Source organism: Harpia harpyja, chromosome 14 (assembly GCF_026419915.1).
Source record: "Harpia harpyja isolate bHarHar1 chromosome 14, bHarHar1 primary haplotype, whole genome shotgun sequence".
NCBI lineage: Eukaryota > Metazoa > Chordata > Aves > Accipitriformes > Accipitridae > Harpia > Harpia harpyja.
The window spans coordinates 11,169,127-11,457,484 of record NC_068953.1 but is presented as its reverse complement, the minus strand read 5'-3'; the positions used below and the strand labels follow the sequence as shown (position 1 = coordinate 11,457,484).

At 44.1% G+C, this 288,358-nt stretch overlaps 2 protein-coding genes across 2 annotated transcripts; both read right to left on the bottom strand.

The window, feature by feature from the left end:
- Positions 1-78,528: 78,528 nt before the first annotated feature.
- LOC128151081 (heparan sulfate glucosamine 3-O-sulfotransferase 3B1-like) lies at positions 78,529-110,177 on the bottom strand. Its single transcript, XM_052808097.1, has 2 exons — positions 109,595-110,177; positions 78,529-82,933 (listed from the first exon to the last, which is right to left on the bottom strand). Exons 1-2 carry the CDS (start codon positions 110,044-110,046, stop codon positions 82,315-82,317), a joined length of 1,071 nt encoding a protein of 356 aa, XP_052664057.1. The 5' UTR covers positions 110,047-110,177; the 3' UTR covers positions 78,529-82,314.
- A 13,702-nt stretch (positions 110,178-123,879) lies between these two features.
- LOC128151080 (protoheme IX farnesyltransferase, mitochondrial) lies at positions 123,880-230,165 on the bottom strand. Its single transcript, XM_052808096.1, has 7 exons — positions 230,015-230,165; positions 229,295-229,419; positions 227,337-227,661; positions 218,081-218,205; positions 158,110-158,180; positions 138,908-139,140; positions 123,880-126,200 (listed from the first exon to the last, which is right to left on the bottom strand). Exons 1-7 carry the CDS (start codon positions 230,055-230,057, stop codon positions 125,758-125,760), a joined length of 1,365 nt encoding a protein of 454 aa, XP_052664056.1. The 5' UTR covers positions 230,058-230,165; the 3' UTR covers positions 123,880-125,757.
- Positions 230,166-288,358: the final 58,193 nt, after the last annotated feature.

Here is a 288,358-nt window from a genome sequence, read left to right as displayed (position 1 = left end):
TTCTTTTCGACTTTTGTATTAAAACACTAATTGTATTATATATAAATGTTGACATTCTATTAATATATTAATACATTAATATTGTGGTATAATGTAACAGTCAATACAAAATGAATGGAAATGACAGTGCACATACTAGATGTGTGAGCCCTATCAAAAATGAAAATTCTCATGGCCCCATACATTTTCAGAATTTCCTTCCACCTCCTATTTCATCTGTTCCTCCCATATTGGATCAGCCCAAACTGTCTCAGAGAGAGCTGCAAGGAAGAAAAAGCTTGTAGGTTGGCTTATAGCAATTGCACAGCCTGTACGGGTTCCCACACGTCCTCCCATATCCCAGGGCAGAAGACCTTTGGACAGAAGACCTGTCCCCTCAGTCTCATTTTAAATGTGTGGCCCTTTTTCACATCCTCCTTCTCTCGTTTTCAGCTCCAGGTTCATGGGGTCCCTTCCTCCATGCTTCCTCCAGCCCATGCTGCCCCACACGGCACTCTTCGTGTAAATGTCCACGTTCGTTCCTCTGTTGATGACACCGAGAGAAACAGGAGACAGTGCAACAGTTCAGGTACTGGTATGAGAAACAGAAAAGTTTTAACCTGAAACAAAATTCAGTGAATCTGCAAAAAGGGTTGATTTTTCACTGAACTCCTTCTGGCAACAGCTACTGCCTTTACACATGATTTATGACAGAACTTTGCTGTAGTTAGTTAAGTACCCACTAACACTCATTTTTTGCAAGCATCTAGAGCTGATCTGAAAGAGGGTCCCTTCCATCACATGGAAAATATGGTAATATTTTTCCTTAATTTTTAAAAAGAACCAAAAAGGAAAAAAAGGACGTTTGGGCCTCTTGGTTTTTGGAAAACAAAAAACTTTTTTTTTTTTCAGTTGAATTCTTAAAATCTGTTGCCAAAACCCCAAAGCTTTTGGATTTTTGTCCAAAAAATAATACAATTGGGTTTTGAGGTATTCTTTTGGCAAGAAAGCAACATTTTGAGGTGAGCAGATGCTTTCTGTAGGAAATTGTCATCTTGTCAAAAGCACAATCTTCCTCTTTAAAGGATGTTTATGCCAGAAAGTATTTGATCAACTCTGTTAGCATCCCTTATCCTCTTCCAGGGATAGCGACATGGTGACTGCCTTTTAACAAGATGAGCCTTCCAAGAATAGTTACTGAGGAATCATGAATTTCTGATCATATCAGGGCTTGGTACATAGGATTACAAAAGGAGCCAGTCTTATATTCCAAATCATAGGATCCACCTATAGCATGGCGTGCAATTGCTGTTAATAAAGTGACTCCATACTTAAATGCAATTCCTCTGTTGTATAAATACATATTTCCTCAGCGGGACATTGTGGTTACTTTAAGAAGCTGGAAGACATCAGAGCATCACGTTCCAAGCTTGGCATTGAACAAGAAGCCACCAGAATTAAATCAAAGTGCTTCTTTCTGGCAGGCAAAGCAAGTGTAATGAAAATTCCAGCCTTGATCCTCTGCCAGTGGTAGGCAGCAAATTGAGTGCATGCCTACCACTCCCAAACTGAAGTCCCTCAGTCTTGCCCGGGATGCCAACTACCAGAAGTACAAAAGATGAAAACAGTCTGCCAGACACAGCAAACCAAAGCGCTCTCTTCATTAAGAGGAGCTTATTACTTTCTTCCAGCTCCACCCATGAGCAAATCCGTCCTGCTCGATCTTGTTGGGACTAATGAAGGGAGGTTGACTGCTCATGGTGAACTTGGTATTCCAGGAAAGCTTTTGAGATGTCTCCTCCAGCCAGCAGTACCTGCCCTGATTTCCGCCCCAAAAGATGCACATTCTTTCCAACTGCAAGGTACAAGATCTCTACAGTTATAAAGGCAATATCTGGTGAGGCTGGCTGGAGAACCAAGGAGAAACGTCACCGGGAGGAGAGGAGACCAAGTCTGGAGAGGAGGCAGGTTCACAAGGCTGGTTTGCTTTCTCTCAGTCTCAAATATCTGAGTAATATCAATTATTAAGGGGAAGTGAAGCTGCCTTTCTTCAACGCAAAAATAATGGTGGTATGTGGCATATACACTGCAGCTGGTGCTCTGGGACTGCGTCAGACTGTCTGCCACACCGACCCGGGCAGCTCCTCCTCAGCCGGTGATGGAGGGAGCCATGGTCCAATCACTCCAGACAGTGAGGAGCCTCAAATGTGCACCCAACCCCCTAAACCAGAAGCATCACAGCAGTGACAAAAATTAAATAGGGAATTTGTGTCTGAGAGCAGTATTCAGATCACCTGCCTTTTGATGCTGGCACACTGAGATTTCCCATCTCACTGATAAGTCCCCTCCACCCCAGGCCTCCTCTTCTCCATCTACATGAAAAACATATCCACACATACCTGCATTGAACAGTGCTTGTCCTACCACCCACTCCCACGTTGGTGACCTGAGCCCTGAGCCTGGCCAAGCCATCTGATGGGAGAGGGGCAAAGACAAAATCTTTAGTTAATCATACTTTGCCTTCACACGCCTTGTGCCTCCAGAGCAACTCTGGCGAGGCTACAGAATTGCTCCAATTTAATAGAACTGAGGCTAAAAAGCAAGCTTTTCTTGCTGGCCTGATGTAGCTGCAGTTAAAAGCTTGGGAATATTGCTACAGTACTGGATTCAGGGGGGAAGGGGAGGGGTTTTGAAATGGCTCAGCCCTATTTTCTTAGGGACTGCAGTGAGAACAAGGTTAGATCAACAGTGAGTGCTTTTGAAAGTGCCATCCTGCACTGAACAAGAAAGCGAGGCTTTGAAAATACTGAACAAAAAAAGGAGCCTTTGAGAGTTTTATTTGAAAGTTGTAAGAACAGCATATCCCGATTAGGGAACACCCCCTTTAGAAAACACCAGCAGCTGTCTTTATCTATACATTTATTTCAAGAAACGTGGCTATTTAATAATTAATGTCTATAAGTGCCTAGCTATGAAAATGCAAAATGAAATATTAAATAGACTCGGTACCAAATGGGAGGACTTCCAAAAGGGAACGAATGAGAGCCATGTCTTTCACTATTCCCAGGGAACAGCCCCAAGGATCTAGAGCAGAATGAATCCAGGTGGATGACTATGAAGTGCTTAGTAGTGAAGAGAAGGTGGGTCACCAATATTATTGTCAGAAGCCCTGGCCCCTTGCAAAGTGGGACATGCAGGAGACAAATCACTCCCAGCAGTGGCCGCCTTGCTCCCTGCTCCAAATTTAGCCCAAATTTTGACCAGGCACATGCAGAGCACCTTCTGGGCCACAAATTGGTAAAGTCTGTGGCTGAATATGAATAATGAAGAGTGCAGCTCATGGAGATAACAGCACAGAGTGAGATTCATGTTTAATCTCCCTCCCCCTCCTTTCGTGAGATCCTGATCCACTTCTGATAGAGAGGACGCTTTGGAGTGACCTGAGAGTAATCAGCCTTAAGTCAGAGCAAGCCATTTCTATTATCACTGCTGGCAAGAGCTAAGGTTATTAATTGTCTCAAGACTAAGAAAACCTGGGTAGGATGTTGATACAGATATCAGGAGTATTTAGTGTAATAAACAACTTGGAAGTAAAGTTAAACCTCACATCCAGAGCTCAAACAAATCGCTATTAGAAACCAAGCTGAAATTACTGTGGGTTACAGATAACCACGTTTCTGCTTTCGCTAGGAATTTTGCATCTTTGTCTGGCAGAAGCAGCAATTTGGGGAAGCCTAATTTTTTCAGGTTTTCCTGGACATTTCTCCTTAGAGATTTGAGGGGGGAGGGGATTTACCTGTGTTTCTGGTTTTCCAGGATTCCTGACTGGAGCAGATGTGTAGCCTTTCCAGCCAGGCTGATGACTAGCAAGGCATGTGCAAACCCAACAAACAGTATGTTTGTGGTAGATCCAACATTTCTGGTAAGTGCTGGCCTTACCACAAGCATATCACAGTGGTGCTGGCTGCACGTCAGCCTCCAGAAAGGCTGGACAGGAGCCCCACAACTCACATCTGTCTAGGAAACCCTCAACAAATGTGCAGCAGCGCTGAGTACTGGCAGTCAGACATAAGATGCTGGGTTTGACAGCTCTGTTCCCATGCCTAAACTCTTCTCTGCACCCTCGCAAAGCACTGCTTGATGGTACACGAGTACAGCAGTGGGCCTGCCCCACCATATGGACTTTGGTTTCCACCTATACATAGCTACCTCCATAGTGAGACTGTCCTGCCATCCTCTGCCTCTAAGAATAGGCACTGCCAGCAAATAACCCCAGCAGATAGGTGCTACAGTGCTGTGTGCGCAGGGATAGAAGAAAACACAGACATACAGAGCATGAGGAGAAGCCTGCAAAACAGAAGGATGTGGCTTTTACATGGGACGTACTGCAGCCATTTCCAGCAGGCAGCAGGAGCTGATCAAAACATGGGATTTTCAGGGAAAAGTAAAGACATTGCATTGACCACGAGCAGAAGAAGGAATCAGCACCAGGCCCAGGGCAGCTCTCCCTCGCTTGGGTTTTATATTCTAATTCCACACATCAAAAAGTGCTTCCTTGAAAGTAAGAAGAGGCTCTGGAATCCCATTTCGTAACATGGGGCAAAATCTTCAGCTGGCTGAAATCTCTGTAAGCCCAACCCAGCAAATTTACAGCTAGCTCAGATATGTCTTGTTCAGCCTGAAAATGAGAACCTCCTTCATATGTTTGCCCTCCAACTCCTCACAAAGAAGGAAAGCATGAATACTCTGAATCATCACCAGCCAACTGTATATTTGTTATTTTCTGTATTTATTTCCAACTCCAGGATTAAGAAAATTACTCCAATACTATAACATCCATACAATTAAATGTATCGTTTTCCCATCAACTGCCTGGCTGTGCCAAGCCGGGCAGCTCGGATCCCATCGCCATATGGAATGCATCTCTGCCTGCACAAGACAAACGTGACAATTAGAAATGGGCTGGGTTTTCCCCCTGCCCCCATAAGCAAAAAAGCACTCTGGAAGCATTTAGTGGGGCTGAGAGGACTTCATTGTATTAGCAGAGCAAAAGGTATTTATCAGCCCTTTCAACTGGGACTAAGCCGTGACCTTTAACTGATAGCCTTCATGGGAGGTGATGTGGAGGGACCCATGTGGAGGCTGTTGCCCAAGTCTTCCTGTCCTAAGCAGGACCAATGGCCCTGTGAGCTCCAAAGTAGCTCCTAGGACCCTGCTTAGGGATCTCCCCCACTCTCAGTATCTCCCATCCAGCCACATCCTGGCAGAAAATGTAACACAGATCCAAAATTTGAGAAATTATGGAGTAGTCAGTCCCCACGGCCCTTTGGCTGCGGCTTTCCTAGCCACCTATCAGAGATGAGGTGAATCCTGATTCTTTTAAACCCACGTGAGAGCTCCAGTTCAAAGCTATCTATAGACAATTCCCCAGAAGCCATTTGAAGGTACCAGCCTTTGCTCCCTATCCCCTTTGCTACAACAGAAGGCATTCTCCAGTAAAACAGCACAATGAAGGTTTAGCTGTAAAGCAAGTGCTTGGCACCGTGCAAAGAGCACAAAGAGACTACTCTTTTCCCATAGTTACTGCAGATCCTGCTCGTCTCATGCCCATCTTTCAGCAGATGATCTCTGGAGAAAAGGGGACTCCGCTCTGCAGGGTGGACCGCGCTGCCAAGGCTGAGCAACAGCAGTTGCTTTTACAGACATGGACATGACAGAGGAATTAACCTGAGCTGCTCTGCACTTGCTGAACCAGATTTGACCTTCTCATTTGCAGCCTCCTGAGATGACCTTGATCTTATTCATGTTCCCACTGCTCCTGAGGTTGGGTTACACCCTTGGTTCTGGACTCTGGTTTAAGTCTCCCATGAATAACAGTGTCAGATCTTCACACAGCTATCTCAGGAATGTGGCCAGGATCATCTCCATGCTTAGTCAAGGTGACATTGATTCATTCTCCCTCTCACTGGCCAGATTACATTATGAGAATGTGCTTCATAACATCCTTGCTCATCCACCACCACCACCCAGCTCCCATCCCTGACCTCCACCTTTGTCAGCCCTCCACTCTGGGATTTAGGGTTTTCTCATCAACAGAACATGCAACCAGAGACACTCAGGGTTTGGGAACACGCTGAGAGATTACATTTAGAGAAGCATCAGACGTCAGGTTTTTAACTGAGGCCCTATCCCTACACTCCAATCATTTCATGTTCACACACCAATGCAGAAACCAGGCATACCTGCAGGGAAGGCAAAAGAGCTGCAGATGGGAGAACCATTCCCAGATTCAGAGCCCAAGATCCATCCAAAGGGAGGAATTGTGTCTTAAATGATTTGCAAGAAATTGCTTTCCTATCCAAACACCTCATATAAGACTGCAGCCTACTGCCCGTTCATGGCCTGGACCCACACCACCTCATGAGTATCTGTGCTCAAGGCAATGCTGAAAAAGAGACATCTCTTCTTAACCACAAAGGTGATCTCTTTATAATATGTGGCTGAAAGGTGTTTAGGCAAAGGGCTAGGGTTTGTGAAACACAGCCAGGTCTTTGTTTTTTCCAGGCTTCTGGGGAGAGCTTAAATAAAGGATTCAGCTTTGGAAAAAGAAAAAAAGCAAGGAAAAAAGAGACAGATAGCCATCTGGAGTGCTGAACAAGGCCCTCTCCTGGGGCTGACCTAGTTATAGTGTTTCGGGAGAGCATTGCAATCCTGTTCAACAGGAGGAACAAGCAGCTGAAGGCTGAATTCAGCCTCAGAGTAAATAAACACAGCTCTCACCAGGTGAACTCTGCCCATTTCCACCAGGTCTCTACCTGATCATGATCATCAAGAGCTGCAAATGTCCCGTCCAGCACTAAAGTGGCAGCCCGGAGCAAGCGCTCCTGCCCACGTGATGCCAGGAGAGCCCGGACACAGCATCCCCACGGCTGATTTATGTGCCCATGGCTGGCGGGGGGCAGCTCTCCCCACCCCAGCCCTGTGGCTCCTTGTGGGGTTCCTGTGCACAAACAATAGGGAGGACAAACAAACAGGCAGTGCCTCTGCCAAAGGAAACAGCAGCCGCAGCAGCCCTACCTCCTCCCTGCTCCATGTGTGGCCCCGGAGACTCGAGTCTTGTGGCAGCGACGTGCCACGCCGCAGCCCATGTTCAAGTCAAAGATGCCGGGGCAGAGCCATGCCTAGCTCCTTCCTGAGTGCCCAGCTTTTGCTGTGGGTGTTCCTCACCATGGGGCAAAGGAGGTTTTGCATGAAAGTCACGGGTGGAAGGGAGGGCAAGACCAGCCACACAAAGCTCCTGCCATTGCACGATCGCTTGCTGGGTGCAAGGGCTGCCAGGATCTGCAAAAGGCTCTTCAAACCCAGGAGCATGTTGGTTTGACTCTTTGGTGCAGTAAGGTTCATGCTTGGTGATATTCCTTGGGGTTTTTGCCCAGGCACTGAATGGAGGAAGCAGAGCAGGTAAAGCCTGTGTCTGCAGATGTGGGGGCATGAATGTGAGATCCGAGCTCATGCCAAAAGCTACCTTCTTACAGCTGGCGTAGGGGAATCTAAGGTAGAAGGACACAAACACTACTGTCATTATATGGCACTGGTCAGGGAAATCAACCGTCTTCAACTTGGCTCAGAGAAGCAATTCTGGCTCTCAACAAAACTCTTTTAGCATGGAGCAGGGAAAACACCAAAAAACCCTGGAAGTTAACTGAAACTCTAGTTCACTGCCTGTATTCTCCCAAATGCTGACAAAGTGGCCCACCTTCAAGTGAAATAATTGCTGAAATATTGGCACATTTCCTGAAAATCAAACCTATTTTTCAAGTTTAAAAAATAGGAACTAAAAGTGGTGCCCTCAGAACTTTCTTTGCAGGTTGAAGTCCATCCACAGGCTGCCCTGGGAGAGCTGGGGCAAAGTGCAGGTTTGATTAGACATTGCCAAACAAAACTGCTGGGATTTTTTTATACTTGACTTTATCTCTTTCAACTTGCTACTAATAACCTTTTACCAAAACAAAATTCAAGTTAAAATCATGTTATTTACAGTAAAAGATATGAGCCTGAATGTTTCCTGAGATCTGGCTTTTGTTCACTGAAGATCACACCTTGCTTCTAAAAGGCAACATTTTTTAAAGCAAGTTGCTCAAGGTATTTTGGCACAAAGCCTTCCAGTTGTGAACAGGAGGGTAACACAGGCAACACATGAGCGAGATAAACAAAAAGGGTGTTTTGGAAACATGTGGGTTTAAATCAGTGTTTTGGCCATCACGTTGGTTCAGAGATGAGTTGTGCAGTCCTTGCCCAATGCAGAACAAACCAGAGAAAATTATCTCTGATAAAAAGGGGTCAGAGGCATGAATTTCTGAACTGAAAAAATAAAGTCAAAGAGAATAAGTCAGGGTGAAGCTGCTGGACCCTCAGGAAGGGGTCAAAGAGGAGAATGCTAGTTAGTCACAGGCAAAACAAGCCCCAACATCTCTATCAGTGAGGCCTTGGAGAGATGCCGTGTACTGTAAACGCCACCTCCCAGGTCAGTGTCCTTCAATTCATGACCAGGACAATTTGTACTGTTAATTTTGCTGCAAGGGATGTGCACTCTGGACTGACAAGAAACCCAGTATTTGCTGTAACAGCGTCCCCTTCCTGATAAGAGCTGCCCTTGGGACAGTCCCATCAGTCTCCTAAACAACCAGACGTCCTGTTAGTCCTCAGCAGCACCCCAATAACCAATTTTTTTCCTATTAGGTCTCAAGACAGTTCACAATATGCCAGTAGACTGCAGCACATTGTGCCAGAACAGAAACGTATTTCTATTAATATCTTCATCCCCTCCTCCCCAAAAAAACCTGCTCAATTTTTATTCGTTATAAGCACAGAAAAGCCTGGCCTAATAAAAGTAAAGGCTGAGGAGAAAAGGCAAGACTTCTCTTCCGATCTGAACACTGAAATATCTCACACTCCTTCAGGGATCCTGGCACTCTCCAAACCTTATCTAGATCTGGTGCTATTTGGGGCTTGCTCTGCACTGGGTCCTCAGAATACTGCAATTTTAAGCAAAGAAAGAAACAAACAAACAAAAAAGCCCAGTTCCTCATTGCCCCAAAACAAAAACAGGTTCTTTCTGTTTTAACGAAAGCTCATTATTGTAGATGAAAAATGTAAGTTTGGGAAGAAAATATGCGGCCTGCTGATAAGAAGATTTGTTTGGGTTTTTTTATTAAAACAAACCAACAAGGCTGGATTGAAACTTTCCTGCCCTCTCTGCGTTTTCCTTTGCTGCTCAACTTAAGATTGCATCCACACAGTTTGGACCTCTCAGTTTGAAAAGCCACAGACAGCTTGTTAAATGTAGCTTAGAGCTGTGCCCGAGCCCCTCTTCCCTCACTATTCTTGTCCCGGGTTTATGTGGAGAACCAGCGGTACCCTATGGACCTTAAATATACCTGCTGGGCTGATGATGCTGCCTTGAGAGAGGTCTCGTGCTGGGCAAGCTCATGCATTTGTCACCCGCACCATGGTCCAGCAGCACCCAGCCGCAGTCTCCCTTTTCCCTCCTGCAACCCCAGCGCTGGACCCAGACGACCGCTTGCTCTGCCAACCAGCCAATGTCCATGGCTGCGGGCTGGGCAGAGCCCATTTGGCCATTTGCTTCCAAGAGGACCATTGAAGACAACCCCCCCCAACTGCAGCTGGGGGCTGTGATTGACTTTGGTCTGCACCCCCCATGGGGTCTGAGGTCGGGGTGCTCGCATCCATCACAAGCCCAAGCACATGAAGACAAGAACAAGACAAGGGAGAGGCAGGTGTCAAACATGCCCAAGACTTTCTGCTGACATCCAACCCCTTTCTTCTACTGCCTGTAAGCATGGTGTCCACCACCCAAACCCACCTGGTAACCCATGGCAGCCCCAGGGTGCTGAGAGCAAATGCCACCCACGAGGCCGCTGTACCAGCGGTACAGCCATACTTTTCTTTGAGGGTCACTGAGAAAGGAAGGTCCTTTTTTGTTGGTGATGAACAGGCAGTTTGTCCTTGCTTAGCACAGAACATGCCTCCTGCTGCCCTGTGTCACGTGTGCGAGCAGAGGTGGCACAGTCTGCCCGAAGCCTGATAAAGGCACACTGTGCAGTCCAAACAAAGATAACTCCAGGGGCATCAGGTCAGAAAAAGCTGGGTTTGTCCTTCAGGGTGAGCCCCTGTAAAAGAAGAGACAGACTTGTTTCAGGCCAAGTGGGAACTTGTAAAAAGAGCCTTTCTCCATGCCCACTGGAATGCTAAAAGCTTATAGCAGCTTTCCCCAAAACAAAAAGCAGCAATGAGTGAAAGCGCATAGAATTGAGTGTTCCAGGCGGCAGAGCACCCACTGGTAGGAAGTGAATCAGCGCTGATCAAAGGGAAAGGGTAAGCCTTGGACGATGCATAAGCCAGTCCCACTGTTCCTCCCCAGCAGCCAGAACAGGTTGCACCAGGAGTCAGCTGGGAACTTTCTACTGGAGTTGTTTTTTTCTGATAGAAAATAACATTTCTACAAAGCTAAACTATGTTGTGGGAAACGCTCTTTTTTTTCACAAGCAAATTGAATTTTTCATCCAGCAAATCAAAATGAAACATTTCCTTTTGGACTAGTTTAAGCCAAAAAGGAATGTTTCATTTTGTTGGAATTACCTGAAATGTTCTATTTTAAAATGGGCCTCTAAAAAATCCAGCCCTGTTTCCCTGTTAGCATATTACTTAATGGAAAATTCCTTCTCCCACATGCTGCTCTTTTCCACCTAGGACGGATCCCCCTGAAAAACTGTTTCTCCCATCAAATCTCCCTCCCACCAGCACCAGTGTCATGCACTTGGGGAGCCGTTTCACCCCACCAGACCCCCAGCACAGCAGATTTCTGAACAAACATCCCCACAACTCAGCACAGCAAAAAAATGTGACCCCCGCTTACAAGTATCTTCCATCCCCCAAAGCTATCTTTTCAGCTATATCTAATGTTCCTTTAAAAAGTCTTTTGGCTCCATTAATAATCTAAACAGATACCGGGGGTCTAATTAGCTGGCTAATTGGAGAGCACAGTTAGGCATGTACTCAGGCAAGAATAGCAGCGAATATTTTTTCAGTGGGAATAAGCAAAGAAGAAATGCTCGTTTGCACCAAAGGCCTTGTTTTATCACTGATTTATAGGCAAGGTCTCAGCCACACAAATAGAGCCTTGGTGTAAAGCAGTATTTGACCATAACAAGAAATAGCCAGTCTGAGGAATACCTAACCCCTCAGCTTCACCAACACGGATTTTATATATGCATACATTAATTTCACATCCCATACGCTATTTAAAACAACTTTCCAAACAGCTTTCCAATTTGTATGGCATTGGGAGGGGGGTTAATTTTATAAGAGTTTCCAGAAGTTTCAATTATGTCATGTATGTGTCACACAAATGTATAGCGCAGGAAATAGCTGAATTTCAACACCTAAAATTAAAATTTTTCCAGGGTAGCATTCCCCTTACAAGCCTGAAGGAAAACATCCTCTTGTTTCACTCCTAGAGGTTAGCATTAGGTGAGAAATCCTACCAGAGACTGCAAGGTCCTTATAGCATAGATCTCCTATGGCGTTAAGGGTTCTCTTTGCCACTATAAACTCACGCCCACACACACATGCACCCCATCTCTGCAAGTAAATAATTCTAATTAAACAGCAGTTTCTCTGCCAGGAAGTTTGAAATTATTACTATTCTGCAAATGTGTTTGGGGCTTTACTAATACCTCAGTCTGCTCAAAAATCGGAATTTCCATTTCACTGCCTGTTTTGGTCAGTTCAGCCTCAAATTGCACCCATGCCTCCTGCTTTGTGTCCTCTTTGAGCCAGGTGTCCTGCCCAGGCCATGCCCCAGCTGCTTTCACAGCAGCAAAGCCAAGGCAAGTCCTCAGGGACATATTTCAGGTCAGGGGGAGGCTCTCAGGCAGTAAACATGAATTACTCTTGAACTGAAATTTTTCCATTCCATTTGAGGAATGAAATGTTTCACTAAACCCTGAGTGAAAGACGCTGTTATGTTTTTCCTGATGGGAATTTGTTTTTTAATCAAAGTTCTGATTTTGTGGGAAGCATGTTTTTTCTACTGAAACCCCTTTAGCAGGAAAATCCTTGGCAAGCTTCACTGCTGGTTATTATATCAAGGCCACGTTTGACTGATTTTAAAAGATGCCACAGACTTGAGAATGCCACATGGCATTCACAGCACCACGTGTGCTCCAGCACTGTGGAAAGGCTGACAAGCGCGTGTGAGCCTGGTGCGAAAATCCATTGCTTTATTAAATGTAAGTGCTCTGCCAGACCATGTTCACTCCTGCTCAGAGATATGTATGACTGGCAGTGGACATGCTCAGAGGCTTAAAGGATAATAGACGTAAGTAGTGCAACACATCTTCATTGTGCAGTCGAGCATATGCCAGCAAAAAAAAAATATATATCTCTCTCTTACAAACAAAAGGCATATTTTTTGCACAAAAAGAGTCTCTGTGTTGCAGACAGTCCAGGTGGTCGTAGGTTCACAGCTCCCCTGGATCATTTTTGCCTTTGGAGCTGGGCAGTGTCAGTCTTCACTGAGATGCAGTAACACCTACATGTTTTGACAGCCCCTTCTGCTGCTCATCTGAATTTTGTATCGTGGGCTTCAGGCTCTGCCAGCGCACATGTCCAGGTAAGATTTCTGCTGATTCGTCTCATTTACAAATACAGCAAAGATGGCTGTGTGCAGAACATTTTTAACTTGTCTGCCTCTAGTCCCTGGTCTCAGGAAGCTGAGAACTGCCCGGCTGTAAATACTGTTGTGTCTTGTGATGTTTTCCAGCCTTTTCTATATAAATCCCATCTTTTTTTCTTTTTTTTTTTTTTTTTCCCAGAAGTCATTCCTCACTGCCCTAGGAGACATTTTCCTCTCCCACATTAGGAGATGGGGCAAGTTTTCTTTTGCAAAGCAGGAGCCCTTTCCAGCACACCCCAGCTTTGCAAGAAAGCCCTGCATTTTGCCCGAGCTCTCAGCATGGATAGTCCTTTGGTGGCTTCAGTCCCTCTTCTCACATAACCCTTTTGTTCCTTAGTGCCTGGTGGTACTGCAGATTTTCAGTGTCTGTTCTGGATGATATTAACTGGGCAGGACATCATGAAAAGAGACAGATGCTTTGGTTTAAAAGAAAAGAAAAAAGAAAAATCAGTGCCTAAACAAGGGATTTGGCTTTGCCCTGTAACATTCCCAGTCCATGCAGGGGGTCCACTCTGGGGCTTCTGGGACAAAGGATCAAAACAGACCAAGAAGGAATATAACCTAGGAACCTACTACCTGCTAAATTCTCTAGAAATGATAACACGTTGAAGCATTCCTCCCAGCTGCAAAGCTCAACTCCTTTATTTTTGAATGCATCGACTCCTCTGCTAAGTCCTGCAGTCACTTCACAGGCAATTTAGCCATGCTTTTCCTTCCGATGCAGAGCCCCAAGAGCAATTAAATACTAACCGGGGTTGACAGATGATAGTAACATGCAACCCAGCCGTGGAAACAGCAACGTGCGCAGATGCAGAGGTGCAGAGGAGAGAGCTCTGCATCTGAGGACTTCAGAGAGCTGATGAGCCGAAGGAGGGGCCGGAGCAGGGCTCTGCTTTAAGGCTGTATCTGGGCACTGATGGACACTCAGACCTGCTGATCCTCCTCTGAAGAGAGCCAGTCCCTAATTCCCCAGGCAGGGAAACCCACCTGCACAGGGGACCAGCTCAGCCCACCCTTGAGCTCTGGCCCTGCGAGCAGGGTGGGCTGAGCCAAAAAGTCAGTTGGCTCTATCCCGGCCATGCAGGTTTGGTGGCCGTTCCCGCGGGCAGCACAGGCATGGATGGTTAGTTAACTCACCCAGACACGCTGCTGCCCCGGCTCACCATAGGCACCAGGCACTGATCTCTCCACCAAAGCAAAGCTAGCAAAGTCAAGGGCTTTGTCTCATATCAGATCGTAGGTTTTAATTAAAAATGCCCAATCCCTGTAGCTAATGAACAGTCTCTGAATTCTTTCTTGCATCAGTTTGAGTTTGAGATTAATCTGAATGCATGGTTTACACTACAGCTTCTAGCAAGAGCAAGCTTGATTGGTGTAACCATTACTTTTCCTTTCCTACCCCTGAGGCTTTCACATGCCAGGAGTTTGGTTTGGAGCAAATCCCCCGTGTAAAGAAGGCCCCAAGTTTATCTGTAACTCCTGCAATTGACTCTATGTTGGTCCCTATTTTTTCTAATTTCCTGTATATATTAAATATGCAGCAGCCCTTGGGATTATGTAAATAAGGCCCAAGAAGCAGAACTGCAATGGCAATAACATTTGGCACAAACACATTTGTCACCCACTTCTCAGCCCTTCAATGGCCTTGCGATGCTGTTCCCCCCAAGATGTTCATCATTTGGGGCTGGGAGGGGATGAGGTGAACCAGGAGGCAGCAGTTCTGCACCAGCTGGAAGGGCGCAGAGCTGGCAGGGGAGGTTTGCATGGACGCCTGGGCAGCAAAACCCTCCGGGGAGAAAGTCCTTCGAAGGGCTTGGAGAAATGCCCTTGTGCTCACGAGCCAGACCTGGTGTGACTTCTGTCGTGGGTTTACACCAGCTCTAATTTACTCTGAGCTGGAGGTTGCACTGGGCCACCAAGTTGCCACCAAGTGGAGGTTGCCAGACCCCAGCAGAGAGCAGGGATTCAGGGAGGTGCCAAGAGGCTTGCAAAGAGGCTTTTGAAAATGCCAAAGCTGCTGAGGTCTCAGCTGTCTTCCTTGTGCAGGCACTTCTGGAAATCCCCCTCAATGTTTAATTAGCATGTGAGCTACATGCTGGTGCTAAGCAAGCGGGAAACCTTCCTCTGGTGTCTCGTGAGATCCCCAGGTAAAACTTCAGCCAGCACAAAAAGTCACTCCCCTCAGTCAACACAATTGCATGCCATCTGTATTTAGGATTGTAGTATTCAAGGTGTCAACTCTGACCACATAAAGAGAGAGGAAACCAGGAGCATCAGGGCAGCATGGTGCCTCTGGGCTCTGCACACCTCCAGCACCACAGCTCCAACAGATTCACAAAACAGACCCCGGTTTGGCAACGTTCAGCCCCAGACCTCCCTGTTGAACAGGCCCAGTGTCCAGCAGGACACCTGATGTCCCAGCAGGACTGCAATGGGCCCTGAAGGCGCAGGCACGAAACACCATCACATGGGATGAACATTGTAATTCCCAGCACGCAGGTTACATTTACAAACAGCTGATTTGCGATGGAAAAGTGAGAAATGAAGCCACCAAAACTGCTGCCTCCTCTGCCAGCAGCAAATCTCCATTGCTGGTAGATGACAGGGGCCAGCGGTTCCCTCCTGCACGGTGGCTGGGGTGATCCCCATGCAGCCAAGGGTGGGATGCACACGCGCTGTTATTCTCAGTAATAAGATGCCTGTCAACATATAAACCAATTAGGTGCAGCTTTTGTGTTCATAATAAGGCTGGGCAAAATGCTTTCTATGAGCAAGTGCTTTCAAGTGAAAAATAGCTTCTGAAAGAATCTGACAGTTTGCACATGAGGTTTCAGTTTGCTCAGGGTTTGGGTTTTTTTTTTAATTCAAGTAATGAAAATTCTCACATTGTTTCAGACCAAGAAACTGTGTCTCGCTTTTCAACAATCCTTCCCTCACACGCACGTACACACACACACTCAGTTGCTTTTAGCTTTTCTTCCCTTTCCTTCTTTTTTTTTTTTTAATCACAGGAGAAAGGAAAAAAGGGAAGAAAAGAAAAACCATGTTTGAGAGGAACACACTGGAAACAATTATTTCCTTCATTTTAATCATATGAACTTATTTCAAACCATGTTTGTGTTTTTTTCCATGTACTACCAAGCAAGATCCACATTTTGGGGTCAGAAGTATTTTTCATTCTAGTTTCAGTTTTCAAACTACCGGTTAACCACTGGCATCACAGACTAGCCTTTACCTTAAAGATAAACCTTGAATTCTGGCTTAAATCAGGGATGAGGAAGGGTAGGCACCCTTATACTCTGCCTGTGACTACAGATGCCCCCCAAACTGGTTTTGTCCCAGGTGGAAAAGCTGAAGAACAGCAAATTAGTCCCATATATCATATAACTTTTCAGAGGACAACATGAACAACTCCCATTTAGTCTAAATGGAGGCATCAACCCAGTTTTGCATTAGGGGTTCAAGCACAGCATGCTATAGTGAGGCTGTGTGATTTATATTAACAAAAAACCAAAGATGCTCCCTGAAATAAGAACCCAGCAGTCCTGGCTCAGCTCCAGGTCCCAGAGAGCGACTTTAGCCTCATTACAGCTGCGCAGCTGCAAAACCTAGTTGTTTTTTGTTACAAATAACAGGAGAATTACAAATATTAAGAGTCATTATCATCTCCCTCTAGTGGTTATGCAGCTCTCTGGACCCTAGACATGGGATCTGTGCTGCAAAAAGGCAGCGGTGCTTTTGGGGAAGAATTGCGGATGGAAAGGAGGAGCCACAGAGGAAGCAGAGTTTGCAACAAGATGCTTGTACAGAGCCCTGTTTGCACAGCTTGGAGATTAAATACTCACAGCATTTCAATTTGGCTGGCTAAGCACCGAAACTCTCCTCCTCCCCGAGATGCTGCAGGTGGCCCTAAACCATCATGCAGCATCTTGAAATAACTACAGAGCATAATTCGTTGAAAGCAGAGTATATCTGAGCCATCTGCACTGTGTTACAAAGAAGTCAGCAACATTGCTCGTGCTGTAACCACAGCATCAGCACTGCCCTGGGCCTTTCCAGGCTGGCTGGATACCTATGGCTGGCTGTGCAATGCAGGACTAGCAGGAAAGGGAGACAGGGATGGGGTGAAAGATCACCTTGAGAAAAATCTGTGCTTTTTACCAGCTGGCCAGGGACCGCAGGAGAGCTATTTTGTAATCAAAGGCAAAATCACACACCCTGGCACCTGCGATCCCCTTTCAATAGATTCATAAGTTGCAGAGACACATTTACTATGGAAGGCTGTTTTGGTTTAGAGACGGATCAGTTTAAGGAGGGAACCGGCAGCCACGCCTTGCACCAGGATCCGGCCTCACATGTTCCCTGCAGCCTGCAGAGCGACGCCGGGCACCCGTCAGTCTCTGCGTGTTTTTTGTCGCGGCCCACCTGTTACAGCTGAAGGGGTTTTGTTCCACCTTCCAGAAAGAAAAACTGGGGGGAGGGAGATATGAAACCTACCCAAATGTTTAAAGGAAAGGAAAGCCCTCCCGTCACAAGAAATAGCAAGCCTTGCAACATGTGCAAAAGAGATTTCCAGAAACAAGTGGAATCCAGTTCCCTTTTTATACAACGACAGCAAGGAGATACAATAGCAGCACTACAGGAAAGCAAGAGGAGACAGAGGACTCGGGACTCACACTTGATGCTTGGAGCCAGCTAAGTCTTTGGGTGGAAGGTACTCATAGCCCTGCAGCTTGTTCTGCAAAGCAGCCCAGTACCTGCAGCCTTTGCCTCCCATAGCAGGAGGAGCCTGACAAGCATCATTCAGGCTGCAAATTCGGAGTATCACTCTATGCAAGACCAGCAAGGCACAATCGGACACAACAATTCGTGCTCAGGCTCATCTCAGCAAGATTGTTTAGATTTGCATGAAGAAAGAGCAAGCAGAAGAGAAGGGCTGAGGGGCTGAGAGTGATATGTACCTATGTATGTGAACAAATAGATTTCAATTGAAAAAAAAAAAGGATCAGTAAAGGTCTGTACAGCATGAATGATCTGGGGAATTCCCAAGGGCTGCTTTGAAATCCAAAGTGGTGTATTTTGAAATGGACACAGACCTTGGCGGGAAGTGGGGGAGCAGACAGTAATGGTTTAATAGACTGTGGAATGGCTATAAAAAAAAAGGGGGGGGGGGGGGAGAAAAAGCAGATGGCAGCCCCTTCGCAGGAGCCATAAAATTTCATGGTGTATTTTCTATCCATGGCTTCACTGTAATTCAAGCCTTGGGGGCCAACTTTCCCTGGCAGTGGTTACTGAGGGGCCTTGGAGGGCAGCAGTAACAAAGGGTGGACACTTCTTGGGCCCACTGACCAAATGCTCCCTCTTGGGCTGGAACAGGAAATAAAAAGCAAATAATTTCAGAGGAACACCTAGGACACTTCCCAAATACAACCCCAAAGCAGCAGGTCAGAGCCCCACAAATGAAATGAGGAAAACCCCAAAAGGTCCTAGGAAATAGTAATGGCAAAGGAAGCTCTTTGCATCTGCAGACAGAAAACAAATGTCAAAGGAAATCTACTGTCCCTCGACATAGCCCTCATCTTGCATGAAAAAATACTTTAATTTCCAAAGCTGTGTCCTGCCTGGGCCACTGGGCTCTTGGGAAAGACACATGATCAGGCCAGGACTGTATCTGTCTTACAGGCAAACCTCTTAAACCTCCACCTTTTGCTAGTAAGCATGCATAAACACTGCCCTGTGATCCAGGTGCCCGTCTCTAAATTTTTTCTAAACAAGGTCCAACTCAAGACCACATCTAGATTTGACGTTGACTTATTACCATGTAAGATTTGAACCAAGATCCCAGATATGAATGCAAATAAAACAGACTATAAAGGTTAACATGTACATTTTTTGGTTCCATCTCCGGTTATTAGCAGCATCCTGCACTTCAGTAACAGAGTTTGGTCCAATTCTGGTGGTATTTCAAATTTGCAGTTTGTCTGTTACCAAAGTCTACCCTTGGTGCCATTGTGTTTTTTGTTTGACACCATGTAATATAGCACTATGTAAACGGAGCACCCAGCAAATTCAGCACAGTTAACCTGGCCCTGCATCACTCATTAGTCATCTCTTGCAGGTACAGGAGAGCATCACCAAACCCAGAAATGCAAGACACCTTCCGCTATTTCATCACCCAGTGCAGAGTAATTTGGAATGTGTATACCACACAAGATTAAATGTTAATCTGTCCATGATATATAAATAAAGCAGAGCAATTACTATGCTGGAAGAAAAAAGAGGAGAAATTGTTTAATTTGATCTATCTTGCAAATATATTTTGAGACTGTAGTTCAAAGATTAAGCATTCCAGACCCATTAGAGATAAAAAGCAATAATTAGAAATGAATGCAATGAAAACTCCATTTTTCTTCTACCTGTTTCCCACTGGAACAATTGCTGTGTAGAGCATAAGGAGGGAAAGGAAGGAAAAAAATAAGCCTTATGAAGCTGTGTGCTTCAGTTCCATTTATACTTATTATTCCAAGATTTGTCTCTAATAGGTTTGCAAAACTATTTGTTTCCAAATGATATCAAAACAACTTGGAAGATGAGAAACATTTTCTCAAGTATTAATGAATTTTTAAAAAAAAGCCTCATTTGAAAAACTCACCACTACGAATGGTACTCAGTCAGAAGCACTTCCAGGATCTTCATACAGACACTTAGACTCTTTGGTGAAATACGTATATGTGGGGCTTAATTCTTTTTTTTTGTAAATAATGTAAAGCATATAGTTAATGATAATCAGACTGAGGGGCTGCAAATGGCCAGCGTTACACAAACCTGGGGTAACAAAAAGAAGGAGTTAAGATCCCTGGTGGCAGAGTCAGCCAGATGTATGCTCTGCGCTGGACATAAGTGCATCCTAAGCACACACATAAATATCTGCAGAATCCAAGCCTACTCAAGACAGACCTAAAGAGTCAGTGTATTACAGGTATTATACAGGGATGTATATAACCGTGGAGGGAAGATGCGAAGGACACTGAGGGTAAGAGCACAGAAATGCACCGGCATGTGTGCGCGTGTGCTTGAGTTCCACTTTCTCCTGCAAAACAGCTGGCCGGCCCTGTGCTTTATCTCGGAGCGGTAGGCATGCCTCATTGCCCCCCCGGTGTCAGGGCTGCCTGCTACCAATACAATATCCTGCTGCAAGACCTTCCACATGGGAACTGAATCTTGATATTGCTCCTCATGCCTTTTGTTGGGGTGGGAATAAAAATAATGGAAACCTGGTGATTTTGGTGATAACACAGCTGGGAGGGGGGAGAGAGACGGTGAGCCCTCTGCCTGCGTGAGGAATTAAAGCAGCTGGAGATGCAGCGAGTAAAGGAAACTTGTGCTCTCCTTTAGGAGTCCAACTTTTCAAAGCACTCAGAGCCTCAAATTAGGCAGCAGAAAAAAAAAAGGCTTTTCTTATCATTTTGCTGGTGGCACAGGATCAAACAACCCGTTTTCTCGCTGGGGTGCAGAGCAGGAGGAAGGGGGAGAAGCGAAAGGGGTGTTCCCCCTCCCTGTGCATCCCTGAGATCCCTTTATTGCTAAAGAACCAAAACCCAGAGAAGCCATGGCTCAGCAAACTACTTATTTCAGCTATTTCTTTAGAAAGATCTCACAGGTGCACATCATTTGCAGGGCACCAAAGGTCTGTTTTTGCCATTTCCGAGCTATCAGGGTCCGCAAGAAAGGGACAAGTGGGATTGCCACTGCTGGGGGCCAGCACCATCCCACCCGACCATGGTTTTGGAGTAGTTTCTGCCTGTGCGTACAAGCCAGCGGCACCGTTTCCCACTAACAAGCAATTCCTCAGGAAGGTTAAAGAAAAGTCAAGGTTTTCATTAAGGGCTCGGGCCGCTTAATTGGTCTATTCTGACAAATGCAGTAATATTTGTGGAAAGGCCAGGCAGATAAAAGAAAAAGTAAACAAGGTCAGCAGTGTCCGTGTGAAACAAACCCATGAACAGGCGGCTGGAAAACCGCTACTGCCGCTGCCAGAAAGGGGGTGTTTCACCTCATCCCACTTGATGTAGTTTGCACTTGAGGGTAAGTCGCTGCTTGCTGTTATTCAAGGATTTGCCTTAGGGATGAGCAGACTCGTGTTGAATTAATGCAAGCCCTCCGGACACCCGGGGGCACAGCCTGGATGGGTGCTACTGGACCATGCATTGCAAATGGAGCTCCAGCGCTCCTTGACGGGGCAAGATGAGGCTGGTCTGTGTGGCCCTGTTTGGATGGGCAGGAGTGGAAATGAGCTAAGAGAAAGTGTGTTTCCTCTCAACTTGGATTCGATAAAATAAAATCATAACAAGCATTGAGAGTATTTCCAGGAAAAGAAAGAAAGCAAAGCCCCCAACTTTATTTTTTCCAGAGTTTTGTGCCCCGCCCCCCCCCTTTAATTTATTTCCTACTTCACCTTCATTAAGAAAGGAAATTTTCCACCAAAAGGTGTAAAAACTGTGGCTATGATTACACATTTTCAGTAAAATATGAGGAAGTACAAAATCTGGCAACAGACCAGACAGCATCATCTTGTCTCCATCTTCAGCGATCTTTGCCCTGTTGTCACCAGCATTTTAGGGCTATCTCAGCTCTTTCTGGGAGACCCCTCTCTGATAACACCCCGAAAGAGCCCTGCAGTCCACAGGATGCTCCTCTGACACAGGGCACCCAGGAAGATGAAAGGTGAAATGCTCAAAACAGACCAAAGGAAGCATTTCTAATGTGAGTAATTATCCTGTGGCGCTTCCTGCCATGCGATACAAGAGAAGCAAATAATGCAGAATAATTCCTCAAAGACTCAGTTACTGAGTTGAATAACAGCATCAGCTGCAGTTTCGCTGCCTAGGTCTAGTATTATGAAGGCTCCTGGTCCTTGTGCTTTAAACTAATCCCCTGCTGGGATTAGAAAAGCAAACAATATCTCAGTATCAGTGACACTCACAACTTCAGGTAATAAGGAGGGCTCAAGCATTGCTTCTGGAGGCAGGCTGGTGAAGGAGATAAAGCATTAGTTTTGCTTGCATCTTTTCCTGTGGACTGGTTTCGTTTGCCCATACTGTTTTCCCTACAGTGTAGAGGAAGCCTTTCTCTAATGAGGATGCCTCTCCTTTGCTTAAAGCCAACTGCTTAAAAAATACAAAGCACCTTAAAAGTGTAAGGAGCTTACATTTTTCTGAACAAGCCAACACCTCTGGCTGCAGGGAGAGTCTAATTCATGCTTGCCATCTGCCAGAACCTCCCAGGCATGTTCAGGTATCTTCACATCACAGCTTTTTGGGTGCTGAACAACTCTGTCCCAGCCCACTGCACAGAGCACATTTTTCAAGAGCCAGCCATCCCCGTTCACAAGGACGATGCACAATTACACCCTGCCCCGAGCTCGGAGGAGCCGCAGCTTTCACGCTCAGGTTGGCACATACGCTCCTCCCTGGAGCAGGTGCCAGGGCTGCTGGTTTGCAGTATCATTAAGAAGCAGCTATTTCATGTCCTTACATAGTAACCTTGATGCTCCTACATGAGTAAACTACGAAGTTACACATTAGGTCGTAACATTTCAGGACCTATTAGGAACAAAAGTGCCTTTGTGAACATGCGGGTTACTGAATAACCTCCTCCATCCCCATAAAAAGCAGCAAGCAGGATCGAGCTTTTTTCTTCTTTTTAAACAAGATCTGGTTTATATGCAAGTCAGGATCTTGAGGCTCCTTTTTGTGTCTCCACAGCTTGCTTGCCTTGCTCTCAGCCTATCAGCCATCTTCAGAGCACAGTTTCAGTACAACTGAGTCCTGAAACAGCTTTTGGTCCCAAGACAAAGGGGTCTGAGATCTTGCTGTGTAGGGCAGGAGCAATAGTACCCCTGAAACACTCAAGCCCACCCATCTTTGGGTGCTTTACACCTGCTCCATGCTGCCCCAGGGGGCTAATGGGAAAACAAGTCAGGGGTTTTTATGCAAAAACAGCAGAGCCACCCTGTGGGGAGGGAGGAAGGGAGGGAGGAAGAAAATACAACCCATGTGTACGTGTAGTTATGCTGCAGCTCATCTACTGGCACGAGATATCCTAGTTAACAACCTCGAGGTCAAAACTTGACCTTCTTCCAGTCCACGGCAGTTGGACGGATTCAATGATACGGGCGATATCGGGGCACTGTGCAGTTGTTGACTGGGCCGGCAAGGTGGGAGGGTGTACATAACCTCTTAGCCCTTTCCTGCCCTCCACCAGCCACTGAGTACATCACTGTTTAGGGGCTTGACATGACTATTTATCACAGGAACATTTCTCAATCACCTGCGAACCCACTGGAGAGGAGCCAAAACTGCTGTAAGTACCAGACTCTGGACCATGCCCAGCAGGCCTTCGCTGAGCACATCTGAACGCTTGAAGGCTGCTTGTTTTCCTGCTGCTTTCCCATCTGCCATCTCCTCTGGGCTACTCCTATCCAGTTTTCTCCATCTCTGCAATAGCCATATTTTTTTATGGATTAGCCATAACAGAGACATTGGTGCTCACTGAGCGCTGAAGCCCTCTGCCCTGTTATTGACTGTTGCTCCAGTTGTGAATTTTCTATAGCACTTTCTAATGCAGACCCAGCCTGTGCCTTAAAACTGAGCGTGATGGGGAGCCCTGGAACTGGCAGGAGCTACCTGAGTTTGAGTTATGTCCCTCTGGAATAGCTGATCAGGGATACTAAAATGACACACAGCTCCCTGCTCTTGTGCTGAACTGAACTGTTATCACTTTGTACCAACAAGCCCTTCTTTCACACAGAGCCAGCTGGGTGCCCTCTCCCTTCTGCTGAGCTCTCCTGCTTTCCTCCTGGAAACCTTCCCTGCACAGAGCCCTGGGAACTCAAAAGCAACAGCTCCATGCTTTTTCACCTTCGTTTCCTCTTCTGAGCCAAAAAGAGCAATTCTCTCATAACCAGACTTCCCAGACCTTGCACTTGAAGGAACATTAATGTTTCTGTAACTCTAATTATGTTACTCACATTTAAACCGACTGGCATTTCCCACCGTCTGCAACTGGGACTGCGCTAGTTAATGCCGGGCTGCTTGGGCTGCAAGAGCCAGAGGCGCTTCTGCCATCAAAGACTCACCCAAAATCACAGCAGAGGCAGGAGCAAAGTCAGCCCAAGAGCTCACATGTCACGATTCCCAAACTAGCACCCTAACCACTGGATAATGCACATAAAAGCACATCTATAAATAAACTTGGGCCTTATATAAACCCAATTAGAATACACTGGCAAATTATTCAAGGAGGCTGGCAGACACATACTTTACTTCAGGTGTCAGCCACAGGAGAGTATTGTGGGTTTTGCATTACAGGGAATGTATTGTGACTTTGAGTTATATTGCACTTAGCCTGTAAGTGAAACAATAACAGCTTGGTCTATGGAGATAACACCCCAGATCAGCTCCCTACAATAAATTAGTGAAACATTCCACTCCCCAGTGCTGCAGTCTCACACCTCTAAATATCAACACAAACTCCAAGGGTTTGATGGAAAAAATGGTGTTAAGTCTCATGGCGTTTGAGGAATTTCCCAATATGCACTAAATTAACTTTCTGGCTGCACTAAACAGAGTGGTAGAAAACAGCCCCATCTAAGACAGATGCAAAGCGAGAGATCCAAGCAGCTGTTTTGCACATGAAATCAGATTGAGATTAACATTTACCCTTGGAGTTCTGACTCTGGGGGTAAAATATAGCTTCAGGGACCCCTCTGTTTGAAAATAGCTTGAGTTTCTTCAGTGGACTAGCATGAATTTGGAATTGGAGATCTCCAGGCCATGAAAAGTCAAAGAATAAAACTCTCCCTCCAAAAGCAAAACCATTGACTTACATTCATCCCTTTTGTTTCCTCTAGCTTGGCATTGTAAGGATCTGGCCAAAATCATGAAAGTCTAGTTCATCAGATTCAACTGGAGAAAACCACTCATTGCTGCACTTCAGTGTTGCGAGAAGACCAAGGCAGGCACAAAACATGATTAAGGATAGAAGTGAAGTTTTGTACAAGGAAGTGATGTCTCTCAGTGGGGTAAACAGGTGGAAGAAAACAGGAAGGTTTTCCTGGATACAACCTAGTGAAGACTTGTGCACCAGAGAGATCAACCGTGCTTTTTTTCCCATTTGTTGCTATTTACATAAATTCAAAATCCTGAAGGAGAGAAGGAACAGTCCAGGTGTTGACCAGCCTGAATAAAATTGATCAGGATCCCCTGGATGCTGGCCTCTCTTTTACCCCTTCCCCGCTTAAACGCAAGCCTGAGCACTCCAGCAGACAGCCGGTGCATCCCCCACAGCCCAGCAGCACATCCCAGAGGATTCAGCTCATTTAGGCCACTCGGCAGATAACACGAGTTTGTTTTCGGAAAGGCAAAGCAATCTGTCCATAAGGATTTCTCACGCTTCATATGCCAGCCCTGGCCAGGGAAATACAACATTAACTACATCAAAAGAAATTGTTGAATGAATAAATTATAAAAGCATTCAGGGTACCTATCTGGGGTATTATTTTACACACTGGTGCCGAGTAGGTTAAAGGAGCATGTTTTGCTGTTATTGCATTCCCAGCTCTGTTTGCAAGGGCTCGGCATTGCTGTGAAAGTGAGACTATGGACACGAGCTCCCGGCCGGCACAGCAGGACCAGATGCAGATTTTGCTAATGTCACCTCACCTCTAAGCTTTACCTTTCAGAGAAAGGCAGCACAAATGCTGATCTTATGCAGCACAAGAGGAAGAAGACCCCTCCAGACAAAGCTAAACACAACTCCATCGAAACAAGTCCTCAAATTGCAATTGCACAGACCCACACTGCCGGCTAAGCCCTGTCCTCCTGCTCCCTGCAGACACCCAGCACAATATTAACATCTTGGTTAGCCAGCATCCATCGCCCAGAGACACACAGCTTTTTACATAGACAAAGCTGTTCAAGCATTTATGTACCATTTAACAATGAAGGATTTCAAAAAGCTTTGCAAATCTTATACAATTAAGCCTCACAACCCTTGTGTGGATGGGCTGAGTATTATTCATCACAGTTTCTCAGCTATGGAAATAGAAGCAGAGAGTAATTAAGTGATTTATCTAATATCACACAGAAATCGTACAAGAGAATTAGGATTATCACCCAGATCTCTGGATTACCAGCCTTTTTATATGCAATTTATTCCTGATCAAAACCACACAGTCCACTTCAGGGCTTTGCTCATGGGAAGATTTCTAACCATGCAGAGTTTATACAGTTGCTTTTTTTCTAACGGGGAAGAAAGAAGAAAAAAAAAAAGGAAAGAAAAAAGGAGCTAACTACTACTTCAACCGGGAAGCATACGGAAAGTTTGCGCCTTTGTGCTAAGAACAGTCATCAAGGGACTTCCAAATCAAAGTTTCCTAAATAGTACAGGGAGGAGCACCCAAAAGTTTTGGTGCTAATCCCAGAATTACCTCCTTTGCAGACACCCAAGCTCCATTCACCAAGCAGCAGGGTGAAAGCCCGACTCCATAAAAGTTATGGGATTGCTGCCATTGCCATTGGTGGGGCCAGGGTCTCACTTAAGGTGGTTAGTGGGTGAATGCTGTTGCCTTTGGCATGATAGACCTCCCTGGGTCACTGTAAATTATTATAAAATGGTATTAATTTTGGCCTTTTACCCAAAGAAATAAAAGCCTGTTCGGGACTAAAGCCTACCCACACGTAGACAGGCTATAAGCTTCAACCAGGGGAGGAAAAAAAGGCAGCTCAGAGCCAGAGGCAAAAATGGGGATCTGCTGCTGCCTTGCATCAAATTCAGACTTCTCATCACAAAAGATTTTAATTTGGCCCCTGCTGTACAACCACAGTCCCTGCTCGGCTGATCTCCCCAGGCAAGGCAGTAAATTACGTGTCCCCGCATCTGGCCCCTCCGGTCTCCTGTCCATATGTTAACTCTCAGTGCTGGTTAACAGGGCTTGGTGAACCCAAGCTCTTGCCCTGAATGTCCCCCAGCTCCCCCCAGCCAGCTCTGTGGGTGATTTCAAGGTATATCATCACAGCCACCTCCCAGAGGTGTTATTTGCCATCTGGAGCTGGGCAAGCATTTCAAATGAATGCATTATCCACCAAAAAGCACACTTTTCTGCAAACTCAAATTGTTTAAATTTGAAATATATCTTGGTTAAAAACAAAATATTCCATAAAATAAAAATATTGGTATTTTCAAAGCAAAATACTTCAGTTTTCCTTTGAAACAATGTCCTTATTTTTTAAGTGAGAACAAGCTTCATTTATAGAAAGAATTTGAAAGAATTAAAAACTTAAAGCCAACAGAATATTTTCTGACTGACTCAGGACCAGATGGTCAAATGGAAAAACAAAATACCCAAATCAAACCCATTGCCTTCATTTCCCTCTTTCCATGCCCCCAAAATTTAAGATTGATCTGATCCAGCTTTAGCAAGTCCCACTAAAACCAAAACCCAGTGAGATCAGGGGCCACAGACAGTGGTGCAATGTATACAAGGTTGTGCAAATATCCAGTTTCCATCAGGAACCCCCAGGAACAGGCTCCCCAGTCCCCCCTCACTGATGGAGCTGTGGATCAGATGTGGCGTGTACAAGGGGACTCAGTCGAGATCCCCTAAAATCCTGTTTCTTCCTCCATGGTGCCCCATGGCTACTACATGAATAGGAGAGATACAATTGCTCCCATTTCCTTCTCTCCGGCACTACATGGTCCAAACTGCATTTGGCCCTGAATTTCTGGAGAACCCAGGATTTTACTCTGAGCTAATTCACTCTTGCTGCAGTGAACACAGCCACTGTACAAGAGGGTGATATTTATTCTAAAAGCCTTTCTGGACCATTAGCCCTGATGTTGACCACCCTCCCTGCTCTTCCACCTCCAAAAACAAGCTTTGTAAGGACCTGCAGATGTGCTAGCAGCTGGGCTTCCCTGAAAGCCACTGTAGATCCTGCAAAAGCCCAGCGTGTTGAACCAGCACCCTGGGCAAACCTTTCCTAGCACTCAGCAGATCACTGCAGAAAGGGTGCTAAGGGTGGGGAATGTAAGTGTATTACAATTACAGTTTGAGACTTCTTTTTTTTTTTTACGTGGCTACAAAATGAAATCATTTTGACTCCAGGCTGTTTATAGCTGTCACATCTGAAATGGATTTTGCCACTTTGGTGTCAGAAGGCTGGGTCTACAAAAAGAGACATAACATAAAAATCCCTAATGATAAGGAGGCAAATCGTTTGTAAATTGAGCCATAGTGTCTTTGGTTGTGTGACATTAATTTAATTCTTTTACTGGCATGCTTAGGCAGAAACACTCCCTACCTAGCTAGTGATCATAGGAAAAAAGGTAATAAGCATATAACAAGGATCCCCAGAAAGAAATAATGTTGGGCTTTTGAAGGGACTGTGTTTTGGAGTATTTGCATTTCAATGGGATGGAAAGCATAGTTTCTCAACTGTGCCTTGCCAAACTCTCTGGAACACCCTTTTCTTTCTGTTTGATTAATCATTTCATGCTTAGAGTCTTTTAAAATACTGCTACTTCTAGCAAGCAGATAAATGCGCATCTCTTCAGATAAATGATGAACGTTAAAGCTCTGCTCTGCTTTGCTCTTTTCCTCTTCTAGCTACTTCAATTCCTAAATCAGCAAATACGCAACACAGATTTTCTGGCTGTGTAAGAAGAGCTAGTGGATTTGAAAGACTAAAGCAATGCTACAGGTTCCTCTGCCCCAACTAGGGCTGAGAAATTACAAAAGCCAATCTAATAAAAAGGTGAACTTTTCCAAGTGTGCAGCATGATTAAAAATCAGCCAATTAAAGTTCTGATTCAATATAAAACCTGAATGTTTCCAAATGTATAAAACAGTTGACACCAGCATGACATCTGCCCTTTCCCTGCAGCTCTCCATATGGAAAAGAGATCTACCTGCCGTCTGTGCTGCTCTGTAGCAAGGGAGTTTGGATTGAGCTAAACTAGATTTGCCAGCAAAGTCTTTGCCCCTAGCACAGGTCCTAAATGCAGACCTGTTTTCCTTCTCCACAACTCCTAAAGCTGCTTTATAACACATAAAAATGCTCTACCGGCTCAAACTGTCTTGCCCTGGATGGTTACCTGTCTGACAGTGGCAGCAGGAGATACTATTTAGAGAGATCATGTGAACCTGGCCACTTTCTGCAGTTCCTTCCCTTTGTACCCATCAAGTATCTACAGCTGCTGAATGTAGGATACTAGAGTCACATCCCTGCCCAGTCATTTTAGTGTCTATTTATTAAGCTGCTGTGCATGATTTTTTAAAATTCTCCTTTGAACCCGCTGACTCGCCACCTTCATCATTTTGCAAACCTCTCCCATACCGCATCTCAGCTTTCTCATCTCCAAACTGAAGTGTCGTGGCCACAGAAAGCAGCTTTTCCATCCCCATTTTAGTGCAATACCTTCTCCAGCTATACCATGGTCTTCACAGGATTAATTTTACTTCATTACAGGACTAGATATAATAAATGAGGTCAAAGTGCAATTTGGGCAAGTCTGCTGTAAAGAGGACCAAGCACCACAAGAGCTATGCTGGTACACCCTCAGTGCAGAGAACAAGGAGCTCAAGGAGACCAACTCAGGTCCCACATGCAGTAAAGTCTCCTTAAGCCAACACTGCTCTTGTACATGAAGGAGCCCCTTTTCTCAGCACCATGAAGTCCTCCAGACATGGGACAATCCTCCTGCTACCATGTTCTTTCCAATCCCAGAGGCAGTTTGGCTCTGCTCATCAATCCCAGCCCTATGCTGCATTGCCCACCATAAGTGCTGGAGCATCCAGTTCCTCTGCTGACAAAGAGAGGAAAGGTGCAGTGGCACAAACAACAGGCAGCTTTCAAGCTGACTGACATTATTTTGAACCTCAACGGAAGTTGAAACTTGGTTCAAATTTCATTTTAAGTGATCACTACTCATTCCTAGGGCTCACATACATCAATGTCATAGGCAGTGGGTAATACATTATATATGTATTCCATGAGTGACTACACACTCAAGAAGTACGAAATACTTTTTGTGTTCTACTTATGTATATACAAAACTACAAATCAGCAAAAGGGTAGGTTTCACAGAAGAAAAACTCAAAGCTTTACTAAATGTCAAGTGCAAAAGTAGTCTTGAAAACAAAGAGGAGAAAAAAAATCAGCTTAAGAAGATGTTGTGGTTTAACCCCAGCCAGCAACTAAGCACCACACAGCTGCTCACTCACTCCCCCCCAATGGGATGGGGAAGAGAATTGGAAGGGTAAAACAGAAAACTCGTGGGCTGAGATACAGACAGTTTAATAGGTAAAGCAAAAGCCACGCACGCAAGCAAAGCAAAACAAGGAATTCATTCAGTGCTTCCCATGGGCAGGCAGGTGTTCAGCCATCTCCAGGAAAGCAGGGATCCATCACACAGGAAGACAAAACACCATCACTCCGAATGTCCTCCCCTTCCTTCTTCTTCCCCAGCTTTATATGCTGAGCATGACATCATATGGTCTGGAATATCCCCTAATCAGTCGGGGTCAGCTGTCCCAGCTGTGTCCCCTCCCAACTCTTTGTGCCCCCCCAGCCTGCTCGCTGGTGGGGTGAGAAGCAGAAAAGGCCTTGGCCCTGGGTAAGCACTGCTCAGCAGTGACGAAAATATCGCTGTGTTATCAACACTGTTTCCAGCACAAATCCAAAACACAGCCCCATACCAGCTACTGTGAAAAAATTAACTCTATCCCAGCCAAAACCAGCACAGAGGACAAAGGGAATAAATACACCAAACTGCAAACCAAAACTTGTTTTGGCTTAGGAGGGGGGGAGGAACCCAGCCTGTATTTCTGGAGAGCTGAACCCTTCATTCCTGCTATGTGCTGTTTTAATGACCTCCACGCTTTGTGAAAAAGGCTATTTTCACACTTCTGTTAACCAGATTAACTCATGAGTCTGCAAAAATATTCATTTCTAAGCCCACAGGAACTGCTGACGTTTCTCAAGAAACCCTCTGGGATTTCAAATTCTCATCAGTTTGGACAGCAGCATGTGAGCAGTGCCATCCCTGCCCACAAGTTACCAGGGAGCTCTGCAGAGGAAAAATTTCTGTAGGAGGAAGAGGTCTTTTAACAGAAACACCATGAAGCAAACTGCTACTCCCTCCCATTTCCTTCTTTAGCAGGCTCCCTGCAGGTCTTCACCATGCTGGGTGAGTGAGACAAGAGGAGCACATGCATCACTCTTGCATGTAATACCACCCGACATTGTCCAGGATCCTCCTACCCTTACATTAAGGGGATTCTAGGTCTGTCCTGGCCGAGCAGAATTTCCTGGAGCTCTTGTACCACCAAGCATAAGGTGCATTTCTTTGAATTTCCTTAGTACAACTGAAGATAGCAATTGTTTCAAAGTCTCACACTTCAAGAGGAACAAGAGAACACACACACATGGCAGATATTAGTCCTATGGCCTAAACAGTGCCCAGAAGGTGCTCAGACACAGGTATGGTTTGGCACCAAGAACTTTCCCGCGATAGGATCTTGCTGCCTGGAGGATGAGGAGAAAGAGACATGAATGTATTCTCCATCCTGGCCCTCTTCTATAGCTCATCCCATGGGAACATATTTATCTCTGTCCTCCTTGGAGAAAGGAACAGGAGAAACAGGTCCAGCTTGAAGCTTTTTTGTCTTGGACATCCAAAGAGTTGGTACACCAAAGGCAGCACGTCTCCTTTGTTTTTAATGAGACCATTGACTCAGCTCCCAAAAGATATCTAAGAATTTTGGTTTATTTTTAAAATACATAACTCAAGCCAGAACTGTTTCTCCGTTCACTTTTGCTGCTTTGATCTTGGCTGAAACGTATTACAATAACATTGAATGGAGAGCACTGAGTAAAGCCCAACCCAAAGGAAAGCAGCATCTCTTTACAAGTGTGCATTGACCATCCTGTTTCAAAGACATAAGATTACTTGTGCAAGGATCAGTGCTGGAAGCCACGATCCTCACCTGCATGCTAGCTGTCAGCTGCAAGGATGTTAGATAACTGGAGCTGAAACTCTGAATAAAGCAGACCTAGCCTTGCAGAGCATGCAAGACTTTTATGCCTAAAGAACTCCTGTAATATGTTGTAATCACAACTGCATTGCAGCCTGGTATTATTTTCATAATAAGCCTGGTTTATAGTATTTTACATCCAGGTAAGATCTAAAGGGCTATTTCTCACGGAGTAGCTATATCCCACTCTCAGGGAAACCTCTTCTGTTTAACATCCACGCTGCAGGTTAATAAATGCCATAGTGTCATTTCCTCCACTTGCTGGTTTTAGCAAATGTCAAAGGGCAACAACATCATAGTAGAAACCAAGTGTAGAAAAGGGAAACAGCAGGCACCAATAATCTCAGGAAGGTTTTATCGTCTTTATCTTACCAAAATTCTTCTAGGTTTACTTCATATTCATGTTTATTTTGAAGAAAAGCTCTGATTTATTATCACTGTCCAATCCCATGTTGTACTGAATACCAGCAAGTTGCTGGTGGAAACAACTAGATCTAGATGTCCCTCATTTCTGAAACCCTAGACTATCAGATAGCCTCCCCCTTTTCTAGAGTTGTACAATAAATGGAGCAGAAAAGTGAGTTCGGTTCGAAGTTTGTTGGGGAGATTCACAGATCCGTCTGGTGTTTCTTTTTAAAAAGCAAAACAAACTAACAAAAAAACCCCTACCACGACCACCAACAACAAAAAGCCCCTTAAACTACTACTTCAGTAGTATTAAAAAAAGACAGACTGAAACTCTCTATTAATGATAATTCTCAAGTTACCATGAGATTTATATTGGGAACACTTGAACCATCCTTCCTCCCCTGTCCTGCATTTCAGTCAAAATATTATTATTATTATTATTATTATTATTATTATTAAAAAAACCCGAAAACATAACGGGCTTTAAGGAGCCGTTGTGTCCAAGCCAATGCACTGTGTTTACCAGGAATAATAATTGTATCAAACAAATGAGCAGTGTGATCATGTTTATGGAGTGAAAAGGTGAATGAGCAGAGATGTTATCAAAATTGTACTTTTGCCTGATGTATTTTAGGATTTTTAGATTTTAGGATTTTTTAGTATTTGAGTGACAGATCATTGCCTAAAACCAGGCCAGTCCTCCATGCTGCAGTAGGAGTGAACAGGCAGGGTATCAGCCCACACCTCTCACCATAGCTGACCCCACACATCCATGCATCCACCACAAAGGCCTCCATGCTTTTGTAGGAGGATTCTGTGTTTCTGGAAGTGTTGCTACACAAGACAGACTATTTTATTCACAGGTTGGAAGCAAAAAATCCAAACAGGCAATTTGAATCACTCAGCTGCACTCCCTGTTCCCCCAGTGAAGCCCCACACTGGAGGCACCCCGTCGAGGATCAAAGCCCACATACCTACAGGATCAGCTGAAAGTTTTTAACTCGGATTTCAGCCAGGAGGTGGGCAGTGGTTGAATGGTAGCTAACCAGTCAGGAGAGAAGGGAAAGAGATAAGGCTCCACAGTGACAAATTGGCCCTGAAGCAGGAGGAAAAGCAAGGACATCCCATGAGTCCATCCATGCACTTTCTTGATCATCCACCCCAGCTACAGGAAAGCAGCACCAAGACAAATGGGTGCAACATGATCTTCCTCAAGGAATAGTTTTCTGCCAACTTTGTCTTGTATCCGTTGTCGCAGGCTGCGGATGGGCTGCCGTTCAGAGGAGAGGCCAGTGATGGATGCTGCCCTGACCTAACAGCAGCAAGGCCTCCAGGCCTTGACCCATGCAGGTTCCAATTAGCCAAAATTAGTCAGCTGTGGCCAGGGTTTGTCTTCCTTTAAACACCTAACTGTGTGAAAGCAACAGTCCCTTTCTCCAAGTTGCCCACTCAACCTTTTGTGGCCTTAAACCCTTCCCCAGGGAGCCTCCTTCAGTTTTGTTTCTCCCCTTCATGAGCCATGCCAATCATTAAAGAGTCTTAGCAGCCCCATTATCATCCTGGGCAATTCTTAACTCATTAGGCTTTAAAGTTGTTGGACTGCAGAAAAAAACCCAAACCAAGCAAATGCTTAAGCACGATAAAAGGATGTTAATGTTTTACCCCACCAACAATGGCCGAATCTGTAGGACAATTATTGCGGATATTTCCATGGGTTTAGTGTTACTTTTTCCTGACATGAGGTCCTTTGCGTGGCATCTAATTAAAAATGGAGGAGTTTAATCTGCAGCCAACCTCAGAGCTTGATTTGAATTCTCTCACTGTGAACTTTCAAACATGGAAGCATGCCTGTTTGCACCGACGGGATCCAATATCCTGCCTTCGCAATGGAGTTTTTACCTTTTGGCAGGCTGCATGCCTGTGATTGTGCCAGAATGCAGCATTAATAATTCACTACCTGATCTGATCTTTCAGCATGAAACACAAGTAAAGATGACATTAAGTGCTTCTTGGATTCCCCTCCTCTGCCATTCTCCTGTTGTGTCTTCAGATTGTGCTTAATCTAATGGGAATTTAGTACTAAATTAACACAAAAAGTCATGTCTTAGGAGGTCAAAACCACATCTACTGCTGAAGAGTGAAAGCAGGCTTTCCTGCTGAGTTTACCTTTAAAACCAACATTTTTATTTTTGTTTGAATCTCTGTATCAGAAAGACATGAAATGTATTTAGATTAGGATGCAAGAGAGGATAGCAGAAATTTTAGACTCCCGTTGAACAGCATATTAACACTTTTCCCCTGGTTGTGTGAAAAGGCAGATTACCTGCAGAGATGAGAGGACATTCCCCTTCACAAGGGGAAGAAAACCATTTTCTAGCAAGATTTGCAAGTTTTTCCTCTGCATTGGAACAGTAGGAAAACCTTCTCTAGGAGAGAAAACCGTACCAAAACATTTTTATATGGTTGAAAATTGTCTAAGCCATTTCACTAGTGTCCGGTAACACTCAGCCCCAGACACAGTTGCACTAGCTGAAGCAAGGAGTTGTGGCCCAGGTACTCCTGAAAGCTTTCTGCAGTGACAAAGCTGCTGTTACCCGAATCCTCAATGCCCCAAGCAGCATAAAGGCTTTGGCAAACTACAAACATATTACATCCCAGGTCTTCCCCTCTCAGGGACTGGATTTTGTTTTAAGTAAAAAAAAAAAAAACACCCCCCAAAACCTGGAAAGTTGAGGAAGATAACCTCAATTTTGACAAAACAGTTTCTTTCAGAGTGTGTTGTGGAACGTGCAGTTTTTCATGTAGTCCTATGTGCTTTCTATTTGATGCCTTAATTATTGCATCCCAAAAGCCATTACAAGGAAGGGAAAATGCTTTCTGTTCCAAAATAGACTGTGTTGCTATTTTGCACTCATCTACTGTTCTGGTACTGTTATCACATTAACACTTAGAGATCCCAAATAAGGTCAATGCCTTTGTCTGTCAGCCTTTGTACAGTCAAGAGACAGTCCTTGCCCCAAAGACCTTAAAATATAAATAGATAAGACAGACAAAGGGAGAAAGAAAGGGAACATTTCTACCATTGTCACAGATAGGAAAACGGGAAGATAAAATGGTTTGCTGGAGGTCAGTGACACAGAACTTGGAAAAGAACACTCTCAAGTCTCTCTCAAGTGTCTTTAACCATGAAGCTGTCCAAAAGCAGCCTGTATTTCCTCCAGCATTTCATTCAGGTCCCTGCAGAGATGCCCTGAAAAGGGAGCTATAAGGAATCATTGCAGACTTTCAGAGATGCCTAGTATTCAAGAGGAAATTCTGAAAGGGGACATGGCTGAAGCACTAGAAGTTTGACAAAAGCTAAGTCCAAAAGCAGACACCAAAAATCCCAAGTCTGGACTCAACTGCTAAGAACACACAAATCTCCAAGGAAAGCAGGCAGGGCTGGCCCAGCCCCAGAGCTGCTCCTCAGTGTCCATGTCAGCATAGAAAAATGGGATGCCATGGTCAAGAATTCACTCTCCAAGCAATAAAGGCAAGAAAAATCAGGTAGCACCTGGGGGCAGGAGGGGAGGATGTAATGGCCTAAATTGATCTGCTTTTGGTGTGTCAATGACAGCACAAGAATACGGAGAAGATGCCTAGTTTAGTTCCACATGCCCCAGAAAGACTGATACATTAAAAAGACAGCAGGACCTGTCTTGGGCAGAATCAAAAGAACTGAAGGACTAAGTTCACCACTGCCCTTTTCACTTTTATGGAAAGTCGGACCTGGGGGGAAAAGCAGACCTTATGGCGTAAGCCATTCTGCTGAAGAATTTGCACTTCAGCCCCATTGAGTGGCTGGAGTATGGCCTGTCATCTGAGATTTCCCATCCTTTATTCATTTTTCTCCTTGTGTCATGCAGGATGTCAGAGAAAGAGCTCTCCCTTACAAGCTTTATGTCCCAGCGTATCTGGGGGCAGCTGGCTCTGTGATTAACTGTGTGCTGTGTGGTGGCTCTTATCCCTGACCATGACATGCCAAGCAGGTAACGTTAGAAGTCTTATGTTGAAACAGAGTTTAAGAGTCTGTTTAGTTAACCCAGGTTAAGTTCTGCAGTTTCTCTCCGCTTTCTCTGCCTTCCCCCAAGCATAACTGGTCACAGGAATTTGCATTTTTTTTGTTTTTTTTGAAGCCTTTGTCTTCACAGAGTTGCTGGTGTTAGACCACAGCAGGGACATCTACTGTAACATGTAAACTAAACAGCAGCACAGAAAAACTAAGTTGCATCTATATCACCAACAGCTTTCAACTTGGGATTTGTGCTCAGTGTTGTTGCAAGACTATCTGCTCTGACCCAGGTGAAGAGGCTTCATTTTGGATTTAGACTGCAAGTGAGCATCCTGGTCCACACAGCCACAAGAAGAGCTGGCCCCAGCTCAGTTCTGGATTGCTCCCTGGTCCATAACAAGCAATGCTGGGAGTTGTCACAGCCTGGATGAGTGTAAGAGCAAAGTCATGTTTGCATCAGGCTGTGCCTGCTAGACTACTGGGCCCAGCTGGAGGACAGAGGAGGGGTTTTGCAACACCAGCCTGGGACAGGATTAATCCCCAGCTGTCACTAACTCCTTCATAACCCAGAGGGAAGAATAAAATCAGTTATGACCATCCTGTAGAGCAGGCATAAGGTCTTCAGCAGAAAACAATTCCCACCTGCAATATGGGGGACAGGCACTAGCACAGCAATATCCCAACCTATAATGGGGTCTTCAATTGCTACTATAGCCCAAGAAATCAGAAGAGCCCATATTTTACCCAAACCACTGTCCTTTTCCAGTCCTACAACCTGTGATCCATCTTGGCTTTGTCATCTAAGTTTCCCTTTGGAAACCACCACCCCTCTTCCCCTGTTTCCTTGAACACAGACCTTCCTGTTAAAGACCAAGTGCAGACTGTTGCTGTAGCTACTGTGGCCATCCAGAGCCTTTACCAATGTTTAAAGAAAGCTTGAATTACTGATGGATGGGATGCTCTGGCCCACAGTTGTCTGCTGCCGGTTGCTCCGTGGCTGTAACTCCGCCAGTTTATGCAGCCCCAGTGGGTTTGTGCTCGGTTCTTCCAGGGACATTGCAGAGCTGTGGGGATCCTCTGCTTTCTAGAGGGAAGGATCCTTCCCAAGATGCATGGGACCAGACCCAACCAAGACCGAGAAATAAGAGAGTTAAGACAAACAAGCACATAGCCAAGATCAGGAACACAGCCTGCCTAAACAAGATTGATGGTATGTTGCATACCATCAATTTGTCCATTCTTAACCCAACTCTTGGAATACTTTGTTGTCTTTTTTCCCTTCGTCACATCTATTAATCTCTCCTCCACACTTCCCACAGACAGTAATGTCTTCCAATTCCCTCCTCTCATTTTTCTCCCCAAACACACACAGCCTGCTGAGCAGGGTGGAGAGCAGAGGCCCCTACTAATTGGAATGGTCATGGAGATAGTTCGTCTCGCAAGAGCAACACCCGCAGGGCAGCGGGGGTGCCCCGGCACCCCATCCTGCCTGCAGACCCCCACCTGTCCTTTGTCACAGCTGGGCTGGCCAGACCTGGAATCTAATCCCAGGAGGGCTGGGGAGGGAGGTTATTTTATCTTCAGAGAAAGGCAAACAGGATGGGCACTCATCGATCTTGAGAAAGAAACATTAGCCAAGTCAAACACATGCCGGGGTCTGAAGCAACAGGATGTCCATGATGTAATGCCTGGATTCACCTTGGCATCTCCTTTTAAGGACACACTTGGAGAGAAAATGAAGAGATGTGAGCACAGGACAAAGAAAATTTGCAGAGAGCATTGACTAAACCTGTTCTAAATCAGTGCTGGCTCCCCACAACAGAAAGCGAATTCAGACTTACTACTGGCAACCATCACACACAGCACCGTTAGACCCATGAACCTGCCACCACCTATCCTGTATGACCACCCAATCTGGGTCCCCACCTATCACAAGTATTGTCTTCTACTGCCTTGAGCAATTCAGACATCCACCAGAACGCCTTTGCAGGGCCTGCTGCAAAAAGGTTTTCCTCTTATTTATTCTGTAGTAGTGCCCCTGGTGAGATGGAGATCTGACTGGGAGAAGAGCCCACACATCTCCAGCTGCAGCCAGCCATGGCTCAGCATGAGCTGAGAAGAAGGCACCTTGGCAGGACATAGGAACAGTGGGACACTGACTTCCCCCCACATCACACATGATTTTGTGCTAGAACGGATGCAAGGACTCCTGCAGAGAAGCTCCTGCTGGCAAATTTACCTTTATCCAAGGCTATAAGACTGTATTTTTAGTTATTGGCTCAGACCCTCTCACTTCTGGCCAAAGAGTATGTAGGAGGCAAACCAGAAAAGCAGTTGTAACCACCCTCACGCTGTCCCTTTCTGGAGCCAGCTGACAGTCATCCCAGATCACCCAGTTCAGTCAGAGCAGCAGTAGGATGACATTAGGACAGCAAGAAACAAAAAGCTCCAAGCTCAGCCAAAAGGCCATCTATCAGGAGCTGAGAAGTTACTTTGCCGTTAAAAATGTTCTTTAGATAGGTACAGCACAAAATAAGCTTTCAGCTCTGGTCTCGGCCTCCAGAACCTGTACCTCACAACACACGGTGCCTGGCACACTTGAGCTAATGAAACTGCTGTGACTGCAAGCACCAGCATGCAGAGGTCTGGTTTGTGAACACTCATGGACAGCCCAGTGGTCTCCATTAGGATTACACTGGTCTGAATCAATTTCTGTAACCAATGAAGGTTTACACTATCTCTACACCTTCACAAAACCAGTTTCCTGGCAAAACAGAAGCCAAAAGACCCATCACTTGTCTACAAAACTTAGATGCCAAGGGGCAAACAAGGAAAGCTCCAATGGGCGCAGTCGAAGGCAAGGCTCTGAAGTCTAGGTCATGCCAGCCCTCTGCCAGGAGCTCCAGCTTTCTGAAATCTCCAGTGCTTCCCAGGTCTAACTGGCACAGATGATACCAGGAGGAACCATCGTCCTTCCCCTGCAGCCAGTTTCCCTCGCCAGAGAAATGGGAAGAACAAGAAATGTAATTAAAAAGCATTGGGGAGAACTTAATGGATAGTCTACAAAATGGGTGGTGGCTCTGAGCTGAAAGTCAAAGTTCTGTTTGATCTACTCATTTACCAGAGCTAGTTCAGAGAGCTAAGTACTGGCATGGACCTCAAAAGTTTATTTCCTTGCCAGTATTCCCAGGCTTGTATTACCTTCTTTAACAATAACACTATAAAATTAGACCTTCGTTAATGCTGAATTGCACAGTAATTCACAAAAGAGAACAAACAGACCTAATCAGACCATCCAGGCATTGATTAAAATGAACACCCCTGAGAATGCTGTAATAAAGATTCAACACTTCCAGTGCTTGCCATTAGAGACCTGTCTTTTTGTAATGATTTACTTCATTAAGCCAGCCACCGCAGACCTGCCATCCCTAGTCAGATGCTTTCCGACACTCGAAACAGTTGCAAGTGGGAGGCAACACACATCCCACAGAGGTTTCCCTTTACCCAGCCTACCTCCTGTTCCTGGTTAAGAACTTTAATTACTTTTAATGCCAAAACACAATGCTTTTCAGCTGATAGGAGATCTGCACATTTCCAATGGGAAATGAGAGTTTGTTTTAGAGGGCTTTTGCTGGAAGAATGCATTCAGTAAGTGGGGGGTCTTCCCATTCCCCACCCATCCTGAAGAAGCAGTTCATATTTCCTTTGGAAGTTTCATTCTTTCGGTGAAATATAGTTTGGTTTTAAGCTGGAAGTTATAGTTGTTTTGGCTGAGATGGCATGTTGTTACCTCTGGGGCTTTAACAGTTTAATTTTACTCTTTTGAAAAAATATTAGAGAAACTTACCTAAATGGGAGCCTTTATCAGAGAAGGCCATTAAAAGTTTTGGAGAAACTTCTGTCTAATTAAGAATTGCTCTTAAATAACATAGTAGTCCTGCTCAGATTTAACTTTTCCCTGTTTATTTTGTTTACGTTCTGCACCATGGTCCCTAGCAGGAAATTCGAGTCAATCCCAACCTCAGAGATATTAACAGCCCTTTCTTGAACACGCTACCAGAGATTTGTGATTGTCAGCTTTGTCTTAGCAAATATTTGAGTGACAAACCTTTTAAATGGAAGAGTTTTCAAAAATCTCTGTTCAGGTTCAGCGCCTTGTAAATTTGCATATCAGAACTGATTCTGACAATTGTTCAAGTTACTACTGAAAGTGGAAATTGTATCTAAGCACCTATTGAGAAATCTTTTTTTTTTTTCTTTCTAAGTAATAAGGAAAAACAGGTTCATGGGAGTATTTCTGATTTTTTTTTTCTTTTTAATTTAAAATAGGCCCAATTTGGAGGTCTACAGAAAGTAAACAATTGACATAATTTCCCACCACAGAGACACCTCATAGTGATTTTCTATTTCTGACCAGCTCTAGAAGTCATTCAAACCTAGCAGTAAAAAGAAAAGTTGTTTTAAATAAGCACCCTTGCCTGCCTCTGCATCCCAGACCATCTGAAGACCATTGCTTCCCGGGCTGAGAGAGCAATCACAGGAGTCTGGCTTGGCTTAGCACAGTAGGGAGGGAAAAAAGTCTTTCCTTTGGTACTTTTGTTTTCTCATAGCCTAAAAAAAAAAAAAAAAAAAAAAGTGTCCCAAAATCAACCTACTGATCCAACAGCAGCCAACCTGACACTTTATTCACATGCCACAGTGGAGCCAGCCCAAGTGTAGCACCAGAGAGAAAGAGCCAGCAGTAATTCCTTGTGTTTATTTTCTCTTGGTGTGCCAAGTCAGTGCCAGGTAGCACCGCTCACCTCTCAGGCGCAGAGCAGGGTCCTCATGAGCCAGGCTTGGGGCAGAGGGGAAGGCTCCAAGGTTTGATGTTCAGGAGGTATCAAGTTTTCCCTAGCGTGGAAAAGCCCACTTTTGACTCCCAGCTGAAAGAAACCCCATCACTATGCCTAGCAAATCCAGTGCTTCTGACCTCTTTCTGACCTCCATGTCTCTAGAGGGAAGTGTGATATCAAATGCAATGGAGATTTCTTTCACAATGGCCTATTTCCACCCAAAATCAGACTCATCATTAGAAGCCCTGGCATATCATCAGGTCCTGTGGGGACTACAAAGACTGCTATTCAGATACAGCTCTGAACAGCATCTAAATTTTGGAGGTCTGCAAAGCCTTTAGTGAGGCTCAGCATGCCGCCCTCTTCCTCTTCCCCCTTGACAGCTCCACAGAAGGCACCTAAAGGGCCTGAGCAGTGGAGAAGGTCCGTTGACTACCACCCACCTCCCAGCAGTGCAAAATACTTCTTCTGCACTAGTGAACACAGACAGATCAGACCACACACCACCAGCCCGTGAGAACAGCACACATTCACACAAGCACACTGAGATCCTGTGCCCCCTTGTTCCTCCCCCAGGCTATCACCCACTGACTGCTCTGCAGAGAGAGAAGGCAAATAATATGCAATGGCCATTAAAATTTATTTTAAGTCACCAACATTTGCTCAAAACGCTGAATCCCTCAGCCTCAGAAAGAGATGAGCTTTGGTGCAAATCTGGGTCTCCCCCCAGAAAACACCCCCACCCTAACCTCCTCCAGCACCATCCCTCCCAGGGGCCATTGGACCGTCCTTCTGCAGGGCCAGGACTCCTCTTCCCCCAGGCACTTCTGCAAGGTCTGGTTGCTCAGAGCTCCTTACTTCATTCTTACCTCCACAGCTGCCATGAGGTGCTGGTTCTCCCTCTTATAAGGGCCCAGAAGACACTTGCCTAGGGCTAATATGGAAGGCGGGCTGCTGAAAGGGTTTGGAGCCTCCCAAATTCAGCTCCAGGACACAGTGCTGCTTGTTTTTCAGAGAAGGTCCACTGCACATGCACTCCAGAGTAGGGGGTGCAGGGGTGGAAGTTGGTAAGGGCAAAAAACCCTTGAACCGGCTGGGCATCTCAGCAGAGGATCAACAAGCTGGTCTGTGTGAGGGCTGCAAAAATCAAACCCAGCCCCTCTGGCAGGTGGGTTTTAGGGAATGCAATCACTGGTGGAAATGGGAACATCTGCTAAGAAGAGCTAGGTTCTGCTCTTCGGATAGTCCACCAATCCCCAAGCACTGTGAAATTCACTGACTGCAACACTCCAGCCTTTACCAGTGTCACACCCCCAGTCATATTCGCATGGCCCCCTGCCATCCTGCAGTGCAACGGTAGCTCCTTAGGGACCTGCATTTCTTCTTCTCTTGCACAGCAGAGGCACCAGACAGGAGCCCTGCAGAAGGTGACAGTGTGCCCATTTCTTTATTTCACCCATTGTTTTCACTTTTTTACAGTTATTGTAGAGCTGGGAAAGGCTCTGAGATATTTGTTCCTAGCAATCACCCTGATTATAATGTGGATGGTCTATGGCTCCATGCTGAAGCAGGTGAAGAGGGCTGTGGCATGTCACATCCAGCAATTTTCCCAATATCAAGCTGATCCACCTCCACTTGTGTCCTCTAACAGTGAAGTGCTTGTTTTATAACCATGGTGGAAAGACTGTTGTGAGACAGATGTTAAAAACCTCCAGAGCTGAATGAAATGCCACTGCCTGCTGCACCACAGTGTAGGGATACCAGCCCACCTCAGCTGAGCAACCCATCCTGCAACAGCAAGGGTGAAGTTTTACTTGTACACATATATTTACCCAAAAAACATCCATGCTGCTGCCATGACAAGCTTAGTTTTCCCCTTCCCAGCAGCTGCAAATTCCACCTGGCATTAGTTCTTTTTGCTGTATGGGAGCAAGGGAGTAAACGTGGAAAACTAAATGCCTGCAGCAGGAATGTTGGACTTTGGCAGGGTCTGCTGCAGGATCTAGCTCTGCAGAGGGAGGCGGTGGGTACGAGGGTCCCAGGAGGAGCAGAGGTGGACGGGCAGCCACGGAAGGGGCTTGAAGCTGTACCCCTGCCTGAGAGACCTGCAGAGTGGAGGGCACAAGGGTGCAGCTAGCTGAGGTACCTCATCCCTGTCTTCCCTGACCATCTGTTCAGTGGAGTCGAGCAGAGGGAAGAAGTCTCCACATGGCTTCTTTTGATGCAGCCCAGGATACAGTTGGCTTTCTGGGCTGCAAACACACATTACTGGGTCATGTTGAGCTTCTCATCAACCAACACACCCAAGTCCTTCTCCTTGAGGCTGCTCTCAATCCACTCATCGCCCAGCCTGTATTTGTGCTTGGGATTGCCCTGACCCAAGTGCAGGACCTTGCACTTGGCCTTGTTGAACTTCATGAGGTTCACACAGGCCCACCTCTCAAGCCTGTCAAGGTCCCTCTGGATGGCATCCCTTCCCTCCAGCGTGTCGACTGCACCACACAGCTTGGTGTCGCCAGCAAACTTGCTGAGGGTGCGCTCAGTTTGCCTCTGAAAAAGGGAGACTGGAAGAGAAAAGCAGAAAAAAGAACAATTAAAATCAAATTTGAGGAAAAATTGGGGCCAGTTTCCTTTTCCTAGTGTTATTCTTGCTGAAAACATTATAAGTTGTTTTTATTATTATTATTTTTCTCTTTGCAAATTAATTTTCAGCTTGTTATAGATGTAAGGGGAGGAACTAAGGCCAGGGTTGGTCAAAAAAACAAAACCTTTTTTTATTTTTTCAATCTCCATTGAATATCCATTTTCAAAACCAATCATCACTCTCACAAACAAGCAGCGCTTTGCAATCTCTTCGCTCTGCTATGTTTCTAAGATTTTTTTTACTAACTACATTTATTTTTCTGTTCACCTGTTTCAGGATTCTTTATTTGGGCTCCTGGCAGGGGCAGAGTTGATCTCATACACACAAACCCCAGCCCACAGCCATCCTGCTGACCACAGTCAGGCTCCTATGGATAAGCAGAAACCTGGTCTTCAAGAGAGAGCTGCAAATACTTCCCTAAGCAGTTAAACTCCCCTGCTCCAAGCCAGAGGAAACCTGTCAGATTTATCTTGTTGTTCTATTCTGGCCAGAAGAAATCCTGTAAGGAGTTGGGGCAGTGGGAGGATGCAGGGAAGGGTGTTTTCATCCAGCGCAGGCTGCTCGGGAAGAGGTTCGTGATCTTCTGGGGTGCCCAGGGTTGCCTGCGGAGCACCAGCCCTCAAGTGCTGCTGGTGCTCTAACCCAGAGCACTGGGGTATTTGAAATTTCAATTATTTATGTGTTCATGCTGTGGGTTAATGCTGATTGACACTAAAACACTGCCTAGATTTAGCTTCATAAAATTTTTATCCCCACTATGAACTGCAAGTCTTTCTCCAATTTCATTTAAAGGAAACAGAGTATTGAAAAGCCTACTGAGGAATTCATGAGCAACTAGCTACAACCTCACTTTTCCTCCTAGCCAAATCCTGCGACTTCATTACCATGGCAACATATCATAATTTTAATTCCCTTCCTGATTGCCGCTGCACAGAGACCAATACATCTGCTTGCTTTCCTAGGAGCCTGCCATGCACTTTGTGGTGGGTATAAGGTGCATGTCACTTGCTTCTTGAGGCTCGTGAGGGATCTAGAAAAAGATGCTGTGTCCTTTTTTGGGGTGAAACACCCAGAAAAGGTCAAGAAAATTCAGAAAACCCAATCCAGGCAGTGCTTCTGGTGCTCTGAGCTTTGGGCATCTCAAACGTGCAGGCATAGCCCAGTGCAGTGGGAAGAACAAGTTTTGTGTCCTTTGTGGGGTTTTACGTATTATAGCAAGAAGGAAAGGCAGCTTCCACCACTATAATGAGAACTGGAAAAGGGATGAGAAGTGTTTATGAAGACACAGGGTCTCCAGCGATCATGAGTCCGTGCTTTGAGGTTTCTCTTGTTTTAGCAACTATCACACTCAAAGACATTTACGGGATTATAATCTCTATTTACCTTACTGCAGTGGATTGCAGGTATTGGAGATGCCTTGCTCAATTCATTCACTGTACCTGCACAAATACAGCCTAGTTGCTGAGAACAAAGCTTGCTTCACTGGACCTTGGGGCTGGACTCTGCGCTGGAACCTGAAAAGGGACCTCAGCCTGCCAGCCACACCCTCAGACTGGCGATTATCTTAATTATTTATCTAATTCACATAAAATCAGTTGGTTGAGGTGGAAAAGCCTTGTTCAGACTCAGAGCCCATCAAGGAGCCCTCAGGGCAGGGTGGGTCACAGGCATTTGGTGCTGCTCTGCATATAGAGGACATCAGCCAGTGAGCGTTACAAGAGGTTCAGACGAGCTGAGCCAGGGATGAAGACAGTTGCTCCATTGCTTGAGCATGGGACCATTAATCAACAGAGGTGATATGCTGCAGCACACGGTGCCCTTTTTGACCCCCGACTTGTCCTGGGCTGAGCTCTACAGCGTTGCCCTCTCGGTACACTCCAGCGAGGATGGAGGGAGCAGGTGTCTCTGCAATAAGCATTTCTGTGGGAATTAGACCTCCCGTTAGCAGAAAATTCTGGGGGTTTTTTCCCCTGAAAACCTCCACATTTGACAAAGTCTCCTGGAAATTCCCAGCATTGATGAAGCAGCTCTGTGGATCAATCACTCACCCATGACAAAATGGCCAGCAGCAGACACCCACCTACAGGTGAGCCTTTGGTCTCTGTAGTGTCCATCACTCAGAGGTGCTGATAGAAAGGACCTTCTGGAGTTTGGACCTGCCCTCTAAACTCACTTAAACTGCATTATACATATATATATTTATTATGTGTGTATATATATAATATTTATTATAGATATGTATTTATAGTGCCCAATTTTGTTGCAGACATCTGGAGAGTCACAACTCATTTAAGCACCAAAAAGGCATAGGAGATTCACCTTTCTTTAAGGGCAGGAATGAATGCTGCATTGAAAAGAGCAGATTGAAATCTTAGTGGTCTCTGTGTAGCTACAGCCAGCCTTTTCCTCCACCTCTAAAGATCCAGCCCTTCCTCTTGCTGAAGGGTTAAAAATTCTGAACAGAAACCACAGTGTTTTCCTTCTTTTTCTGAGCCTTTTTATTTAGTTACCCTTTCATTATTGTTTTCCTTCATCTAAAATAAAAGTAATCTAAGTAATTATAATCATAAAATGGATGTGAGCAAAATGGGTACTGCGGGGTTTATAAAATACAAATTTCCCTTTTCTGGGAAATATGGTCTCTCCTGCACTTAAACCTTTCAAGCTCTGCCCAGGCTCCTAAGGTGGCACGAACCCCACAAGGCTTGTAAGGCCTCGAAGAGGAAATCACTTAAATATCCAGCCCTCCTCAGCAGATGCAGGATTGCTAACCGAGTGCTTCAACAAGTGTGTGCTTCAGCACTGCCTTGAACGGGGATGCTGTCCTGCATTGGAGTGGGAAAGGATCATTGTCGAGCATAAATTAATAAATGTCTAATAATGAGTTTGGTAACACTGGGAGTGCATAGAAATGTCTTCAGTAGGGGCGAATCGTACAGCTCAGCTGAACTTGCTCAAACCTCACTGTTTGCCACCAGGCTGAGTATCAGACCTGGATTAAGTAACCTACACCCAAGCAGGAATCAGCTCCTCAGCCAGCAAAGGACCCCATTTGGTTTGGGGTTTTTTCTTTCTTTTTTTTTTTTTAAACTGTTTTCTGAAAATGACCCAAGAAAAACCTTCCTTGATGTTCGCTAAGCAGTTATTGGCAAAATATCACTGATGTGAAAACAAGGAATCTTTCTTAAAGGTTGAATATATCCAAATTGCTCCAGCCCTGTCAAGTCCTCTCTTCTTTTTTGCTATTCCTTTATTTATTTTTTAACTGATAACTGCTCTCTGCATTTAAGTCAGGCAGAAAGGGGGAATTGCACTTTGATTTAGGAAAGGAAAACACCAGCTGTTAGCCTGAGATACCATGTAACCTCCATTAGAAATTAACTTTTATTTCCAAATTACTAGAAAATCCTCAGACAATGGCAGGTCTGAACGTTGGGTCCTCTAGCTTAAGGGGAGCTCCAAGCTCCCCTCTGCACTGACAGGTAAGCAGCTCACAGCCTGGCTTTGTGTTGAAAAACTACATTTCTTCTTTCATGGTCTGTTTGCCACCTTAGCACTGCGGTATGAACTGTATGGGAGGTGGCAGTGTTTGCAAATGAGGTATACCAGATCCTCTACAGTGTCTGAAATGGACTGCAGCACATCCCAAATAATTAACTTAATGGTTATTCAGGTGTATGGACCAAAACTTTCTCTACAGATTCTTCCAGAGCTGTTATTTTTCCCAGAACAATCATTCAAGGTTTTTTGAGAAGACTTTGCTTCACAGCTCCTTCTTAGACACTAGTATCCTCAATGGCAAGAAATAAATTCTCATTACTTTAAATAAACCCAGCTCATTTCAAAAAGTCTCACAGCTTTTGAACTGAAGAATTTCTAACCATAAAAACCTACATCTCTGCTGTCTGGCGTAGCCTTACCGTGCAACTGTCAGCATTTCCCCAGGCATGTGCAAAACCACAGAGACATCACATTGTGTGTGATGGACACCCAGTGCGCGCGTGCGCACACACACGCGCAAGCCTACAGAAGGACTTCTGTGCAAATCTCTCTGCAGCAGCTGTGGCTGAATCTGGTGCCTGATTTGGAGGCAACATTGGAATGGGCTGCCCAGGGAAGTGGTTGAGTCACCATCCCTGGAGGTATTCAAAAAGCGAGTGGACAGGGTACTCCAGGGCATGGTTTAGGGGGCATGGTTAATGGTTGGACTTGATGATCTTGAAGGTCTTTTCCAACCGAAATGATTCTATGATTCTATGCAGCTGAAACATCACCAAGGCTTGGGGAAGCTTCTTCTCTCCGTTGTCTTACATTCACAGCAGCTTTGATTTAGCTGCAGAAAGGCAGGCTAATAAGAAGGGCAAGGGCTCAGTATCAGTCACGGGAAGGGTGGTCTAACCCATAGGGCACCTTGTCTTCAGCAAAGTAGGGATGGCTGTGCTGATCCTCCATAGCCTGGCTGTGTGATTTGGGCACATTGCTGAGGATGGGGATCTTCTTGAGCATCCTCACTGATGCTCAGGAGATGAAGATGCATCTGAGCTGTCACTGCAGTATCCCTGCAGTCAGAGCAGAGAAACAGCCACTGCCAGAAGATAGTACAGTTCACACCAAAGTAGATTACCAAGGGAGAAACATTTTCCTCCTCCCTTATATGCAGAAAGCTGTGATTTAGAGTCTACATTGACAGAAGACCTGCACCTGCAGCAGCAGGTGAGATGAGTCCCACCTTAGTCTTACTCTATCTGACCTCATCTGCTGAGCAAACCCTGCAGGCTCTCCACCAGGAGTGCCTCCATCCTGGCTCTCTAGGTGAGGATCAGTGTGGTCTGATGCAGGACAAATGGCTTCATCACAGGTGACAGCAGGACCCTTTCAGGAAAGTATTGAACCCTGTGGTAGTGCTAGGAAGAAGGTAAGACATGGAGATGTGCCTGAGCAGACCACAGGATGCCTGACCTCCACAGCAGGTTGATGGGTCTTTGCTAAAGGGATCAGTGATCTGATTTTCTCCTTAGGTTTTCTTCACAGGTTGACCCAATTCTATAGCCAAGTGCAGGATTGACTCCTGCACACATACTTGTTTAGACCTTGATGAAACTCTGGGAAGGCAGATGTACCAACAGCAGCCCCATGCAATAACATACATTTTTACGCTAAGTACATTTTTACGCTAAGTACATTTTTTTTAATGTGCTGATTTTTTGGCAATATGTCAGCAAAGTTAATCAGACCTTTCGTTTCTCTAACCAGCTTTAAAGGATTTGTAATATTATACTCAGTTATTGGAGAGCAGAAGGAAATTGTTTGTCTGATTATGAATCTGTTATTTATTGTGCGTTAAGAGCACAATCACCTAACGCAGTCAACAGCAGGATATTTTATCCCAGCTTTAGGTAGTGGGGGTGGAAATCCACTGTCCCATCCTACCAAATGACATAAACTTACTCTGATCTCAGAAGCCACCTCCCGAATACTAAGGAGCTGGGACATAATGGCTTTTAAAGAATTTAGTTTCCAATTAGGTCATTGGTTTCAAACACAGGGTGTACTAAATTAGTAACATTTGGTGGTAAATTTCTTTGAAGTTCTCATTAATCTTGGTCTTGGATTTGAACTTTTCTTGGCCATGTTCCTTATAGAATTTGGATCCCAGTTATGTCAAAACAACTGATTAGCCCCACAGTTTGAAGGCAGGGGGGATTAGGTAGAGCGGGTGTTAGATTTCATGAAAGGCCTATTTACCTAGTCGTTTAGCATGACCAAATGGGAGGGCAGCCAACAGGGGCGACGTGTTGGAAAAATTCCAGCGTTCCTGGCTCATTAGAGATCTCCACAGCAAATGGTAGTGTTGCATTTGTGATAACAGCCACTGTTCAGATTCAGCTGCCTACAGGGTCTGGACAAGGGCTGAGGACTTTCTTTGACCTGTGGTGGCTCTTCTGCATAATCAGACTGCCCACCTCTTCAGCTCCTGTGAAGTTAGTGGAAAGGAGGAAGTACTTTCAAGGGACATTTTCAGGTGGTGTCCCTTCTTCTTCATGAATGACCTAAAGCAAACTTCCCCAAAAAATCAATTGAATTCTTTCCATCTATTCCGACACATTCAAAACCAGGCTTCTGAATAGCTCAGAATGACCAAAACCAAGAACTGTTAAGAAACTCAATAGGATGCTCTCTATCTACATCAATAGGATGTAGCCTCTATCTACAGAAGCAATAAGTTTAATTCTTGAATTAATGAACCATAGACCAGAAGAGAAAATACACAGTGAGTCATGGCAGCAGTGAACCTTGGGAAGTTCTCAATAGGACATGCTACAGTGAATCAAACCTGCAGCACACTCGTGTCCACAGTGCACATCTCCTTCCTGAGGTTCCAATTAGTCAAAGAACAAAGAAATACACAGGGAGGCCTTTCCTGAAGATCACAGCACAGCATCAGAGACCTGACAAGCAGAAGACTCAAAAGTTTCATGAAGAAAAGTGCTCTGTCTTACTGAAGCATGAAGCGACTGAGAGCAAATTGAGAGACAGGCTACCGTCAGTCCCCAGGGGACATCTGATCTCCAGCCAAGAGAGAGTGCCAGCCCCAGAGGGTGCAAGGCCAGCGTTATTTACAGGTCAGGTGGATGCACGCAGGCTTGGCACAGTTTCAAGCCCCTTGTCATCTCTTGCAGTTACCACTTACTTCCATGGTACCAGAATGGGCAGGAACAGCATTTCCAGGTGGTAAAGTTGTGCGAGACATGAGCCAGCCTTCACAGGGCTCGAGTGCTCTCAGCAACGCCCTGTGAACAATGCTGCTCCTGCTTGTGCTGCAAAACAGTCCTGGTAGTGGAACTGACTACATTGGTTTGCAGCTGAAATGCGTTAGGAAACTGCAACTGGTGCAGCAGTGGCAGCGTTTTATAAGGAGCTCTGAAGACACCAGCAGAGTGCTCAGCCACAATAACATGGTATAAAAATAAGTTAAACTCATCTTTTCCTTGAAAGGAAAAAAAATAATCTTGGGACTGTGCTTTAATTTGAGGAAATGATTGGTTCAGCTCTTATTTTATATGAAACTCTTGCTTCTATCTCTAGACAATCTATCTAAAACACTGCATCAGTGATCAGAAACTCCTCTCTTACACTAAAATGGAGTGAATGTCTGGGTACAGACCTTGTTCTCACCAGCCCTAATAAACACGTTCAACCTTCAGCATGGATTCAGCTTCATTGGCTTTAGCAGGGACTCTTAACATTAACAACGTTTCTACATATGCAGAGGTGTTTGTAGGATCATGGCCACACAATTAATATAGAACTAACTTTAATAAGCCTAATTAGGGTCATTCCCCAATAGTGTGAAAAGTAGCACTGATACTTATTGGCTGGGGAGGGAGAAATCACAAGTCTGAACGACCACGTGTTCCTTTCCCACAAGTTGGTGACCTCGGGGTAGGACTTCAGAAATCTCTCCTATAAAACTGGAGCTACAGAAAATCAAGTTGGCTGCATTTAGATGGAGCCATGGAAAATACTTTTTTTTTTAGCAGAACATTTTGGCTCAGAACCATTTCTTCCACAGCTAGGAGCTCAGTAATGTCCCTCACGTAATGATGTCAAAGCATGGAAAAAACCAAGAGGAGGAGAAGGAGTGTGTAAATGCCCTTTGAGAAGGACTATATTCTAAAGAAGGGGAGCTTTTTATGGTGTTTAAGAAAAGTTACACAGGCAAAAAGAGAAGTCTATTGTGGTGTTTGTTGTCTTGCCTTCTTCAGGAAGGCAAGAACGTGGACATAAGCTGCAGCTGAAGGACAGGTGGCACAAACCCAGTTCATTTACCTGCTGGCTTTGGGGCCTTGTTTTGCTACCGTTTATGATGTTCTTCTCAACAGAGCAGACTCATTTCCTCCACTTGTCCTCATCTCTTTAGCTTATAGGACCTGTCCCCAAAACAAACCAACGAACCCAAATCCACAAGATGCTGTGGCCTTTCCAGCACTGCCCACCTAAACCCCAGCACCTGGGTCCTTCCCACGTGGCCAAATCTTCAGCAAGTCTGAAGACCTTGAGCTGTCCCTGAGCTTTCAAAGGAGAGGCTAGCAGCGATTTGAGAGCTGGATGGTATCTCTGTGCCTCGGGGGAAGAAGAGATATCCTTTCCTGGGGTGGACCATGACCCAGCCCAACCCACGGACACTGCCAGTGCTTCCAGCAAGAGCACGGTTGGAGAGAGCAGGCAGCAAACGTGTGTGCTCCACAGAGAGGGAAGGTGGGAGTTTTCCAGGGTAAAGCATTTCCTCTGGTTCACGTCCAATTAAAAATCATTCAGTGGCCTACAACAGCTTCTCATCTGGCATATCGTGAAACCACTATTTCAGCACAATTTACAGCCTTTTGGGGAAGGGAGAACTTGGTTATTTAGTAACTTCCCTGCTCGCCCTTAGGAAGGTCAGATCCTTTTGTTCCCTGCCAGAACAGTGAAAGCCGTAAACTACAGGAAGGAGAGCGTGTTGGGAGCTTGTACTTACAGTGCGGTGCACCTGGATAACCCTGCAAACAGCCATACAATGCAGGGAGGTCACGTATGGAGAAGCAGAATATTATGGGATTGATGCATCAGAGCATGGTACGCAGCAGCAGTGCTGGAGGGCAGCTTATGAGCTGAGTTACTACAACACAAAGTACATGGATTAGATGCATTTTACTGAGATTTGGATGAAAACTGCTGCTTAAAACCAAGCATTCTGTGGACACCAGGAGGGGCTGATCCCCATTAATTTCCCCTTACTAGCCTTTTTTCAGTTAGGAGATGGAAAATAGCAAAGCAAGATTCAGATTTTCTTCCCTGCAGCTGCTGGCACCTTTAAAGCACGGCGTGGTACCCAGCTTTGCTCCCAGGCTGTGTTGTCAGCAGCTGCCTCAGCTTGCAGGGTATTGCAATGCTTGCATAGGCTTATAGCATGGTAAAAAAACCCCAAGGCTAAGGCAGAAATGAGACTAAGTTGCCAAGGAGCTCCCCCCCAAGAGAATATTTGTTAATAAATTTTAAAATAATAAGGATTTTTAAGGAAAAAATTGTTAGCAACATTACTTCTATGCTGCCTTGTGTCCAAAGTTTTGTGGATATTTAATTGTTGTTATTTTCAGACACCTTAAGCAGGCTCGCATGACAGAGATACTACAGCCTCCATCTGGGGGGATAAGCTGGCTGAACACGCAGCTAATTGTTGCACTGAATTTTCCCATGAACCTCACTGAATTTCCAACCAGGGGCTTGGGGAATAAAGGTTAAAAAATCCTCTGGGCTCAGAAAATTCACAAGCGAGAGAAGAAAACATCTTCCATTGTTGCTACACATTTGTTAACATTTCATTTCACAAGAAATCAATACAGCCCAAACTGTTTCTGCCAAAAACACAAAACAACAATGGTCCAGGGGCTGCAGCCTACCCGGAGATTATTTTTATCACCCCACCGAGGTATAAAACAAACACTTTTCCTCTGCCTCCCTATTTATTCTGAACAATATTTGTCCAAGAAGAGCTGAAACTTATCTCCAGGAAGTTTGCAGAGGAAAGATAGTGGACGAACAGAGAATCAAGAAAAGCATTTTGAATAGTCCAGGCAAAGATGGCAAAGCAGTGGTTCCCAACATCTTCTTCATCTCAGCTTGCTTGCTCAGCCTGACAATCAACATCTTATTATGCAGTCCTAACATTTCTCTGCAATTTAAACAAGGCATCGGTAATGGTGTGTGATCTTCAAGGTCACTTTCTGGAGAGCTGTCTTTAGCCCAGTGGTCGCTAGTTATTTAGGAATAAAAATGACAATTTCACTGAAGCAAATTACATCCTGGAAGTATAATACACTTCAGCAAGTGCAATGGAAATGATCAGATGGGAGATCCAGCGTGGAATACATTAACTTTCCTGTGTATAAAGTAGGTTTCTGGAATCCAGAAACATTCCAGGGTAGCCCTGAAAGAAACAGTGGCCCCCCCTTCATTTATCTCCAGGTACATGGATTTATAATTACAGTCCATTTAAAAAAGCAATTTCTTGCTATTGTATCTGGATACATCAGCCTATTTAGAGTGTATTTCCTTGGAGGTTCTCTACCTTGCAAAAAAGAATTCATCTCTCCCACAGACAGGGAAATATTACATTCTGCACATAAAAAGCTCCTTTAACCTATCATGCAATTTCCATTATTTCTTTTCCCATGCTTTTATCTGTAGAGAATCTTTTTCTTCCTCCATTCAGCAACTAGCTCCCGTCTGCTTTAGCCAGTAATTGCCTGGGGCATCACAGTAATTCCTGTGATGATTAACCGATGTCATCAAGGCCAGGCTGTGACATCATAGAATGAGCAGGTTCCTTTTGGGAGCAGATGGGTTTATTTATTCAGATTTAACCAATGTTGGCAAATGGCATTGTCGTGTGTATTTGCCAAACCCACAGGAAGGATTTTCTCACCTCATAGTGGAATAAAAGACAAACTGAGGTTGGGGAAAAGGGAGAACATTTGGCAAAGCATATTCAAGTCAACTTGAAGTGAATGCTTGGAGAAGATGATGGTCTTTTACATATGGTGAAAAGAAGGCCTGATGGATGGCTGGTGATGTAGATCCATGGGCTCACTGGAACATGGCACCAAGGTGGTGACAAGACTGTGGATGGAAGAGGAACATCTTTAAATTTACTTGCAGTGGGCCAGTAATTTTCAATGGGCAGCTTTTGATGCCTTTCCCCATTTCATAATGACTCCATACAGAATGACTTATAAAATTATCATATTCTTAATTCCTATCAAAGTTCATATTCTACCAGCTCTGCTTTGCAGATAAGTCTAATGTATCCTAAACCAGGACTGTGTCACTGACTTCAATGGAGGAGGCAGAACCAGCCCTGGACAGGGTGTGCTCCTGGGTGCTGGGCGAGCTGCATCCAGGCTCCCAGGGAGGCTCACGCTGGCTGCAGAGAAACCCGTTCACAAGTGTCTGAGCAGCATTCAGATTCTTGGGGCTTGCATTTATTAACACACCAATTTTTGGTTAAGATGAAGGGCCGGGGGGGGATCTGTCAAATAAGCTTGTAAATAAGATTTTTTTTTCCCTAGTAGAATGATGGCTTTTGTATGTTAAGTGTATTCCTCCTAGCTACAGTGCACATGCAAAGAATTTTTGAGCAGTGTAATACCACATGCATGCAGGTTGCTAACTTGGAAAAGAACGCCCCCCCCCAAAAAAAAAGCCTAACATCAAGGACAGACCCCTAAACCTGAGCTAGTTATTGTTAACAGTCTCCTCAGTCTTGCAGAGCCTTGTACTTCACTCAGGTCATCTTAGAGTTGAACAGAGTGGAACCCCTTGTCCTCTTAACGTCCATCAGAGGTGTGCACCTCCATGGGAACACAGTGGCTAACTTCAAAGAAGCAAAAGGATTTTAGCTGTGTTCTTTTGGAGACAGTGGTCAGGACCACGTCGACTGGACTGGACTGTCCTTCAGGCATTTATTTCTGAAGTGAGGCCTGAAAGGACATAAGAGCCCCATTGTAAGACCTCCCTGGCTTTCAGCAGTAGGAAACCTCTGAGGTTTCCCAGTTATTTCCAAAAAAAAGTATCTGTCATGTTTCCAGAAAAGATACCATCACAGTTGGAAACATCACAGCTGCTCCCTCCAAGAACATGTGTTGGCATTTTAACCAGCCTCACCAAAACTTTACCAGTTACATCTAAAACAACCTCAGGAATGGCAAAAGTGGTAAGGAGGGAAGAAGCTAGGCCTTAAAGATGATGTCCTGGTCTACCCTATCCCAGTGATGGTGATCACTGCCTGGCTGCTGGCAGAGCTGTGCATTGAGAACTCCAGGAGTAGCTGCTCACACACCACAGGATGCCCCAGTGTTATTTTGGGGCTGAGCCACACTCTGTCGTATCACAATATCACGTATCACGAGTGCCGTGTGCAGGGCCACATCTCCCTCTGCTGACACCGTTATACACACGGGCTCGTGAGCCTGCTCATGTCACTGAGCTAGTTTTTTAGACGAAGCAATAGATATCTGCATTGTGAGATGCTGGGAACTTGGCTTCAGCCTCCAAGGAGCAAGGGTTTGAAGGTGAGCCACAGGCTGCCTGTGCTCAGGTTGCAGGTTGCATTGCTCTACCTCATGCAAGATCATCTCGCCAGTAAAGCCCTGTACTTTGCATTTAATTGAGGAGGCATCTCACAGCGCTAGCATACATTACATAACATGATGCGTTTACTGGAAAAATCTTGAAACTTTGATGAAACTCCAAGCACTGAAAAATAATTGCCAAGACGATGTGTTTGCAACTTGATATCTCTGCTGTGCTGCTTCTTAGAGTGGCTACAAAATTCAAAATAAGTCTTCGAGTCTGCCAACATTTTTTGATCAGAGGCACTACATCAGAGCATCCTGTCTGGTAGGAAAAGCCAGAATAATGCCACCTTTAAATTAATTTTGAGATTAAGTCACTTTATTTATCACACACTGACCTCTCATTGATGTGACACTCATAGAGAATAGTGAAGCCACTGCCTCGACACACCAGCATTGCTGGAGACCGAACAGATCGAGAAGAGGCATCCTTGTTCAGGCAGACCTCAGGAGGAGCAGAGGAGAAATGCTCTGCCTCGTAAACAAAGGCAGGAGCCCAGGGCTCTGTCTGCAAAGGTGAGCTTGCTGGTGCTGCTGTGTCCTGGCACTGCCTGCCAAATCCAGCCCTGGTTGCTCCCAGATTCATGCCTGGCCCTTGCACCCATCTGCATGGCACCTTTGCTCTGCATCCACAGCCTTGGCCTCCCGTCTCCTGAAGCAACTTCAGAACTGCAGGGTTATCTGCTCGCACGTCCAGCAAGCAGGAATGCAATGCTTCACATCAAAATATCTCATTTTCCCCTAGGACTTTTCCAGAGCAATTAGCAGAGGTCTGAATAAGCCCAGCTCCCGTTAGCGGTGGGGCCACCCATGTCCTCTTAGCTGGGCAGAGGACCACTGAGGCACCTAAGGGACATCTGGGAGAAGTACAGCAAACACCAAGGGCAATAGCTACTGTGACCGAGAGACAAAGGGGCTCATAGGGTGTGCTATATGTCTGGCCATACTCTGCCAGGCTAAAAGCCACTGAAATCTAATATGTCAAGTGTTTCCTATTGACTGGCCTTAAACCTTGAGAGACAACTGACCAGCAGGAAACACATGGTTCAGGCATGTCACAATGATTTAGACTATCTTAAAATGTCCCTAAATCTTCATGTATTGCCCAATTTTATGGTGTCAACTGTCCCAGCACTTCGAAAGATTCAAACATCCCAAGGCTGGGAGCAGGACCAATTTGCAGAGAGCTCACAGACACAAGATTAAAACCTAAAACATTAAGAGCCTTCTGGGGTTTGGGTTTCCCCCCACTTCCTCTCTCGCTGGAATCAGGAAGCGCAAAGAAGCAACTGTGAAAATAAAACTTAGTTTCTTTTCAGAAAGTTACTTGAACTTTCTGAACCTTATGTTTCATTCCCATTTAGGGCAAAGCTCCAAGACAGTTATTCCTGTACTTAAACCAGGTTCAGTCATCCTTAGTAATTAAGGGCACTAGATCAAAAATTAAATTTATTGTACCAGTAACACAACCACAATGGATCTTCATAAAATTTAACCACACGGAGAAGTGGGTTGCCTGAGATCTGCCATTCAAGCAGGCTTTATTGCATTTATATATAGAATCATGAAAAATAAATTAAGAATGGGGATGACCCTTTGTCTACCTAGAGGCCCAGGAAAGATGTTTGCCTCTGATACAGCTTGAAAATTAGCATTTTATAGGGCCTGGGATGCTGCCTAACACACAAAATACTTTAAAATTCTGTAAATAATGTAAGTAAATTAACAAGAGATAGTGACTGCAATGAATAAAATATAAGTTAAGTACCTTTCCGTTTCCTCTGAAGCCTAGAGGAAAAAAGTGACTAGATTCAGCTCTTTGGGGAAAAAAAATTGCAACTACTTGTAGTGTTGGTAGGAGAACACACAGATAATTTAAAGAAACACTGAAAAGTCAGTCTGAAGCATCGTCAGTTTAACTATGAGAAAAGCCAGGCTTTTGTGGCAAAGACAGACAAGTCCCTTGGGTTGAGATTTAGCCTTGTCTGGGGCAGTCCAACACCCATCAAGTGCTCAAGAAGACCAACAGGGATGAGTCTTCCCCCCTTCCTCCCTACCCCTGCTCCCCCATCACCACCCCACCAGGCTCCTTAGAGGAGGTTGCTCCTGGGGAGCCTAAGCACAGCTCAGGGGGCTTCCTCCTTCCAGCAAGGGCTGCTGAGCCCCGCCACAAAGTCTTCTGCTCTCTCCAAAGCAAGTCAGAGCTCAGAGAGCCAAGGAAGAACAGGGAAGTCCAAGTTCAGTGCTTCTTGCTCTGCTGTAAGGGATGTGACTGTAGCAGACATGCTTCAAGCTAAAGACCATTACCAGCCCCAAACCACTTCCCACATTAGCACAGGGCTCTCACTGCTTCATTAAGTCCACCTGAGAGCCTGGGCATACCTGAGCAGTCCTTGCATGGCTCTGTCAGCCCGATAGCATGTGGTTGTCATGGGACAGAGGTGAGCTTGGACCTCTCTTAGCACTGACTGATGTATAGATGGGGTTGCCCACTTGCTTGCACAGCCCCCTACATCCTTTTAAATAGAGAAACAGCCATGAGGATTTGATATGACTTTGGACAAGAAAATTAGTTGCTCATTTGTGAAACAAAGCACATGTCCCAAAGGAGAGTTATGAGGTCAATTGCATTACAGTTGGTGAGGCATTTGGTTGACACAACCTCTATTTTTACATTTACAGTTTGGATCTGGTCTTGAAGCCCTAACCTGACATCCCTGGCTAAGGCAAAGCGGGAATCTTGCAGCAGCATGCCGGCTCAGAGGCGCGAGCCTTATCAGATGGGCTGGAAATATGACAGCAAGAGCCTCTCCCAGGATGTTTTGGCTTGTGATCCGAGATGAACACCTGGAAGCCAAGAGGAGCCTGGAACAGATTAAATGAATTGGCCAGACTTTCTCATCTTGTTAACATGCTGCAGGCTTCATTTGTGTTTTGGGCAGGGATTCAGAGTGGTTCTTTATTTGATTCAAACCAGATAGCCCATCGCAAATCCAAAACTCCTGCTCATATCAGCATCACCCAGATACTGTCCCTGCAGAACAAAGTCTTTGTGACAAGAGCATCTCTGACAAAATCAAACAGCACACACACAGACTAGGGTTTTGGTGCAGATAAAAACTAGCAGAATATTCCACTTTCTCTCTTCTTTTCCACCTTCCATCCTCTATTCTCACTCCTTTACTTCTAGTTTCCCTGCCCCAGATCACAGGAAGATGCCAAACCATGGCAGCTTCCAAACCCTGCATCAGGAAGGTCAGCCGCAACCTCTGCAAGGACAAACACTAACAACATCTCCTTGGAGAGCCTTAACCACAGCCACAACATGTGCCATGGCCAGCATGCGGCTGGTGCATTGTGTCTCACTACCCCAGACAACAGTTTTTTTTAATTTTCCTCCTGAACAGCAACTTTCTTGTCTCATATTTATGGAAGTGACTCAGAGGTCCTGCAGAGATCATGTTTCTTTAGCCATCTCATGCCTTCAGGAGATGTGCGGCAAGGACAAGCACGTCCAGATGACACCAGCAAGGATGCACACACACTGCCATAGCACTCTCCTCTGACCCACCATCCCTGTTTCACCCAGCACTCATAAAAGCTTTGTCTCAGGGAACACGATGTCTCACAAGATATAAATTAATTTAAATTTAGTTGGGTGGCAATATTCAACCAAGAAAAGCATAATGTGGGCAAGGACACAAGATAGCAACACCACAGGCATGAGACAAGGTCTCTCTCTCTATGCTGCTCCTAGACCAAGTCGTTTCATGACCAGTGAAGTCCCAGCATGACTATTTGCATTTGCAGGTAGCAAATAAGAGCCAAATACTTCAAGAGAAAGGCAGCTTCTTCTCTTGCCCCTACTCCTGCTAAGGACCCAACATCTCATCCATCATTTCCACGTGATTCATGCTGACAGTATGAAAACATGTTCCATGCAGGCATTAAACTGCTAACATCAATTACCAAATCAAGAAAATTGAAGGATATTATCAAGTACCATTACTGCCAGATCTGCCTGTGTGTAAGGCATTCCAGCAAAGACGTAAATTGTTAGTTAAATGGTATGGAGTGGGGCATATGGCCCTGCTGCTAGAAGAGAGCTTGGCTCACAGGTGGGTGGGGGAAATGGTCCTGACCTGTGCTTCCAGGGAAGCACCATTAGTGCCCTCTCAAGTCTCTGCACAGCCAGCCTGAAGCAGGAAAAAATTGGGTTCTACCCCAAACTCTGTCATTTATTCATTTTATGATCTTGGGCAAGGTACAGCCCCATTTTTGCCTCAGTTTCCCTAATTTAAAGTGGAAGTGATCCCAGCCAACTTCTGAAAACTGCTTTAATATTCATGGGAAAAAAACCCAACCAACAAAAAAAACACCACCAAAAAGAAGCAAAGGTCTTACAGACTCATCAGTATGAGGAACCAACAACTATTTTTTCCTTTGCAACAGCAGAAGTCTACAGTAGAGACATTATATGGCTACAGGCACTCATAGCTGGTAATGGGAACAGCACAAGAAGCGTAGTTCCTTGTTCAATAATTTTGGTCAAAGTAGCCCCTGCTTAGGGGCTTTTGTCTCAGAGGATACCAGGATTTAAAGTTCATTGTTTTACAAGCAGGCAGAATGGGTTTGTTGTTAAAACCATTTTCCATCAAGAACTACCAAAATAATTTGCCTTCTCTACCCCCCTTCTTATTCCCCTGCCCTTACATACCAATGCTATTGATTTAGATCTAGCTTTGTTTAAATGCCATTGAAAGCCAGTGAGAAAATTTTGTCTGTCAGAATTCCCCCACCTATCAATTTTTTTTTGAAAGAAAAGTCCAATTTTCTTTCAGATCAGGGCAGCTGGCTCCCAGCCCCCAGCTCGCTGTGCCAGGAAACCTGTGGGTGCTTCTGGGCTCTCAGCTTCATTTTAGCTCCTTTGTTCCGGAGGGGATGCATACCCAGAAAGCCCCCTGCCTTGCTCACAGGGCTTTTCTGGAAGACAGACAGTCCCAGAGAATCTCAGACACTATAGCATGTAGGGGTGGGTTGGTGGGCCAGTGCTTTAAGGGAAATTGCAATTAAATCCTAATCAAACCTGGCTATCCTGGGCTCAGGGCTGGCCTGGATACTGGCTGGACAGCTCAGGGTTTTCTGCTTGCATGCACATTGGTGCTCCAAGGGAAGCAGAGCTGAAGGGGGCTGCTCAGCAAAGTGTTCAGTAATTTGCTATTCTTGCGGCACAATCAGCCTGATTTACACCGGGAGCCGCTCCTGGAGGAGACCTTGACTTCAGACACATCTGTGAAGCGCCCAACGCTGCACAAGGGACTGCAGGAACTGTGCTGTGAGACCCAAAGTACAAGATGGCGCATAGGAGAGAATTAATCAGTCTGCTCTGAAGAAGATATTCTCCTTGCTAGGGAAGGAAACAGCTTTGCCTGCATGATGAAAAATTTAAGAACCCCTGGCCTGGCAGTTTCCTCCTGGGGAGAGTTAAAGCAGCAGCCAGAAGAGAGAGGCAGACCTTTCCCTTTACATATAAACTGCAAATACGCTGCACCATCTCAGTGAGTTTCCTAAACAAATGGCCCTCCTTGCTCTCCTCAAATCCAGGGGGATGTTCATCCCTTCTTCTCTCCAGAAGAGAAACAACTAAAAGAGGAAGAAACCTTGCCTTTTTAGTTAATATTTTGCCGAGACTGAAATCTCAGAGCTGCACCACCCCAGCCTGAGCCAATCCCAGCATCTCCCTTATGCAGTGTGAGCATTGGCTACACTGATTTTGCGGGGAAGAGGCTAAATTTGGGCATTTACTGGCCCTGGCATCCTTCCCGGTAATCCAGCCGACTCCCTGACTAAGGAGACTGTGTAGTTACAGAAAAGAGAAGCAGCTCCTTTTCTTTGGGATTTCACCACTTTGCCAGGTTCGAGGGGCCGGGAGCATCGCCCTTCTCGCAGCTCAGTCCCCTCAGGGGTAAAACAGGGATGATGGAGACATTATCCGGGTATGGGCACTCATGGCTGATGATGGGAACCACACAAGCAGTGTAGACAGTGGCTGTATTCTCCTGTCCTGCCTGTCCCTCCTCGGCAGGAGATCCAGCTGTTTTCTCTGCAACCTCAGGACACGGACAAAGTCAGGGAGGGAACTCTGCTCGAGGGTCTCCAGGGAGCTCTGGCACCAGCTCTGCTCCATTAACCACCACTGCTAAAATCCAGAGCAAACTCAACAGGGGCTTCAGCAAGCAGAAAGCGGGGCGGGCAGCAGCTCCCGTGGAACAAGCGGGGCTTTATACAAACATCTGCACCTCCGCTCCCATCACCCATTAGGGCAAACAAAAACAAAGGCACAAGCTTTCCATTTTCTTCTTTTATTACCCACCTTAAAAAATAAAACACTGGTCGGCCACAGGATTCCTATTTTTATGGAGACCATCCTGCCATGCTATTGCTCCACAAGGACATTATTAATGCCATTTACAGCTCAGCTAATAACTGAGCCTCGGCCACTCTGTAGGCGAGAACTATGGAGGAGTCATTACAAAGGTGATCCCAGCAAAACCTAATTCTGCCCGGCTGCACGCTGGCAAGGCCAAAGCAGCAATCGTTCTGCATCCTGGCTGTAAAATCAAATTAAATTAAAGATCCCATTTCACCAAGGGCCTAATACTAATTTGTGTAACATTTCCATTAAACAATGCTGCCTACAGAAAACATACACTAAAGCACTTTGACGATTTAACAGGGAACATTCCAATAGGAAACATTATTAGATTTTCCTATTAAGTTGCTCAGGGCACACACTCGCTTAATAGTTGTTAATTACATTAGCAAGGCTGCAAATGCAGTCCTGGTGGAATCTAAGTGACTTTTGCAAAATTGACTCAGTCCTGGAATTTCTGTAGGGACAAAAGGTAAAAAAAAAAACCCAACACATAGATAGAAAATTGGAACAAAGCCACCATGTCACCACTTTTTCAGAAGTGGCTTTAAAACACTTTAATGTACTGGTGCATTTTGCTTTCACATTTCCAGAGTGGAATTTTCACTAATTTCCCAGCTTGGCAAAATAATTGGAGACAGCTCATGGTATTTGATTAATGGATTTTTTTTTTTGTCAGTGGAAAGAATGGTTGAAACAGTAAAAAGGCCGAGTATTTCAGTTCAGTGTTTTTGTGAAGCCACTAAAAGTATTTTGTATTTCTTTAGCACGTGCTTGTGTCCTATTTATTATGTTCAATTGGGATTTAAATACACGCTTTGAGTTAACAAGGCATATAGTGATTAGCCTAAATCAAGATCTAATTACAGAAGATTGTTGACAAATGATTTCAGACAACATGTAAATGCAAGCCAAACAGTATTTCGCTTGCACCCAGCAGAATTATTCTTTTTGAGATAATTAGCTTTGGCCTAGATGTATCATACCCAACATTTGGGTCTATGCTTCCACAGACAGCTAACCTCAGCCACATTTTGGAAGCATCCCCAGTTTTCCGTTGACTGCCGAGGGAGCCTAAGCATGGATTTAGGACTCCACGGCTGTATAAAATTGCTTCTGGCTCAGTCCTTGATATTTTGGAGGTACAATTCCTCTTTGGTCGTGCTGTCCACCCTTACACTCTAGCTCTTTTTCACTGGTAAAAGGCAAGAGCCTTTGAAAGCTCTGTGACAGCCTAAAACAGGATTCCCATTTGCAGGGCTGGGAATGGTAAGCCATTTGCTAAGGCCAATGGCAGAACTGGGGTTGAAACGTTCTCCCTGGGACCCCAGCCTTGCCTCAGTGTGTGCACATGGACACCCAAACCCCTCGGGGTTTGCATCTGATCCCAGCTCAGGGGCTTGTCCAGAAACCGCAGCGCACAGCCCAGGCAGATGAGACCCGTGAAGGTTTTCTGACGTGGTGTCTCTTGCTACGTGCAAGCACAGGAAGGGGACTTATATATACAATGCAATCTCCTAAATCTTAATTAGTCATACTGTACCTTAAATTCAATAATGGGCTGATGACTCAGGGCCCTGGAAAAACCCTTCTGTTCATTTAAACATTTCAGTATTAGAAATACTAAATACAGGAAGCACTTTGAATGTACCCAAAACCTTATCCTAATCCCTTCCCTTACTCTGAGCTTATATGATTTTTAACAGATGTGTTGCATTAATAATTAAGATAAATTTAAAGGAAGGTTAGGCCTGAATGCAAGTTTCTGGGGAAGTGGGAGGTTATGGAGTTCAGCACAGTGCCATAGGAAGGTAAAGGACCCACCTGAGCCGTATTTGTTACTTCTGTGCTGGAGGAACACCATCTCTATTTCCCCCCCAGGCTTCACTGCTGTCTCTCTTGGCTGCTGGGTTATAACCTTGGTGGAGTTTTATCAGCCTCAAGAGCTGATCATCATCAACTCTGAGGTTCCTATTCATTTTCACTTCTGCAGTGCTTAGGAGCTGAAGCATGGCTCTTGCAGAGGACTCTCCAGTGCTGGGTCCTGCTGGGTTGCTGTTTCCCATCAAGGTGATGCAGCGTGTGACAGTTTTCCTCCAAAAACAATGGCCATGTTGTGGGTGAGCATCCTGTAAGAGCATTCACGTTCCCTCATAGACTGGTGAATCTCCACAGCTCATTACATCCAATTAAGCCTGACATGGGTACACCTCTTGGCCTGACTCACCCCTACATGCAGTGTAGATGGAACACCTGGAGCTGCCCTGCTCTGCCTCTCATCAGGTTGGCGAAACAAAGACCTGCATTTTCCCTAGATGTCCATCTCCAAGACTCAAAACTTCCAGAGCCACCTGTCTCAGCGGCCAGGAGAGACCAGCTCTCCCAAGAGTCTCCAGTCCCTCTCCACTCATGGGCTCTAACCCAGGTCTTCCAAGGTATGAAGGTGTCTCATTTTGACCTCTTCCAACAAGAGCAGGGATAAACACCTGAGGAGGACTTTGGTGCCTAGGTACTGCTCTCCATGTGCCCTGCCACTTCGCTGCAGAATGACCCCATGTCTGGCGAGGAAGGGCTTCTAGTGCTGAGTACCAAAGGGGCTGCGGAGGGGAGACCATCTGGGCTGCGGAAGCTGGGTGAAGGTGGAAAACCATGGAGGAGAAAGGGAAGGTATTTCAACATGACAGTAGTGGGTAGACCCTGGGTTTGAGGGAACTTTGGATAATTCTCTGCTCAGCCCCTTGGAGCTTGCCCTGACAGCACTGACAGCAGGTGAAGGGTTCTGGCTCCGTTTCCACCCACTCGGGGCAGGTATGTGTCTGCACCTTTTGGAGCATACCAGAGAGGAACAGCCATTTCCCCACAATACACCAAGGAGGCGGAAACAAGCAACTGCTCCTCTCGACATAAGATTTCTGACAGCTTTGAAGCAGACATACATGAACTGAAAGCCACCCATTAGCAACCCGTCTCCCAGCAATCGCTCGTGTTCTGTCATTTTGGCTAAAGTGTCACTTAGACTAATTGGCCTTTTTCAAACTCCAAATACTACTTATGAACCCTCCCTTAAAACTACATGCAGCCAGTGACATCTCTAGTGTGAAGTCTTCTGGGCTCAAAACATCTAATTAAGTAGATGATAACATCAACCCAACTTCTGCTCCACTCCAGGAGCTGTCAACACACAGAACTACTGTTTTCTGCAGTTTTTATCATGAAATCCATTATATTTGGCATTTCTCTTAAGTCCCTAGCACAAGGACACACACTATTACATATGCAACTCTCAACTCTCTAATTTAACTCCATTTCTAGCATTAATGCTTGCAAGAAAAAAAAAAAGGACTCTAGAAATCATGACCCATGTGTAATCGAGGCCTCAGAAGTAGAAGCTAATCCAAAGCAAAACACACACACACCCTGCCATCATGCCTTCATTTCCAACAGCAAAGATAGACTCAGAATCACTTAAGATATTACTCAGCTCAAGTGATGTGTCAGGAACAAGGCTCTGGCTCCAGCTAAACCACTGAAAGCAGCACTAAACCCCCAAAAGCACAGAGGGACCTCATACCATCTCACACATCCTGCTGTGTGGTGGGGCAGCCCAAGAGTCCAAGCTTGGCTGGACAAGACAACCTCATTTCTTCACAAAACCAAAGCATTCCTCCAAAGAGGCTGAATGAGTGTAATTATGCCAGGTGTTTTATCCATGGCCCCCAAAAAACAAGCATTATGCAGGAAACACAGCCTCGGGCAAGCTGCCATGCCAGCAAGTCAAAGGACTGGAAAGGAGAGATAACCAGACAGGAGAAAAGGGGCTGAGCCCAGTGAATGCTGCCTTTCTGGCAACTTTTCCCAAGTAGCCTTCTGTGATGGGAAAGAAATCTCGGTTTTGAGTAGCTGATGGCACTAGGGATGGCAGAGGGCAGATGCAGGAAGGAAAAGCACTTTGAAGTGCAGCTAAGCAGCAAAGTGTTCTGCTCAGCCCACGGGAAGCCCCAAGCCAGCGCAGTCAGTGGGCAGCTGTGGGAGCCAGGGAAGGGAAATTCTAGCCTGAAAGGGGATATTTTGTTTGGGACAGCAGTTTTGTTTCCCCCCACCCACCCCAGCTGCAACCCAGACGCTGTTTTTCACATTGCAAGATGTATTCAGTTCTGTTCACAGTGTGCACAGAATAGAGATGTTGGACTGACAGCTATGGGCCGCCTACAACGGGCAATTCCACAATTTTAAGGGCACTGAAGGTAAAGCTGAGTCTACTTTTAGGAATAAGGGGCTAAAACTGAAAAAACTGCTTTTTCACCTCAAGGAAGACCTTTGCATCTATTCATATCTGTGCTCTAGATAGGAGAATCCAGTTCTCCAAACCAAAAACTCTCCTCCTGTAGATCAGGCAGATTCAGAGCCCACATCTGGTCATCCTATGGGCTGCTCTCCTCTCGTTCCCTGCCAAAGCCGCACTAACATCAGTCAGCTCCATCTGAAACTGCTTTATCACTATGAAAACACACCTTGACTTTCCTTTTTGTTAAAACCCTTCTGAAATCTGCTACACCTTTGGCTCCTTCCTGGGAATAGCCCTGATTGACATTTGTTTGGGTGTTTATGCTGTTCACTTGCCAAGAGGCAACTCTGGCACCTTTCTGCCATTCAGCACCCCATAAAAACATTGAAGTATATCATAACTTTCAGGAACAATCTTTAGACAGAAGCTGTTGCTAATCCACATGCAGCACACGCCTAACCCACTGAATTTTATCAGTGGGTCTAGGATTTCAAGGAGATGATCCTTAGGAGGTTGATGGCCTGCCTATCATTCCCTCTGCTTTCAGGCAGGGCAGGTACTGGTGAACAGCAAGCCCAGATTCTTGCCCTACCAGCACACAACTCCCATTAGCATTGCCATCCACATGCTTATATTCATCCAAGAGCTGAACTCCACTGACCTCGCTTGGCTGATCTCACTTGGCTGATGAGATTACAGCCCAGAAAGGTATGGCTGCAGGCCAGTGAGAAAACAGATGTCTGCTATAGACACCACTCATTGATACTTTATTCCATTTATTATTTATTTAATACACACTCCAGGTCGATTAAGGTTCTGTTATTGTGAACTCTGTGCTAACATTTTTATAAACAAGGTCTGTCTAAGAATAACTGGAGAGACTCCCTTGCCAGGGGACATGATAACTGCCAGTAGTTTGTTGCAAGAGGAAGATTGTCTCAATGATGCTTTTTTTTTTTTCCTCCTGGTTTGTTCTGTGCTTAAAAAGTTTCTTATCCTCTGATAAGAAACACTTTGAAAGTTTGTTGGACCAGCAGCTCAGGGCCTTCTCCAGCCCAATGGCATCCTCCCTGAGGCAGAGCTTACCAGGAGTTCAACACAAGTCCAGTCTTCAGCATGAAGAGAAGTTGACAAATAGATTAAGTACCTGAGTACTAACTTTACTGGCACAGCGCATGGTTACTCCACACACAGACAGCCATGGGACATTTTGGATATTTTGCAGCAGAAACCCACTGTTTCTAACCCAGCCTTGCCACCTTTGCGCTGAAGATTTCACAAACAAGTTTTCTTCAATTACAGTTGAGGGAGATAGGAGGAAACAATCAAGAAAAGATAAGAAAAAATGATTGTACCCTTTATCATCACAAAAGCACCTAACAGGACAGTGCAAAGATTGATCATGTGAATATAAAAGCAATTGGGGGCAGAAAGAGAAGGAAAAAAGTCACCCCACCGGGGCAGGGAAGACTTCTGCCGTTGTTGGGAGCCCCCTCCATGGGGAAAAGCAGGGCTGGAGACTAAATTCTCCTTTAAGAGAGAGAGAGAGAGAGAGAGATGTTACATTGGCTGTGGTCTTCTGATGAAGAGAGAAATTATTACTCATGTACATGCAACCAGAGCAGCTCTCAAGTTACTGCTGGTTTTGCTGCTGATGGGCATTTTATTCTCCCTGTGCTCCAGGGCAGTACAGGAACATATCCAGCCCCAATATAATTTGTAGCAGCTTCCCAACAATCCTCAGTGGAAACCAAAAAAATCAGTACAGGTATGCCCCACATCCCTTTCCTGCATTGCATTGCATTGCATGGGTGAGGGCGAGGGAGCACCCTGTGCAAACGCTTCCAAGGAGGTATTATCAAATGACATTTTCCTTTATCCAGTGATAATTGATGATCAGGCCATTAGAACAGAGATTAATGTCACGAGGTCACAGAAGATAGTCTAGAAGGGACCTCGAGGTCATCTAAATCCATCCAACCACCCTACAAAAGGCTCATTTCTGACAGATATTTGACCCCTTCGAAATAAGAGGGGAGCTTCTGACCAATATTTTAAACAAAAATTTTCTTTGGCTGACTATAAAATACTTAATTCATTTCTCTCATATCTGAAAAGTCTCTAAAGGCAATTTTTTCAGGTATTTTCAAAACAGAATTAAACTCTTTTTACTGTGCTGATCAAAAGAGGCACTTCTGAGCTTTAGGTTGTTTCTAGCAAAATAATTCATCTTGGGACAACAAGAACTCCAGGGGGTTATTCTTTTCTTGTTTTTAAGCTTTATGCTCTGCCAAGAAATTCTAGTTGTTTTCATTTAAAAAATTGTTTAGAATTGCCAGCAAAAAGAAATAATTCCTATTTGCACAGATGTGAGGACCATTCGTCTAGAACCAAGGACACAAGTTGATTAGGGGAGATACTGTGGCACCAGTGGAACAGTAAGGACACTTGAAGGATTTGCTCGGAAGAGTTTTGGTGCAATAAACTCTTTTGCACACTTTCCCCTCACCTTGTTTCTGCCTCAGTTCCTGCCTGTGTCGAACCAGAAGGCAGGTATGCCTGTGGGCAGGGAGGGAAAATGTGGGTGATAGACCTTCATTAAGTACTTCGCTGAACTTGACTGAAAGGTGCCACCTAAGCGTGCAGCTCTGGGATGACTGATGTGAAAGCGTAATGCAGTGTTTCCCTCCCATAATTACAATTTCATCATGTAATAATAATAGGTAGTGATTGATTGTGACCCTTCACCGCTGCAGGATGTTGGTCGTTAGGAGGAACTGATTGATCACTGGAGCTGCCATTTGGCCATGCAGAGCCCTTCCACTGCCTTTTAGAAGGGGAATGAAAGTCTCTTTAAATAAATAAAACTTTAAAAGATCCCAGATCACTATCAGGAGACTCTTAGCCCCTTCCTACCCTCATTGTGTCAGTCAGCAGAGCAGGAGGTTGCTAGAGAGCTGCCTCAAAAGGCATTATTTGGGTGCTGTAAGCCCACAGAGATCCTTCTTGCCATAGTCACTCACCCGGTGGGGAGACACTGAGGTAAAGGGCAGCAGGGACCATCCCCTCAAGCACCAGAGGGACTGTGTCAGTTGGTGGCTCCGGCACGGGGAGAGAGTTTCTGCTCTCTGATCCCTCAGGAGAGCAGAGGTCCAGTCCTCAGATGGGATTTGTATCTGCTTTAATGCTGTAAACAAGAACTGTGGGCTTAGGGCCAGGAATCCACCTTTGATTGCAAGCTCTGCCACAGGCTTCCTGCATGTCCTTGGGTAAGTCACTTCACCTTTTGCACTTGTAGTGCAGGGATGAAGTTTCTTGTGTCTGAATGGCAGAAGCTTCAGGGACAAGGCTTGACCGTTACACGGGGATGCTGCCCTTCCATCCCAGTGTGGCCAAAGACCTCTTGGGACCTCCTATAACGGTCACAAGGATCTTGTGCTCTAGGCTGCATCTCTTTCTATCCTGTTGAGAAACCTAGCAGCTTCCCAGGTGACTTTAGGCACCGCTTGATGACAGTACATTAATAAACAGAGAGATCTGCTGTCTGACAGCGATACAGTGCCTGCACTGTGCTAGCATCTGCCAGAAGTGTTGTCAAGCAACTAACTGCCTGTAATTGAGCTCTCAGAAGTATCTGCCCTGAGGTGAGCCGCAGAGAAATTTTACAAATGAAGATAATAGATGTTTATGTCACACACACCCCCCGAGAAGCAGCAAGCTATGATCACTCACTTGATAAATCCACCTTCAGCAGCGGCTGCAACAGCTTCGTCTGCAGCTGAATTAGGGTCTCTCTCTGGCAGCATTCTGTGCCTCTGCAAGCAGAGTGAGGCTGCTTATTGCCCTGCATTGAGCCATGCCTGGAGCTGGTCATAGTAACCCATATAGCACCACCTTTACCCCCAAAATATTCATACATTTCTGCAGATTTCCAGACAGGATTCATTATCCGCAGGCATTCACCAGAACATCTGGAGAAACAGGGCCAGCCATATTGCTAACATTAATCAATTCAGCTCCCTTGAAGTCAACATGGCTATGCCAACTTGCCCTTGCCAAGAATTAGTCAATCTTTTCTAACCTATAAGCTTTTCCTGAACTTACTGTTTATTCCCAGGACACATCATTATTTACACTTTTAAATAGGAGAGTGAAGGTGGTGAACAGCAAGAGAGATACACATGCATCCAGCTGTAGTATCCAAGTGCTGCACCAGAATTAACACCACCATCAGGGTAAGCTAAGGCAGAACCAGGAGCTCTGCTTTCAGGATGGAAACAAAACAGAGGCATGCAGACAGGGTAAGCAGCTTGCCAAAAACACCCCATCCAAACAATCCAGGAACACAAACCAAGCCTCCCAAAACACAGGATTTTGTTTCTGCTTTTTAGATGACCTCCTAACAGGGTTGTGGACCTGTGAAGAACCAGAGAAACTGCCCAAGCACCTGGGGTTTAAATGTTTGAGGTAACATTTTCAGAAATGATTGGTCCTGAAGCCCAGATCCCTGTTAGGCATCTAACTGCCAGCAGTGCCAGTGCAAGCAAATTGTTTTTATATTTTGAAGCTAGAGGCCATAGGAACCTAGTTCTCACCAGCTTTCTGTAGGAAAATGAATGCCAAGAGCCCAAGTTGCTTTTGAAAATGGGATTGTACAGAATTGGAAAAGCACCTCATTATAAATCTTTTAGAGTGCCTGCAAAATGCCAAGAAACACCCAGAAGATCAAAGTCTCCCACCATTATTCTTCCTTGAGAAGGGCAGAAAGTGAAGTTGAATCCCTGAAATGGCCAGAACTTCTGAATGTGACCTTCTGCAATGACATCCTGGCTTGGTCATCTGTGCAGACCCAAACAGGGACTGCTGGCTTCATCTTTAGAGAGCTACAGGTGAGCACAAGGGTTAATCCCTTTCACTGGTGACTACTTGTGGGCTCTACCACAAATGGCAACACAGACACTCAACAAATGTTTCATATACTCCCTTTCCACAGGTAGTCCAGTCTTCATACCCCCAGTCCCAGCACATTGACCTCCTTAGGCCAAGAGGTCCTGTGCAAGACCCCTCACCCTGCATCCCCCATACTGCTGTACCATTGGAATTGCATCCCTCTGATTCTCTGGAGACTGTTATTCACTGTTGATACATAAATACTGTGTATTTTCCAGCACAATACTTGAACAACTGAGTTGCCAAGCATGTTCTCAAACAAAGGAGTATAAAAGCAAATATACACAGAGGAACTGTAATGAGATCCCTGTATTGTTACCCCTCCAGGGATGAATAATGACAGCCCAACAAATGGCATATGAATTTCCTGAGGACTGACAGCCAGCTGGATTTCTTGTACAACTGTATCACTTCATGCATCTGTGGCCATGTCAAGGTAGATGGAATAAGAGTCAATCTCCACCAGTAGCACAGGGCTACTCAGGATGGAGTGGGAGGGAAGTACCAGACTGCCCAGGCACTTGCTGCTGTCTTTTGAAGACTTGTACTTAGCCTAGAAGCTCTGTAGAAGCAGATCCCAATGGATGCCATAAACCCTGTGGATCCACTGAAGTCCTTTGGACAACCTCAGCTGCAGTGTGCTAGATGAGGTGGTTTTACACTGAATTGAGGATCTGGCCCTCCACGCTGGAATTTAAGGCAAAGACCTGAAAAAAATTAATACACTATTATTCTATGACAATCCTGAATTGTCCAGGTCTCAGGATCACCTCAGCAGCCCACAGCCCATACTGCAGATGGAGATGCAACACACCTACAGCTGCACATGACTGTGCCCCCAGCTTTTGGGTAGGTATCTGCTAAATTTGACACCGCACTTCAGCAGGGCTGTCCTCCCCATGCTTTCTTTCTTGGTGCTGTGCACCCTAGGACATCTGGGCTTTGGAGCTTCCCCCTAGCAGAGCTGTGTTAGTACTTGGCTTGAAGTTTACTTTTTCCATCATTCTTGTGACTAAAGAAAGCCAAGTACAGTCTGACACATCTGCTGTCGATTCTGTTTTAGTCCATCGCTGAACAGCAGTTAGCATGGATTTGGATACCAGTACAGCCCAGTGGCCCCAGCACATCTCCATATCTGCTTGATAGACCTTCATCTGCAAGTCTGCTCAGATATAAGCTGGGACATTGGGCTTTCACCTCCCCTCCTGCTGCAGAGGCACATCCAGCTGTTTAGGTCCTTGCTCTGATCCCCACTGCCCCATCTGGCTGCCTTATGCTGGGTCAGAATTAGCAAAAGTGTTAGTGCCACTCCATTTTCCAAAAAGTTGTTTTCTTAGTTTTTAACTACATGGAAGTTTCTGCAGAGCAGTTTTCCACAGGTGAAGTGGATTTTCCATGGGAAATAATGAAAATCTGAGGAGGAGAATTGAGTCAAAAAACTCCTTTGTGTTTTAGGGGAGTTTTCCTTGTTGGGCTTTTTGGTTTTAAAGTTTTGCTTTGGCTTAGGAGGAGGGAAGAGTAAGACAGAGTAGAGCAGCTCTGCATCTTCTACAGCAGGTTGTAAACAACATGGTCTCTCCTGTGGCCACTGAGATGTGGGATCCTGGATCTAGAGCAGGTTGGCCAGAACCTTTCACAGTCCTCAGCAGTGACATGTCATGCAGCAACCAGAGTCCTCCAGCTTTATGGGCTGCAACCACATGAATGTGATTCACCAGCTCACTTTCCCCCTGTTCTTCCCTGAGCTCAATTTTGGGAATTCAGCACTGGCGCCTGGCTGGTCATCCAAGAGGACACAGATGAGAGAGGAAGACTATGACAAATCCAAGCCAGCTGTATCTCTATTCCCCATGAAAGCTGTTGGTGAAGCACTAGGGAAACACTGAGCTGTAGGTGACTTCTCTTATCCCAAACTAACCAGCAGTGCAATTTCAGTCCTGATGAGAGCTTAAAGAGCTGCGGCTAGTCAGCCTTATCCAACTTAAATTATGCATTTATTGTCTCGGTGGGCATGACCCACTGGGTTTCAGAAATACTTTACATATAAAGTACCTCTAAGCAACCCCAGCCCATGCAAAGGGCACAGAAAGACAATATTTGAGGTATCCCTATACAGGGTTACCTTACCCACTTTCCATATCACCCTTCAGCAATCTGTTTACTGCCTGCAGCTTCCTCCCAGGCTCACCCTTTGAAGGTGGTAAAATTCTGCCAGCTGAGCTCTGCCTGCCTGGCATTTCTGGCTGTGTGCTCCCTCCTGCTTTCCCCAAGGGAAAAGCAGCTCTAGCTGTCTGTCCGGGTCATCTGCCAACCAGGTTACCTTGCAGCAACCCAGGCTGGCTGGAAACAGCGTTCCTCCCACGGGAGATGCAGTAGGATCGCTCTCGGTGACTGTGGGTAGTAGGCTCTGCTTCTGCAGTGGTTGAAAACAAAGGAATTTTTTGGAGGTTCAGGCCAATATATGTAAAGCACCCAATACTTAAATGGCTTTCTAAATTACCTGAGTTACTTTGATCTGCAGCCGGGACTGGAAGTTTCATAAGAACAGGTATTTGCTAATCTCTTTAGGTTATGTTCAAGGTCTGCCTTGACCACAGAAGGGAATCTGATGCACTGCTAGAGAAAACCCAGGCAGAGCATGGACCTCTAAATTACAGATTCACCCATATTCGCCTATGAGCAGCCGAAAAGAAAGGTTCATCTCCAGTTCTTTGCTCTTGGAGCTACCTGGGCTCAGAGGTGGGATACTGGATGCAAACTACATGTCTGATCCAGTCCTGTATGGGAACATCCTCAGAGCTTGCTCCAGGGACTTGGAAACAAGCCGAATTTCGGGTAACAAACCATTAATAAAAAACAAGACGTGAACCAAAGCAGTAAAGCAGGAAGACTGACACTTCCAATAACCAGGACGCACATGCCTGGAACAGAGCCGCAGATGATAGGTAGAGGAACCAAATTTAAAACTTCTGCAACAGCTTCTATCTATGAGAAAAGCCAGGGATGCTGTGAAAAACAGAAAAGCCAGCAATGCTCTGTGAAAAGCACTTGACAAAATTCCGAGAATTGCAGGAAAAAGCCTCTTTTTTTGTTAGAACAAAAGGCCAAACCAGAACCTGTGCATCCAACTTGGTACTAGAAAAAAGAATAAGGGAGGCCTCAGAGAGCAAGGACAAGCTGAGGTCCTGGGGAAGACCTGGGGTAGAGCCTACCAGGGTTCCTGGGGAGGGAGGCTAGAGTCATGCCATGAAACCCAAGCTAGAGTCCCTGCCCCCTTTCAAGGGTGATGCAGAATTATCTAGGGATGCTGTTCTTATTAAAAAAGAAAAAAAAATTCTTTGCTTCAATGCCAAAAAGTTATATAAAAATAATTCATGGCCAGATTAATGCAAGAGAGAAAGTCATTAGAAATCAAAAATGAGATAATTCTGCTGTAGACATGAGTGATGGTAAGAAATAAATTATATTTGGCTGACATTACTTAATTAGTTGGAAACATGGTGCTTTCTTAAATTTTCTTTGGTGAAGCTTTTAAGCTTTTGACACATAAATTCCCAGCTAAATAACCTAGATGTCAAAGCAGCCAGTTGCATCTTCTCTGCCAAGCCATTTTTTGAGCATATTATTTTAAAACTTGATTCCTTTGTTCAGAATTTTGGTTGCTACCAGGGCACAGCATGTAATTTCTGGCAAGAGCCCAATATCCAGACAGGACTTTGTTCCCGAGGACAGCTGGTACCAGTGTCCTCCCTACCAGCTCCTGGTGGGATAGGGAAAAGATCAAGCCAAGACAAATGGTGATGCCTTCATTGCTGTAAGCAGCTTGAATAACCAGTAACACTTAGCACTGCTGTAGTGCTTCTCATCAAGCACCTCAGAGGAGTTAATGAGCATGAATTAAGCCTCCCAATTATAGCTGGCTATATAAATAGCTGCAAACAATATTCCTGGAGGATGCTTTTCAGTTTTTAACCAAATTGCTACAGTGATGGTGGCTGATTCTTCCAATCCTGTTTGTAAGCCCCTTCTCAGGGGGAGGAGGAAATTGTGAAGGCAGAAGTTAAGATCTAAAAATCCTGCAGGACTGAATCATGGTCTGCTGGAAAATAAGGGAAAGCAGCAGTAAACAGAGCAAACAGCTTAGGGAGAAGAGTTTAGAGACAGCGAGATCAACCAACCTACCCTGTCTTTGGTACCAGTTGCTCCCTCCCAGTGAATTAGGGTATAGGACCCTGCAATGATCTGGAATAGGTGTTTTAATGAAATTAATTATAATCTGCATATGGGGGAAATCCTGACTGACAGAAATATCTGAGGACTCATGATGGCCATGAGGTTTTATCCAAGCTGAAGCTACCAACACTAACATTTGACACAGGAATTCCTCTCTCTAATAAAGAAGCCATTAAACAAGGTGCTGAACACTTACCTTGCATAGAAATGTTTGAATGATTTATAACTAATTAGTCAGTATTATTACCTTTTTAAATATATGCATTAAGAAAAGAGTTAACACCATGGTTCTTAACCACAGAGAGAAATTGGAGGATAATAAAGTTTAGCTTTAAATAAAGCTATTAACGGACAGATCTAGTGGCTAAGTAAGATTTTTGAAAGAGAGAAAAAATAACAAAAACTCAGAAAGGGAAGCAAAGCAATTCCTATTGCAATATCCTGGTGGTTAGGGAACTGGGACTGCCAGCAACACAAACTGTCAGCCATCTGTATACCAGTCCCAAGGAAAAAAAAAAGCACTCATTAATAATGACTTCTTCCTGAAACCAGGCCCCAGTAAAAACTCTCAAGCTTCAAGGTTGTTTTAAATGCATCATTTTGGTCCAAAGCCCAATAAACATGGAACTACCTACAAAACCCACCAACTTTTTCAATGGCTTTCTTAGCATGGACTCAACTCCAAGCTTTAACAGCACTTTTTTGCCTTCACAGATCCTGCCCAGATGTTTCCCTAGTGCTTACAAGCTACCCCAGCTCTTTCCTTCCTCATTTTAACCTTCCCTCACCCTCCTCAAAGAGGTCTCCACACCCTCCAGGTGCCATATGGAGGTGCTCACAGCAGCAGCCCTTTCCCTTTCAGGTAAATTCCTCCCTGCTCTGTGCTTTCTCATCCCTGGCATCTGCATCTTTGCAATGTGACACCCATCTGGGAGGTTACCTCAGTGCCAGACCCCAAGCACCTTCACGAGAAACACCACATTCATTTGCACAACCTGGAGACCTGGTTGATTTTTAGATGAAAGCAATAGCTCATCACCTTTCTTCCACCAACCTAGAGAAAAATTAAATCCACCTTAGTTATCACCATCATTAGCCACAACCTTTCATTGGCTGCCTCTGCCTCACCTACCTCTTCATCAAACCATTCTCCTTCAAGAGCTTCCTCCTTTAGCAGAAGTCCCCAAAGCTACTAGAAGACCCTTCAGGCCATCTCCTTCAGAGCAAACACTTCTCTGTATTCAGGATGCGATCCCACAAACAACACAGACACTCTTACCTTTTAGACGGTCTTGCCAAAAGAGCATCTCAGAATGGGGCCCAGTCCAAACTGAGCGGGGAAACACTCCCCAATATCCACAAGCCCAGGTGCAACTGGGAATAGCCTACAGGGAGATGCAGAGGACAGTACAGATGCTGAACGCCATTTCACAGGGACATACCTCCCCTCCCCTCTGCAGCACCAGTCGCCCTGTGAAGGAGAAGCACCCACATCCCAGAACTGAGTAGCTCTTACAAAATACAAGAATGAGGGACAGCACTCTATGAGCTGTTGCAAAACCAGGTTGAGCTCAGACCTAGGCTGCGTACAGGATTGACATCTCCTAGGGAATTAGCAGAGGAGCACCTGGTTTTGAATGCAATCAAGGTGAGGTGAGAATGAGGTAACTAGTTGCTCAACTCCATCAAGCTGAGGTCAGCTCGCAGCACATCCAGCTGTGCCGCTCGAAAGGTACATGGGAATTTTAAAGTAAAATCTACATATATATATTTTCAAAATGAGGTACCTATAGAGGTTAGGCATTGCCAGAGTTTGGGAGCAGCTAATTACAATCCTGACGAGCTGGAGGCTTCCAGGCTGAACTCTTGCTAAATCGCCATATTAAATCTTGTGCTTACTTTTGACTCCTTTTCTAGAAGGTCTCTGAAAAATGGGCAATCTGAAAGACTCCCATCAATTACTCTGCACGGGATGCAAGACTTGCTAAGAAAAATTAAATTGTTTTAATTCAGTTTAGTTAAGTGGCAATTGCTACATTACATAAATCTGTAATGTTCTTTAGGCACTGCTTTGTATAGCACTGGCCTGGGACTCTTCTGAATTTAATGATAGTGAATTTTTATATCTTAAAGTGTTGAGTGTGTAGGGAGCAATAGCAACCACTGGCCCCAGAGGTTTGGATCAGCATCACTACTGTAAGTGCAATGCTTTTGAAAAGAAACTTGGCACTGGAAAGGTTCCCCACCACCAGCTATAAAGGACTGAATTTGTCCTCCAGCATCCCTGATGCAGGAGGATGATTTCACCAACCACCAAGACCATCCAGTTTTTGCAGCAGGGCTGAGGGCAATCCCTCAGGTCTCCTTCCCTGAAATGGTGTTTGATGAAGGTGCTTTCGACAGGACAGATCAGCCCACACACAACCCGACTAAGCAAAACACGCACGCGTTCACCACCCAATGAAGCCTCCGGCTCCCAAACACAGCACTGTGCTGGGTGGGAGCTCACCTATGTGATTAAATCCTGCTGGCCTCAGCACACGCTTCTGGGCTTTGCCGTGGGGCCAGCACAGTTGCTGGACATTAATGGGGTGGACATGCAAGTGTCGGGGGTCAGCACCACCAAACCCATGGGGGGAGGCCACCTCTACCTCCGCAGCGTTGAATGAATACAACCGTGTCCATCGCTTGGTAAAATATAGCTTTTATTTGTTCATACAAATAGTATGAATTACCAGAATTTCATTTCCCTAGAAACATCTTTCTCTGTGTAAAATTAATTTGTGTTGTACATACCACAAAATAATCAATTTACATTTTTTTTCAGATTTTCTTTTTTGTGCGTTTTTTTGTTTTTTCTTTCCATTTTGTTCTTTTTCTTACAAATTGGCTACTCTATAGTACCATGTTACAGACAACACGTCACTAATATCTGTACTGCACTTCTGAATACAGGACTGAATGAAACTCAGCCATAAATTAATGTTACAATGTGGAAAAAAAAACCCAAAACTTCTAATCACACCTCCAAGCTTAACTTCAAAAAAAGTTGTTGTTTTTTTTTTTAAATTATGACAATAGCACTGATTCCGGTATTAGCAACCAGATGTACACCACGGGAAATTCACCTTCATTGTCTTATTTGCTAGGTAAGGCCTTTACGTTAAAAGTCTAGTGCAGACTTCATTACGAAGGATATTGAGCCAGGGCTAACAATTTGCTTAAGGTTAGAAGAGTTATTATTCACTCTCTGTATTTCTACTTTCCAACAAGATTGCTTCATGAGAGCGTTTTTCAGCAGGGCTTGATTATACAAATTAAGCCCACACTCTGCTGTATAGCTGAGGAAGGCATTGGGATATTAAAAAGTTGTTTCCAAGAAAGGAAGAAGGAAGACGTAAGGGATGCGAAATCTTCCAGCATTCAAAAGCAGGCACACACACGTGCTCCGGAGGGAACCGCACGGAAAGGAAGCCACGCCAACGCGGTAGATCCCGGAGGCTCTTGCCACGCAGCAGAAGGGCTCAGCCAGCGAAACCGCTTGGGGAAGCGGTGCGGTCGCGGCTGGGAGCTTACCCAAAGGCCAAGTGGAGAGGATGAGCGTCTTTCCACACATTGCATAAGCCAGCTAGTAGGACAACTGAGGTTTTGAGAACCAAAACCCACTCTTTTCCACCAGGAAGTATTTTCTTCTCCTCCCCAGCCCTCACCCCCCGCAGCCCCTTCCCCTCAGTCGCCCAACAGCAGCAGGGTTTGTGATAAAGCAGACACGCTCGTGCATTCATCGCCTGTCCTGGCAGCAGGGAACAGAGCCAGGGACCTGGCTGGAGCTAAAACCAAAGACCCCACACATGCATAGATCCAACCACCACTCAAGGTTTGCAGCTGTGTTTTGCAGGACAGGCATTGTGTGTGTGGTCTGTCAACCTGCGCAGCTCAGCAGGTCCCACACTCACGCCTGTGACCTCTGGAAGTGGGACTGCATCAGGCCAAAGCATCGCTTTGTTGCTAGAAATGGCTCAGGGCAAAAAGGAGAGGATTTGCCCAACTTTCCTGTTTGTAGGATGATGTGCTTGGAGGCAAACCCCAAGGAGGGATTTGCATCACGCTCACCGCAGGTTTGCTAGGCAGCTCAGTCCTGACATTATGCTTAGCATCTCCCTTTGCTTGAGGACACCCCAGTGCACTGCACCCCATGTATGAACCCACACACGCCTCACCAGCACTGAGGGAGGTGCAAGTCCCCTAAATCCCTTCGGAGATGTGACACTGCTGAGCCAAGCCAAGAGCCCATAGGTTCAAACAAAGCACTGAAGGGCAGCACTTTACCTGCAAATCCCTCCAGCAGACCCAGAGGTGGGTATCCACCTGAGCAGGACTAAATCAAGACCCAGGGAGAGTGCAGTCCAGGCTCCAAAGAGCCTTTTCATCACCAAACAGCTGCAGCAGAGAGCTGTAAGGAGCAGGCAAGAGCAAGGAGGCTGCAAAATAAAAGAAACATCTGGGAAATGCCACTGAAAACACCCCACCATAGCTGGGCATGGCTCAGCAATGTGGTACTCAAAGGTGGTTTGCTATGGGTGACTGGGGAGATGTGCAGGGCAGGCATTTATATAGGAAATGCATATGAAACTAGAGCATTAACACAACTCACGTATGCTTTGCCCATTGGTGCATCTGCTGTTTCGAGTTTTACTTACACCGCCCACTTTATGCAAGTGCATACATGGTAATGTCATGAGATTTATCCAGCAAGCTCCACGCTTGGTGTGGTACATCATTTCAGCGCTGCAGGTGAGGTGCATGGGTTTTTGTTGCCCAAAGACAACATAGCCCTGCTTCTGTTAAAAATTCAAGGAGCAAATCACTTCTGCTGCCACCTTGCTCTGAAAACATTCCAGTTGAGCTAGCAGAACCCCCGACAGTAATGATAAGGCATTGGCACACACAGTGCTTATCAAAACGTCCTGAGCACACAAAACATGCCTAGAGCTCTCAGGAGAGCCCTGCCAACCTGTCCTAATGCCCCAAAGCATTTGGTTCCACCTGAGGGGAAGGATCTCCAGGTTATTGTACCTGGGTTGATGGTTAAGTGCTCAGAGCCTCCTGTCCTGCCTGGCTACCACCCCTGCGCTTGCCCGGGGCAGCAGGGCGGCAGGGGGTGTACCTGGCTACACCTGGGCTGACAGCAACACCCCAACCCAAGTACAGCCCAGACTCCCCCCTGCTTTTCTACAGATTCATCCTTGTTGGCAAAGCAGCACTTCTTCCTGGCTCTAGGCAAACGCTGCTCCTTGGGAGGGACCGTGGATAGGGTGTTGGACCAAAATGTAATGGGAATCGAGGGGGCCAAGGTTGATGTTCCCCAGACTTAGGCACCGGGAGCTGCTCCAGCGGCTGCAGGGCTGGAGATGGTAGTGCTGCCTGCGCCGTGTCCTGGGACACCCTCCATGCTGGGGATGGCACCAAGCAGAGACCTGGGGTTTTCCCGTGACACCGCAACTCTGCTGGCGTCTTTGGTGGGTGGACGCTGCTCCCCGCACTGCCGGCGCAGCCACCTCCCAGCAGTGCCCTGTGTGCACAGGCACTGACGCTTCTTGCAAGTCATTCAGACCAGTGCCGAGCGTGTCACATACAGATACATGTATTTTTTACATTTGTCCTGCAGTAAAGATTTAAAATGCATAGAGGGATCGTGGGAAAGAGCCTCCTTGACAAAAGGCAAGAAAGATAAGTATACTGAGGAGACAGCTCTGCCCATGCAACAGGCTCTGTGGCTTCTCCGCTGGAAAATGAGCACGTTACCCTCCCGGCAGAGTCCTGGGCTGCAGAGCAGGAGCTGTATGGCTTGGGGTTCCCTGCGCTTTACAGCCACCAGTAAAACGCACTGCTGCTCAGCAGAGGTATGTGGGCTGTAGGGAGATGACCAGCCTCCCTCCCCACCCGCCCCAGAGAAACCTCCCCCCAGGGGCTGCGGGACTAACTGTAAAGCTGTGGGACAAGGGAGCACAACACCGGAGCAGAGACTGGGACACTGGAATAGGGAAAGCAAGTGTTTATAAAGGCCAGATACCCGTAACAAAAATAAATTTGTGCTTTCCCTCCCTCCCCGCCCATCCCCTTCCACCCTCGCTTTTTTTGATTTTTTAAATACAAATTTTGTTTAGGAAAAATGGAAGCACCGTCTGTTACAAACCAAACCAAAAAGAGGAGAAAACAGAAGGGGGGGAAAAAAAAAAAAAAAAAAAAAAAAGGAGAGACATATTAGAGTTAAACACCGTGGAATGTTAAACAGGTTACGGGCTACCATTCTAGCCAGTGCGGTTAGGCAGCTTAGTGAATTAATTGCTTAGGAATTAAAAATAAATTATTATAAAATAGATTTCTGTACATTTTACATACATATATATCTCTTTATATACGCAAACCGTGCTGGGCAAGAAATTACAGGAGACTTTCCCACGCCAGCCTCAGTCCCAGCCGAAGTCCTGCCCCGTCATCTGGTAGAACTTCATGTTGAAGGGCCGGTAGAAGTCCCGCAGTCTCTGCACCACCTCCTGGTCTATGTCGGGGTGGGTCCTGCCTTTCGTCTTCCCCAGGCAGTGGGGTTTGCTGCTGCCTTCCGCCTTCTTCAGGCAGGGGAACCCCTTGGTTTTGTTGAAGTAGAAGTGTTTGTCGGTGATGATCCTCTTGAGGCCCAGAAAGTCCTGGACCCTGCCCAGCTCCCCCGCGGGGTCGCTGATCAGCCTCTCCCCGCTGACAAAGAGGATCTGCCCGATGGGGAAGTAGAGGAGCCAGTTCTCCAGGTGCTTGGCATAGATGCCAATCTGGATGGCGCTCCACGAGGTGTCGATCAGGCCCGTAGTCCTGTTTTTGAAGGTCAGGCTCTCAAAGGTGGGGATATCGGGCTTCTTGGAGAGCGTCTGGGTGTAGTCCGAGATGGCTCTGGTCACGGGGTCCCGCACCACCACGATGAGCTTTGTGCCCTTGGACATGGAGGAGATGCGGGCTGGGGCCTCCTTGGTGACGAAGTAGCTGGGGGTCTTCTCCATGGTGATCTGCCCCTCCAGGGTCCTGGGCATGAGGTCCCTGCAGCAAAACACACAGACATGGGTCAGAACAACAGGTAACAGGACCAAAAATATGCATATCCATACACACATATATATATATATATATTCACACATAGATGATACACAAGAATTCTTCTCCCTAAAATGCCTACACAGGCCATTTAGCGCATAGAGATAAATCCATCTTCCATTGATTTAGGGATTAGGGGGGGGATTATTATTAAAGGCCACTGTATTAGAAATCCAGCTGAGTAATCTCCCAGTTATCCATGAGTGGATTAGCTGGGCTACGCTCTGCACCTGGAGTGCAGCTACATGTACCACACGGGCTCCAGACTGGTCAGGATGAGTCCTGAGCTGCACCAGGTGGCTTTCCTGGCTCAGGTCAACACCAGAGAGCCCTCAGCTCCAACCCAGGGCTCGTTTTCCCCACAGAAACAAGAAGAACGGTGTAACAGAAAAGCAGGACCTCACCGGAGCACATCCACCTTGCTTTCCATTCGCATCCCAAACACAACACTTTTCCCAATTCAAGCAAGAGGGTGCAATTTGTCCCTGGCTTGTCAACAACAGGACCTCATCCAACCATAAGGGTTCTCTGGCACCCAGCTTCACCCATTGCTTTACTATTCCCTATCGCTGTGCAGACTTGTTCCCTAATACACACTAGAAGGAACATCAAGAGCTGCTCGTGGCATCTTCAGCACATCCCAGTCCAGCACCCAACGAGGACAATCTCTCCCCTCCACTGCCACACGGGCTACAGCAGGTCCAGGACACAGGATATGATCATGGAGAACACAACCTCAGCTCATGGGTAGGATGTACCCTCACAAAATACCCTCAAAACCTAAAGCCTTCAGCAATTTCACTTTATTCCCTGGCTATTTCTAATTAACCATGTGGGGAAAAACTAGAGACCAGGAAGAGTAATTTTTTCCTATCATTCATTAGGCAAGCCTAAATATCTTAGACCATTTGCCAATTCTTTCCCTTTATAACCCAATGGGACTCATTTGCTCTGGGTTGCAAGACAGTTAAAAAAAAAGGCAAGAGGGGAGTCAGCCACAAAATTAAAGCTATAAAACTTGATTAAGTTTTCAAAGCATCCACGCAGCACAGAGAAATAACCAGCCAGTGTGAGATCTGCAAGCCTCAAACAGCGTTTCCCTCAGACGTACGACACTGCACACAGAGGCTGTTTGTTCCCTGACGGCCATCTCCTCCCTTACCGCTTTTGTGCTTCTACAGCAATGAAGACCATGGGCTCTTGCAATTAAAAAAGTGACTGATAATTTGTGCTAAAGCCAACGGTTGCCCTGATTAAGAAGCCAAGGGAAAAAAATGACCCATCTGTTCTGAGGCCAAATAATAGGAAAACCAGGAATGAGAGGTCTGATTGAATCAAAAATCATAACATGCCTATGAAAGTTGGTCAGTAGCTATTTATGCAACTGCTATTTAGCTTACACTGTAACTGGTATTTTGCTTCATCAGCTTCTGCAATTAACTTTATGCAATGTGTTTACTGGCAAGGGGCACCCAATGACTACACCTCTGCACTGCAGGTGAGGTGTGCTCAGGGGCTCCCCAGAAGGCCCCTTCTCCATAGACCCATGGTGGGAGACAGTCCCCATATCAGATCTGCACGGGTCACTGGGAGAAGTGGTGATGGACAAGCTGGACTGTGGAAGAAGGGGCTATCAGCTTGTGGAAACCCCCAGCCATGCCCAAGGGTGGTGGCAACCCCCAGGGCTGCAATTTCAAGGCCACGCAAGTGGAGTTTCACATGCAGATAAAAATCACCCTGGTCCACCAGACATCTGGGAAGTGAGAACTTCTGAAAGTCAGGAGCCAGCCTGTGCCAAAAAACCAGTAACCAAAATAAAACTCTGACTAATCCTTCACCTTTCTGGCCAACTCCACAAACCCGTAACACCATCACAGAACACAGCCAGTCAGTAACGCTCAGACAGCAACTCTTAAATCTATCGTGGGCTGATGTGGATTTCGACAGTCTACTCATTAAGTAGTGTCTCTTTTTACAGCCACATTAAATCCAAGTTCTACATCCTGCGCTGGCCACCAACCGCTTTCCAGCTTGATTTAAGAGGCTGGTTTCAACCCATGAAGTCCTTAATGGGCTGGGACCTGCCTAGAGAGGAGACTGCTTCCCAAGACATGCTCAGGACAGCCGTGCTGCACTGAAGCCCTTTGGCTTCAGGTCAGGTCTGTCAGATTGCTTGCTGTATGGGGCCCTGCACCTTGAGACCAACTTCTCCTCCAGGACTACTACAGTCAGTATTTATCAGTCTCCTGGGAATGATGCAAGGGTTAGTTTTTCCCCCTTGCACAAGAGAGGCATTGGGTAGGCCCGGGCCATGAAACAGGAGGAAATTGCTGGGGGTGGAGGTGCTGAGTCAGTTGATCTGGTTGGGAAACACAGGCTTTTAATTAGCATTTTAACAAACAAGAGGAGTACTCTGCAGAAGTGGAAGACAGCAAGGAGCACCTCTTTGAGTAAGAGGCATCCACAGGCCCAGTGTCAGTCCTTTTCCAGACCAGTCAGCACCTGAACCCACACTCTTGATTTGTGGCTGAGGACTTCCAATATGTCTTGTTTCCGACAGAGCCGAGAACACTCAGTTCTGTGCAGGTCTAGACCCCCCAAAATTGTTATTTTTGGAGAGAACCTGAATCCTTGGCATTTGCAGAACATCTCGCTGGTGACCCACCACAGCAAGAGAAGCAAGACAAGGCACACCATTGACACTGCTACTGGTGTCTGGCTTGGTCAGCACAGGCTAAGATGAGCCAAGATAGAAACAGAGCCTTCAACCCAAGAACGAGAACTGAATCCACCAAAACCAGCCTTCAGCCCTAGCTCCAGCACTCCCTTCCTTTGTTGTACCCAGACGGGTGCCAGGCATAGCCCAAAACTAAGATCCTTGAAACCGTCTCAGACGCTGCCTTGTTTGAAAAGTGGCTGCATAACAGCTAGACAGCAGCAAGTGAAGCCAAATATTGTGGCCCATGGATGTGGTTTGAACCTCTGACAGCATCACGTCCAGGAAAGCAAAATTTTATTGTATAGGTCTGTCTGTTGTGATGAGCCTTCTCATGCTTTCCATAATCTCCTATAGAGGCATCAATCATCGTGCTGGCAGCCAGAGACAACCGAGCTTCAGGGACAGGAGGAACTGGTAAGTTGGCTGGTCTGAACTCACACAGGTGGAAAAGTCACCAAGAAGCACTTATTCCCATTCAGACCACAACTGGAGAAGGGCAACTTGGCCCACACACAGCAATGGAGCTCCAACACAACATGCTGGACATACATGTTGGTGGAAGTAGGACCAGACTTCAGCTCTGAACACATCTGCTCCTGGGGCTCCAAGACAGCAAGGGCTGCACTAAACAACAGCCATTGTAGAAGGAGGGAAAAGAGGAGCTGTAATGGTCAGAAGAGCTGTAGCCACCATGCCCTGGCAGGATGCAACCCCTTTGGGCAAAAATAATAGCAGAAACCCACATTCAACTCAATGGTGCATGCACAGTTCAGCCCTGTGGCAGTTTGTGACAGCTGTGGAGTCCTCTCTTTCCGTGGAAGGTTCACAGGCACGTTAGAGACCTGGGCAGCTTCTGCCAGCGCTGTTTGGTGCAAGATAAGAATGGCAGAGGTGCAGCTACCACCGTTGCCCATACAGGAGAGGAAAGGGAGATGATAAAGGGAGTCAGGCTGTGGGAAACGGGGAGCTCTAGTGAGCCCTTGGACAAAAGCTGCTGCACCAGTCGGGACAGGGCTGGATGGAGACACCGCCGAGGGCTGTAGCGGATACTGTAGCGGAAAGTAAAGATAGTATGAAAAGCTTGGCAAGCAGTCCCTCCTGCCTTGTTATCCTCCTGCCTTCTGGCAACCTGGAGTTCAAAGACCTCTGGAGCCAGCACCTGCATCCAAATCATCCCATTTCATAGTGTCTATGAACTGTCTAATCCTTTCAAACCCATGAATACTTCTGGCCTTGAGAACATCCCACAGCAGAGAGTCCCAGCACTGAAGCACTGCTTCTACCTGTTATTTGAACCCTCTCCCTACATCCCTGCTCGGGAAGGGACGAGGCACCTGCTTTCTAAAAGCCAGGAAAAGGAAAGCCAGGACGAGGAGCACCAGCAGACTCCCAGCATCCCTTATTCCCCACCAAGCCCAGCCAGCAAAGCGCTGGCAGGGCTCAGCGCTGCTCTGCTGACTTCGGCAATGCTGTCGGCAGCGTCGGGGGTCCCAGCAAGAGGAGGGAGTTGCTGCGTGAGCACAGCTATGAATTTTCCACAGGCAGAGAGCAGAGCCCCTAACCCTGAGCTATTAACATGTCAAGAGGGACAGAGGAAAAGCTTTTCCTTTAATGAATATTTCCTCAGCGAAGCCTGCACCCTTCGTAGGCGAAGTGATAGGCTTAGTCTAAAGATGGATTGGCCTACTTTACCTATTAACCACTTAGACTAATGTAATAAAGGCTCTCTTTATTCAAACAGCCCTAATCCCCAGCCCCACGCAGCTCTGAAGCCTAGAATAAGAAGGGATGCTAAAACGAACCCAGCCAGGCTGCTGCTTGGAGAGGCACTGGTGCAAGATTTTGTATTTTTTTTAAGTGCAAACTTCTCCAATGTGAAAACTGGACCCAGAGCGAGATAAATTTACAAAGTAGGGATGACAGGTGGCCGCACGGTAATCCAATCCTGAAGCCTAATGCCCTTTGTGGCAGCTTTTGTCTGCGCAGAGGGGCTCTGGGCTAATCTGCTGCCACTTCTCAAGGAGGAACGGCGAGGGGCCGCAGGCTGGGGGGGTCAAGGGGACCTCCGCAACCTGTTGCTGCATTATTCGCCCCAGGTAGGACAGACCAGCGCGCAGGGCAGAGCCCAGCAGTCGTTACCGATTTTATCCCTGGGGACGTCTGTCGGTCCCCCCCACGCACCTCCTGCCATTCACAAACACCCGCTGGGATAAACCCCTCCAGGGTCTGCCACAGCCCAGGGCTCTGCGGAGATGACCACCCCTGGCCGTCTGCCCACGTGGAGGTCACCGTCAGGCTGCCCAGCAGAGACCCGGCACACTCAGGTGCTCCTGCTGCCAAACAGGAGTCGTGGAGCTGAGCGGGTGATGAGTTTTCCCTCCTGGGGAGGGTTTCGTGTCAGATACTTTCCTACCCTGCACCCAGAGTCACCCAGCATCGCTTTCGGAGATGTTCCCCCCACCCAGCGTGCTCAAGAGCTGAAGTCCCACTGGTAATTTTTAAAATCAGGGTGCCCCGTGCTGCAGTGAAGGCACCCTCCAGTCTCGAACCCCTCCACCTCCAGACCACCCCCTGCTCAATCCTCTGAGCTGCCTCAGTTTCCCTCTGCAAGGACGACAAAACTCTCCTAGAGGAGATGGACAGCTGTGTATAGGGTATTGTAAAAGCAAGAGAAGCGTTGTTATGGTCAGGATAAAACACTGTAGCATCCGGATGCAGCTATGAGATGCAGACCGGGGAGCGCTCGCAGCAGTCCCCGCAGCAGACCTGCCAGCAGATACAGCAAGAACCTCCTTTGGTGCAGAATTTCTAGACTTAACCCCACAGCAGTTCCCTAGAAGCAAGGAAAATGGGGGAAAGGGGAGAAAAAGCAAGTCAAACTATTTTGGACATGAGTCACATTCACACCGAGTTCAGGCCTGTAATCCAGAACCATTTCCTTTTCAGCCTGGTGGTGCAGACGCAGAGCATCCAACCTATTTCTGGCCAGTTTCTTCCCAAATTCCCAACTGGTGTTTCAAGACAAAAAAAAGCTATTTCTTCCCAGAAAACCAAATCTTGGCAACCTGAGTGTTTCTGGAGAAAGCGCCCCCAAATCCTCCCAAAAGGCTGTCTAAGAAACCACATAGATTAGATTGAAAGCTTATGGTGAGAAGGTGAATAGAAATGCAAAAGGTAGACACAAAACCTCTTCTTCCATTCTGGGAGGAGACACATTTCTAGCCTCCAGAGTCATGACAGGGTGTTTGAAAAGCCGAGGTGACAACAAGCCCAAGCAGCACGACCCAGAACACGGTACAATTTGGTGCACGTGATGCATTTATTGTGACTTTTGCTGTGTTTCTAACTTGCAGGTTGGAAAGCAAACAAGCCTGCTGATACCACCTCGGAGAAGCTTTAAAGGAAACAAGTGCAGAAGATGAGGCAGATTGAAGCCTCATCCCCTCCCACAATGATGCTCTCCAGCCTGCTGCATCCTCTCCTGTCCTATTCCTGTCCCCAGGGGCGGTTTGGTCTCCTGTCCCCATTCCAGCATGGTCCCGCTCAGCTTTGCTCCAGTCAGGATCCCACCAAAGCCAAAGGGCTTGTTTCAAACTACAGTCCATCCATCTGCTGTCTTAAATCAAACACACTTTTGAGGAGGGCTATACTGCTGTTCCCGCCCTGCACAGCCAATTCTCTTTCTAAATCCGCCTGCTTCTCTGCCTCTTCCTCTCGTCCCCTGTCCCAATAAATAAATTTAGCCTCACTTGCTAAATCTAGTATCTCGAAAAAGAGCTGTAGACACCCAGGAAAGGATGGGGGTGGCATCTCCATTGCTGGCAGCTTTGCCTTCCAGCCCACCTGCTCTACCAAGGCGATACCCAGTTGTTCCCAGTCTCCGAGGCAGCAGGTTGTTGTCAGAAAGCAGGAAAAATGTACAGTGGTGAGCAGAGCAGCCAAGGGCTGGATTAAAACCACACACTTGTAGCCTCATACAGGCACCTGACAGTGAGGAAGAGCTCTGCAATGCTCTGGGAAGCAAAAACGAGAGCATCACCAGCTCAGCTCTGAATACCACCACACTGGACCCTTCCTGACCCTACCTGGCCCTCCTCACTGCAGGGCTGATCACAAAATCATCAAATCCCAGAAATACTCCTTAAAAGCAAGAACCTGACAAGCCTGGGGAAAGACTGTTAAAGTAATAAAGCATTTAGTTACATCACAGAGCCTGCCACCAGCATCAAGGTCAACTGGCTTCAAAATTACCCACTTGGCTTTGACTCCCCTTTCTGGTGGCAGCAGCTCCAGATGGGGGAAGGAGGAAGATGGAGGGGGAGGAAGAAACAGAGAGAGAAGCAGCAATAGCAAATTCCTCTTTCAGAGTGGGAACACTTGCTGGTTTATTATTTGATACATCACATTTTTCTTACCAAAATTTTCCCTGGCTCAGGCTGCCGTTGCACCAAGGTCCTGTACAGTAGCACACAGCCTCTCCTCTTTTTATGACCAGCGGTGAGGGCAACATGTGTGCCTTTGTCTCGAGCAGGAGCCTGTTGTTTGGGTTGGCAAATTATACAACAATAAAAGGGAACGGCTGGGAACCAGCCTCGGCCTTTTTGAAACGGGTGTAACCCTATCCAGCTCCATCAAACACTCGCCACGACGTTTACACAAACCAGATGATGGGAATTAATGAACTTTGGGGGTGAGGAAGGGGTAGGTAAAGGAGGAGGGAAAGGGGGAAAAAGTATGTGGGCTTGAAATTAATGTTTTTCTCACTCTCCTTGCTCCCTGCCCCCAAATCTGCCAGGTGCCCTTCACCTGCTGGGGAGTTTGGGGATTAAAGGAGGGAGAGGAGGGTAACAGTGTGTGAAGGCTCCCCATCATGAAGCTGCTCCGGGGCTTCAATGGAGCCAAAGAGCCGGTGGCCACGGGTGGCATCACCACATACCCCACAGGAACAGGATCTGGCCCGGCTGTGGAGTCTGATCTAAGTTCTTTTGATGCAGATAAAAAAATCCCATCAAAGGCTGGGGGAGTAGGGAGACGTGGGGCATCGGCAGATGGTCCTTTCGCCCCCACTCCATGCAGGCAGAGCCGGGTCGCGCCAAACGGCCCTGGCAAATCAAAACAAACCATGCCTTGAGGAGGGGACAACGTGCTGCTGCAATCACGAGGGGCCGGGGCTTTTTTTTTTTGGTTTGGTTTGGGTTTTCTATGAAAGACTTTATCCACCTCCCCCAAAGTCACTGCACTGAAATCAGATCTAGGAGCCACCACAGAGGTTTGACCCTCCCCATGCTGCAGTTGAGGGACACGGGGCACTTTGCCCGGCTGCAGCCAAGAGCAGACGGTTTGCAGCAGCATCTGAGCACCTGACCTGGAGAAAGGAGGGCCTGATCCATGCACAAAACCTGGAGGATTTGTGCCTCTGGGAACAGCAATGGGTGTGATGAGCTGAACCAGCCTCTGCCACAAAGGTCACTTCCCACCCTGTGCCAGCCAAAACCCACTTCCCTCCCAAATGCCTCCTCCACCTCATGGGTTTAAGTGGCTTAATTAGAAGCACAGACTCATAACCAAGATAATGACATGTTATCCCTCACAGGGTTGCTGCCTTGTATAACAAGTGCCATATATGGTGCACTGTATAGCTGCAGCCTATAAGGGAGGAATAACTTACAGCAGCAGAAACACTCCACAGGAGTCTTGTCTGCATGGGGACAGGGTTTGTACTTTCACCAGAGAGCATAATAAAGAGGCCAAAGAGCCACAAACCCCCCTTTGAGACCAATGGGTGACGCAGCCATCACTCCTGGGACATGCCCGTCCTTGGCAATGGATGCAAAGGCATGAAGTTGGTCTTGGAGGCAGCTGGCTGGAGCAATCTCCCTTTTCACCCCAGAGTGGATGGTCCATGCTGGCAGCCTTTGGGAGGAAGGGCTCAAGGGAATGGGACCAGCCTGAAGGCTTGGGAGAAATGTATCCTGCTTGCAGATGCTCACATGGATGTGCCCACAGGGTACAGCCCTCTCCTTCAGGCCAAAGCCCCTGAGGCCCGGGCATCTCCAACCCTGGCCATAGGAGGACTAGGGCAGAGCAAGAACAGGGCAAGCAGTACCACCTGTCCCCCACTACTCTCCCAGCCTCCATCCAAATTCAGCTCAGGGGCTTTTCTGGGCCTGATGCAGTTTGTCCACCTAATAACCTTCAACTGATCTCTCTTCCAACCCCTTGTCCAGGTTCCTTCTGAACCCACGCAGACCCTCCACACACACAGCCTGCTCTAGGTCCTTGCTTTACCTGTTGCGTGCCTGCTCCTGGCCTCATGCCATAGCCCCAGTCCTTGCACCGTCACACCAGTCCATCCCTCCCTCTATCTCCAGTCTAGCTCTGACTTTGTAGAGTACCGTATCTTTCCCCCAAGACATCTCTTTGCCAGGCTGAGGTCTCCCAGCCTACTTGGTCATTCCTCAAGCAGAAATTCCTCCAGCCCTAAAGGAACAAACCCAAAGCGTTGCCACTGTCACCAGGTGGATTCATGCACCAACTGAACACGGGCTGCAAGGATGTGAGGCTTTCTTTGGACTAGAAAGGGCCAAATTTTCAATTATTTCCTCCCCTCTTCCCCCAACAACAGCCCAAGATGTTACAACCGCTCAGCAAGAACCTTCCCTCCTCCTTTGCTGGGAGGCAAGATATTCATCAACTTCACCAGTTCATTATATAGGCCCTCCTCTTTATGTAAACACCGAAGCCTCTTTCTGTCCCCCATCGTACTTAAAAGCTCTGAACTTCCACTAAATAATTATCTTCACTGGGGGGAGAGGGGCAGCACTTTACATATCAAAGGGCTGCTTTGGAGGGATTTACAATAATTTAAGATGAAGTGGTAAATATTCTATTCACTCCAGTTCATCTCCAGTAATAATTATAATCCTATTAGCAAGGTCCCAAGAAAGTGATTGCATTATCATCTAGCGAGCATCTATGTGGATTTCTTGGAGGGGTGGGATGGGGGAGGCCATAGGCAAGTAAAGAAGTAAAAACAACAAAAGAGGCAATTGCCAGCGCCTCCCCTCCCCCAGAAGGATTTGGTCTCCATTGTCCCGATGCTTCAATAGTGCTTTGCTCTGAAAATAAGAGCTTTTGAGTGCAGTAAGGGGGTGGGGCTGAAATGAGCATCTTATTCCTCTCCGTCACCCCCTGGTTCCCTTTCATGGCTGTGGGTCCCCCCGGTGCCGCTCCGGCCGACAAAGAGCACACGTTGCCGTTCCTGGCGGGCACAGGGGGCCAGGAGCAGCGCCGCGATTAAAAGCTAATTGCTGTTTATGGGTGAGTTCTTTAGAATATCGCCCAGCATCACTGGACTTCACTGCCCACTGGTCAAGTCATGTGAGATTACTCTAATCTGTCTCCATTTCCCCCCAAAAAGGAAAAAAAGACTGGTTTTGTTTAAAAGCAGAGCAGGGAGGGGGCAGTTCTGTGAAACTCATGATTTAAGGGGAGAGAAAAAACTCTAAACCCAGCAGGACACATGACTGAGCTAACTGGCAAACTGGGACTAAAGACTTCTTTCCAGCAGATCGCAGGGCCAACTGTCTCCGCCAAACTGTGTATTTTATTCCTGCACCACTTTGCCTCTTACTACACCCCGCTGGAGTGTTTAACTGGAATGTATCCCTGCAGGAGTGCCCCAGTTGCACCAGCGTAATCTCCTTCCCTTTCTTTCAGCACCTGAAGGCCACCAGTATAACTCCTCACCACCTCCACCAGAAGCAGGTAGCTCAGCTCTGCTCGCCCTGGCATGGATGTAAGTCAGCAGCTACTCCAGAGCTGGCACTGATGCAGGTCTGGAACAAGCTAAGATTACTTTCACAGTGTCCAAGAGTTTATTGAAAAGCAGTAGAAACATTTTTCTGTATAAATTAAACAGACAACAGCCTGAAAGGAAGGAAAGAGGAAGAATTTTAGGCAGCTGCAGAGATTTCAGTGCTCACAACTCACTCCTGGGGAAAAATAAATTCTCTGGACTGCCTCTGCCTCTTACTCTATCACAACCAGAAGGATCAGCCATTTCTCTTCCCTCAAAAATTTATAGCCTTGAGTTAACATTATGTGTACTAAGCTCCTGCTATGCAAAGATTTGGTAGATCCACTTACAGATTCATTGCAAGACGAAGCTCTGCTCTCAGAGCCTCTTGCAGAGACTGCTAGTTTAACACTTGTACCAGAGATGTTAGTTCTTGAACTCAGCTTTACTTGGGAAGCACTGATCCTGCCCTTCGTGGGAAGCTGAAACTAGTATCTGCTGAGCTTCGACTGGCTCAGCACCTGCGAACACAGAAGTAATGTCCCCATCCAGAAAAAAAGGCAGAGACAGAGTCAAGGTCTGGAGTTATGAGCTTAACCGTAGAAAGAAATAAAAAAGGCCAAACCCAAAATGCAGCTCTTGCAAGGCTTTTGCTACCTCAGAGTAGGCTTAAGCAAAGGAAGCCTGGCTTGGAAGAGACTTAAAAGCCGACAAAGAAATCATAGCTGCCGAGACATCCAAAACACATCCATGGTACCCAGGTGACAGAAGTGTCTCCTGCAGCAGAGGACGTGGGGCCAACACGGCTATCACTTGGCTACAGCCAACCCCAGGGACCCAGATCACAGGGGTTTGGCTTCATGTCCAACAGGAGAACAACCAGGTTGTTCCCCACAGCTCCCATCACAAAGCCCACCACTTGCCATCAGCTCTCTCGCCACACAACAGCAGCTCAGCCACGTCCAAGTGGCACCAGTGCCCACTGCTCACACCACAGCCTCTTCCCTGTCAACCCTTCCCTGCCATCAAGGCTCAGCCACAACCATCAACACGGCAGGAGGATCAGCCAGCGCCGGCGGTGTTCAGCCATCAGCAAGGCACCCACCAGCCCAGCCCAGAGTGCATAGCCCCACCCTGCTCCCACACCCACCAATTTGCTCTCTTAATTTGCAGCAATGGCACTAATCCTCTCAAAGATGTTACGAGCCCACAGGCACTGCTGCTCACTGGTCTTGTGGACATCTCTCCTCCTCATAGGTCTTGGGGAAAATGTTTCCTTGCAGCAAAGGGAGCAATCTCTATCAGGTTAAACCCCACAGACATGGGGATTAGGGGGAGGCAGAAGCGGGTGTTGAGGTGCACAGAGCTGGCACTGCAGACTGTGTACAGCTTGCCGGCTTTCAGCTGGTGTCCCAGAAGCACATGTTTCAAGAATTAGATGCCCAAACCAAGTAGCACCGTGACTCATCCAAGAGCCAAACCGCGCATCACTGCACATGGAGCAGAGCACCCTCCTGGCTCCCCCAAAGGGATGCACCGTGGGGCTGGACCCCGCACCTGGCACAGGACACCCCGCGACCCATGACCTGCCACACCGGAGCACCCCGGGGCTCCTGCCCCCGACTAGGATACCAGGAGGTATTCCTAACCCAGGTAGCCCGTGGGAGGTTATCCCATCAGCCTCATCCCTACAGTACCTGCTCTTCAAGGCCCTTCTCCAGGGACCCGTTATGCCATATGCTGGTGGTGGGGAGCCCAGCGAGCAGACTACATCTTGGTTTGGACCCAAAGGACACATCTAATGCAGGGGAAGATGGTCACTTCATGTACCCCCTAGTCATCTGTATGCCAGCTACGCACCGCTGCAGGATTTCTGTGGCCATGCTGCAATAGGAAGAAGTTTCCCAGAAAAGGCTTTGGTTCAAGAGAAGCACCCCCTGGTTGGGTCCATTCTAGGGTGGGGGGTCCATAGGGTCTATATGGATATGGATTTTTATGGCACATATAAATTGACTTGCTGGTTAAGTAAGCACACAGTGACCACTGCAGCAGCCTCTCTCTAACCACCAAAAGCAGCTGGATGCAGGTGGCCGATCCTGGTACACCAAGGCTGAACGTGCAGAAACACCAAAAAAAATTTCCACTCAGGACAGGACTACAAGGAGATGAACTTCATCACCCCTTCCCACACTGTCCCGCTCCCCTGGGTCACCGCCAAGCCACTGCATTTCACCTGCTCCAGTTTTGCTAGAAGGGGGAAAAAAACCCCAACCCAAACCACAAACCAAAGAGCCAACCCCAAACTAAATGTTGCACAAGTCAACAGCGACTGAACAAAACCGACCCAGCAAGATACGGGCAGGACCACGTTCCCCTATTGCCACGTTCATAAATCACAGCCCCGCTGAGAGGTCTTTTGTGTTTTCCCCCAACACAGAAATTAATGCCCTAATCTGTGTGTCTGCACAGGCAGGTAACAAGTCACACTGATAATGCCGCCCTTTGTTAAACAGCCGCACGAGCAGCCCAGCATTTGCACAGGGAGGTCTTTGCTTGCCACCTTGACACGCATTTCTCCTAATCAAGCCCAGCCTTCCTGTGCTGGGGCTTTACAGCTGCGATTAGAGGAAAAAGCCTCCCGATAAGCCCCGGAGCCCCTTTCTGCCCTGAGCGATGCCCCAGCTCGCAGCCCTTGGTTCATAACCGGTACTGGGGGAGCATGCCAGCAATTCATCTGCCCTCAGGGTGAGACATGCCAAAGGGGGGCTTAAACCACTGTGCTGGGTTAAGAGCCCCAAAAGGGACTGGTGCCAGTGGCAGCTGTGTGACAGCTCTGCTCCTGCTCCTCTTCCTCACCGTGGGCACAGCAAAGCAGGGAGGGGAGCAGGGAAACTGCTTTATTCCCCCAGCAGCACTTTCCTCCAGGCACTGAGAGCTCTTGGAGCATCTTCCACATGATGGCTGAGCCAGAGCCCACTAGCTCCTCCACAGCACGTGGGAGGGGAGCTCTCAGGGTGGCAGGATCAGGGCAGGCTTGAAACAAGCCTTGAGACAGATATACATCTACAGGTCTTCAAAAAAGCCATGTAGGATCTCTAGGAATCCACCTTCTGCACCTAAGGGGATCCTGGGCATCCAGTACCACCTGAACAGCAGAGGCCTTTGAAACTACAGCTCAGAAAGCAGCCAGCTTTCCATTTTCACTATGGAAAAAAAATTACAATTTTCTTCTGCCCTTTTTGATAATGCATGCGTGTTCCTAACATAGGCCAAGTGATGCCAGCAAGCTGCTGCCAAACCCCAGCTGCATGACTCCACCTGCCTCTTCAGCAACACCCAAACCAGCCACGTAACTGTGCAGCACCGAGGCTCCTCCTTGACTGTCTTAAAGATAAGCCAATGCCCCTCTTACCATCAGAGGATGGGTCACGTTCCCGGTGGCCAGTAATGGCAGTGAAGAACAAACTCATCAGAGGACAAGCTATGTGGGAAGGAGCCCAACCAAGTAAGCATGTCCTGTACTCACCAGCTGGCTGCTCATTACCCTGAGCATCCCATCGAGTGGGTCAAGAATTTAACATTGGTTTAGACTTTATTCCAAGCTGAGCCACTCAATTGATTGGGCAATCCCAAGCACAAATACAGGCTGGGCTATGAGTGGATTGAGAGCAGCCCTGAGGATAAGGACCTAGGGGTGTCAGTTGATGAGAAGCTCCACATGACCCGCTAGTGTGTGCTCACAGCCCAGAAAGCCAACCGTATCCCGGGCTGCATCAAAAGAAGCGTGACCAGCAGGTCGAGGGAAGGGATTCTCCCCTCTGCTCTCGTGAGACACCACCTGCAGTACTGCGTTCAGCTCTGGGGCCCCCAACATAAGAAGGACATGGACCTGTTGGAGCGAGTCCAGAAGAGGGCCATGAAGATGATCAGAGGGCTGGAGCACCTCTCCTATGAAGACAGGCTGAGAGAGCTGGGGTTGTTCAGCCTGCAGAAGAGAAGGCTCTGGGAAAAACCTTACAGCAGCCTTCCAGTACCTAAAGGGGGCCTACAAGAAAGCTGAGAGGGACTTTTTACAAGGGCATGTAGTGACAGGACAAGGGGTAATGGCTTTAAACTGAAAGGGGGTAGATTTAGATTAGATGCAAGGAAGAAGTTCTTCACTGTGAGGGTGGTGAGACACTAGAACAGGTTGCCCAGACATATTGTGGTTGCCCCATCCCTGGAAGTGTTCAAGGCCAGGTTGGATGGGGCTTTGAGCAACCTGGTCTAGTGGAAGGTGTCCCTGCCCATGGCAGGGCAGTTGGAACTAGATGATCTTTAAGGTCCCTTCCAAACCAAACCATTCTATGATTTTATTAATTAATTTATGAAAGTCTCCTGCCTCCTTCCCAGCAAGGGAAGGGTGGCACCAACCACGACCCGAACCATCGGCAATCTGGACACCAGCCCAGTCAGTGTGTCTCCCGTTGGGATGAGCTATATTTGCCACCCGCTGGAACAAAAGGCCTGGCAAATTAATACACGGGTGATCCTCTCAGTACTGATCCCTAAATGCATTTTAACACAAATGGGATTGTCACCTCAACTCATTTGTTAATGGATTAGTGATTTAGACTCATAAAGGAGTAGCACTGGAAATTAAGATTGCTCCACAGTAAACAGACCAGGGCAGTGAGTAAGAAGCATTTGTCCAGAATGGGATTTTTTTTCCCCAACATCTCCAGTCAGGCCAGTATGAACCTCCTGAGTCTCTCCCTATCCTTTTTACCCCCCCACACCAAACATCAAAGACAGAAAATAAAATAACTTCCAGGACAAAGAAGCGGCATGCCCATTGAGGCAACTGAGCTACAGGTTCATGGTGCTACCACATCCCAATGCGGGTCCCCAGCAATGCTGCAGGACTCAGGGTAGTGCAGAAGGAACCAAACCAGCCTTGGGAAGGAGTGAAACTCCCAGCAAAGGAGGGAGACAGGCACCAATTAGGGAAACATGAAGGAGCAGGTCTGTCTGCAGACTCCCCTCCTGCCCCAGTCATTACATGGGATCATGATGTAGTCATAAACAGTCAACAAAATACAGTCAAGAGCTCTTTAAAGAGCAGGCTCAGCTGGTGGAGATGCTCTGCTGCAAGTACAACAGATGCAAAGCACTGCTTCTAATTAAAAAGGTATTCATGTAATTAGAGACTTCACATTGCCATACCAATGATTTGATCTAGCCCAGCACACTCACTCGAGCTGTATTTAAGAGGGCTCTCCATGCTTGCTTTCCACTTCTGACTACTTGGGTTGTCTTTCTTTGTAAACCTGCCCACCTTTTAACACCCCACAGGCTGCGATGGCAGGTCCACGGCTACAGTGGCAACCAGAAAGGACCTTATGGAGCAAAACCACGCACGTCAAAATCCAGCATCAACCTTCAGCATCCCACCCTGCTTCCATTGAGAGCCGATTTCCTTCCAGAGACAGCGATAGGGCTGAATTATCCCATAGTCCTTCAAGCCCTTCTACATAAAGACCACAGTGGGCCGGTCTGCTAAGGCCTTGGAGCACAACCCAAGTGAAATGACTTTTCCCTGAACACTGAGGACTCTGAATGAAAGCTATTGTTATTCAGATGAAACCAAGTGTCAGATTAACAAATCAATGGGCATAAGAGATATAAAATGGGTTACCATTGAAGCCTTTCAAATACCCGAACATATGGATGAACCAATCGTGAATTGTAATTGACTCACTCGCACCTTTGATCTCTACACCCTTGGGTTCCCAGAGACAGCCCAGCCCCCTCCGACCCGGACTGAACTGATTCAGGACTCCATTGTGAGCCCTCACAAAGTCTTTTCTCTCTGCCTCCATCTCCTGGATGTAGATACAGCCTGGCACTTGGAAACTGAGACAAGCCAGCTCTGCCTCAGAAAGCCAGGGAGCTGGACAACCTGCATTACCCAAATGCAACCTCTTGCATGGAGCCCATCAATCCTGGGCACCTCTTCCCACCAGCCCCCATCCCCAGTGGTGGCCCTCGTTCAACTGGATGTGCAGGAGGAGATGGCCAGGGAAGCAGCAGAAGAGGCCCCAGAGCAAGCACGGGCAGCACGGATGCTCACTCCCCCGCTCACTCCCAGAGCCGGCCCTGGGGTGTGTTCAGTTTTCCAAGGATTTCACTGTGTAAAGCCAAGGATCAGACTTTGCTGATGGGTTTGTGGCATGCATGTGCCCCAACTGCAAAACCCAGACTGATCTGGAAGTGCTGAAAGCTGCTCTGCTCTTCTCCAACTACTTCAACAGCGCATATCACCTATGCTTGATTAAGAAACACAATTTTAAATTTTCCTGGGGTGTTTCTGCAGCTACATTAAAAGTAACCTGGAGTTTAAACTAAACATTAAGCGTAAATTTTTACTTTTGGGGTTGGAGTGAGTTTTGACCAGTTTTAGATAGATGCAAGAGAAAAAAAAACAAAGAGCATCGGTTTTGACACCATACAAATCTCAGATCCACAGGAGTCGCAAGACAAGAATTTGTTTGGGTTGTTTCAAGCCTCATTACAAACTTTAAGTTGCTGTAGCTCTTCTAGGAAACCCAGCCCAGCTTATTCTTCCACCTCCAAGCTGCAAACCCCACACAAACATTCTTTCTGTGGAGGTTTTAACCCCACACTGAAGTTTCCCCACCATCATGTGGAATGCTCCACTCTTGCTATACTGAGCCTCAAAGCAACAGGAGTCTTGAAAACACTTGCTGCCAAAGGCAAACACCAGTAGCTATTCCCAGCATCAGGCACCGATATAGAGCGAAGTGATCCCCACCGGGAGGGCAGAGACTTTGCACATGTACTTTCCTCCAGCCCCAGCAAGAGGACTGGGTTTGATGGGGGAACTGGGTGAGCCAGGGAATCCCCTAGAGCAGGCGTTGCTCTGCCCCCATCATTTTTGGGCTCAGACCCAGTTGTGCAGCTGCTTAACCCAACTGGTAAGCCTTGCTGGGATGGCTGAGCGTGTGACAACTGCAGGGCTCACCCGCAGAGGAACCAAGGAAGGAGAAGACCGTGGGGAGGAAGGCAGGCGAGAGGAAACTCCCAGGCTCTTAATCTGCTTTAGGACCACATGAGCTTGCTGTTTATATATAGCTTAATTAATTATTACACTGCATTTAGCAGTGTGACCTTGAAATCGTCTCTGGGGGGAGCCAGCAGCCGCGGTGCAGCCAGGGCAGCCGGCCAAGGCGCCGGTGTGTGCCGAGACACTTGCGCGGGGCAGGCTGCTCCTCCCGCGCGTCCGGCTGTCCGGGCAGCGCCAGCCTGTAATTACGAGGCTTCGGAGCAGACAGCAGCTCCCAGTCCCTCTCGGCTTGCAGCAAACCCAGGTTGAAACCCTAACCGGCTATTCCACTTCTGCTCTGGCAAGGCTGATATCTTCTCCCAAGGCTTCGTTCGCTGCTCAACACCCCCTATTAGCTATTCCCTCTGCTTTTCAAAATGCCATGCAGACAGCCCAAGGCTCATTAGCTACCAGACCAGCTCAAGAGGGAAATTAAAAAAAAAACAAAACAAAACCTACAAGCTTTGTCTTAAGTTGCAACAAGTTCAGTGCACAGTGCTGGGGAAGAGGGAAGGAGACGGACTTGCTAAGCCCTTCCTCGAGAAGGGGCAATGCTCAGCCTGTTTGGCTCTTAGGCAGCTCACTTTGCTCAGTCCAGCTGCAGTGAAGCCGGGGCAGATGTTCAGGGATGTCTACAGGCACCCACCAAGCCCACTGCCCTGCTGCTCCCAGGTGAGACCTTCGGGAACTTCCCCCATCTCAACCCACTTGCGGAAGATGGAGACAGATCCGGCTCCGTTCCAGCACCGTTCCTTAAACGTGGCACCAGAGGTGGGTGCAGGAGGTTCAGAGCAGAGAGGCACGGCATCTCGGCATTGCCTTCACCCCAACACACAGAGACATAGGGCACAGCAAAGCCATGGGGTCCCTCCGCAATTCACATTTAGCAGCTTCATTCTCAGCCTGCATATAAACCAGCTGAGGACCACGTACAGCCACTGCTGGGACCAAAGGGCTGAGACACACCTGCTGTTTACTCCAGCACCTCCTGCTTTCACTCCAAGTCTAATACACCTGTAAAAAAAACAAACTGAAGGCATGCCAAAGCTGCAGGCCTTGCCAGTTTTTAAACAAATATTTAATAGCTCAATGAAGCAGCAAAGCACTTTGTTAATAAAACGCCGGGGTTTCGTCCTCCCCCTAGTGACGGGAAGATCTCTGCACCGAGCCACAGCATCGCCCAGGCTGAGCCGCCTGCTGCAGCCCCACGGACCCAGCTCCAAATCAAAAATACTAATGCAATTTAACCCCAATGCAATGCCAGTGCATTCTGCTTCTCCCGCATTTAATCACTCTTTCACCAAATCAGCAGTTTTCTAAAGATCTCCTACCCATCCACGTGCCGCTCGCCTGTACTTTGTAGACTTTCAAGTTTTAAGACAAGTTTGCATTCAATACTCGAGACAGGCTGCAAGCTGGGGGCTTTAATATAAAGGTTGTCTAGCTGCTTTATCAACGTTAATCATTGTAGTGGATTTTGGCTTCTGTGGAGACATTTTCTGCACCCACAGGCACATGGACAGATGCCAAGGGCCTGATCCTGGAGCCCTCCCCAGGCAGGGCTTTGGATTGCATTAACACAGCCAAGTTTGGGGACCTAGTCCAATCTTGGCCACCAGCATGCTGCTGAAGACTCATCTCCTCATCAGAGCCAACCTCCCACGTGAAAAGTGCATTGTTTAAAGAGAATCAGTGTTTCTACTCCAGCTGCGCTTGGTATTGCCGGACCGTGGTTGTGGCAACACAGGATTTGGCCTTGCATTCACTTTCAGCAAGGGATGTATAAAATATATACATCCACCTATAATATTACACATCAGCATATAAAATGAAAGCCCATGCACAATTCTCACTTTCTTCTGGAAGAGCTGCCTGCTGTGCTGCCAGGAACGCACACCGGAGGGGAAAGGCCGTGCCAATTCAAGAGAGAGGTTACAACTGCTCGTTTTTATTATAAACTAACCACTTTGGTGGATTTGCAGAAGTCCCCAGCAGTACTAGCTGAGACGACTGGCCGGATTACAGCTCTGGTCTTACGAATTTTAGCAGCACAAGATTTACAAGAAGGCAAGGAGAAGGGAGGACGACCCCCTCCCACCAAAGGTTAGCAGAGCCAAGCTCCTTGGGTGATGCTGTACAAAGCCACAGAGAGCAGGGTTAGCCTCGCGTGGCCCTGCATCCAAGACTGGCTGCAAATTAAATTCTGGGTCACATCCTCTGCTGCCATAAAGTGCCACAACTCCCTTGAAGCCAGCACTAAGTCACAGCATCCCTCAGTAGAGATGTTCTTTCTCTGTCCCTTTTCTGTAGGGACAGGAGGAAACAAAACTGATTTTGAAGCAGGCTAGTTCCAGGGTATTTCTGAGGAGGTTAACGCAGATGTAAAGCATTTAGCAGAACGTGGCATTATTTTTCTCTAAATAAAGCGCTCTCTTCCCTGCTGCTCACCACGTGGCAGGGCGCTGCCATGCTCACATATTTTAACGGAAGAAATTTAAAAAATTGAATAATTCATTTACTAGAAGTCAGAGTGAGGTCTTCTGCCAGCAGCACTTCTACACTTATTTTCCTCTAACATTCCCACCAGCATCATCTAAACCCCCAACCACCCAAGTTTCTGATCCTCTCTGAATGACTCCCGAGACAGGACCACACGTGGTTGCAGAGCCGGGATGCAAGGTGTTGCAGGTCAGCAGCCAAGCAAGCCAGCTCACAGCTTCCCACGCACCCCTCCTCACCCCTCAATGGCCCTTGCCCCCTCCCAGTATGAGGGCACCACATGCAAAATCACCATCACCGAGTCCATTTTTCTCCTCCATCTACAGAGCTATTACAATAGGAAAATCACCATGGGGAATGCTTGAAGCCAACGCAGTACCAGGAGAGGTTATCTCCTTCCCATCACTTTTATGGACAAACTAAGGTCTACTGCACATCATGTCTGAGCAGTCCCTGCCATCCCCAGGCAGAAAGATGCGGTCCTGACCTTGGCTTCCTCCTCTCATCTGACCCACAGCACGATGCAATGCCCTTCCCAACTTGCCTCTGGGCTCCTTGCAACCACCTCCAGTCCAGGAGCAACTCTGTAATGGCAAAGCTATGCCACCAGTAACCCCCCCACCCTGAATTAACCCCCCCTTCCCTCTGAGCCTGCTGATAATCAATACGTTTCATCATGGGAGCCCTTGTTTCCATTAAGAAAGTCAAGATAAGGTCCATTTACTCAGTTGCCTTCCAGATGCTGCTGGTGACGGCTGCTGGGCTGAGCTCCTTTAAAAAGCACATGGTGTTTCTCGCGAGCTAATTAAGAAACACACAGCGAGCTGCTGAAAGACCTGAAATTGCAACGGCGTGGGCAAGCCCCGGTACAGTCATCAGCAGCAAGTCAGGACCCAACACAGCACTTAGTCATTTCACAAACCAAGGAAGAAGCCTCTCCTCCAGCCCCTCCTCACACACCACATGGTGACAACAGGTAGCAGCCGATAGCCCCTGACCTCCTAATTACACCACTGAAATAACGTGCCCTGCTATTTATTGTTCTTTGAGCCCATATGTTAACTGTCCTGCATGGCCCTGGCTGATTCATTATCCCCTGAACCCATTGATCACCCATGGTCATACCACCAGAAGACATGAATGCTCACGCTGAATGATCACTAAATTAGACTTCTTCCTACTTGGGATGGATTAATAGCACCGAATCCAGGCTCAAGCAGACAGAGCAGTTTAGCAAGCGAGGTTTGATGGTAAGACAAGTCCATGATCAGGCCAGGTTGGAAATACAGCTCAAAAGAACGGTGGTTTGGGTAGAGTTTTTATAGCCACTGCATCCAGGGCTTGCTGGATGCTTTTAAAAACAAAGCCTTCACTGGAAGCGCCTTGAGGTATCCAAAGCTTGGTGTGTGTTACAGACATCTGCCATAGCCCACTTGAAAAGAAAAAAAAATAATAAATCCCAAACCCAGAGTCAAGCCCGTGGGTTTTCATTCCCATCATTTTCATGCCAAGCAGCAGCACAACGTTCCCCGGCACGCCGCGCGGTGCTGCGCTAACGCGATTAGCCAGGCAGATCCACCATCCACATAAGTCACCCCCAATGCATGGTCAACTTCGAAAAGTTCAGCAGCTCAACAGGTGAGGCCATGAAACCCGATCACGGCAGACAATGTCGTCCCCCCCCCCAGCGTCGTGCTGGGAAGAACTTGTCACGTGCGTCATATCGGGCAACATGCTTGAAACGGAGCAGCGCACTGAAACCCCAGCAACACGAATAATCTTTGCCATCTGTTTGAACAACTCAACCCTCCTCAGATCTAAAGGAATGATCCCATGCAAACACAAGGGCCTCGCTGACTGATTATAACAGCCCAGCCCTTCTTTTTTGGGGCCATTTTCTTCCAAACTTTGCACAGCGGCTAAGGCAATGTCATATGGGGAGCTGCTGCAACGGCCAAGGGGGCACTGAACCCTGTGCAAGTGTCAAGGGGACCGTTAAAAGTCCCCACTCATTTAAGTGCAACACAATGCAAGGTCAGTAGTTGATTTTTAAATTTTTTTTTACATCAAGGAAACAAAATCTCAACGGGAAAGCTGCTTGGCAAAGCCATCCCAGAGAATGCAACTGTCCTTTAGGATACGCTCATTCCAACCCAACGCAGCTCACAGGAATGTGCTGGAGGAACCGGTCTTTGCTCAGACACGGTCTTTGCACTCAAAGTCTGGTTGGGAGAATCAAGACCGTTCCCAAACTTCCTGGGGCCAATGAACCTTGCGACACCCGGCGGAAACAACACGTCAAGTTTTGCAAGCACCCGGTTGTGTCCGTGCCGACACCTCCGTGCTGCCGGATCCGTGTCCCACCAGGGAGGCTGCGAAGTTCAGTGGCAATTACGTGGCAGGCATTAAACCCTTGCTACCACTGTAAAGTCGGGATTTAGAGAAAATGGGCAAATGCAGGGGCAAAATCCTGCCTTGCTCAAGATCTGCCCTTGGTTCAGCAAGGCTTTCACCCCTGAACTTTTAACCATCATCACCTTTTCGTTCCCCTGCTCCCAATCTGGCCCATTGCAAGCATCAGCACTGCACTGCTTGTACCGCCCCACACTGCTTGGGGCAAAAAAAGAGGCTCCTGGGGAAAGATAAAAAAATGAGGAAGTTTCTCATGATTCAGGAATTGCTGTGAAGCAGCACTTTGCACATTAAGGTCCCCAGTGCTTATTTAGGTGATTGGGGAGTTTAAGAAATGCATGTCTGAAGCTGTTTATTGTACACCACCACACCATGGGGCCTGATCCTGCTGACCCAAACCACCCAGTCTCAGCATGGAGAATGAATTAAGGCAGCTTGGAAATAGCAGGAAGATGGGAGCCCCAGCATTTTAAGAATTCCCCCACCCAAAAAAAGGAAAAAGAAAAAGAGGTCTCCCATTTGTGCTGCTAGAGGCAGAGGAGCTCAGGCTAGCACTGCTATCGAGGTTACAGCCGGCGTAGCCATGGCACGGGGTTTCATAGCAGAGGGCTTCAGACTCGAAATATAAATCAATGATGTTGAGTGGGGCTGGGAACGCTCAGCCCATGGCAGGAGGGACTGGGTACTACAGCCCACTGGGCCTAAAATGATTAAACAACCCCCCCCCCCCCCCCCCAACACATAACACTAATGACATGATCTTTTTTTCTTACCTTATATTAATTATAGGACAACAGGCTTTCAAGCCTCTAGTATATTTAAAAATGGATCATTGTTGCATGAAATAAGAAAGGAAATAAAAAAAATTCAACAACTTATTTTCTAGGCTTGCAAGAAACACTTCCCCCCCCCCCCCCAACCCATATAGTAAACCCATAAGAAAACAACAACTTCCCAACGGGCTGCCAGGCAGGCTGTTTGTCCGGGCAGCCGGACACATGCACGCACAGGCTACAGAGCTGAGCTCCTTACTGCTGCAAAGAGGAAACTTCTTTATTATCCAAAAATTCCAGGCGCTACTTAAAATTAGTTTGCAATAGTGGCTGGAACCCGTTTCTCCTCTGTCATGGTACATATTTTCACTTGAAGCAGTTAACATGCTGTATTCATTACCGGGGGGAAAACCCCGCAATGTGCGTACAGAAGTTATTTCCATTAGATTTCTAGCTATCTCACTATTGAAAAATCAATTTAATTTTTCCCCTCTTTTCCCTCTGCTTTTTAGGAACTGTGGTCAGCACCACTTGATGCTATTTTGCCTTTCACACAAAGGAAAAAAAACAAACAGATTTCATTTCACTTGACAGAAAATGGAGCAAGAAAAAAAGTTTGCATTCCCTCCTTCAAAAGTTATTTTCTATAGATGAAAACTTTAGACAGAGATCAGTAGTTAACAAATATGATGAAACGCAAATAGCCCAAAACATAAGTCTTCATCAAGCTAAATAAGCAAATTTGTGATGCCTTGTGCCTCTCAGAAATCTGAGAAAACGTTACATTAGAACACTTCATTATATGGCAGGAACAACTTAAACAAACAAACAAAACCTCCTAACAGATATGACCAAATTTAGCCAGAAGCCAGTCGAATAAAATATACTTTCAATGAGACGTGGGTCAAAAATTGCGTCTCCATCTTTTCGAAGCCAGGCAATTGCATTTAAACTGCAAGGACCGGGTGCTGAGAACACAAGTAACTCCCCCCGTTCCAAAGTTCAGTCAATTTGTGCAAAATTGTCTGAAAACAGACAAGGCTTCCCCAGCTCACTGCGCAACGGCTGGCACAGCAGATATTTTATAGCATTTTTAATCTGATTTTATCGGGCCATTAAAAAGAAAATACAAACACATCTCCTTATTGACATTAAGATAATAAATAAAAGTCTCATTAGAGCTTGGAGAAATAAGCACACTCTTGAGGAGTGTGGAGAAGCCAAGATTCGCTGAAGTCAGTGGGAGTTTTGAGCTATATAGTCTCTGATTTCTAGCACTGAAATTTATAGGAACAAACTTCTGCCATCTAATTCAAATTTAAGTTAGAAATAACGCACAATTACCAAACAACTTGTCTGCTGATTTGAGCAAATACGTCCTCCCCCCATATATTTTGCATTATTTAGTCCTCCCCCCCCTGCAGACAGACAAACACGCTCCGATCCTCAGGGTGAATCGTACCCGAGTGATTTCAAGACCTTCAGCATCACGTACCGCTCACTGCTTGGGAGCATCAGCACTCAGACCTGAAGTTTGTCGGATTTCAGTTAAAACACCCCTTTTGCAAAGACACTATCTAATAACATAGCAGTGTGTTTGCAGGGATAGGGCCCACACTACTTAAAATTAGGCAGCTGATCGGGTGAAACTTTAAGAAGTTACATGCAACTTTGATGCCAGCTTCTCCAAATTTAAAAATAACGCGTAGCCTTTAAATATTGACTTTCGCCCACTGCATCTGGGATAACAGATTAACATAATCATAAGCATTATTCTCTCCTTCTCCCCTTCCACCTCTTACTTGTAAAAGATTAATCAACCATTTTATGGTCTAATTTAGGTGCCTAATTAAAAACAGAGTTCAACACGTACACACCATTTTGCTAATAAATCCTGACAGGTCTTCTGTTATATGCAAGTTCTCCTTTCAAAATGCGAGTTTAATATTTTTTTTAAAACCAACTGAATTTATACAGATTTCATCTTGGTTGCTACGGGACGACACTCTGCATCCTCCACCAAAATTCTAGAATTTCATAAAACGAAAGTGCTTTCAAAAACGACTTCCTCCTCGCCAGATCTTATCCTGCATTCATTTCACTAACTGCTGAGGGATGGCAACATTAAAAAAAGACACATAAACCTAATCGGACTTGCAGGGTGGGAGTTTCAAGACTACAAAGCGGTTAAAATTCAGAACTTCACAGCTCCCATCTAGCTTCAAAGTTTCCAGCTCTGCTCGTTTAGTATTCCTGTAAACACTCAGCAGAAAGGCATATTCGAAATATTCTTGATAAAGGAACTTCACTCATAAAAGGATGAAGAGAAACATAAATGCAGTTCGATCCCGTGCTCGGCGTCCCACCAGAGCTGAGGAGCAACCATCGCCTCCCGCACACAGACATCCCATCCCATCACGCGTGGGGCTGCTCTTCGCAAAATTGCTTCTCCATCCACCCTTGCAGGATGCAACCCCGTAATTTATAATTTCTCCCCCCCCCAGCCAAAAAAGTTTCATCCCGTCCCCAAAGCACACGTTACACCGTCGCACATCGCACCACTATCCTATCCCCAGCGCTAAGCTGGAAATTGCAAGCCTGAGCAATTTATCAGCTATAAAGCTGATTATAGTGGTAGGAGAAAGTTAACGGGGAAAGAGCCCTGCGAAGCGATCGAGGAAGTTTAATCTCGAACGCGGAGCTGCCGCCGCGCTCCCAGAAGGGGTCAAACTCCCCCAAAACCTGCCTTTGCTGGGGGCAGGACCCTGCCCAGCCTTGCCCCCCGACCCGAAGGGGATTTCGGACATGCCAGCCATCCCTCAGCAACACCCCAACCCGAAGGGAAAAAAACATACGCTCCAGCAAAAGCCCTGGGAGCCCAACGAAATAAGAGTGTTACAAAAAAAAAAAAAATTAAATTAATATTTAACCTTTATTTCAAGATGAAATACGCTGTGGCTAGCACAAAGCCTGCAAACCCCCCGCCGCCGCTTGGGCTAAGGGGGAAAGCAAGTTCCGCGCCGGGTCTGGGGTTTTGGTTTTTTGGGTGGTTTTTTTCGGGGTTGCTTTTTCGAGAGCGGGGGGGTGTGTATTTAGCGGAACATTCACATTTCGCCCCGGGCGCTCCCCCGACCTGCTCCGGAGCCCGGGGCGGGCGCACCCCGCGCAACCCCCGCACCGCGCACCTCCCCGCCGGGGCGCAACGGGGGACACCCCCCTCTCCCCCGTCCAGCTCCCGCCACCCCCTCACCCCCCGTCCTCCTCCCCGGGAGCCCCGCGGTGCAGGCGGAGAGGCGGCTACCTGTACCAGGCGAGTCCCCGCTCGTAGTTGCGGTCGAAGAAGTGGGGCTCGGCGCCGACGGCGCGGACGTCGGGGTGCACCCGCAGGAACTCCAGCAGCGCCCGCGTCCCCCCCTTCTTCACGCCGATGATGATGGCCTGCGGCAGCCGCTTGGTGCCGGAGCCGTTGAAGAAGGTGGAGATGGGGCTGACGGCGTCGGGCGCTGCCCGTTGCTCCTCCAGGCTGCTCTCCTCGCCCGGCTCCCCCGGAACCGGCGGTAGCAGCTGGGGAAGCGGCGGGGCGGCGCGGGGCGGCGCGGGGGAACCGCGGGTCGCCAGCCCGGCGCAGGAGCCGGCGCAGGAGTAAAACATATAGAGCCAGAGGAAGAGCATGATGAAGAGCAGCAGGAGCCTCCGCCTCAGCGGCGGCAGCGCGACGGGGACATCGAGGCAGCGGTTCAAGCGCTGCCCCATGTGCCCGCGGGCGCACCGGGATGCATGGCTGGAGTTGGTCCGGCTCGGTTCGGCTCTGCCCGGCGCCGCATGGGCACCCCCGAGCCTCAGCACGGCCCCATAACGCCGCGCTGCGCTGCCCGCCCGCCCGCTGCCCGCCCCAGCGCCGCTCTCCCGCCGCCGGCAGCGCAGGCAAAAGCAGCGGCGGAGGCGGAGCGGCGGGGCCGGGCCGACGGGCAGCCCCCCCAACCTATCACAACGGCGCTGTGCCGCATAATGAGCCGGGCGGAGGAGCCAATCGGAAAAGCGGTCGGCTCGCGGGGGCGGGGCGGAGGAAGGGAGGAGAAGCGCTCATTGGCTGGTGAGGCGGCAGCGGGCGCGGGAAGGGGGGCGTCCCGATTTACCACAGCCTCGGGGCTCGCACCGTCGGGGACGCGGCTTCATCGTCCGCCCTCGCCCCCAGCGCTGCCCGCGGGCCCGCACGGGCCCGCGGGCAGCGCTGGGGGCGAGGGCGGACGATGGAACGCTGCGATGGTGCTAAAGCACGGATTTGGAGATGAACAGCACCCCCCCTCCGTTTCTCCACGTCACCCTTTCCCCTCCCCTCAGGCATAAGCAGTGCTCTCAGCTTGAGTGAGTGTTGCGGGGATCTCCTCCTGCCGCACTGGTCCTCCCACTCTTGAACAGCAGACCCCAAATATCGGAGCGCCCAGCCCTTCTGTGGATGAGGAACAGCGTTCCCTTTTCCGGCTCTTCGGCCCCGCTCTGGCCGGTACCCACCGCTAATCCAACACGGGCTAAAACACCATCACGGAAGGGTCCTCAGCCAGCTCAGAAGCCCTCAGAAGCCCTTTGAGATGTTCTTGCTACTCACCTTCTGGCTCATCGGTGGCTGCATCTCGGGGATGGGTGATGGGATCCCCGTAAGGGATCGGGAAAGTATTTGGGGATGAAAGGTCTAGAGGCGAGGCGGTGGTGCTGAGGCTTTTATCAGCCGCTGTCCCCTGCCCAGCACACCTATCCAATGTGACGGTGGAGCATTATCAAGCTCCAATACATTATCTTAAGCGGACTTCGCTCAGGTGTACATTCCGCCTCACCAAAGTGGGTCTCCAGCATCATCTAGTGCTGTAAAACCGCAAAGGAAGGGACATCTGTGAGGATTTCAATTTACAGACCATGGTTGGGCTCTCAGACTCTCTGGCTAATGTTTGCTAATGGGCACTTCTCTCCCCACCCTGGGTGAGCCAGGCCCCGGATTCACACGGGCAGCACCCTGGCTCCTGTGGCCTCTGGCTGAGGCACCCCGTGCGTTGTCCATTCCCCAGGGTTCCCACTCGAGAATGTTAATCAGACTCGGCTTTATCGCTAAACAAGATTTAATGATGAAATAGTAAGTTTAATTGCTAGACTAAAGACAAGGGTTCAGAGGTCCATCTGCTGTACAGACACAAAAGAGAACCATAAGACAAGATAAGGCAATTCTGGATTATACCTGTCAATCCACATTTCCCCCGGTTCCTTTAGTGTCTCAGCTAGATTAGGACGACGACAACCCAACCTTCCCACCTGGCAGGCATGTCCCCAAGACTTTACAGCTGCACACCCCGGTGCGATGGCTGTGTCCCTCCTCTGGAGGCTGCAGGACAGAAAGAGAAGTAAGAAAGTCCACATACTCCTGCCTTGTCCCCAGCCAGGCTGGGATTTCCCCCCTCCCCGTTCCCCCCACGGCTGCAGGGACTTGCCAGCTGGGGGTTGGGCACTGGGACACCACTGTATTGGGGGCATCTCAGTCATTTCCTCCTCCTCCTCCTCAAAGTATTTGGATTTACCTATTCTTTTGATGTGTGTTGGCTTTTTGATGAGCCACACCTTTCATAGCGCTGCATTTTCTGAAATCCCTGCCTGTACAAATACCTGGTGAGATCTGTCACAGGCCACGTATTGGGAGTAACATGTAGAGACCAAGCACAACACAACAGCCTGTGAAAGCCGAATTAAGAGCGTTTGGCCAAGGAGACCCTTCCCACCACATCATCAGCTCTGGGACCCTCCTTTCCAGGACCGGATCGTGCCAGTGTTTTCCAAGGAACGGCGGGGATTTTGCACACTCCATGGAAGCACCTTAGTCAGCATTCATCCAGCAAACATGTAACTTAGCAGCTTCGATGCATGTGTGCAGCATTTCTACCATGTTTTTTTCAGAAGATGCATAAATTTTTGTACTGAATTAGCCTGCTTTCAGACCACTGTTGCTTTAAGTGCAGAGCCAGGTTTTGCTGGAACCTCTGCCTTTCGTTTTAAACTTCTGCTCCTGAACAAAAGGCAAATCTTTTCCCCACCAAGGGCCTTGATTTTCTTGTGTGTGAGAAGCAACAGCATGATGCTGACTTCTTCATATATCAGCTTTACATCAATTCATGAAAAGTGTCGCGCCAGAGTGACTTGTTCCGATCACACTGGCTGTGGTGTGAACATCTTGTAAAATCACAAACTACAAACTAGAGTTTACAAACTAATTAAACCAGGCAGATTGAAGAGCGGAAATAAGACCCTGAGATGTGTATGACTTCTCCAAAAGCTGCTCAGTGGGTTAAGACAGAGCTAAGAATAGTGCTTGGGCCACCCAAATCCCCATCAGTGCCACTGGTCCCCATCCTTCCTGGGACCAGGTATTTGCAAAGCAGATTTTGGGATGACACAAAGAGATCTTTTGTGCTTCAGCTATGGAATCAAACAGTGACCAATTCCAAAGCATTTCTCTGCTGTGGGATAAAATAGATGGCACTGCTGGGCGCTCTGTGGTATGAAGGGCGATACCAACCAAGCAGAAACGCAGTTGCAGGAGGAATTGCTTTCTAGTTTCTCTCTGTGTACTGGTAAAGCTCTGCCAGCTGGCCCAGACTGGTAATTGTGAAGAGAATTACAGAGGACACTTCTAGGCAATGCATGAATCACAGTTGTGGGCAGCAATTGTTCCACAGGTGACACAGGCTGGCTCTCCTGGACCCGGATTTACTCATCTCTTTATTCAGTGTTTTGTACAATTCAAAACAGAAAACCTGCTGCTTGTGCGCAGAGGTTGCTCCATTGCAAGTTCCTACACCCACGAGGTAAGAGGAAAACCATTCAGATGGAATAATTCTCCTTGTTCCTTACATCCACCAGCACCAGCCAGGATAACATCAACAAAATGTCACAGAAAGTTTGGTTTAAGCCCTTAATATATGTCAGCCGTAGCTTGTAAAAGTTGGATTGGCTTTTTAACAAAAATAGCCCCAATATAGGTTTTATTGTAATTGTATCTTCAACAGTTGGACGTCAGGAGTTTTTTCACTGGAAAAATGGAATGGCAAACAGGTAAGTGAACAGAAACAGCATCGGAGCAAAGGTGGGTCAGGAGGATGGCTGACATCACTTCGTCTGAGCTCTCCCTGGAGCAGGGGGCAAAAGGGGGGCAGGTTTTGGCAAGTGGCTTGGGAACCAGTTATGGCTCCATCCTCCAGACTGACCCACCTGCCTCCAGCTGGAGCCTGCAGGTCTGCTCGGCAGGGCACAGGTCTCCTCCGTACCTGCTGCCACCTCGAGAGCAGGGCTCCGCCAAGGTTCACACGCTTGCTCTTGGCTCTTGTAATTTGTTTAATGTCCCACATGCAGCAGTTTTGGCAGGAGCACGTGTGTTGTGCCCCACTGATGAGGGCAACAGAGCAACAGGGGCTAGACTGTGAAGAAATCGGGGTTGGAAAGAAAAGGGCACAAACAGAAATGCAAGACTGGGTTTGCTCCGTGCTGTTGCTGCAGAGCCCTTGAATCATAATAGTAGCTGTCGTGCTAGCTGGTTAATCAAAAAACTAATTGAGCTGCATCAGTACCATCTCTGGATCCCTTTTCTTGATGATTGATTCATTACACAGACAGCACTGGGGAGGTGCAGCTCCTGACAAGGGGTCATGGTGGCACGTAGTGGAGCACTGCTGAGATAAGCCTGGAGGGTGCCCAGCTCTGCAAAACACACTTGTCAAAACAGGGCAGAAAGCAGAGAGCCCAGCACACCTTCAAGCTGAGATGATCAAAGTCCCCAGTGAGGACAGAGGATGGGTCAGGTCTGCGGGCTCACCTTGCCAGCATCCACCCTGGACAACTCTTGCCAGGCCATGTGCCCTGCAGCTGCAGTCATGTGCTTTCCAGGATCTTCTTGGAGTCTGACACAAGGCAGCATCTCCCAGTGCTGATCCTATCCTGTTGGCCTGATGCTGAGTTTCACCTTGTTGTTTCATCTCTTCCCAACTAGAAAATCCGTACATCCTTTCAGCAACCGTTATTTTCCTGCCACTGAACAGGCCAGTTCTGAAATGCTCAGCATCTTCTTTCTTTCTTCTGAAGTACAAAGACTTGTATGTCAGTGACAGGGCACACACAGCTCTGGACACAGCCAGTCCTGCTGGACTGAGAGATAGGAGCAGGTACCCAAAATCAAGCCAGAGTGCTCTTGGTCCCAGTCCAGACAGGATGGTGTTTTCCATGACACAGTCATAGTTCTGTTTGGAGAAAATTCACCATTTCATGATGTTAATCAAGTGCATGTTTATGGGAAAATAAGGCATTCTGGAGCGTGTAACCCTGGAGTGCTGCGGCATACAGTGACCTGGCCAGAGAGGAGGTGACCAGCCAATACCACCTCCTTTTTGGGAACATACAGCACCTAGCACACTGAGATGTAGGGCTTTGATGTAGGGCTTCTGTATGCTATCGTGTGTCCTCTGCCACGTGTATATATCTATAATGGTTTTTTTTGTTCTTATTGGTCTTTTGCAGTACTCTGAGATGTTCCTCAGTCATAGGTCCATGTCCCCAGCTCTTGCCCTCTTGCAGGGTCCCATGATGAGAGATCCCGCATATCTTCATTCTACTTCTTCCACCCTAAGAAGTCCTCGGTGCTGTCCCCTCTCTTCGTCTCTGTCATGTGTGTCCTTTGGAGTGCACCCTGTGGGCTGGTGGACTGTAGCTATTTCGGAGCAGAAGGGAGCTGAGGATTGCCGATGTATAAATCTTGTGTGTCTGTCAGCAGCCTCCTCTCCTTTTGTACTGCAGCAGCTCCATCACTGCACACATCTGCTGGACTCATATTAATGTCACGATAGTGAGGTAAGAGCTGGGGAAAAGGGCCCAGAGCATTTGGGATTTTATCCTGAAAAATGCATGCGTTAGTATTAACCCGTGGAGGCAGAGCTTGCAGTGAGTGTTACGTGGGTGAGGATTACTGGACCGGCAGCCAGTGACCATCCCAGCTGCAAAGAGCCAAATGGCGAGGCTGGGCTACCCTGGGGGTGAAAGGCAGTGGGGTGACTGCGGGTAGCATCACTGGGACTCAAAACAGGTCAGCCACTGGCAAGGAAAGTGCCCAGGGCTTTATGCAATCTCTCTGCACATAAGCCCAAGTGCCACGTACTGCTCTCGAGCCCTCAGATGTGGTTCTGTAACCACACCAGTGCTCAGGGACATCCCAGGGACATCGCTGCCTCTTGCAGCATTTTGCTGCTGAGTCCTGGGCGTGCTCCCACTGGGGCAGCGGGCAGCACCGCTGTACAGATGTAAGAAGAGATCTTGTTTCTCTCAACCTGAAACCATTTCCTTTCCCCCACTGCCCTCCCTCCCCTCACCCCCTAATTCGTCCCTGGGGTTTTAATATCTATTTCTCCAAGTGCCACGGGCCAAATTTACTGCTCGCATAACTCCACCGACTTCAATGGAGAAGAGCGTTTAGGGTGCTCCAAGGAGGCGTAAGTAGGAGTGATGTGATGGAATTGAGTAAAGGAAAATATAGTCTGACTGTCAAGAAGAGTTTCCTACCAGCAAAATCTATAGACTGTGGAAGTTTCCCATGGGAACAAGCAGAAACCAAGTTGCTGAAGTCATTTTAAAACAGCACAAGAGAATAGGAAATCAGCCCAGTGACTGGCCAAAAGGAAAGGCGAGATGACATAATGCTACTTCTCCTTCTCTAATTTCTGTGGCTGCATTGCTTTGTCCATCGAATTATTTTCATGTAACTGGATTTCTCCTTGTTTTTTGAGTGATGAGACGGCCCTTGCTGCTTCTGGAGATGTTTCAATTCCTCTGCTAAATTCTGTCCTGGATTAAAGCAATACCCACTGCAGCCCCTGTTAGTCCTCCTGTTATTCCTGCTGCTTGCAAACCTCTTCTGGGGTCTTTTCAAACTTCTTCCCTGACTTACCTGAGTCTTTGGCTCCAGTTCTTTACTTATGTAGCTGTACAAAATGAGTCAGTCTAATTTGGGAATAGTGGCGGGGCTCATCCAGGCCAACACAGAGGCACACTGGGCTACAGAAGCTATCAGACACGGATCTGTAAGTTTCTGGCAAGCAGGAGAGAGACCAGGGATGAAAATCTTCCTGTCTTCAGGGATCATTCAGGTAGATTCCTGGTAGATCATCTGCTGGAAAATCATAAAAGCAATTAGCACATGGTGAAACACTGCTTTCCCTGGTGACTTTTGGTTCTGATAACACCTGCCTGCCTATTTTGGGCTCGGTGTATAAAACCAGGTCTGCACATGCAGTGGGCATGCCCAGCTACCACCTGGTGGCTTTTGCAATCTCTTGCCCACAGGACTTCCTAATGTATTTATGAATGACTTAACATTCGCTCACTGTCTCAACATTAGCAACTTAAAGCTCTACTGCTAGCAACCTCCTACCTCGCTCAGTTCCCAGATAATTACAGATTAGAACCGGCTAATTTTTATTTTTGTAAAGCTGTCAGAGATCTATATTTGTTATTATTGTCTCCTAGGTTGCCAGTTGCATAAATACATATGTAAAACCTCCTTTGATCTCTAAGTATAATGACACAGATTTATCAAATGTTTGCCTTTTTCTGTCTCTTTGAAAAGGCTGATTTATGGAGTGCAGCCCCTACCTCCCTTCCTCTCTTGAAATATGAAGTGTTTGTGAGCAGCCAAGGTAATATTTAATATCCTGCCAAGAATCCTTTGCACTTCCTAACAAATGAACTACAACCTAACCAAATGGTTCACATCTGTTTAGCCTCTTCTCCTTTTTAACTAAACAAATTAGCATTAGAATACCTGGGAGGCACACAAAGTCCCTTTCTAGATGACAGAACACAGACAATTATTAGCAAGGGGAGTAACTGTACTGAAAGGAGCAGGCATGGACCTAGCAGATGTTTTCACATCTCCTGTAGTGTCCATGAATGACCCGCACCACAGAGGACATGCTGCCACGGCCTTTTGAAGTGGGCGAGGAGTCCATTCACAGTCCCCTTCTGAATGAAATTAAAGGCAGCGGCCTCAGCTAGTTAAATGTTTCATTCAAACCGCTTCCAGCAAAGATAAGTTTTGCTGGGTGTTTTTCTTCCTCCCATAAATGGCTAAAATAAAGAGCATTGCCCCACTCCTCCCCATCCATATGCCAAGCTTGGCGATAGTGTCCTGCTCAGGAGGCAACAGGCAGTTCTGCTTTTATTTCTGTTTTCACCAGTGGCTTCTCATCACAAGAGCATCAAACCACCCAGCCTCATTGCCCCTTCTCTCTGTGAAATAAGGTATAATGGGTTATTTGGGTTTTAGGAGAATCGCAAGGCGCAAATGAACATCTGCAAAGTATATTTTGGTTTATTACAGGCTTCTACAGTCTACACATAGGCAATTACAAACTCACAGCCCTCCAACCACGTGGGGCCTTTCAAGCACCCCTGTTCCCGCTGGAGTCTCAAACACCTTTTAATCAGAGGTTCAGGAGCAGGTTTTGGGGCTGAGGCAGGATGGGATGGGGTGAGATGGGCTTTCTGCTGAGCGCTCATTTAATTGGATTCATCGCTGGAGGAGGGAGCCAAATGAAACACACGTTTTATTAGGGCTAACACTTAGCTTTTGTTGTAAATGTTTTGAAAAAGAAAACACTCTAAAGCCTCACAGAGATACTGCTATTAATATATCATCCGAATAACAAGTGATTAAAACCAACAACAGCTACTATGAAAATGTGGCTTTGTAGCACTGGACCGCATGGGACGCAGCAGGGAAAATCATTATGAACACACCAGCGGGGTGCAATTATAAATAAAAACAGCTCTGTAAAGGCTACAAAACCAGCAATAATCAGTCCAGTCTGTGGTTTAGTCAGGGCTAAAGACATTTACGGAAGGTGCTATTTATTACCAGAGACAGGGACACCACTGGATTAAGGGGTGCAACTTCAGGATAAGTCAACAGAGGGAGTTCCCTGCCATCGCGGCCAAGTGAGACACAGCCTGCACATCCCTGCGAGCAGCCCGGATCGTTGCATGTCCGTCTGTCCATCCATCCGTCCAGCACGGCCTTCCTGCAGTCCCCACTATAAGCAAAGCCAACGAAGTGCTGGTGGTGCTGCAGCAGCATGCAGAGTCAGACAGTGTCTTTGGCACGGGGCACGGCTCTAAGGACAGATCCCAGCAGGGCTGAGCCCTGCAGGTAGTTCATACTGTTGTGCTTCTTCCAGTGCGGTGGCTCCTCATCTCACCCATGGGCATTTTGTGAACATCCCCGCGGAGCAGTCCTTGCAGGAAGCCCAGCAAAGCTGCTCCCAAGCGGGAGCGTGGGATGAAGCACAAATGCTGTTGCAGATGCTGGGTGACGCCTGGGGACCAGACCTGCCAGGCAGCAGAGCGGCAGCGCAGAGGACAGACCCCTTCCCATCCCCAAATGGAAGCATTTGTCATCTAATGGCAAGTCCTGGAGGCAATGCCCGGGCTGGCCGAGGTCCCCGGGGCTCCCACGGGGTGGGGACAGACCTGCACCCCATGCAGTGCTGTGAGTGAGAGCACAGGGGAGAGCCGCTGCGGGAACATCTGCCTACAGATGCTTCTGCTATGCTCTTCTCACTGCTCATTTTTGAAGCGAGGAGGGTTAATCAGCCTCACTCCTGATGTATCGCCAGCTCCTGCCAGTCCTTGTTCCCACTGAAAGGCAAGTGCACGTAACAAGCAGACAGTGGCCCTAGGCAGCAGGCCAGGGGCATCAGACAGGGGAGAAGAGATCTAAATAATATTCCTCTCTCTGCTGCTGGATGATATGTGGCCCCAGGCATCCCGCTTCCCCTTGGCATGCCTCAGTTTCCCTTCTGCGCTGGCTGGCATAGGTTTGGTGCAGGGATGGCCAAGGGCCAGCATGTCGGTCAGCCAGCCCTTCGGCTGCTCTGCAGTGCGAGTATCTGTACTAACCTCCAAGTTCAGCTGATAAACTCAGGCTGTTCCTTTCCCCGGTTTGGATGCCGTCCAGCAGCTCCCCTGGAAGCATGGCGGAAATGCCTTAATCACCTCGTTTGTGTCTCTGTTTCAAGTTTAATTTGATACAGTGCCTCCTCTCCTCAGCCAAAAAAAAGGATCCTAAACATCTCCCAGCCTTTCTCGGCAGCACAATTCTTGATCTTTCTCATTGCTTAGAAAACAAAAGATGAGTCCCCGTGCCAGCCACTTCTTTCTGAACGGGCTTCGACTGCCATGTACCAGTCTGCATCTGGGCAGCCAGTTCCCGTGCACTGGGACGAGGGTCGGCGGTGGAGCCCATCCTGCCTGGCTGGAAGCTCTGTCCTCCCCTGGCACCATGGTGTGGTCTCTACCCCACGCCACCACACCCGCAGGGATGCCTTTTTCCTCTTCTCCCTTCTTGCTTTTCAGTGGAGGAAGATGGGCAAGATGACCCTACTGATCACAACTAGGGACAGTTTGGTCAGTCTGGGAGATTGGAGCCCTTCTGTTTCTGATCGCTTGGGGCAATTCCCCGAAGTCTGTGTTTCTGTTTAAGAAAAGACACTCCGGCTACAGCTGCAGTTTAGATGGGTATTTTATAGCATATATTTCATGAAAAAATGTATCTAAGGAAGCTGTAGTTACAATAGAAAGCGTGAAGAAGGGGAGCAGTGGACAGAAAGCACCTTGCCATGCATCCTGGACTGAAAAACCAGGGGAAAAAACCCTCAACCACACACACTTCTGAGACACGTGAAAACCTCCCTTCAGGTATCGCCATCTGCCTCGCTCCACGGGCAGGACTGAAGCAGGGCTCCTAGAAAAATGGTAATACAGGTATGAACTTAAGACAACTTTCCCAGTTCTAGGGGAAGCCTCCTTTCCAGGCACCTCTTTTTAGTCCTTGTGCTCCCCTAAAGCACAAGGACCATGGCAGCAGCTCCCCACGAGCTTCCCAGTATGGTCTGTGCCTACCATGCTCAGAGCATCACTTTGGAGAAGTCAGCAGCAATGAATGCTTCAACAAGCATTCAGGAGCGGTAACCTTTCAGGGACTCAGGGAAACACACGGTACCTTCCCAGAACGGATAAATGCACCAACCTGAACCCGCACGAGCCCGCTAACAAATCGTCAGTTCTTGCTCCAAGGCCTGGAGGTGCCAGAACTGGTTAGGAGCGGTAGGAAAAACCTCTCCACATTGTGGGAAAACAGCTCATTTTGCCAACCTTGTTCTGCGAAACAGTTGAACTGTGCCTTTTTGAAACACTGGAAACTAAACCCCAGCCTGAGGCGCTGACCTAGGCTGGAAAATCTTCAGTGCAAACAGTTGAAGTCTGGAAGCAGAAAAGCAGAGGTGACGGAAAGTGTACAAGGCAGAGCTGATGAGAGATGTTCCTGCCAGGTCTTTTAAACACATGTGCTTCTGAAGGCGGTCTAAATGGCTTTGGGACACTGCACACATGCTGTGCTCGAAAGACCTCCTTTTCTTTGGGTCAGGGAGAATTTGACCACTCTGGGCCTGACAAGAAACAGCCTTTCGGAGGGGGAGGCATCCTTGCGACATGGCAATCCAGACCAACGCAAGCTCTAACAGAGCACAGTAACTGTCTCACATTCAAGAAATACTGCAAGCTCAGTTGACAGAAGGGTTTGGAAGGCAGCTCCAAAGCTTGCTAAATTTTGTGTTGAAGCCCTGAAAATCTGTAGTACATTTATTTCAGAGGGGACTAAAAAACATTGATGGAACCACCCAGTAAGTCACAGTCTGAGGGACTCTCATGGAGATGGGTCCTCAGCAATGACACTTCTGACCTCAAAACTCAGCTGTCATCTTTGACTGCAAATTAACAACACGCTGTTTGGGAGATGATGAACATTGGAACCAGACTCGGACTTGGCTTTAGCAGGTCCAAGGGCGGGACACACACCTACGGGGTTCAAGCCCTGATCTGCAGGACTGACCTTCTCCATGACTGGAAGAAGAAATAGCAGCACCAAGAGGCAAACAACTGACCCACGGCCACGTTGCCAGCATGAGTGGCATCCTGCATCCCACGAGCCCTCGCCGGGGCCGGCTCTTTGCCTGGTTAAGAAATACCATGATTAGAAATGCCACTGGGGACAGCCTGCAACGGAGCTTCTAGTATTACCACTTCCAGCAGAGCTGCTTGGTAGGAAAACAGTGCTGATATTTCTGTTTTAAAAGCAAAGTGTTCTGTAGACAGCCTGTATTTCCAAGGGAAGGGTAATATCTAATCACCTCTGGAGAGCGACCAGGACAACATGCTTTCTATCTGTAATGATAATGATTTCTAATAGTATCGCTCTGTTTCCATTCCTACTCTCGTGGGATCGTCAGAACTGAAAAGGACGTGTGTGTTTTGTGTAAGCCTTGAAATGCCGTGGCCTGGCTGAGTGGGAAACGCTGCTGGAGCCAGGAGAGTGTGAATGTGTTACTCTGCTGGGGCAGATTATATCAGAGATTGATACAGGAAGTGAGAAAAAAAAAAACCCCAGTGGGGGAAACGAGAAGGGAAAGAGCTGTGCGCACAGGGATTGGGTTTCCTCATTCATGCTGGAACAAAGCGCAGAGCCCCACCAACTGTCTGGCTTGCTGGGATGCCTGCCATGCTGAGGTACCGCAAGCGGGTTCACGCAGGACCTGGGGGCTCCTTGCAAAAGCAAGAGCTCAGGGCAATTTGCAGTCGCGTATCTCACCTCCTCACGCTGTCCTGCAAGGCAAGCGTTGTGCTGAGATTAAGTAATTTGCTGAAGGTCAGAGCAAAGAAGAGATGTGGGGGGAAATCCAGTGTCAGCTCTCTGCAAATGCTCCTCAAACCATTAGCCAGCGCTCTCTTTACAGGGCCCTACAGAATAACGGGCATGGGACTGACAAAAACATGAGCTGTTTACTTGTCCAACAAGGCGAAATATCATCGTCATCCCTATTTTACAGATGGAGTGCATTTCTTCAGCAGAGATCTGGAAAGAATGAAGATCCCCTGAGCCTTAGGGCTACTGTTTTATCCACAAAACCACACAAAAGGTTTCAAATCCAAATAGACTAAAACCAGCTTCATGCCCTTCAGTCACCGGCTCAGATTCCTCTGTAAACTTCAGCACAGGCTTCTGGTGGTGCAACGTTGCCCGCTGCAACAGCAACACTTAGATGGGACCATATCAGCTACCAGCAGACCCAGGGGTTGGAGGGACATGGCACATTGCTGCTATTTTTTTCACTACCACATATATAGCAGGTATTCTCCAGGAGGGCCGTTTCATGGGGAGATCCTGAATAACCAGGATAACAGGATGACAAACAACCTATATTCAAGTTCTACAAATGGGACAAGGAAAAAAACATTGCAATTCTATGTAGGAACTGCTGTTTCAGATTCAAGGAGCCGTGCAAAGCCTGATGCATGCACAGCCCAGGACTGAGATGCAGGAAGCCCAAGTTTAACTCTCGGCACTGCCCCGGCTGTGCAAAGTGATCACAGCAAGACACTCTGATGCACCTCACCTGCCTCTTTCCCTGCAGAATTTGGGCAGCAATACCAGCAGTGCTGGGGTGGGGATGGCTGACATTAATCCTCCAGGTAGGGTCACAAGGACCACAAACACCCTTGGATGAGGGCAGACAGTTCAATATTTTTTTCATTTCCGTAGTGGTACCAGCAATGTTGAAAAGGACATCTGAGAGCACCTACTGTACTATCCGTCTGCAGCCAAGATTTCACTTTGGCAATGTTTTTACTTTCAAAGCACATGCAACAGCAAAAATTCCTAAAGGCAGTAAAATGACAGTAGATGGCTTCATCCATACCTGATGCATGGCCATTTTGTAGCAAAGCAGAGAACACCTTCTAGGTGAAAAAAGGCTTTTTTGTTTGTTTGTTTGTTTGTTTTTTAAAAGGTATTTCTTACCTTTAAATCCCAGATCCACTCATTCTAAAACCATTCTTTCTTTCCAGGCCAGACCGACTGGGTGTGGAGATGTTGATGCAACTTGGTGACCTGCATTTTGCAGACACTCAGTGAAGATTATAAAGCTCCTGTCTAGCCCTAAAACCTGTGAATATTACACATTTTGGCCCAAGAAAATAAGATGACTGCTCTTCAGAATGGAACCACAGGCATGTCCTTGGGACCTTTAATCAAAATGGAGTTTGTCAGGACAGCACCCAGTACTTGCAGGCCATCCTGAAGCCTGGCTCTATAATGACTTAGGAGAAAACCACAACCCTCCTGCTCCAGCACCACTTTCTGCCTCTGGGAGCAAAATCTGTGGTTTTTGTGAGCCATCTGCTCTGTTCAGGCTCCTCTCCCAGCTAAAGGTTGACCAAATTCTTTGGTTTTGCACAAACCCTTTCCGCTCACATGCAACTTAGTTTCAGTGTGCTTTTTGCACAATAAACCAGTATTTCACAAGCTATCCTTGCTCTTTCAGTGATCAAGAATATTTTTGCTGCGAGAAATGCCACAAAACTACCAAATACCTCTGCAATTAACTGAACTGTACCTGAGTTTCAATTATAAGTGAGTTGTTTAAAACAGATTTTGAGCATTCATCTCTCTTTTTGTACAGTACGCGCTTTATTGCAGAGAAGACTGGATGCATTTTTAAAACAAATTCAGGAGTTGCACAGTTTCCAGACGTTTCTACGACATGTTGCCCACAGTAACTCGAGTACAATGGAGTCTGTCAGACAAACAGTAAGAGGGAACTCAATCTTGTCATCTGCAATCACTTGAGAGAGTCAGAAAATCTTGCAACCGATTATTTAAGAGCCATGTAAAACAGGTGGCTCTGCTCCTGCAAGCACCTCCACTAGCAGAACAGAGGTTAACCGTGTCACTCCTGATTTACACCAGTGTAACTGAGACCAGAAGTCAGGCTTGTATCATGAAAGCAGCCAGTGAAGATTTTATGTCAGCGTGATACGCACGTGGTGGCAGATTTGTGACGTTTGCTGAAGGGCTTTATTCGGGGTCAGATTAGAGGCAGTGTCTCCCATTTCAGGTATTACTGTATCTTTGGATTGATGCACAACCGTGCTGCCCAGTCCCTCTCCACATGGGAAAGAAATCTTGGCGTGAAAACACATCAAGTCATAACAGGCACTAACTACCACAATAAACTGTAACACAGTCTTTGTCTACGCTGGATGCTGCTATGTCTGGAAGCATCCCAGCGGGTCACAGCCAGCCCCAGGTAGGCTGAGGGTTAGCCACAGCCCTGTAGTGGGATCACAAGCACATTAGAGTGTGGCTAGAAATGTTCTTTAGCATATCAGTTAACAAAGATAATGCATTTTCCTGGTGAGACCATCCATAATAATTGCCTTTGAGAGATACTGGCTGCATCAGCAATTTGAACATTATAATATTAGATAAAAATACCCAATGCTTTTTTCTGTAAAATGTGTTTCCTTACCGACTACATACCCCAAAAGTGAAGCCTTCTCTCTGAGCCACCACAGTGTGATATTAAATACAGTTCAAACTGTTGATGCAAGTCCAGAGCTCGTCCGAGGACACTGAGACTGAATAGGCTGGCACAAGACACGTTAGCATAGAAAAGCCTTAAAACTACTAGACTCTGAGAACTGGTTTTCACCTCCTACACCTTTTCAAAGCGTCACTGACATAAACATTAATGGCAATTTTTACCAGTCGAAGGTCTGACACACAGGGCTCAAACTCTAATGATGTAAAACCACACGGGAGTCAGAAATTCCCTGTGATGGATGTACAGCAGAATGGTCCAGGATGTGTTCAAGGTATACACTACACAATAGTGGTTCATCTGGAGGTTGTTTAAATGCTGATGTGCAGTGTGCTGAAAGACAGCTTTCTTAGTCCTTTAGCATTGTGCCAGCTGTATGAAAACTAAAAATCTACCGGAGTGAATGGGAACCTTGGGAAAAGTAGCTGATTGAAAAAAGCCTCAGAAACTGAAGGCTTCTGTGTAATCTCAGAGCAGGGACGGCACGGATCGAGACAAGAAGAGTGCACCCAACCCACCATGTGCCTCAAAGCTTAATTTGGAAAGGATGCTTGGGAAGAAGGGGTGATAAATCATTCATCTGTCGCTTCCTGATGGCTTCGCCAAGGCTGCCAGTGTTGGCGGTTACTAAGTGTGCGCATGTGACTTGCTAACTAAAAACCTATCCACGAGATGAGAGACCACAACTCACGGAGTATTTGGAAGGTCATCCCAAAGTGATGTGCTTCTGACATAGGTTAAATTGTAATCCGTGACGAGTGAACGGGCCTAAGGCCCGTGAATGCTTTAAGCTCTCGTGTCTATTCCCTTTCAGAAGAAAACAGAAAATTATCGCATAAAGTGGTCGCTAGGCACAAATGATTCTTCTTCAAACAGATCCCCACAGGTTTCCCCCTTGTAATTACTAAAATATACTACCTGATGTGTCACGAGGATGACAAGTAATTGACATTTAAGGCAATCTAATTTCCATAGCCCTCCCATGACTTTCACCGAGCGGATCGCCTTTGTCTTCCTTCTCTAGGAACGATTTCTTGCACGTGAACATGACAAGCAGCAGCATTGGCAAATGCCACAGACTGCAGAAGAAGAGCTTCCTGGAGCTGCTGCGGTCTGCATCCCTGTAGAACCGAAAGCCGAGGTAGGAGATGTAGAGGTTGATGGGGAGCGAAATGACGGGGAAAGTCCACGTGGTGATGTCAAGAACAGGAGCCACCGTTGAGAGTCCAATTAAGGCCAAGCAGTGACGCAGAGCTACCCGCCTGCACAGCCCCGGGTGGGTGACGGACATCATACAGTATCCTCCTCGGGAGTAATCTTCCCGCAGACCCCAGCTCAGGGCGTTGAAGTGAGGGAACTGCCAGGAATAGAGGATTCCTCCTAAGAGTAACGCACCTGCAGTAGGAGAGAGAGAAGGAAACATGCATTAGAGGGCCACTGCAAGAAGTGCTACACAAATACCTCAGCAGATTCGGGCTGTATTTGCAAAAGAGCAGCGCTATGAACCTGTTACACCACTCTATGCAGAAGACAAGGCACGCTCTGTAAGACATAGGCATGCTCTGTTTTTAACGGCATTTACATAGGGTTGTGCACGGTCGTTCTTCGTTTTTGGAGCACTTAATTTGAAAAGCATTTCAACAAGTCACTTCCTCCTAATGAACCATTGCTAATTGGTTTCTGCACCAATTCAGTCTCTACCTGAGGGAAGATTGATGGAAATGAAGAAAAGCTGGGCAAGAGACTGTTTTCCTGGGAGCCTCTAACTTCCACTCCTGGGTTCCTAAGTTGGTGCATCCAGAGCAGAGCGTCACATTGACCAGAAACAGGGAGCTCTGCTCAATGACAGCAGAAAAGGAGGATAAGCTGCTTCTTCCTGAGAACTGGGAAAATACCAGCACCTTGGTAGCCTGAAGCATGGCTGAGCTTTCTGTTTGCCCATTGTGTGAAGGGAGGGAATTGCTCACGGTGCGGGAGCACCTCAATCACAGACCTCGGGCAGGCGGCAGAACTGGCAGAAGCTGCTAATGAGGTGACAGAAGATGGAGAACATTTTACTTCTTCAAACCAATTGCAGGAATTTCTAAGTAGTTTGACCAAGTAACTCTATTCACACCAATTACCTACTTTTACATTTAAAAAGGAGCTATGGAGGCATCACAATTTTCCACAGCTATCCTTGGGACATGGTACAGGGCTTATCGAGGCAGAAGCAGCTTATATGCTGATTTTGGCGAGCTTCAAGGAGGCCCTCAGAGTAAACTCCCTTCACTAATTTTGTCTGAAGACACAAAAAATCCCCCAAGGCTGTTGCACATTATGAGCATTCCTGGATTTTCCCTTTGTTTCCCCAGCTCCCAAACACTCTGCTCCGGCATTAACACTTTCTTTGCATCTCCCTGCCACCATGAGCTCATTCTCTATAGAAACTACTTCTCCGTTGGAGCCACATGTCTATCATTTTCTTAATGACTTGATAGAAACAGAAACAGCAACACTTATCTGCACACAGGTTAATGTATTTAAATTCTTCCCCAAACATTCACTTCTCCCCCAGCAACTGCTCGGGCTCTAACAAAGACCAAGTCACTGTCTTCTTTGAACTGCTTCATGGTTCATGTCTTCTCTCCACCTGTTCTGGCTCTATGCTCCTTGGGGCTGTGCATGTCTAGTTCTTGTCTTAAACAACACACCATACACTGGTGTTATCATGCAAATAATAATAATCTAAGTTTGCAAAAGAGCCCTTTTTTTGCCCTACCTTATCAACCAGTGAAGGAACAGCCCATTAGACTTAATGTGGGTTTCCAGTTGCTTGTAAGATCTAGTAGTGGTATAAAAGACCTGTCTCATCGCTTTTTAAAATGAGTACAAATACTCCATCAGGTGAGTATATGCCTCTGAAAGTTGATTACATGAAGCATGGAGATAGACGCTCATATATTGGGCATGCAGCTTTCAGAACAACATTGCCTGCTACAACTTACAGGTGATTTCCTGGACTTCGGCCCCAAACGCTTGCAAATCCTGCCATTCGATCCTACTGAAGTCGACTTTCAGGGTGTGGATGCTTAGCACCTTCTCTAAATTGGAACCTTTTAAGACAGTTGAAAATGGTGCACCTCAAAATTACCATTAATTTCAGAAAATCGTGGCAACAAAAGTAATTTTGGCCCTAACAAAATAGGATTTGATTCAGTTCTGCTGAAACCTAAGGGAGTAGCTCTACTGAAATAAACTGAAATAAAACTTAATCAAAGAGTATTCCCTACACCAGGAGAAACAATGGGGAAAATGTTCTTGTAATATGTCATTCTTTAGCTTTTTCCTATTCTTGTCAAACGTATTACCGGAGGCAAGATCCTGAATGTGATAAACCTAAGATAGGAATATTTTTCAAGTTTCATATCTAAAGTGCTTTAGAGACATTAGTTTGTCATTTTTCATAACTTAGGGAAAGGTAAGCTACAATTATCCATCAGCTGAGGAAACCTAAGTAGATGGAACCGGGGCCAGGATCCAGAGGCAGAGGCTGTCCCTGCTTCCCACGGCTACAGACCAGCCGGCTTCTCATCTGGCATGTGCTGTGTCCCTGTGTTTCGGCTGTAACGCGGGCTTTGCTTATTCAATTGTTCAAACGTTGTGTGCAGCCAAGTTCAAAACACACCCTAAACCTCAAACACACAAAACCCTTTAACAGTTCTCTAACTATAACACCATTAAAAAAAAAAAAAGTCATCTGGAGAAACTTTTAAACACAAACAGACCAACTAAACTACTTGAGGCTGGATTCCCGTTTACAAAGCTCTGGTTTTTACATGCAAGCCTTTGGAATTTAATTACTTTGATTACATTACAACCATTGAGATAATTGATATTTTACAGAGAAGCTGAACAGTAAAACAATTTAATAGCCCATTATGAGGAATTTAACTGACCTGATCTTTTTGTTAGTTTCCCATGTGCCTTGGACATCCTGTAATTTCCTCTGCCCAGGCTGAGATTGTCAGGTTGTCAGAGATTTTTAAGTGTCACGTAAGACTGATGACTTGCAAAGCACAGCACATGGTACAGTACAATTCAGCATCAAATGAGCCCACAGTAGGAATCCTGTCAAGCCCAGAGCAGACACTGTAATACTCATTAATTACTAGATGAATGTTAACTATGTCATAATTAGGTCAGCAGTGTTTTTAAGCAATATTTACAGCGAGACAACTCTGGAGACTAACCTGGTTCAAAATAGTGCAGAGTCTACTCTGCTGCTTCTGTGCAGTTCCCAACAGTTTGGGAACTCAGTTTAATCAATGCAAATCTCCTTTTCCTCTATGGAGTTTATAATTAAGTGAAGACCAGACGAGGTCGTTCACAACCGTAACACGTGGAACTGGCACAGAGTTCACAAAATCAAAGCTGACTGTCGGAGCAGAGCCATCGCGCTTGCTTTGGCAGTGGGAGACAGCCAGCATCCCGGGACACCTCAGCCCTTGGGCTCCTCGGCACATGGAAAACCTGAGTGCAGACCGATAGAAATTCACATTAGATTTCTCTGCTTTTCCGCAAGTGTTTATGAATTGCAAGACCACAAGTACCTGGCTCGTGGATATCCCAAACTCTTTGGTCTTTTGGCCAAATTTTTAATAGCTGCAAATTTAGCTCGTTCATGACCACTTCCAACCTCATCACTTCTCCAAGTGTGAGAACCTGGGACAGCTGTGAGCAGACACTTATAAATCCTGATACCTCGGCAGGCAAGTCCTGGTTGATTTTGGAAAAAAAAAAAGTCGTCTTTTTAGGCAAATAGGACCCAGGTCTCCAGTATTCTTTCACTCTCGTGTGCAAAATAGATATAAAATATTTCCTGGTTGGGTTCCTATTGTTTAATCACTTTGTACTAGATTAAATCATCTCAAAAGTTACAGGATTGCAGAGAACCAGGTAGGTCCTATAGCATCCACAGAGTTAAAGATAAATAACAGGTTTTACTGTTCATCATGAATTTTAAGGTTAAGCTATTATTTCTTTCCTTAAATTCTTTTAGAAGTATTTAAATAGTAATATATCTTCTTTTTAATAAACAAGAACAAGCTGAGATTTTTATTTTAATATCTAAGATAAAGCCAAAATGTCAACTGGCATTGAAGAAAGTAGAAAATGGTTCTTTCTTTCTGTAAATATATTTTTATCTAGTGAAATACTGAAGCTTTATAAATTGCATTTTTCCTAAAACAAACAAGACACTAAATTCCACAGTCATTGAGTAACTGCTTGGCAAGAAGTTTCAAGGTTCAATAAATTTGGGTAAGACTTGGAAATAATTGTGCGATGAGACTTCCAAAAGCAACTAGTGATTCTGGGCTTGCAAACCGCAGTAGCTGACAGTCTAATTTTCAGAACTACAAGAGCAAGAAGCATCCCCCTCTGAAGTTATGTGCTTCACAGTGTCAAGAAGGCCATGTGGTACCTCTAAACTTTGATTAAAATCTCACGTTTTATTCCTTTTAAAGCAATTTATGATGACCTCATTTGCTGGATGGTCCAAATCTCAGGTGAGGGAGCAATGCCAGCGCCTGAGCCTGTTGAGTCCTTGGTCTCTCTGCTAAAAAGAGCACCTAAGAGCAGGAAACTGGAAGATGGTTTTGAGGGTGTAAGTCCTTGCAGAGTGTGAACTCTGACCACTGGTTAACACATGGAGAGAAGAGCAGAGCAATCAGGTAGCAACAGCTTCTTGTCCTGTCCATCCTGGGCTTGTGCCAGGATCAGCGACCCAGGGACGAAAAGCTCCAGACCCTAGTGCGAGTCCCCCAAACTTCTCATGTCCTGTAAAGGACACAGAGCCTGTTCAAGTCTGTACATCACCTGCTCAAGAAAGAGTGGGCACATTCAGCTGCTGAGCTATCAGTGCCAACAGAAATCATGCCGGTAACATCCTTCTGAGCAAACCAATTCATTCACGTAAAGCAACCTGAGGACTGCAAAGCTATTTTCTCATCCACTAAAGGGCAGAAGTAATGTTTGGATCCTGCTTGACTGTCCCATGCTGTGGATGCCACTCTCTTAAGCAGCGATTTGAAATATGCCTCTTTCATGCTGGCAATACCTTTCATCATCAAAGAGCTTTATACATTGTACAGTTGGCACATGGAACAGTAGCGATGATTTCACCCGCAGCTGAATTATTTCAGCTGTTTGCCTTAAACAAGGCACAATAGTTTGGGATGATCCAATTAAAAACCTCCAAAAAATTTCTGAAGGCAAGTTCTTTCAGGGCAGAAAAGGACTTAAGCTACAAGAAGGCACAGGCTGGAGCACAGCATGTTGGTGGGAGCACCAGCCCCTGGAGCAGAGCCAGCTGGAGTCCAACCAGCCCAGGCAGGCAGATGAACACAGGCTTGTCTGCACAAGTCGAGGCAAACATCTCCAAGGTTATCTACAGAGACTGCTGCATTGACACAGTGTTCCTGAAAACACACCGGAGATGAACAACTTATTATTTCTTCTTATCGTTCTCATTGTTCTTTAGACAACACGCAGTGCCTTCCCTCTACACAGTGTCTGCAAACCTCTGGTATCACTTTCAAGCTCTAGACAGGACAAACACCTATTTACTTAATCAATAAAACAAAGAAAATAAGGAAGGGGGAGCTGATCTGTAGCATCAATTCAAGAATGGACTCGCTCCTTCTGTCTTTCCTTTGGTGCTGCATATGTATGACTGGGAGGTGGCCAACCAGGCATTAAAATAAACATGGAATGGTTAAAATATCAGCTCCAAAACAGATGTTGAAATCTTACTGCATTTCCCAAACCTGGTGTTTACTGCCTTGGCAACCTAAGAATGCTGTTTTGCTTAAAGCACAATTTTAGTAATTCTTCTGCCCTGAATAATGTAAAGGAATTTTAAAATTATTTCCAGACCTTGGTAGCTCCCTGACTTATTAGAGGAAAGCACCGGCCTTTTGTCTCTAGGAAACTGGTATGAGTTTGGCTGCTGTCAGGAGGGGAAGGCTTTGGTAGTCTAAGCTCAGCCTTTTAATGGATTGTAGTCAGGAAACAACCACACACCGTTTTACTTGATAGCACACAACTGGCTCTCCTACCTTAAAAGATGTTGAACAAATTACTCCTCTTTAATCCAGACAAGGCAGATTAGAGCTCAGAGACTTGAGTTGGTCCAGCTGTAGCCACCTGCTTGTGAGCAACTGTGCTGCCTCAGACAGTGTTTTTCACTTTTTCTACAGGAAATTTAACATAACCAGTCCAAAACTCTTCACTGTGGCCCTGCAGGATTTTTACAGGATGTTACACTCGCAGGAAACGTACTGGATAAATCGCCAAACCTTTTATTTTCTTTCTTTTCTTTTCTGCTCGTTCCCAACAAGCTTAACACGGTAGTCTTCCTTGGAGATTTCTAACTATGCAGCAGTTATGGGGGTAAAGAAAGATTTTGAAGTCTTGTCAAAGCCTTGTTGCTCATTGCAGATTCAGTGTAATATTAAACACCCAAAGGATAATTTGGGGGAGTTGGTACAAATATTCAGAGCGGTTTGGAGAGTCATGTCCATAACACAGCTGTAGTGTCCTGCTACGTAAGGACTGGTTTATTAAGCTGGCAGTGGCATTTTCTGTTTGTGAAGGAGAGTTGGAAGATGCAGTAATTACTGTCTTTCCTTCAGCTTATTTTGATGATGGAAAATGACTGTTAGGGTAAATCAATTGGCCTCCGATTATAAGCGGTCAAGATACTGCCCTGATACAATCACTCCTGAGGAAATGTTACCTACTATTTAATTTTTATCGTTGTCTTTGGGAGTAGAAAAGGGATTAGCTCTACAAAACTTACATCTTAATTTGTGATTATGAAGCCTTCTCAAACACAAAGACATTTGGGAATTATCTAGTCACAAACCTTAACCAAACTGATGCAATTCCCCTCTACTGTGGCATTTCCTATACTAGCACCACAGCAAGACAACAACCGGCACTTCTGCTTCCACTGGAAAACAAAAGCAGATGCTACTGCTTGTGTCAGATGCTGCGTGAGTGGCTAAGCAGCCTTGAGAAGGAAAAAAGGAAAAGTATCGCTTCTAAAGCTTTGCACAAGGTCTCTGGGCTGCAAACAATGGTCCCGGCTGTCAGTGCGAGCACGCACAGCCCTGCGTGCAGCCCTAATTGTGCGCCCTCAAGGTTACACGGTCATGTAAACGAAGGGTGAGGAGGAAAACACTGGAAAACTCAAAAGCTTCATGGTCATGGGTTTCAATAGCTGTTTCTTTTGAAGGACGGCACAAAAGGCTTGTGGAACAGGAGCGTCTCGGGGCTGCGATAGACTTCTCTGCTGCAGCACATAAAGGGAAGGGGATGTTGGCTGTGTCTACAGCTTGTCTGCAAAACAAAAGGATGATCCTCGGTGTCCACCACGAATGGGAAGTGAAGTTGGCAGTGGGGTTCTTCACCTCGAGGGAGTGTTCCTGGCCACTGCCTTTAACAGGAAGAAACCAGATGTCCTCAGGTACGCTCGCCATGTGGAGAAAAGCTGTGTGCATATGGATACAGACAGGCATGCACACTTTTTGTACGACACACAACAGGTTACTACAGCTGAAAGCCTCACAGGGAAACACTTTCATTATACAGGCAAGGTTGAGAAAAACAACAAGGTCGTACATAATTCGTCTTCGCTAACCCCAGCAACAGATGCCATAAAAAAAGCGAGCCTGTTGGGTAAGATGAAAATATAGTCTTTGCACAGACGATTTGTTATGTGCAAATATGTTTAGGAAGTATTTGCCAAAGGACCAGACTCAGCAGAGGATTGCAAACCTGCACAGCCACGCCGGGCTCCTCATCAACCGCCTCTTCCAGGCTCCCTCTGGGGCTCCCACGTAACCTGAGGGTGGGAGTCCCTCCTGCAGACCCCCCTGCCGTGCTTCTCCCACGAGTGTTGTGTCACACACCCGAGGCACCGGGGCTTCTCCCACGGGTGTTGTGTCACACACCCAGGGTACGGGGGCTGCTGCGCAGCCCCATCTCCTCCCCGTGCCCCAACAGCCATGCATGGGGCAGAGAACCGGGTAAGGGCATGTCACCTGTGAATTCGTGGGGTCGGCCCCCAGATGCCCCAACGGTGGAACTGCCATTTCTTTTGTCTCTTGTGAAGATGGAAAGGGGGGAAAAAAATAGCCCACTGGCTTTTGTCCTAAATTCAGACCAGCTGCTTACTAGTACTGTCCCTCTGCCTTGGTTTTTACCCCACAAAGCACACTCCTGGGCCCCCAGCTTCCAATTCTCAGATGTCAGTGACATGAATATCTCTGTTTCCTCTGGAACAGACCACAAATTCTGTCATCTTTCATCTAAGAAGTGAAACCCCCAAAACCTGAGTTTACTAGAGGTAGTTTACAGCTGGAGCCTCCTCTGGTCCTGCGGCAGGACGGCGGAGCTGCCCTGCTCCGGCAGGGGGGGGTTGGCTGGCTCCCAGACCTCCTCGCACATCAAGGGGCTTTGAAAGCTCAAAGTGCTTAACTGGAAGGGACACAAAGATCTCCAAGCTTATTCTGCATGCAATTAAGCTGTTGCTTTGCTCTCCCTCCTCCTGGCAGACAAGTGCTACACCAGGGAAGGTATGAGAGACTCCAGCCATTGACAGGTTGGGCGCAGCCCCCCCTTCTCCCTATTCTCTTTTTTTGTTACTGAAACCATCCATCTGCCAAATGTCACTAGCTGATAAGAACTGCCCGTTTTTAAATCCCCATTTGTAAATAGATGTTGGCTGACATAATTAATGTCTACCATACAACACAATTTGAATTACAAAGTAAAGGCAATTTAAAAATCAGCCTCCACATGATTACAATTGATACTCAGTCTATAAATTCCACAGCCCCAGGAATTATTTAAATTTCTGAAAATGAATGAAAATCAGTACAAGATGTCTTTCAGGAAAGCGAGACCAGAAGTGGAGCATCTGAGATAAACTAAATAGTCTCTTGAGATAAACATTCTTTGGTGCAGTAATACCTATGGCTCCAGGCCACCACGGGTCTGTGATGTCTGCTATGCTGTCAGGGCTGTTATCTGCTATGCCACTGCCACCTACTCAGAATAAATCCCCTTAACTGATAAGCACATTATGTTGAGGACCCCTGCTTGTCACTTCCATCTAACTGGGTGGTTTATATGAACACCGTGGCACTGAATTGCTCTGCTCTAAGACACCGATACAGCTCGCCGGCTGCGATGGAGCCTTCAGTGCATTAGTACAGAAAGGTTGGCGGAAGAAGTGCAAAATGTGTAAGGCAAAACATGGGCTATGGCACTTGGAAATGTTTACTCCAGATTCAGTTTTTCTGCTAACTAGAAATAGCAAGTTTAAATAGACAACAAACATTTGTAACAAGCAAGCTGCAGCATTAGTCTGAGGAGAAAGACCAGCAAAACAAGAGTAATTTAAAGCACGTATACGTTGTGCCTCTCACATGCCAAAATAAATAGCTCTGTTACTTCCTAAAGACATCTGTACGCAGGCTCAACAGCAGTGTGGCACAGCCAGGAGCTCTCCTGCATGTGGATTCTGCGCAGGAGGACGATCCAGCACAGAACAGGACACGCTGCCAAGCTTTGCCTCTTTCTCCTGTCTTTATGCTATCACTTAAGGCTTTAAGTGAATTTCATTATTTTCCTGCTAGTCCTTCCTTTGTAAAATCAGGAGAAATAATTTGAGGGTGTCTAGATTTACTAGAAAAACAAATCTCTTTAGAAATGAATAATACCACAAAGGAGCAATGAAATCTGCTTTCAAGGAAGCAAATGTGTTACTGCAAATCACTGGCTGGCAGTTAAGTTGTGCATAAATACACCAGATACGTGGTAGCGATATCCACGTGATAAATTACACTTATCACGCACCTTTGACCATCTCACCTGCACTCGGCTCCCCCTATGAGGAAATGTTAACATTCCCCATCTTTCATCAATTTCAAACAGCTGCCATTAAAAAAACACAAAACCCCCCAAACCCACAACAAAGAATTCCACATCTTCCCAGAGATAACCTTATCTTTCACTTTTGAAATGTGAGGTTTTCCCTAAATTACGTTGGCAAAAAATCCAGGGTTGGGGGCAGGATTTTCAATCAGGCTTAAGAGCATACAATTAAAGTTACCTATCAGGGGCAGAAATGGAAGCAAGCATCACTGGGAATCACCGTAAGATCTGCAAGAGATGTGTCCTGTAAGAAATAGCAGCAAGTGTTGGCATCAGTGGAAATATAAAGGTCCCAGATTTTTATCTGCAAATATGCGATATTTGTTTCTTGTGTGAGAAACTGTCAAGGTATTAATCTTTGAAATAAGAAAGTTATAAAAAAACGAGGACAAATTATAACAAGGCTGCTCCAACCTAAGACTCTTTGTTATTATGTCTGGAAACTAGGAATCATCTCCAACTCTCTCGAACGACCAAGAGCATCTCGCAGCAATATCTATGAACCACGCCAGTGATGTTATTGAACTCCTGACATTTCAGAAGAGTGCAGACATGGCTGTCCTCGGGTACCTTACAGCATGGTGTAACATTTCGTTGCCCCCACCTCAAATGGTAATGAAAGGTCTACACTTAAATATTGTTTTCCCTACAACCAGCAACATGTACAACAATGTGGCTGCTGTGAGAAGATTACAAGGAGAGAAAAAAATCCACAGGAAAATGTAAACTCAAAAAACCACCAGTTAAGCGGTGAGAACCTTCCTTCTCATTAGTTTTCTAACTCCTTTCCTTCACATTCCTCTTTGTTATTGAGTTGAATGATCTTTTTTTTAAACGAGGTGCAAATGCATTTTCACACCTCTACCTAAAACTAGGTTAAGTCTCCAAGCTAATTACACATTATTAATGAGTTCAACAACTGTGGGTAGGCTGGTTAGAGAAGGGATGCAGGTCTGCACGTCGTGTATGTATGCACGTGGATGCACCCTTGTCCTCCACATGGGTCTGATGCTGCTAGGTGCTGAACTCTCTTCTTGTTTGCAATGGTAGAATGTTTAACACTAGAAATGATAGTCTACAATGCAATCCTTTTTTTCTATTTCTCTCTTTTCTTTTTAAAGGTGTTTGTGGGGTTTGTTTTTTTTTTTTTTTAATACTGAAATGCGCTAAAATATTACATTCAGGTCCCCATTTTCAGGACTCCCCAGGTGCACTTCATTACAAAGACCAATATCAGCTCAGTAACATCTCTTCCACTGCTAAACCAGCTGCCTGGCCTCACTGACACAGCCTGGGAGGTGACTGCAGAAGGTTTTAGCTACCCAGAACAAACAATACATTGGGTTACACACCAGCGCAGATCATCATGTTCTGGCAAAGTCTGCTCGGGTGGTTTAAAGTTATCAGCTTCCACTGATGGCATCATTGCCAGAGATTATCCCCTCCACAGCAGAGCTGGCAGAGGGACACGTAACCACATCTCAGCTGCAAATTAGAGAGGAAGAGGTTACTTGGGACAAAGACGGTGGTCTCTGCTGCCTGCCCTGCCTGCCGCACAGGGACAGCTTCGCTCTTTGTGAAATAGGTCTTGAAGAGCAAGTTGTAATTTGACGAATTAAAGATAATGATAATCAGTGCCAGTTTACTTTAATGTGCTGGGCTTTAGCTGCAGCAGTTTAGCTGCCATTTTAAAACCGGAGGTGAAAATTTGTACTGTGACACCCTCTACAGCAAGGGCTTTTGGTGAGATGGAGCCCTTCGTGCCAGCTCCTCCAGGCTAGACTTTGCAGGTGAAGCATGGGCACATGAGAATCATCTTTTAGCATCAACTCTGCAAAGAGATGCCAAAACCAACGCAGAAATCCCTAAACGTAAGATCCAAGATCTAGGCAACTGCAGCCAGAATGATACAGTCCTTAAAAATATCTATTTTTGTGTTTTTATTTTATTCTCTTCTCTTTAGAAATACAGAGCTTCTAATGATGTCTGTTATGCACTCCTTAACATGAGACACTATACATATACATACATATCATTTATAGGTTTAAATATAAAAAAGACTTTCAGAGAAGTAAATGTTTGTATAGAAGTAGTACACACATTTAAAAAAACACCCACAAAACCTTTCATCCTAGCTCTGGATTAGATCTGTATCACAACGTGTGTATACAAAGCCAATTCAGACTGACTTTTATAGGAAGTGCATAGCATAAACGAAGAACGGCGTGCACACAGAAATGAAGGCGTGTGTAGCATAAGTGAAGACTGGATTTTGCACAGATTCTGATAATTTCTGGTTAAAAGCCTTGTTGTTGAAAGTATTATTCAAGCCTTAAATATGCCACACTGTGGGACAACTGTGCGCTAAAACAATTCTTAACAGACCTGTTAATTGAACTTCATTAGTTTCTTCAGAATATAAGTATGTGGAGCTACTTTGATTCTTAAGTTTCTAGCTGGCAGGAAAAACAAGCCCTAATTGTGTCAGAGTTTAGCTGCTGAAGAGATCAGTGTTTTATGAGGAGTGTAAAAATGGTTCACAGTTACTAAAATAGAAATCTTCGTTTGCTTTTCAAGGAGGGGGGGAAGGAACATGTAAAACTTAGAGTTTAGAAATGGGCAATTAAGAAATACACCAATAAATTAATCTTCCTAGGATATTTTCTGGCTTGTGGAAAGACAGTAATAAACACATCTGGGAGTTTTCCAGTTGAAAGCTCCTGACTTGTAAGTTGGATCTTACTGGGTATGGTTTTAATCCTGAAATTACGTAATATTTTCTTCCATTTGAACCCCAAAGACACTATTTTCCTTCCAGACTATTTTTTTAAGATGGCCTAAACACATATTCAATAGGACACGATCTTTTATCAGCTTATGTTTGTCCCTGAAATGCCCCCGTAAGGAGAATGATACCATCATGTCTTCTCATTCAGTCCTTATGGTACCACACTGTAACAGACTTTGGCATTGCAAACAGCAGAATATATCTGCTTTTGAAGCAGTACGGGGTCAACATAAAGAAGGAGGTTTACTGCCTTTTGAGTAGGTCTTTTTAGTTATCCCAAAGGCAATGCTGACAACCACTCGCCCAGATGCAAGGGTTTTATACTCACCAGCATCGAGACTACCAGTAGCTGCAGTCCAGCCCATGACGGGGGGAATGGCACCAACGACAGCTCCCACCCACGTGTTGGCAATGCTCATTCTCTTCATGGGTGTGTAACAACATGTATACAAGAAAATATTGAAGGCTCCCAGGGCCCCGGTGAGAGGGTTTACTCCCAGCGTCAGCAGCGCGATTCCTGGGACTCCGCAGGAAGCAGCAAAACAGACGGCGAGCAGGGGGCTGTGGGGAGAGAGCAGGAGGTGCACACTGAGCAAGGGTCTGTCTTAAAGAATGACTACTGCCCTGCTCCTTTTGCCTCCTCCCAAAAGTTAATATTGGATTTTTGTTATTTTTTTACTGGCCCACCCCAAATTTTCCCATTTGAACCCCCATCCTAAGAAAAGCCTTTCTGAAAAGTTAAGACAATCTTGCTACGGATTTGCCATGATAGGTGATTCTTATTCTTGTGATCATTGTGTTCACCAAATAAATTCAACCTCTGCAGGTAAACAGCCTTTATGGAGAACTAGTGCTTCCAGCAGATCTTTCTCTTTCATTTTAATCTTAGTAAATTTTGACATCTGGAAAAAGCACTCAGGCTTTAGAGTAAATGAGAATGGTTGTAGCTTATCAGATTTTTAACTGGTTGCAATTATCCAAGAGATCCTTTGACTGAAATGCAACAGGGTTAGACACAGAATTAGGAAGCATTTACGAGGAAAAGAGTACATTCAATAATTCTGAAATTACGTTAACAGGTATAAAGTATTTTTTGGCTTTACTGAAACACCAAAGCAATTCTGGCAACAGAATCAAAATTAGTAATTATTATATTCTACATATGACTGAAATTAACCGAAAATATTTTAGGTTTGGCCAAAAGCAGCAAACAACAAAGATGAAAATTATTTCTGTTGATTTCTACTGCACATCAGCTAAGAGCTCAGGAAAGGTTGGAAATTCCTGTTAAAATCTTTAAGAAAGTGGCTGAAGCTATGTAAACTTCTGCTAATAAGTTCCACAATAAACATCCAAATATGATGAACAAGGATTTTTTGTTTGGCTTCCAAAATCACACTTCACAGGCAGGACTGTGATGCAACCCTGAGGAAGCTTTATTTGTGATGCCTTGCACCAGATCACCATGTTTGCTGCTGGTGGAGATCTCTTCACATGTGCTTGTTTGAGGGGGTTTGGTATAATGGGAAGGAGAGAACTAAATGCCACTAAGAAGTAATGTGGTGTGGTAAACCTCTGGAAGGGAGGAAAATGCCATTAACTGTGTTGCATTTAATAACCCATGTGGCTAAATACACACTTCTAGTCATCCATATAAGAGCAGAAAGTACGTGTGCTTGCAACAAATGTCTCTGCATGAAGTTTAGCTTTACATGTTTTGTCTAATTGAAAACTATGCAGCCTTTGTATTCTATGATCATTCTGCCCTCTGGTCAAATCCTTAACCCTAAAATACGTGTTGCAAGCACTACTCCAACCCTCGTAAGAAAAATTTGCTGGTGGGGATGAATTTTATGGGAGTTTTATCAGCAAAAAATCCCACCATTCAAATTTTGATTTTTAAGAACTTTGTTGGACCAATATGATATGGAGATCCTAAATAACTGGAAGAAGTAAAATGAGCAAACCTCACACTAAAGAACTGCCTTCAATTTAAATTAAATTGACTAAGTCATTTTATCCATCTTTTCAAAACCATCAACAGATTTTAGGTTACGGAGCGTGCACAGAGCACATTGATGCTCCAGCATTACCAGTCTTGATGTTAGTAATATATCAGGAATAGAGGCAGGGTACATCATTGCCATCCTTTAACAATGAGATGTATAAAATTTGAGACTGTTTTCAAGAGCTGTACTGTGAAAGGAGCCATACGGTGCTGTGCCCTCTGGTTTTGCAGCTAGCAGCGCTCTTTTGCAGAAAGGCAGCAAAAACACAATCTGTACCGTAAACTGTCTCAACACCAACTACAAATGCCTCACTCTGTAGACATTGCCCCTCTACAGTGAAAGCCTGACTGGGTTTAGTTAAACAAATCTATCTTGACTGATTCCTGAATAAAATACAGTCAGACGGTAAACACCAGATTTACACAATACACACTCTCGAGGCAACAAAAGACCAGTGTGACCCTACGAGGCCGGGCTACCCACGTTTGGTCCCGCAGGGCTCACAGACATAAATGAGGACACAGTTTGACCTAATGCAACAAGCACTTTTCTCGTTAATCAAGAGTGAAGACTTATCTACACGTCTCCAATTCAAATGAACACTACACACCATGAGCTGGTCACGGAGCAGCAGACACCAGCCCTTCATGCCTCTTATGGGAGGCTGGGAGTGCAAAGCCCTCCTCCACGGTTGAACCCAGCATCACGTCTCTCTCACATCGCTTCCCTGCAGCAGCGATAGCCCTGCAGTGCCAGCCCTGATACCAGCTGTGTGCTGCCTTCACGTCCAACTGATGGATAGGAAAAGTACCTTTAAAAAATGAGGCTTTATCAAAAGGGAAGGGTGAAGTTATGCAGCTGAGACCTTCAAAAAAGTTGTTCTGTTCCTGCTGGATGAAAACACATTTTTGTTTCTCAGTTTCTTCTCTTTTGCCTCTTTAAAAGGAAGTTCCTGGGGGCAGTTTGATTAGTGTCTGTAATAGTCCTAACGATCTCAGGGGAGGGCATCAAGTCAATGCAGGCTGTTCTTCATAAGCAGTTGAACTATATTACTTTTAGACATCCTGAAAGTACCACATTTTCTACTTCTCTCCAGTGTTTCTTTAACAATCAAGGAACTGTAAAATTCTTCTAGAAGAGTCATTGTCCGACTTACAAATGCCTGCCCCTAAAACTCCAACTGAGATCAGAAACTCAAACCATGATCTGATGATTCAGCTTTGTTATTTCTGCCCCTTAAAATACTATTTGGCATTACAAAGATACTGCAGTCAGAAATTAGGACTTTGTTTTCTTGGTGAGACACGAGGCAGAGGAGAATTCAACTCACTCTCACGTAAATATGTCATGTTTATAAGGTCTAGGAGAAGTATAAGCAACTCCTCATTGGGAAAGAGAGAATATTTGAGGAAAATGTAGATATTTAAGTCAGTGGTGCAGTTCTTTCTGCTTCAGCGACTCCCAGGATTTTAAGAAGAGAAGACTGACACTAGGTTTAAATTACAGCAGTTTAAGGGGTATTCTGATTTCTACTAGTTTATGGTCTTCTAGGGACCATTATGCATCTCCATGCTCACATTAGGTCTGTCAAAACTCAGGCATGTGGTGTGAGGCTCATTGATTTGATGCACGCTCCTTTGCCCGGCTGCCTGTATCTCATCGAGGGTGCACAGGAGATCAGGATCTCATTCTGGAGCAGGAGAAAGGCTGTGATGCTGAGTTGTCACAGGATTTGCCCCATCACCTAATGTCCACGCAGTTCCTCCCACTACAGCCTCCTGCCATCACACAGGCCGGCGTTCATCACAGGAGTATCAGTCTTGGGTAACCCAACGCCAGGGAATTCTCACATCGTGGTCAAAAGTGCCTGTGGGGTCTCTGCTGGTTTCCTTCACCCTTAAACCATTGCATGCAGTAAGTGCAGGCTGATGACAGATGCTGGTACATAAGCCACGTTTCACTTGGGCGTTCACTTATGCTAAGGGAATTGCTCTCATGGGAAAAAAAGGCAATCTTCCACTGGAAAACAGGCCAAGGAGCTAGCTCAGAAAGCAAACATATTGAGTAAGAAACTAGGTTTTATGATGGATTCTAGGGAGGAGTTGGTTTCAGTTATTTGGCTGATTAAAATCAGACTTTGGAAAAATACTTTAAGTGCCAAATGAGTTCTCTTCAAATTTCAACTCTAAAATACCCAGTATGTCACCACATAGGACACCTCCTAAAGGAAACCAAAAACTGGTAGTTCTGCCTCGTTCCTCTTCTCTCCTTTATTGAGAATGCATACGCAGAAGTCTGCCTAATAATACTGCTAAAAGACATTCACACTCAACTAAAAGCTTTTGAGAGAACTTCAGCTTGAATAGAGATCCAAAGAAAATGTGTTGACATTTCTCTCCCATAGAGTTCACCCAAGGAGGACACTCCCCAGTCACACTCCACTGAGAGCATCCAAAAGGAAGAGGAGGAGCAGGAGGAGGAATAGAGACCCAGGTTTCTACTCTTTCAACTCAAAGCTTTTGCTGACACAGAGGACTGTGGAGAGATGCTGTTGGTCAGGCTGAGAAGGATCGCTCAAGGACAGCCCGGAGCTGCTGGGGGGAACGGGGAACAGGCAGAAGGAATCTCATGTGGGTGATATTCTGGTATCGCCCGCACACATGACCATGAGGCATCCACGTGGACCCTCGCTCGTCATATTGTTGATGGAAACTCTGGACAACGCAGCAGCCTATTTTAATTCATGTGAAATAGCATAATCTCTGAATCTAGTTGACACTTACAGATGATCTGGTTATACGTATATAATGATCTTACACACTTGTGCATGACATATATTTAATAGGCTCCAGAGTCATGGATAATAGTACTTATTGACTCACAGCATTATTTGGAAAAATTGAGAGGGGAAAACAAATTAAAGCATTTGCCCATCTATAAAATTAATGTACTATTTTACCTATTTCACAGCAGCATTAGCAAACTTAATGTGTATAAAGATCAATAGCATCACTACTACACATGCTTTTCTATGCTGTCTTTGGCTCTGGCAAAAGATTTTGTGAAGACAACTGTCAAAGTACAGTTCGAACTACAATTTAAAAAAAGGTATTGAAAAGGGGGAAAAAGGTTAAAGAAAACTTTGTTTGGAAAAAACAATCAAGAAGGTAGACAAAATTCCCTCTTAAAACCTATCAATATTTAGAAATATGGAAAATTCCTGTATCAGCATCTAATGCTTCGACCTATCTCTGTGAATATATTGACACTCATACAAATACAGACACAAAGCCCATACGAATCCTGAATAGGCGCATTCATGCAATCAGTGGTTGTAGGCAATTCATGCTCAGATGTTATGTAAATACATAAGAAACTTAATTTGTGACCTTGTGTTAATGGGAAATCGGGCACGCAAAACATATTTACATAAAAGCGTAAGCCTGAATGTAAGTGTCCACTTAAGACTGCCTGCATATTTTTCAGGTGAAGCATAAGTGCTTAAGATTTGAAAATTAGATTCAAAGCCTAATACAAAAGGCAATAAAACAAAATCTGTCTTCTCCCTGTCTGTCAAAAACCTTTTATAGAAACATCACCCACTTCTAAAAGGGCAAACTAAAAAAACAGCCAAAACAACAATGCCCTTTTGTTTTGCTGCAGCATGCACAGAATACCTTAATGGATGGAAACATTTAAATTCCCAGTTGATTATTTTGCATTAGATCTTATTATTATTGACAACTGTCCCTCAAGCCACAAGGCCAGGGATCCGTTCTGCCAAACGCAGGGTGATGATCTAAAACAAGCAAGACAGGGATGGTGAAGAATAAAGTGCGGTGGGCAATCGCTGCGCTGAAGGGCAGGCAGCTGCACAGAGGCAGGGCACAGTCCCGCTGCTAGGCTCCCAAGCACCTCCAGCCAGGCTGCACCTCCCTAAGACGTCCTCTACATCCAGGCATGGGCTGCGGGGGGAGAAGGAAGGTGGGAAGAGAAGGAACTTATTTAGAGTCATTTCTACATTCAGATGAAGCCAAGATATGCATCCTTGCTTTCCTCTGCATGGGATTTTAGTAACGGCAAATATTCTGCACAGACTATACCCTTTAATTAAACTGCAATTTTACTTATTTTTTTATGAGATAAAAGCTGGTTTTGTTTTTTGGCGAGTTTTCTGTTTCATTCAAGACCCAGGTTCAGCAAGACCACCAACACTTCCTCCCCTCGCTCGTTTGCTGCTGCTGCCCACAGAAACGGTCCTATATTATCCCTGACTTCAGCATCTTCCACGGTGGCAGGTAAACAGTGCTGAGACAATAAAGGTGAGATTGACGGCTCAGATTAATCTCAGTATTGCTACTCTAGGTGCAAATTCCATCTGCATATAGAGTCAAAACAATTTGTCATAATAAGAAGAGGAACAGCCTGAACCAGCCTCGTGCACAGACAGGCTGAAAATAGCAGGAGCTCGGAAGAAGGTACTTGGCAGACAAAGAATACAAGTGTGATTCTCATCTCTGCAATTTCATTTCGCCATCACAGGCTGAGATATGAGTCCAGTGCATGAACACTGTTCCAAAGCCATAATTAAAATCAGATTTCAGGAGTAAGCATCATAAGTTGCTTATTATTTCTGGAATCTGTAGGTACTAAAAATGTCCCCAGACTACTTGCCAGTACAAGGCTGCTGGAGGAAGCCCCCTCCTCTTCCTAATGTTTTCCAGGTCAGCAGTAAGTTATTAAGGCTTCTGAAGCCACTTACAAACTCAGACAAAAGCATCAGCCTGAAGTTTTTAGATTTTTCCAAGAACAATGAGAGGTTACACAAACTGAAGTGCAAGTCACTTCCCTTTGAAGGTTTCTATGGCTGCAAAAGCCCATGGTCATTTCAAGAGGAGAGGATGTCTGTGTGGATCCCCAGCACAAATGCACCTAATTCTCCCCAGCTGCTGATTTACAGTTTTGCTCATCTCCTGCTATCTTCTCGATTCCAGTGGCCAGGCAACATGATGAGTTGCCAAAAATCAGTCCCAGGGTAGGAGCTGAGCTTGTGATCAGCATGACTGTCATATGGTACTGAGCTATAGCTTGGTCACCTCCCTCAGCCAGAGGAGTATCAGCCAAGGGATTTTTTTAAACTTTTATTTATTTTTTTTAAGATCAGCACCCAAGAACTGCTGAACCCTCCTCAGCAGCTTTTAGAGATCCACCAAGAAAATTAGGGAAGGCCATCAACCCCAAGAGTTATACCAGGCAATCCCATCCCACTTGGAAGAGACACAAGGAGCTGAGGACGTTATGCACGGCAGCAACATATGACTATAGAGAAGCCTTTCTGCTCCTATGACTTAGGTAATGGGGAAGAAAGCCCATCTCCTTCAAGCACACATCTGGATTGCATTTGTGCAATTTCCAGCTCTGCTTCCCCAGATGGACAGATGCCTGAAACCAGCAGTGGGGTCGTCTGCTGGCGCAAGTGCCGTAGAGTCAGCTGACTGTGAAAAATGAGCCAGAAGGCTGTAAAAGGCACATTTTGCCCTGAATAGCAACGGTAGCTTCCCTGAAATTATTTTTGATGGGAGGTTAAAAAAACCACTCATGCAGCTTCTAAGCTCAAAGTAAGGCACATAGCATTCAAAACCAATCAGTAATCATGGCAGACAACTGAATGATGGCAATCTACCAACAGTAAAATTAAATTTTAACTTTCCACGCAAATCCTTTCAGGCTGCATATTTATATATTTAGTAATAAAAACCATATTCATGACCATTGTCAGCTGTAAAAGTTCTATAGTAATAACAACAACACTAATGGAAACTGAAACTGGTAAAACATTGCCTGGATCAGTAGCTTCATTGCTGATGACTTTTCTAAAATGATTCTAATTTTTTTTGCAAAAGACATTAGATTAAACTCCAGAAGAGTCCTACAGACAGACTGGGGATGTGCCTGATAGAAAAAACATCCACGCTCAGATTTGAGATTTTAAATCGAAGTGGTTACATGATGATGTATCATGACCCCTAACTGGTATAGGTTTGAGGCAGCAAATCTTTTTTTTTAAGGACTCAAAGCATGACTGACAAAATATTTTTATATTCAACTACAATTTTCAATTACAGATTGGATTAGTGTCAAGGAGAGATATTTCATTCCAATTAAAAGGGAAAAATAGCTTTAGTGTTGGCAGAATGGACATACTGCTAGACCCCTTTATTTCTTTCATGTAGATCAGATTCAGCATCAGTCAGAAGCTTTAGTAGACACAAGCAATCCACGCTCTCACTTTTGATACCATCTTCCACAGGTACATTGTGACTGAACATTATGAAAAACCCAGGAACCTGCTGATTGAGGCTTAATCTTGCAAAGTACCAGAATTATATTAAACTGAACAATATCCATCAATGAGCTAAAATGATACTATTTTAAGGGAAAAAATGTAGAGAAAGATCTTAATAGATATTCATTTATTCTCTCTCAATCATGCAAGAAAGTTCATGACTCATGACAAGGAATGAAGGATGATGCATTTTAAAACTAAAACGTGAAATTAAATTACGCTTTTAATTGGGAATTCAATTTTTCCCCATCAACTCCAAATATCAGAATACATGCTTGTCTATCATTTACCACTGAATACTGACAAGACGTCCTTTAGGAGGTGCAAACAAATGGAGAGCTTTGTCAAGTCTTTTTTTTTTTTCTTAACGAATTATTTAACTTTGTCTTCACAGGTTAAGAAGTAGTAGCTACGTTCTGTCAGCATCTGGTATCTCATCCCCCAAAATGTGTTGCTGTGGCAGATCAGGCTCTACATGCACTGCAAGTACTGAATTTTGTATCAAATCCCCTTTAACTGGGTATAACACTACCACAATTTTTAAGATTTCCAGAATGCACTTGTTGCAATTCTGCCTGCTTATGTTTTTCTAACTGGCTTTTTATGATTTGGTTACTGGCAACTATGACAAAGATGTTGATAATCTCAGATTGGACAGTACTTTTCCTCAAATGTAAAAAAAATAGTGTGGAAAATAGTAGAACAGTTCTAAAGCCAACTTGTAACATAAAGTCTGAGCTGAGGAAGAACTCTGTGTTAAGAGGAGGCATGAAACTTGTAGGTGCTCCCAAAAAGCCTAATGAGCTGGGTTAATTGGTAGCATTTAAACACACTTAAATCAGGAGTTCAACACCACAGCATTGTGTCTCCAGATGAAGAATTTGCAGACCTGAACCTCAAATAAACCTCTTTAAAATGCAAATCTCTGTGAAAGGAATTGCCCCTAATACCTTTCCTTTGTCCACAGGGCTCAGCCAGGCATCAGCACCAACCTGGATGTGGTTTTGAATGACATCCGGACCATCAGCAGGGAAACAGGACTGAATTCAATGAGTGATGTCTAAATCTCCCAAGGAATGTCATCCAGTGAGAGCTGGGCATATATGGAGCTCAGCGATGGATAAACATGTATAGCTGGCTGGGTCTTGTCATGGAGTTGCCTTCTTGAGTTTTGGCACTAAATTGCCAACCCAGGTCTGGCTTTGCTATCTAATATACTTGTTCAGAAGTGTACTTAGTGTAAATAAATACAGACTAGGATAAAATATCCCATGTCTGTGTCAATTCATTTCTCTCCCAATGAAGAAACAACCCATGCATGGAGCCCAAGCTGCCCTGTCACGGCTGTGTATCGCTATTGTATAAAAGCATAATCAACACTGTATTTTAATCAAATTGGAGGCAATTAGTTCCCCTCACTCCTCAAGGATCCAAGCTGCAGATGTGCTGTCTCCCCTGCCAGAGTGAGGGACTTTAAAACTATCATAAACAAACACAGCTAATTTAAAAGAATCATTTCATCTTGAAGGGGACACATCTCTCTTTTTTATGCTTGTGTAAATCAAAATTGGCTCCATCGATTTTGCTGAAAGTTTCCATAAAGACACACCGTGTGTGCTAACACGAGGCAAGAGGAATTTCAACTCAGTTGAAAAAATAGAAATCAGGAGTCCCACCCTCAGCATGGAGCTGTCTCCTAAACATATCCTGCTCTCATTTTTACCAGTCTAACTCCATGCAAATGAAGCCAGGATCTGTCTTTCATTGTTCATGGGTTCAAGAGTCTGCCTGGAGGACTGAGACCAAAGCAACCACAGGTTTGGGATGAGATAGCTCAGCAAACCCTGGGGAGACTTGCAGTTCATGAATACCACGTTCAGACAGAAATAAAACTTTTTATGTTGCCCTTTGTTATTAAGCAGAAGCTCCAGTTGAGCCTCGTCACCTCACTTGAAATAAAAAATTAAAAATTAAAAGGACCCATACTTATAAAATGTTTATGTTCTTATTACACTTGCTATACACACCAGAATGCTAATCATAACAACCCTAAGCAACCCTGCAGAGCGTTAGCATGCTCCTTGTTATATGGCTTTGTTAGGTAGGAGTGAAAGGGTGAATAATAATATTCACAGCTTCCCTGCAGTCACGAAAATGTAAATATTTTTTTAAAGTGCTTACAAGACAAACCTACAGTAAATTTGAAAAATGTCCCCCATAATATTTAAACTAAATCCTCCTCTTTAACCTAACAAACCTAACCTTACAACATGGCAGTTAAGTGATCCATTCATTTTATTTCAAAATCTCAGTTCTCTCTTTGTTTAAGAACCAGAGACTAGCTGACAAACAGGATGGATAATATGGTCTCTCCAGAAACATTTTTATGTGATTTAGAGTGATTAAATCTAACATGTGGTTCTGCTGAGCCTTCAGACAACATTTGGAAAGCAGTGGGTAAAGAAGTCTCGGGCCAGTTCTCAAGCTCATGAAGATAGAGAAAACTGAAGCTCTAGAATATTTATCAACCTGTTCTTCAAAAAAAAAGAGAACAGATAGTCCAGCCATTCTTGGTACAGGATCACTGACTCTAAATATGTTCCCAGTAGCAATGAAAATGAAGGAAGTAAGTTATTCACTACAGCCACAGACAGCAGGACAAGAAGCAATGGTCTACAGTGGAAGGAGGATCTGGCTTTAGACACCATTAAGTGGAAGAGCAATGGAGCAGATGAGCCTGTCAAACTGCAATTTAAGTCAGATCCTTCCTGCCTATCTGCAGATTCCTCTGCAACATCGCAAGCATGCATTTGATACTCTCATCATTTTAACACTCTATAGCATGCTCTTAAGTAGTTGCTATGTTTCACCTGAGAGATGAAGACAATGAGGATGGCTGTATTTGAGATTTCTGCATTATTATTTTGGTAGTTTATCTACAGTTAGCATCTGGAGTTGTATTTTACAAATGTTTGGTGGAGAAAAAAAAAAAACCAACCCCTTCATATACCATCAAATTGCATGAGTACAACTTTATTATTGTCACACATGGGCAGCAATATGAGTCACTGTGGCTCACACTCCTTTACAGCATGATTTATAATATAATATTCCTTGTGACTCTACGTGCCTAGCAAAAAAAACCTAAATAAAACATATCAAAGAGCTTCTCCACATATCTCAACCTCAGGAATGCAGCTTTTCTAGTCATAAAGACTGGAGAGCATGCATCTGTGTTAGCGCAGCTAATTAAAGTGTAAGAAAAACCTCTTTTATATCTGACTTGTGAAGTTGATAACATGTAAGTTATAACTTGTATCAGACATGATAAACTCTGTCCTTCACAAAAAGAAATGCACTTCTAACATAACTTACTGTAAACAGATCTCAGGGTATAGCAGCTTCTAATCAGAGGCAGCTCTGTAATGGACCTGTTGAGCGGTGACATTTCCTACAACACTTAGCACACGTTGAATAATGATGCTGTTGTGGTTAAACCAGATAAGGTTCAATACTAATACAGGGAACAAAGTGTGGGGATTTTGACTGCATTAAGCCAAAATTTACAAACACGAACCTGAAATGTTTGACAGACATGGAAAGAAGAGCCACCAGGAGAACACTGCGTTAAGTTGGGGAAAGGATCTTGGGCTTTGAGCTTTAATTTTGCTTGTTTGTGCAGTGTAAGGGAGAAAACTCACTTTAACATCACCTTTGAAGAAAATGACTCATCACTAGTCAGTTGAAAAAGAAAAGAGTCAATGGTTACAACTAATGTCCAAGAGGCCCCTTCATATTGGACACAAAGATGGAAGGATTAGTGTACAATAGCTTGGTTCCCTCCAGCTCACGGGGCTCTACCCCCCGGCGAGGAGCTGACATGAGAGGATAAGACAACTCCATTAGGAGCCTATATCACTTCTCCGCAGCATTCCCCACAAGCAGATGGAGCAGCTATTTAGCCAAATGCACCGTGACTCCTGCTTTATACATGAGCATCTGGGATGTTTCCTAACGTGGGGCGATGTACAATGTACTCCGATTTATCAACTGTCCCACATGCAATTAAAGATTCAGATAAATAATTTGGCGGTAAAGGCCCCTCGGCTGAACTGAAAAGCAGTAAAGCGTGAGGGGTCAAGTGTTTCCGCAGGATTTATATTTACCAAACAGAGCTGCCTGCAAAGGAATGTCTCCATTGAGCTGTGGCAGAATTAGGTTCGGGCAGGAGGAGTATGCTGAAGGCGCTAGCTGGATAGCTAGCAATTTCTTCGTTTCAACTGAAACGAATTTGAATGTAATGTTAGAGTTATTAAAACAACCCTCTTTATTGCTCTACGAAACAAAATATATATGTAGTTAGAGCTATATAATTTCCTGCTAATACACATTTTGATCTGAGGATAATGTGCAGTATCACCATTTTTCTGTGCATTCTGCAAAAGGACTCTAATACCTTAGAACCATTTAATCAACATCCTATGCAGGCAGTGAATAGATAATTGAAATATAAGTACTGTCATCCATATCCCCTTTGGGAAAGTGACACAGTAAGCATTATATCATTCCATTAGTCCATCCTTTGATGTGGGTTTTATTCTCATTAAACTATGTTTTAGCCTTAAGGTTTCTCCCACCACCACCTCTCCATGACGTGGCCATGCCAGAGAAAAAAAAAAATATCCCGCTGTTCAAAAGGCAAGAACTACATTTTTACAAGCAATTGTACATGTCAAAAATATAAAGCTGCCTTTTTAATTTCTTGTTTACCAAATACAGTCAATGACAGCTTCTGGGAAACACAGGGTGGGAAAAAAAAAAGGAAACCAGGAGGGTGGTGGTGGGGAAGGAATGCATTTACTTGTTTTCAAATAATAAAGCCTGAATACAAGCAGGATAAAAAAATGCTTGAAAAGGCTGCCGTGGTGGTGTCTGCTTTGAATTGTGCCCTGTTTAAACAAGAGGAAAGCCTCCCACTGAAAAAAGAAACATTTTTATCATTCAAAAAGATCTCAGGGCAGTCCCTTTAAAATGAGGTATTTTCTAAACAAAATATTGGAATGTTTCCCTGCAGGGAACGAGCATCTGATCTCTTAAAAATGATTATTCTTGAAGAACTGTAGATTTATGGAGTTTTTGTTTTATTTGTTTTAACTTAAGTAGAATGAAACCTGTCTGAAATGACCACCCAAGGGAGCAGACCAGCCAGCTAAGTAGAGGCTGATCTTTAAATGGGAACTGAAGTTGTACTGAAACCCTTGGGGAGGTTTTAAACTGCTGGCTTAAAACAGGGCTGGCTAAATGCTTAATGCAGGTTTCAGCATAAGCCGAGGACATGGATTTCCTCTCACTTACATCAGTGTAGCTCCACTAACATCAGTAGAAACATTCCTGATTTACATTAGTGTTAGCAAGCAAGGAATCAAGCTAATTACACTGAGTTATCAACAGTGATTACAGGAGGATTATTTTTTTTTTTAAATGCACACACATTTTTTCAGCATGGACTGGTTTTGTTACACTTCTAACAGTAGGTCTGCTACAGGCAACTCAGTGGAAAACTCAGCTTTACATAGAACTAGTCTTGAGTCACAATGTGTTTTTGAATAAATAGGGAAAGTTTGACATGTTGCAATTTTCTGTCAGTTTATGAATGTCCGACGTATATATTTGCAATTATAACTACAATTCATAAATATAAGCGATCAGTGAGAAACATTATTACCTTAGGAGCTCTTTTGGGTCTGATTCTTCAAGAGTTTGGCTTATCGCTTAAACTGACCAAAGTCAACAAACCACTTAGAAATGTCAACAAGTAGGAAAAGCTTTACTGTCTCCATTAATTGCAATAACCATCAACCGTGGCCATAAGAAGCGGGAAGCTCGCATACAGAACACAGCTCCTTGTGCATTGCTAAGTGAGGAGGTTAATGGGATTCTAGGAAAAAATATTCACCAAACGACATGAAGATTTATTTCTTTTGAAGCATCCAAGGCATTATCTGTGTTGCATCTTCTTCTGCTAAGTTAATAGACCTGAACTTCTTAAATGCGCAAGGAAAAGCAAGCTTGAGAGTGCAAATATTCTGCGTAAGGAGAATATAATTAAATTCCATAACATATTATTCTTATATTGAAGGTTTTTGAGACAAGACTGGATAAAACCCAGAGCAACCAGGTCTAACCTCAGCGCTGGCCCTGCTGTGTGCGTAGGAGATGGGCCTACAGCTCTCCTGAGGTCCCTTCCAGCCTCAACCATCCTCTGATGCTGCCTGTACAAGCTTCATGGCCTGGGCGACACGAAACCTGGAGGTAAAGTGAGGGAGAAATCCCAGCCCCACTCCCAGACAGATGCTGCAGCCACTGCTAAGACCAAAGCCAAAGGACATGGTACATAAAACAGTTGCAAGTTGCAAAATACTGCGGGAGCAGAACTGAAAGGTGTCTACATGGTCATGAATTAGTTATTTAGAACACGCTGTTTGATGACTTTTTTTTTTTTAAGATGAAAAACTATTCCTATACAACTATTAAGTTTTTTATGAGTGCTTAGCACAGCAGATCCAGCAGTACCGTAAGTTCGTAAAAACAGCCACTTTTTAACAAGAGTGCGTGCAGTTCTGTGTAGAAGGGCAATCAAAACTGTCACTTTGTACAATATAATGGAGCAGGACACTTGTCATACTCAAGGCTAAGCTCACTCAGCTACTGCAGCTAATACTAGAGATTTATTTAAATTAATCTGCAGGAAAATTAAATCCATTACCTTAAAAAGCAAGGGAATAAATCATACCCAACAGGAAACCAGGAAAAGCTGCTGCCATTTCAGTCAAATCTAAGGTTGTGTGAGCATGTGAAATTTTTCCTTGTCAATGACATAAAAACAATTCATAGCAGGAAAAATAATATCAGCTGTTGTTATAATGCAAAACACAAATACTCTCAATGACTTTAACACTGCAGCTGAAGTATGAAGAACATCTCAAGCTGTTTGTATTTCCAAACAAGACTTGAGAGGTCAGAGGAGGGAGGAGGACATGTGGGCAGGCTGGAATGATGGATGGCGTTTAGTGGCATGCTGCGTTTGGGTCTACTCTTGTTATTTTTGCAACAGGACGTCTCTGATTACTCTCTGAATAGATAATAAGGATGGTTACGTCTCATTGCTCAAAGGGAACATTTTTTTCAGAGCCTTACAAATTAAATAGGACATCGTAAAGCAAGCAGTCAATGAACTATCAAGTGCTGTTTGTCACAAATCTAGCAACAGTGTCGGAAGATTCCCTGGGCGCATCAGCGGTGGGTTTGGGGCTGGCAGATAAGGTATATGTACTCTTGTCCCTACGTACAGCAGACCCCAGCTCTGCAGAGTCCTTCTCTGTCATTGCCTGTACGGTTTGGTCCAGGCCAAAGGATATAAAATATATGCAGTAGGGGCACACTGAGCCTCTAAATAACTATTTCAGCCATAAAGTTGATGCAATATGGAAAGGACTTCATGAATGATGGAGGACAATTGCTTTCCCAAATCCCATCCTTCCAGAGATCTTTGCAGAACTGGCTCCTGGCTCACACAGTGCTGCCTGGCGCGATGGTCAGGCCAAAGCTGCCTAACTTAAACACTTCTTGAGTGTCACCAGTAAGGTAATGAGACTCTGTCCCCAGCCAGACCTCAGAGGCCATGCCGACGTTCACACTCCACAGTGCAGCCCTGGGCACAGAGCATTTCTTTGACAGCTACTGAGGTTCCTCACTGATGTCAAAGGAAACTGCAAGTCCTCGGCAAGTTGCAGAAAAGGCTGAGACGTGGGGACTTGGGAACCACATGAATGTGCATGCAGGGAAATAAGCACACACAAGTGTTGCCAAGATGGGGGGGGGGGTGTTGTTTTCTCAAAGGGAAGGCTTCAGGCAAAAAGGAAGGGGAGAAATGTTGGAAGCAAGGTCAGTTAGAACTGACAGCTGATCTTAAACCTGAATAAACTTGGGACTGAAGCTGCAAATGGAGGCCATAAAGTGAAACACACGGGAATAATTTCTCTACAACAGCGTAACGTTTCCTAATGAGCCAGCTCCATGAATTAGCTTATCTAAAATAGAGATGCCAGCTCATCCAGGGACTAGATGACTCAGTAACACCAAGGACCTCTCACTGGGGGTTACCAGTTTGATTCTGGCGCAAGCTCAAAGCATCCAAGAACTGTCTTCATGATGTCACAACCTCTATAAAAAATGTCACTGGTCTCAGTGCAGTTTCTCAGTGGGCAGAAGTTCACATCAAAGCCACCATTGAACGCCTTTCCAAGGAGGTGCAGTGAGCCAACACGACAGAGTTAACAACCTTCTCGCTCTTCAAAAGGGATCTCAAGCTCAGGACTGGACCATAGAAAAACTGCTACCCATATGTCGTGGTTTAACCCCAGCCAGCAACTAAGCACCACGCAGCTGCTCACTCACTCCCCCCCCACCCAGTGGCATGGGGGAGAAAATCAGGAAAAGAAACAAAACTCGTGGGTTGAGACAAGAACGGTTCAACAGAATATAAAAAGAAGAAACCAACAATGACAATGATAACACCAATAAAGTGACAGCAGCAATGACAAAAGGATTTGAATACACAAATGATGCGCAGTGCAATTGCTCACCACCTGCCGATCGACGCCCGCCCAGTTAATCCCCGAGCAGCGATCCCCCTGCCCCCACTCCCCCCAGTTTATATACCGGTATGGAATACCCCATCGTCCACTTTGGGTCAGCTGCCCTGGCTGCGTCCTGTGCCAACTTCTTGTGCCCCTCCAGCTTTCTCACTGGCTGGGCTTGAGAAGCTGAAAAATCCTTGACTTTAGACTAAACACTACTGAGCAACGACTGAAAACATCAGTGTTATCAACATTCTTCTCATACTGAACTCAAAACATAGCACTGTACCAGCTACTAGGAAGACAATTAACTCTATCCCAGCTGAAACCAGGACACCATACTGACCAGTTCTGTAACAAGGACTATGCAAAATAAAAAAAAAGGAAGGAAAGAAAGAAAAAAAGAAGAGAAATCACAATATATTTACAAACAGTGCAAATGAAGACGGATCGTAAAATGGTGCCTCGTTTGTACTGGATATCACAGATGTTGTAACACAGCACAATTAAGAAAGCAGCAAACATTTCGTGATATGAAGCAGCCAAAGAGAAGAATATGTCGAAACTCAAATGTCAGACAAATTTTGGGCAAGAACTCTGTACATACCCCAAGCTTTCTGGATTCCTTCCCAGAGCCAAGACACCAGTCTCTTACATACAATTTATCCATCTCTGTCTCGTCTGTTTTTGACTAGTTTTAGCATAACCATTTAAGGGTTTTATTTAATCAGCCAGGAAGGAAAGAGTTCAAGGAACACCAGGGAATATGTGGCAAAATATAACAAGATTAGATCACTTGCACTGGGTTATACCCCTCTGGCACACCACATAAGAAATAACCCCAGTCAAGGTCTGCACGTTCAATGGTCTACAGGGAACGAGACTGGCATTATTCAAGGTAAGTGACACTTTAAAGAACTTTAAATTAGCTGTTGACAGTCAGGTAGGATACGTTGATGAGTGATTACATGAAGTCCCCAACATTACCATTTTGTGCTGAAAGCACATATGAAGGGGGGGGAGTAAGAAAATCCATTAAATATGGTTTTGCCAATCTGTGGTGCATTCAGATGACAGTGAAGTTTGTTTAAGTACGCTGGAAACTTATAAAACAAATTGCTTTCTCTGAATTGAAAATTGACAGAAAGTTTCCTAGCTATATTTCTGACTCCAGAAACACTGCAAGCCATGCTAGTCGACTATGATTAAAAAAAAACAAAAGAAAAATCAATCCGCCCATCACCGTTCTTCCTAACAAGTGTTCCTTCTTCCAGGGCTAAAGGACCACCTGCAAGTGGAGCAGAAGTGCAGCTCCCCTGAACTGCATGATTAAGGCTGACTTGCTGTATGTACAACAGATGCCCTCACTGCAGTGGTCCCTAAAATATGTTTTTAAATAAAATTAACTCAGCTCAGGAATCTGTAATTAGCACCACCTTCGAGAACAAATCGGAACAAGTTTATTGAAGCTCTCTAACTATTTACAATCAGAGTGAATTTACCCCTGAGGTTGACTTTACTATTTTGTCTCAATTTTCTTGTAATTTCATCCATCACATTTTTTTCAGTCCTCCAAAGGTGATGGATAAAACACAGAAATAAATAGGACCAACTGTTCGCAGAAGCCTAAGGGAAAACATAATTTTGTTATAAATAATCCTTGGCACAAATCATGGAAATGCAATACTAAAATTGTTTGTTGAATCATTTATGAATTGGGCCTTCAGCTTTAGTTTGCAAATAAGTTAGAGTTTTTTGTTGATGTTCTTTTTCACTTTGCTTTTTTAGCTGGAAAACAGCCTTTGAGAAACTGAACTGATATATAATCCAGAAAACAGAGTGAATGAAGGATTTTTTTTTTTTTTTTTTTTTTTTTTCCAAGGGCATCCCTATGCTAATGCAGGGCGCTTTTTTGGGGGGGGGGGGCTGGATTTACTTATGGATGATGATAAAGTAAACGAGGACAAATTTTTACTTTATTTTCATAAGAAGCCACCGTTGTGAGTTTTCACCCCAGCTTTATGCTAAACATGTAGAAAAGGTAAAGACAACATGGTGCCTTACAGAACCACTAAAAAAAATGAGTTGCAGATACCTCTGCTGGGAGATTCAAAAGAATGTTTGCGATCCAAGAGATAAATGTGACTACTAAAACCAATATACACTTTTGTTTTTGTTCTTAGATGTGAAATTTTGAAGATTTGTTGTTACAAACTAATGCAAAAGTTCAGTGGGACATAAGTCCTTGCTACCACACTGTGCATGTAGTCGTTACACGTGAAGAAATACACAACAGGAGTGGAATTCTGCTGTCTTGAGAAATTCAGTATTTTAGAGGACAGCTGTTTACCCAAACTCCTCACATAAAAGTTACAAACATGAAAAAATATCGAAGAACAGAGCGCTGTATTTTGTTCTTTTTTTTGCCTGAAATTGCTATTTTTCGTCATCTGAAGAGAGAGAGAACCTTGGAGATAGATAAAAGCAATGTGAAGACTCATTTCTCATTAACCAGAGCAGGTGTGCATAGCCTTACCTGATCTGTCCTCGCACCAGTGGTCTGTTTTTTGTCCTGTTCATATTTGAGTCAAATGGAACCTCAAAGAACTGTAATAGAAAAAAAAAAAAAAAAAAAAAAAAGGAAGAATCAAAATGAAAGGATGCCGGAAAGCATGCCATGCGTGGAATGTACTGTCTGCATCTGCAGGTGCTTTAATCTCTATTTTTGAAGGTTCAGAAATACAACGAAAATGGCAAACACCTTTTACAGAGCTTTGATAGTCTGCATTAATGCTTTTGGCACCCCCTTAGAAAGAAAATCACCTGGAGGACAAAAACAGTTTGCGCAAGTCCCCAAAAGTTAATCATTTGAAGTACAGTTTGATTCCAAGTTCTGTTCTCGACGGGTTTGACACAGCTTTTATATGTACACAATTATGTATACACATACATACAGCCCTGCCCCCAGTTTTATATTAATACAAACAGCCCTTGCAAATGTTGTGCTTTTGGTATTTAAAAGACAAACGCTAAATTTTTTTCAAGATCATCTAACTTCTGAGAACCTATAACCCACTCCAAAATCAATCAACTCTTGTAAAATGCTACTGAAACTGCACTGAGCATCTAGTTCTAGCAGCAGGGAATGAACACACCATATGGTGTTATTTAATGTCACAACCCAATTTGACTTTAAACATCGCCTATGGGAAAATTCAGGCGGCACTATCTTCACGCTAGGAATTCCTGCAGGCTTTTGTATGATTCGTTTTATAAAGAATGTTACTGGAAAAGCTGAATGCACTTTGCCATACAGCAAACTGTAAAGCCGTTTAGTTTTACGTGCGTAAAATAATAACAAAAATAATAAGCACGTATTTACTTATAGAAAGAATACTTTCTACTGACGTTATGTCTGAGGTTTTGGGGTAGGATCCCAATTATGGTGAATATGTAGGAAAAGCACCATAACAAATCATAATTTCAAACAATCAGGCTGACAGTAAGCTCAGTATAGTCAAACTGCAGACAGATTTAAGGTGACTATATGATAAACGACTACATGATAAAATATATGTTATTCCAGCAAACTGATGTAACTTTTTACACAACAAAAGACAAAATTAACAAACATCTTCATTCTGACAGTGCTGCCCTACTGGTCTTGCTACCCCCTCTTGCTGGGGCTGCATTCCCAGGGCAATGCCAGCGGACTGGCACACTGGGAGCAGCAGGGACCCCATCAGAGCCCTACCAGTGCACATTAGGGGAAAGACGCTTCATTTACAGGCACACAGAGATCACAGGAACCACCTTTCCCATCTATTACTTTGAAGTAATGACTGTATAACAATTTGGGAACCTCTGCTGTTGCTCCTACGTATTGCAAGCGCGGCAGGGATCGGATACCCATGGATCATCCTGCCTAACACTGCCCATGATATTCTCCATTTGTGGTGACATTTTTAACCTCAGGTTGAATCATTTTCCTGATGGATTTAACCATTCCCAGGAATAAGGCTATAAGAAAGTCCTGCCTGCATACGAGTGAGAGTGAGTGCGTGCATGTGCCCAAGCCCACATGCTAAAGCTATCCTGCTTAAACAAAACTTGCTAACAGTATGCTCTAAAGCCAAGAAATTTGGCAGCGCGCATCATCTTCATGTTCAGTCATGCTTGTGAGACTGTCCAAACCTGGGAAAGAAGAAGACTCAGGTGGGTGGCAGGAAAGAGAGGGCAGAGGGTCAAGGAAGCAGCAGCAGAGCCGGCAAGGGGGGCTCTGGCTGGGGGACCCCAAACCTGCACTGCTTCCCTGCCAGCCAGCAGCTGTGAAACCCCCTGCAACAGTGGCTGCCTCATCCCCCTCCACTGGCTGGCCAACACAAATTAATGGATAATTACTGTTGTTAACTGGGGTGAAGCCTGTGCTGCATATTAAAGTCCTCAGTTTGCCCACGATGGATCCAAACACCACCACAGTTCTGCAGGTAAGGAATCCTACATTTGTCGATTTGCATTAAAGGCTACAGATTAAATGCTTAAAAGTTAAGAAATATAAAAGCACGGGACTTCAAATCATCAACGCAGCTTTTAATTACTAGTTCGCAACCAATTCACTAAAACTTCTCGTCTCCATCTGTGTGGTGGAGCTGGCCAGGACTACGCAGCTGTAGATGGTTTGCTCGTGGTAAGCCTCCATCCGGAGCAACTGGATGGAGCATCTGACCTGCTTCCAATTCCTACCAACTCTCAAAGCCTTCCAATTTTATTATCGATAGTCCTGAAGCAAACTGAGGCTGCTCAGCCAAGAGTTACTCACGCAAAAGAGGAAGGGACTTCAGGAAGATAAAGGATTAGTTTATACGTCTTTCACTTTCCCAGAGCTTTTTAGATAGGCAGCTAATAGGTTATTTCTCGTCCTCTGTTGGTTATGCCTGATCTGCAGCGGCAATGGCACTCCCAGCTACAATCAAAGTCGGTAGAGACCCTGGTTTGGAAGAAAAGCACAGAGGAGTCTGCCGGGCAGCTACAAGCCCCAACGCACGGAGCCCCGGCAGCTCACTTCGGAGGGACAGGTTGGATCTTCATGGCTACAACGCTGCCCTTGAAGTGCTGGATGTTTCACAAAGAACCTGTATAGGAAATGGCAACGACTACCTTCAGAGAAGGGAAAGCACCCCGTTTGGATCCGAAACCAGTGATTGCTCCTGACAGCTCAGCATTTTGCTAATGGTTTGTTTCACTGTTACATTTCAGAGACAATTATGTTAAATGAAGAAAAAATGTCATTTGACATCAGACTGGTAGAGCAACACAAGGGAAAAATTCTATAGAGCTAACGTCTTTTCTGCTGAAAATATTTTGGGCTATGCTCAGTTTTGCTTTTTTTTTTTAAAGACAGAATTTTCATTTATATTTGCAAAGTCTGACTGCTTTGAGCTTACTTCTAGTTTAAACTTGTGCACGTGAGGAGATTTGGGCTCATTTGAGAGTATTTAAGCTTACGGTTAAATGTATTCTGTGTGTGATGGATAAAATCAAAGTAATGCACAAGTTTTAAACTCATTGTGTCTCAAACATAAAATGACTGAAATGAAGAAGAGTTGGACACTCAACACTTGAAAGAATTTAAATTTACACAGTTGAGTTAGTATAACCTGGCAATACCATAATCAGCATATGAAATATTTCCATATATTTAATATAGTAGTTAACCCCTGAACAGAATATAAATTTTGAACAAGAAATTCCTCTACTCAGTTAAGCAGTCAAAAATGTCCATCTCTGTTGTATACAGACACGGTTGCTCCCAAAATTAAGATTACTGCATGACTTAAGTCTGAATTTTTTCGCTTTTTTAAATCTGACAATCTGAATAATCTGTTACTGTCAGCTGTACGCACGAAACTACATATCCAACTGAACTACAGTTAAGAAAAATCCTTTTATTTGCAATGCCCTAGATTCTTTCACTGAGCTAGTTGCTATTACATGTCAGCAAGATGCCATTTATCAAACTTTTCCCATTTTCTTCCCAGATGTTCAGCAAAATTCTCTCTCCACTTGAAATTATTTTCCCCTGATATTCTAGAAAAAATGAAAAAAATGTGCATCTCAAATATCATTCCATAGGAATGAAAGAGTGAACTCAAACATATTATCTCATGCCAGGCCAACACAGTACTGCCTGTTTTAGCAAACAGTAAATTCAGTAAGATGAATACTGGATAAATAAATATTTTAGAAGCACTCAAGAGGCTTTTTCCTTGGGAAGTCTGAATGCATCAGTTCAGCTGGACAAGGCAGAATATTATCTGCCCCAGGTATTTGGGAATGTAGCCATCAAAAGGACAGACAGAGGATTAAATCTACAGCATCTAAAAATCCCTGAGTGACAAAACTTGGCAAAAGCTTTCAAGACCCTAACCTAAATTTTAATCAGTATGCATGAACATTTAAAACATGATGATGGAAAAAAATAAATCAGGCCAGATAGTACTTTGTGGTTTATTTCTCTGGCAGGCTCATCAGACTCTTTGTGTAGATCTCATCTAGTTAATATACAGTAATTATATCTTAAACATTTAACAATTCTTAGATTAGCTGTCACATTACTGCTTATAGCTGTTTACAGTCTTTTTTTTTTTTTTTTCCTTCAGCTTCTTCTTATTGGTTTCTGCTTTGTCCTTAAGTGAAATGTTAAAGAACGTTTAATTTCTTCAAGCCACCTCCTGGAAACAGCAGTGAATGCAGAGGGTAGCTAATCATTCAGACCTCCTGGGGGATACACAGATTAATAATTTTATTTGGACTAAGCCAAGATTCCCATAGCATCACCTTGCAGATACAGATGGCATTACGCTATGCTGGCACTTTGACGACTAACGTGCCTTTACAGGACGCCCTCTCACTCTTTCCATATCATCAGTTAAACACCGACACCACCTATTAAGTTTTCAAAGACAGTGGCCTGACTATTTGCAGTTAATTAAGCCAGCGGAGCGGATGGAAAGCCCTGAGCACATGCTGCGTTTGCCATCCATGGTCATTCCTGCGGGAGAGATTTTAACTACTGAATTATGACGGTTCAATACCTTTACTCCTGTTCACACGAAAACATAAATAGAGTGTATTAAGAGGAACAATATGTCGTATAGTTTATCAACCAGATCACCCGTACTTAGGCTAGTAAATGTCTCTCATACACCGCTTCGGATTTAGAGTGTATCAAGCACCAGCCTGGCCCCCATCCAGGGCCAGCTCTAATCTGTGACACATGGTGGAAACAGCAGCAGCTGAAACAGGCAACCGGTCTTCCCTGTATTGACATAACATTTTACTCTAATGCTAAACACATATTTACATCAGAACCAATAATCCCATGAGTCTAAAGATGGAGCGGAACCCTGCTATCAAAAGACAATTTAATTCAAGGCAACTCAGAGGTCTTCCCATTGCAAAACCATCCCTGAATCTGAGCAGGCTTCCATGTGCTCCTTGGCAGCAGAATTGCCCTCTGGATGTATGTATTTCTCTCTGAAGCCTCTCTGAAGAACAGTTCAGGTGAATCTACAGCACTAAGGAGTGAATGAGAAGATGAGTCACCTCCTCCTGCACTGAAGTGCTGCTGGTCTCCAAAGTCCTCTGTGCCTTGCACCGCACTGGGGAGGTGGAGACGAGCTACAGGGATGGGTGTAGGTAGTGGCTGAAGCCTCCCCTCAGCTAAAATCTCTTGCTACGGACCCAAGCAAACGTTTTTAACACAATGCAAATAACGACCAGTACAACTGGACTCCCCACTTGAGCACTTCACTGTATGTCTACAGCCGGGGTGAAACTGGGCTGTATAGAGCAAGTCTTCCAAATGTTGGTCTTGTTGAATTAGATGCTTCTGAGGTTCTCTGATTTCCCCTGTGCTACAGTAAGCTCTGATCCTCTTTGGTTTTCTTTGGTGTTGCCAAAGAGCAAGCAGTTAACCAGAAACATCACTGAAACACACGTTGGAAACGAAAAAGGTATGTCAATGGGGGAGGAGCGGGTGGACCAAAACCAGGTGGAGAGTGCAGTGGCAGAGTGGAGTCCAGATACCTGGACAATAACCTGAGGTTTCCTGGGAAGGTGACATCCAGAAAGCCATTCCTTGCAGCCGGCCACGCGGCCTCCAAATTCATCAGGTTTTAGCACTAGCCTTTCATGTGAAGTCTCCTGATTTTCCCATGGATTCAAAGGGAAGTTGCTATAAGCAGCGCTGGGAACCCATCAGACCACGAAGAGTCAAGTTCCTTCCTTTGTGAGTGCTCTTCCCCTGTGTATTACCAAATTATTTCTACTCCTCGTGTTTTCAGTGATTTATCTTACGCTGTGATAAAGTAATATATAATTACATAAAAGGAGAAGAAAAACTTAACATATAATTTATGGTAAATAAGATCAAAGTCCAGATTATTATTATAGGTTTTCTTCTGGTTTCCTTTCAATCACTTTTATATGAAAACAACAAAGAATAATTAAAGTATATTACAAAGGTCTTTTTATTCAATTGTACACAGATGTGACTAAAAAAAAAAGTGAAGGGAAGGATTTTCAAAAGCACTCATGTACTGATCTAACACTATTCTCACTGAAGTCAATGGCAGTTTGACTTCAATGAGAGCAGAGACAGACCAACACTGAGTGATTCTGAAAATCCCACCCTAATTGTACAAACAAGGGAAGGCTTTAGAGATTGCTGGCTTGGAGATTGTATATTTGAGAATCATGAAGGGCACACAGCACCTGTTTGTCTTCAAGATATGAAAATAAAGCAAGGCAAATATTTTAAGGATTAGAAATAGCTTTTTTTTTTTCTTTTTTTTTAAAGGCAGTATCTGAAAACCCTCTGGCTCTGCTGTTCCCAGTCTAGCTATAGATCTGCTTTAATATTTTCCATTTCAAAGAGGATTCTAATTAAAAAAGAGATTGATGCAAGCCTGAACAATGTTACTTACAGATAGAGAAGGGCAGCTAAACCCCGAACTGTCATGTTCCAGCCAACTCAAGAAAGGTCTGCTAGGTAAAGCATCTGCCACAGTTAATTTATTTATTTTTTTAAAAAGCTTCCACAAAGACATATTCTTCTTATTAGCCAGTGTTTACAAGCCCATTGCTGCATACAGGGAAGAGAACAGGAGGTAATTGCAAAGAAAATGTTGATACCTGTCACTTCAGAAACATATTTTCAGGATGGAGAATGCAAAGACTCACAGACTTCAATTAGCACTGATTTGTCCCTTCAGATTAACAACAGGCCGTGCGGGCTCTGCTTTTAAGTGCTCAAGAGGTGACATGTTATTTCCTTGACCACTTACAAACATGTGACTTTCTAGAGACTCCCAGAGACATCCACTGTCCCCCAAACTGAGAATTTTTAGGTTTTACATTGCACTTAAATACTAAGTGCACTTAACCGGCAGCAATGCCCAGAGCCGCTGGCACACCTGGCTGTATTTGTTTTCAGCTCATCCAAATCCTTTTAGCGGGTCTGACCAACAAAACAAGTGGTCATTAAACTCTTGCAGCTTAGTGGCCTCTTCATCAGCACTTTGGCCAAACAATATCCTTTGGCGATATCAGAAGTACCATTACAAGGAGCCTGAAAAGCACGTGACCATGTTAACACTCAGGAGTGTCAAAGCAACATGGTCTTAAATACACTGCTGCTCCGTCCGCAGGTCCCGTCACGACGATGAGGGGTTTGGACAGAGGTGAGGATGATGGATGCATCCTTAAACACAACGCCTGTAACTGCTGAAGCCCATCTGGATGAACCGCTGTCACTGCAGGTGTGGATGCGCTCGTGGCATTCACCTGGGTAAAAGCAGCATGAGTGGAAGAAAAGACCCTGGGTATATGCATGCGTGTGTCCGAGCATGCTGCAGTACACAAGGAATTAATGAAGCAGAAAAAGATAATTAAGGACTACATGCAGTCTTCAGTTGTATGAATAACTCTGAATGAAATAATGGGGCATTTGCACCAAATTACTGTACCTACTTTACTCCTACATCCATTTTTCTTGTCTTTGTCTTTGACTCAAATTCACTAGCATCAATGCATGAAAAAAAAAAAAAAGCTCGTTTCATCTAATTTTTTTTCAATGCACCTGATGTCCAAGACTTGAAATGGGAGAAAAGGCGTGAATCTCCTGTTTTGGTAGACAGGAAACAGGTTGGGTAACCACCGATGAGCCCTGCTCTTCCCACTAAAATCATATTTTGCTAAGAAGATATTGTAACAAAAATGAAATAATAATAAAAATAAAACCAGGCCCTTATTTTATAAGCTGTTTAATCTTGCAAACTGCTGACATTGTGAGCCTCCTAAATAGCATATTCCCGAGGCCTGAAGGAGGTCAGCCACAGCTTCAGGGGAAATGCAAGCTGGATACCGCAGACAGGCTTTCACCCTATGTGATCCACCTTGGAGAAAGAGCTTTCACAGGAAGAAATACTGGTTTCTGGCCAGCTGCCAAAGACTTCAGCTAATATTAAATATTTACCACCACCAAGTCCTTTTTATTTAGCACACAATTAATGCATCCACAAAGCAAGCTCCTTACTCCAGCCCCACTTCCAGGAGGGCACTTGCCCATCAACGTATTTGGGCTCCTTGAACCAAAGGGAGCAATTTCCAAAGCGCAGGACATACTGCACTGAATGCCTTCCCATCCCTTTCTTTTGGACAAGGACTTTGCCACCATTGGGTTCTTCCTTTTAATCTTAAAATGAAAATTACTAAAAAGTATGTTTCAGCTTTGAGCCCCCAGTTAGAAAAACACCTCGTGCCTTTCCCTTGTGCTGACCCAACCAATTGCACCCACAGAAGGACCTGATCTGGCAAAAAAAAAATCACTGATTTTCCTCTGGATCTTTTCATTTTTTGATCTGTGTCACTGGATCAGGTCACCCGGGACATGAAAACAGGAGAGGGAAAGGGTGAAGCTGTGACTCAGCTCCCACCATTGAGCTAGTGCATCACGCACCCCAAGAGAGAAGCAGCAACACAACGTGGTGTCTCCCATTTAGGGGTTAAACTGTTAACCTCTATCCAGGCTCACTGAGAAAAGGCAATGAAGCAACATTCATCTCTATGCATCGTGTTGTCCTGGTATAATAAGGGAAAACTTAACCGACTCACACACATTTCAACACTAGACTGTGATCGCCCCAAATCCACCACCTACCCATGCAGGATGTTTGCAAGTTTTTAATGATGAATTATAAGTAGATGTCAGATGCAGAGGTACATACTTTCTGCTCTTCAGGAACTATTTTATTTCTACATATTTTAGGAACAATTATTAGAGTTGAAGAAAAATACCACCTTTATGCCTACCAAAATACACTCTGAATCACTTTGCAAAGCCATTTTCTTGAAGAGATTCCTTTGCATTAAATCATATTTGTCACCATGCCAGCATGCCATGAGTGCAACATACAATTTAAAAAACAAACAAAACTTCAAATAACAATCTCTTCGCTGAAGATAGGAATTGCACAAGGTCAGTATCTGGTTTAAGTTACTGTATGTCCTAAAATACACAAGGCCAGGTCCTCTGGACACAGTGCAGCTGCTTTGAGCAATACTGCAGATAAAATCCGATACTGAAGATGGCTTAGACAAATTCCTGTGGTGGAATAAAGTTGTTACTCAGGAACTCTTGGGGAAGTATTTCTGCTGCCCAATGCAAGTGCTTAAGTCAAGCAGGAGATCCAGAGTCAACCGGGAGACACGCATCTCCTCCAGATGGCAAGTGAGAGCAAACAGAGGCAGGAGCTTGTCTAATTGAGATGCAAACCCTTTATTTCTTTCTAGTAACTACAGAGGGATCCTGAGCTCCTGGCTTTAGCCAGGGCAGTTGTAAAAGGGGCAGGTAACAAGACAGACCTCTAGACTATCAGTATCAGCTGCTTTTCAGTCCCCTGTGACTACTAGAGAGAGCTATAAAATAAAGCAGCCTCGCCGCTGCTCTATTCTTGCCCAGGAGATTAGAGCAAGGAAGTGGAAAGGTGAGATTTAAATCACTTCCACACGTCTCCTGGCTCCAACCCATGTGTCCAGGATCCAGGTCATTTTAATCAGCTTTTTATAATTTGTCACTCAAATGATAAGAATACTAATCCACTGCAGTGTGCTTCCTGCCAGGCACCCGAATATTAATCCATAAACTGTTCTCTTATATCACACGTAGATGTGTTCACTTTAACTGCTTATGGCTGACATGTCCTGTTAGCTATGCTTTTTTTCTTGCAAAGCTTTTTTTCTTACAAGACAGACAAAGTAGCACTGTACATAAAGCAGCAGGCTCGCCTGCTTTTGGCTATGGAAAGGTTATTTATGTAGTTGCATACACATAAATTACTTATTCAAAACATCTTTTAGTTTTGGAAATAAATTAACTTTTTTACTTGAAATTACTGGCACCTGTGAAAAATAATTTGCTTTGGTACATCTGTATTTGGCAGAAGAAAAATCTACAGCTCCTTCTGGCCAAAATATTTAAAAACAAAACAAGAACCAAAAAAACCCACAAGGAATTAAATCTGGGAACACTGTAATATAGCCAATAAAAAAGCCTAAATGTGAACAAGGGTGTAAAGCATTTACTGACAGGCCTCAAACAGTATGATAACATTGCCCAACTGTCGCAAAACTGATCTGCTGGATTTACCCGCAGCTCAAACCTCTTAATATTAATAAAATCATTCCTCAAGAGTTATTCCTTTAAAGTATTTAAAGAGTCAGTATCAGGAAGAGTTTCAAGTCACATTTTTACATACGGCACATTTAGGGCATCTACCAGGTCTATAGGAGAGAGTTTACAAGTATCCCCTTTACAATAAAATTTAAAAACAACTTCTTCCTGTTGTTCAGATGTCTGGAAAGAGAGCAAGAAATCTCTGCAGGGGATTTCATGATTTACACTTCACTGGCAAGAGAACAGCCTCATCGCTTCACTCCACCATGTGCTCTCAGTGCCAAAAGGAGTCTAGTTTTTAATATTCTGAAGAGATTTAAATGTTAAGAGATAGTATCAAAGGCACCTTGATGAGTGCAATATTGTAACTTCATTTGTATGACAACAGTTTTGTTGGTTTGGGGTTTTTTTAAATCTTGGCAATAAAGCAAATTAAGAGAAATCACTCTCCTTTCTCCCATCTGTACAGAACTTAACAGAAAGCTATCAATATACTAATAATATTTTTTTTCTTATTAATTTCAAAGACCACAAAGGAAAGACACATCTCTGCTGAGGAATGTGATAGTTACAAAATCTCCCAAAAGTCTACAGCTAAAGACAAAATTGCAGTTCTGTGAACAGTGGGTTTCAGCCAAGGGTCCTCAGACTGCACAGAAGAGGTTTGTTAAAGACGATCAAGAAAAGCAAGCTGCATATGTGATGTGGCAGACCACATATGTGACGTTTTCAAGGCATTCTCTTCTCCTAAAGCTACTGCAGCTCTGCTGATCAAAAGACACGGAAGAGATGCTCACAAAACTGTATGAAGTTTCTGGTCAAGCCTAAGGATTTTACCCATAGTAAGTTAGTTTTGGTAAGGGATCTCTTTTCATAAAGACATGATTTTATGTAGAATGTGTAGATCTGCCAAATAAAGTAACGAGGTACAATATAATAACAGATATCCAAGGTATATTTAACCACTTAGCACCAGCTTTGCAGGTAAAATCCAGTAACCACCTACTTTTCTCTTTTTTAAAAGCATAAGGCACAAACTGCGACCATTAACTGAGGATGGCCATCATTACGATTATGCTCTTCTGCTAAGGGCTGGGTGACAAACCTATACACCGAAAAGTCAGGTTACAAAGACATCTCAAACCAATAATTAGGTGTCACCTTTCCTTCCCCTTTGTTAAGAACGAAAATGAAGCAAGAGTCTCACGATGACCCATTAGAAAGCACAAACACCCAAACCTGTTGCAGGGGCATCACATCATCCATCTTTCTAAAGCTGTCAAGAAATGTTTGTCATTCCAATACTGCTTGCATCTCCCAAATGCTAAGATAACACGCCCATCAATCTCGGCTAGAGTTAAAAGAGGAGTTGAAAAATAAATAGTTCTGAGTCATGTTACTAAAAGGGATTCCACACACTATTAATTTTAGCTTGGAAACCAATTAAGACACCAAATCAGCATTACTTCCCCCCCTTTATAAGGTATAATGACCTATTTTCTTGCGTAAATTTATTTATTTTGTGACAGTGATCCTTTCAAATGCTTTAGAAGCTCAAACAACAATAATTTGAGTCCTGGTTTCTGGCAAGAAGAAAATTTTTGCCAAAAGGAGATCGAAGATATGGACAAGACAGCATATTTCTCTCTATTTTAGAAGGCCATTCTTAAAATAAAAGAACAATAATAAGAAACATAATGACATATAAGCAAAACTTGTCCTGCATGAGCATCAATATGCTGGAATAAATTGGTGCTTTCAACACAAAACCCGGGGCAGCCTTCAACCCAAGGGCGGCTTCTTGCTCATGAGTGCCACCAGCTACGGCAGCACTTCTCTACGTCAAAGCAGTAACTGAGTGATGCCAACGTGCAAAATTGCACAATCCTTCTATAAAAAGGTTATTCAAGCATGAACTCATTGCCCACCCAAAGGGCTCAATGCTCCCGCCCAATTCCTGGCGCTCATGCAAAGGATATTACCTCTACCTAGCAGTGAACTTGCAGGAGCTTTTTAATATTGACATGGAAATGCCACTCTTGTCAGATTTGTCTTCCAGGTGCCTCAAATGTCACCTTTGTTTGCTAAGTGCTAGTCCAATATGAAGTTTTCTGAGTATCTATGGGAAAAAAAAAATAAAAAATCAACCTTGTACCTCAGTGGCCTGATTTCCCCTGGGTGCCAGTATCCATCTGAGGGCTTTTGGGGGGACTATTTCAAACTCCTTTCTGTCTGTGCCGCCACAGGGATCTGGAAGCTTTGACTACATAGGTCTCACTAAAGCTGGAGAGTTGGGACTAGTGTTGTATTCAACCACAAGGAAAAAAGAAAAAAATCACCTGGATTCAATAGGAGAGTTGACTGAGGGTCTTCATGCAAGGGGTTAAAGCCAGACTCTGCATCATGGGAGTTTTTGACATTGTGTTCACTTTCCGTGGAACTAAACCCAGAATCATGAAAAGTCTTTCTGGTATAATGGAAGTGCATTACAGTATCTAGTCTTGGACCAAAAACTTTATTTAGGAAAGTAGGAATATATATGTAAGAAGACAAAAGATCAGAAGTCCAGCATCAAGGTACCACTGAACAAAGCAGGCTTTCATTGCTGGCAAGTATAGGATAAAACAAACAATTTAATTTGCTTGTCCCAGGGCCCAGATCAGTATATTATGCCACCCACCCCATCTATGCGTCATCTATGGACAGGCATAAAAAATTAAAAAATAAAAAGCTATCAGGTCCTCTCAAGAAAGGATTGTAAAAATCAAATCAGTCGTTCTCATGGAAACTCTTGAAATAAAAAAAAAATCATTACAAATTGGAACTAAAATGAACACTGTCGTATTTCTATGACAAAAAAAAAAAAAAATCTGTTGAAACATCTACTTTTGGGCCACATTTCAAATTCTTCCATGAGGAAAGTATATGTATATACCTGAGAAACACTAACTTTACAATTCCAAAAACAAGCTTGCAACAAAAAGTTCTTATTCCAAACCAAAGGTACCCATAAAAGACATCTTGAGAAAAAAAATTCTGCTTTAAAATTCACATCCTACTAAAATTCAAATGAATTTCCGTAGGTAGGCAAGTCCTTAAATGTATACCTCCATTTAATTACGCTGCAGTTCCTCTGTAGACAAGTCCCAAGATGCTTTTACATGATAATCATTAAATATGAAGTGGTGAAATGAATTGCAACATTTAGTAATGCTTCTTATGAACTCAGATTTATAGAGGAAGCATGAAATAAAACTAAAAAAACACATGGTTACCGTGTCTGCATGTTGTACTGAAAAAAAAAAAGACAGATATGAAAATAGCCATTGAAAATAATGAATAGCTGGGCACAGGCATCTTACCAAAACTTGTGCTGCAGAAGGCAATGCTCAGCCCCCCTACTTATTTAATCTACTTAATAGAAGTATTAAAATTAGAAAGAAATCTAATTACATTTTACAAGTCATTTAAACACTGAACACATCATGAAAATAATTGACAGAATTGTACTATTTAGTAAATACAATTTTCTGCTTAGCTCTACACTTTAGCACTTGTTTAAACTGAGTGGTGAAAAGTTGAGGTACAACTCTCAGTTTCACCATAAAAAAATTTCCAGTTCTGAAAAACAATCACCTGTTCATGGCTGCAGAAATGATACAAATGCAAAATATCTCAAATTGTGGTCCCAGAAAAAGAAAAAAAAGAAGGGAAAAAAAAAAAAAAAAGAAGAAAATAACTGCAATCAGGCAAAAGAAACTCTGAACGCAAGTGCCTTGTTCCAGCTAAACACAGCTGGGCATCCAACTCCTTTACGCACCTTGGCAATTTCTCTCTAAACATACGCTCATACAAATAAAGGTTTAAAATATCTTTTCTACACTAAAACGTACATAAAGCAGGTTTGGAAGATTGCTCATAGGGTTTATAAGCACTTCATTTACACACAAGCATATGCATTCACTATATAAATATTTATAGTTTGGCAGTTCACTCTCCCAATCTGCATGGGTTTTCTGTTGGGTTTCACCAGCAATATTTCCTCTGAATTTCCACATTTCCAGATGCTTTGCTCATACAGCCTTGATGGAGAACAGTTGTGCCTATTAGCAGACAAGCTGCTGACAACTAAGCCGAGCTTCTAAAAGCTGGCAGAGGGATAATCTGGCACTGAGATCTGATAAGCTTAAAGAGAAGAGGCATGGTGGCCTGCAAACACTGAGAAGTCAGAGGAAAAGCTAGTTGAGCCCTGAGCCTTTCCTTAGGATGCTTTGCATCTCATTCCAGAGTATTTCAGTCAAATCAAGGAAAAATCTCATCTTAGCCAACCATCCTGTTGCCCAGCACCACTCAAGTTCTTAACAGACATAGCCTTCTACTAAAAAAAGGAGAGAAAATGTTGCTCCATCAAGTTATAGCCTCTTAAATAAATTATATTTACAAATATAGAGATATATTTAAAAAGGTTTGTTTCTCCTGCTTAATTGTTTAAAATAGGATAAAGATGAAAAAACTCTGTTATTTTATTTTGCCTTTCCTTCCCACAAATAAGAAGCAGAGTATAATCTTCATTTTACAAAAGATATAATTTTGGGGGCGGAAAAAAGGCAAATGCATCTGGGAGTGCAGGAGATGTTTACTGCAAGTATTCACGCCTTCTCTGAAACCCTCTGAACACTGAACACCGGTATTCCTGCTATCACCAAGCAGTGGTACCAAAGGTCATCAGCAGAACAAGTCAAACGAAGGATGAACCAGCAAGGTTAGCAACGCGTCTCCATCTCAACCCCTCGGTTTTCAATCTCCTTTCTCGCATGGTTTTGCACGCCGTGCACAGCACAGGGCAAATGATTTGCAGAAATGCCCCTCCCAGGGCTTGCCTTCACATCCAGCGAAAAAAAGTAATCCCACTGCGCACCCCCAGTTTCTTTTTTCTTGATCTCATGGTCATCTATTTCTAAGGTAACACCAGAGATTATAGGGGCCTTCAGTTTTATCTCAATATAAACTTGCTGGGGCAGGTCAGTGCAACTGGCCCAGGCACACCGGTAGCTCGTCCTGGTCTGACCCCAGGAAGGACAAGTTCAGGCAACACTGTGCTTAATCTATCCCAGCGGTAATGTCATTGCGACTTCCCAAACGATGAGCCATACCAGTGCTTCCCAGTGCTGTGCCAGACCAGACAGTGGTTTTATTCAGACACTGATTTTTCTTTAGACAGCACTGGAATCCTTCCAGGGTAGATAAAATCTGAATTTTTCCATGCAAAGAACTAAAATACTCATCAAAAGTATAAGACCTCATTTATATTCTTACACTCCTCCTCAGGCATTCAGTTTTGGCCACTGTTGAGAGAATTTCTTTGTTTTGACCCCAAATGACTTTCCCAATGCATCTTACAGGTGAAGGGGATTCCCTCCCTCTCCTGCTGCTGCCCTCCCACCCATTCCTTAATTAACGATGCTAAGGTCTAACAGAAACCATATTACAGATTAAAACTGGACTGTGATGCATGAAAAATAAGTATAGGGATAGGTTTGGGAAAACAGACTGCTGGCAATTGGTTTGGTGTTTATTTAGAATCTTTAAATTGTTTTAAAATAGATAGCAAGGAGGACTATTGCAATTTAACAATAAAGAGGAGAAAATTGCAAGGAAACACATTCCTCACTTCTGAACGAATGCCAGGGACCAGGGATCTCTTTAGGAAAGCAACTAATTAAAAAAAAATCTTCTATAAAGTAACATGGCAAATGGCAATGCTGTTTAACCAGAATTATCCAAGTTCAAAGAATCAACAGAGCCAGGACCATCACCCGTGTTTTGACTGCAAGCACAAAGGGGTTGCCGCTGTCCCAGACATCAAGGCATTAACAGCCAAGCTGCCTCCACAGTCAGGTTCATCCAAATACCTTTTCCATGAACTAATCAAATAGGCATTTATCAGCTGAAAGAGGAATACGCAAACCTAAGGGGTTTTATGTAGGAGTTTTTTCCCTTCATAAAGAGTCCCAAAACTTTTAGTCCAGAAGGTCTTAGATTATCACGCTATAGCCAGACTCGTACAAAGCATCCTTGATGTCTAGACCAAATGAAAAGATTAGCAGGTCTGCTCCAGTGCTGATTACACCAGGCTCATACTATTTTTCCAGCGGATGCTTTCATAATTAAATATCAAGTAACAGGAGGCACTTTAACATTTATGTCACCCTCACCTATGAAAATAATAAAAAGTTTTTTTGCATTAAGAACTAAAAGTATTAAAAGTCATTCTACGGCTGTAACAGCAACCTGTCAAGCTGTAAAGAGAAATCTAGATTTTAGTGAAGAGGGTCCCTTGGGAACACTGTATATCGGCAAAGCAGAACAGCAATCACATTATGCCTGTAAGTAATATGGACAAAGTGGAATGAGTAATAAAAGCCAACAAAAAACACCTTTCACTCTGATTAGCGATCACAGACTAATAGGCTTCAATTGCAATTTAAAATTAGGTGGCACCATCAGTCACTCAAGTCTCTCCAAGTAGCAGCCGCTGTGCCTGCTAAGGAGGCATCAGGGCTACCTTCAGAGATGGATTTCTACTCTGAGCTTTGCCAGGGTCCAAGGTTCCTCGAATGTAGTGGTTGCATTGATCGGGAAGAAGCGCAAACCCCATAACATGACCCTGAGCACAATAAGAAAGGGCCTCAAGGGCAGGTTCTCCAAGCTCTCAATTTTTTTTATAAATTTAACAGACTTGGTCCAGACAGGTCTATCAACTCTTTGGGATGAAAAAAGGTGACAGTTTTTAGCTGGTTTGAATAGCTATTGTTCTGCATAATGCAAATATTTCACATTTTAAATTCAGACAGGGCCATTCATAGGAAAAAACCCAAACCAGAAGAATTCCAAATGGAATGAGTATTTATTAAAGAAATAAACAGATAAATAATGGATCTATTAAACAACATTCATACTTTCTTGGTTATTTCATCAAAATACAAGCCAACAGGCCAGGCTTTTATGGTTTTTTTTTTGTTTTAAACAGCTGGGCATAAACCTTGAGCAAGTTACTGAACCCTCCTGCCAAACAAAGTCACCCCCCTTGCTAAATGAAGCGGATGGGGCTGTGCTGCCTCTGATACACAGGCAACCATGTCATACGAAAGGGATTACCGTTTCATAAATTGCTAAAAAGTTTACGATAGCTGGAAACCTTCACCTAATTTCCAGCTTAAATTTACGCATAGCTAATTTATGCCCATTTGTTCTTTTGCCAACACTGCTCTACACCCTAAGCAGGTCCTTTCCCTCCCTGGTACTTACCCCTTGATATATTTATAGAGCAATCACATCCACACCAGCTTTTGTCCTGCCAGGCCATGCAAGCCAAGCTCTTTCAGCCACCTCTTGTAAGTCTGGCTCCTCGTTCCCTCCCACATCCCAGCAAGTCCTTTTCAGCACCTGTTCCCATTTGAATTAATTTTTCTTGCATATGGGAGACCAGAACAGTGCACAGTTTTCCAGATGACTATCTGCTAACAGCATTAATAGTTCTCTACCTCCATGGAAATGCCTTGCTTCAGAGAGTCAAGATTGCATTTGCCTTTCATACTCTAAGAAAAGTAGATTTCTTTTTCTTTCTTTTTCATTTCTTTCTGCCTGAGAAGCCTTCAGGCTTGATCCAAGAGTAGATAATACTCTGAACTAGAAAGCAAAAAACCTGGCTCTTCACCTAGGTCAGGTATTAATAGCCCACAGAGTGATCCTGAAGAAGTCACTTCATGTTCCTTTTTTTCATTCCCACACTTGCCTATTTAAATCCAGAACTCATTTAGGACAAGAATCACCTCTTAATGTAAATTAACGCAGTGCCTCACAAGGATCCTGCCTGTGGCTGGATAAATCTTCATGCCTCCCAGGTTGGAAAGTTTCCCGAAACAGTCTAACTCTCAATTATTTTACCGGTTTGTCAGCGTTTGGAAGGATATGTATATAAATGCACACACACAAGTATGTGTAAGATGGGGTGGTATTAGTAAATAAAAGGACAGCTGCTAATGGCATACTGAATCATGGCAAAATCTGAAGGCATTTCCAGGAACTTGCAAGTTTTCTATTATTTTTGTGAATGTTCCCATAAACATCCATTACTGAGCAATCTTTGGGGAGACTGCAGCGGGTGTGAAATTTACTGAAAATGAGAAGAAAAGCTGGATTCAGGGAGACATAAATTCACTGGGCAATTTGCAATGTCTGCTGTAAAACCAGCACGGATGGGGACAGTGCTGGTTAGAATTACTCCAGGCTCCCAGCATGCTGCCCCCATCATAAAATGAAATTGTGAACAGAAGATGAATCTTCTTGGATATTTTTCAGAAGTTTTTATAAATTATACAAATTGATATTCAGTCAATCTTCACAAGGAAATATGTAAAAAATGAAAAAAACCCCTCAGCACTAGAAAAAACCCTCTTGTCTAAGGGTATACACAGCAGAGGAAACCAATCCTTCTAGACTTGTCACAGGGCATGTGAGATCTAAGCATTATTACTAATATACCATCACGCTTATCACAGACAAACTCTATACTACCAACCAATATCCAGACAGGAATTTAACATCTCCTAGGAGAGTGCATCGCTACCACTGCTCCTACAGATTTCCATTTATGTACATACACACAAAAAACCCCCAGAATTCAGACAACTGCAACCCAAAACTGCAACCCACCAAATGCAGCTGCTAATATTTCTAATTAAAAATATAATAGTGTAAGATGTGTAATTATATAAAATAGAATCACTTCTGAATGTATAAAGTTCTAAGTGCAAATATTTTTTTTTTTTTTTCAGTCATTTAAAAAAATATGCTGGGTGGCAATAGCCAACAAGGAGCTGTGGCATTATCCAAGTTTTTGCTGGCACTTGCACCACCACCTGAGGATGAGCCCTTCTGAGGAGCTGAGCTTGCGAAAACCCTCCCCCATTCACAGAGCTAGGCATGAGGACTTCCAAATGGCACATTAAAAACAGAACATGTGCTAAAATATCTTTTATCTTATTATTGGAGCAAAAATATATCCTGTGTGATACTCATGCAATGCTAAACTGCTTCAACTATAACAGCAGGTTCAATGAAATACTCAGGTTGGATGCACTGGAGGAGCCGACAAATTAATAGGTGGGACTAGGGAAAGGCATCAGCAGCTCTGCACGGGCTCCGGCAGCCCAATGCCAGGTACTTTCTGTACTCAGGCTGACCCATGCACATGCGAGGTGCCTTTCTAGTAGCAAAGTAAAACTTCTCAGGCTAGCAGTAATACTGAGAAAGAAGCTCAAAAAGAAATTTCAATGCGGAAAGTTTTACTGAGCTAAGGAAATGGCCAATGCTGGTCCTGCTCACTTACCACTACCACAAAACCCACATTTCACAGTCACGCTGTTACACTGCCCCAATACGGTGCCTTTGTGAAAGCCCTATTTTATTTTAAAACACACTCTGGATTCAAATTCTCTGCCTCAACAAACACATTTGCCTGAATTAGTGCTGAAAAAAGTTATCCAGCTACCCACCACTTGTCTTTATGGCTCATCTCGTCCCGAGTATTTGTAAGCAAACCAGCCACACTCATTCACAGCTATTAATTTAAATGCCTGTAGGACAGAACAGCCTGGCAAGAAAACAACGCTGAGTGTCTGCTGTGGAAATAACTGCAGTAAAGTCAGCAGACATACCGATAGGTATCGCCGATGGGACAACCCAAGTATGGCAACCAAAAGCTTAGCTGACCTATTTATGGTGAAAGGTTAAGAATTAATTATGCTGGGGATGATAGTTCAGTGGTTTGAGCATCAGCTCCAAAATAACCGGGCTTTTTGGGAAGTCAGTGGTTGAATTCCAGTGGGGCCAGTTTAAGCCGTTCATCCCAGTGAGGTAGACAAGCTGGGCTCCAGGAGGGTTACTGCCTGCGGGTCCCCTGGGAAACTATTTAAAACGCTAAATCTTATGTCTGAGTGTTAATGGGATCATGCAACGATTTCCCCTAAATACACACTATATTGTGCAGCACACAAGCCCCCCGTCCCTCAGGGGTGAAGTGACAGTATTAGTGCGTGAGGATGCACAACGACTTGCACCCTGTTAATTCACATGACCCCACTATGCTGCTCCCCTTCCTACAGGTAAAACGCATGAATATTATTGGTGTTTTGGACAATATATACATTTTAATGGCAAAACACGGTGGGCAACTTCTTCTGCCTATTCTTATACCATTTGAAAACAAAAGGATTTTTCTAAACTGGGTCTTCCTGTCTGATACGTGACCGTCATTTATGTTAGCTGCTACGCAGAATTTAATCCTTTTTTCTCAAAGCATATAACAACATAACAACCATTCCACTGTGAATATTAGCAATGCTTTAAGGAAATAATTTTTATTCCTCATTATACAGAAGATTACCCGAGAGGTTGTTATTACTATTATTAACAGCAATTAGCATCAGACAGCAATTTATAATTTCCAAACCCAGATACAAACATTAGCAAAATATTTGCCAATAGAAAGCCATGTGTTATTCCCATTGCGTGGGAAACAAATTATAGAATTCAAGTGATTTGTGTCTTTACAACTGAATTGGGAAGCTTATACAAGAGTTATCATGCAAATAGTGCATCGGGGATAGTTTCAGTAGACTACAAATTATTCTGAGACTCTGACTCACTCTCAAACAAAATATTCTTAGTCTGAACTCTCTTACAGGCAGACTTACTTTAAAGCAAGAAAAGCTTAAGAAACCACTCAGAAGAAAACACTAATAAAATTTTATAAAGAAAAATCACTTGTAAAACCATCATTATTAAGAATTATATTTGGACTCTGGGCTGAGAACTCAGCTGATGTAAGTCTATCCTAATGCCATTTAATTGAGTTATATAGATGTAAACCGCAAAAGAATCCACTCCTGAGCCTACCAGGAAAACAATCTCTGCTCACATTCTCTGCGAATGTTGATCACTATAAATACATAATAAACATGTAAGGATGAGCCACACAAGCAGAGTTTTGGATAGATATTATGTACTCATAAACAACTTTAAAATGCATATATGATGCTCAGAGCAAAGGATCTATCTTTATATTATGGGAAACGAAACTTGCCTCTGTGAGTTGCATTTCTAACCTTCCCATGTGACCAAGTTTAGCGGACAGGAGAGGAGAGTTCAGGCTTTGGGAACCCTTCAGAGGCAGAAGAAAACAGTGATCTCCCAAACCTCTGTGAGAAGCTAGGCTGGGAGTGAAGGTACACCCCAAAACACCACAGCATTGGCCTGTGCAGGCTCATCCTCTTTGCTAGAAAGTTTGGGTTCTTCAGCATCGCCAGCACCAGACCCATGGAGGAGCCACTCGTGGGCTACAGATGAGCCCCGTGCTCCCGGACTGATACAGTACAGCAGCACCCGCTTCATCTAGCACGTTCTCCTGTGCTGCTTCTCTTACGCCCGAAAGCAATAGGTTACTGGGGAGGTGGGGGAAGGGGTTATTTTAACATTAATCTATCATAATACTTTGAATAAGTGACAGCTTAAACAATACTTTTCAGACAGAAGCAAAACATCTGACATTTTGTCTCCTTGAATCACTAGCGAAAAGCTGAATTTCGGAGTACAGAAGAGTTACAAACCTAACAATTGAAGAATAATAAGGAAAAAGCATGTACCAAGGGATTTCTCAGCACAAGAATGATATACTAGACAAAAATAAAAGGATATACCATATGTTGAGTAATAAAATTGGCAAACCTAGTAAGGTTCAAATACTGCTATTATACACATCTGGGCAAAACGGAGGGAGGGGGGGGAAAATCATTAAGCAATCTGAGAACCCCCAAACAAAGAAACTGTAAAATTCTGAACTGTAAAGCAAAGGAAACACACTTAATCCCCCAGGAGTTTAAGTATGTATTTCAACTGGGTTATACCATCCCTCATAAGGACATGGAAGCACACAAAAACCTAGAGACACAATATAGCCACTGTAAGCCTGCCGGCAGAAAGCCAACTGGCTTCAGTACCCAACAGCCCTGGCACCTGTTGGGTTTATCATCAGCAAATGCATTACCTCCTTGGGGCACACAGGGAAGAAAAATACTCTACAAAGTGCCCATTTTCCATCAAGAGTGCACGATTGTGTACTGCGAGTATTTTAAATTGGGACTTCCAGCTGCAAAACAAGCCCCCCTCAATGCTAAAGTAGTCGAGACATTTGTGCGTTTCAAAGCCATGTGCAGAAATACATAACCAAGCAGCAAATAATATAATCCTGCCCTCGTGAAACTCCGTTTCATCTATAACCGCAGATGTAACCTCTTCCCTGGGCTCCCCTGAGGCTAATTTATTTATGAATGTTCCTATTAAAAATAGGACTACTCGCATAGCAGCTTACTTTCCAGGGTGACTAGAGGAGGCAGGATAAATGCACTTTAATGAATAAATGTCTTGCGACATGACATCTCTTTCTATGGGTACATGTAGTCTGGGTTCTCCCTGCCAGGCTGAAAACACTGCGCTCTCCTCCGTGCTCTTGGGCTGCCCCGGTAACAGACCCCTGCACACCCGTGCAGCATGCCACATAGGTTGGGTATTTTGGGGTGGCTTTTTTTTGTTTTGCTTTTTTCAAATGCAACTAAAAGTCCTGTGGCTATATCACAAGTTTAGAAGGAAACTGCATGCTGGTAGCCAGCTACTACTGCCTTGGTTTACAACATAAAAAATAATATATAACCCTAAAGCTTAACACAAATTGCCTTTATTTTTTTTTTTTCCTTTTTCCTTTTTTTGACAGAGTGGTTTATAAGCTCATCTCATGACTTTTGGCAACATGGAAAGGTTTGTTATTGCCATCACTTGCTATTAAAAGGGAGGAGGAGATGGCTGTGCCCTAACAGGGTAGCAAATGGCACATAAATGGGACCAAGATGTGGGGGAAGTGGTGGGGGAAAACTTACAGCTTACTTGAAATTGTGCTTTGAGAAAAGGAGGTTTGGAGGGATCGGTGGGAGATGGGGGAAAAGAGAGGGAGTGTGGCTTCCAATGGGACTGGGAAAACTTTCCAGAACATAAGAGATGGCATGCAATAAATGAAAGAAAAAAAAAAAAACGATGTAAAGGGACACACGAAGAAGGCTTTGAACAATAGCAGGGTGCAAGGGGAGGAGACGAAACAGAGATGCCTTTGAATACCGAAGGCACAGAAGGGAAAATCTCTGCCATGCTTTTCATCCCTACGAACAGTGACTTCTGTTCAGGGCTTCTGGAAAAGCACGTGGTGGATTTGGAAAAGTCTCTAGCCATGGAGAAAGACCATGATGGAAGATCTTCATTTAGGGGATGACCTGGCAAGATCCTGACAGCTTTCAGCAGCTGTACTCGGAGTCCCAACCGCCCGCCTGCCGCTCCGCCGACGGCTGCGATCGCCCTCGCTCCCCTGCCTGTCATTCTCAGCCCATATCAAATGAAAGAGAGATGGGGCAACCTTGGCAGCCTGCGTGATAGACGGGCAGGAGTGGGACCACAGGAGGAGCTGCTGAAAGGTCTGAAATTGCTGATGTGTCCCACAGCATGAAGGACACTTGCCATGCATAATGGATAGGATGCTGAGTATTTTCCCAGTATCCCAGTTGGCCTGTGTACCACTTGCTGCCTGTTTCTCAAAAAACGAAAAAAAAAAAAAAAAAGAAAAAGAAAAAAAAATCCCTGTGAAATTCTGTGACGTGGTATCAGAACAGCTTCTGTGTTTTGAAGGAGTCATTTGTGTGTTCCCACCTTCCAGAACGATGCAAAAATAACAGGGGAGGGCAGAGGAAGGCTGTTGAATTTGCAGTGGTACCTGCCCAAAGCAGGGGGATGCGGCCAGTCCTGCTCCCACCCAGACGGGTCAGGTCCTGGGGCCAAAGGCCGAGCTTTTTAGTGCTTGAAAATAAGGCATATGTACTTTTTATTTAATACCATGTATAAGAATTAAAATACAAAGACTACCTAAAACAACCAACAGAATTACCAGCAGCAGGAAACAGTTCACTGCTTGAAAACCAATATCCAAACCAACTTCAAAAATCCATGAGTTTTCATAAACACTGGGCATTACCTGAGCTACGGACTTCACCGCTCGTTCAGGATCTTAGCAACACCAGTACAGCAATATAAAGCTTTTCTGGTACTCATAGTGGATTGGAAAAGAAATCAAACAAAACCCCAAACAAAACTGAATTCAGCTGTTCAAGGGGGGAGCTTGCATTTACACTTCACTACCTAACAGCCTCAAGTGAGCCGCAGCAGCCCTTTCCCTGCCATTCCCAAATGAAAGCGAATCAAGATCTGAAAAATTCAGGCACTGGTTTTCAGATCCAAGATTCCAGATATTTGATTCAAACAATGTTTCAAATTCTACTGGTAATTGGCAAAGCTGCTTTCACACATGCATACCTCATAGCCTGATTATATACTGTTGTATATCTGGTTATAACTCTTGTATGATGAAGGCAGTAAAAAGCAACAGGGTAAAGGTTCAGTAGGATTTTAGAAAGTCTAGTTGTACACCACGGTAGTTCGGACAAGGAGCAGAAACTGCGAAAAATTGATTTTCTTCAGTTTCCACAAGTGTGGAAACCAGGATTTTTTAAACCAAATTAAGCCCCCAAACGTAATTAAATCCATAAAAGCTATGAGGAAATTGAGTCCGTACCACATACTAACGCTTAAATTTATAAGTGGTGGAAAAAAAATCCACAGGAAAAAACACATTAAATTCCTTATATTAGTGTAACAAAATAAGGAAGGGAATTCTTTAATAAGTTATGCTTTTTATGTCATCCAATTACCAAAACCAATATTTAGGACTCCAGCTTTTCAAATCCAAACCAATTAAAAAAGTCTGCGAGAGCAAGGTTTTGGTTGGATCAGTGTCACAATGTGGAAGGAAGGAGAGTTGCTTGTGGAACAGCAGGAGAATAGAACAGATTTTGAGAGTGTTAAAGTAATAAAAATAAATGAGGATTATGTGCACTACCACTCACAAGTTTGAAAATTTAACTAAGAAGAATAGTAAAACAGCATCAGACAAATATATGAGATTCTGGATTCTAATAACAATGTTTCTTAATGATGCAGAAGAGAAAAACTGACTGAATTCACAATTACTGTTTATGAAAGCTCGTTCCTTTATGAAAACATGTAATATGATGTTGAATTTTTTTTCCTTATTATAGACAAAAGATTTCCTATATTCTGAAATGAAGTACTACACACAGTCTCACATGCACTTGTGTGCATGCAAAGTGATCTCAGTTTAAGTATAATGTATTTTTGTATTCAACCATTTATGATTATATTTAAACATATTTGTAAAGAAAGCCTCATCAATTGTTCAGCCAAAACAAAGATTTCTTTTGCACTTATTTTCCTAAAATGCTTCACCTAAGATGTTCAAGTTTGCATAATTTTATTGATCTCATGAGGTTTTTCAAGAGATGACACTTCATTCCCAGAGGTAATCTCAAAGTTGAACATCAAAGTTTATATGACTTTTCTTCATATTTTTTCCATTTTCTTTTTTTCTCTCTCTCATTTTGAAAAACTTCAGAAAATGCAGAGAGTACATGATCTCAACATGAATCTTCAGAGGATTGCTAAAATATTTGATGATTGTGTCCAGAAGCTAAGTAATGTAAAGGATTCTACTGCTGTAAATATTTCTAGCATATTACCTGCAGAAACTATATATAGAGAAAAGCACTATTATTTGATTCAAACGTTGACGATTACTTAATGCAAAGCTCTGTAGGTATATATCATTACAGACAATAATAAAATACAACTATTATTGTGCTCATCAGATTCCAAATTTTCAACTGCAGTGAAGAAAGCCTCATAAATTTCCAGTATCACATGCGATACACTAAAAAAATCTCATCTATAAGGACAATTTCCTAGCAATTTTTTTTTATTCCATGGAGTTTTTTAAGGATACTGCAGCCAGCTTTCTCCTACATGCCCTTTGCAAAAGAGCAAGGCACAGGAAACAAAGATTTTAGGATAAAGAGGGAGCATGATCTCTAAACCAAATCCCCCCGGCATTCCCCCAAACAAGAAGCATGTGAAAACTGAAAAAGAATCTGGTCAGTCGAGAAACCGTAGTTACAGAGCGCATTGCAAGAGCACATAAGAACAAACAAACAGTTATCTGATGGCTTCAGGAAAAGGAAAGTGTAGGAGGAGGAAATAATATTAGTTACCCTGCAAGTACCATTCGCAATTGGAGTAGGAGCGACTGTGAAAGGAAATATTGCAGCTCCACTGGCCCCCAAAGGATTATAAATCTTTTGGCCCTTGGGAAGCAGGTAAAAAAAGTATTTCAATCATTAAATAATAAAGAACAGTGCTGAAACCTTCCTGGTGATAGCATGTGCGATCAGGTGTTGGCCAGACAGACGGAAAGTGATTTACAGCAATGGCTTTGGTGGGTAAGGAGATTTCTCTTTGTAAATACAAAAAGATGGATCTAATTTAGTAGTATTAAAAATCAACATGTAGATTTGGATAAATTCTCTAATCTTGCAATGAATTTTATCATTTCAGAGTTCTTGGCCAACTCTTTGTGGTTTCTTAAATAGTTTTATGAGGCAAGGGAAAAGGAATGAAATTTTTCATTTGTAGGAACTATAATAATTTTAAATCTTGGTTTCAAACTAAAAAGCAATTAGGTTAAACATGGAACACCCCAAAGAAAAAAATGATCGTTGCAATAAATAATATCTGAAAACCACAGCGGCTTCAACATTAAGAAGCTCTTTCTTTTAGTCAACTGGGAAACAGCTACAGACTGCCAATGGAATGATGTAGAACAAAAAGGTATCAATAATATATCATTTTTTTTTATAAAAGAATTCAAAGCTAACAGGAGTCTATTAAAATATCACTTCAAAAGTAAATTAAAAGATCGCTATGGACTCCTTTTGGATTGGGATTTATGCCCTACAACACTATTACAAAAGCCCCTCCACTTCTGCCCACACAAAGCACCTTCCCAGTATAATTCCCTGCATATAATTGTTACAGTGAAATAAAAATATACAGATATAATAAATTATTTATAACACAGCAGAACATGTGAAACGTTAAGTGGCAGATGTTAACAGGAACAGTAGATTTTCACATATTTTTGAGAAAAGCTGCAAGTTGCTGACAGAGAAGATACAGAACAAAATTATCCTGTTAGCTAATTGAATTCCCAGAGCTCTTTCTGAACAGAAAGCATTTGGTTTAGTTAAAGAATCTTTAGTTAAAGTAATTTTTCATACATGCATTTACTTTAATGCACTGATAATGAATTATAATTTTGATCAATTTATTTACAATTCTAATTAAATTACAATGCAATATAGGATTTTGGATATTGATTTAACTCATCTAAAGCTACATGACAGACAATTCAACTGCACGCAACAAGAACTCTAGCCTTGATCTCAAGAGGCTTTGTACATTGTAAGGACCCAAGTCTTAAAATTAAACTTTGCTCACAGTTTTTAATCACTGTGTAGAAGAGACAGCTGTGGTAATTTTCCCCCCAGTAAAATCATTTTGCTTGTAATCTGATAATTTTTCTGGGTTGAACTGTATTGATTTTTTTGAGATTTGTTAACACAAGTCCAAATTACAAATTTTAAAAATATCCCAGATGTAGGCAAACACGTCTGCGCACCCTCACATCCATGCTTTCTTCCTGGAATTTCTTAAGCCACACCTCAATAGAAAAGGGAGAAATAGAAAAACAGATGAAGGGAAAAGCATTGCTGAAGTTAGGCCACTGGCTTTTTTGCTCTAAGATACAGAAACTAAAATTTTAAAGTTTTATGTTAGTGAAAACTAATTGAAATAATTTCATACTAGCCAGACTGGGAAGGTAGCTTAAGCCATTTTTTTCATTATCTAGTTTCTTATACAAGTTTTGGCTATCAAACCTGAGAAAATAACTTTGGGTTTTCTAGGTGTTCATAAAATGTCAGAATAAACTACGGCTAGTAAAACCTCACTTGGAAAAAATGGTCACTGTGTTCAGAACATGTAAAAACCACGATGCCTCATTACCTACACATCATCGGTACAACTGTCCCTGCAGTTGTGCTCTGCACCCATCAGTCTGTTTATCACTATGGTCATTTGTGGCCATTGAATTAAAACAGACAATGATGTAAACGATAGACTGCTGTCATCATTCCCCCATACACCTTCTTCTGTATGTCACAGCCAATATGACATTTATTAGAGGATTTTTTTTTTTCCCAATAAGCATTTGCTAAAGGAAATCTCATATATAAGAGCATGTGTCTGAGTAACACACATATTTAACTTCTAGATAAAACACACCAAAAATGGATGGAATCTAACAGTGGCTTAAATACATTAAATACATGGAGGCTCGATCCTGCAAGCACTCACGTATGAGCTAGCAAGAGTTGTTTTCTGTAGGTAACAGGATTACCCTCCACCATTAGCTGGCTGACAAGTACTCAGCATTTAAAAGACACAGTCTTGAAACACTATGCATTGAACAAAAAAATCCCATTTTTATATGTATGAAATTGCTGCATTTCCATAAGCTCTCCTGTTAGATTTACTTCACTTTATTTAAAGCTTACTTGCAAAATGTTAATGCAGCTTCTCTCCGTATCAATTAGCACTATTACAGAGAAGGTGACCTCTCACCTTTGCAGGCAATGATTAAGGGCCAGAAATTTTATTGATTTTTCTGTTAGCTTGATTTCCTTCAGCCATCTCACCATCTAGAATTCTGCTACTCACCCTGCTTGCTGCCGAAGGAACTTCACTTTGTCCAGGAATACTAACTGTTTATACAATGCAAAGCTGCGCTGCCATCAATTACTCACAGAAATTCAGAATTTAATTTATTCTACTCATCTAGCAACAATTTATTAAAAAAAATGGGCACGATCGCTGCCAGCAGCGCACAGATGTGCAGGTCTAGGTTCTGCTGCTACAATCTCACTACCAAAGGCAGGACCTTCTCTGCCCTCCCCAATAAAATTACACCCACATTTTGGAAAGGATTTTGAAGCTAAGTAGTAAATGTAAAAGTTTACTGTTAAAGCAGACATAAATAGCAGGATTAAGTCATACTAATGCAGTGCTCAAAACACAGTAGGCATTTAATAATCAATAGCTTATACCCCATCTCCAAATATCTGGAGTCCAAACACTGGATAACACTGACTTTTTTCTATTATCTCCCATTCCCAATAGAGATTAATTCTTCTACTACTCATGTAGTGGATTTAACTGAAAATATGCTGGTTTCACCTCTCCATAGGCAATTGCAGCTAGGGCTGAAAGAGAGAAGGAGCTTACACATCCATCACCAGGTTCCCAAAAATCTGAAGTCAAATCAGCAAAAACGGACAAAGAAACTTCAAAAGTAACCACTGCATTTTTGCCTAACAAGGTCACCAGAGTGGGAAGAGTACTAGCAACTGAACTTACTGAACTAAAATAGATCAACGCCAACAATTAGAGCTACTATGGATTTTTTTTTTTAACCAATCCTGTTTTATCTTTCCCAAAGAAAAGCAAGAGAAAGCAAAGAAAGAAAAGCACAGAAAGCAAGAGAGAGAGAAATACAAAAAGTTGTGTCAGACAGATTAATAAAAGTTTTAATCAAAATGGCGAAAATTGACAATAGAGGGAAAGTTTTGCCTTAAACTAATCCACATTTATTTTAAAAAATATTTAAAACACTGTGCATTACAAAACGCAGTTACTGAACCTCCACTCACAGGGACATATTTCTCTTCTGTCAAGCTTCTTTTTTCCTACTGAATCTAGACCCTGACTAAGCCAAATGTTTTTCTGAAAGTTATCTCTAGCTTGCCTACATAAATACATTAGTATCTGAAAAGACCCCTAATGTTCTTATGAGGCCGAAGATGCTGAATAAACACCAGCTTGGTTTTTATTTATATGAATGTTTTAAATAGCTTTTAAAACATTCTAGGAGAGATGATTTTTATTTATAGCTTAGATTTTTGTGTGTCACATTTTTAAACAAAGGGGAGAGGGGGGAGAAGCTCCACAGCGTGCATTAGACATCAGGAGGACATCAGAAAGGTGTATAATTTCAGAAATGGAGAGACTAAATTATAAAAACAACATTGTATTTGTGTATGTTACTGACTTCTCTCCCTACTATTAAAGCTGAAATTCTGTGTTGCGGTGCAGGTTTTTCAGAGCAACACACAACACTGCTGAGAAATCCTCCCGAAACCTTCGCAGCATCGCGGCAGCTCTGAGAATAAGGAATTAGAAAATATGACATTTGACAGGCAGCAGATAACAAGGTGCAAAAACTGCAAAGTTCCTGTAGGTAGAAAGAAAGCAAAGCAATGTAGTGGAAGAAAAAATTCCTGACAGCTCTGACACATGGGACCTATTTTTCTCCTCGATGCACATGTAGTTCTCCTACAAGTATAATGAGAGTTGTGCGCATATGGTGAGGAGGAAAGGTTACTCTGTAGAGCAAACTGCCCAGCCATCCCCCTTTAAAAATATTACATCAAAGAAAGTATAAAGATGTTTTTGGTAACTTTTTGGGGCAACTAACCTGTTTGGCAATGGCTTTAGGTCACTTCAAAGTAGAAGTAGGAAAAGGCGAATGTTTATAATGTCTCAGCTAATGTCTAATGCCTGAAATCAATCACTTGTCTAGTCAGAAGATAACTCCTCCAATTCCAGTCCCCAAAGTAACAGCTACATCAATCCAATAGAAAGCAAGGATAAGAGGATTGATTGCAAAACCTGAGATTTCAGTGATTAAAAAATATTGTTGAATAGCTGAATTACTCAAATGCCTCCACATAATGTCATCAATGTGTTACTCCGGGAATGGAGATGATAAAAAAATCCTTGTTACTCCAGACCAATAACAGGAGCTTCCAGGGAGAATAATTGAAGCACAACAGCAGATTAGCTGTGATTAAAATACTCGTACCTAAAATTGCACAGAGGTTCAAGCACGGACATGCATTACTTTAGCCATGAAGAACACATTTTGGCTGACAAACTAGGGGACTGCCACTGTAGCTCTGTGATTCAAATTTGTCTCTTTTATCCAGGTAGCAGTTATAGGGTTAAACTTCCAAATTATCAGATGCTCGTTGCTGGTGAACATGCTTCTCTGGACTTCAGACACTCCTCTTGAATGATAAAAAAACCCCCCTCTTCTCCTCCCTTGTGCAGATCAGAGCAGGTCCCTCAGCTACACAGTTTATACCCCAGGAATGCAAAACAACTTCACCCACCGAATTGTCACCGAGAACATACTTTCCACTGCTGAAGTTGCAGGCTATTATTTTCAGTGCTGCTTTTCAGAGCATTAAATTTGTTGTTTTTTTTAAACCCACCCCTAGGTATAGCACTAACGTGTTCCACAAAACCGAGCCTGATCTCCACCTTGGTGCAGCGTCCCTTTTCTGGAGGTGAAAACATCTGGGGCACACACAAAGCAACATCAGTCTCCCCGCAGAGCCCCGCTGCACTCAAACTGTGTCTGAGAGAGGAACTGGCTTTTTTCATTGCTGGAGAGCCACGAAACACTTCTTTGACACCGCTCCCCTCTCAGAAAACTTCAGCTCACTCCTTCCTGCACACACACGACGCCTCCGGGATGGGGCAGGACAAAGGAGATGCTCTCCAAGCCACCCAAAGCCCAGCAGGATTTTCATCCCAAATTTTCACTGAACCACAGACTGAGTATTAAAAAGGCTCCTGACTGGTGGAGGTACCGAAGATGGAAATCCAACATTAAGCCAGCAAGCTAAAAACTCAGCTCAGAAGCAGTTCTGCTTAACTGATCTCGACACGCCTGCTTGATCAAGGGGAAAAACAAGACCTGCGGTTGTTTACCATAGGAGGACTGTTCAAAGGAGAAGGACACCTTGTGTTAAAATCTTAATTCTTATAAACCTTTAGCATGGGACTGCAGAGAAGGCTATACCTCCCAGAGAATGGCTACAGAAGAAAAATGTCTGTTCTCCAAATATATGTTTATATGGAATATAGTGGAGGTTGATTAAATGTCATTTCTGTTTATTTTAAAGATGTCAAAACCTGAAGTCTTCATACAGCATTCTAAGTTATAGGATACATCTTCTACATTAATTAAAAATGTAACAATGCCATCCTCTTTAAAGAAGTAACTTATATTCACACATTTTTTAAGTTAATTCTTAGAAACATTTGTCAGCTCAAATGAAATTTCATCCTTAATAAATAATCCTTCCCAAATAAGGGAAAAAAAAAATCACTAGGGGAAAAAAAAAAAAAACCACTCTATGATGAGAAACACAGATAACTGCCACCTTGCCAAGAATGTGTGAGCTTAGTTTATAAACATCTTTAAAATTTGAAGCAAATTCATTCTTAAAGTAATTATTAAAATGCAAACTAAATAAATATTACCTTCAGCATTCCCTACACACCCCCTCTGCAGTCTTCCAGTAAACAGCTTGATTTTCTCCGTAGAAATTACACCAAAGCAGACAAATACGTTTCACTGTCTGCAGGCCAGAGACATCAGGCCAAGGTGTGAAAGCCAACTGAAAAGAAAGGGAAGAAGCAAAAATATAGTAATAGCTACTTAGAACTGCAGTTTTCTAAAGGATTTGTTTCAAAATTGTCCTTGGCCATTCTGGATTTTGGTGCTGAACCACGCTCATGAAGCTTCAAGGTTGTTTTGAGAAGTTTGAAATAAAAATAAAGCTATTTAATATTCTCACTTTGTAAAATAGGTGGGTAGAGCTCATGTTGTCACAACATGTGAGAAGTCAGGACAGGCTCCAAACCTACCCCAGCAGAGCGGGGGCCACGCAGCAGGCTGGGGGTGGGTCCGTGTGCTGATGGACCTCAACTCCTGCCCAACACTGCCCTTGCAAACATGACTTTTTCTGCCTGCAGAGTCATAAAGTCCTATCACCTGAAATATTTTCTAAATGTGATTTATCTTCCCAGTCCAGACCATTGCTTAGAAGAGCCGATATGAAGCAAAACTGCCTGCAGCATTCTGGTCCTGCAGCGGGGAGGGTGAACATGTGTTCACCCAAAGCCCTCAACTGGAAACCCAGCCTCATATAGCACACGTATGGACTTCTAACAATACATACACAAGTATTTACACAGGCACACCCCATACCAAACTTAAAATCCCCTTTAAACCATTTTCAGAATTCCTCCTCTCCTCATCTGTGATTAAACGACTGAATTCCTCAATGTTTGTAAATTAAAACTTACAAGGATTTAATAAACTGAACTGATATGAGAAAAGAGCTTAATAGGGATATAAACAAGGTGGTCTTATTGTACACCATGGCTGTTGTAAAGAAATGTGAATAAGTACCTAGCTCTCATCTAAAATTCAGTACTACTCCAGCGAGCATCCAGCAGAAGCAAAACCATAGCAGCCTACATGATAAATATTTAGGTGCATCTTTTATGCATTACAATACTATCCCTCATGTAAGAAAATGAACTTTATAAGTGAGTCAGAGCACAGATGAAGGAACTTCCTCTTCTGGAGTTGATAATTAATGTTGTTACTTTGAAGTCATGGACTTCATTCTGTATGTAGCTACTTATTTTTTAAGGTTTTGCTGTTAATCTGTCCCTCCCAGCAGACTCAAAAACACATACTAAGATTGTTCGAATTAACCACTCAAAAAATAGTCAGAGTCAGTACAGGAATCCTGTCTAAATAGCTGGCTCTTATGAAAAGTACAGACTAATACGTAATATCCTGTATGATATAACAGTCAAAACTGTTATATTACTGGAAAATGAGAAAATGTTACTGTATGTGAAGATGAGCACTTCTATAAATTAAAAATAGAAAAATAGAGTCCTGCAAGCAGTATATGCCAGGGCGGTCTAACTATAACTTTGCAAGCGCCACGCAGGAACACTGTCAACTTGAATTAAAAGTTGACACCAACCAACAGCAAAGATGACTACCCACAGAAGTGTGCCTTGCTCACGTTTCATCCCTCATCCGCCGCCAGCTGCCTGCGCTCAGCGCTCCCCCAGGTACAGCAGAGCTGGGCTGCAGTCACGCACTCCGCCTGCGCCTGCCCAGCCAGGAGGTGTAGGACACAGGCATCACCCCCTGCAAGTCAACCAGCTTTGGGATTATAACCCAGCCAGGTCATGATTTTCATCCTCTGGTGCTCACTCGGAAATTTAAATCAATGAGGCGATTTCAAAGCGCACAGCAGAAACGCGGGTTTGCACAAACGCCCTTCGGTGTCGCCGAGGATTGCGCGCTGCATCTTCTTCCCGCGTGGGCACTGCTGGGCTCGCAGCGGTGCCGGCTGCAGGTACCAAGGTTAGCAATAACGGCAAGAGACAAAGAAAAGTTCATCTGTTAAATGCAGCTCTGCAATAGCTTTCACAATAGTAGCCTTAACAAGTCACTGTATACACGAAAAAAGCACTTTTAAAATTAATTTACTAATAAAAAGAAATCTAATACTAAAAAAAAAAAAATCTTCAGATGAGTTTTCTGAATATGTATTGTGTCCTATGTGCCAAGTTCTTCTGCTGAGGTAACAACTCCTACTTCTCTTCACTGGAACAATAAAGTCACGATACCTGTTCCAGCATCCGGAGGGTTTCCAGCAGTGCAGGATGATGTTTAAGCAGTGAAAGTAGGCTTTCCCTGAAACAGCAACTGCTAATTTCAAACAAGCAATCTTGGAATATACCTTTAGTTGTAAAAAATGTATTGGGGAAAAAAAAAAAAAAAAAAAAAAGACATGACATACTCAGCAGACCATTTCTGGCAGTGTATGTAGGGGGTGTTTGGGGTTTTTTTTAATGCAAACGTGGATCCCATTGCCATAAACACTGACTTTTCCCAGTTTGGATTTTGGCTCCAGGGCAGTTCTCTGGGTTCGAAACAAGCACCAGCCCAGATCCAGCTTTTGCAACCGCAACGTGCACACCCCCCCCGGCTCCAAAGGTGCAAAAGCCCATTGCATGGACAGAACTGCTCCAGCTCAAGCCCCTCAACGCAGGGTGCGTATGCACTTCTGCAAACATTTGCTAGATCTATGCTATAGGGAATACAAGAAAAAAAAAAAACCAAACAGCATCTTACAACATTTATTTAACCAAGATTTCCAAACTATTCAAGAAATCATTTCTCACTCTACCACTCCCCACAACCTAGATTGTGATCCTAAGTTATTTTGACAGAATCCTTTTAAAGTTCTCCATAGCAGAAAAGAGGGGAAGCCAGTCAGCTTTACATCCAGAAACTGCAAAATCTGGGCTATGGGCTTTTTGTCTTTGCGGTTTGCTGCTATAATTTAAAAACCACACACAGCGCTGGAGTCTTAGACCACTATTAGAAACGCGACTTTGGAATAAATTAAGAACACTCGTGGGAAGGGGAACCGAACTTTCATGTGGCTTCCTGGAGGCTGTTTTGGCACTGGAGAAAAATCAGACGCTACACAGTAGTGGATTGGTAATAAACTAACCTATAGCAGGACTTACGGCCACTGTCAGGCACTCGGTGACGTGGACAGAAAACATATGTAGCATGAAATCATGGTCCTGTGTCATTCCGGAGCACAATGTGAATTTTTCAGTGTGGGCATAAATACATGCACAAACATACAGACGTAGATGTCCACATTACTGGGAATGAAAATTGTAAGAGCTTTAGAGCGAGTCTTTCATTTGAATCTTTCTTACTATTATTATTTACTGCATTAAAGAAAACTGTTTATTTTACAGGACCCCATATTTGCTAAAATAAATGTATCATTATTCAGATAATAAATGCAGAGCATATGCATAAAGCAAATCACAAATTTGTAAGATAAAGCAGAACTGTTCAGGTTTTCAAAATAAGAAAGTGCTTGGTGTTTACTAGGAATAAAAATACATGCACCACAAAATACTTTTTTTGTAATTAAAATGTCTATTTCTGGCAATTACCATGCAGTTTTCTCAAGTTTTCCATCTTCTTGGACAGACAATGATTTAATTCAAGTTTTAATTATGTTACAGAGAGATTATTATTCCGTAACAGATAAATAGCATTAAGTCAGTTAGAAGTTACTTCAGGCATTACAAAGTTACTGAGACTCCCTGCTAATACGGTTCCTTTCTTTTCCAACATTTCTCTGTCCCCTACTAATGTAAGAAAGACCTACACAATCAAATGGAAAATGCAGCTACATGCTTCTCAACGGGAAACCGAAATTGGCTACGCACCAAGCACATCATTATTCAGAGATTAAAAAAGAAAAAAAAAAAATCAAATTAAGTTGACTGTCTCCTAGCACTTTTGATTACTCCAATTATAAAAAAGACATTCCCATGTTAGCAGTGATGCCAATCGGTGGAAGAATTAAATATGCTTTCACTACAAGATGTCTCCTTCCGAGGTCCACTGCCCTCTTGTTTTCTAGTAGTACATAACAATATTCATATTTAGCTCTGTAGGATAAATCCTACTCCTGTTAAAGACAGCGTAAAATCTACCATTGATTTCTGTCCAAGCAGGCTTTGGCTAAAGAAAGTACAAATACACTGAACTAACACACTAGCCCATACAAGAGAATGGAGAATAGTACTGCACAAGGCATAAACAAACTTCAAACATCAATAAATCAATCATTTCCTCAGAACTTTTACATGATATAATCAAATATATAGTTTAACTTTTTAATTAAAATCTTATTTTGCTAATCAAAGCTGGTTTTTTTTTCTCCCTCTCCAAATCACTTCAAAGAGCATCTGAAAACTTAGACATGCTACTATTCGAAATATCTAAAAGTCAACACTAGAATTTACCTAACATTGTTCCTAAAATATTATCATATTTGTTGGCAGAAAGCTGTTCAAGGCATGGAGGCAATTAGTTCAGATAGCATGCTTCAGAAAAGGATGAAGTATCCCCCGAGATTACTAGGAAAAAATGCGAACGCTAAGGGCATGTTGTTCAATGTGATACACCCCCCCAACAACCAAACACAGATGTACGATTAAAAGGCCAATTAAAGGAACATTAACCTTTAACCAAAAATATAACAGTAGTTTAAATTAGTTGAGAAAGTCAGAGCAGAATGTTATTTCAAACTCCTTTTCCTATGCAGACTTCTTTAAAGTGTTATCCATTCATTTTTGTTTTATGAAGGCAACACTACCCATAAAACTAACATTTTTGAGGTTAACACATGGCTAACTTGGAGAAACAATGTTTTCACAAGAACGTAAAAAAAAAAAAAAAAAAGCCAGACTACACCACATAATCTGCAATATACATTCTATGCGTTTTGAAAGTTAAGGTGGCAATGCAAGTTTAAACCAGGATTCACTTTTGTTTGGAGTAGATTATCAGTAAAGTATGCATGTGTTTATGTAGCATAGTTTGCCACACATTTCTAACACTCAATCCTGTAATATTAAATTCTGATTTCAAAAAACAACCATAAATGCCCAAATACAGGGGTTATGCTGAACTTTAATGGTTAAACAGAAGGCGTTCAACAATTTACTGCATTAGGCAATCGAAAGGCATATTGGCATAAAGTAAACTTTAGAGTAACATCTAAAATGGAGATGGAATAGTCAAATGCACTCAAGTTAAGTTGCTTAAAATAAAAAAACAAAGTGGTGAGAGATGCACAAAACACAGGGAGCAGGACCCCCCCCCCCAGCAATGAATCAACAGAAGTGCCTCTTATTAACTGCAGCACCCCGTTACAGGCATTTTTCTAATTGACACTGAATTAGCATTTACTATCCCAGCGAGAGCTCTACGTGGCAAACACTTGAATGGAGGCTGCTTGATGGCTTGGCTCCTGCTCGAGGTGTAACGAACAAGATTTAGCGAGCAGAGGGAGCAGCAGTGTCCCGGACCGCCGAGCACCAGGCTCCCAGCCCGCGCGCTCGTGGTGAGCTATGCACGCAGCCCCTGCCCTCCGCCCCATCCCCGCACCTCTAAAACAATGTATTAATTATGCATTCGCCGGGAGTTTAGAGACTGTGCTTAATATGATTAGTGCTGCTGTCTACTCAACTTAAGTGCTGACATGTATTTTAAAAGCTGAAAGTAGAGTGGATGTCTTCTGCTACCCAGAACATTAGAGTTGAAGTCTTCTCAGAGGGCAGAGAATAAAGATGAAACCTTTTCACAAGTGGCATAAAAGAAATGCCAATACTCTTGCACATACTCCCTACTAGCACAGCTCTGCCTTGTTTTCTGGTGGGTTTTTTGTTGGGTTGGGGGGGGAAGATTGGGGGTTTTTTGCTTTACTATTACCAGCAGCAACAACAACTATTTTCCTGTAAATTTTTTAATCAAAAATGTTTTATAGTTATGGGTCTCTTAGACTATGCCTACTTCCCAAGTGTGCCATCTAGTATATTTTCTCTAGCTTCCCGAGTTAGTTCTCTTAAAAATAGTTTAATAACAGTAGTTGACATTTGGGTTTTATACTGTATTAGCAGATGAAAGAATACATGATTAAATTAATGACTTGAAGATATTCACTTTAAGTAAAACGTTAAAAAAATGTACAAAATCTGCCTTGAAAATTATTTTGGCAGTATTTTGGTATTTAATGGTATACTTGCTACCACAGCTATTTTCAGTATCTGTCAAAGGAACTTTTTATTTGCGTGCATTTGCTTGCAATCAATTGCTGAAGAGACTAAAGATGAAGCTAAATGTTAATGAAGGTTAGCTTTCAAGAAAAGAAATCCTACAAATGTCTCAGGAGTAAATTTATCATCTGATTTTTGAAGCTGTGATCTGCAGAAACATAGGCCACTAGCACAGCCAGTGAAATTAAATTTCAAAGGGAAAACTTGACATTCTGAATTGTTTTAATACAATGAAAGAAAAAGACAGCTTAAAAAGTTAGTTTTATTAATTGTAGACAGGATCCTTGAACAGATCCTTAGCCGGCACGCTCTGGACAATACTATCTTACAAGATAAATCTGTGGCGCTGAGCCCCATGCTGACAAGATACACCGTGCATACGTGGATTATGGCTTTGGGAGGACCACCCAGAAAGACAACCCCGTGAAATAACTCTCCTCCAGCAGCATCAGCTAACAGGGCACATACATGCTGAACACAGTGTCTGAAAAATTAAATACTTGCCAACAATTTAAACTAGAAAGGCACACACTACAAGATGACAAACCAAACCCACTTACTGCTCAGTAGATGGTACCAGTGTTGTTGGATGCTCACGCTACTCCAGTCCACCAGCAAATCTGTTTCTGTCCTAGTTCAAGTGGTCTTTGGTAAAACTAATATTCCAGAACAAGAAAGGAACTTGCCATTTATATGCATGAAAACATTTTCATGCGTTGGATAGCAGTGAAGTTGCTTTCTAGTTGCTACGCATTTCCAAATATTTTTGCATCAGTCACTGCAGGAAAACCCTGTACGGTGAGCATTTCCATCTCTCCATGATATTTATGCTTTGTTTTCACTGCATCTGTTTTAAAATATCACAGAAGACTCCATGTTGAAAGCTATCAACCAGACGAACACCCTGTTCTCTCCGCATTCAAGCCTTGGTTACGTTTCTAATGTAGGCTGATGCTGAAGTTTCTTTAACGGCTCTTCAATCCCATAAACATGCTATTCTACGTCTGTGCTCTTTGGAGCATCACACACAACCCTGCATCTCCCAAACTGACCCATATATAAAAGCAGAAAAGTCAAAACAGGCCATCGTGCACTTACACTACCTGCAGCTGTTACTTTGGAGCAGAAAGATTAAGATTTCAGCAACTGGGTCTTTTCTACATCCCACCGCTGGGTCCTACAGGACGCTGATCCACAAAAGCACTGACCACGGCTGGCTGGATAGCACAAAAGAAGTAGCCATGGACCCATATGGTTTGACTTAACATTAACTGATTAAAGGTATTTTGACTAGTTCTACAGTTAAATTACATGCACCTGTTACACACATTAGCAGCACCTACATCCTACTGCAAACACAAGGACCCTGGCCTGTGGATGTAAAACTCTGGAAGATTACATTTCACATGTTTAGCACTGGAACAGAGTAGATTTATTTATCAATTTCACAGTTTCCTTGAAATAAACCATTTACATTAAAATAATTCCACCTAATATGCCATAAAAATAACATTTAAATACTCTAATTTATACCTTTTTCTATAGATTGTACTATTAATTTTATGATCTGTGCAAAAATAATTTATCAGCATCCAGTTTGTATTATGTATTTTGGGGTTTTCCAGGGCCAAACCATATGAATCATGACAGAAAATGTTCCTGCCCTTCTAATAGCTTCAATTTCCATAATTAACCATAACAAATAACGCCAGTCTATCTAACATGTATAAACTTTTTTGACATATTAATTATTTTTGCTCTGATAGCTGGTCACCAGCATATATGCTTTTTTTCTGCCTAGAAAAAGGCTGGTCCTTTTGTTCACACACTAGCCTGACACTAATTCAGCTTCAGTTTCAGGCCCATTTTTGGAAAATAGAGAGATAGAAGGGTATTGTGAACACAAACACGGTAAACAATGTACTGGGGGCACATCAGTACAGAAGACAGGTAGCTATGATGCACTTCTAAAATTCGCTTTGCCTTTAGGTTACTACAGAATAGCAGACACGATTTCCTGGGCGACTGAAAACATTTTATTGGAGCAAGTGACAGAGCTTGGAGGGAAGAAAAAAAAAAAGGGACAAGTTTCTGAGCATACCAGTGATCCTCCAGATCTGAAACAGATGCAGCTGCTCAGCTGAGTTGGGGCAGGGGAGGAGGTACTTTCTCTTTTGAGCCTAATGAGAAAAGTCAGCTCGCTGGCAAGAAAGATGGGGCAAGCACAGTACTACGCAGGAAGGCAGCTAAAGCATACATGCATTTCCTCCACCCAAATAATAAACATCCCGGAATGGGCACTAATGACAAAGAAAAAGACTGCAATGACTGGGGAGAAAGTCTGATTTCAGAAGCAGAAGCCATACTTCTAGCCAGACGGAGCAATTTTGGATCCCTTAGACGATGGGTTAACTTTGAAATCACACTGAAGCCTTCAGAGCCTCCCTCTGTCCACACTGCAGTTGAAGTCTTTTGAGTTCATGACAGCGGTTTAAAAAAAAAAAAAAAAAAAAATCAACATTCCCATGTGTCAAAACCAACACTGCAGTAATTTGAGCAGCAAAAGCATGGGGCACTCTCATTAGGGTAAGGCTGCTTAAAGTCATCTGTGTCTTCTGCAGCAGACTTGGGCTCACACCTCCCTGTTGGCTCTGCTTAAGCTCAGCACAAACTGCACGTGCTTAACCTATGTAAATCAGACCTCTTATTGATGTCCCTACATCGAGAACGTAGGGTATCTAAGCGTGTAACTCATATCTAACTTTAAAACATACGTCTCCTAATGCAAAAACTAGAGGTTTGCACAACCTTCCTAAATGCCTTTGCAATACATAAGAAATTCAGGGCCCTCCAAATGGGGTTCCCTACCTGTTTAGCTGGGACTCACATGAGCAAACCAACAGGAAGGGCTGAAAACAGGGGTCTTAGGGAGATCATCTTTCTGTCACAGACTGAAGGGTCTCACTGGATTACAATTAGAACCTGCATCAGGCTGACGAGCACTGTCAGCAATCCTAGCCTGGATGACACATCTATGGCAGCCCTTTTAAAAGATGTTACTTCTTTTTCTTAGCATGAGCAGGAGGCAGTGGTGGCTGCAGTGACCCCCCCTTTGTAACAACAGCTCAACACTTCAAAACAGGGTAATTCCACCTCAGAAAGAGATAGTTAATGTACTTCACAATAATAAGATCTCAAGATCTTATTTCACCCAAGAACAGGATGTGCTCAGATGGACAGACCACTTGGCTTTCCTATCAAGCTGTTCAGACCTTTAAGGGTGGAAGCTGATAGTGAAGAATTGCAGAAGTACCTTAAAATACCAGGTGAGTAGATATCAAATGAGAAGCAGAGGCCAGTATGTATGGATAAATGTAAATGTTATGTTGCCCATGGAAAAGACACCAATCAGCTCTGAGCTATTTTCCCTTAGAAAGAACACCACAGAGTAGGAATAGATAGGTCTATGAAAGAGTCAGTAACTATTCAGAAATTATTTTTAAAAGAACAGAAAAACAAAAGCTAGAAGCACCGTACCAGAGACAGTTGATTGCTCTGATTGATTACTGTCCCGAGAGGTCTCGTTTAATTTTAATTATGTTAAGGACTTGATTAATCAAATTTGCTGTTCTCAGTTCAACTCACTAACAGAGTGTGTGTATGTATGTACACATGCACGTGCCTGTTGAGGGAGGGATGCTACCCTGCACATACATTGCCACTGTATAAATCCCTTCTGTATCCCTGTCTATACCCTCAGGGGATGCAGTTGGGGTCCCCCTTTCTCAAAGAGGAGCTTGCGAACCTAGCAAAGACAATCACAGGTACAGAACAGCTTCCATATAAGAGAACCAAGACAGAGCAGCTTTCTTCAGCCTGGAAAAGGGCATGTGAGGGAGAATATGAGAGTTGTCTATAAAATCATAAATGGCATGGAAAACCAACAGGAAGATGAGTGGTCATTGCCTCTCCCAGTGCTGAAAAGGGAAATTGGACAAATTCATGGAAGAAAGTTTTCACAGATACAAAGACACCATCACTGTTTCAAGGAGTCCCTGATGCAAAACTTGCTGGAGAGTCTTCTGGAGACTTATCCCTTCATGCCTGTGCTCATCTTAACCTTAAGGATCTACTACCATTTACTTCTGTTACTGATTTTCACCTACTGAAGCAAAATACCCTTTTCCATCTCCACTCCAAACTAGTGTGGCAGAGAGAGCTCAAGGGACAATGAAAAGAAGAAGTAAACTCAACAGTGTGAAAATGGGGAAGAGCCAGAGGCACTGACCACCCTTCTCCAGGAGTGCCTACCGTCCCTGCAGGCACCCAGGGAGCTGGCGAGTGCTGCCCAGTCATGCTCCACGGAGGATGAGAAGAAGGTCTCGGCTCCTGGGACGTCCCATGTCGAGCATCCCCTTCCCAGCACTGCTGATAGCACCAGGGCCAGTAAGAGATTAATGAGGAGATCCCGCGACCCGATGGGTCTGAGACAGGAAGGGCATCAATGAATCCTGCTGAAGAGAGAATCCTTGTGTCAGACAGCCCTTTGGCCTGACCCAGGATGGTCTTTCTTATGTGAGAAACTAAGAAAATAAAGCTTGCTTATGATCTGAAACAAGTGGGGAAGGCTTTTTCAGTTGCTTATAGAAGTACTGTTTATGCTCAGAGCTGAGCAAGCACTGAAAATTTGTGCTTTCCCACAGTTTTTCTTAGGGGACGTTGAGCATACCAGCCCCACCACTCCCCACGTCCCACCTGCGATGATGACAGATCCTCAGCTTCAGTGATGCTCTGCGGACCCTGCCGTTAATAATAGTGACATCTCTAAGCCATAAAAAATAGACTTATGGACATCTACTGGAGCACTCTGCATCCTACCATCACAACCCCTTTTGAACAACTCAGAAGCCTGGGACCTGTGTGCCTGCCCTCAAATGTAAGAATGTATTCATAAATAAGTCAGAACCCATCACAATTAAGCTACTTTCAGTACTCAAGATCATAATCAAAATCAAAGAGATGATTTACTCTGAAGATTTCAAGTGACATCTGCTGAAATAAAAATATAGTTTGGAAAAAGATTGTAAAAAGATGACTACGTTACTACCAATAACTTTTACATCTGCCATTAATTTTCACTTGGTTTTATCTGCTCTCCTAGTCTGCATCCAATTTCACATTGACTTGTGTTTTATTACAATCCCAGTGCGGATCCCATCAACCGAAAAGACTAATAATTGCCTATGAAATGCCTACGAAATGCAGCAAATATCAAGGATATTGTTTCCCTTTACTTCTCAAACCATAGGGTCTTTAAGCAACTGGCAAAAAGAAGTATCGATAGCCTTTAAACTGTCTCTTTCCAGAATGCAAGAGGCAACAAATATGTATGTATAAACCAGAATTTTCCCCTAAAACCTGGAAAGGGTTAATTAAGTTACACTTCTTGAACCGGTTAGTGAATGACGTTGAAATGGCACAGAAACATTTTCTGGCACAGCGTACCCTAGACAAACTTCCCCCAGTGACCATAATTTAAGGCTACTTTTTAAAGAGCCTTTTAAAGCTCAGCGCTACAGAGAACTGCTGAGGCCTGTAATAGTATCTCTCTTGCCTTACTCCCCTGAAAATACACTGAACTCAAAAGTATACATTTAACACCCAAGGGTCCTACCTGTCTTTAAGGAATTTTTATAAAGTAGATGGCTACCTCAGGCTATTTAAGTACTTTGTAGTAAGACATCAATGGCATGTATAAAGATATTCCTTTGATCATTACACCATTGGAAAAAAATAAGAAAACAGCCCCTAAATCTTCACTGTATAAATTTACACTTGGAACTCAGCAACGTAAGAATCATCATACTACAAAACCACAAATAGCATTCAATTTAGTCTCTGTGTTCTCGCTCATGTGATAGCCTTTGATATTCCCGAGGATGAAAAATGAATACATTTTACTACAAAGATGATTTGTGAACAAAGCCCTTTTTAATTCTGGTTTCCTATTGAAGAACAAGAAATCAAAAGTTAAAGGGGGAAATCAATAGCTAGGCCAATTATTAACCAAAACTGACGATAAATGAATGAAATTGAGATTTTCTCTTTTGTTATTTCTAGTAACACATTTCAAAACTTTTTTACTATTCTGTTTTTCAGTTCAGAATTCAAATTATGATTAATATGAGGCAGAATTTAAACTGTTTTCATTTACATTGCCTGCACTGAAGATAGAGAACCATCTTCCTTTAGTTGTATAATGAAAAGACTCAACAAAAAAAAAAAGAAGTTTTATTTTAAGGGCTGCTCTTGAAGAGCAAGAGGATGTGAACATCTGTGAAAAACAAGTGCAGAAAGAAGACTAAGATATGTAGATAAATCATTAGTTATATTAAGATATGAAACAGGCACCCAAAGAATGGCATAAAATGTAAATGAACTTTGGGATCTGGTCTCTTAATTTGACAGCTGTTTGACAACTGCAAAATGGAAAACTGACCTCAGACAACTGTGTATAAATGAGACTATTAAGCAGAAGAATTTCACATGGAATGATACAATATACACTGCAGTAACTCCTCACATGGGAATAGATAAATGCAGACTGGAATTTTTATTGTCTTTGAAGGTGGTGATGTTAAAAAGACTTGAATTTCACAAAGAGGAGCTGTACGCTACATTATCACAATTAATGCCACTTTCTGAAATACAACGACTGTCGCCTACAGAAGTACACTCACACATAACTCACAGGCATTTAAAAAAACATACCCAGTGAAGCAGCTCTGGAGACACAGACGAAAACGTCTTCTGCATTGGGGCTGTAAATCTGAAGCCAGAAAAAGTATACAGTGACTAGGTCATGGGATAACTTATTTGAGGGGTTTCTTTGGAAGTTACGGGTAGTCACAATTATGCCTGGAAATATATATCACCAAAGCAGCACCAGAACAGACACTGATCCGTGGAGAGAGCGGCTTAAGGAAATATTCTGCAGTTTTGGCCCCTATGGAGAGACCTTGGAAAGAGTGGCGAGGCAGCAAGGGGGAAACTTCTACTGTGACTGCCTGAAGCACAGTTTAAATCTGATACTCTCATCAGTAACAGAGAATTAAATAGAAAACAGGGAGAAAGCCTACTTTTAGATGTAACCAACCATTTCTACTCATAGTTCTGCTCCAGATCCCACTGAAAAGGGCAGATCTTCCAAGAGCATCCCCAAGCACTACTTCTTCACATTCTCCAGCAATGCAAAGAGCCATTTGTGATAAATACGTTTCATTCCAAAGCAGTTAAGCGCTTGGCTGTGTCTTTTATTTCTCTCTTTGGGACAAATACTTAAAATCAGCCTTCCCTACCTTTGTTTTTAACCACAAAAAAACCCACAGAGGTTGTACAACCTGCAACAGAAGAGACAAAAAAACACCCAAGCACCTGCAGTGAAATTCAGACTTAAAAAGGAAGGTTACAGCTCTCCAAGCACAAAAGGTTAGCAGTAACAGCAGCAGAAGCAAAGCAGCTTTTGGGGGTCAAGTGAAACCAAAGGGTGGATTTTTGAATAGAAAAGCAATTGCTGTGCAGCTTCTTTAATATTCAGTAGCAGTTTGGGGGGGGGGGGGTTGGTTTTGGGGTTGGGTTTTTTTTTTAATCTCGTGTTCAGTTTTATGTCTCAATGTCATTCAACTTGTTAGTAACTAAAATGAAACTGAAAAATAAACACGGCAAATCCCAAAGACGTAAAAGAAGACACGAGCACCATCACCACAAGCTTTATCATCTAAACCTCTTGTAGCAAGGAGTCCCACTGTAACTGTACACTGCATGAAGAACAGGCTCCTTTCATTCATTTTAAACTTGCTTTTTGCTAAAAGCTCTCATTCTTGTTTTCAAGAGACAGTAAATAACCATTTCCTAAACATCTTCTCCCTGCCAGTTGTGCTTTTACAGACCTTCATCACACTCTGCCTCACTGTCACCTACTTAATGCTATTCGGAAACTAATTATGGCATTGTATTAATAACAATGATTTATTCTTCCACAATCCTGGCATAAAAATGGCTCTTAGAGTCCAAGATGATTAGTCTCTAAATATGACCAGAGCTATGGAATGACATCTGCATGATGACTTGAAGAAAGTTTGTGCTTTACAGGTTATCAATTTTCTCTGATTCCAGCAGTACTTCTAATAAAATACTTTAACTCTCCCTACAAAACCTGCCCCACTCATAAGCCTCTGCATCACCTCTTGGCCCCACTTCAAAAAAAACTTTAGAAACATCCAGATCAGGAGGGAGTTAAAGTCGACCGTCATCGTACAGAGGCGGCACAAATGATTTCCACTAGGAGCGGTCCTCGCTCTGAGGACTTTAATCAAGGGTGAAGAATGTGAACCTAACACAGATAGCAGTTCAACGTTTCCCCATTACAGCTGAAACTCTGCCAGGCAATACTCTGTATTGGTCCCTTCCAGACACTGCTCTGCTACTTACCCACAAACCAATGGGAACTTTCCTCGGAGTGAGAAAAACTGAACTGAGCAGGGACAGCCTGGATGAACCAGAGGCTGTCCCTGCCCTCCACACTCCCACTGTCAGGAAACTGCTGAAAACGATGGTAGAAAGGCTTTTGGAATCGAGGTGTAACCAGCACAGGCAGCAAGTTGAACACAGCAGAGTCCTCCACTTCACTGCAACCTTGTTTTCTATTTCCAATTCAGTTCCTTTGCTAAGACTGCTTCAGATAAGCATTTTTATAAAGGATGCCCTTCAAAGATAATATTTTGCTTTTATTGCCCTTTAACAAACACGAGGCATTCTAAGTCTTAATGCATCTTGTAAAAGATTATTATTTTTAAAAGTATCTAATTTCAGAACATAAAAATTAGTTTGAAGCTGAACTATTCAGCCCGCTTTCAAATGCCATCACCTTTATGATAGTCTCTGAAGTTAAAACGGATTGTCGTGTCTCTGTTAGGAGCATCAACATAAATCTCAACTGTAATAAGAAAGAAGTCTTAAAAGGAGGAAGATAGGGACAGATTTTAATCTTCTAGAAGTCTGTTTTGCTTCAAAAATTTACATAATCTACACAGATCCAGAGTGAGTTAGCCTTTAGTGACCTAAGAATACCAAACCTCAGAGATTTGCAAACATATTCGGTTTAAAGTAAAGCTTATATTATTAAGCTGCTGCAGCTCTTACATTTCCATCCACGTGTCCTATTTTATTTGTCCTAGTTTAATGATACTTCCAACATGCCTTGTGCTTTTTAATCTGGATGATGTACCTAATGATTTTGGTATTGAAAACTAACCTCCTCCTTCAGTTTCCATACAGATCTCATAAAAAACCAGAAGAAATGGATTACTGCCCAGAGCTGTGGTTTACTCGTTCATTAAACAGCTTACGCTTAGAATCCTCTTAAAAAGTCACTTAGTGGTAAATGGCTATTCGACACTACAAATAAATTTTTTCTTAAAAGAATTTACTACAGCTTTCTATTCATACCAGTGTTATAATCCCACTGGGGATACTGCTGAATTTTTGGTGCAATTTGGACAGCCGTTTCCCACCAGAATCCAAGGAATCGTGGAGCAATATACATATATTCTACACCTTCCCAAGGAATGTGTCAGATGCCCATCTACTTAAAGCATGACAAGTTTTAAAACAAAAATCCAACCGTCAGCAACTGTGGGTAGAAGAGATCTTTTTAGGACAACTGACAAATGCCCCAAGAGCTGGCAACATCAATATTGTACATGCTGTGTGTGCTCATCCTACCATAAATTAGGTGGATCACATATTGGAAATCTCTTGCATAGCATATGCATGCTTCCAAGAATCAAGCAACATACCTTGCTAGTGCCTAGAGCAACATCCAACCAGTCTGTGAGCAGGAATATAGGGAAAAATTAAAAAGCATTTTATGAGTAAGAATTTTAATCAGCATAAATCAATTCTCAATGACTTTCTTGTTTCTTCTAGGATGTGACGTGTGTTGATTTTTAGTAAACTCTAGGCTGACGCTAGTAAGTAGCCTTACCAACAAATACATGCTTTGACAAACCTTAATACTTCCTCCAGCACTTCCAAGGTTCAGTTAAGTCACGTCCAGAAAGAAGATGGATGGTGCTTGAGTTTTTACATGCTTAATGCAGTTTGTTTCCATTCAAGACTACATCTCTCATGACAATAACTACCTCCTTTGATTTCTACAGACCAATCAACTTGCTTTTCAATCTTCCCTCTATGCTCCCCTGAAACACTAAAGTACGTGACTCAGAGAAGTGTTTTGGTTTTTAAAGGCAAACCCTCCTACTTTGACACTCTAGCTTCCCAGACTGCAAACTCTGCAGGACACACACCATTACCTTCTTACCATTACCATTACCTTCTTAGGCTGGAAAATCACCAGACTCTCAAGACACTATTGCAACACAGATACTAAATAATAAAATTCTGTGCTACCACCACAGATATGAAGGGAAGGATCCTCTGTAACTCATATCTGCTGTGATCCGCAGACTCTACTTCAAAGACCTGTTATGGTACCTTCAAAAATTTAATATTCAAATGCCATAGCATTGACACAGGAGCAGATGAATGCTATTACATATGACAGGAGTTTTCAAAACTGGAACCAAACCCACCTATTGGTGCATCACTTCTGTCAGAGACCGCTTTATCATGCTCTCAGTGACCTGCTACCCTGACAATCCTAGAAGTGCTTTTCTAACAAACTACTTATGGAGTTTGAAGGAAAAATCAAAATAATTATGTCACTGTGATATCTGTGTCAAACTACCAGGACAGTTAAATTCTATATAAAGATAACAAAAAAGGATCAATGTGACCAAGGAAAGAAGAGTTGAAATAATTAAGCACTTGATACTTCACTGTCATCAGACTTTCTAGTATTAGTTATTGCATGGGCTACAGAGAAATTCACCCAAATATGCACTACACATGCATCTGTTTACAGCAGACCCCTATGGAAACCTGAAATAGTTACTCTGAGCTTCCCCACATGAGAAGTCCCTAGAAAACAAGAGTTTCACTGTTAATAAAATAGTGCATATCTTCAACCTCACAGCTGCAGCAGTCCTAGCAACCACACAAGAAAGATCCCTTCCACTTTCAGTGGGGAACATCCATAGCAATTGCTCCTTCCCTCCTTCCTAGGAACAGGTGTGCCAAGACCCTCCTCATCTCTTTCCTCAAAACCTAGAGGTAGGTCTTCTTCCTTCTCCCTACTCAGCTACAACAGAGAAAGAGATTATTCCCTTGGGACACCTGCTTGCCCAAACCCTACTACTGAGCTCCAACAGATCAGGTCAGCAGAATCAACTTTGCACTAGGCTTTACTGTAAAATCTTGCAGCTTTGGAAAAAATAAGTCAAAAGTCACATAAGGTAAATTAACACCTTGCAGCCCATACAAACAAGAACATTACAAGTGCTTGCTCCAGCCCTATTTGCCTTTGCCAATGCTAGGTGCAAAGCATGATCAGTGCTCTGATAACTAGGTCCACTCTTCGTGGCCACAGCTGTTGATAACGTGTAACATATAACAAAGCATATAACAAAGACAAAGCAGAGTAAAACTTTGTATTAACAGAGAGTCATGCAAAATGAAAGAAAGAGGACTTTTACTCCATTTTACTGCGCATAAATCCTAACCAAAATTATGAAGACAAAGTAGAATCTGAATTCGTGGCATTAACTTAGTATTTTTTAACAATGGAAATTTGAAGAGAAAACTCTAAAATAATTCAAAGGAAAGGGATCGTTAGAATGCTCTGGGTTTGTGTTTCAATGAGCTATTCTGTAAACAAATGGTATTGGTAGGCTGTTTCAGGGAACCAGAAAATGATTTTCCTTAACCCTTGTGAGTCATACTTCACCGCACACTCGTTATTTCTCGTACAGCACAGTACACAAGGTACTAGATTGCCATTTTTGAAACTGTCAGGAGTCTAACTCAAGGCAATAAACAGGATTAATATAACACCATTCAAATTACAAAAAGAAAATGACATTTCACTAATTATCTAATAAGGTTAAAATTTAATACTTGCATTGCTGAAGAAATTTTCAGTTATTTGGAAAACATCAAAACATGTATTTAAAGACTGACACAAAAAAAAAAATCAACTAGTTATTTTCGCTTTTCCTTTTCTAAGCTTAGAAAGGTAATACCCCTATGGATCAAAAGGCCAGATAAATCTTATTAAGTACTAGGTTTTCCCTTTTGTCTAGTGCTCTCTCCACATTCCATCATTTCAGTCCTTTGAAATGCCTTTGTTCTGCCTGTGATCAGGGTTTCCAGGGGAAATCTGGCATTGGATCTAAAGGGAACCCCACACCACTGAAGCATTCCTGACAATTAATCATTTGATAAATTATTTCTTTCTTTCCCCCCTACCTCACTTGCCCCCAGTATTTCCAGAGAACCTTTTAGTGTGGTGCTAATGAGACAAAACTTCCTGTAGCATCAAAACGCATCGTCTTGAGGATTCATGTATGCACAGAAGTTAAGCAGTTTCTGCCGTTACCACCCGACAGTTCCTGTCAGACTGATATTTCAGAATAACAACAGGAATTTTCTCTGTATTCACTCTCAGACCATATCTATCACCAAAGCCTATGCAGATGAAAGGACAGTTTCAGCTGGGCAGAAAGAAAACACAGGACCACAGGGCTGTTTCCCTTGCACTGTCCCAGCAGCGCAGAAGAGGCTGCAGTCCCCACTGTCACATCTTCTCCATAAAATCCCCTTTACCATCCTACCCACTTTCTGGTGTTCATTTAGGACATAAGCTGCTCATCAACAAATGCAACCAGGAAGAGAAAGTGTGCACCCAATACATACACTGATTGCCCTATTAACTAAATAACAAACAATGGGACGTACTTATTTTGTGCATCTACAGAAAAAAATTCTTTATCAAATCGGGAAGCATGATGATTCACAAAGAAGGGGCACAACATTAAATATAACTTTTTATCCACTCTTTACAGGTTTTTTTGTTGGATTTTAATATACAGAAAGTGTAACATAAGAGAAAGAATCAAATCAAAACATTTTGATTTAAACTCCTCTAAAATCTGAAGCTTTATGCTAATGATGAATGCCACTGAAGGAGGCAAAGTAGTAAAAAAGGATGCAGTTTCATTTATTTTCATTGTCTTTGTTGAACATCATACTTTGGTGGCTAGGGTCTAAGTGTCCCTCCCTCCGGGGCTATGGGAAGATATCCACTTTCTTTCGAAGACTCTTCATGTACCATACTCACACAATATGCATATGAGGAAAGAGAATTTCTTCCAACAATGGTATGCATTAATTTATAATATTTTTCCAAGATCCTTTATCAAGTTTCAGTTGTAGGTCAAATAATTTATGCTTTGCAAAGATAATCTCTGCATTTAAAATTTATTGGTCCTTCAGAGGTTGGTTCTCATTAGCGCTCATCATTTTCACTGCTCGTGAAATACATCTTCACAAGCTGAGCCATTCCTACTCGATATCAAGGATTCCTACATGCTAACTTGATCTAACTGTTGCAATTATGAATCATCTGACGGAGCCATAAGTTATGATCTTCAATGACCACTAATGAAGGTTGCCTAGCAGTTAAAGTATCAAAGCAGCATATATCAGCACACTTTAGAGCACAAGATAGACTTTCAGTGTTGCACTTCTCTTATATTTATTATATACTGTAAATTACATCACAGGCTGCCTCCAACACTGACAGTCCTGTACTCCACAGTTAAACACCAGGTTTTAATAACCACTCCTGACAATCTTTTGATCGCTGGGGGGGGCAGATGAAAGGCGAGGCCGCCTGCTGCAGGCAATCCGCTCAGTCAAAACAAAGGGGACTTCAGAGAGAGACAGAGATGCATCAGGTGTTAATCTCAAATGAACAACCAGGAGTGCGGGCTGATTGACTCGCTCTCCATTTCCAGCCGAAAAAGGGTAAGCGCCTGCCAGTGGGCTCATTCAGGATGCACGCAGGAAGGGAAAGGTGCTATTAGCTAGGCATGAAATATTTTAATTTGGAAACCCAAAACCTTGGAAAGTAATTTTAGGCTCTTTCTAAATCACTTTAAACTAATCATTCAACTATCTAATTTTTCAAATACTTCGTATGGAGCAAATCTTGTTGGCATTTAAAACAAGTTCTCTCATTCAAACATGGCAGTGTAGTAATCTGCTAGGGGAGGAAGCAAAAAATAATTTTTTTTTCAGAGCTTTCGAAAAGTGGACAAGACAGAACTTCAAGATTACTTGGGAATAACTTCCTGCATTGAGTGCAGGTGGGCTGGATGATCTGACAGAGGTCATCTCCTCCAACTTGGGTCTGAATGAGACCATATTAATAACATTAGCATCAGAATAAAAAGTTCCCACTACATGCCTTCAGACATTCAATAAAACACGTATTTGGTAGGAGAAGTTTAGGCATGATGAGATAACATCAAAAAAACCACTTGGTTTGGGGGAATATAAAAAGAACTATTGCTGTTCTCTCTTTTGTGCTGAATTTCTTCACTGGGAAATAGAGAGAAAGGGGTCTGACTCCTGCTATTTTTCTTTTCCACTTCTTCAACAATTCAAGCATCTATCACTTACCACCACTTTCTGCACATTAGTCTAGCCTTTGTTTTATTTTTTCTATTGTTTCAACCCTTATAAGAGATTTCTCTATAGATTTGCTGAGAAACCACAGCAGCGTTCTCTGAAAGGAACTCAACTACTAATGTCACATCACTCTACATTATTTTTCACAGCCACAGAAAGCAAACAGTTTACTTGGGGTCTAACAGTCCAATGTGAACCATTTTTACTTCTATGATCGAAACCCCTGCATTAAACATCTCTCAGATGGGGAAACTGAGAAACAAGGAGTACTGCAGGGCCTCTGATCAAACTAAAACCAGAATATTTACAAAACTTGCAGAAACAAAAGAAGATACAAGTGAGAAAACTCTATGCTCACCAGATTGGTGGGACCCAACCACATACAAACCTCCCAGGTTCTTTCTCACTCACAAAAGCTGTTTGATGGGGCAGGGGGCAACAGGGGAAAGAAGGGTTGAGTTAATACTTAAAAACTATTTCAGATGCTGCATCTCATCCATATAAAATCATCATCATTACTGCTTGACAACCCTGAAACAAAACGTAGAGTTGATAAGAAGACGACTGCTCTGCCAAGGAAGTTGGTGGCACATCTCCCAACTGCCCTCCTCCTCCCAACAATGCAGGTGTTCACAATAACTAATTCCTCATGGGTTTTTTCCCTCCTTGAAAAATGAATTACAGTTTTTACTGGCCCAGCAAAGCTAAAACAGTTACAGCCAATATATCTTGAGAAAGGAACAAGGTGTTGGACTTCTGACAATCAGTACCACACATTCTTTCATAACATTTACTTCAAAACTCAAAAAACCCTCAAAATTACTTGTTCCTACTCCTTTCATCCTGTTACATGACCTTGAACATCAGGTAGTTGAGAAAAGTACAAATACACAACAAAGATCAACTTGTTATGTTTGAGCACAGGAATACAAGCACATCAGCATGACTCCAGCTGATGATGTCGTTGCTTGGCCATTATGGTATGAACTGTTTATCTGAATTGGATCAATTTGCCCATTTTATTCCCTGGAGTCCAAGTATTGCTGATTAACCCATATTTCCAAAAACAACTGTAAAAACATTGACTTCAGACCACCAGTACAGTGAACCACAGCTTCATCTACAGGCAACTGAGGCACGATCAAGATTTCAAAATGTTACTGTATTTGTAAGCTGCGGTTGACCTTTCTCTGGAAGATGGGGCAATATTTGCTTACCCAAGCAGGCTTATTACTTTTCTAGCATTTTTTAAGTTGTTTTGTGAGGACTGGTCAATCAAGTCATTACAGAACAGCAAAATATCATAAAAGGTAAAGACTACAGCTATCCTTCTGGCAGCATAGAGGTAGTAAGTGGATTAAAAACTGTAGGAGAGGCTGCTCTATTTTGACTTTATTTAGCCTGGTGCCCATCACTGCAGTTTCCAAATGACCATCACAGTTTGTCTTAATGCAAAAGATCACACACAGGGTTAACGGGCTGGCAACTGAACTCAGATCCCGAATTCCACTCCATTATTTTAACACCAAGCCCATCCTTCCCATTACAGCTACACTTCTAAGGGAACATCACTGTCCACAGAGAATAACATTAAGAGCAAAATGCAGCCATCAGATCAGACCCTGAAGGGACAGGGATGTTAACTGGTCTTACATTTGTTCTCTCATTCTGGTAAACATATTTACTATATTTCTTATTTTCAGCTCTCTAACTTCAGCTAAGATACTCAGTCCATTCTGCCTCCTTTTCAAGGTATCATCAGTCAAATCCAACCACATCATTGTACCTCTCAGTTACTAAATTCAAACCATTTTAAACATCCTGCTTTCATCTTTATAGCTCTCTCCCACTTTTTAACCGTGCTGCAGTTACAGAAGAATGTACTTGACATATAAAATGTGCATGTGATTCCTTTAACATTTTAATGCCGTGTATTGTGTTGTAAACATCTCTTCATGTTTTATCTCCTTCTCCATAAATCAGAGGCTAGTATCTTAGAAGTCTCAAAAATGACATGTTTTCTCCAAAATATAAATGTAAGACTCTACTCCTTGAAACTTGAGTCAGCTTTCAAAAATCATCAAAACCCAGAGCTATGAAAAAGCAAGAGATTATCAACTCACTTAATATCATTTTCTCCCATACCATTTCTATGACAGCATGAGTATAGAATGGGTAAAAAAAAAGTTACAGAATTGGTCTTCACCAATCAGAAAACCAATGTTTTGATTATCCTTCTTTTTCACTTGTAAGGAACAACACTAAGGTAAAATACCTTCTTGAGTATCCATACCAATACACAACACTGAAGGAGTCAGGAAAGCATACAGTATAAAAAAGTGATATGCTAGGAATAATTACTTGTTTTATTCAAGATTAACATGCAGTGTTTACAAGATGAAACCGCAGAACATATTTCCATTTCCTTACCATAACTGCAGTTAATAAAACCAGTCTCTTACAATGAGATTTTCCAGTGGGTTTGGCTAGCTTAGTAATGTGACAGTAAAAATGAGTCTCAGTCTATTCCTTGGTATACGCATTAAGTGATTTTTTTTTTTTTCAATTAAAACCCACTGTAAAATATTTATTATTTTGAAAAGATAGAACACCAATAAAGAACACCTATCCAAAATAATTTTAAGTTACTTCAATGATGGAAAAAAAAAGTGCCATTAGAAAAAGAGAAAAAAGAGGAAAGCAGTTTTAGCAGGTGGGACTGAGAAGTGGTGACATGTTGTAGTACAATACTGAAGGGCTGAAGGATATAACGCAGTGTTGCATGATGTGGAAGAGAACCAGGGACTGCTGGATTAGCATGCCACTAAAATGCTAGATTAGGTGCGAAGTACAACTCTGAAGTATTGTGATACGAAGGAGTGAGGCAGAGGCAGAACTGCTGGTAGAGGACCAGAGAAATAAACCACTATCTTTTCTTTGGCACCTTCCAGCAGGAGTTTACTCCCTTATAGCCCACAGACCCAACACACTCTACAGGAAAACCCAGGGACCGTCTGGTATTTATCCAGATCCTCAGAATTCATAACATTTTCCACCAGCCTGAGAGATTCTGTTTCTGTCAAACTACTGTCTAACATAAATTATTCCAAGATACTTCTCTTGACATTTTCTACACAAACGTTTCCAGAATGACCTTGCTGTAGAACAGGCACCATGTTTCACCCTAATGCAAGCCCATGCTCAAGCACTTTTCATCTCTGTACTTTCAAACACAATGGGGTTTTTTTTTTTGCGAAATGACAGTGAAAAAGTCATCAGCTTCTTAAAAATAATTATCTGATTTCACAGAATTGTCATAAAAATACATTATTTCAACTTGCATCGGAAAGTACAGCTAGAATTTAGAATTTATGGGTTGTGAAACTTGTTTGTAAACACATGCCTTTGGTTGATAAATAACCAGATTGTATTTCCATAAACAATGGAAAAATACAATGTTGCCAACTCTCATCATTTTTTTATTATTGGTTTCTTGTTAAGGACAGTGAAAGTGGGGCAAGAACCTCCACTCTGACAAATTTTTGTAACTTTCTAGCTCTTGCAGTTAGGAAAAAAATGTTGAAAGTATGACATACAGACATCTGAAATCAAGAGAGCAAGGGATAATTAAAAGATTATTTTAGACCAACTTCGTAAAGAAACAAAACACGACTTCTTGGTCTCTGTGCGATATTTAGCATAGACCTGGCTCCCTCCCCTGTAGTTAATTCAACTTAAATAGTTAATTCAGCTTAATTCAATGGGGGTAAACTGGCCTCAGCTCCTGCTAGATTGCTAAAATGAAGTGGTCGAGAGAAGGAAAAAAACCCCAAACCACAGAAATTGAACAGTTACAAGTTTGTATCAATACTTCCACAAATATTACATAATCTCTATTACATTTTCACAGGACCAGACTCCTCACATCCTGTCCTAAATCACGGGGAGGAATCTTATGCAATCAACACTTTACCTTCCCATGACATATTTGAGGACTGTAAATCGTGAACACAGATTTATCAGGGAAATGAGGAGTGGGAAAGACGAGTTGCCCTTAAAGATGTACAGATTTATAGCAATATGGGAAGCGGAAAGACGGTTATCATATAAAAAGGTCCTTAAGGGATAGCAAGGAGCAACAAGGGAAACATGAGTCATGAGCTGCCAGAGAAGAGGATGCGTATGGGGAGCAATGGACAGAGCAAAGTAGCAATAAAGGACGTTCCAAGTCAAATGTGCTCCTTCGCAAAGGTCAAGATGGATACCCAAGCTTACAGTATTTATTGAAAATTAAACTCACAGCCAATTCAGACACTGCACCAACAGCAACACCAGGAAAGGGACACTTGTTGACTGAAAGGATCCATTGATAAACAAGGTCATAGACCACAGCTCTGCTCTTTTGCTTTGTCACCAACTCCGCTTCTTTATTTTCCTTAATAAGAGTGGTTGTCTTGAAGGTCTGTCTACACAGGCAAGTGGCTCAACACGAGCAAGTGTGCAAACTTAAAGCATTCAGCTGACATTGTGAAAGACAGTTTTATACTTTATGAGGCTTGAGTAACCTTCTCTATTTAAGGGCATATTAACAGCTGTTCCTATGGTGAGATAGCAGTGAGTAAATAGTGAATTACGAGTCCAAGCACAAAGTTCTTGCACTCCTAACTTTCCTTTTCCATCCCAGCAGCCTCAAAAGTGTCAAACTCCAAATTATTGCACAGGATTCCTGGTACTCCCAAGTATCTCAAGATTTTAAAAAACCAAGATTTTTAAAAGTGGCTACTTTTGAGAAAAAGTACAACACTGAGCAATACATGGAAACTGAAGACAAAGAAAACCAGTTATTTGTGCATGAATATCATCTCTAGGAAGATCTATCAAAATCTTGAGAAAGACAAGTTGCACAGGAGTCTCTAAACAAGCAATAATTAATCCTCCTCTTAGTCCAGTAGTATCCACATCAGAGGTGAAAGTAAATATGACAGAAAATATTTCAAAGGACTGATAAATCACAAAATGAATTTTTAATATTAAAAAACTGTAGTAAAGGAAAAAATGGAGGAAAACAGTGTACCTCTCAAATTGTATCAAAACCAAGAAAGCTTCACCTTAGTTATGACAGCTTTTCTACCCAGACTTTATGTGAAAAACATCTACACGATAACCAAATGCATACTTCAGAAAACAGTGTGACTTACTTAAAATTATTTTTCAAGGCTACCTAAGTGTTTTCAAGTTAGGTAAGCTACCTCCATTTTTCCAAGCAACTAAAAATCATGCAGCATCCTTCCTATTCTGCAGAGAAAACAGACACAGCGTTAGCTGCCTACCCCAACTTTAAGCTCAGTGAAAACAAACAGTAAAACCTGTATTTACTTCAGTCTGAGCAAGAAGTGTGTTTATGAGTGCAATCTCAAAAAGCACATCGGGTGCCTACAACTGAGGTGTTGCAAGGTGTAGACATCAAAGAGCCCAACTCAGTCAAGGTGACTTCAGGATGTAGATCACAGGAAACCTCCATGCCCTGTTCCATTAGCAGGGTCCCAGGACTCAGCCTCCCCCATCTCCCAAGCGATTGCTGAAACCATAAAGTGCTATCAAAGGTGGCACTGCTACTGCCACTTCTTTTTCCAGGCCATATTTACAGCTGAAAGTGACTGTGGCTACTACGCTTTGTAACTCCGTTCAACACCACAAGTGGTGTTACCTGTTCACTAGTTAGGCTCTCCTTTGGGACTTAGGAAGAGCCTAACAGCAACTTTGCTTCACAGCTGGATTGCAGGAGAGCCGAGAGATCAGCATCAGGCTCCACAGGCATGTTCACGCATGCAAGGAAGCTCAAGTTCGGGCTCCTGGAAGATCTCCAGCATGAAACAGCTACCACACGACAGAGATTTTCAGTACGTTTTGTAGATGCACAGGAGATACCCTGATTCCAGCCTGAACAGAAACACACAAACCCCACTGAAGTCCCACTACAGACATTTACAAAGGTGCTCCGAGCCATTCTTTAGACAGATCTGACAAGGTCATACAGTAACACAACCAAAGGACCAGGCCCATAAGGCTGGAGCCCTGATGGCTATTCTGATATTCCAATTACACAGTTCTTCCCATGTCATCTTCAGTGACCCAGGCTTAGTATTATCAAGATAAACATTATTATTGGGAGGCTTAAAACCTCATCAACTCCATTCTGAATAAACACACAGTGCCTAGCAACTATACTTTAATTCTTAGACATATATTCCTTTTGCAGTGTCAGTTTTAGTGGCTCAGAGCTCGCATGGCAGCTGAAGGCACAGCACTCCCAGCCATCCATTTACAATCCTTGGCAGCATTTCAGAAGCCAGGATGACACCAGTTCGCGGTACAGATGAAGAGATGGACTGACCTGATTGATGGAGTTGGCAGCACAGGACGCCAGTCCAGTTCCAAGGGAGGCGAGTAGGAAACAAGTCGGGTCAAAAGGGACCGGGGCCATGGCAAAGCCAGCTGACGCAGTGCTTACAACCAGAGCTGCAACACAAGCGAGAGCACAGTTCAAAGCATCAACAAGAAACCATCTCCTCTGTACACACCACAGAGCTAAGGTTTTTAAACCCTGTAAGGACCCTTGTGCAGATTAACTTTTTGCTATTTTTATGCATGAAAGTAGCTCCAGGAACTGTGTACAATTAATACTAACACCCTACATAAAAAAGTCAAAAATGAGAAGAACTGTCAGCGATGAAATGAGAAACCCAGAAGCGTCAGCACATTACTAGAAGAGGCGAGAATAAAACTTATGCCTCTGTATTCCCTATTTTATGGATTTGCTACAGGATCAAACTGCCTCACACAACATGTACAGGAGACACGTTCGTTCCAGTAACTCACATGCCATAGCAAAGTCTAACATGGAAGAAAAACAGTAAGAAAAATCCTGAACTGAGAGATATGCATGATATCAAATTATAGCAGGAACTTAAGCAGTGCAGATAGTCAAAAAGAGACTCAGGGCATGCAGGCTACAGCTGGTGAAGCCAGTAACTTCACTGTACAAGTATCTGCCCACACTGTTCCCAACTGACATTCCCATTTCAGGCAGAAGTTACAATCACATCATCACATGGACCCAGCAACTCTCAAAGGCCTCAAAATTTGAGTGGATTAATAAAAAACCTTTTCAGTTTTGTCATCCAAAATTATAACTTTAGTACAGTACTGCAAATCACATCCTTAAAATGAAAGTTACCTAAGTCTCAATCCTAATATTGTAATTACCCAAATAATAGGTCTTACAAACGTCACTTGTGGCAAGAAATAGTATGACATGAAAAATTTTATACAAGTCAGCACACTTACTGATGTCTTGCTCATGACCTTGAACCTTACAATCTGAAATTAATAGTTATTAAACAGAAAGTATTTAAATTATATTCTGCATGTAATTACATGTTCCAGACTTCAGCTAGCTCAAATCAAAGCATCAAAATGTTCTTATCTTCCTGATTCCTACAAAGTCTCCTGTTAGTCTGAAGTTAAATGACAAATAAATAACCTTTGCTGACTGAAAATACCGCGATTATCTACTAAGCAGTGTTACTTGAGATGAAAAACTAAATGTCATGGCAGAGACCTGCTAGCAAGGATGCACATGCAAAGTAGTAATTTTAAGACCTGTGCCTTCATAAGAACCATAGGATTTAATCCTAAAAAGACACTGAAGAAAACTTGCTGCTCATCAAAACTTTTCTTTAAGTATTAAAATCCATTGGCAGCTGAATATTATTATAATAATATACATAATATTGTTATAAACATTAATTATTTAGCCTTGTTATGGATTCACAGGGTGTTGTACAGATGGCTGTCGCACAGGCTGGCTGCAAGAGTGCTGCATCAAGGTCTCTGCCTGATACCCAGGTAAGTCCTGGGGCTTTGATTCCCCAAGACAGCACCTGGCTCTCACTGCGGCCCCTTCAGCTATTTCTAAAATACAATGAATCGACAATGGAGCCTTACCCCTCTGAGAAGCGGTGAAACAGCCACAGATTCTGTAACCCCACTGGACAGACTAACGGACATGCAGGTACAGATTACTTCTGAAAGACTGGACCCCATTTATTAAATAAATACAATAGCATCTCAGTTTCAAAACTCTTGGATTCTACTTAGCAGAGCGCACAAGAAAATATGAAATGCATTGGTTTACAACTGATAGTTAAAAAATACACTGAAAAGATGACAGCGAAACAGTGGCGTTTACATTTCTAAGAGTGATTGCATTCATTTTTTTGCATAATAAATCACATGTTCACTCTAGACAAGAATTTAATTAAAACTTATCTTAGAAAGCACTTTACACCAATTTATTATGGGAAAACACCAACTCATTTACTGAAGAGGAAAGGTGGAGCAGATTGGCAAACAGTCAGTGTAACATTACGATTACACTGACCTTAAAGAAATTCTAATACTGTACAGCTACAGCACTAATTAAAGTCCCCATTGATTTCTTCAGATTAATTTCAGCCAGTCATTTCAGTGTGACTTATCAGGATCTCATTAAAAAAGGTGTAGTACATCCTCTCACTTATCCCACTGAAACAGTTATTTTGGGGCAGTGCTCTGAACACAAGGCATTCCCTGCTTGTCTCATCACCCAGCAATTCAAATGCAACACGTTAAGAGTAAATAAGAAAATGTTCCCTTTGGATTGGGAAGTTTATTTTCTTTTACTGTGGAAGCAATAATTTACTCTTCTACTTTCCTCATGGAGGAAAAGTATATTTAATTGAGATCACATCAAGGGAATGAGGTCATTGACTCTGTTTGTTTTTTAATCCCTGTTAGTTTAGTGCTTTAGGGGCCAAATTAACTTCACTTTATTGCATAATAGATGGAATTGATCCTTTCAAGATTTGTTGATGAGAGTTGGCATTATATATGCTCTTCAAAAAGAAGCCAGGATTTAAACTTATGATCTCAGCCTAAATCTAATTTTCAGTCTTTTAAACATCTTCAGCTTTAACAAAAATTAACGGGGGGGCATTTGTCTCCCATTTCAGTGTAAATGAAAAAGAAAATGCTAATGGATTGGTGACAAAAAGAGTGAATTATAATGTTTCTAGCATAAAAACACATTCCAAAAGTCTACAGTGTATTCTTTACATTCCTCTTCAGCTTCATTGTAACGTGATCTGCCTTTATAAATCCCTGTATTTGTATTTATAGCATGTGAATCACTATGCCATATTTTGTTTACCTCCTGTTAAAAAGTAGCCAAGCCAAAATAAAAGTGTAGAAAGCCAAAGCAAACCAATTCAGCTTTAGATTTCCTTTCTGCTCCTGTACTGATGATGTATCTGTACATATGGAAGAACAAAAGCAAATACATTCCTACTTTAATTTAAGAAACAATTTCACTGTTTTACTACAAATGTTTATATATTCTTTAAAGGAAACTAGCTTTCCAAAAGCTGATGGAGTTTTCCTTCCATAGTTTTCACACTTTGGTTTCTGGAAAGCTAAAGGTAGCATCAGTATTAGTGCTATACAACTGACCAATGTTTCTTTTTTAAATTTAGATTTGTTTGGGTATAGGCATATCTAAGTTTTGTTGTAAATGATAACCTGCACACTAAAGAAGGCCAAGCTCCTGAAGGAAACTTAAATGTGGGACAATAATTTGAAACAAGTCTTTGCATCATATCATATAAAATTCAAGTGCAATATTACAAAAAGAGCAGATAATCTCTTTTACCATCGAACAACTTTAAAATGCTTTGCAAAAAATAAACTGTAATGATAGTTTATTTTTATTTCATTACTTTTCCTTGTAGCATGGAAAACAAATTGCCAGAAAGCTACCACTATTAAGCTTTGTTTCTTTGATAGGATAATAGTTACTGTTTTAATAATCACAAAATGAGAACTACTTTGACAGGCATATGAAATATATTTAGAACTGAGAATAAGTGTAGACCAGTAATAATCTAAACAATATATACCGATAAACCTTTGTCAAAGTTTCTGGCTATATTAAAGCCACCATTTAAAGAATAAATGCCATAATAAATGCCATTATTCCAGAACAAAGTGGAAATGTACTGAAGTCCACCAAAGCAAATAGATTTTTTTACTAGAGCGGCTCTTAGCAGATTTTTAGCCTACAAACACAACATAGGCACCTTATTTAGTCATTGTTGCTCCATTATACAGAGGTTTGGTAACACTCAAGAGTCGTTATGCAAAGCTGGTTATTCATCATCTTCGTTTTACAAATACACAACAGACATAGAGATGAAGCAGTGTGTTCATGATCACATCATAAGTCAGTAGCAAATGTCTCAGGCTTCTGATTTCCAGTTCAACACTTTTGTGCTAGAGGATCACTAATGCACAGACACAAATTCATATATAAGCAATACATCCAATAAATTCCAGCTGTTTTCTAGTAAACAAGACAAGATTATTTTCTTAAAAGGGGACATATGAAAAAACATGTTAGTTTAGTCTCCGAAACTGAAAATGCTTATAAATTATCATATTTGTCCACTTTGCAAATCTTAAATGTAGGCCAGTAAGTCCGTGACTTAGAAACCATGCACAATTTTGTAGCTGGTAGTCTTTACTCCTAGGTTTTTGTCTAACGTTTTCTAGCAACAACACAGAGTAATTCAGATTGGAAGGGATCTCAGGCGATCATCAAGTCCAACCTCCTGCTCAAAGCAGGGTCAACACTGAATTCTGGCCAGGTCCCTTAGGGCTTTGTCATCTCCAAGGATGGAAATTTAACATCACCTCTGGGCAGCATGCTCCAAAGTTTGACTGTCCTCCTGGCGAAACATTTTCTTCCTCATGTCAAGCCAGAACCTCCCGTTTCAATTTACGAAACATGTTTTCTCTGTGCAAAGACTCATGTATTTTAAAAAAAGATTTGAAAACTAAAGCATAGATGCTTCCAAGTCTGTCTTTAGAAGAATTTTGGCACCCAATTGAGAATGTCCACATCCTCCTTTCTGTGGAAGGAGCCACTAATGATCAGATGGCATCAAAATGTTATGTAAATCTTTACCTTAAAAACAAACATCAAACAAATTTATGGGCTTCCTCAGAGAATTTATTATATCAGTCTCATGATTCTGTCCATAACATGCACATTACACTCTGATGAGGAAAAAGCACAATAGGTTTGATTCTGATCTGACCATGGTAAACCCCGGAATGACTCTATTAAAGATGACTAATTACTCCAGATTTACAGACATGTAAACACCTCAGGCTGGCCTATTTTAGCTGTAAGGTATAGACCACGACAAAAGCAGAGGTCATTTACTCTCAACTCTTCTTACATAATGTTAATAGGATACTGGGTTGAACTGTTTGAGAGCCAGATATAAGCAAACACCACCTCACATCCGCAATGAAAGAAACACAGCAAAACATAAGCTTACTTTGAGAAAGTTTCCAGATTTCTTAGTGTTTGGAGAAACAGTAACATAAAGTGAAGCAAAGGAGGGTCTCTGTTAGACACACAGAGCCACTTTTCAGCAGTAAGAGCAGTAACACACTGCTGCACACTGCTCAGGGAAGCTGTATATTCCCTGGTTGGTTTTAAGAATGGACAAAGCAATGTCAAGTCGGGAACAATATACCTAAAGGTGATCCTGCCTTGAGGGAAGATAGATTAGATGACTTCCTCATGTGTCCCTTTTTGATCCCCATGATTCTGCATGGATACTGCACACACTGAACCAAAGCAAGATGCCAAGTACAGAAGCCGCTCTGGTGAGATCTGAAACAAGTCTTCAGTAATCAGAACAGAAAAGCAATGTTCATCATGCTTTAATGGATTGACTATTAAAATGTACTTTGAAGAAAATGATACCAAAACTCTAAAACACCTTTTAAGAATTGGAAGGTAAAAGTGCTTTGCAATGAGATGCCGTAAAAGAATATAAAGACTTTGGGAGAGAGACTGTGACTTTGCATTTGATCTCTGGGTAAACAACCACCGTTAATACCCAACTGTGAATAAAAAATAATGTTTAGACAAATTAATATGCTTGTGAACACAACTAAAAATATTAACTGTAGTATATTAAAACACAGGACAAAGGAAAGGTAGATAAATGTTTGAGACATACGGGCTTTAGTATGACTTTCTGAAGATCCATGTTACAGTAGCCTGGAGTCAGGACTCAACTCTTCCAGGCACAGTAGAGACAGAGATATGCTAAAGACACAGCCCCTTCCTCAACAGGCTTGCAAGTTAGGTTAAAAATTCTACAGCTGTTTAGAAATTAGCAGTTTGCATCTGACCCATGTTGATACATCCAATTCTCAGACAGGTGCTACACATCCACCTGGTTGTCCTCACCAAAAGACCAACATGCAAGACATCCTTTCTACAGAAGCAACAATGACAAAATGTTCCCAAACTATAGAGAAATATCTAATGAGAACACTCAGGATTTTTCATATTGTGCCTTCATCACACTTCCCCCAAATTAAAAACTGAAGTTTAATTTTCCTGTGTTTTTGTATATAGCTCATCTTAGTTTTCATCTGTGATCACCGGGGAAAACATCGCTTAAATATAAACTTGAAGTTAAATTTAAGAAGATGAGACAACCTGAAATTCTTAATGTGTTTGCATTCTAAATTAGAATTTCCTCCTATTACCATACCTTCACATCTCTCTTTCCTATTTTCAGCTACACATGAACTTTAGCCTAAAGTTGAAAACAATGACATTTATAATTCTGAAAATTTAATCAGAGAGATGCATTAGCTTTCCACGTGCCTGGGTGCTACAATACAGCTGTTCAGACAGCAGCCAACAGAGAACACCACAGAGAAGGGAAAGGATGGAAACTGAACACAAAAAGGTAGATTATGCGACAAGTAATTAAAAGTTCCCTAATTGTTTTCTATGGCAAAAGAATATAAACAAAAATCTTTTCCTGTTGGTAAGGCTGAGCTTCTAATGGCCGTGTCACAAGAGCTGCAGTTTACATGAAGCAGGAGGGTATGGTAATAGCTAAACTCATTTCCTTTCAAAGGTGAATTACAGTTCAGAATACAAACAAACATTCTCTTTACTTCAGCAGCGGGAAAAGAAAAGGGCATAAGGAAGTCCCATTTTTAGCATAATGCAGAGTTTGTTTTTTTGTTATTTCATACTCTAAAAAGTATAAATAAAGAGTCTGCCAAAAAACCCACACAGGATATGAGATCTATCAGAACTTCATGGGTGAAAGGAATTGAGTTGTGTGTCATTTGTAACTTAAAAACTGATCTCAGAGAATTTATTTTTCTTAAAAAAAAAAAAAAAAATCAAAGAACTGCACCACCATATTCTTTACAGAATATATAATTTGTCTAAATGATTACACAAGTTGGAAAAAAAGCTAATTGTTTCATTGCTCCGCACACTACACCCAGTACTTTTCCTGCTCGTCTCCTACACTAACCTACGACCAATAAAGACCAACAACAGAACTCCCTTCCTACAAACCCCCTTAATCCAACTTCTTTTACATTTTCTACTTCCAAAAAAATCTCCCCACCCCAGATCATTTTCCCCATCAAATACATAAAGATCACAACAAGAAGAGAGGTTAAGGTTTTTTCTATATCTCTATATACCGTCTCAACAGGTACAAAGTTTTACTACGCTTACCTTGGATCAAGAACAGCACATCTCAAAACAGAGACTCATACAAAACAACAGTCCTGAAGGGAATGAAATTCTGTAACCTTTGCCTTCTACAAGTTTCAAGTAACACCCTGTTTTAAAACGAGAGTGGTACTTGCTTGCCTGTCAATATTGCCTTTTGCGTTTAAAAAAGAGCCTGCTAGAAACTGTTGAAATGTTTCACGGCAACACTGAGGCCACACAAAAAGTATCACATAAAATTATTTTCTCCAGAAAAAGACACTCTTCCATCTTGCTGCAGTTTTTGAAACTCCCATTTTGAGGAGCACCCGTAATATGCAGATGTGGTACTAACACTGAGCTTACCCATACGGAATATCAGCAAACAAATGAACGTACATTTCAAGTGCTTAAAACAACAGTTCCTTTTCTCCCTCTCTGGTCACATAATCATGCCACTTTACCTTTTCATTTCTGGATCTATTCAGATTTTTTAAATTTAATTCTACATCAATAACTAGCACAGCTTTCAAGTTCACATAGAAGAGCCACTTAAATAAAATCACCTCACTGAAAATATGCCAGAAGATCTAATTGTTTATATAGCACTTATAAGTTATCCATGGTGAGCCCAACAGGAACAAAATATTACTAAAACTGAACAGCATGGGGGAGAGAAAGGCAAGACCTGTATTATGCAGAAAGAAAGAAGAGGCAATAGTTGAGGTTGTATGTGCCCCAAAGCTGTTGCAAATCTGAAGTACAATAATCCTGGTAACTGCTGAATGTGCTAGTAAGAGTTTTATATACCTACATTTGAAATTACCAAGGCTAATACATAAAAGTGACATGGTAAAGTATCAAAAGCCATGCTTTTCATCCCTCAACTCTACTAACCCAACTCTTTACCAGCACAAAATAAATGCCTTGAGGGTTTTTAAAAATAATGAGGGAGAACATTTGGACACACAGACAAGATCAGTTTTGCCAAGTCCAAAACATGAGATGTCTCATCAACACTGAGAACTATAAGGCTTTTTATTAGAAAAAAATTTAAATGACCATTGTACACTGTATGTGGTCAGTACAATTTTTGCATGGAGAAACAAACAACGAAAACGTGTATATTGCAAAACAAAAAGTTTCAAAAAGTAAACCGAGTTCAGGATTTTTATTATAACAAATTGTTATGGCAAAGAACAACAGTTTTATTATCAAGAATTTATTTCACCCACTGGAGAGAGCACCACAGTAGGGACTTAGGAAATTGTACTTCTGTTCTTGGCCCCAATACAAACAAGATGTAAGGCTTTGGTCAGATCATGAGTTTCCTTAGACATAAAAGTATATATAGCACTACCTATTGGCAAAGAAATAATTTATAGTTGTTAAGTATTACTATTAGAACAAGGGAAAATGTAGTTAGGCTACAAGGCAATTGCTAAACAAACTGCTGGTTTGAAGATACAATACTATGATTGACTAGAAAAGTAAATGATACCTTATTTTAGAAAGTGTAATTGGTCACACTCATTTTCCTTTGTAAGATAGGAAATCATTCCGATTATCTTTTGTTGGTACTTTTAATACTAATTTCATAATAAGCAGTACTAAAGTGAAAGGTAAGTAAGAAAGACAGAACATTGGTAAACTTAAGCAAGATGACTTTAAATACTTAATACAATGCTTGTAAATTCACTTCCTAACCCAGTTTTACATTATTTTTTTGTACTAACGCTTGCTTGCTTATGATTCCCAAGAGCTAGCTGACGGTACGACACAAGCTCCTCCTCACTGTTTTTAAACAAATTTAATAGGAAAACTATTAAATGCTTCCATAAAACAATTTTTTTGCCTGCACACGTTCAATGGAATTGACCCAGGTACTTTCTGTCAGTAAGGTGGGAATTATCGCACAAAAACCTACACAGCACCAGTAACATGCTAAAGAACTCCGATATCAAACAGGATGCATGGAAGTAAAAAAAATGACCAGTAGTACCTGTAAGCTTAATTTTGGACAAGCGTGCCAAAATTCCTGGCAAATCATCCAGTCGTAGCTTCATTTCTTTCCATTGTCTGTCTTCTTTGGATTCTGCTCTTACTCGAGTGACTGAGTCTTCAGTTTCTGCAGCTGACTTCATTTCTCTCAACTCATTTCTGTTTGATGTCTTAGACAAAGGTTGATGAACAGGTGAAATTGGTCTAATCTTGTGTATAACCTTTTTTTCTTGATCCAATCGCTGAAGGTCACAAAAAGGAGATGCAACTGAATCTGACTTAGGTTTGGCTCGTTGGCTGAGGTCTTTGTTGTATTGCGTTACATACTAAACAGAATGAGAAATGTTAAGACAAATAGTTAAGAAGATATTTCTGTCCATTTCAGGTTATTAACAACATCAATATTATTGCTGTATTATTCTTATTGTTAGGAGCATTGCTTCCTTTGATGACATGACTGATTAAGGCTGAATTTCAAACACTTATTTCACATCCAAAAAAAGTTTCTGAAGTTGGACAAGGTATTAAAAAAAACCAGCTTTTCAACACACAACTGCATCAATGTTTACTTCAGCTTGAAGAATTGCTTCTGGATAAAACTACTTCCTCCTCCACAGTTTCAACAGCAAACTCTATTCATATTCGAAACCACTAGATGATATAGTTTGATTTACAACTGATCAATTCACCTTTAAACAGAGGCACACACATGCCCATAAGAACTCCAGTCTCCAAATATAAGCACTAAACTTTTTGCACCTTTAAGATATGAAAAAAATTAGAAAAATGCCAGAAAATACAATCTACCTCCTATGATATAAAATCATCTCCCACGTTAGGCTACTACTATTTATGCCAAACTTTATACTAATTAACTAGACAGCAATTTTCAACAGGAGTTCAAATGAACATATATTGAACAGAAAGTTAGGAGACAGTTGTTTCCCCTCTTTTAGAACTCTTACAGAATAAAATACAGAATAAGAAAAAGAGCATTTAGTTTCTCTAGTCTTTCTATTTTCTTTCCCAAAATATTCTATATAGGCATAAAAAGGCTGAGCTTTCAACTAAATGTGATTAAAAGTACACATTAATAATTATAATGAAGAAGAGGGATATGAAACTCTGAATGAGTGATGTGAACACAGATCAAATCAATAGCAAAAAAAAAAGAATTTGAGAAGTGCTGGTGATCCCCAGAAGCATGGAAGAGACCCCCATCTCTTGCTTCATACAGGACTGAAGCTCAAAAAATACCAACAGATGTACATGCTCCTTGAGGTCAAAGCAGTCATTAGCTGCAAGACTTAGTCTTATCCATATTTCATAGATACAGCTCCAAAGTACAATGAACAGTACACAACTTGGGGAAGAGCAAAAAATGTCTTTTACTACCATCCATTCACATGTGATACAACCATTCAGAGAAGAAGATACAATTTCAAGGGTTTGAATTATAATTACAGCTCTCTTAATACCTAAAACTAACAGCACACTATAGAATGTAACCCATGAAGTTAACGAGCTCAGGAGTTTTGATTCAAATTAACTGATCAACTCTTCAGTCAGAACACACTACCTCCACAAGCAAGCTCCATCTACCACTTGTATGACTGCTAGCCAAGATCTGACTTTCTTATTAGCATTTTTATATATAAATAACTTTAGAAATCATTTCATGTCCTTCTTCAAAGGCACAGAAAGCCCCCTGTCAAGTAGAGGACACACTGCAGCACAAAGCGTTGTCCTTGCTACATCAGGTTTCCTCCAACCTCAGATGTCTTAGATGCCAAGCGCTTAACCCTGGTGCAGTGCAGGAACAGAGACACTTGGAATTGCCTGAGCTTGGCTGATAAGAAAAATACTATTTTTATCAACTAATCTCCAATTTGACTCATCACATGGGACAAAATGAATTAAAGAATGAGAAACATGCAATAAATACACTCCCTGACTTACCATTCGTTTCAGAAAGTTAAAGTACTGAAATGTAATCAATCTGTTATTGGCTACATGGCATAGATGCACAAACTGGCATGGTATCTGCCGTATTCCAGTGTTCTTCAGATGCCAGACAAATAATCCTATTTAAAAAAAAAAAAAAAAAAAAAGGGAGAACATTAGATTCCAGTTCCTTCTCTGCCACTGAGTTTGCTTCTAATTCGGAGTACAGTGTCTATTGTCAGCTGTGACACAAGACATCCCAAAAAATAGGAACCAGGGCTGCTCAGGTGGGGAGAAACCTGTTTGCAGGCTCCAGGCGAGAGAACTGAAAGCGTAGGCTTGCCCAAACGGTTGGGGGGTTTTCTTCCAAATCTCTCAGCTCCCCAGAGATGCATTTTTAGTTTATTGTTCCATTACTATCTCTACATGCTATCGACAAAATTATCTTGGCAAAAAGGCACAAGCAGCGCTGGAAGGAAGCAGCTGCCACGGGGCAGCACCAAGTCAAACACACCAAGAGGACACCCCTGTGTGACACGACACCTACATCCCTACACAGGGGAATACAGAGAGGCTCTGTACGTCGCTATACAGAGCGGTGCCAGGGACTACCCACAGCCCCGGGGTCAGCCCGGCCCTGCCCGCCCCACCCCGCCGGCTTCGCACAGCGCCGGACGCGGTCCCCCTCCACCCCCAGACCCCGTCGGGGCCTCGCTGCCCCGCGGGCGGCGGTACCTGCCAGCGCCCGGGGCGGGCTGCAGCGGCGGGCGGCGCTCATAGCCGCAGCGCTGCTCCCACCGCCCTCTCCCCTCACCGCCTGGGCGCCGCCATCTTGCCCGGCATGACCTCTAAACGCCTTCCGGGTCGGCACTTCCGGCGGGGGTGCGGGGCGGGGATGCGTGTCACCGGGTGAGGCGGGAGCGGCCCAGCCCGTTCCGTTCCGTTCCGCCGGGAGGGGAAGCCGGGCCCGGGCCCGGGCTGTCCCGTATGCACAGGCCGCAGCCCGGGGGGATCGGGCCCAGGCAGGCTGCGGGGAGGCGCCTGTGGCCCCGCCGTTCCCGGGCCGGCGGAGCGGGTGCCCTGCAGGGGCCGAGCCCGCCGCCTCCTGCTCGCCGTGGTTTTGCAACGCGGGGGAGAAGCTCTTCACGGCCCCGGGCGGCTGGATTGTGCGTGGAGAGGCGATCCGGCGGGGGATGTGGTTGAGCGTTGGTCCTGCGAAGCTTCCCGCCGAGCGTCACCTGTAAACCGATAAACAGCTCCCGAGGGGGAGAACCGCTCGGTGGGTTTCAGGTTGTGGGGTATGATGATAGCAGATTAAGGCATTCAGGTGGGAGTTGGGGCCGATCTGGAGACTTCATACACCTTTCCCGTGAAGAAGCGGCCCAGAGCCCTGCCTGGGGCATCCTCACAGCTGCTTGTTTCTGGCACCGGTTGCAATTCCCTCATCCGCATCCCTGGGCTCATTTTCAGTTAACAGTTGCAGACTTGACGTGGTGTCCGTGACAGAGAGGGTGCCGTGGAACTCGTGGGGAGATCGCATAATACTTGTAAAACAACCGAGAGGTCTAATAAAAAAAAATTAATTTTTGAGGACATGGAGTCTCATTCCCAAAAGGACCTAAGCTTTAAAGAGCCAGTCTTGGTAAAAAAATTAAATAGAATCTGTATTTAGTTCCTAAAGTAATTTTTGAAAATGAAAGTTTGATTTCTATATCCCTTGGGTGAAGTTAGGCGTTGCAGGAGGTCAGGTTGAAGAGCTGACCCAGCCATCATCTCATCCTCCCCTCGTACAAGTTATGAGGGTGGCTGGTTCCTTTGCTAAGCTGACTCAAATTGCTAACCTGAAGGGAAAAAAATTGCTTATTTTGCTGGTTTAACTGTTTGAACTCACCCTGCGCGAGGTCTGATACGGCAAAAGCTGGTGCAAGGCACAGAGGAAGGGGCCTTGGTCTGGAGTCTGAACAGAAAGGGAAGGGAATGGTTAGGACTGCTCTAGCTGTAAAGCGTAATTGTACCCCCAGGCATCCTTAAAATGTTTTCTCTTAAGAGTTTAAGTTCAGGAGATGTAGGCTATAAGTCACTTAAATGCTTTTGAAAATCATTCTCAATATTTTAACATGGAAATCTTCCTCAGAACCATCTTCCTCCCAGGCTTTCATTTCTTTATAGTGCTTAAATTCATGCAAAAGTCATCTTAAATCATTATTAGGAAGATAAAATGAAAACACTCACTCTAATTCACCAAGAATATCCTACTTCGAAGCATTTATTTCCACTCTCCTCCTATTTGGGGAGCTGGGGAGAAATTAGGACTTCACATTTCTTACAGTTAATATCCTGTTTTACTCCGAGTTCTCATCACTGAGCATATATCACTTCACAGTTCCTGTTTGCGTCTCTAGTTCTTGTAACTTCCACAGATTAGGCCTCAAATTTACACCTGCAAAAATAAAATAAACATCATGTAGCAAACACACACAATGGTTACATAGAGGGCTGGAATGGTTGGTTGGTTTTAGGGCAGTTTAGGTCAGAGAGGAAAAGGTTGAGGTAGCCGAGTGTTCTGTGTCAGGGCTGAGATTTAAGGTTTAATGATTTTCATTGCCTTTCACTTGGGCAATAAATTGCACCCCTGGAGAGAGGGGGTAAAACACTACTTTTCTAATTAAGGAGAATGTTATCCACTGGCCTCAATCAGAGCAAACCTCCTTGTGAAACAATAATGATGATTTAGGGCACACAGAATGTCACGTACCCGATTGGGTTTAACCACTAAAGCTACTCCTAGAAAGAAAAAAAAAAATCTTAGAATTTTTAGTGGACACAAGTATCCAAACGTCAGAGTTGTATGTCAGCTTAAAATGGCTCCACAGGCTTTGGATCTCGTTACTGAAGGTTCAGGTCTGCAAAGTGCTGATTCTGCAGAAGCTGGCTCCACAAAATACTGAAGGCTCCAGAGAGCATCTGGGCAAGGGATTACAGCAAAGGGGTTACGGCCCTTCCAGGGAGCTCTCAGCACCTTCCCCGCTCAGCTCCCGCAATCTAGTTCATGAAAGCCCAGGTACCAATGTCACAGGATCACGTGGAGGGTTGCAGGAGAAGACTCATCTCCTGTCATGGGGCTCCAAGGTCAAGCAGTGTTGTGGGGCAGAGTGATTCCTGAAGCATCTCTAACTTTTTGCTAATTGCTAAGATGGGCAGTTGCTCAGTATCTATTGCTACTTCCCCGCAGTTATAAAGTAAACACTGCACCTACAGGTCCATTTTCAGGGTGATGCAAGGGGCATTTAACCATGAGACTCCCATTAATGTTAATTATAGAGCACATATTAACAGCATTATACGATCCTTTTTCCTATTAGCACTATCATAAATCTGATTGGTGGGGCTTAATTAGATCTCAGCAGCAGAATGCCATAGTTTGATACACGAAAGGGCAAATTTGTGGAGACAGCAAACTATTATTATACTTTAATCTCAAAATCTCTCCTTCTTTTACTCGTAACACCAACAAGGCTTCTTGTAAGATTGATTTGTTGTCAGAAAATGATTTAAAGACCGACTGTAAAAATATTATATTTTCCTTGCTTCATAGAATGTGGCATTGATGTTAGAGCTCCACAGAGACTTGATGTACTTTCAGATAGGGAACTCTAAAAGCCAAGTGCAAAATAAATAAGATGGCATCCTGCTGTTATTGTGGTAACCTTTACAGATCATTTCAGAGCTGTGACTGTTGTGTAGTTTAGTAATACACTATGGGGGAAGCTGGAGCTTTGTGCAATTCTACCCCAGTCAGCTGAAGCCCAACTGTATTTGCTTTTTGGGGGCCCAGTATGTAACAGAAGAAATGATGTCCAAAGTGAAGGACACTAGGACATATCAGAAACACAGAAATAACAGATAAGAAGAACTAAGAAAGTATTAAAGGCCAAGCCAGACTGTAATGATAGAAAGTTGATTGACTGCTTAAGGCATCTAGACTGAGAAAAAGGTCTCTGCTCAACACTACAGTTACATCCCTGGTGAGATCTCCTTGAGTCAAGGCTTGTCCCAGCTTCAGTGGCTGAGAAACTCCCGGTGATCCTGATGACCAGTTAAGTAGTTCCTTGAGTCACTTGTAATGGCATGGGTTTGGGGGTTTCTGTGATTTTCTACAAATCAGCATTTGTGATGCACAAGCTTTGTATCAATGCAAGGTTGAAGCATAGATGTATTTTGGTCTTAAAGAAACCCCACAACCAGGAGCAAAATGTACTGGTACCAACTGAGAGCCTGAAACATGCCAATTCCATGCTATTAAAGACTTGCCCTCGGCAAATAATTCCCAAGTGGAAAGTAGCAGGTTAAAAAACAAACAAACAAAACAAAACACATCAAAACCCCCAATTCGTTCCCATCATCCCGATTCCAGTGTTTTGGAGTAGTTAAAGCTTCCAAGACCAAGTGAAGTAGGAGTCCTGGTAGCTCAGGGCTCAGTAGCTTTTCTGAAGTGGTGTGCCAGACTGATTTCTTTCCCAAAGTAGAGTTCAAATATACCATAGGAAATCAGCAGAAGCTAGAAACTGCTGCCTCTTCCCAGCTGTCAAAGGTGGCCTTGTGCTGACCCCGTGGTATGCCATTTTTTGGCAAGCCCTGTGTTGCTCGCTTACCACCTGCAATGGACTACAAGCTATAATAGCTTGCTTCAAGAAAAAACTTCCAGTCTTTCCTTAGGTAGAGCATTGCCAAGTGTCTGGTGTAAATTCAGCTGTGATCAGATCTGGAGTTGACGTCAAATCTGGTGCAAACATGTAAGCAATGGGAAGCAAACACCAAGATGACTGGGGATGAACCCTACCGAGGGCAGCGTGGGAGGAATCACCCCTAATAAATGGCAAGACCTGCCTTGAGGCAGCAGCAACCAGCCACCCAGATTCACAAAGGAGCTACATAACCCACTGCAATCCCCCATCACATCAGCCTTCCCTTTTTAACTCACCCTGACATTGCTGTTTCTGACAAGTAGTGATACCTATTATCCCTTAAAGCTCTCAGCCAGAGTCAACAATAGCTATTTCCAGCAGCCCTTTGCCCTGAAAACAACATTCTGAAGAAAAGGACCTGTGTCCTGTGCTCTTTCAGCTGAGAATTGCTGCCTGAGTATCTCCAGAGTCTCTTTCTATTTTTTTCATACCTCCTTTCAGAGGTCTTTCTTTTCCTGGAAAATCTATGTGAAATTCCCAAGCTGCCTAGGACTCAAAAGATCTAATAAAAATAAGATTTATTAAGAGCAGAGGCAGGAAATCAGATTAAAACTGAAGAAACAGCTTGCATAACTGATCTCTTATACTCAGCAACTGCTCAGGAAGTGCTCGGTACACACACATTAACTGTTTTGTGGAAGTGCTTTTCAGCCTGATAGCCAGAAAAGGCAGGCAGCAGTCTGCAGAGTGTGTCTTCTCCGCAGATATGGCCATTAGTTGCACGAAGCCCACCAATGCTCATGCTCACAGCTTCTCAGCACCAGATGCAAAGCTGTGTTTTGCTAACCCACTATTAACTCATTTTGCCTACCTCTCAGGAGAGGGAGACCTCCCCCAGCATCGGCAGGGGCTCCCCAGGCAACACTGCTCAGAGGGGCTTGAGGCACCAAGACTCTCCAAGCTCCACAGCCCAGTATGCCCCACCACAGCCAGTATCTCTCTGCTTTTGCCCCCCACCAGCTCTCAGTGGGAGTGATATGTGTGTTCTATGAGACCTATAGGATGGCTATTTTTGCCTCTCCTCCCTCTGCCCCATCACTCTTCTTTGCTCACCTTAAGGCCATGATTTGCTATCCCTATCAGCCCATCACCCTATCCACCTCCCTGCTTTGGTTAGGTTTACACCCCACCCTGCAGCACCCATGTTGGCAGGACTACTGTTCTGACTCATTTTTCTCCCTCGGCGGCATTTTTGCCCAGGTAGGCAGCGCTCAGCCCCAGCAGTTCTCACACTGAGAGATATGACAGGCAAGGCAGCACCCATCTGCTCAGTCCCTGTCTGCCATCCCTCTGCGGGGGCTGACTGAGCGTGATGAAGCCCCCTGTGCCAAGCTCCAGGAAACAGCTTCTGCTTCCTCCTCATTTCAAACGATGCCCAAACAGTCCTAATTCAGTCGCTGTGGGCTCGAGCTCCTGGAAGCAATTCTCACTCCGTACTGTCGTCATTTGGATGCCTTTGCCTCCGTTCCTTGAATGTAGATTTTGGACTGAGTAGCTCCACCAGCCCCCATTGACCTTCACCAGGCATCTCCCTGCTTCTCCCTTGCTAAGTCCAAGCACGACACTGCTCTTTCACTTCTGCTTCCACTGACATAGCTTCTGCACTTTACTTATGGTTTCTTATGGTTTCTTTCATAGAAGACCTCTCACAAATCTTCATAGCTTCTGGGTATTTTTCCTCCTCTTTCTCCAAAATGAAATGAAGAGGGAGCAAATAGATTTTGTCCCCTGTATCTCAGTGCAGACCCTATCCCCTACAGCTTCTTGGATGCAGTTTTTCTCCACGTTTGTTGCCATCCCAACCAGGTGTGCAGGGATGTTGTGGCCTTAGAGTGTTGGGAATGGAGATGGCCACCACAAGAGGAGCACAGTTTTGAGAAATGATCCGCAACCTGACAATGTCTGTGAACCCTGTCCCTACACCCACTGGAGCCTGCGTGGCCTGCTCCTCCTCCTTACCCAGCAGTGGAAGACCATGGTTGTCCTAAGGCACCTTTGCCAGTGCTCTAAGCCTTCCCGCCAGTGTAGGTCCTGAAGGCATCTGCCCCAGGTCAGGAAGGGACAATTTGTACTGTCTGAATTACTGCCCAACCCAGCATGTGAGAAAGCAGCACAACCATGCCCAGATATTTACAGGTTATTCTTTATAATTGTATGTCCTTTGCAGATTCTGGTCTTTTAGATAATTCAGCTGAACTTCAGAGAACCAGTTGTATTTCTGCACATCTATACACTTCATCTTGAAACTTAAGCCCTGAACCAGCTCTTACTGAAATCAATCAATAAATGCTTTCATTGACTTAAACAGAAGTTGAATCAGATCCACTACTAACACTCACACATCCCTAATTAACTGTCCGCTGCATCATTGAGGTGAGGGAAGATAGTTCCTCAACCATCTCAGTGAAAACTGTGACTGAAGCCCCACTGGCAACCTTGTGCTTGCTCACACTTGGGTTTGTGCAAGACGTGTCCTCTCCTGTGGTAGCCATAGCTCTAGTGCCTGTAACATCAGCACAGCTTGCTCAGCACCTCATGTTACTTGTCTCACAGCCTTAACAGCTTTCCAGCAAATTTCCTGTTCCGTGTTACTTTCTCCTGCCCTGTACTATTTCAAGCTTTTATGTAAGAAGCATCACAAGCCCCTTAACACTCAGTTGTTTGGACAGTTGTTCTGCAGCAGAATTTCTGGATTCAGCAAAAAAACACCTTCTGCTGTCATAGCAGCACCAAACACGTAAGTGCAAATGACTGACTTGCAAGGGTAACGACACTCCTGAGCTTTGCAATTATGTGCGGTGATGCTATTATATAATTGATCTAGGGATTTCATAAATTATTCTTTTTATAGTTCTGAGCACTTCTGGGAACACCCAAAGTCAGATTAGGGAGAACCTTAATACCCACTTTCCGTGCTGAAAGGACATTGTTCTATTTTGTGACCTGGTAGGTGTGGGAGCAACCTTGCTCTTACGGAAAGCCCAGCTGCCTGATGGCCATGCTGTCTGACTGGCAGGATTCATATCTGCTCCTCTGCCTACCTCATCCTCACCTCAAAAAAGTATGAGTGCAGTGATAGGAGATCCTGGTATAAATAATGTAGCCCTTGGCAACTTCTCAACAGCGTGAGACTGAACGGCTCACCGAAGGAGAGGACGGTGGCACTGGTGAGACAGGGTGTGCTGTGGGCAAGGGTTGCTCAGGCTTTATCCCCACCACGTCGCCCATGCACTTAATGCCTTGAGCTGCAGTACATGGCAGGCGGCTAAGCTAGTCCTACCACCCGGGGCTGCCATCTTCTCACATCGCACCAGTTAAGTGAAATTTGGTCTTGTCATTACTTGGATTGATACCTAAGGAAAACCCGTAGCGCTACAAGAAGTGATGCTGGTGACTCAGACGCTGGCACTTTTCCTTCTGAGTCAGTGCCGAGCCTGTGCCCAAGCATGGTACGGGGGCACGGCGTGGCGGGAGGCTTTGCTTTTCAGGTGTGGAACATAACTGAGGTTGTAACCACTCATCATCTTATTCCCCTTACGCCTTCCCATCCTTGCTGGTTAGTTGCTGCCTGGTTGAGCTCTGGATCCCCTGGGAAGCAGCACTTCCTCGCAGTAATTTCTTCACACCTACCTCACCAGCGAGCACAGCCCGCCCTGGCTGGGAGATGGGAGGGCTGTCTGGTTTCCCTCCTTCTCCTGGGTGTTAAGCTAGACGAGTCCCTCGTGGGAGAAGAGTGAGAAACTCCAGTGTTCCCCCTCACTGTGAAGGGAGGAATGTTTTATATTTTTCTAATTTGTGTGTTAATCAATTTAGTTTCTGAGGAAAAAAAGTCACGTAAGAGAAACACACCAGAGTTGGCAACAGGAGGTGCAGGAGAGACCCCTCAATCCTACCACTTTTAGCAGTAATCTATGTCCTTCCCCAGCGTCTTGCAGCCTGGGATGCTAGGTGGCTAAAATAAATGAATGCCTTGCTTGTGTTTCCAGTCGGTCTTACGTCACAAAATACATCCAAGACACAGCAAGCCTCTTTTTTAGAGAAATACCATATGTGTCCTGTTGACTGCAAACTCCACAAGCTGTTTGTGGCCTGCAGGCTGCAGGTCCAAGGCTCTAAGCAAGGTGATACCAGGAGAAGGCTGTCAGGGTCAGGACAATTCATCTGCCTGCAGACTGTTCCCACCAGGCCCTCAGGAAAGGAAGAACGCATGGTCGGGATGACACATGGGGGAAGGCTGGAGGGGTACAGGTTGAACAGCCCTGCTCCAGGGAACAGAGTGATGCTGGACACCTTCACCATTGGCTTTGAGCCTCCATGGAAGATGTTGGCAGACTGTGCAGAAAGGAGGCTTATATGCCAGACAAGTTATGTTATTCAAAGGCTGCCTGTTTGGGTTCCTGGCTGCTGCAGAGGGTCCTCATCCCTCCAAAATGAGTGTTGCGGTGCTATTGGTTTCAACGGGGGCAACATTTAGCCCATGGTGTACATCATCCCGAAAGACAAACCAGGTCCAGTGCAACCTCCTCAACTTAAACAAAGGATACTGAGGATGTCTTGATTATAGAAAAGCAGAATACATATTCTCCTTATTTATGGACATTTAGGGCAGTCAGAGTTATTATAAATCATGCAGCCAAGCAGTCATTTTTTGATGCTCTCACATCCCAGACCAACTAACCATGTTCATGTTAGCCTCAGCAGCTGACAACCATAGCAAAGAACTTGCAGAAAGGATAACATTTATGAACATATCAAAATGATTCATAATGGGCTATTAAAAATAGCAAGAGATGAAAGAGGCAGCCTACAGATAAGCCATTTTGAGATCCTCAGTAATTCAGAACACTGTTTTTAAAAGTCAAGTTTTAGCTATCACAGATCTGTCCTTGCTGCTCTGCAGATAACAAGGTAGGCTGTTCTGATCGGGGTGAGAGCTCTCTTCCACCTAGGGCTCTTTATTTCACTCTGGCAGCTATCACATACATATTGAAAAAAGCTCTATGTAGCTCACACCCACCTTCCATCTCCTGTACACTGCCGAAGCGACAAGCCTGAGTACACATCAAATTCAGCCTTATTTTCCGTGGGCTGGCTCCGCTCAGTACTACCATATTCTAAGGGTTAATTCTGGCAAACAAGGGTAGCTGGTCAAGTAAAGCGTGTGCACCCCCTGGGCAGTTTTCATAGTCTGTCAGGCACTTGTTAACACACTAACCCATTCATTTTTTGATGAATTTGTGGCATGTTGGACATGAGCCAGAGGCTGAGCTGGGAACAATATTTATTTATATCTACACACAATAATTCATGTCTGCCCAAATCATGGACTTTCCCTAATCCACAGTATTTCAAAACATTTGCAGTTCTCTCAGCCGATTAGCATTGGCTTTGCTTGGCCCGACCTAGTGGAAAGAAACGTAAGACAGTGAATGCAGCTGAATGCTTTGATTCACTGATAGAGGCTGACGTTTCTTCCCTGGCTGTTCTATCAGTCCATAATTTAAAGACTCTTCTGAGGTGTAAAGAGCTGTGTTTTGTGCCGTGACAAGCAATATGGGATGTGCAGTCCTTGTTCTGTGAAAGGGCTCTTACCAAATACCCATCTGAACAAGGGGACAGTAGTTCCGTGTGCTACTGAAATAAAGTAAGAGCCTGCAAAAGTTGCTTCTTGAGAGCTATTTTCTCAAAGTGAATCACTATCCACAATCTGGAAGGAGGGAGTTGATGGAGCCTACATCATCAGCTTGATGGATCACAAAGTTTTCATAGTAATGGTTTCCAGCCACTGTGCTAAGCTACATGAAACATAAAACACAGTGTTTGGGTTGAGGAGGAGAACTGCACAGCAGTAGAGGAAGCTACTGAAGATAGCTCAGAAATACCCTCTATACCTTCTAAATGTAAGAGGAAAAAAGAAGAAAGAAAAAAAAGATTCAGAGGCTTGTTGGATAGGTTTGCAAAGTATTTGGAGAAACATGGAGCTTGGATGCAAACAAGTTTAGTGTCCATTAAAGCTAGGATGAGACAAACCTGCTGAAACCAGAACTGAATTTGGGTATGACCACAATATGTTGTTGTACCTGGGTGGTGTGGAGAGATTGGTGATTGTGTAATAAGAAAAACAACCTCTGAAATAGCACATGCCTCTCAGAGGTCTCGGAAGATAAGTGTCATCGGCCCTGTCATGCAGAGAGAGAAACGAAGCTCAGATTCACCTAAAATACCATGAAAAAACCTCTGTGCTCTGTCCGTTAGACCATTTCCCCATATGTATAACTACCCTGGGTTTAAGAACTAATAATCACAGGGTTGCCCTCTCTGGACCTCTGAGAAAGAGACAGGGAGGGGATGGCCACACTTCACAGAGTGCCATCACCCAGGTAAGAGCTGGAGCAACAAAGAGGAAGGTTTTTATAAAGGAAAAACTATTTTCCACTTGTCTGTAGCTAATACGGAGACTGAGTAAAATCAGCCTGGCCAGTACCACTTATTAACCAGTCCTACATTGGTTTGTCAAGGCACTGTTTGTTTTCAAAACAGGCCAACATGACTTATTTATATGTGGTGGTAGGCCAGGTCTTTTGGGCCATATATTCACCTTCAGGAGACCTTTGTAATTTTCCATGCAGCCCAAGCAGTTTGTCTTTGGTATTTTCAAACCAATTCTTTCTTACTTCTGCAAAAATGAGTGAAGTTTAAGCCTGTTTTTGTTACATGGGGAAATTTGAAGGAGTTGCATCATTAACAGCAACTTTATCTGACCTGAATTTGGCTACTACATAGTTTAAATCCCTTAGGGGACCTTCATTACTACAGCATTAAGGAAGCTTTCTGAGTTTTTAAAATTCTCATAAATGTTCTTTTCAGAACTACACTATAAATTCAGCTTTTTATCATAAACTTTCCCTTCCTAAATAAAAAAACCCTCTCAACTTATTTCACTCTATTTCCTGACAGTGTTTTAAAATACAATTTAATACTCATGAAATGCACTGCAAATCCAAGTTTGTGTCTATGGGCTGTATCTGGGAGGGAATGTTCTGATTTTGGCCAGGGCTTTTTTTATACTGACTACATATTACTTGAATTAAGCTCACTATGTATGCTAGCCAAGATCAAGATCACATGGCCCTAGGTGCTATATAAATACAGCATAAGATGCAGCCCAGGCCATAGATAAGTAAAATCAAGCAGATAAAACCAAGGAATGAGGGAAGCGCTGTTATCACCACTTTACAGATGGGGAGCAAGGACACGAAGAAAGGAGTATTCACACTAATTAACTTCAGGCACCAAACATAGGAGCCTGAGCTGAGAGGACAGATTTTCTCCATCGTTAGTGGGGTTGACTCCAGGGGCTGTTTGCATCGGTCAGAGGAGGAACACGTGTCACAGAGATGGGGAGCCTGAAGGAGGGGATGTGGGAGAGGAGACCCCAGCGAGGGTCTGACCCTGCACCTTGCATGGGTCAGGCAGGCAACCGGTGGCAGCGGTGGCAGGAGGAAGCCCACCACCCTGGCTGTGGTGCTGTGGCAGAACATCTCACCCCCACAAGCCTCCTGAAACCTCCAAAAGGTTAATCACCATTATGCTGGGCTGCCAGTAATGAACCAGTAATAAGTAATAATTTATCTCATTAAGACACTCGTGTCAACTATGTGTGTTAGTGTAGAGATGGATGCAGAGTACAAGGGCCAGCGTAAGAAATGCTTCATGCGCAAACGTGCCCATGAGCCCTGGAGAGATGGGGTTTGTTGAGACAAGGAGTTGTTAATTAGCCAGGCCAACTCAGGAGATGACATTAGTCTGAAACATCTGCATCTCCCAGAAACGAATCCTATTCCAATTAAAGGCAGGCCAGCCCATCGCCTCGATAATGAGGGAACAGTTGCCTTTTCAGGGAGAAAGAGGAGACCCAGGTGGGCCTCTGAAGGACTTCAAGGAGAAACAAAGTGTAAGAGCAAACGTACCCCTCCACGAAGGAGGGTCTCAGAGGAAAACCCTCCGCAGGGTGCGTCTCTGCTGGAGGGTGCAAACACAGCATCACTGTCGTGTACAAACATGGGCACAGAGCATGCTCAAAAAAGTACATCAGGTCAGGACAACAAATCAGCTGGGTAGGGAGGAGAAACCTTTCTGATTTGTCCTGTAAGGAATTTAAACACAGCTTTCATTTAATTTCTTCACCTCTGTCCTTTACACACATTTGTAATTGTTTTTCTGTTCTAGGTATTATGAGTAAAAGCTAGTCACACAGGTATGCAGAGTTTTGTATGATATTAAATAAGTGTAATAGTAACTGCTTGTTTACCTATGCAACAGCCTCAAAGGACACCTCTATTTATGTTTTCTACTCTGCAAAGTCCACGGGTGTAAATATGTTCATTTACGGCGTCTCTTTGTGGCACATCATGCCACTGATCTGGGCACCCATCCTTGCCGAAGCCAGGCTCTGTGGCCAGCGGTCCATCCTCCCTTCTCCCGCCAGGCACTGCTGTGGATGTTGTGTGACACACGGGTGTCCGTGCGTGACATGCACAACCTCTCCATCGGCACAGGTGTCTGCTACCGGCTCCAGGAGGGCATGGAGCAGATAACACTTCTTGACTTAACCACCTGGGGCTCTGGTTTGGAGACTCTTACCCCAGCTGCCACTCAGCTCTCGTGGTTTGTTCAGTGGCTCCCAGGCTTTTTCTCTATTAAAGAGATGACCCGAGCCATCTGCCGAGAGCAGAGCCAGGCTGCGGTGGTCCTGGTGACACGGCCGCTCTCTGAGCTGGGGCTGAGCATGGGAGGGAGGATCGTGACATGCCACAGCTCACCAGGCTTCCGCAACGTGAACTCCTAATTAATTGTCCGTACAGTACCTCTTTCCCTTATTTTTCTTGTTAACGACTGATTTTTAAAAAGGGAGTTCAGCAGCTCAGCCATTTCGGAGTCACCATTAATTTAATCTTCCTCCTTATTTATTGATGGAGCTACTTTCTCTCTTGCCTTTTGTGTCCCCATGATATATTTCTAAAAGCCTTCCCGATGCCTCCGGGAGCAGTCACTCATTCGGCTGCCCTTGCCGTCTCCCTGAAAGCCTCCCCTCCTCGGCAAGACGTGCGTGTGTTTCTCCGTCCGCTCCTGCTTCCTGCCAGAAAACTTTGTGCTCTTCCTGGCTTTCCCGCCTTCTGCCTTGTTTGCTGCTCCTCGGTCATCGGGTTTTCCTCTTTCCATGTAAAAACATCCTTAAGGATGGGAGCAGACTGGCACAAAGCGGTGTAGCCCCTTCCCCTTGCAGGGGTTTGGGCTGCCTGACAGTAGCTCTGCGTCTGTCCTACTTTCTCCTGGACCATTGCTCACCCTTTCATTTGAAAAGATTGCCCTTCCTAGCACACTGTGTTCACCAGACTCCCCAAACTATCTTGTCTGAAATCTAATTCTCCTGCGCCTGTATTACAGTATTGTAACAGTTGCAGTCATTTAGTATTAATTAGCATGACTGTAATTTAGTTCAGTCCTTATGGACTTAGTGGTGGCCCAGTTCTGATACGGATGGCACAGGCACAGCAAGAGACGGTCCCTGTCCCAAAGCATTTGCACTCTACAGATGAGCCAAAAGGGAAATATCTTTTTCCCATTATACCAAGGGAAGTAAAGCAAGAAGAGATTTGCGGGGGAGTTCAAAATCACCTCTAATGGCTGAGCTCCCACGCAGAGCCTAGTTCACAGCATTGCTTTTGTTAATCCTCCTTAGGTGAGTTGTCCTGGGTCACAGAGAGACTGGCAGAGCCCTCCTGCCTACGCACAGGTATGGCACATCAAGAGCTGCCTCCGTGCCACCTCTGCCAGCCCCGGCTCTCGCGGCAGATCTGGCCCTTCGTTTCTGCTTTGTGAATTTCAGAAATGCCAGGAAGGCTTCAGTTGCTTAAGTTTTAGATTTCTCTTTTGGATCCACTCCCCACGCTGCTGAATTACTTTGTCTCTTCCTAATCAAATTGCCTTTCAGTGCGATGACCTTCAATTAGGCCAAGGTGTCCCGTGGCTTGCTCAGAAATCCCGGTAGCAAACTGACAGTTGCTGAACTCCTCTTTGCTGCGAGAAGATAAGCTGCAAGCCAGAGCTGGAGAATATTAACACCTGTTCCAGAAGGAACAGAAGGTTGTTTCTTAGCTGAGTAAAAATGGGTTCAAACATGTGGGTGGGTGACCAGATGGGCTGGGTGTGTTAGGAGCATACACTTGCTATAGAAACTTAAATATTTTCTTTAGGTAGCAGCAACTATTCATTTAAAAAAATAATGCCATCAGGTTTTTGAATATAAACAGGAACAAAGAATGGTAAATAATGGTTCAGTACCTCCCAGCTGTAGGGAAGTGCCTCGACAGTGCTCACAGTCTGAGATGGCATGTCGCTGGGTAAATGCCTACAGCCCAGAGCCAGGACCGAGACAGTGTGTTGTTGGTGACATTTGGTTTCTTCCATGTGTTTGTGAAAGAAGTTTCTTTATGGTGTTGTTTCTATGGGGAGATAGACAAGGGGTCCAGTCTGCTGGCTGGAGAACTTCCCTGCTGTACAGCAGAGAAGGACTGGTCCCTGCTCTCCCCACTCTAGAGTGGGCTGGGACAAGGACAGCTTCCACTTCCATACAAGGCATTAGGAAAGCTTCCATTTCATCCCAATATGGAAGAAATATAAATTCAGAAGCCTCAGGAAGTGCTGGGAAAGACAACTGCCGCTAGCTGGCACCTCCAGGCACTCGCAGCCCCTCGACGTGGCAAGGGGAGTATGTGGTTCTCTGACCTCCTCGTGTACAAGGAGGATTCATTTCCCCTTGGGTGAATATGAGCAACTAATAGGGGTACCAAATGCCAGTGAATTTGGGGTGGGTCTGATCTAGTGTTTTGCTGAGGTCAGTAGAGCTTCAGTGGGGAAAAGACACTAGCGTCAAGCCCATAATAGTCATTTGCACAGAGATGAGAAGGTATATGAACGACTGCCCTGCAAACTTGTCCTGTAGTGCCTTATGGTTGGTGCATCCATTTATACCTGCATACAGAAGATAAAGTAAAACAGCACCATCTCTCAGTGGTAACCTAACGTGCTCTCTCTGCAGTAGAGTCAGTGACACGAAGAAAATTCAGGAAAACTAGATGGAGCCATTTATCGATGGTTTATTGCATCGTCAAGGCTGGGCTGGAGCTATAAAAACAGGGGACTTCAGAGTTCATGGTGATGCACCTCAGGAAGTGTGTGATATTCGGCCTAGCTGAGCTGCTTTGATGTCCTTTTGTTGCTCAACTTGCAAATCAAGCTGTGGGTTTGGAAGCCTGACTTTAGATACTCATTTTTAAAAAGACTGGCCTGAATTTCTACCAGAGGCAGAGAAAAAAGAAATTATCTGCCCTGGAAAATAGCCATTCAGAAACAATTTCCCCTAAAATTCTCACTACGGGTGATGAAAATCCACAGCAAAGGGGAAAAAAAGAAACAAGATGAATTAATGCTCTTTTAAAAAACTTTTTACAACTGATTTCTAATGAGGCATGGCCAATGTTGTTGACACGCAATTGGATCAGCTTCAACTCCTGGGATGACTGTTTGATGAATGGACAAATTCCAGGGCTGGAGACAAATGCTGCCTTCCTCTCCCACAACTCAGCACTTCTCCCACAGACTACTTAAACCTCCACCAGAAATGACTCGACTCTGTATTAGTAGTTTAATTAAAAGTTTCCATACACAGGTCGCCTTGCTCTCACCGGCCTCTGAATGGGGAAATTAAATGCATAGCAACAGTGAGAGACTTTGAGCTGGTTTTATGGGCAGAGCTGCTAACCCACTCCACTGGCGTTTACAACACACTGACTGTGCCATAACTGGCCTGGAAGACTGAGGCCAACGAAGAAGCTGTGCCTACATAAAGCAGCTCTCTATAAGCCCAGCTACAATTATATATATTTATTTTTATCCTAAGATGTTGCAACAAATGTAGAAACAAAAGTGGCATTACTGGCAGGAGCTGCTCTTTTTATTAAAGTCTTCTGTGGTTGCAGATCAGATTTGGGGGGAAAATTCTGAAGGTTTGACACATTCACATGCCCGTTTGCAAGGGGGACCTCAACTTCTTTCTGCCATGGGAACCTGGTGCTCCATGTGCCCATACGGCTATGGGCAGGCACAGCTCTGGCTCTTAGGACTTGAAACCCAGCTCTTGGCTGGAGGGAACCAAAGCCTGAGTTTCGAGCTCGCTTTTCTGAGCCAATCCACCAAAAATGTGTGGCTGTGCAATGCTCTGTTCAGCTCCCTCTAGGGAAAAAATAAAGGCTAGTTTTAGGCACTGTAACAAAAGCAAATGAAATGCAAATCTAGCTTCAAAGGAGTGTGGGAAACAGAGAGTTGGTTTACCAACATCTCAAGGGTTTAGACTGCTCACAAGGGATGTGGGCAGCCCCAGCTCAGGTCTCCTGTGTGCCAGAGGGATCTGCACCGCCTAACTCCCCTCCTAGGGCAGTGCCTACCTAGCAGTCTGCGGGGTCAGTCGCATCCTTTTGGCCCTTGTCTCAGCGACTAGATAAATACTTTGCAATAAGTGGAACTGGTCCCACTGATGGGATGGATGGAGCTTGCCTGAGCATGCATTAATGGTCTTCTTGTTGGAGCCCTTTTATGGGAGAAGAGCGTTCGAATCATAATCAGGCAGTCATGGGAACTGAACTAGATCTCCCACGTTCCTGATCTGCTGCAGGGAAATGGGAGATTCCCTGTCCTCCGCGTAGGCTTTAGGGCACATGATATTCCTTCTCTAAGCAGAAATGTTTGAGTTCTGGGAACACAGTTGAAGCCACACAGCTTTTGTAAGTTTGGGGGTGGGGTTTTTTTCAGAATTACCAGTGAACTAAGAAAAGATCAGTTGTGTCCAGTATTTCCCATCTGTGTGGGCAGAGGGGGAGAGGAGGGTCATGATTTGGGGCTGAGGACAGGCAGGCCCGGTGATATGCAGCAGAGCTGCACAGTCGGCGGTTTGTCACCCGAGGCTGGACCAGGGAGCTGAGCCCCAGGTGACTGTGCAGGGCTGCTCAGCACTGCGGGGACAACTGAACCTGCCTCCTCAAGTGAGTGGGAGACCATCTCCTCAGTGAGGAGGTCACTCTTACCTCACCTCTCCTTACCTCTCTGCTATGGTAATGCCTTCCCCTTCCTTTCCATTCCCTGCCCCAAAGCACAGGGCTTTCCACTTCTGCAGCTGAAAACTGTACCAGGACCCCATCACAGGCAGCAGCGAGGAAAACCCTTGAATTAAAAAGCTCTTGCCTCTCTGTAGCAAGCTCAGTGAGCTCAGGCAAGCACCGTTCTTGCAGGTGCTCTCTCAGCTCTCCTGCCGCAGCCCAGGGATGACGGGTGACCCGTGGAGGGAGAGGTGGCCAAGCCGGAGCAGGTCGTGCCTGCAGCAAGGAGGGCTCCTCTGCTGCTCTCAGCAGTTTCTCTGCTCCAGGCCTGTCTTTGCATGTTGGGACTTTTTAGAGCCAAAATTTCTACGTGAGCAGCTGAAATTTTTGTATTTTGTTCAAGAACAGAACGCCAGCATTCCCCAAGGGGCAGGGATCCACCTTACTAGGATCTTATGCTGCAGCAGGAACTGTAGAAATACAGTGCCATCAAAAGCATGAGGGGACAGTCCTGACCCTACGGTAAGCCAAGGAGATGCTGGAAGGAAACTGGGGCTTTGCCTTGCCTTGCCTTCCCCTATGAACACTGGGAACAAACAGAGTGTTCAGAGTTTTAAATAACAGCAGCTTTGTCCTCATCCCACATCAAGTGAAGCCAACACAAAGACAGATACTCAGATAAGACCCCCAGGCTCTCCTAGGTACCATTTTGGGTACTGACTCAGGCTGAGAGTGGCCACCAAGTGCTGCCTGTTGGTGGCCAGTCTCTCTTCAAAGATGTCTGTGCCCACGGTGGCTGTGTCCTGGTACAAGGTGATACCCTGGCAGAGACAGGGCTCAGTGGGATCATTGGTGCCGAGCGTAGAGGAAAATCAGGCTGCTTGTTTCAGCCCATAAGTGGAGATTTAAGATTCTCACAGGCAGCCCTTTTTGAAACTCTTGGCTATAGCCTATAGTGCTATCAACCATGCACCTTTTATGAGCGTTTTATTAATTTCAAAAAGTCATCTGGGTGGAAAAAAATTATATATATATAAACATGATATAAGGAGTGAACACATTACAAATGGGAGCTGGGTCGAAATAAAACCTACTGCAGTGCTTAAAGACTATTCTAAATAGATTCACACAAAGCTTTGCTATTTCATAAAACATTAAAGGATTTAAATGACTTTAAATACATCTGTAGAAATACAGGCCATATTTTATTAAAGGTGTCAGGTCTGTCTAATCTCTCCTGTGTAAAATGTTCATTTTGCAGTAGCAAAGGCACAGAGATCATTAAGTCCATCTCCAATGCTAGCGAAGACAGCCTTTCCCAGCTACCAAACTCTCTCCTCATTAATATTTTAACATTTGAGGTAATGCTGAGAAACTGTCCTTTGTCACAGACACCAGAGAGATTAGTAGTAAATCTTTTCAAAGAGAACTACTGCATCCTTAGTATCCACAGATTAGAATTTAAAATTGAACTAGTTCCAGTGCAAACTGCAGAGCAAAAATAGTAATGCAGCGGGACACAGCCACCAAATGTGTTCTCATTGCCAGTGAGACTTGGGAAAAGGGGGGTTTCTAGCCTATAAATGTAGATTTGGGGTTTCTTGCAACTCTGAAGCCTTCAGTGCCAGACAGGATGCTGGGCTAGACAGGTCCCGGTCTGACCCAACATAGTAACATTTGCACTTTTGGAAAAGAGCAAGGTAAAGCCCTGACGGCAGGCAGGCTACAGAGGAGCCCTAAGGACAGATTGGGAACAGTCACCTTCTGTTAGGGATAAATCTGACCTGGTGCCCGCAAAAAATAAACAGCAAAACCTTCAGCTTTAAAGGCAGATGCAGAAGCAGAAGGGAGTTGTAGTGTAGAGTGAGAGTGTCAAAACATGGAGGGTATTTCAGAGGTAAAATGATAAAATCAGCACAGCAGGCCCCGGGAGCCACAGAGGAACAGTCTCTCAGCATCAGTGGGATGCAACGGGGCATCAGCACCAGCACAAGGGCCTGGGATGGGAGAGGGAGGGAAGGCAGACAAGGTCCTTGTTCAAGTGCAGCTCCCAGAAGGCTCGGGAGAGATTTGTGCCCAGTTGTCCTTGTACCTGTCTTGCAGGGACCAACGACGATGTGCCACCACGGAGCTGTGGCTGCGGGAGCATCAGGGCACTGCACGGTGCTGCTGTCGCTCGCCTGTGGGCACCAGCTCCTCCCAACAGCAGGGCTGGGTCCTCTTTACCCCGTAATGCACCCTCTGGTTTATATTCTGAAGGAGTTTAAGGCAATTTGTGGGAAAGGCACTGGAGGAATTAACTACTTGATTAAAGCAACAGCAGACCTCAAAGGCGGCAGCTCAGAGGGAAAACTAAAAATCAGTTGCAAAGGTCCATAAGGGACCAAACCAACACCCTGCTGTCAGGATAACACAATATTGGGTCTCATGTCTGGCACTGCTGCATAAGCAGGGAGGATGATTTGGGGGTGAGGAAATGAGAAATGGTGAATCAAATCGAATCGAATCGAATATTTAGTTAGAAGGTACCTACAATGATCATTAGTCCAACTGCCTGACTACTTCAGGGCTGACCGGAAGTTAAAGCGTATTATTAAGGACATTGTCCAGATGCCTTTTAAACACTGATGGGCTTGGGGCATTGATCACCTTTCTAGGAAGCCTGTTCCTTCCAGTGTTTGACCACCCTCTCAGTAAAGAAATGTTTCCTGGTCCTATAAATGATTCTGGTCCTATTTGTGATGGCCACAGGCACCTCATGGCTGATATGGAGCAAATCACTTCCCAGCACCTCAAATTTCCTGATGTCTAACATGGGAATATGAATTCTTCTCCCAAAGTCATGCCTCACACACATGTAAGGTCTCTGCACAGAAAGTGATACGTAAGAAAACATGGCACCCTTGGGCAAGGTGCTGTACCAATGCATGAGGAGTCTGTCCCTGCTTATGTTAAATGGACAAGTTGGATAAAGGAAAATAATGCAATTATTTTACATTTGGGGTCTAGAGAGGAAGGGCTGACTAGCAGAGGGGCTGCCAATGGGCTTCTGCGAAATCCAAGCTCACCTTCCCTTCTGTGACCCAGGAGCATGTGCATGTGTTCATGTGCTCACAGATTTATGGGAAGGGAAAGATTAAATGATTTGCCAGAGCCAGTGCACAAATGTAGGTAGGTGTCCCGATTGCAGTGTCAGTGTTTTTACCAGAAGACCATGTGTCATCTTTAAGGTATCATCATTATTGCACTGATGATGAGTGGGTCAAATGAAGATGTCAAAATGGGACAGAAAGAGGTAACCCAGTGAGCGGTGGCAAACCCAGGGAACACTGAAAGATCACAGAGGATACCAGAGACTGCTACATCAGCACGATGCAGGATCCTCTTGAGAGACGCCAAAGCCATGGGAGGACAGTTAGTGATAAGACAACAGATGTTCTACCACAAGGACAATGGAGGGGAAAAAAAAGCAATTAACGTGCAAAGATGGCACTCCAGTGCTTGCATGTGTGGCTTCTTAAAAAAAAATCTGGATCTGAAATGTTTTGGCATGCGATCCTGTAATGAATTTCCTCCCCACGCACATTTTATGGCCTAGTTCATTTGCTGTTTGTGAGCTGCAGCTAATGGGCATGCTGTTGCTGTGGGGCTAGGCAAGGTGTGCTACTGCACACGCACAAGAAGAGAAGAAAGCAGAAAAAGACCCAAACCCAAAGCCGACTGAAAAGCATTTGAGTGAAGCAAAATATGTAAACAGGAAAGGTGAACAGGGAAGCTCACAGACTGCAAATGAATAAGCTGTAGGACATACGCAGAAAAGAGGTGCAGAAATGCAACCTACCAACAACATTGAATAGTAACAGCCTTTTGGAAAGCATTCCAAAGAGGTCCTGCACTGGCTCTGCATGAGTGAATGGCCCATGGAGGGAGATGGATGCCATTCAGCAGGGCATAGGACTGCTGCTGCGGGACATAGAGGAGAAAGTTATATGGCCTTATTTTCCTAGCCTAGTGGGTCAGCCTGTCAGATGAATCATTTTATACTGCCCTGAAGTGAATAGTATTGGCATTTGGCCACCAATTCAGTAGCAGCCTTGAACTCTGCTTTCTCTTCCACTTCAGGTGAAGCAGATTTATTCTCAACTTGCCACAGATTTGCAATTCAGTATTTATTTGTAGGATGCCTTGTTCCTTGGGCAGCAATGCTGGGAGCGCCAGAGGTTTGTTTTGGATCCCACGTTGATTGCAAAGGAAGGGTTGGTTGTGTCAGATTCCTTCTGGTCACATTTGCTATGTGGTATACACAAGAAGTGTCTGTTAGGAGTCAATGAAAATACCATTGAGGTTGCATTAACATAACTAATAGCTGTGTTAATAAATACCATATAATAAAATAAGAAGGAACATTTTCAGCCAGGTCCGAAGCTATGTCAAAAATGCATTTGATTAATGAAATCCATTTCTGACTGAATGGGACTTTTATAATCAACTGACAATCCGTCTGTGTCCTATTCTTGCTGGGCAAGTATTTGCAGCTCAGCTTTTTAGGATATATTTCACAAGATCTGCTATCTGGCTGGCTTTTTTTGTAGATTGTTTGGCAGGAGATGCTGCAGGTCACTTGGAGTCTTTCATCCCCTTTGGAGATTGGAACAATGAACTGAAGTCACCCAGCAGCTGATGCAAGGTGTGCACACAGAGGCTCGCTCCACCCATGCTAGTAAATCATTCCAGCAGCAGAAGAAATGCACACTATGCCAGAGTAAGTAGATGAGATACCTTTTTCTTTTCATTATGAAGAAATAGTATTTCCAGAACCACCCACATAGTGCATTTCTTGCTGCCATTTACCCAGTCTGACACCTTTTGCTGGAAACACATGAAACTCTGGAGCAACTCCCCTGTGTAGCAGCACTGGGCCCCTCGCATCTTGCCAATGAACCCATTGCAGTTCCCCTAACAGGGACAAGCAGGTTAACTAGAGACACACTGATCATCCCTACCACAGGGTTTTGTAGTCTTCCCTAACAACAGAGCCTAAAAGCACACTTGGCATCATCCACACCCCCTTTTTTTCTGTTTTTGTATGAGAATGTCAGATGCATAAATGTGTCCCAAAGCTAACTTTCATCTACATAGACTGACTGCTTCCCTGCCTGTGCCTTTTAAATGATCAGGCTAGTTATCATGTTGTGGCGTATTTCCAATCTGACAGCTATGATTTCATCCACCAGCCTGAAAGAGTGATAATTTCTTTAGCATCAAATTATACTTACTGGAATTGCCAAGGTGAGATGGGGGTGCAACTAACAGCAAATGGACAGAAGGTCTTGGATTTAGAAAAAAACCAACTTGTTAAACAATTCTGACGGGCGTAATCCATTGAAAGTAAGTTTATGTGCCCCTTACCAGGTTCCAGTTTGAATGATATCATTACATATTTGGGATTCTGCAGTGGTCTCTTTTCAAAAGGTTAAGTTGAATTGCATAACCTGTCCAGTGATATAAGAATCATCCAAACCGTATTGTCCTGCAGGCAACAGACGGTGTGTGGAGGAGCTTAGTCGGTACTCGTGTTAAATTTCCATGTGTTGGCCAGATGCTTTTATTGGAGCACCAGTGAATCGGTGCTGCTGTGATCTGCTAATTGTTTTGACACCATGGGAGTTGCAAAGCGCTGGTGAACACTTGGCTTGACTGAAATGTGTGTTTTACTTAAATGACCCCAGGGATGATCAGAGTCAATTTTCCTGCTTATGTCTGCTGCCCTGGCGCTTGAGGTGGTTCTGGTCAGTGCTATAGAAAACAAGCGAGTATTTAGTTAGTTCTTTCTGCATAATGCACAAAGAATAGGAGTGCCTGTTCAAAGCCAGAGGCTCCAGCTCAAGGAGCCACTTAAACATATGCCCTAATCAGGACAGCACTTGAATGTATACATGCTTATCTGTAAGCACGTGCTTGAGTTTCAGTAGTCTGCATGGGGTTCACACCCAGGTTTAAGCATCAGCACATACTGAAGTGCTTTTCCAAGACGTTTTCCAGAACCACGACCTAAGTGAGAAAAATGAGTGTGTCACATTTGACCACATTTGAATATATTGCTGCTGCTTTTGCAACGGTGAGGAAATCCTGACAAACTTCGTTTCCCTTCAGGTCCGATAAAATATTTTCCACTTATCCCCCTGCTCTCTCCTCAGATACCCGAGGAAGCAGAGGCCTTTTGCTGTAGAAGATGACCTCCGTTCTCTGCTCATTCAGGTGTGGGTTGAAGGACAGAAGAATGTTGGCTCTTGGAAAGAATTTGTTTCAGACTCATCCATTAAAATCAGAGTGTTGATTCTTCCACAGTTGACTTGTAATGGCTCCCAGGAGTTTCTCTCCCAGAAGTGAGGTCAAACGTATTGACTTTTCTTTCTTTCCTCGCAGCTTTTCAACACTGGACAAATTGTTTTGATAATCAAACTTTCACAACTCCAAGTCACAGTGACTGTAAGGAAGGATGCTGTCTCTAGGAGCAAGTATCCCCTCTTGATGAACTTGCAGCCTGTTGGGAAGTAAGTATCCTTCATGAGCAGAAAAGTTGTTAATTCGGGATATTTTCAGTTTAAAGACAAAAGTGGTGAATTCATGAAATTACCCTACCTAATGTGCTACCCTGTTTTGACTCTTGCTGGGCTACTTGTTGCAGTAGTCAGAGTCATGCTGTTTCTTACACTGGCTAAGGATGGCATGGTGGAATTAGCACATGGAGAAGTCTTCCGCAAGATCAAGGGAATGAACTGCCCAGGATTAAAATCAAGAGTGGAATGAATTAACATCGGCCAGAGATACTACATTAAAGACTAGGGAAAACAAGGATTTAGAAGGGATATTGCTTCTTACAGTGGCAAGATATATGTCAACAAATTACAGAAGTGATTAGGAAGATCTTCCCTTCCGTTGCAGCTGTGAAACACCTGGATGCGGCCATCTCAGGCAGAATCCATGCTTGCATTTTCATAGCCCAGGGCTATTTTACACTAAAGATGAAGTGCAAGAAATTCCCTTTCTGCTCTTGCCTTTGTTACTCTACCTTGGCAGAGCAAGGTTGGGGTCAGCCCAGCATAGGCAAGTGCTCACATACCATGGGTTTGCACTGAGAGTCTACAGAAACCATGCGCACTGGGAAACTGGTCCTCCCACCCTGCCATGTAAGATCAGTGCAGCTCTTTGCAGTCTTGTTTCCAGTCTACAAGCCTTGGGAGTTTTCTGCATCTGTGTGATCAAATGAAAGTCCTGACCACAACCCGGACTCTCCCTATGTCCTTGCATCCCTCTCTGGTGCTGCCTGAAGCCCTGGGTATCCCTGGGAGGTCTCAGCTGGGATTGGATGCAGAGCAGGTCCTTCAGCTGCTCTTGGCCGTAGGTACCCTGCTTTCAAGTGCCGACGTATAAACAGCTTCCTACCCGTGCCAGGCAGTTCAGCAGCTGCAGGCAGGACCCACCATGTATTAGGAGCACAGGCACCCTTGGAAGGGCTGTCCCATTTGCTGAATTCCAGGCCAGTCGCCTTCGCTTCTCTCTCCTAACAGGCAGCACATGGGCACAAGACCTCACTATGTCCCTTCACTGGGATGGCTAATTCTCACCCCTTCTTTCATGACAGTCACACTTTAGCTGCCCTCCAGCCAAAGCTGTGTGTCAGAGTCCCCCCCGAGCCAGGAAATCCCCACTTCTCTCTCCAGGAGGGCTACCTCCTCCTGCAGAGACTTAACCTTTTATAACCCCATCTGTCATGTTAATTAGGCCTCTCAAGTGAGGGTTGCCTGACCACTATGATTCGTTTCAACCTCTCCGTCCTGGTAGTGGTGGAAAGTCTGCTCAATCACAGTTAACCAAATGCATTTATAGATGCTCTCCTCAGACAGCCTGAAAGCTGAAGCTAAATAAATGCAGACTAAAAACAAGATGCATTTTTTTTTTTTTATTTCTAGCAGTGACCATAATTAATCATTGGAAAAATGTGCAAAAGTTATGGTAGATTTTTCCATCACTGGGAGTTTTGAGGTCAGGATGGGATGGTTTTCCATGCTGTGGTTCAAACAGGAATGAGTCCAGAGAAGTCCTATAGCCGAGGAGTATGAGACCGGATGATCATAATGATTCTGTAATGTTTATGAGACCACATCAGTACTGACTTGAGGAGGATGTACCAAAGTCATGCCAGGTTGGAATCCAGAAGACAGGCTCTGAAGTTGTGAGATGTAGCTGCAAGAGACTCCCAGAGGCAGGGACTCCAGGGTGGATGTAGCAGAAGAACACCTCCTCTTCAGCACTTAGACCTTCATAAATCAATGAGGGTATCTCCAGACCCTTGGGACCAGACGGATTCCTGGACATCCCACATGCCAGCAGCAGTGATGCTAATTAGAGGTTTTAAATATGCTAACAAGCCTATTCTCACACCTATCTGTCATTAGTATTTACTGATTTACTTCAGCTCTTTCCTTTCAGAAGGTTAAAGAGGCAAAGCATTTTCTCCCAGACCCAAGTGGACCTCCTATCTCCATCTTGCTCTCCCTCACACATACACACAGTGTTTGGGCTTCTAGTCCCTAATTTCATCAGGAACTAGTGAAAGCCTGATGTTATTGCCTGAGACTAGGAAGAATTGAAACATACAGCTGCGGGAGGTGATGACTCAGTGGCTGGTTTACCAGTAGTTTCAGTAAACATGTGTTTACAGACACCCCTTTCAACCCCACTGGCTGCTGTGGGTTTTCTTGGCATGATGGAAGGTGACACTAAATGAAAGAGTCTCAGTTGCACAGGAAGAGATCCAAGATCTCTTCTGATGCAGGGAGAGATTAAAAGAAAGTACCCACATTGTCCGAGTAGGATATCCTTTATGGGGAGAGCAAACTGCTATAAATGAATGAGGACACCTTGTTCTGAATGAATCACACCTCTGTGTTCACTCTGCTGCCTCTCTGCTCCAGCAGCCCCATGGAAACATTTTTCCTTAAAGACCTCTTGACATTGTCACTAGCTCTGCAGGCTGCTCGTGTTTTGTACACAGGAAAAGTCACTTTTGGAGGAGCAGTTAGGTGAAAGAAGATAGACTTTTCTACACCGAGGAATAACTTCTCATAAATCTGCCAGAGCACATTCATTTGTCTTGCAAGCTTGCCTCGAGCCCCCAGTATCTCTGCTCATCAAGGTCACATCTGTTTAAACGTGTGCAGGGAGGCTGAGCCAGCCACTGGGGAAACATTGATTTGTGATCCTGTATTGCAACAGCCTGAGCAATTAATATGATCAAAACATCCCATTCCACGTCATTATTATAGACCTCATAATATTTATTTTCATTGCTTAGGACTTAAAAGATGAAAGGGGCAGCAGTGGCTCCAGGGTACAGCTGCAGGTGGGAGAACCCTCTCTTGTGTCAGCTGCCTACATGCCCCAAAATGAAGAACAGTTCTGATAGCCCGTGGCAGGGGCTGATGGATATTTCAGTGAAGTCTTGAGGTCTCTGTTGTTAGTTTCCAGCTGAAATGTAGATGATACAGGTCAGGACTTCAGAACGGCTGCTCTTGTACAGACCAAGGAGATAGCAACACAATACCATGAAACCTGGGTGTGGTTGGGATTCTGACTTGATTTTCCCAATATTTTCAAACTGGAGGAGGTGTTACCCCAGCAAAAGATCTGGCTTTGAGATGATAAACAGTCTTCTCAGCCCCTTCACTCTCCTGCAGGACTGCGAGGAAAGCCATCCTCTTGGATACCTGCACAGATCAACACCTGTCTTTTCCAGTTGTGCCCAATGAACGACGCTCTTGGCAAAGTAACTCTAATAAACTTAACCCTTCAGTATTCCTGTTCCAAGTATGATCCTGATCCTGTGAATGGTCCAGCACCTCCTTTCATCCTCAAGGCTTGTCTGGCCAGCTCTTTCTCCGAGCTAAGCAATATGAGTGAAATAGGGAAGCAGACGGAGAGGAAGTGTAGTTAGCATTCATTCATTGCTTATGTACGGGCTGTCAGAACTAATGAAATTTTATGACAGACGGGCAGCGATCAGCTTCTTGGTGTTATTTATCTTTCTCGCTCCTGGCTCTACATCCCGGGTAATTCTTCATTCGTCTTTAAAAATGCCAAGATGACTAAGTGCAGGACCCACCTACCCAGAAAACTAGCAAATTGTGTCAATGCGTAGAGATAATTAATAATCACCTGGCTCGAGTGATGAGTGATTGCCAGGCAAAATATTCTCCCCCTCTCTCATTGATTTCCCCCACCCCACTTCCTCTCTCCCACTGAGCTTCCAAAAACTTCAAGAACATCCATTATTGGGGATTTTCCCCTCCCCCTTCTGCCACCTCTCCTCAAACTACAACAGATGTTTGCAAAGACATTCCTCGGGCTGAAGGCACTCATGGATGGTGCTGTGGGCACAGGCTGCCTCGCACGGCCCCCGATTTGCATCATTTATCCTGAAAGGTGCCAGCTAGGCTTGACAGATTCATTTGTAAGAGCTTTGTAGTAGATGATGCAAACTGATGCAAAACATATGAGTGAAGCTACCTTCATTTGCCACCTGTTAATGGCGGGAGACGGCAGAGGGGGGAGGAAATGTAATTCTGTGCCTTTGCAGAAGCTGCCTTATGTGGTGAAAACAGTGACGGTTGCTCATGCTTGGGGTGCTCAGCAGGGAATTAACAGAAGGAGAAGTGGAGACACCCAAAAATAAACACTTTTGCCTCCAAATGGAAGGATGCACCTTTGTGTTACAGCGATACTCTGCGCATGCAGGAGAATTAGCTTTGCTCCAGGGTTGACGTGTAAAGGTGAGATCTTCCAGCGCATTCAGCACTCTATCACATTTCCGTACATCAGCCGACAAATACTTACTTTCAGTTGGCAACGTATCAAACTAATGCTGATTATCTGTAAAATTCTTCCTTAAAATATCATCTTTAGGCTTCAGAGTTGAAACAAATGAGGCATTTAACTTTCCCGTGAGCTGTGGGTCAAGGCTGTCTGTAGGCTTGGGTGAGCAGTTCTGCGTTCATTATATCTGGTTCATATCTAGCCAGAAATGCCAGGACTAGAGCCAGATTCTTTATTTTACTCCAAACAGGGATTTCAGCCGCTGATTTTGGACCACGTATTCAAAATCAGTCTTATTTAGTCACAAACATTGAAGAAAGAGGAAGTTATGATAAGAAAGCAGAAATGTACTTCTATTTGTAGCTTCTGTATGTGTTTGCGATTGCTCTGGTTCTTCTGTAAAAGGGATTATGATGCTGTGAACATTCACACGGGTGAAAGAAAATAACCCAGACAGCTGCCTCCACTTAACCACCAGACTTTTCAGAGGATTTTGGGAAGGGGAGGAACCTGGGACTTCAGCAACCAAGGCAGCCTGCTTTGAGGTAGCTATGAAAGAATAAAAACCCCCAAACCCCAGAACACCCTACTAAGGAAAGGTGCTAGCTCTACCTCTATAGATCATACAAAGATAGGAGAAGCTATGAGGAAATACGCTCAGTATAATGAGATACTAAAAAACCAAGTCTGCCTCTGCCTTTCATTGGGGGATTCCTGAAAAGCAGTCTCTATGCTCCTAATAGAGCAGTTAAATAAGAGAGATTAGAATAAAATTTTAAGTGAGAGGGGTAAATCTAGATCTGCATGTCCTGTCTCCTCAGAATTGAGGTTGTCTGTGAATCAGCCAAACCAGTTGTACAAGGTGTGCTGTAGGACCACCTCCTCATAGGACAGGACTATAGGTTCCCCCTCCATATGTTTTTCTCTCCTTTTTCAAAACCTCCACTGTCTGCTGGCTTTCCCCATTTTTCCTGCAGTTTTCAGATCAGGGCAATAACCTGCTGACAGGATGCAAATCAAGAATCTTGCTCGAGCAAGCCTTATCTTTAAGGGGCATTTTCAATTAACTTTAACTTAGAAACAAAGTAACAGACTTAATTGCGAATCTGAGCTCCGTTTGAGCTCTCCACCAACGACATGCAGTTGATGGAGATACACTGCACTCTCCATGAATAATCAAATGGTTTAATCCCCAAAGTCAAAGACTAACCGGGCTATGGAATCACAACAGCACCTCTGTAATAGTTTAAATGAGATTTCTTCTCTAGCCTCTACCTCTTTAGAGACCATTGCACTTCTTTCCTCTTTCTCACTATTTGTGCTGCCATAGAGGGGGGACTCGGGGCACCCCGGGTTGCCTCCCCACAGTGCAGTGACTGGGGCACCCCATTACTTTTTCCCCCATCCCGTTGTGCCCTGCCAAGCACTGGGCCGTGGTAGAAAGTCACCGGCCCTGGAGTCAGCATGCCCGAGCATCCCTTTTGTTTGAAATTTTGCTTCTTGGGAATTGCAGTGGGAGAGTTGGATGACTGACAGGCTGACCTGTGGGGAAGGAGGGCTGGAGAAGTGAAAATCCCCAGAAAAAGGACACTTTTATCCCTTCTTCCTTTAGATCTGTGGATGATGGATCTCATGGCTGCAATCCCACGATTATTATATTCTCTTAGGAACAAGCTGCTTTTCCAAAGCAGGTCCCGTTGCAGTGAACTCAAGCCAGGAGCAAGGAGAAGCAAGTGCCTGACCTTGCTCCAGTACTGGGTGATCTGGGGGAGCCTCAGTCAGCTGGGCAGTCTGTGATGCAGCTGCAGTGGGAGGGCAATAATTTCTTCTTGAGAGCCAAACACCATTGCTTGTTTGTCGGTGTGCTCGTGGGGTTTGTGCCTTTTCTTCCCTAGCTCAGCCCAGACACAACTTCACTGCTCAGTTGCCTGAGGGATTTATAGCTGGCCAGACAGCTGCAGTCTGCTTCCCCCTCGGCTACAAGGGGTTGTTCTGATACCTCGTGAGCTAAAGCAGCACCTCAGATGGTGAAAATTTCAAAACCCCTTTAGCAGGTTAAAGAAAGCAGGAGTTCCCTTTGGAGCTGTCCTGTCTTGAGGCATCACTGCTTTTTCCCTCTGCTCAGTAAAAGAAAACGGAAAATCTGGGAAACCTTTCGAGAATGGGAGATTTCTGCCTTTTCCTTCAGCTAATGGAATGACACAACCGGAGCTCAGACTTCTTCCCTCCCCTGGGACTGAGATGCTGCCTCCTATCCCAATATATAGGGGAAGATGCAGTAGTGCTACGGCATTTCCCAGATCCCAGGGACACTGCAGAGGAGAAGGCCACACTAAGAGTAGCTGAAATCAGGCTCGTACTCCTCCATCACCCAAGTACTCTGCAGGGCAGTGTGGGGAACGTGTGGGACTGGCACAGAGGGCTTTCCTCGGGGCTCGGACAGAGGATCCCCAAGCTCAGGGCATCCTACAGCTGGCCCAGCCTGAGCAGGTGTTATCCTTTTAGACCGGGATGATGAAATCTCTGAGGGAACTGGTACTGGCTCCCACTTGAGGATCTAATTTAATGAGCAGCCTTCAATTAGCTATAACGGGTCTGGACTCTATCACAAGCAAGAAATCTGGATCTGGATCTAATACAAGTGTCTTCAGTGCATTTTATTTTGAAGTCTGTTTCAGGGAGAGACAAGCAGATGCAGAGAGCCAGTTTGCCCTATATTTAAGAACAGTTTGACTGACTCTCTCCAGCATGAACATTCAAGCAAGCCCCTTCATCCCTGTGCAGTCCCAGCCCCATCACACCTCACTGCCTCTGCGTTCATCAGCAGAGCTGAGCTCATCCCTAAGATCACAGGTCCCAATAAGAAAACCAGCCCAGAGACCAGACGGCCATCCTGCTGCCAGCATCCCCTGCCCTTCCCAGCTCGCCAGCACCCGCAGCACCCCCTTTCACCGCCAGGTCCCCTCTCACACCACTGTCATGGATGGAGTTAATCCTGAGAGGGCACAAGGATGGCCAAGACACTCAGCCCGAAGGATGGGTTCGGGGAGGAAGGACTTTTGTGACTCATCCTAATTGGCCACGTGGACTAAACAGCAGACCCTGGCTGTCTGCACTTACGAGGTTTAATTTTCTAATTGAAATTTCATGGAAAAGCTGCACCTTTCTGATTAGTCGCCCCAGCATGAACACTCTCTCATAACACAGACATCTGCCCTCCGGACTAACCTTTCTAGAAGCTGCATCAACAAAGTAATGCTAATAAAAATATCCATCTGTGCTTAAAGATAAACAAAGCATTAATACACCAAACTGCGGCTTAGATTATATTAGAGTCAGCTTTAATGATATTACACATCTGTTAGGATGTATTTCCCACCCGGGCCATCTCTCTCTTGCTTTTTTTAAATATCTTTGTACGAAAAAATGTGAGAGTGTTTCCCTGGGAGCCCTTCGCGTGCGTCACACTTGCAACCAGCCCTGCTCCGAAAGCCCCTTTCCCTGAGACACCCTGCTGGGACAGGGCTTGGGGATTAGGGTCTGTAACCTAAACATTATTGTACTTTAAAGTAAATGTTCCCCAGCTCTCTCTACTTGGGTTTCAGAGCCTCTTCAAAGGGATGTTTTCTTCCCTTCCTTGGCAGCGGGGGAAAAAATATTTTAAACCCCAGAAACCAGACACTTTTCTGAGTGCCTGCAGAAGTGTGTGTGTGCCTGGGTCTACCCAGGAAAGATGCGACATCCTAATCTACCCTGGCACTGCCAGGGTGGGTGCTTGCTGCAAGGCTTTTCAGGCTAGAGACACTCACTCCAGGGTTTTGTTCCTGTGAGATCCCCATGCATAGTAATTGGGAGATAGAGGAGGGAGACATGCTTCAGATTTGCCTTTATTTTTGTAATAGCCCCCCCCCCCCAAAAAAAGGAGGAAAACTGAGTTAACATGTTGGCAATCTTATCTTAAGAGAACCGATAAATCCGTTTCTCCCAGCAGTTATTCTAAAAGGGTGGTCTTATCCTGTTATCCATGCACAGCAAAGCTGTCTGGAAGTTGAAGCCTGGAATTCACGGGATTGGGATGTAATTCTGCCTTTCCCCTTTCTTGTGCCTCCTGTCCACATATGTGTAAAATGGAATAGCAGTCATTGCCTGTCCTCCAACTCAAAGGGAAGCTTAGCTGACCAAGGATGAATATTTTCATCCTACGAAGCTTTTAGAGCTAGGGTTGAAAAAACAAACCAGACGTATCTCTTATCCTCATTGCTGATCCTTTGGAGAAACAGCTGCTTATTCATCACCAGAAACCGGAGTGCTAATTACAGACAATTTTCAGATAGAGCCAAAAAAGGGGTGAGGATGCCCTGAACTGTAACAGGTTGCTCTGCGCCTGTCGCGGCAGAGGACAAGTGTCACTGTCCCCAGCAGGGAGGCTGCTCCCGACTGCCTTGGGCATTGCCTCAGCAGAGTGTCCCAGCATCACCAAAAGCTTGGGGGCATTTCTCCTCTACCTCCCGCACTGTGCCGCAGTAGCCAGCGATGATGTCTTGCTGCCCAATACCTTTGACTACATCTGCTCCATCACCTGAAAAAGTTTCCTCTTTCAAGCATTGGGGTTATTTGGATTTTCATGAACTCCACATGCAGCAGCTGAGATATCCCTGCCTGGACCAGCAAACCGCTCGCTCTGGACTGGAGACAGCATGAGCCAGCGTGGAGGTGGTTTGGGGCAACTAGGGGGTGGGCTCATGCATGAGCTGAGCTGGCTCAGCAGCCCGATCTCAGCACCTCGGTACTCCTTCCATGGAACCCAGTCTTGCCACTGCGGCGGTGGGGTTTTGGAACACAGTCTGGATGAGACACAACTGCTCCTCCTTTCTCTCAGCCCACCCTCATTCACCAGCCACACAACAAATGCATCTTAAAATGACCAACAGTGCTCCTCTGGGTGGCTTTTTTTTCCTTCCACCAAAGAATTACTAAATTGCAAAGCTCTGACTCCTAGGAGTGAAATATTAGTAAAAATCAGCATGCTCAGGGCTCCTTTGCTTCCACTGGATGTATGCATTTGTATTACAGGAGCACCTCGACATGCCTGCCCACCGTATTACAGGTTGTATGAATGTGCAGAAGCAGCATATACTTCCACGAAAAGTCAGAAGCTTGAATGCTCTGGCTCAGAGCTAACAAATATTTAGGTGCCTTTATTTTCACCAACACCCACTTCTGATATGAATCAGCACAACAGAGTCAGTGCTCACCTCAGAAATCTTAAAACCCATCTAAACAAACTGTAAAATAGGGAAAAGCAGCACAGAAAAGGGAAATAACCTGAAACAACCAGGAATCGCAGCAAATCTGATACTCTTTGGAGATACTCCAGTATCTCACACGTGTTTGCCTCGTTTACCTGCCAGCAAAGGAGTGGTTGCATGAGCTCAATTTGGGATGCTGAGATTTTAGCATTATCTGTTATTGCTCTGTATTAGATGAAGTGCAGATGTTGAGATACCTAAGGAGCTCAATAGGTGCATAGAAAGATGCCTTAAGTATCTATGTGCTCTCCGGGAGGCAAGAGAAAGTAGGTAGCAAAATCTCCTGTTTCTGCATCATTCCTGTTAACACAATACGTGATGTTACTTTCCCATCTGGAGAGATGCCACTCACGTATTTCATTTTTAGTGTGAAACGGGGTGTAATGCCACTGTGGCTCAAAGGCTGCCTTTCAGAGGAGCACTCCAGAGGGGAGAAGGCATCTCACAGGAAGCAACAGATTGGAAAACCAGAGCATCCTAGCTAAAAAAACCTGAAAACCAGAACACCAGTTTCCATGACAGAAAATTATATTCCTCTCGCGGAGCTTTATTAGTAGAGGAAATAGAGATCCTTTTGCAACATGTGGCTCACTGAAGTTTTTCGAAGAGTATTTACAAAGTCACCAGCAGTGATTTGCGACCAGCTGCTGATGAGAGAGGGCAGCAGAGCCGTGAGAACCTGGTGGGACTGCGATGGCACGATGCTGGGGATGGTGGGGCCGGAGGAAGCCACCAAAATCCCTCATGCCACCTCGGCGAGACTCTACTCCATAAGCCCTGTGGGCACCATGGCAGGAAAAGAGTTAAGATAGAGCTGGAAGGGAAAACATAGCCTAAAAGTAGCTCCTGCATCGTGGTTCTGTAAGGCTCAGCCAGCTAACCCTCGCACAGGAGAGCAGCCGTACCTGGACCTGTGTCACCCATAGGTCCTTCTGTGGCACAGGGACCAGCTCCCAGCTCTGCAGCTCAGCCTGTCTCCTGATAGATTGTTTAACGGGGCAGATTTTTAAAAGCTAGGTTTCTTCAAAGGATTAATTTGTCTTTTGATGCGGTGAACACTCTGACGAATGCTGCTTTCCCTATCACATTCAAACACACACCATTTTAGAAGTTAATAAACCCATTTGCTGCCAAATAACCGGCGTTTTTTTTCTTTCCAATTTCACTCCATCAGGATGATAAGAGGTTTAATGTCTTCATGGCTTCTCCTTCTTCTTTCAGTAGCTAAATCAGGTGTAACTATCACTGCAGAGAGCAGCACTTTTTCCCTGTTACACAACCATTATTCCCATTTCCTCGACACCATCTTCTCTCCAGCTCATGCTGACAACAACAAACCCCTTGCTATTAATATGCATGATCTGAAGGGCGATATTTCTACCTGCCGTGGCCTCTGGTGAGCTGAGAGGACAGTCCAAGCCATGAGAGCTTGTTTATCCCCTTGCAGGATGCAGTGTCCCCACGGGGAGAGGACCATGTGGGTGGGGAGTGCTCTCCTGCTCCCTGAAACATGGTAGAGCTTTGGAGAAATGCTTTGGCACAAGGAACCTGCTGTCCTCTCCTAGCACTATAAATAAGAGCAAGCCAGGATTTATACCCTGTGGGATGTTTCATCTTGTTACATACAAGAGGAGAGGTTCTGTTGATGTCTTGGACACTTCTGCACCACTGGCAATGCCAGAGAAGCAGCACGAAGGGGTGCCATTTCCATGCTGGATTTCAGCCTCCAGAAAAGAAAACCACAGAGCTGTTAGAAAACAGCTATGGAAATACCATGGGTGCTATGTGTGCTTGTATTACACCACACTGATGTAAACTCTGTTGTATGAGAAGGCTTGGGTCTGCAAAGCACAATATGAACTATCTGGTTTGGAGTAGGAGGATTTTTTTTTCTTTTTTTTTCCTTTCTGGCTTCAAAGGAAGGAGACACATCTCAGAACAAATTTAAAATTCATACATCAATTTAAGGAAGCAGTTTCTTTCACATTTGTGCTAGCAAAATATGCAAGCATCATCTAAGTTAAAGACTAAAGGCTTGTTGGGCCTAAACCACAGATCAGCTAAGTCAACAGAAAATTTTCCATTGATTTCACTGGGCTTTGCATCAGGCCCTAAAAGTAAAAAAAATGTGATTAATAAGATGAGTCCAAGGAAAAAAGATATGGCTGGAGGCAGGAAAAGGACTAGGACCAAGGGCTGTAAAACTTGAGAGCCTTCTCACCACAAATGCTCAGTAACCTTAAACCATAACCTGGCATCTGGATACAGCATCTTCCCCTGCTAGCAAAATCTCAGCTTCCCAAGTCTACGATTCCCAGTTTCCCCCTGCCAATTTTGTTCCAGCATGCGCAGCCTTCTCATTTTTCATCCAACGCACGTGATGAATCCAGAAGCAGTAAGCTCTTTTTTCATGGTCTGTTTTTTTTCCAAATACAGAGCTCTGAAACCATTTCAGTTGTCTGCAGAAAGATCACAGCCAGGCACTTGGGGCAGCAAGGTGGAGTTGCATCATAATCAAGATCTGTTCTCTTCATTTGAATGCATCAGCACTTACACATTTTGACTGTAAAATATACGCTCTTTTTTATCCTTTAACTAATTTTAATCTTTCTTTTTCACTTGTCACTTTGTTGTTCACAAAGCATGCTATTTTTTTTGCTGAGGGTTTCAGCAGAATGCATTAAAGTGAAGGGAGATAACAAGACCTAATAACCCTCTTTATCGCAAAATAAATAAGTAAAAGAACAACCCTTCCTTTTAGGTGTTGCAGATATAATTGAATGTTCCTTTGAAAACTCTTTGATCAATGTAACTTGTTAAACTTTTGCTTTTGTCTCAAATGTAGCTTCTGGTCTTTTCATGTCACATGAAAAGCTCAGTTACTCAACTCGGCTTTATCTCAAAATGATTAGTGGGGCTTTCTTGGGGATGGTTTCTCCATGCCTTGTAAGTCTTCGTAACATTAGCTAAACACTTACCCACCTGAGAGAGGAAGGCTGGCACTGAAAACGGGTGAGAAGTGGCATTCTGGCTGGCTTGCTGGTGCTATCATTTCCACTTTGACCGCAGTAGTAGAATATAACCCACGTTTATTACACAAACATACTTCACTGCATATTGCACACACGCAAAAAACGTAAAAGCACACATGCCTCCAGGTCTTGGCAGGTTTACCAGGAAAGAAATATTTATCCTGGCAAAATCAAAGTCTGACAATAAAAAGAATTGCTGTAATATAAAATGAATACATGCTTTGTTATCTGGAGGTAGAGGCATTACCAGGCGAGAACAAATTATGGGTTCGTCTAGTCCTGCACCCTGCCTTTGACCATAGCAATATACTCCAGAGGAAGGGGTAAGAAACTTAAAGTAGATACCTTACTCAGTGATCTGTTTAAGCTAGTTGGTAAATAAAAAACCCATCAAGTCAGCTTAAGATATTTCAAGGTTGATTTTTAATTACTAAATTAATCAAGAGCTCTCCTAGAGCAATCTGTCCTAGATAAACTCAAAACCAGAGAAATAACAGAAATAATGACTGAACAGAACAAATCCCCTGGTATTCAGGGTTTCAAGCCCAGCCCTACCACACACCGAAGAAAACTGGCCTCTTCCAGCAAGTGTCACTGGAGCCCCTGGGTGCTAATAGGAGCATTTTGGAAATAACCCGCTCATGGCTGAAGTTCATGCCATGCTGCTTTCTGGATTCGTGTTTTCTTTTATTGTAATCAGTGAATAGTTTAATTTTCCTGCTCTATCCTTTATTTTTTCCTTTCTTTACCACTTTTCCTTGTGCTCCTCAACATTCTAAATTAAAAACACATGCCCACTTATTTTAAACCTCTCAATGAAAATCAAAAAAGTTATACTCAATAAAAATCTCCAAAGTTAATTTTAGCACCCTTCAAGAGTCCCATGCATCCTGCACAAATACTAGCATGGAGAGATAAAGCAACTTGCTGAAGTTCACATGCAAGACCCAATTTGGGTGAGGACCCAGCATTCTTACACCTTTCACACAGAAATCTTAACCCAAGATCACAAGCCTCTCTTACAAAAGCTATGATCTCTACTTCAGTTTTATTTTTAGAAAGTTGTTAAATGTTCGGGAAGGATCCCTTTTATCCCAGGAGATGGGGATGTGATACTTTCATGGCTCAGTGCTGGCTTGCCCAGGTTAATCTCTCTTTTCATGAGTAGCTCTGCCCAGAAGATGGCAAATTCTTGAAGAACAGAAATTAGCTTTTGTTCTTTTCTGGAGTAAACCCAACCCTTTCTTATATGCCTGCAACGGCAAGAAGGTTGCTTGTTCAAATATATAGCTGCATCCAAATCAAACTTGAGGTTTTCAATTTGCAGAGAACGTGAGAGCAACACTCCCACCACATCTCAGGTGGTGGTGCAGGCTCAGGACCCACATCCTACATTAGTTATAGCCCAGCATTTCTGCCCAGGAAGGGCTGAGTTGGACAAACAATTACGCAGATCTGAGCTGCTCATGGTCATCTTTCCAACAAACTTCTAGACAAGGATTTGGTTGAAACATATGTGTTTCACTTTCATAAAACATCTGAGCTGTAACAAATAGGTGTATGTAAGAAAATTTCATTTAATGTTCTGATTTGCTACTCGAGTGGATTATTCTTTCAGATGGCTTAACAAAAATACAGTTTCTTTAACTGTCCTGCTATCTCAGGACATGGTATTCTGGCTTGAAGCCCCTTTGCTTTTTTCTCCATGCCTCTGGATGTTTGCATGCAAATAAAGAGGCCTAATAGGTTATGGGGTTTTCAAAAACTGTGTAATAAAAACTGAGATTCAATTCAGTTATGGGGTTTCTCTTTTTTTGTATGTTCTCAAGAGGGGCAAATCAACAGGAATAATTAACAAAAGTGATTGAGTAACTAGTAGAATTACAGTGTATGGTCAGTCTGACAAGTTATATTGTTTGGAATAAACTTCTGTGGAGCCAGGTTTTTGCTTCATTTGTCTGTCAAGCCAAATTTGGGGTCCTTACTCCAGTTTTTCTCCTAGTTTATGGAGGCAGAGAGGGTTTGAGGAGAAACTTGGCAAGGTCCAGGGAACCTGGCTGAGTCTCACTGCATTTCTGTACTTGCTCAAAGCATCACAGAACTATTTTCAAAACGGAGACTTTCGAAAGCTGGCTGCCAATATTCAAATTTACAAACAGGACTTTTGTTCAACAGTTCATGATTTACATGGGATGGCTCATGTTTTCTAACACGGCCCCAGTCACATGTGGTACATCTGAAAACACAACCAGTTATTTGACAGTTTCCTTTCTGTATTTGTAATGATGCCAACGCTGGCACTAAGTCTTCAATAGCTTTTCTTTCCAGAAATAATCACACACTTTTGCATAGTGAATGGTATTCCTGAGGCTAGTACAAAAATGAGGACAGGGAATTTCTGTATCTGGAACTGGCTGATGTGGGCTTCAGCCCACTTTTACAGCTTCAATTTAGAATAGGGGTAGTGGTCTTTACCTCTTGATTTTTCTAACATTCAGTTAGTTAATACCTACAGAGTGAGACCCGAGCACGTCATAGAAGTGCAAGCTGTTACAGAGAGGACATTTCTGACCAGCCAATCCCAGATGCCCATGTACCCACCTCTCTTCTGCACATTGCTAGTGAGGGGTGATCACACAGATGATTTCCAGCACACACTTACTCAGATGAATGCCTTGGTCAATATAACATCTACCTGCTCTGAGGATGTCGCCCAGCGGTAGTTTTTGCACCATATCTACCAGTTGTAGAAACAAAATAGTTTTCTTCTTAACTACCATCATACCAGCTTAGCATTGACAATGGTTCATCCTCTGTGGATTTTGTGCATGAAGGCAGCAGAGGGAACAGAAACAGCAAAGCAATCCTACAGGAGCAGTGCTATTGCTAAGGAAGAAAAGATAAGTTGGGGTGATGAAGAGGAGCATGCAAGATTATTAAATTGCATTATTGCTAGCTTGCCTTCTGATTTCATGGCTGCACTTGTCTTTGCAGTGACATTTACTCACCAGGTTAGTACGGACCATACAGGTGAAGCCAAGAACTTGTCATGGTTTCTACAACGTGGCTGACACAAACAGAGGGCCAGACTCTGGAAAGCAGAAACATGACTGGTTTGTGCGAATCTCAGTTGTTTCTTCTTAAAAGGAGAGCACAGTAAATGCCATTAAGCATGGCCTGCCAGAAAAGCAGATGCCTTCAGGCAGCTGCCAGACAAGTCCCGAGATGTGAAATCTCATTAGAACAATCTCCAAAATCTCTCTCAGCCCCAACTCGTGTTCCTTGAAGACAAAAAAGCACTGCATGAGTTGAGGCCTCTTCCTAGAAAGGATGCTTAGCCTTTAGGACTTCATCTTGGCCTGCTCAGCTTTTAAAGTAACAGCAAAAATGCTCCTGCCACTGCAGAAGCACACAGAATAACTAAGGTGGCATTAGGGAATGGAGACTGGAACGTGGCTGAGGTCTGGCCGGACTGTCACTAGCTCACACACCAAATATGTCATTTTTTTGCTGAAGGGAATGAATTACCAGAATTCTGCCTCAAAATATCCCAGTCCTTTTGCATCCTCTTCCTGGGTCGGTCTTGCAGAGCTTGGAGGAGCGACCTGGTGGGCACAGCATATCACTTTGGGGAGAAACCCAGAGGGTTTCTGCCATCAGAGAGGAGTTTGCAGAGCAACTTTTCTGCAGCAAGAAGACACATCCCAGGAAATTCTACTCAGTTATTGCTGCATAAACATCACATGAATTCAGAGAAAGGGATTTAAAAAACAAACCAAATCATTCCAAACCCTGTTTCAGCGGTTGCTCCTTTGAATAAACAACTGCCACATATATTAGCTGTCCTAATGGCTCTGAAATCTCAGCTTTACACACCTGCCACGGCCTTGATTTAGTACGTAACAAAACTCCAGATGTGACTTCCCAAACTGCTGTGTTGTTCCACAGAGCGATGGGGGATTTCTGCCTGCGTGGCTGCAGAAAACCCAGCGCTCGCCAAGAGCAGCCCCTCTGCCGCTGCTGCAGGGAGGGCTCAGACTTGGATAAAGCAGTGCTACCCGCCTCCCACTCCATGCCATAAAAAAATACAGATATCTAATCCTCTGCCCTGACACTTGTGCAAAGTTCAAGGTAGTGATCAGTCGTGCTCCTTGGGTTCCTCCACAGTGGGTGCCTCCAGTACTACTTATGCCAAGGGGAAAACTGTTTTAGACTGACTCCCAAAGCCAGGTCCAGCTGAGAGCAGGAGTGTGTCTGGGAGAGCATCACGGCTGTGTTGACCCATGGTCCTGGCTAATCAAGGGGTACGTTGCTCTCATTTTGCTGACGGAGGCAGAAATTAAATGACCTGAAAAAGGCCACCAGACAGACCAGGGACCCTGGTCCATGGGACCCAGACTTTTTGAGGAGTGCAAAAGAAATGTCCCAGCTATAGCCCCTGTAAAGACTCTCCTCCATCGCTGTGTTGAAGGTCCTCACAGGCCACGTGCTTGGCTGTGTGGCCAACCAGAGCTGCGGGCCCTGGGGACCTGCGAGATGCTATTTGGGATCCATCAGCTGAGTGGCTTTGGGAGGGAGGCAAATTCATTTTACCCTGATTATGTTTTTGTCTTTCTTTGACCAGGACTGGACCTTAATGACCCGGGGGCAGGACCACTTGTGAATCTGAGGTCTGAAGTGCCCTGCTCTGCATCACCATGGCTCCAGGAGAGTGCCCTGAGAAAGCGCATCCAGAGAGGGATAAGCCTGTGCCTTGAGAGCTGTCAGTCAGAGGCACAAGCTGTCCCAGTGCAGTACTGAGCGAGGAGTATGGATTGCTTAAAATGTCATGGCTGTTTGTTCTTCCTAACAGCAGCCTCATTACCCATGCCAAGAGATGCTATTAGACACCAGCAGGCCTGTGAGACAACAAATCACTATGCCCAGAGATCCAGGAAGCAGCAGTCAGAAAACGGCAAAGGAGAAATAAAATGCAACCATTTTTGGAGTTAATTGATCACTAGGAAATGTTACCGAAAACCTCAGGTAAACGCTCCAGCACAAGCAGTATTGTGACCAAGATGATGCTAAAAAAACCCAAATGGCAGTTCAACAGCGAGTTGTTCAGCACAGCAGCAGCACCCCAGGTGAAAGACCGGGACGTTGTATTCACAGTGTCAGAACAGATTATTAAAATGGTCCGTTGAGCCTTACAGCCTGACACACACTTCTCTTTCCTTTTTGTGAATGTAGAGCTCATGAATAATGCTAACTTGAAGGCATTCCTGAGCTCTGCTTAGCCACTGAACTGCTGCAGACTCCACATGAACGGGGCTCTGAACTGCTGCATCCCACCAAAATGCTTCTGCCTTGCCTCGGGGAGATGTCTTGAGATCTCAGACTGTCCCCAGAGGTTTGCATCCTGGTCTTTGTGCCAAGACCATCATGTTTCTACTAATAACTGAAAAGGATAAATAGTGCAATTTTGAGGCTAGTAACTTCTTTACAGACAGGAAAAATTACTGAGAAATGGAAGGGATAGCCAGAGATGGCAAGAACTTCCTGACCTTGTTAACGCTGATGTGTATTATAGATGTTTACCTGGAAGATGGGTTATTATGGCCCATCTTGTGACACAAAAGAGAGCTGTGAGAATAGGAGATCTGTTTCAGGATATTAAACAAATCCTTACTCGGATAATTGTATTTGAGCTGCTCTGAAATGAAAAACTGGAAGTAAAAATAATTTGGGGTCATTTTGCCCAACCTGAAATGGTTTTGTTTAAAAAAAAAAAAACAAAACAGAAGTAAATTTAATTATTAAAAATCTTCGTGAAATGAAGATTTGGAATATTTCACTTCCAAATGGAACATTTAGGCTTTTCTAAAATCTTTTCTTTTGGCCAGACATATTTGTCACCAAATCTGGCACAAGTGCTTAGATAGATGTTTTTGGCTTAAATCTGCCTTAACTAGCAAATCTCAGTTTTAGAATATGACTTGGCCAAAGAGCAGCAAGGTAATACTCCTCAGATGTGAGCAGCTCAGCACCCTGCGAGAACCAGTGCCGCTCTGGGGCCAGGCCCCTCAGGTACATTCATCGCTTTCCACATGAAATCTGCACCACAGGAATGTTTTTTTGTCCAGGCAAGAACCAGTTCAACTACATCTCTGTCAAAACTCTTTCCAAATCAAACTTTGTTCTTCAAGGCTTGCAAACTTTCAGCAGCATTTGGTTTTACAGGCTTCTGGGTTTAAGCACGTGCATTCCTTAAACTGCCCAGTTCCATCAAAAACTGACATCTAGAAATAACAGGAAGGCCATTCAAATATTTTTCTAGTTAATCCTAAACACAGAGTAATGGCGCAGGAAAAAGGAAGAGATTTTTGCAAGAGGTGCAGATCAATGAGGTTTTATAAGACATACAGACTATGGGATGTGTCATCTGCATGGAACCACCGAGGTCTCAGCTTTCAAGCATCCACCTTGCTGAGGTGGCAACTCATCCACAAACAACCAGAGCATCAAGTACTCAAAACCTAACACAAGATATGCTTTGAGTCAGACAAGCGGCCTTCCCATCATCCCCTTGCTGGCTGAGCTGCCCGGGTAGCCTTTCTCACAAACTCTCCAAGACAGTGAAAAGAAATTTAAGAAAATGAAAACAGAAAGTTCCAAGGAAAAAACCCTTTCTGACTACTGAAGTAATGATTTGACACTAACCAAATACAAACGCACAGATAGATTAGTATCAGCTAATGGTCTGTTCCAAAGGCTGTTGAAATCAAAGTCAGCCTTCCCTTTGATCTCAGTATTTTCACTAGGTCAAGTTCCAAGTTTACAAATCATACACTATAACAAAAGGTGTTTCACAACACACATCCACCCATATGAAAGAAACCTATGTTTGGTAAGACTTTCTTTTTTTTTTTCCCATGCTAGTGTTTTAAAGTTTTGTAGTCACTATTGTGCAGGCCTGAGTTAGGGGAATTCACCTGCGGAGAAAGAACATCATCACTGGTCCTTCAAGCTGCTCCCCTCACCCAACTGAGCAACCATACATATTATGGCAGGACAGCAGTACATGCTCCCTGGAGCTGACTATTATATCCACTCCTTTTATAGCTCTTACCAATCAATGAGTTACAGATAACACAGTTCTGCAAAGGAAACCCTCTTGGGCAGTGTTTTGAATTACAAACACTTGCCAAGTTGTATTTGCTTACTGAAGATGTCAGATTAGAACCATCTACATTTGCCATCTAATGCCAAGCTATCTGTTTTTCTGTTGTTGATGCATTTTGTTAAATAAGAGAATTCACAAGTTTAGCAGCGGCGCAAGGAACACAACTCAAGCAGGCTGAACAGTTTGCTAAACATGGGAGATGTTCGCATACAAAACCATACAGCCAGCCTCAAATCTCTTGGCTTCAGAGCTCTTCTTATCTCTGCATTTAATTGACTGGGTTTTTGTAGTCTTTGAGAGTAAATGCTCAGAAACAGTGTCTGTTGCAGGCATACCTGACTGCCAGTGTAAAACATCCGGGTTTACATGCTACAAAAGATTTGAAAGACCTTGAACTGAGAGCTAATACAACTCCATGGCTCCTACACCTGCGAATCTCTCCTCAGTCATCATGGCAGAACAACTCTTCTGGGTGAAGCCTTTGATTTTCCTTTGCCTTTCCCTTGCCAGAGCCTGGGAGAAAGGGATCCTGTGCTGACACCCCATCTGCAGCCCTGACTGCTGTCCCATCAACCAAGGAAACCATCAGAGCAGAACATTTGCTAGCTGACACACAGTTTCTGACCCAACTGGTTTCTGGTGAAATAAAAGAGATTAGTTTAAACTAATACTAAGGTCAGTTTTCAGAAGATAGTAATTTTAACCACTTAGTTGCCTGTTGTCCAGGAAGATCTTAAGCCATTTTTTCAAAGAGGGATTTGGGATCCTAAGGCAATTAATTTTTCTTGAAATTATTACCTAAAATCTTGATGTAGGTCTAGTAATTGAGAAAAGGCTCTTGCTGACCCCTCTTCCTCCTTCAGACAGGAGGTTCCGGAGCAGTAGCTAATCCACTCCCAAAAACATGGCCTTTACTTCAAAACCAGCATGTTCTGTCATGGTTTGCACAGCTTTTCAATCAGTTCATTCATGCTATGCCACTGCAAGCCTACCATACAACACTGGCTTGAGAAGACAAGATGGAGCTGTGGAGAAAGGGCCAGATCCACAACACTACCCAGATTAGCAGAGTCCCAAAAGCCTTGTTCAACTGCTGCCTCGCTTTGGAGATATCACACCTCCTTAGACTGAATTTTCAAGCCTGCCATTCCCTGAACATCAGTGTTCAGCTTCATGCATGACCAGGGATATTTTGCTTTTGCAATTCTGAACTGGGATGGGGCCCTACATCTGCCTGTCTGGGCACTGGTGAAGGACGACAGCACCATGCAGCTAACACCAGCTTCATTCTGCTCCTCTTATTCTTAGTCAGCCCTTTCAGCAACCAGAGTCCTGCCAGACATCATAGCAAAAGCAAAATTTTAAGGAGTGCACTAAAGTGTCATGTGAATATTTTGCAACTTAATAAAAAGCTCAACAGCTGAACATCTGAGCGACGGAGGTTGGTATCACAGTCCTACCGTCTGCCATAGCAGCAGGATATAGGAAGTAGGGAAGACGACAGAAATTACCTCAAATCTCTTCCTCTTTCGCCAAAGTTTGAGGCACTCTGAGCACCTACGTCTTGTCTCTGGTTAGGAGGAGAGCCATCCAGTTCTGCTGATTAATAAAGTCAGTCTAACTCAGCAGAGACCACAGAAAAACAGCCTCCCAATGCAGTATTTCTGTTGACAGCATAATAAGGCAGATGGACAACACAGTCCAAACTTGCCTTTAAGCTGGTGGCTGTGATATACATCTTTAAAAATCTTTAATTATACTCCCAGCCTAACTAGTTACGACATTCCTTGTTGGCTTCAAAGTCTCCAGTTTGAGTCTAACTGTAGGTAAAAGGGTTAGGAGGGTGATAGATATCACTGACTGCACCACTGAGGAGCTAACATAGCCAGGATTTCGATGTCACAGCTCCGAGAGGAAGAAAGGGAGTTACTTATGACCTACAGGCTGCAACGGTAGAAAACATTCAGGTTTTGAATGCACATGTCTCCTCCTGCCTATTTGGAAGAGGATGCTGCAAGATCTTTACTAAGACTGCTGGAAAACAGGAGTTATCTTGTATGAAAAACACAAAGTATTTTTACTCTGAGTTTTCCCTTGAACTCTGAACTTTTCTCTGAAAGAAATGCCTGCTATTAAATGAATAGAAAAGAAAAATTGCGAGTCAAACTGAAGTGAATACAATTCTGATGCGATTTCTTGAGGCTTTGGACAAAAAAGTGAAAAGAAAAATGTCTTTTCATGAAATTGGAAGGTGCCAATTGTTAAGGGTTTCTTTAAACAACCATTTAAAGTTACGTTTTTCTAGTCTGCAGCATCTAAAAACAAACAAAAAATACAAACACAGAAGATGAAGGCGAGTCCAGCTGAAATGGTTCAAATGCTGGAGACCCATCAGTATAGTTCTTAGGTTTTCAATAAGAATCTGAAAATATCTTATGAAAAATGTTCACTAATGAGAGAACTTTTTTGCTGTTTCCTATTCCCTCAAATATCTTCACAAAACCAGTCCCCATTTCATGAAAAAATCTGTTTCTCAGGCACTGTTTGCAACAAGCATAGAGTAGTTCATACCAACACAAATTCATAACTTGTGAAATCCTGGCTTTATGTTTTGTATTAAAATTCACCACTTACACCCCAGGAATCCTCAATCACAGGTAATAGATATTTAAGCAGTTTCCAGTATGAATGCAGACTAAAACGTGAGAAACATTTTCAATCTGTCAACATTTTCACAATCTACTGCTTTTCTTAATATCACGAACAATAAAAATAGCTGCAGCTGATCAGAAACCTACATTTCCATTTTGTGAAACGATTTGAGCTTTTGCAAATTGTTTTCCCTTGGATGCAAAAAAGAACCCAAAAGGTTCAGAAAGTTTTGGCTAACGTGCGGCTGAGTCTCTTTCACAGCCCTTTTTTAGAGAACAACCTCCTTCAAATCCCAGTCCCCCCCTTTGCCTGCTTTGTCATGCAGGCAGCATCCTGACCCATGGGTTCAGTCTCTATTACACCACAACAACAGTTTCATTTTCCTTCAGAAGCAAAGCAATTTCAAAGCCTTGAAATGTTTCTAATTACGTCTGTTGTTTATGAGTGTTACATGATCAGTAGAGTATATATAAAGAATATTTGCAGTTTCCAGAAGTTTTTGAACTTCAGCCAGGATTATATCCATAAACTCACACTACAACCTCTTTCCTTATCCAGCTACACAGTTTTTCTAAACGTCACCTGGACCTGAGTTTCATCCTTCTGAAGCTCTGAAATAAAGAATTTTTGCATAATACTTTGGTTGTGATTGAAAAAAAAAAAGGCTGGTCAAAATATTTCAGCCAGATCTAATTTATTATCCACTGTAAATGCCCGTGGAGTGAACTCATCCTTCTTATTTGCCAAACTACTGACCCAATCACTTTTTGTACTGCTGGATCAATTTTAGTTTAAATTGCTTTTGTCTGCATAAATTACATCCCTTTGCGAACATGAGGGCTTCTGCCTCTATCTACACGGAGCTTGCAGCATTTGAAAAGTTGATCCTTTAGTTTCAGAAATCTCTGGGGAAATAAGGTATTTCAGAGATCCAATTTAAGGTCCCAATCCTTTAAACATTGTCACATCTACTGCATTGGGTGTGTTATTAGTCTCACTGAAATCAGTAGAAATATTCACATGAGCAAAGTTATAGAGATATGATTAATGTCTGCAGGATCAGGGCACAAATGCATTGTGTCTTTTCTTTGGGTGCAGTAGAAATTAGATGCTGCATTTGTGGTCAGCAAAACTCAAAACATGGCTGCAAATGTAAAAAAACAGGGAGGTTCATAGAAGGGATCAAGCTGTGTCCCTTTTGGCAGGTTGTCAAGGAAGAAGCAGCTCTGAGCTTTGAATCAGTCCAAAATTTCAAAGTGAAAATCAGCTGCAATTAACTGCTTCCACAGCTGCTTTCCAAAGTCCCAAATAACGTTAAAATGCATATGTGCCCGATTTAAATCTCGGGGGGTAAATGACACGTAGCAAGGTTGACACATGAGATAGACATAGTGTCGCCTATCATAAGCTCATTAACAAATTAATCAAAGCCCAGATAGATCACTGTGTGCTTGCAGCTAATCACCGTGCCACTCACAGCCCCATGTGATGAAGGACCGAATCTCACTCACAAACCCAAATTCACACCCACTCCCCCCAAATCTGCTCTGATCTTGGATTTCCCTGTAAAGCGTTTGACATCAGAAATAATGAGACACTCTTGAAAGAGTCCTTCCTTTTCATACTCTGAATCTTAATTTGAGCCCCATCACTCATTAAAAAGGACAGTGTCATATCTTCCATCCTCGCTAGCTTGGGAGTCATTATACAGATCCTTAGATCAAAACCTTGAAGAACATAAGGCATGGGATGATCTTGCAGGACCAAGTGATAGACATGGCCTAAAAACCCCAGTCCCAGACACCCTTGAACACTGGACTATTTTAAAGCTGGCTCCACAGCTGTAATTTGCAGCTGCTGTTTAGATACTTTGCAGAAATGAGCTGGCAATCCCATAAGCAACAGCCTTATTGCAGCATATCTGGCCATATATTTTCTTGCTCCAGTGGGAAATGCTGCAGAGAGAGAATCTCATCGTCACTCCTGCTCCTGATTTCGAATAAAACTACAATGTGCAGACAAACAGGGAAATACCAAAGCTGTTCGACCTTTCTCCAGTCAAACCCCAAGGTTTGCCTGTGTTGGATGGCGGTTTGGGTGGAAGAGGTTTGTCGAACTAGCTGACCCAATAAGCTACACTTTCACACTAATTAGATTTTCATTATCAGGATGTCAAGAAACAGAGCACATTGCACAATTTATTTGCTGTCTGTGGGACAGCTTTTGCTGGATAAACGATTGCAAGCCAGCTGTGAAGGAGGCCATCCTGCCTTCTGCTGGAGAAGTTACTGCTCCTCCTGAGCCATTCCTGGTTGTTTTGAAAAATTGAGAGTGTTTTCATTTCTCAGGGTTTTCAAAATACAGCCTGTATTTATGAAATATGCAGGGACAATGCTTCCCTGCAAGTGACAACTGAAAATTAAGGCTGACGTTAATCCTGATGCTTTAGGGCTGGTCAGTGGGGGAGGATTCTCCCTTAAACTGGAGATGATTTGTGGGTTTGCTCAGGAACCAAGACAACAACAAGGCAAAGGCTCAGGAATTTTCCTGAACAACATGTTTACTGCTTCATCTTCTTGTTTGCAGCCCTTAAAACTCAGGTAATCCCCAGGCTTGCAACCTTAGCGCTGTCTGAAGTAATGCCTCTTTTAATCTTATGTTGGGCCAAATTCTCTCCACGTGGACTTAAATGAAATGTCTCTGGAGGTAATGCTGCTTTTTCCTGATGGATTTGCCCTTGCTCAGTGGCAAGCATGTAAGAGAAAAGGATGCTGTAAGGGCTATCCCTAAGGGCAAAAAGCATATCCTCTCCCAGAGGAGATGCTCGCCCATGGGTGCATGGCAGCTGTTGGGCATATGCACGCGATGATAGAGCCATGCTGGAAAGCATACTGGTTTGTCCAAAGGTATGAGCAGCTTTGAGATCTGGCCAGAACCCCAGAGTGTCTCACTGTGGCCAAATCAAAGCCTCTTCCATCCACCATGGTCTCACTCCTCTCTGGGTCAAGTTTTGCATCCTCAAGACTCAGTAGGGGCTGTGGGGAACAGGTCTTGGAGAGGCTTACTGCAGCTAAAAATAGTTATTTTGATCTGCATTTTAACTGTCTGTCTTTCCAAAACTGTGAAGTAACAGCTGAAGTTTTCTACCATTACAGCCTGCACAGCAGCCCCTATCAGTGCCACGTCAGGCATGGGTTTCCACGCTATAGGAAGTATTTCTAATGAAGTCTGTCCAGCTCAGAGCTGGGTCTAAATGCAATTAAGCCACAAGCGCAGGAGCACTAGGATGAGCCTTTGCTTCGTGACTACATTAAACACTAAATTGAGTATGGAAAGGAAGAAAAGGCATTTGTGTACTGGACACAGCCTCAGCGAGGAGGTACTCAGCTAACAGACTATTGCCAGTGATATGGCAGTGTTGTTTTAATTATCGTTCGTCTGGGCAGACAGCTATTGCTGGTGACGCTTGGGCTGACGCTGAGTTCCCTCTCCTAACAGATCCCCTTTCTCTGCACACAAACTCTGCCTTTGCTGGGGAGGAAGCACTGCTGGTTGGGAGCGCCGAGGGGAGGTATTTTGAAATTCTAGGTCAGGCTTAAGCCAAAGTATTTGTTAGTTTTAAGGAGGGCCCCAAGTTCTTCAAGCATGACTCTTGCTGCTGCTGACACTACCTATCCCCAAAGGGTTACACTACCCTCAGCTTATTTTTAACTTAGAGAGAGGAGAAAAATGTTCCTTGGCAGCAATTTGCCCAGATTCAGCCTTTGTGCTACATGCCCAGAGCTATCGCCGGTCTCAATTTAGGTCTCCGCAGGTCCTGGGGAAGCCAACCCCCTCGTCCGAGCGTGGTACGTAACTCCAGAGCACACTGAAAGCCCAAGCACGGGGTGCTCAGATCGTGCCCTGGCAGGACATGAAAGGTAACCTGTCCTGCAATTAGGGGAAGGCAGCTTGTAATGAACTCCTAATTGAGGGCAGTGCTGCCCGCACGGATGCCTGCCTCTGCGGGAACAGCCCCGACTGAGCAGGCAGAGCCCGCGCTCAACAGGACAAAACGCTGCAGTGCTATTTTTATGAGATCATAAAATAGTTGCATTCGGTATGTTACGGTATTTTGTAACTACATTTTTATGAACCCAAAATAGCAGCTTGCAGTTACTACTTGGGATAAATTGCTACCATATTTGCCAATCACTTTAATACCCACCATCAAAACAGCTGCTGCTAAATACAAGTAAATTATATTTTACTCTCCTCTAAAGTTAGTTAGGAGGCCTAAGTCCATCATTTCATCTAGTCTTTGCAAAGCACATCCACTGAGTTGGAAAATGGGAACTTATTTGATGCAAGGGTAGGGAGGGAAGTGATGTTCTGCAATTGATTTCAGCATTTAAACTGATTTTATTAAAGCAACATAGTTATGCTAATCCCCAGCGCTCCAGAATCAAAACTACCACGCAATATGAAGTCTGCCTTAAAAAGCACAACATTTTTACCTAAAATAAATTCGAGATTTCTTACTCAAATCCCCCCACAAAAAAAATCCAAGCTTTTTTTCTAGCCAGGATTTCACATATTGATAACAACTATTGCTGCAGTAATAACAACATGGCTCGAAAGCTTCACATTTTCCTCTGACTCCAGTAGATGGGATTTGACTAAATAGCTGAAAAAATGTACATAATGAATCTATGACCACTTTGATGGTCTTCCATTTCTTTTCTAGTGAAACACTACCACCTTAGAAAACAGCAATTATGACTTACTAGAATGACATTGAGTCAAGCCTCTTAATCAGACATTTCCAATCCCTTTTGCATTTCCATAGCATCTTCCAGCTCAGTGTCACAGCAAGGGCTTTGCAATGCTACTCTTGTCTTTTTGGCCAGGGCTGTTTCTCGTATTTTCCCTCATATTTGCTGTTATTTCCATGCTCCCGCGCTAGCGCTGGCAGCGACTTCACTTTGCACTGACACCAGCGCTGTGGGTGCCCCCAGAGGAACTTGCTGTTTATTTTGGGAGCGGTGTGTGTCGTCCTGGCCTGCGTCCGTTGGAGGCAAGCTGTGCAGGCTGCCTGTCCGCCTCTGGGCTCTCTGCCTGCTATAGGGATTTTTTGCCAGGAAAAGGATGTTATTACCCAGTGGCAGCAAATACCAAGTGGTGGCTCTCGGCCCTCCTTGAGCCTCCAGCTTCATTTGCTCCAAGCCAAACTGGGACTGAGAGGGGACCTACATGAATGACCACTTGCCTGACCTTTTTCTTTCAAATTTATGCACAAGTTTCAGTATTTCAAGCCTGTTGACTGCAATTGTAGGCGCTCGCGAACATCTCACAGCTCTGCTGTTCCCTGAGTTCTCATATGTCTCACCCTGCCTATGCCCACACACACCTCAGCCCCGGTCTGCATGGCCAGGGACACCCTTGTCCCCCAGCACTCCCAAAAACATTGCCCTGTACCCCTGGCATGCGGGATCAGTGTGGAGCTCCCCTCTGCAATCAGCAGCATGTTCAAAAGCAAGAGTAGGAAACCTGACCTTTTCCCACCATGAAGCCCTGCACTGAGCAAGGCCAAATCCTCACCACGGTCTAAGACAAACTTGTTCGTTTGCAAGGAGCATCCAGAGCTCCAAGCATTAAACACCACAAACGCACCTGCTGGAAGGGACACGGGTCCCCTTGCCTTCTTGACTAAGTAGTTATCTACCAGGCAAGATCAAGGGATCCTTTCTCAGAGTTCAGGTGATCTTTAATTGTTTATTTGGGGTTTATTTTCCTGGGCCAGTTGTCAGCACACACGGCCAAGGCTGCTTGGTGGAGTTTTTAAATGAACACAAGCCATTTGTCAGAGAAAAAAAAGCATTTAAACAAAAAACCCCACCAGCTCCTCCAAAAACCCAAGTGCTTGCCTCAAGATTTGACAATCAATTCAAGCCAGTTAAAGTGCGGTGCAGCTTCCTCTCCTCCAGCTACACATCCCTGCCTCCCAGGAGGTCCTGTGGTCCCATCCCGCCCTTCATGGCAAGTGAGATGGGGATCTGCCTTGGCTGAGGACGACCCTGGGAAAGGAGAGTTAATTCTCAGCCATACCAGGTCAACTGACAGATGGGCTGAACTGCTCCCCAGACCTCATCCATAGGTCCATTTAAAACCCAGGTAATTCCACCACCTTCACTGCTGTCCTTCTGGATTGCCACCAGCACAACCAAGGTCAGATCCATGCATCCATCACTGGCAGGGTTTGGAGAAGGTGGCACACCATGTCTCCAAGTTTTAAAAAAAATCACACACATTGACACTGCTTCATGAGGAGTTGGTGTGGAGCTAACCCTAGGAGGGCTCTGCCTGCCCAGCTTCATCATCCCTGATGAGGAAACCAGGGCTGTCAGGACCATGAAATGGCCAATTTTCCCCCAGGTCATGATTTGCTCTCCATCTGAACCTATAGGTAATGGGTTTTGGTTGAGAAGGACAGTATTAGATTATTATTCTTATTAAACGTTGGCAGAAGCTTGCAAAAATCTGACCTCATTTCAGTCACTTTGTAAAGGGCAAAGAAACCCCATTACTGGTGAAATGAAGAACCTAAAAAAAAAAACCAAAACCCCTAAAAAAATGTTTAAGTTCTCAAATCTCTCAAATTACAGGCCACTCCTGATCTCAGTTACACTGGTATAAATCCAATTCAATTCCACTGATGCAAATTGACTTATGGCTTATTTACTCCAAATAACTGAGAAGTCTATTTGACCTGTATGTGAAATGTTTAAAATAAGAAATGACATCTCAATGCAAAACATTTTGGTATGCTACAACTACCTTTCCTTAGTCACTTGAACTTGCAGAGCAGTACTTGGCCTAGGGAGGGGAACATGGAGTCAGATGGGATGGGGTCATAGGAGATCCAGGTTCTGCTCCAGTTTCGGTCACCTCTCTGCTGTCTGAGCTGTATAGCACTGTGGTGCAACATCTCCCACTTCACCTTCCCCACTTTATCCTCCTACTTACACCATAAACTCCATGGGGCCCTGGTATACGATGGCCTTTGTACCCCTCTCAGTGTGATACTTCACCCTCCAGCAGAGCCAGGGACCCAGAAACAGGGCACAGTCATGGATCTGCCCACTGCATGCAGCCATCCATGGTCTGAAATTGTTACCGAAATGGTTTTGGCTTGGGCCAAAAATCCCTCAGAGGTAGAGCACAACAGGACGTGTCCTCTCGGTCAGGACCTCGAGGCATTGCCCCTGCACAAATGACTGCACCAATGCCCAAAGGATGTGTCAACAACACAGCACCTTCAGCTAGAGATAACATTGATCTCACCTACAAACTACTTAACTCCTAGACAGCCCCATGCTGTACACCCCTTCTGCACAGCAGTGCGTTTCTTCCACAAGCAGGACTTCAGAAGCAGGCTGAGAGAAAAAGAGATCATTTCAGTCACCAAAGGCAGAGGGACTAAGCAACTGTTGGCAGGGTGTAGATTAATGCTGCCTCTTCACAGAGATATCTCTTCAGAGATGCTGTCTACAGGGCACCTAGCGGAGCTTCTCCATCTATTGTTTTTTATTTATTAATTTTTTAAAGAATTCACAGGTCTGACAAGCCTTGTACATCGCACCCCCTTTGTTCACACTGCAGCGCATGTGCGTTTGCATCACACGCTGCTCACACCAGGACCCATGCCAGCACAAGAGGTGCTGTTGTATGGACCCACTGCTGCTTCAAACCCATGCCCTTCTCTCGCACTGCAATCCCCCTCATCACACCCCAAAATTTCACCCCTTGGAATAAAACTCAGACCTGCCTGAGGCAAAGCTCCTGCCACAGCACCAGGGCTGGGGAACGAAAAAGGAGCTCAACCCAAGCAATCCAGCCCACAGGAGCATCACACTCTGCTTCCCCATCATCACAGAAGGAAAAAGCAGCCTCCGGTGAGGACCCAGGACTTAAAAAGATACTTCCTTACCAGAAAAGCCAATAGCTCCAGTTCTTCACTGGCTTATCACTGATTTCAGCAGAGAGCTGCTTTACCTTCTCAGAGGAAACCATGCATCAAGGACCAACCCAATGATCCCACAACAGGTTACTGTAGATACCTTCCTTCTCAGAGGAAACCATGCATCAAGGACCAACCCAATGATCCCACAACAGGTTACTGTAGATACCTTCCCCCAGGAGCTATTTCCATGCTTGCCAAGGGCTTTTTCGCTTGCCCCGAGCAAAGCACAAAGGTGGCCTTCTATAAAATACTGAGGAATAGCCAGGGTGCTTCTCCCTGGATGTTCAGGGACTCCTGCCTTCCCATCCTCCACAATGAGGGGTGTTTGGAGCCATCCCTGGGGATAAACACCTGGGAGATGGGCGTCTTTGAAGGGGAGTGACAAGCGAGTCCCTGCGCAGGACACAGCCATGATTGGCATTTCCAAAGGTGGAGGAGCGTGCTGTGACTGCTCCCAGCAGCATCTGGCATGGCTGGTGACAAGCTGCTTGTCATGTCACTCGGAGATGAGAGGCTGCGACGTCAAAAGGGACCCTCTGAACACCAACGCCATGACACAAAAGCAGCAGTTCAAAGCCCCCAGCTTCCCACCTAGGGAGACAGCTTGGCTGGTTATGACACTAATTTATTGTCAGATATATATATTTTTTTTGAAATTACAGTCAAAGGGGTTTGTGTTTGAATCCCTTTGGCTGGATTGATAATGGCATAACATCTTACTTGGGGGGTAATGAAGGATACAAAAAAAAAAAAGCAGTTTCTAATGTAAAGTTTGGTCCTTACGACTTATTTACTCTCCTGGCAACGGGCCAGATGAATTCAGGGTGTAATTTCATGGACTTCTGAATTTCATCAAGCTGAGAGGTTGACTGTATAAAACAGTTGACAGGTATCAGTGGAGGGGTGATCCTAGGTCAGCCCTAACCATCAATAGAGACACCCCCTGAGGCTCTTCACAGCACATTCCTCTACCCAAGCCCTGTCTGCAGAGGTTTTTTTTGTTGTCTTTGATGTTTTGCTCTGAAATCACAGCACTGCAGGAACTTTGCTGCGCATGCAGTTACCTACAAGAACTGGATGAGCTGAAAGACTAGTAAAGAATTACAGTGGTGGTCTTTACATGTCCCACTGAAACCTGGTAATTTGGTGGCTTGTGAATATAGGTTGGTGGTCTCAGTCCAGTTTTCTACAGAAACACTATCTGCATTGCCCTTTTGGCAGCAGCACTGGGAATCTCAGAGGGAAGTCAAGTAGCACCTAAACTGCTCATCTCAAATGCATTTCCAAAGACTAGACACCAATAGTCATGCAAAAGATGCATTACCGAGGTGAAGCACTACTGCTGCGTTTGAGAAGCAGCTAGCCCATGCCAAGCTTTGGTGACTCCTTTACTGCCAGCCAAAAGGAGACAAATGGTTGTTTGGCTGGACTGTGTCTGTCTGCAATTTCTAAAGAGTTAATGGAGCTTCTTGGCTGAAATCTCAGGGTGATGTTATTGTTTATCCATATTCCGGGCTTGTGTTTAAACATCATAATGATCCTGGTAATATGTTTCCAGCTGCTCACCACCCTGGATAGGCAGTTATTAAAAATAAACTTGCATAAACACATTTCTTTTGCACAGCTCATCCATTTTGCCCGCATGCTCGCGCTAAGAGGTCACCGAGCTCTGTTTGTCACATCGTTGTCTGTTCCTATGGGAATGACTTCCTTACCATCAGACAATGATTATGTCCTGGGGCTCTAGCCAGGTGGTGAAGGAGAGTGAGACAGCATAGAAGGAGGTAGTAAACTCAAAAAGATTTTTTGTGTACATACGTTTCTTCTGTATTACTTAGAGAGACATATGATTCTATGATTTTTCTCCCCTATACTGAACATTGATCTCCAATTTGATGATGGGTTTCAACAGTTGGGCTGCTGCCTCCTGAACTTCACTAAAAGTTCATTGGGTGAGTGGGGAATGGAGGAAGATTAATTAAAGTGATCTGAATGGTTAGTCTTTCTATTGGAAATGATTGTCTATGGAGTAGCATAGCAATATATCATTAATCTAGAAAGGTCAGTTATGAAGAAATATTGATTTCAGAAGTTTGGTATGATTACATCGCTGTAAAGTGTGACATTAAAATCCCAGCTGTTTGTGTCTCTGGTCTGAGATCAATGGAAAATGCGGGTTTGGATTTGCTTCTCATTTTTTGTTTCTTTTTTTTTTAAAGACAAAGAAAAAGAAGAAAGTATTTCCAATGGCATTAACTACCCAGAGTAAATTGTTACTTGACTGGGGTTGACAGTTGCTTTCTATTAAAAGGATACTGTCAAAATGCTTAGGCCCAACATTTATAATCAAGCTGAAGGAATTTCCTGATGATTATAAAGAAAACGTTTTGCACCAAGATTCTTCCCTGATGTCCATCAACGTCAGCCGGGCTGTGACCACCAGGGCAAAGCTGCCCACGGCACCGCTGGGGCTGGGACAGTTCAGAAAGGTGGGTAGGATTTCCAGTGTATACTTATAAATGTTTCAAGGAAACATTCACAGACATTTCTCACTTTTTATAGCCAGTATCACAGTGTTATAATAGCTTCGAAGCTAAGCACATTTCTAAACAAAGCCCCAGTAAAGGAGCATTATTCATTAACTGTTCAACAGCAATCTTCTGCTGGGAGAAGGATTAGACTCATCATAATTATCTCCTCTCTTCCAAACCAGATGCAAAGCACGCTTCAGCTCACACGCAGGGGAACATGGATTTTTAAACACCAAACCCCACCTGCAGAAGGGCTCTCTCCCTGACATTGTGCCACGAGAGCGAGCCGGCCCCCGCTGTACCAGCACCTTAAACACAGAGAGCAGGAGGAAAGCCCAGACCATGTGTCTGAGACTCCCACTCACAAAACAAAACCTGACCCAAGTGCTGCTTGTTGGTCACCAGCTGGCTGGAGATGCTCAGGGGAGCCCACTGCTTTCCCCAGCCTGAATTTTGGCTGGAGTGGGTTTGGGCTGCAAGAAGCAAGTTCCTACCTTACCTGTTTTCTCTCTGTGTATCAGCCATGGATGTTTTCCATGGTATATGGTTTCACAACACTGGGGGCATGAGGGACGCACAGAGCGAGGAATCCCTCTGTGCAGGTTTTTTATTAGTTTAGCTATTGCTGACACTTGAATTTCACCTGGAAAATCCAGAGCGAGGGCTGAACTGGGAAGGCGAAGGTGGTGAAACAATCTCATGCACCTCTCATTTGATTCAGCAAAACAAGAAAGTGTTTTACAGTGCTGCAACAGTGTGATATCCCATAGAGAAAGGTCAATTCTGAGAAGCATTTTGCAGGGAAGCATTTACAAAGTAAGCCAAGGTGAAGGGCGAGGCAGAACCAGGGGTGCGTGACCAGGGATGAGAGCTGCCCTCCTTGGAAAGCTGGGGATGGAAACCTGAGTAGGCAAAACCCACCCCTGGTATGGTCCTGCTGAAAACCCTGGAGCTGATATCATGAAGTTACCACTGAGTGTTTAATCGTGGTTGTTTCACAGGGTGAATGCATTTTCTTACTGTTTATTATTCTGCTTTTGCCATGTAACCTGCTTCACTAAAAGCTTTAAGTGAAACAACTGCCATTAAAAAACCATCAAACAGGATTTTATAGTTCTCCCCTTTGCTGTGAGGACCTAACAACTTATAAAAATTTATTTTGCGCTGTGCTCAGTTCCATTAAAAGGCTACTGGGGTTTATTTTTAGGTTTTATCTCAGCACTGAGTTACCTAGCTTGTAACAGTCAAGGTTTTGTTTTGTCACCTCAAGGCCTAATCATAGTGGGATTTGCTGACATTAAGAGTCAGCAAATATATCTACAGGCATCAGCTATGTAGAAATGCTTTCAACTGACACGGGGTATACAAAGGGAAAGAGGATTGCATGCTCTCGTCTGGTGCAAAAGCTAGGAAAGGAGTAATTATCTCACATCAACATCCTAATTTCCAGCACTTTGATCAGAATGCTTTGAATTGTAAATATTGCAAAGAAGTGTCATCTATCAGCTTTAATGAAAGGGATCTTTGCCCACCAAATGCCATGTGCTAAACCGGAGAGGTCTGAAGTCATCTCCCGACTGGCCCCGAGAGGCTTCGGATATTCCTTCAAAGCGG

Bases quoted from the DNA above. Each gene is read 5' to 3' on its own strand.
- LOC128151080 (XM_052808096.1), bottom strand. From the start codon at position 230,057: ATGAGCGCCGCCCGCCGCTGCAGCCCGCCCCGGGCGCTGGCAG. The intron at 227,662-229,294 runs GTAAGTCAGGGA...CATTCTGTTTAG, and splicing joins TTAACTTTCTGAAACGAATG to TATGTAACGCAATACAACAA. The intron at 158,181-218,080 runs GTCAGTCCATCT...TTTCTATTACAG, and splicing joins CTGCCAACTCCATCAATCAG to TTCTTTGAGGTTCCATTTGA.
- LOC128151081 (XM_052808097.1), bottom strand. From the start codon at position 110,046: ATGGGGCAGCGCTTGAACCGCTGCCTCGATGTCCCCGTCGCGCTGCCG. The intron at 82,934-109,594 runs GTAGCCGCCTCT...GTTTTGCTGCAG, and splicing joins CGGGGACTCGCCTGGTACAG to GGACCTCATGCCCAGGACCC.